Source organism: Manacus vitellinus, unplaced genomic scaffold (assembly GCF_001715985.3).
Source record: "Manacus vitellinus isolate BGI_N305 unplaced genomic scaffold, ASM171598v3 scaffold_36_pilon, whole genome shotgun sequence".
NCBI lineage: Eukaryota > Metazoa > Chordata > Aves > Passeriformes > Pipridae > Manacus > Manacus vitellinus.
In genome coordinates this window covers 922,929-1,204,035 of record NW_021940508.1, presented here as the reverse complement: position 1 = coordinate 1,204,035, position 281,107 = coordinate 922,929, and the positions used below count along the sequence as shown (strand labels likewise).

Below are 281,107 nucleotides of genomic sequence, written 5' to 3'. Positions count from 1 at the left end.
TGCATTGAGGTTTCCTGTTGCTTAACAGAAGATGTGGTGATAGCATCTCAGCCTGAACATCAAGTATATATTCTAAGCTCAGTTTGTCTTACATGACATTGAATTAATAATTTTTTAAAGTACAGCGTTACGTTTGGAATTCTTGGTTACGTATCTATGGCTGTTGCTCTATTCATTTAACAAATTACTGGTATTGACTCATGATCAGTGAAATATGTTACAAATTGGGGGAGGAAACATCTTTTTCCTGTGCAGCTGAGAGTTTTATCTCAACTGTCACCACAGATACAGTTGAGACAGGCCTTTCCACATAGGCCTATAAAACAGTGTGAGGGCTGTGCACTGAATTTTGACTAAAAGAAGGCATAAAATTATGTTGTGTTTCCCAGATTATATTATATTATATTATATATAACATCTATTCTTGTTTAATTTTTAACTAGCTACCTTATATGCTGGTTAACATTAGTTTAAACCATTGATTTTGACCCAGTTTCAGGGTAATCAACCAGTTGAATGAAGTCACTATTTTCCTATCACAAACAAGAACTGTAATTCCAATTCAGCTTCTATTGAATTTTGAATGTTGCATTGTGCAGTGGAGCCTGAAGTCCTCCAGGAATGCCCAAGTGCACCAAAATGGAATCTTAACAGGCCAGAATGTACTGCATCTTTATGTATTCCAGTTAAGCTTAATACACTGATCCTACTAAGGAGACACTAATAAGAAAAGCCATTCTTTTTTTTTCTTTTTTTTGTCTTCCATCTTTTCCAAGTAAAGAGCAGCAAGATCTTAATTTAATGGTCTTCAAACTTTATCATATTGTCAAAACGAGAAGTCCATAGACATCTAATGCAGCAGAGACACAGCTTGGTTTTTGAAATTATGAAGTCCAGGGAAATGAGTGATAAATGTTAGACACCTAACATTATCTTTGGACACCTAACACATGAAATTGCTTTCTAAGTAAGAAAGTTTTTATGTGGTTTTTTTTTTTTTAGATGTGTAAGTTCATTATGATTCTGTATTGTGCATGCCACTCTGAAGTCTTCAAGTTGTGTTTGAGCCCAGACCTTCTTTTCCTTTGATCATTTTCCTAGGACTTGAATTTTTTTGATCTTGTTGGATGTTTTCTTAAGGATGACCATGGTAACAGTGGAATAGAGTTGATTATTGTCACTACAAACTATTGTCTTCAAACCCTAGAAGTGATGCTGAGGGCAAGAGCTTGGAGAGGACCGGTGCCAGCAGGAATATATTTTAGAGATAAAAAAATCTAAAAACCTAAAGCCTTTCAGTAATTTACCAAATTATTAAAACTGTAGGCAGGGACTGAAATTTTACAAGATTATCTGACCGTCTTTAGTTAAGTACCTTCAGAAGTGAATGTTTTATAGGTGAACTCCACCTTCTGTGTACTCTGCAATGTGTTGTGACAGGTAAAATTGCTCCTGAATCTCGAATGTGTCAAAACAAAAGGCACAACAGGTAAACTACCATAATTGGTTGGTTGTGATGAGTGAGGTTAGAAATTCATCTTGGTAGTAGATGTAATTGTGTTGTTTTCAACTAATCCAGGCTTTTCACAGAAGTAATATTTGAAACCTGTACCAAAATCATTACTGGGTAAAGAAAAAGTGTAAAGCTCCCAAATAAACAGAATATATTCTTTACCCAGTGGGATTTGCTTGTACCTCAGGTGTCTTTCCACTTTACATGGCAATAACAATGCAAAGAGTATTAAATTTGCATGCCAACATTGCAGAATAATGTACCATAGATGTTAGATTTACATTCCTGCATTGAGTTGCGTAGAATTGAGATGTTTTCTTTACAATCTTGTAGTTTCCATTGCTGTGGAAAGCCCTGTGCAAAAATGGGCTGATGTGAAGTAGTTTATGCTTGAAATACTCTGTGAAGTACTGGAGGCAGAACTGCACTGCTGGACACAGACCCTTCCCAGTTCTAGCAAATTAGTCCACAGAATTACCAGTTTTTGGAGAAGGCTTGTTATCTGTCGTTGCTGTCTCAGCCAGCTACATGTCATAATGAGTTTTGAATTATTTCTGTCAAGGCTTTGTGCAAGTTCCTTCTTTTAAGAAAGAAGCAGCAGCATAATATTTTTCCTCCCATATATACTACTTTTACTGCCATTAACTTTACAAGGTATATGGCATATAGTTTTTTTTTCTTAAAATCTCTCTTGTCTACTTGAAAGTGTCATACATGAGTTTTGAAAGGTTGGCCACTCCCAGTATTATAATTTCTGTGTAAAACCAAGAACATTTTGGTGAAATTTTAACTTACTAATAAACTGCAGTTTCTTTATTTTACCCAACATTTGCATTTCCACCTTCTTGGCACTTTTTCTCCAAGTTCCTTGCAAAGAATTCTGTTCTGTTAAATATACACCTGTTTACATCAATTCAGTGATGAGCCACAACACAAAACCAAAACCAACCCTGTTTAGGTGTCTTCTGAATGCTCAGAATGGTCCTAAATCCTCTCTGTTCTATTGCTGACTACAGCTAACAATACTTACACTACAGTATAAGACTCCCTACAAAATATGGGTGCATAACTGCAAGTACTTTGATATATTTTACTTAGTTCTGCTGTAATAGAATGACGTTTGCAGGATGCCTAATTATTTTAAAGATTGGCAGCATTCATAATTCCAGTGAACTAACTATATTTTTATTATAACAAAGGCCCTACAATTCTTAAGTTCTTAAAATCATGATGTTGTAAGGGAACCTAAAGACTGTCAGGAATCTAAAAGCACGGTTTCAGATTTCTAGCAGACTATTCCTTAACTTTGCAGTTTGTTGCATAATATAAAACAAATTAGACTGTTAATGGATACTGTGAAGTGGCAAATTTAATCATCCATATCTGCAGAGTTTGCTATGTGGTAGGAAATGAGAAGCTAACTTGGACTGTTTTTAGCTTTTGCCTGTAATTTCACACCAGGAACTTGTGTAGTTTTGTTTTGCCAGATAGGGTTATCTGACTATGTTTGGTTACTGGGGATGCCAACATACCTTGTTATTCCAAAAAGAAAAAAAGGTGCAAATAAAGAAACCTGAAACAACCTAAGAACATAATTTTAAACAGCTAAGTTATTGTGTGTCTGGTAAGGCAACTTGCTTTGATAAGTCCTTTTTCTCATTCCTGCATTCTGAGAGGGATTTATATTTAATTGGTGCTTGATTAATGCTGGAGTATATCACCAACATCACAAGATTGTGAATACAGCAACTTAATATAAAAAAAAAGAGGCAAATAATTTTGAAATTATATCAAAATGTGGGTTTCAGTGGATGTAAAATACCGATTCTTCATATCCACGTTCATCATGAAGGAAGGTAGAAAGGCCCCTGTCATGAATGCTTCCTGCACAGAAAATGTGAATTAGCACCTTTTTGGACAAGTTGATTAGAATAAATGCAAAAGTCAGACAGTAGTCTTGTGAGAGTCCTGAAAGAATTAAAATTTGAAACTGTGTAACTATTATTTGTGGCATAACCATTTTGCTTAAAACCCTCTCATCTGAATATGAGGTGACAGGTTTTCATTTTTTGGTTTAGTGGGTTTTCTGTCATTTCTCCCCACACCTCCAAGATCTCACTAAATAGTGCTGTGAACAGGTAAGATATAAAAACGATGTATCAATTTGGCTATTTTAGATGGTACTTATTTTCACATTCTTCATAGGAGTTGGTGATTATGGGGACAGGGTGATTCAAGTAGCCCATTTGGATTTACAGAGGGTTTTCAAAAAGGTCTCTCATGAAGTTACATAGAAAGGCAACAGCACACCTAAAGACATAGGTAACTTTAGATTGAGGAGCAAATCTGTAGTGTGGAGGAGAGAGAATTGAGGATTAGTATGGGTGACCTCTGAAATTATAAGTAATCCAGAGAATAGTGTGTAATTGTTCAGTTTTTTAAATAAGCAGATTAACAAACTCATGAGAATGCAGTTTAAAAACAAATCAGTATATTTTCACACAACAGATTTTGAAATTCATTGGCAACATTTTGACTACCAAAATAACTTTGCACTAGCTCAAATTCAACACAAGAAATGCAGGCAATTAAAGTTTGCATTAAATATAAAATAGTATTGTGTTTAGAAAAATCCCTGAGCTAAAGGCTGCTGACAGCTGGGAAAGGGTATCCTTGGAGTATCCCTGATTTTATGTTCTTTCTTTGTCAGTCACTATCTGCCACTGCCAAAGCTGGGTTTGTTCAGGTGCATATCCTGATCTGCCACAGAATGGCTGCTCTTTGTACTGTATGCCAGTATGGCATTCCAACATTGCATGCTACTGTGTTTTGTCAGTGTTTTCTGATAATTAAATACATCGTTCATAGTGAAGAAATGACCACAAACAATTTCCACCTTGAAGCTGAAGGAGATTTACTGTTGACCATCATTATCTTCAGTGATCATCAGGTTTTTTAAAACAGGTTATCATACTCAGATTCCTACATGTGCGTAAATTCCACAGTTTCAAAATTATTATCAAAGACTTCAGAAATATTTTAATGGAGATATGTGTACAGTTTACCTTGTAAAACATCCTGGTAAAACAGTGGCTTGACTAGATAAATAACAATTTTTCTTAAAAAGAAATCACTAAGAAGAAATGAAGAAAACTGTTTATTCTGGTATTGTGCCTGTAAATACTGGAAGATATTTTAATTTCTCTGTTATTAGGTAGAGATTATGAGAAAATTCTTATCATGTCTATCAAGTAAAGCAGTTGTCTTTTGGCATGCCTTGGTTGTCTGTTACAGGAATATGTATGCAAAGTTGTAGTCAGCCTACTGAGATGATTTTTCTAATTGAATGCAAGCTTGTCATTGCTGCTTGTTTCTTAACCAGCTAAGGGAAGTAAAACATCAAACTGAGAAGTACTGTAAATTTAAAACCAGGACACACTGCTTATTGCAAACAGCCCCTAATAAATCCCCTGCTTATTACAGCACCTTTTTTGGTCAGTTCTTGGATTCTTCACTATTTTTGTTTACATGCAATCCACAGTTGTTGCCGGATAGATGTTTTGTCAAAATTACAAGCTGCTTATAAATGAAATTAATTTTTTGCTTTCTTACCCTTTCCCCCTCCTGACCACTCTTATTGCTTCACATGGAATGTCTGCACAATGCTTGAGAAAATATTTTTGACTAACACACAACTGGGAAAATGCTGCAGTTACAGTGTCCTTTACATTGCACACTATCTTATTCATTATTCTGTTGCATGGGTCATTCAGGTTTTAGCTTTCTGATGGTGCATTTTTTTCTCTCTTTCTGGCAAGACAGATTTCCAGTTTATTATTATGGTACTGATAACAAAGTTCCTTTACCAGTCAAGACCTTAATGTATAGCCTTCAGATATATAAAGTATCCAATTACTGGAACAGACATAAAATCTCATTTATAACAAACAAAGGAGCTTTACAGAGACATTGTGAAATAAACTACTAAATAAGTTATTTTTAATTTCCACTTTCATGATTCTTAGTTTGCAACTCCTCTTTGCAATTATGCATAAAACAGAATTTTGGAGCAAAAGGTACGTTTGCCTCAACAGTACAGAACCACAGCAGTGAGAATGCGCATTAAGTAGATTTCACAGGCTACACTTGTGAAGGCGTAATAACTATGTAAGTAAAATTATTTAAAATTACTTTAAATAACTAGGCTATAAAAAAGAAAAACCTGCCATTGTGAATATAATCGAAATTTTTAAAATAATGGTACATTTGAAACAACTGTGCTGCAGCCCATCACTGTAACTTGGAGTAAAACTACAAATGGCAGCATCTTACACTATCTGTTTTAAAATGAGGTGATGTGAAAATTACCCATCTGTCCACAGTAGGGTTCCTTTAGTAGCTGGTAGATTCTGATTTATTTAGCCAGTGTAGAAATCTGAAGAGGTGAGATGCACAGAACTTTAGGAATACCCTTTGGTCTATTGCCATGGATGTGATGTGAATGAATGCTAAAAGTGCGTATCTCAGAGCCTAAACAAGTTCTTGGAGGACAAAATATCTTGAGGGTTATTAAATACATAGCAGCCACCTTCAGCATAGAATTCCCTAAAGTGCAAATATCTGAAGGCTGTTGGAATAAGCAAAGGAACACCACTCAGCAGGCATCCCTACAAAGCTAGACAGCTGTCTGCATTTGCTCCCCTTCAGAAACAGGACCTGAGCTAGACAGAGCCACCATAACCACTTTATGTTCTTACAACCTGTTACATGCCTGTAAACAGAGACCAGTTAAACAACTGCCATCCTGTAAACACCTGAAGTTCAATCATCAATACCACTCTTCATTCTGAGAGGTAATTAATTTCTGATGAATTAAATATCATCTGAGTGATGATTAAACTGTTGGGTTTATATCTCTGTATCTGAAGCTCCTTGCTTTGCACAGCTTAAGATTGAATTACATACATATTTTTATTTTCTGTATTATCTTAAGTTCCTTCAGGTTTTTATCCTGCCTGCTTTAGAAATGATGGCCAAAGCACTCGGCTGTTACATCCACTGCTATTACAAAGAATGGCTAAGAAATGCTTTTTTTACCTTTTTGTTCCCCTCCAAACGAGTAGTTTGGTTCAGTGTCAAAGTCCTGCCTATGTCTCAAGACTCCATATGCATTCTGAAGGAGGCATAGGTGCTACCAGTGAGTGCAATAGAGGAGTGGAGAGAGTTAGGTATACTCAGTTCTCTTGATGTGACCTCAAAAATAGCATCCTCGCATCAGTGCCTATCTTTGGATTAAGAAGCACAGGAGAGAGAAATTGAAGACCCTATGTTTGAAATTAAACCTTTATTTTCCTGAAGAGATCTGGAAGACCATGGAAGATAATACAGGAATTTCATTTCAGGAAGGACAGATGACTTTATGACTTTACTACCTGATATATTTTGAAAGAAAGAGCTGAGATCATTTTTAGATTCCCCCCTGCCTGCTTTCTATACACAGGAAAGCAGGTTATGAGGGAAAGCGGGAAACAAATACAATTACCACTTCTTTTGCTGATTTTTACATGTTAGAACAGGGTAGAAAATAATCAGCACCTGGCTCCACCACCCACCAATCACAGAGTGCACCTTAGGAAATTGTCTCAATACCAGGTTTCACTTCTTGCCTCCTTTTCCCACACTACATGATGGCTTATCTTCAAAGCATTCCCAGTTCACTATCTTCAGACAATTCTGTTTTGCAGGTGGAAAGCAGCTTTTTGTTTTTCTTCAACTTTGATCATTACCATATGGTCTTTCATACGTGCACAGGGTCTCTTTCCAGGATCACGATTCATTTTTCTCTTGCTGGACAATTTTTCTGACCAGTTCTCTATACAAAAAAAGCAACTCAAACACAAAGTGATGTGGTTCTTGGAAGTATTTTGGATTCCAGTTAGAAACAGTTGTATGGTGCCAGGGACACAGATCCATGGCCTGGCCTGGGGATGAATGTTATCAAACAGGAGGTCTTATCTCAGAGGAATGTTAACCTAAGACGCAAATATCCATAACAGAAAACAAATGGTGTCACAGAAACAAAAATCCATTTCTTACTGGCGCCTGTTGGGCCTTTTATTCTTTTCCATAGACATTGCCTTAAAGATTCACAGTCAGTCTTTGAGTGATGTGGTTGTGTGCGCTCCATCCTGGTGCTACATTTTCTGGAGTTTGGAATTTCTTTTTTGGCCAGTAGGTTCAGCATTCCACATCTGTGCACTTAAATGACTTTCACCATCTCCTGAGGGCGTAAAATGGCAGAGTGTAGCCAACTGTCTCATTTGTGATTAGAATCGCTAGTCATGTCTAGGTGCTTAACTCTTTTTATCTATGGCATATCACTAATCTAGTAGCAGGCTAACTCAGAAAGGTTTTATTTTTAGGCTTTGGTTTTGATTTTTTTTTTTACCTATTATAGCCCTGCTGTTTGAGTTGTCAGCAACTTAGAAAGTTCTCTGAATCTTGGCAGCTTGGAAGTATTCAGAAAAAAAAATGAGTAATATTGGGAAATGTCGAGTTGTTGAAATCATTGTGATTTGTGGGAAAATTCTGGTTGAAGTAAACATTAGTTTTGAAATATTTTGCAGCCCGGGCATGATTTCAGGACAAAGCCATGGAACTTATATGAAAGTAACCAGTAGTAGGAAAAGTACAAGATCTGAGAAAGTGCAGTCAAGGGTGTGGCCTGTGCTGCTGCTACGTCCTAGGTGAATTCCCTAACTGTTGGGCTTTTTTTGCTGACCCAACTAATATCCAGTTATCTGCACAAAATAGGACTGCTCCAAAGAAGTGACTGAAGCAAGGACTCTGGATACAGATAGGATACTCATCTCATGTAGAAATGGCCCAGGCCCAAATATGTGATTTAGAGCCAGAACTTCAGTCTGAATCTTATGTCTCCTAGGTAGCTGCTGTGACTGTTACGTGCTCTAGTTTATTTCTCTTGCTCTTTTTCTGTTTTTCTTTGCAAGGAACTTCAAAAGCTCTAGGTTTTGTTTCCAGGCAAGGTCCTCAGGGATAATATTCCCCCACCCATTTCTAATTAATTTAGAGTATCTTCTTTGCCAGATCACAGACAGAATATGCTGCCTCACAGTTCTCTGCCAAATTTTGCTTAGAATGAAAAAGAAATCCAATTTCTAATACCGTCTTGCTGAACAGAATTTGAAAACTTTGGCTTTCAGAACGTCAACAGGAATCAGTAAAACTTGCTTCAATTTTAGAGAAATTCCTGAGCAATAATAACAGAGTCTGAGAATATCTAGTCATGTGACATTGGGTGCATCCATTTCTCTTGAAGCCAGATTTTACCTTTGTTATGTGCAAGAATTTCTGAACTGGCATCCTGGTTCAGAGACAAACATTCTAGCATATCTGGTGGAACAGTCCTGTGGCAGTATATGTAAGGCTGTTCTCACAACCTTCACATGCAGTGATGCTGATAAAAAAAAATTTTCCATCTCATGTTCATCCAAATAAGCTCTCCTGCTGCTTCCCTGAGACCTGGGGAGTCTGAGCAAGTATCAGGGTTTCCTGGTACTTAGCAGCAATTCATCCATGTTCTTACAGTCTCCAAAAAACTACTGTGTGTGTACTCTGCAGTTACTGAGGCCTTCGTTTCTAGCATCATAGGTATGATGAGCAAGGACTGGGTTTTGACTTCTTTTGTTTCTTAAACTATCTTTGTGTGAATATAGAATACTTTATGAGATTTTTAATTCTGCTTCTTGAAAACCACTAGAAGTCCACTTTATCTTAATCCCAGTTTGTCCAAGCTGAGACAGTTGGGACTGTTCAGTCTGGAGAAGAGAAGACTTTGGAGAGACCATAGAGCAGCCTTTCAGAATCTAAAGGAAGTCCACAAGAGAGCTGGTGAGGGACTTTCACAAGGGCATATAGTGATACCATGAGGAGGAATGGCTTCAATCCATTTAGATTGGATATTAGGAAGGAATTACTGTAAGGGCACTGGAACAGCTCGCCTAGAGAGGTTGTAGATGACCCATCCCTGGAGGTGTTCAAGACCAGACTGGATGGGGCTTTAAGCATCTTAGTCTAATGAAAGATGTACCAGCAGGGTTGAAACTAGGTGATCTTTAAGGTCCCTTCCAACCCAAACCATTCTGTGGTTACAACACTTTATAATGACTTGCATCTTCCTAAAACATTCCCAACCTGATTGAGGTGACTGGTTTTCTTGAAAGAGTGAAAGAAAAAACCATCTTGCAAGCAGTGCTGCAGATTTTCTCCCAAAATAAATCCATATGGATTGCTAACTCAAATACATTGACATCTACATCTACATTAACAGATAGCAAAATGAGAACCTTCTCCCCAGTCAGATAAAGATTTACTTCATAAAAGCTTCTGCAACTTCTTTTGGAAATATTCCCATCCTTGGAGTATGCACTATTCCACCTGTTTATGTATTTATGAAATGCTGCTCCCTGCGGGACAAGTCTGGGTTGAATGCTTATTTTGATAAAGTGGTACTTTAATCTTCAGACAGTAACTCCTGCCAATGAAGCTATGTCCAAAAGTAAAATACATTATACCTTTTCTCTCTTGTTTCAATTTCCACAAATTAACTGTTCACTGTATTGTATACTTGTATACAGTACTGTGCAATCACCAAGTTTTTTAACAAATTTATAAGTGAAGGAAATATCTAGGACTCCAATGAAGGCCACCTAATAGCTCAGGATTAAGTATTCTGACTCCGAATTTATGGCGTATGTGCAGCAGGTGAAGATTTACTGTACAAATAGGTGTTATAAAACAGCAGTAACAGGAGGAGCAACACTGCGGTCTCCTTTGAGTGAGTGTTTATGTATTTCACTGTTGGTACCTTGCAGATGCTAATCCTGTGATAGGAAGAGATGCTTACCATCTAGCTAAATAAAGATCGAAATGCTGCTTTAATCTAATAAGCTTATGTTCAAATGTTTCCCTGAGGGCATCCTGGTTTGATGTCTGCATACTGTTAACCAGCCCTGGGTATTCTCTCTACATCCCATCCCATTCTATCCACAGCTGAGCTGTAATTCCAAGTAGATGCTACTCAGTCAGTAACAAATAAGGATACATAGATTCCTCTTCTTTTAAGGGATCTCTGCTCAGTTCTGCTCAGTGAATGGGTATCATGGTAGCTACAGCTGGGTGGTTCATGGTGGTTTTCCAAGACAGATCCTTTCTTGAATAACAGATCTGTTCTGGTCAGTCAGTATCTTTAACAGAAAATCCATAATATATTGCAAAGTATTTTTAGCTCTGGAATTTCGTGTGTTCAAGGGAAGACAGAGTTTGCCATTGCTTTGTGCGTGGCAACATCATCAAGGTGCAGATGAACACACAGAATGAGCTGGGTTAGTAGAAGTTACTGTTCTTCCTCCAAAAAATGGCTCACTCATCATAAATCTAACGTAGAACTAGAGCTGGACTTCATACAACTGGAAGTAACAAAGTGGTCTATAGCCTCCAGGTGTCAAGACTAAGGATAGGAGGCGATGACTGACATCTTACAAAGCTGAGCAAGGTCCCACTGTAACTCTTACATTGCTTTCAGAATGGTGCCAAAAAAATAATGATAGATAAGTTGCTGAGATGGTTTTTATGACATCTGGCATAGAAGGCCATGACTCTAACATCACGTCTTCAGCATCATTCTCCAAAGAACAAATCCTGCTATGCTGCCAACATGCCTACATGATGGAGTTAGAATGGAAACCTAGATGAAGTGACTATTATATTCCTGCCTCCCCAGAAGCTTGAACTTATACCTCTAGCTGATGAACTGGTGAAGAAGAGTCTGCGAGATTTTAGTACAAGAGCATAGATTACCTACATTAAAAAAAAAAATCACATCTCCAAACCGCACATTCTCAGCATGTTCAGGTAAAGGATATATGGAGCAGTTCCCTATGTTTAATGTTCTTTTTCCAGTTAGTCACAGTCACAGAAGCTCAACAACTGGTGAACTTAAATACTAAGAAATATAGATCTTTGAGGGATCTGGAATAAATCACATCCAACCATGGATAGATATTCCACTGCTGTCTACAAAAATACCTGTTTTGACTGCAGATTCAATATAAAGACAAAAAGCACCAAAACCCAAACCCCATTATAATGGGGGATAGTTTGTGAGAATAAAATAGGAAAAATTAAAAATGTCATCACTGTCCCAACCATGGCCTTAGCAATAGGACATTTGTGAAAAGAAACAGCCTAGTGGATCCTAGAAACGCATGTTGAATCATGCCTAAACACATGTCAAAAGGCAGAAAACAGAAAAGACTGTTAACTCTATTATGAAGACACTGAATTGGGGACAAGAATCTCTGTGACTACAAATCTGACAATCAAGGTCTTCTTAAACAATTTAAGAGAAGCAGGTAAGGTTTTTTGCAGTATCATGAAAATACTAGTATTTTCTGTCTCAATATCCCATCACTTTCTGTGGCCATTTTCTGATGCTTCAAAGGAAAGTAACCCTGTCTACCTTCATTCCCCAAAAGCCAAATTATACACTGAGGGCAAATGTAAATCTGGCCCCTGCAGGTAAACAGCTGGCAGGATTAAAGTATTTAAACTATGGTGCAAAAAAGATATATGGAAATGCAGCCTCCTTTCAAGCCTCTGTTACAAATACAAGTTAACCACCCAAAGATAAAAATCACCAGTTTTAACTTTCAACAGCGGTATCACTTCTATCCTGTCATCAAATCCCACTTATACGCTTGTGAGTTGCTAACATGAAACATTTTATTCCTTGTGGTCCTTATTTCAAACACCACTGAGAACGGCTCATTTCTGAAATTTCATTCTTATTTCTAGACTGGTTTTATTTATAACCAATTCATATGCCTTTCCACTTATATGAATTAACCAATATTCCCTTTATGGTAAGGGCTTTCTGAATTCAAATGCCTAATCAGATTCCTTTTTAGCCTTTGATTAAAAAGTAAACACACAAACTCTTTCTTTAATCTCCTCTCAAGACAGTGGCTTGTCATTTGCCAAATCATTTTGATAGCCATTGCTTAAATTCCTTTCATCCATAAATCGTGCCAAATGCAAAGCCAAAATATTACTCAAAATGGGAATAGAAATCGGTTTGTTTTCATTAGAGCTGATGATGCCCTGGACATGGAAGAAATATGTTTGCCACAAAGTGCAGTTAACCCCAACCAGTGTTTGATAATGTAAGTACAAAAGCCTAAGAATTTTCCCAGACATAGAAAATGTTGTAAATTTGGCAGTGACTTGCAAGTCAGATTCTGAAGTAGGGAGTCCAGAATACCAGTCTGGTCAATCTATCAAATGAAGACACTTAAAATTTCAGGTAAACACTGGGAAAAATAAATTGCTGTTCTTATTTTTATTGCTGTTTTCGAGGAAATAATTTGTAACTCATTAACAAGTTGCAATCAAATATGGAATTGATTGAGTAGTTTTTAAATGCCTTCTGATGGCCCTGAAATATTAGCAGTTTTATTTCAATATGTTTGACATGTCCATGGACCTAGGCTATAATAAATACATACATACATAAATAGACCTTAAAACAGATGACCATTTAGAGCATTGAAAGTAAAGAGGGTAAATCTCCATTTTCACTTTCTGTGTTGATTTGGTATTTTTTTCAAAGAAAATTCTATCATCAGTTGGCCTAAAAATGTTGTCACCTCTCACTACAAACTTCTATAAACTTCCCTCTATATAAACTTCAAAACAGCAAGGAGAATGTCAACTGAATTTAGTCAATAAATAACAAATGGGAGTTGTTTTCTTACTAGAACAATGGTACCCATGGTGGTGACTGGCCTACTAGTATTTACCTTGCATTTGCAAGCTAGTTTGCCAATCTGATGATTATTTATGTGTAGTCGCAAATAAGATAGATGAAGGAGAAAAGGAAGTTATTCATCAAGACTGCAAACTGCAATGTGACAGTGACCAATGTGTATCAGGATTGCAACTGTTGAAACAAATGCTGATTTGCTAAGCCCAAATTGTTTAGGAAAGGTAATGTGTTAAAATATTCCTTTGGTAGATTTACTGTTCTGTTCCTTATTTAAAGATTGAAGAAAGATGTGTTAACTATAAAAAGTGTAAACTTTCTTTGAAAGCATATTTCCTTAACCATTCAGCTAAACAAACTACAACTTAACTTTTGAACTAAGAAGAACACCATAATTAAATTTGTAGGATTTGATGAAATTAATATTAACAGTTAAATCATCAAACTGCTGATTTCCAACAGATAAGGACTTTAGCTTCCTCCACAACAGGAGAAAACAACAGTTTCTTCTAAAAGAAGCCAAGTATGTAAGCAAAGCAAATTTTCATCAAATTTTTAATCCAAATTCAAAGTTCAATTTTTGTCAGACTGCCAAACAGAATGTGAGTTGTAGCTCGAAATTCCAAAGTTCTGTGACAAAATTTATTCTTTGAATTTGTTAGTTTTCAAAAACTGATAACAGTGATATACTGAATAGGTTACTATGTAGTACATAGCTATTTTAATTAGAGAGTTGCCTTATTTTACAGCTTCGAGGAACAAGTCCTTTAAATACATTGCTATGTAATGACTTGAAATAGCTTTTTACAAAGGGAGATGCCAGATGAGATATACGTAGGTATATATTCTGTCTTAGAGAAGGGGAGAGGGAAGTGTGTGAACATTTGGACTTGATAGTCTTAAAGGTCTTTCTCAACCTAAACTATTCTGTGAAGAACTGAGACTTGACTGTGGCCACAGAATGATCCATTCTGTTCTGGCATTTAAGTGATTTTGGAAACTATCTATCAATCCGGTGGTATTAGCAACACTTTTGTTGTGTACGTCCACATTTTCAAAACTGTGTCAAGAAATCAAGTGGTTGCTTATTGCAGATGTAAGGTAGTGAAGTCATGTTTCAAAGTTTCATGATACTGACACTGACCACTTTGAAAAACAATGAGAAATAAATGCATTATGAAGTAAGTATGCACAGAAATATGACGTGTTTTTTTTAAAATGGTGGCTATTTTTTGCCACAAAATGCTGTTTCTTAGGGTGTTCCAGTGAAGAGGAAATTACTGCTCTTGGCACAGGAAGAGCTGTTGGAGGGAGATTAATAATCTGAGTTGTCAGAAATAACAACCCTTGACTATCATATGAAATAGCAGCATACAAACAATGGAAATAACAAGAATAAAATATACCATGTTAGCTAACCAATCCTTAATGCACTGCCAAAGTCTTCATTGTCATTATGAGCAAACTGAAGGAATCCAGAAGTGAGACAAAGTTGTACAGATGAAATCACCAAAACAGGCCATGACTGGCAGTTCATTGTTGAATGATGAACTTGCTGCTGTGTTTTTGTACATATCTTGAAGAGCATTTAGAACTAGTACACTGGAAGGAGTGTGTTCATCACAGTGTATCCTGTTGCTCTTACATCATCTGCCCAGAAAGCATCTAGTCTAAGTCCTCAAGACAGCACTGCCTTTCAAGACAGTGCACCGGCTTTATGCATGTCATGTGTGATTAAAAAGTTAATTGTTGGTACTGTGAGCCATGATAAATTCTCAGGAAGGCCCAGACCAGAAAAAAAGAGAACAATACTGTAATAAGAAGCAGACCCTGTGAGTACCTTCTCCATGGCAGGGAGCAAGGCACATCTTTTCAATCCAGCGTGGTGAGCCACTAATAAAAAGAGTGATGTTAACTCAGCTGAGCACTTCCTGTTCCTTGTGTTCTTTTCCACTTGGTGTTTCTCGTTGTTGGGTGTATCTGATGCCTTTCTCATGAGGCATGGCAGAAGCTCGTGGCAAGGTGGATTGATCTTAAACTAACCAGGCAAGGATCAATCTGAATGTGTTTACTTCTTAATGTGAAAGAATCTACAATGCCATCAGCATTGTTGTAAGGTACGTGGCACAAGGTTACGAAAAGTTTTATGCCAAAGAGGATTCTCGCAAAGAGGATGAATTCATCAATGGCTATAGGCTGAGCAAAATTCCTGTAGCAACTCAGAACAAAGGGTGCCTCTTACCTGAGAGACTGTTCCCACCAGAGTCTTGTAAACCTTGCTTAGTCTTTGTTGTTGGAGGCTGTAACCTGATGGAGGGCTGCAAGAACTGAGACAAACATAACACATTTCCATAAATTTGGGTTTTTTAAAGCATAAATGTTCTAGCCAGTTGCTGTGGATTGGCTGTGCAATAGCCATCTCAGTGGTTGTCCCGGAGCATGCAGGGATGACCACTTCACCTAAGAGAGAGTTACAAGGTAAGACAAATTTTTCTACATTTCAATGTAAGAGCTTATTATTCTCACCCTGATAATATTATCTGTATAATGATTAATCTATACTATTCTTGTTTTGCACAATATGGTTTTTAAAAAAAAAACAACCCTGACATTCATACACACACGCAGACTTGCAAGTGTACTACAAAATTTTCTGTTGAATGCCCTGCCACTGTACAGCACCACTAGACCTTGTCACAGTTTCTGGTATTAAAATGCACTTTCTCAGAAATAAATCAAACTGCAGCTAAAAATTCTCAACAAATTATCTTAGTCTTTGGGCTGACGATATGTGAATAACAAAGCAGGCATGCTTACTCAGGAGAAAGAAGGACAATGCTCAGAAAACAAAAAACTTTTGGGCAGGGAAAGGCATATTTCTTTGACATACTCTGAAAAAAAATGTGATATATAATTCAGGTCTGTCATTTTAGCTACTCTACTACTGTATTGTACTGTAGATCTTATGATTTCTGAGCAAATCACTCACTGAAACTTTCACTGTGTGTGTAGAATAAGAATCCTGTATGGATTCTTAACACATCATATGTCTCCACTACAAAGTGACATAGAGAATTCCACTTTACCAAGAGAATAATGTCACTTTACTCTTCTATTAGAAAATACATCCAATGTGAAAATTGAAGTTTTGCAGTAGCTCCTGGCTCCTGTAATGCAATATATAGCAGTTGCTCTGAAACCCCGGTGGTTGTAGCTTTGAGTTGTCTTTCTTTTATTAGTTTGCACGAGCTCTCTTTTGGAACTGGGAGGAGAGGAGGGGTTAGAAATGTAAACATAAAATTAAGTGGTCAAGGATACCTGTTCAGAAACCTCCATTTTCAAGTCCAGACTTCACTTTTGACTCCCAGTGTTAGACAACTGCCAAACTCTGCTGCTCTTTGTCCATTCTGTGGTCCACAGCTCCTGCTTGCATCACTCTTACAGTGGAACAACAGAAAATGTAACCCTTTCTTTCTATATTGTCTAAGAAAGACTATTTTAAGACATGTAAAATATAATTGAAAAAAACAAAAGATAAACGAAAAAGTTGTTACCAGCCCATAGAGTAAAACAGTTTATTAAAAAAATCACAGTTTTTTTTAATCTAATAGTAAAAGAATGTTAAAGTCTAGCTGGAGAAATTTAGAAGTCTGTTAGACACTGTATTACATCTTCTAATGTCTTTTGGGTGCTTTTCTTTCTGGCTTTGAAACAAGAGTCTTATTTGAATTTATATGCATGTAACAAGGCCATAAGATTAATAAACTCCCTCACCCTATTCCCCACTACTCAAAAAGCTTCACTGTAGATCAAAATGGTCTAAAATTAACCTTCAAAATGCCAAACCTGTTTGGAAGTCGATCTAGATTTTTCCAGCAAAAATACAATCACTTTCCCAGAGTTCTTTTCTACCCAAGCAGAGGTAAGAGCTCCACTAGAGAGTTATTCATTGTGTAACTTCATGCCACATAGATGAAAGAATATCCTATTTTTTTTCAAACTTTAAGCATTACAGGCAAGCCTCTCAGAGAAACACACAGCACCTGTATAATTTTATTCCTTTCTTAGGCAGTCTCATGACTGTAATTTTTCTGTTTGAGTTTGTAGAGAAAATTCAGATCCACTTTCCTTATACTGTGTGCATATGAAAGTCAAGAATCAAACTTCCTTTGAGCTTTCAACAAGAAATTAAATGTTCTTGGAACATGTTGCCCTAAGAATCATTGCAAGAACATAATGATCCCCAATAGAAATAAATATTAATGGTCTTGGGTTATTTCTAAATATTTTCTTCTGCCAAAAGTTTACTTAAATTTTCCTGATAATTACAAGGAAAACATTGTTCAATTTAATAAATACCTAGATTAGATTTTAAACTTATCATCATTTTCACTGTTTTATCTAACAGTTGGTCTGGTCCAAGGACTGATTGCTGGCAGTTATTTAGTACATCAATTATTTTAGTCATACACATTAGATAATAACTTCACCTTATCAGGAAAACACATTTCTGAATCTGTTGATCCAGTGAAGGCTGATAATTGGAATTTCTTTTAGAAAAGAATAGAAGACAGAGAATAAAGTGGTAATTTAGCTCTTTCCAAGCTATTTTTGTGCTTCTGGAAAAATAGTGCAGGTTTCAACAGATCGTTTTGGTTAAACCAATATCTTCTTAGTCACGGATTGTAGCTTTAGACCGAGTAGGTTTTTTTTAAGATACATGTGTCTGAACTCTGCGTATATGGAAAGATTAAATAAGAAGGAGTTGAAACGGGGAATTGAAGAAAGTAAAACAGAGACAGTAATGTAATTAACTATTTTTCACTATCTTTGGAATTTTTCTGGTTGGTTTTCATTACACAACACTGAACTCTATCCAGGAAGATAAATTTCCTGGATAGAGGAACATAATGGAACATAATGGTCACAACGGCCCCAGGTAGTGCTACAGACTGTGAGAAGAGTGGCTGGAAAGCTGCCTGGCAGAAAAGGACCTGGGAGTGCTGGACAACAGAAGCTGAACATGAGCCAGCAGTGTGCCCAGGTGGCCAAGAAGGCCAATGGCATCCTGGCCTGTATTAGCAATAGTGTGACCGGCATGACCAGGGCAGTGACTGTCCCTCTGTATTGGGCACTGGGAAAGCCACACTTTGAACACTGTTTGGGGCTCTTCACTACAAGAAAGACATTGAAGTGCTGGAGCAAGTCCAGAGAAGGACAACTAAGCGGGTGAAGGGTCTGGAGCACAAGTCTTTTGAGGAGTGACTGAGGGAGCTGGTGTATTTTGCCTGGAGCAAAAGAGGCTCAGGGGAGACCTTATCGCTCCCTAAAACTACCTGAAAGGAGATTCTAGCCAGGTGGGGTTCAGTCTCCTCTCCCAGTTAATAGGTGATGGGTCAAGAGGAAATGGCTTCAAGCTGTGCGAGGGGAAGTTTAGACGGAAATTTAGTAAAAAATTCTTGTTGGAAAGGATTTTCAACCACTGGGCCACATTGCTCAGGGAAGTGGCAGAGCCACCATCCCTAGAGGTACTTAAAAGACGTGTAGATGTAGCACTTGAGGACATGTTTTAGTGGTGGACTTGGTAGTGCTGCGTTAACAGCTGGACTCACAACAGTTATGTGAAGATGATGTCAAAGGTGTGTGTGTATGTGTCCCTGCCTTTTTTTAAGGCAGGATTTTGCATGGAAATTTAGGAAGAATCTTGGTTCCAAAATTAGTTATATACTGCTATCCCGCTAGTCAGGAAGGTCTTGTAGCCTTAATTAGCATAGCCTAGCAAGCACAAACAAAATGTTCCAAACCTCGTGTTTAACTTATGCCTATAAAAAAGATAAGATGTGGAGAAATACAACCCAAGTGACTGAAAGGAAAAGCACTGAAACTTAAACCTCTTGGTATATGATGAAAGGGCTGAATGGAAATGTAAATGAGAGAAGACAGAGCTATTAGCAGTACAAAAGTAGTTACAGCTATAGAAAGGTGTGACCTAATGTGAGTATAGATGCCATAAGGGCTATAAACAGATCCGTTACCCTTAACTGGGAACACAGAAACAGACAGGAAAACAAAAAATAAATAGATACTGCAACAGGTGGGGGAAAAAAAAGTGAGAAAAGGACACAGGCGATGAAAGTAGAAAATGGAAAGAAAAAGAAAGGTAGGAGAACAATTTTGGTTTAGAGTGAGGAAACTGATACCAGTTTATTTTTCAGTCTGATGTGGGGAGGCAGTTTGAAAGGTGGGGAGTATAGCAGAGACTGTGGGAATAGAAACTGTAGAGAGATATTTAGGAAGACGTTTTAAGGTCATTCATTTATGTATATTGGCAGTAATCCACTGTGGAGAACAGACAGCTACTGTAGTTGTAGTTGTAAGTAAAGATAAATGTCATTGAATTATAGATGAACATAATGGAAAAACTTCATGTCTAGCTATTGTGTAAAATTAGGAGTGGGACATACTGGCTGTGTGGGCTTGGTGAATGCCAGGTGTGTGGGTGAGTCGTGAGCATTGAGAAATAGTATCTTATTCAAGTGGTCTATTCGGCTCTTTTTTTCCTGCTCTGTCTGCTGAGTACAAACCAAAGAATAGTAAACACTAAGTACATTAGTGACAATCTCAGCACCTCCATATGTTCTGTTGCATGTTCAACACAATGACAGAGGGGAAATGACTCACCTTTGATGTGATGATCGTTCATAAAGGCCTGGGTGATTACACCCACTAACAAAACCACACTGCAGTGGGTCTCAATGTACAACATGCTGTCCAGCCCCAACCAGTCATTCATAGATTAACGCTGGTTAGGTATTAAAGTCTTTATCTCTTCTGACATACAAAATTTTCATTACCTAAAATTCATTATTTTAACAGGCGAAATCTTACTTGCCAGATAATCACTCTGGAAGATTTCAGCCTTCTAGTAGAAAGTCTTCAGTCTTTAATCCTGTCAGAGCTCTTCATGTTTGCTTCTTTCACTACAATGACAGGTCTCACTTTTGCTGTCATACTGAACGGGGGCATTTGGCTCTTGCACCCAGCACAGAACTGTTTTATTGCTTTGCGAAGCATGTTTTTCCTTTATGCAGTGCCAGCTGAACAAAATCATAGTGATGGTGTTTCTCCCACTATGCCTGTGCTATTACAGCTATTACTTTCCAAGTACCATTTTTAGCCCGTTCTCATCTTTGGCTGTTTCCCCTCACACACTGTTCTTTATATCACACAATATTTGTCCTTCTGCATGCATATTTCATAATGACATAACCACTTTTCCAATAACCTGACTCTTTTGTCATAACCGCTAGATGTGTGAATAGCCTATTTTCTGCAGATTGCACTGTCTTAATACAAAATTGAGTTTACAAAGGCTAGCACACAGGCAGTGTTGCACTTTATGGGAAGAATGACCAATTGAATCAACTGGCCTACTCAGGCAGGAGACTGATTAAGAGCAGCAGCAGAATGAACTACACACAGCATTAAAGGCAGAATTCTGTAAAAATTATGAAGGCTTATTGTCTACAAACATAGCCTAAGAAACCACATGTATTGAAACAGATTCACTAGTGGCATTCTTAAATAGAAACTGAAGAATGTATTTTATAATGCAGCTTCTGCATGTTTAAATAAAATACGTCTGGTATAACAGTAGCAAGTAGGGAGAAATGAGTGACCTAGATTGCATTAGTAAAAAAATTTCTAAGATTACTTTAAAAGAAAAACTCTGTAAACTCTTATCACTTTTCTTTCCTTTTTGCTGGAGCAGCAGAGACAGAGATTTACAAAAGATGTTTGGGAGGTGGATATCTAACAGGTGAATTACTAAGAACTATGTCTCCCCTCAAACATTCAAAGTGAGATCTGGTAGACATTTTCAGGGCACATCTACCAGGTTAGGATGCAAGGAAACATTCTTTGGAGATTGACCATTGCTGCCACCTCCTCCTGGTGCTCTCTCATCCTGGGGGCAGAACACTCATATGCTGAAAACTTGAAATCATTTTACTTTGCAGCCCCTGACCATTTCTGCTTGGTTTTGATTCTGCCTGAAAATGAGAAAAGGAATACTGGTATGTGATTTGTGTCAGGGCACACTTCCTCTGTAATGCTCACTCTCTGATTTATGGTAGAAATAAATCCACTGTCCCTATGTCTGTGATTGTCAAATGTTCAAATATCACTTGTAGAAAGGAAATATAAGAGATCTCTTGAGTGAGAAGAATATAGAAAAGTGACCTCTACAACTGTATTATTATAGCAAAAAGGGGAAAGTGGAGGGAGAGAGATACCACTTCAATATAGGGAAATTCCTTATCTACAAGCTACTGCAAAGTAGAAGACTATCCAAGAAGCTATCATTCATTATATGATGCCTATGTGCTTCATATAACCTTCCCAAGATATTTGCTGTCAGATACAGTCTAGATGGATCATTGGCTTTACATGCTGCATCTATTATTTATACTCATAGATATAGTTTCTCAGATCTGTGTTTTGTCTCCACCATAATTACCTCCCTCTCAAAACCACACCCTCCCCAATATTATCCTCAGGATGCAATCCCTAGGAACTCAAGTAAAAAGGCCTTTTTCCTTCCAGTCAGATTCATCCCCTCATATCAGAGGAACACAGTCACTTGGCTCATGTTGCAACATATATTGTCACTTATCCCTGACATGAACATTTCACAATCTGTGCCACTTTCTTGCCACTCAGCCACCCTCTGCTTCTATGATTCAGCTTCTGAAGGTTGGCACCAGCCTGAATGCCTCCTCTGTGACAGCTACACAATGTGTCCAATACACTATAGGAACTACCCAGGCAAGAATAAGATATATATCTGTGCCACGGTCAAATCTTGGATCTTGCATAATGCAGCGAACTCAACTGAAATTGGCAAAAATTTACCTCTAAATGAAAGAAAGAGTAAATGCCTCCCTGTTCTAATCTACATTAGGGAAAATACAGCTCACCTCCAAACCAGACCAACCTGTGAGAGGGTACTTCATTATATGGTCTGGTTATAGAAGACAAGCAGACCTGCTATTTTCTACCTTCTTGAATAAGCATTCTGAATAATTCCAACACAGAAGAAACCCCTGCCATATTCTTCTCCAACCACCTAAATGTCAGCCTGTACCTAAAACAAGGTCCACACTGAGCTCCATTCAGCCCTGTGCACTGCCCCACTTATGGGGGTTAACATAAGAGCTGCTCCCAAACCAGAAGAACCTGGCATGGCAGGGGTTAATGGGGCGATGGGGAGGAGAGGGTAAGACGAAAGAAAATAGCCTGACACTCTTCCCAGCTTGTTTGATGGAGATTCGACCTGGCAGCATTGAAAAGCTTCAAGATTAATGGAGAAAAGGCAGAATCTGACAGCTTTTCCGCTGGTTTCACTCCTCCTGGGTGGGCCAATTGCTCTTGAATGTCACTTGCTACTTAATCTTGTGTATCTGAAACAGACTGATGTGTTTGGGGAGCCCTGCTTGCTCTGTATAGACATCAATTGGCAAGGCAGATAAAAGGAAACTGCATTGAATTACTCTCTTACGCCTTTTATAGAGAACTTTCTAACTACAAAATAATTAGTAGCCTCATCCAATGAAACCCAGCGTGGTCAGGGTGTTCGTTAAACACCAAAAGTGAGGAGAAGAAAGTATTCCTTACTCTCTTTCAGCTACAGCTACCATCAAACTAAGAATTGTTTATACTCAAATGAAAACATCTGTAGCTAATATTGTCATTTAATATCACCTCACTGTCTGTGGGATGCTTGCATTGATTTTTTTCTTCTGAGTGATTATTCCTGCTTGCAAGTTGAAGATTTGCTGCAGAGTTAACCATTTATATGTTATATACTTTCCCTGCTGAGCAGAAAAAAAACCCTTAAGTACTTTTAAAAAGTGTAATACATCTCCCACTCAGTGAACATTCTCTCTTGTAGTACATAAAGGAGGCCATTGGAGACTAAAACTCAAAGAAGTTTTTTTGCTCCATCTGCGGTGACATTAGATGGTGACTGTCTTGCAAAAGATATTTGATTCTTCTTCTAATTCCAGAATTGCAAGTCAAGTTCTTCCATGTCTTTCACCCATGTCATGTCATTTACAGCAACCTAGAAATAGTAGCAAATTAAAAAAGCAGCCTCCGATAGTTTGTAAAATTTCCTTCATGTCCCAAACTAATTCTTATGCTATAAATCTGAGTTTCTCCCTTTTTGTTAGTGAAACTTAGTTTGGAACTATATTAGTGGTACAGCACAAAGCTGACATAGCTGTTCAAGTCTACAGTCAGCAGCACAAGCAAAACTCTGACAGTGTGTGAAGCATCTGAAAATTTAGGTGTGCTTTGTTGCCACACAAACCAGCTTTTGCCTTGTAATAGGCAATTGTCTGAAACAGCTGCACTGAGCCAATTTAACAGTCTAAAATATTATAAAATTCTATTTTTTTTCTTTTCAAACAAAAAGAATAATCATGATTGAGTCTGAAAAGTTTGAACTCTGTCACACTGCATTCTAAATAAGGAATAGTATCCCAAATTAAACATCAGCATTATCATTGTATTTCAACTGGCACCTAAAATACAGGTAGTAGGAGATGACTATGTCTTCAACAATTATGTAGATCTGTTCAGTTGCAGGGGGGAACAGTTCTATGCAGTAGTTTTTATGACATATTTCCTCAGATCTAAGTCACCCTTTATAGTAAAAAAAAGTAATTTTACACAAATACTTATACCAAGCTTGGGGAATAGCAGCCACTTCACTGTTTTTTTTTTCATCCAACTAATTTCTATGCCCTTCATAGGAAGACAGAAGATATAAACTGACTGATAGTCACTAAGGTAAACTCATCAGTAAAATCTGCTATTATATTTATTTACCACCATTCTTTATTATTTAAAAACCTTACTGTTTTTAAATGAGCAGCTGTTATTTTCTGATTGCTTCTGTTTCACCTGCATGGGACTGCTAACATCTTAATCTCACTGTCAATGTATAGTTTTTGCCAATGTTTTACATAACAAGTTAAACAATTTTTTTAAATTTTAAATGTTGTTTGAAAAAAATTGAAGTAGTAAAAACTTCATAAAGTCCAAGTGTTAATTTTTTTTCTGTTGGGCTAATCACTATGTTTTCATAAATGAAGCATAATTACATGTTTAGATTTAAAAACATATCAATATGTGTTTCCTCATATTGATATTCTAAAGTTCAGATTATTTCTCCACTTTAAGTTTGTTCCATACATGTCTCAGCATTAAACTTCTAACAAACTTCATAGAAAGGTAAAAAGAGCAACCAAACATAATTATTATAATTTATAGAAAATGGATCCCTTATGAAAGTATATGTTCAGTTTATATGGATTCAAGAATGAACAAAGAAACGGTAATGAAAAAGAGGCTATTAGAACCTTTCAGCAATATTGTGAAAAACAAGCAGTGTGACATCCTAGAAACTAAAGAGTCTTCACATCATCTCCCTTCCCCCTCCCCGAGAAGAATGACATTTGCATTGTTAAAAAAATACACAGGACTTTGAAGACATTTGCTAAACTTTATTGAAGGCACCTAAACAAAATTCTTTCTGCTGATGTAGTCCAGCCAGATTTATATACTATTTGTCAGAATCAATCTTAATCTTACTATATGTGGCTTTGTTTGCTAAACTTGAGATTTTTAAGAGCATCAGTCAAATTCTATGCACACATTTAACTTCAACAATTAAATTCATGAGACATGACAGAAATGAAGGTGATCATGTGCAGAACTGCTTACAGAACACTTGTACATCTTACAAGTAAAACAACCCTAAACAGGAAAAAGTTTCTATTCTTTTTGAGGGTTAGGACTAGACAATCTTTGTTAATTATGTGCATATCCTCTCTCTGTAAAATTTTATCATTTGTTAACATCATACCAAGGTTTTATCAGAGTAACAGCAGCAGATGCAGCCACACCTTAGGCAATTTATGCAAAACAGCTCTACAGTTTGTTGTCACATTTGGCCACAAAATGGAATTTCTTATCTAGAGATTCTTAGTGCAACATATTGAAACTATGCTTTGATTTGCAGCCTAGTTCAAAGTATTTGAAATCATGGGTCACTAACACAATACACCACTGCATTCCCTGGGAGTCCTCTTTCCTGTTATTGAGGTGCAGTGTTTGAGCCTACTTCCTACCATGATCCAGGCACAGTGTCTTATGAGGAGGGTTGATATCCCGGGAATAGTCACTGATGTGTGCAAATAGACACAGAAACACGTGCAAAGCCAAAGAAAGTTTTATTTTCTTTCTGCTATTTCACATGACGATGCAATCACAAAGCAAGAATGCTTAGATGAACAACACTGGTGATAAGTTTTAAGGGCAGACAAAACATAGTCTAAACTACAGAAAATCAAGAGACTTCCAAGGCTGAGTTAGGCTTCACAGTGACACCACCAAGGGCAACAGAGTTGTCTGGAGTTGTATTGTCCGATGGAAGGGAGCCTCCGCATGCACCTCATGGCCCCTGTACAGCCTGAGTCCACTGCCCAGGAAGATGCATGATATGCTGACAGTAGATATTTACTTATTTACTGTAAAAAAACCTCCAAACTTAATCCCCTCCCCCCCCCAGTTCTATATTGAAATCCATCTGTTAAAAGCTGATTTCAAACTCCTGAAGCTTGATGAATCTAAAGGTAAAATTTGTACTGTTGTAAACACCTGCTATTATTCTGAGCTTGAAACTGCAGAACTGAGATGACCGGGATCCACTCCTGTCCCTTCAATTCCAATTTCATTATGTCATAGTAAGATGAGAAGGAGACAAAGTGATTGGAAGACAATTGGCCTGCTCATAGCATGGTACTTCATAAAGAGAAGGCAATGTTGTAGTCAATAAAAATTTTTCTCAAAATTGCTTCACTGCAAAAATTCCACAAGAAAAACCTTCCTTTTGCAAAATGGGACTAAATTCCATTTTACCGTTCTCTCAACATTTTTCATGACCCCAAAGTATTCTTTTTCCTTTTGCTCCATCCTCATAAAACTTACTAATATTTATTTCAACTAAATAGTTTAAAATGTGTTAGCTATTTTAAAGAGTTACAAAGCAAAGTGTTGTTCCCTAATATTAAAAAAAAAAAACAAACAAAAAAACCCCAAAAAAACCCCAAACCAACAAACAAAAAAAAAACCCACAAAGGTAGCATTATAAGTCTAGAAGGAATGATACAGTTATGGCTAAGGATGCACGTTGGAGCCAAGACATGGCATCACATAGACATATGTGAATAGCAGGGTCTCAGACAGGACCTGAAGCTGAATAAAGCCCAAGTGGTATCCTCTAAAGCTCATGTTTCCTGTGTGAGAGAAGACAAACACTGTAAGGGAACCAGGGGTGAAGGGAAAGTTTTTGGCACATTTGACCCTCATTCAGCAGGAGAGAAGGCGACACTAATGCGACATTGCATGTCTTCCCAGCAAGGGATTGACAGATCTTGCAGGAGATCCAGCAGCTTGCTGGAGTGGAGCAGTCCCACTGAAGGTTTGGGAGAAACCAGTTGCTGTGGTCCATTGGTGTAATTGCTAAGATGGAGGATGGGCAAGCCTGGGCCTGTCAGAGGAAAGAGTGAAAACTTGGGAGGAGTTGGAAGGGGGCTCAAGCAGAAAGGTTGAAAGGTCATCAAGCAGCCCTTAAGTTTTTGCAACACAACCCAAAATATCACTTATTTCCATACATGCAAGAGAGCTCTGAGACAATTAACAGGTTTCCACATGCAAGCATCTATGTAGATATTAAAAAAAAAAATAAAGAAACCAAATATAATTGTTCTAAGATATATTTTGTGTCAAGATTTGGGCAATGAGGTAAAATGACCAAGACTTGGCAACACTTGATTTTTTACAAAACCACTCTCCTGCCCGATAACTCCCAAGGGTGGGATTTTTTCTGTCATGCTTTCAAAGGGCCCCAGCCTATAGTCCAGGTCTCCCATTGTGTTGTCTTGGAAACCTAACTTAAACTTCCTTTCTCATGAGTGAAGCAGGGCTCTTGCAGCCAGTTTCAGGAGCCCTTGCCCAGGTCCCATAGCTTCTCTGCTCCTTTCGAGGCCCAGCATGTGATCCAATATGCTTGGATCTCTGCTCCCTGTCCTCAGGCTGCACTCAAATGGTTGCTTTCCAACCCCCTGCTGCCTGACTCCACAGAGGAGTAGAGGGAGCATGCCTTGTAATTCAATTACCTCCTCCCTGTGGGGAAAGGAGAGGAGGCAAGAAGAAAGTCAGTGGACAGAAAACAAAAGGTTGAGCAACTGCCTGCAGCAAAATAGGGAATTCCACGAGGGAATGCTGAATTTGGTGGCACCCTGATGAAATGCCAAATTATGTAGCCATTGCCTCACTGAGCACAGGGGCCCTGAGCCTGGGGAAACAGGATTAAGACAAATTGGATCAATTAACACAGTTCATTGATTGTGTTAGAGGCCACAGTTAGAGGCATTGTTTCAGATTCTTATTGGAGTCAAACACATGACAGTGCAATGGATTATACCATATGTTTTTAAGTTCTTCAAAACTAAAGGGGTTAGTTGTTTATTTGCCCTTCTGAACAAAATTGTAAATTCCATTACTATGAAATACATGAAGCTATTTTAACAAATCGTTGCTGCACATAAACTATTGCCAGTCAATGAATTATTGATGATACAGTGTAACACATTTAATTAGTCTGGCCATTTTACTGAAACCAACTGACAGTGAATCATATCTTGTTTAATTTTAAAATCCTTAGCTTATTAACCTCCTTCTCCTCCCCACTCTCATTCTGCATCTATATTTTATATATATAACATCTATATATTTACTAGACCTACGTATCTTTTTCACATTAGATTAATTTTACTGATGGATCAGTACATGGTCCAGCCAGAGCCAGCTGCAATGCTTCTCATTCTGGTTCAAAAATCCCACACACTGCAGAGCTGTGTCACAGTGAAAACTCACAGTGCTGGGTCCAGTTTTCTGGAGTGTTGCCATGTTAATGCTGTAACCACAGGCTTTGTGCTCCATGAGATATAGTCCCTTCTGCAGTGTGGAGCCAGCATGAATTTCAAATTTTGAGGTGTGACCAGTGTGACAGAAATGTCCTGATGCACATCAAATTATGCGAATGAGCTGGGAATGATCCTGTTCTTACTTCAGAGATTACTAAAATAAACTGCTGCAACCTCAGAGTACTAAGATGTTCTGTGAAAGTCTGTCTTATCCAGTAGGAAAAGAGCTTTCCACTGCTCAAGAGTACCTTTCCCAAAGTAGGAGTCAGTGTCATGTCAGAGGCTCAACTTCAACATAAGGTTTTATAATGAAGCTTTTTTCAGTACTGTGAAAACATGTGATTTGCAGCCCTACCTGAGGGGAGAAAAAGGGCAGCATAAAATGTATGAGTCTTGTGCTTAATATCTGATATTCAACACATCTGGAAGGATCGGTTCCCCGATTTCACTTATAAACCTTGGTCAAAAAATCCTTAATCTAAGGTGGGGAGAAGCCCATTGCTAAACACTTTTCTAGTAGTTCTGTAATGTAATAAAAGGTATTGATTATTTTTTTATCAATCCCTGAGTAATCCTGGATCTACCTACATGATGAAGTACCTCTTTTGCTTTATGTCACTGCACAGTTTTCACAATCAGCTTTATTCACTTTTCTTCATGGTTCATGCTGTTTTATCTTCCAGGAGTAGAAGTAAGGCAGTTCTGGGATCCCCACTGACAAGACTGTTTCTTGTGGTAATCTGCCTAAACCTGTGGATATCCACCTTCAGAAGACAGTGAAAATCATGGTTTTTTATATCAGCCTTTAATTAAATCTTGCAGTAACATCTAGAGTTTATTATTTTAAGGTAGTTGAGTCCTATGTTAGAGTCCTATGTTTATCTCTGTTCTCATTACTATTCAATATTCTAAAGGTGTTGTGAGAAGACACTATTCTTGCTCTCATACCTTTCCATCTTCCCCCTCTGATGCTCATGTTTTGTCCATCCCAGCCTCCACTGTTTCAGCAGCCCCACAATGACTTTTTGTTTCCTAACTAGAGAAAATTTGATACTCCCAGAACATATGATTACAGCCAAGTTCTAAGTGCCTGGAAAGGTGGTCTGTAATGGCTTTGCTGGCAAATGCATAACTTTAATTGGTGAGGGCAAGATATTAAAGCCCCATTACGTTTACCTATTTTCTGTCTCAAGTACTTGGAATTACGTCAAGTCTTGCAAAATAGAATTTCTTTTCTTTCCCCTTTTCCCAAGTTTCCAGCAGAGCCTGGAAGGGCAGCTGAACCTGCTTTGGTGTATTTCAAGCACAGTGCCTACTCAGCTGGCTATTAAGCAGAGTTTGCTGAGCAAAGGCACGCAGAAGAAGCAGCACAGCGCAGAAAGCATTGATGAGCACTGTGATAAAATAGAAACAGAGGCAGTCTGTCCACTTGTCTCCTGTTTTCTCACTGATATACTTATTTCCTCTACTCCTATCTTTCCTCTGCTGTCTTTTTCCCCCTCCTCCTCACCATTCTCATCCGCTCTTTTCCACACCCTCTACCCCCACCTGCATCCTCTAAGTCTTCTTCCCACATCTCCCAGAGTTACCATATGTGGGGAGCAGCAAATACATGGATTTCATGTGCAGTCCCTCATGCCAAGCATCTGGTGCCAAAGCAAATGTCTGGTTAAAATGCTGGGTTGGCTTTGGACTGGTGAGTGCTACATGATGGGTTAAGAACAGCCGGATGTTTGACTGGGGCTTGTCAGCAGCATCTGGCACACCTCTACCCTCTCCAGTTCACTATGCCTCCCCTCTTGATTACCTATGTCACACGGAGACGGCAGGTTCTTACATTCCAGTTTGGGGACAGAGAGAGCTGCCATCTTCTCCTCCCATGGTCTGCACTTTTAGAGGACACCTTATTGTTCAATAAAAAGCTGTTTTGTTCAGATGTTTTTGCCAGGGTTTTCCTGATTTTTTTTTCCTGCCTAGTAGAAAAAGTGATTAGAAGAGAAAATTAAATAATTTTACATACATTCTTCACTCCTTTTGTTAGGCATACTCAGTGTTTCAGACCACTTTTATTTCAAGATTATTACTGATAATAGATGAATTGTCTGATAATGACAGCAGGGTTTCTAGAATTTTTGATTCTACAAAACATGTCTCAATTTCCCACTACAGGACTACTTCACAGGCTGATCAGAAAGCAGTATCTGCTCTTCAGACTGTTTTTTCCTAATTTGCCTAGTATTCAGACAAATTAAATTAATGAATTTAAGTCTGACACACTGATTTATTTTCAGGATCAAGGTCTCACTTTGTAATATTGTTTGAGGAGACTGTGATTCCTCCTTAGTTTTGTTTGCTGAGTTCCAGACAAAGGTCATATAAAAATACTCACATATATAAAAAGATGTTTTTCTTCAACCCATTATTCTTAATTACGCACGTCCTTGAATCATCCCTTTTCTCCTCATTATTTACAACAGTCTGATGTTTGCGCATTGTTATCATCCCTCCTAACAGTCTCATAGCTGAGCTCCACATGACTAACTCCCCCAGTCTTTGCGGCAGGGAGGAGTAGTGGAGATTGCAATTGTTGTGTATCCACTGGCAACCTGACAGATGAAACAATCCCCACACAAGGCTCTGGTATCAGCCGGCTCCTTGCGCTACCTGGCAGCAAACCGTCCGTCTCTGAGAGGCTGCTCAGCGTATCAGAAACTTTGCCGTGGCAGCCCCAGATGGCCAAGGCCAGCTTCCTCTGCTCCTGACTCCCCTCCTGGTCTCAGCTCAGCAGTTTTACAGCTAACTAATTTTACGAGTATCTTGCACTGATTGCACACGTGCAGTTGCACACTGGGTTGGGTCAGGGAACTCATCTGGGTCAGGACACTGGTGCAAAGGTGGGGGAGAAAGGCAAAGTACTCAGCAGCGTAAACTGGGGAGGAATATGTGCTGGCCAGAGGGGCTCAGCCTTTGCTTAAAGCCACCTGGTGGCTGGCTGCCCTCCTCCTTCTGCAAGAAACCCAGCGCCAGCCCATGTGGATGGGGCAGAATTCCCCACCCATTTACTGGCATTTAAAGAGGAAGAAAAATGGCACCTCCACCACAGAGTATGTAATAAGTCTTTAATTTCACAATAGATGTAGTTCAGGTAAACGCTGACTGCTTACACTACAGGCACAGTTCTTTGAGAGGGACTCCCCACAGAGGCCACACAGCTTTTTTTCCCTGAAGTGACTGTTCAGTGTAGATCTTGGGCTATAGAAATGCCTATCTACTTATTTAGAGAAGGGATATTTAGGCATTTCCATTCACTTATATCAGGACAGCCCTAGCAATAGTGCTACTGACCTGGATGTTCCTACCAAGTTGGACAAAACACTGCTCTCCATGTCTCAATAGGAGATGGACTTTCTTCAAGCAGTGATTGAGATCTGTCTCAGTTTTGCCAGAATGGGTCTGTTGTGGCTAAGGAAAGAGGCCAGGTCCCCAAAAGTCCCCATTTGCCCAGTTTATATAACAACTACTAACACCTATTAGTTTAAATTCTAACAGTTCAAAGTGAGCATATATTGAGCCCATTAATAATACAAGGATTTCCAAGAAAAACAGGGAGAAAAGCATCAGGAAAAAAAAACAAACTAAAACCTCCTAAAGAATCTAATCATGATAGGGTGAGAAAACAGTGTGGCTGTGGATTGATGGATGATGTGCAGATATTTTTTTGCTAGAGACTTATGAAACAAGTAGAAAGTCCAGATGTTTCAGAGGCACTAAATAGTTCAATATTTCTGAAATGGGTGTTGTCACGGTAGAAAGTTAACACTGAGATGCCCAAATAGGTTTTATCTTTCACTTGGCTTTATTAGTTGGTCTAGCTGAGCTTTTCTTCTATAAAGAAAAGCATTTTGAGCTTCATCCAAGCAACTATTTTCAGTTTATTTCAACTTAACGCATCAGGCTGACACTTGTAAAAAAATTGAATCCTAGTGTTGGACCTAATTGCTGCTCCACATGACCAGGGGAGCAGTGCAAACAGCATGATTGTGGGCTGGTGTAATCTTCAGTCCAGTTTTATCTGTAATGCGGGAATCCAAAGACTGGACATTTCAATGAAAGGCATTGAAGTTGCTCTATACTCACACATTTTTAACTTAAAAGGTCATTTCCTGTCCTGCTTCCAGTTTTTATAGATTTGCACCTAGTCAATTCAGCTTGAAAATAGACAATATTCTGCACTTTTACAATACCCATCTTCTATTTTCCATTGTCAATAGCTCTGTTGCTCTTTCTGTTGTTACGTATCTTCAGCCTTAAGGAAACTCTAGGTCACTCAGCCAGTGCATATTAGTGACTTGCTTAAAAAACAAGCTTAACCCTTCCTGCCCCCAACTTTGATTTGTGATTTGCTCTGCTAATGCTTAAATCAAGTCATAGTTCTTCAATACTGTGACAACACCTAGGTCAGCCACAGCTTTGCAATAGATTTGCCTTGACATTTTATTTTGGTGGAATTTCAAACAGAGATCAAATCCTGCTTCAGGCTTTGGTCCAGTCAAGCCAGTGGCTTCCCTAGTAGCAGCACACCTGGCATAGTCTTCCGTAATCTGCAGAAGGTTTTCTTCATCACTGCTGGGGTTTGGCTGCTGGTTCACTGTTCCTCTCAGCAGGTTTTTACTCCTTGGTGCCAAGATTTTCATCTGCAGTCTCTGGGCTGTCCTTCCACCAACTCCACAGGGATGGAGGAACAACTCTGACTTCCAGAAAGTACTGTGTCCTTCACAGATGTTCATAGGGATCTTTTTTAAACTTCCCACCAATTAATCTTGGTTATCTTTTTTTATTCTTGACCTGATAGGTATTGGGTATTTTCACCTTTTGTCCTTTCTGGTAAGAAAGTTTTTCAGACCCAACAATCCTTACGAACTTTCATACATGCATTAGTGAACGCTCTTGCAATGGCTTGGAAGATATATACTCTTTCCCTCAAAAAAAAAAAAGGAGCTATTCTCATTTCTTCTTCCATCATTTTTCAGGCTTTGTGCTATTATGGCTCAGCACCCACCTCTAGAGGCTGTTCCCTTGGTCTACATATTCCCTACCCTCATTCACATCCCAAGGAATCACAATTCCTTAAGGTAAAGATATTGTATACTGCAAGTCTGACAGATTTTTCTTTAATAGCTGCCTTTCTCCAAAGAATTTTAAGTCATTTATGAACACAAAGCAACATATTTTCACACTGTCTGAGATAGACTGGTGTGTTTTTTTATTTCTTGTCCTCTGTACAAGGAAAATAAGCTCAGAAATAGAATTTAATTTAAATTTTAAGTTTTCTACCTATTTTACAAAATCTATGTATATTTCTTGATGACAATTCTGAAAAAAACTTGTATGATAAATAATATTTCCCTTGGACTGGAGGTGTGGCATATGCATATATATAGGTGTGTGTACATAAAGACACTCACGCCTCTTTCGTTGTGTACAAAAATTCCTCAGCACCTGAGAGCATCCAGAGCATTAGTAATACAGATAGCAGAACAAAGGACAATACGTAAGTTCTAAGTGTGACCAGCATACGCAAAATGTAATCATTATTGAGACCACTAAAAATTGCATGACCAGCAATGATTTATTAGTAGTGCAGGATCCAGGGAAATACTCCCATCTAAATTATTCTTTCTCTGGCTCTAAGCATTCAATACATTCCCATCTTGAGCCAGAGAATTTAGTTTCTCCTCTTCTCTTTATTTGTCTGTGGTTTACATTACCATTCACTAAATATACTTGGACATGACATTACTTTTCTTGAGCTGAAGATTTGAAAACTTCTGTGATTCCTCCTTTGACCCTCCTCCATTTCAGGAATTTCATAATTAAATCAGTAACTTGTACTTGCATAATGAATTAGGCCTTTTTTTTGGTGTTATGTAATAGCTATATACTTTCTAAATAAGAAGGGCAGAGTAACACAAATCATGTAAAACTCACTAGATTTAAAGCCTTGAAATGTAACATTTTCACATTTACACAAAACAATTTCAGCACAATTTCTCCCTTTCTTTTAGAAAATATGTGAAAATATAATGGATATTTTGCCACTCAGACAGCTTAACAGTAGATCTAAAAAAAAAAAAATCTTAAAAAATAATTTTCTTGATTTTGTATGAAAAACCACCTCATTCCTGCCTCCAACTGTTTCCCTGAACTACTTACATGCTTTATAGAAGTCTCTTTCTGCACTAATTACTGCAATTTTCAGGAAAACAGAGGAGGAAGTATTTGTCATCAAATGCCAAAAAGAAAAATAAAGTTACTTGAGTTTCAAAGGAGCCAGACCAAAAAGTATCTCATATTACCTAAGCTATAAATACATGCTCAATTTAATAAGCCATTGGTGTCAGATTTGGTAAAAATTAAGTTTGTCTTGGCTGTGAATTTGCTGAAGATGTTACCAAATACACTGGGAGTTGGGGAATCTGCTAATTGCAACTTTGAGAAGAAGAGGGGGCAGATTCATCTTTCAGAGAATCAATACACACAGGTAACTACTGGTGTTCCATGGTGGCCTCCATGGAGTTCCTGCTAACTGTGAGAAAGAGGTGTGCCCCTATTGCTCTAACACCAATTAAGGAAAAGAAACAGCACAGAAAGTGAAATTTCCAAAACTCAATAAATCTGTGTTTCACTGCTAAAGAAAAAAAAGAAACAGATTCCACTGTGTGCTGGATCTAGAGAAGGGCTTTTTGCTACTTCCTTTGCAAGGGGGGAGGAAGAAGCAGAAAATATCTGCCAGACAATGGATAAGATGGGCCACAATAGACAAAGATATATCAATTGAGCCAAAAAAGTCATTAATTGGGATGCTGGTCTTGGCTTTATAGCCATAAAACTGGTGCTTGACTCTTACTCTTTCTTTTGCTAAGATGCTAGACAAGTTCATCTTTTGAAATTTAGCACATGTGACTAAATACACAGTGATAAAAGCACTTATATTATTTCCATAAATTCCCCTGACAGCCATTTGAATGCAAATTGAGCAGAAAGAAACCCTGTTTAAATGAATTAACAAGGAAAGGCAGCACAGAGAGGTGGGGGAAGAAACAGGACTGAATACAGACATACGAGATACAACCTCTTAAAAATATAGTTGGTTCATATTCAATATTATTGAAGGAGGATTTCATACACCATTATTTTGGGTCAGAGGCCTCTTCAGTTCATTTATCCAGCTTGAGTGCACTGATACAGTCAAGATAGTGAAATGTGAAATGTGAAATCTATTCCAATACTGCAAACCAGGGACTGCCTATTATGCGTTTGCTCTCTTTCCTTTTGTCTCCATGAACAAAAGAAACAGCAATATCTTAATTGAAAAGATAATAGCAGAAAATCAAAATGATACAGCACAAAAATTGTACCATATTTAGAATTTGCAGCAAACATACCTAGTTTTGGTGAGGCTCTGTGATTGTGCTTAGCGCCCTGGTGTGTGCAAGCTGTAGAAGACAGATGACTGTTAGAAGATTTACAATCCAGCTGCAATTAAGCAGTCAAGCAGTTTATTTTAACTTGAAAACTGTGAAGTAAGGTGAAAGTTTAAAAACTTCAGAGTGTGGCAGTTTATGCAGATTGGGTTTCTCTGAGAAAGGGATGCACTGCTCTATGCAGACTGTGGTTCCCACTTCTGCTGCTCTACGTTGTCGTAGTGGAAACTGAGGCTGCAGCACTGGTGCTGACACCAGGGTCTGAAGATGAAGAGCAAGGGAGGAGGATAGGGCAGAAATAAACTTTTCCTCATAAACTCACTACCAAAGAAACTAGATGGAGTCTGTAGGTTCACCTGGGTATTAGTCATCCCAAAGCATTTTACTGGAAAGCATTAGGACAGCAAAAATAAGATGGATGGGAATTAATCTTGTATGAAGTAGTATTGAGAAAACAACTCCAGAAGGAAACAGAAAGAAAGGAGGCATATACTCTCACCACATCTACATAAAACAAGCATCTGCTGCAACACATCTGTATGCAGTCCTTTCAGATCATGAAGGTAGATACAGACCTATTGAAAAAACAAGTATGGGTTGCAAGAAGTGGCGCTAGTACCACTGTGTGGTATTAAGAGTGTTCAATTGCTATTTGGCTCTGGTGAGTCAGGGATAACTGTACAGATGGATATATCATGGTCAGAAGAGATGTAATATTATGGCACATCTAATTTACAAGTACATTTTCATTTGAAAATAAGTTACTTAATCTTAAACAACTTACTTTAAAGAAAAATTTAATTTATTTCCCTATTTTTTCACTAAAACTGTAAATGGATTTAACATAGTTCAAAATCTTTGAGGCTGAAATAGCCACATGAACCCATTCAGTTTAAACTGAATCAGTTTCAACTTTGCCTGAAAATTAGAAACTAATTGGTTTGAATTATAGTAAAGAAACAAATAAAACATTTAAATAACAACATGAACTATCCATAAATTCAATAGTGAGGGTTTGAAATATGTATTAGCACAGATTCTAAACTGTAAACAGATATCCTTTCTTCATGGCTGACTGGGTTTTACTTCATATTGTTTAGAAGATATATGTGAATGTCTAGCTACAGCTGAAAGAAATGAACTGCATTCAACAGATCCTTTCTTGTACAGAACACATCAAAAAGACAAAGTCAAAATCTATTAACTGTTTAGACAAAAGCCTCTTTAAAATTAGTCTTTCATGAAAATGAGCATTAAATCCTCTTCATAATACGACCCAAGATGTAAGTACACAATTCCTGTACCAGGTAAAATTACACTGTTGTACACATTGCCTACATTAAACTGTAGTACTGTGATGCAAAACATAGCTTTTACCCCAAAGGACTCTGACAAAACTAAAACCCAAGTCATGCTGGTACACAACCTTGTCGCCCCTGAAACAGCTGCAGAAGAGAGTCATAACTGTTTGCAAGGTACAACAGGACTGCGTGCTGGTTGTGTTTAATGAAATCAAGCCCCAGACGAATTTTGTTGGGTTACCAAAGTGAAAGTGCCTTGGGTAGCTTAACATGAAAGGATTGCAAACTTGCTTTGCTAGTCTAATCTGTGGGAGGCCTTAATTGCATAGGGAAAGCACTGCAGTGAGATCCCGTGTTCAAGCACCAGCATTGCTTCAGAGTCCAGATGATCTTCAGGTCAAAACCATTTTGCATTTGATCTCCCTTGTTGCAAAATGGAAGAAAAAAAGTCCTCGCTTTTGTAAAGAATGGAGTGAGGCTTAATGCTGTAGGCTTGTGAAGTTGTTTGAATAACAGAGACAGAGCCATAGGAGAATAATAATGCTAAATCAGGATGTTCCAACAACACAAAACTATGGCACTGAATAAATATTGATGTGAGAAGAATTGGTAGAAATAGATTGTTATATCAGACATTATTATAATTAAATCAAACAAAACATATTCCCTAGAGAGCTAACAGCTAGTACTGCCCAGACAGACTTTCAAAGGCACTCCATGAAACCTAGATAAAAATGGGGAAATACTGACACAAGTTCATCTATTTTAACTGTTGTTCTGTCTGGATTGCAAGATAGCTTACCTACAGACCATGCAGCAGTCACTGTCTGAAAATATGCATGCTTCAAACTGTTACATACACCTGTAAACAACTGTTCATGTGAGGATGGTCTGAATGTCAGCAGCACTGTGGGTCTCAGCTTTTATCCAACAGACAATGAAGACTGTAGAAGGCTGCAAACATAACTGGCATCCTTGAAAGACAACACTACATCCTTAATACTCTCAACACTAAGGTGTATGCCAGATTCTAAAAAGTGGCCTTTTTCTAAGCAAGATTTCATTTGCTTGAGAGGAGAGGGACTCTGAGATAAATAGTCAATTAGGAAAACATTTCCCAGAATGCTTTTGAGATGTTATCTGGCAATTGTCTGAGCAGAGCTACTAGCATTGTGCCATGTTTTTGAGGGAGCTAAGTTGTGACATTAGGCAGCCTTTGTGCTGAGCTGTGCCACAGACACCACCTTCCATGAAGAAGATGTCTGCAGCCAAGTCACTTCTCAAGGCATTCCCAGGGCTCATGGTTACTACAGCTTTATGAGAAGGAGCCCCAGCCCTTTGGATGCTGGAGCCTTTTCTAGGATCCTGAAGATCAAGAAATGAAGCAGAAAATGAGTGAAAGTTTAGTGGGTTTCTATCCTTCTAGCTGAATAGGTAAGATGAGAATCAATGTTCTGAACTAGTCAGTTTCTGGATAGGCACCAGACTTACCTATTCAGAGAACTGCAGGATGGCCTTCAGATGGAAAAAAAAAAAGGCAACCTGCCTGCCCTGGGAAAAGGAGAGCAGAATGACCAGGCCAGTCAGAGAAGTTCACTTCTTCTACCTGACCTCACGACCCACATCCAGGATACCATGACCATGGATTAGGGGGTTGTTTTGAAGGTGATGGATGAAGACACCAAGCCTATGTTTCTGAAATACATTTGCCCTAAGTGATGGAGGGTGATACCTATCATCCTCTCTAGTCAGTTTATATGGATTTGCCAAATTCACCCTGCACACATTGTGGAAAGGCTCTCTTGCTCCAAATACATTTGTTCTGTCTTTTCATTCATTGTCATTCATTACTGGACACTCACTCCATGCTGTGTAAATGCTGCAGGTATGAAGAGATTTCACAGATGAGGGAAAAATGTATAATCCCAAGATTTTGTGAGACCTTCAGAACCATAGGTCTGAAAAACAAGAGCTGTAACTCCCCATAAGAGGAGTCATGCTTTAGCATGAAGGTGGGCAAGTTATGCCCTGATTTTGACATTCCGGATAACTGCAGGAGGACAGGGAATTTTACAGAGAATGAAAACCAGACCATGTGCTGTTTGAAAAGATGTGTTACAAAGACAGATAGAGAAATGAGGATAGATGACAAAATTACAAAATAAAGTCAATTATAGGTAAGTATATATGACACTAAAGTAATTCTGGTAACAGAATATCACATTTAAAACCTCTGAAACATCAGTGTAATATTTTTTATTGTTTTTCAACACAACATTTTCTCTGAGTGCATTTTGAGAAAAGATATTGATCTTCCATACAGGGTTCTTTAATGAAGTTACTTTGGTAATATTTTTCTCTCTGAATTTCCTACACCTTTTAGTTTAAGAAGCTGAATCTGATATACTATGGCCTTAAAGCAATCACAGAACAGAGACATGCAGAACACTGAGACACTGCTCAGTAGAGGCAATTCATTTTGACAGGTGAAGAAAAACCTGAGCAATTCTGATGGAGAAATAAATACTGAAATATTTTATGTATTCCAGCTATAATGTCCCATAAATGATTACATGAGAGATATTTTATAAAATGCATATAGAAAAGATTTTTCCTTTGTTCTGTAACCACAGGTAGGGCTAAACTTTCCTCATAAGAAACTTTAAAATGGGGAAAAAATTGATGACATTTGCCTTCCATATGGAGGTCTGCATTTCTCAGTACAGTGGTGGTATCGAACATGCTTATCTGCACTTCCACTTGACTCTACATCTGTCTAGGTACCCAGGAGAGCAATGCATCTGGAAAGATTGAATAGGCCAAGGGAGTTTACATATATTTTGCAATGTCCTTCAGAAAAACTTACTGAGTGAGGTCAACATGTCTTTTTTTCTTGTGTCTCTTTGCATTAAATAAAAAACATATTGTATGTTTTGAACATCCTGACACCTAGGGTTTGGAGTTTTTTTTGGTTTGGGGTTTTTTCACTAAGAATGCAGAAATGTATTTGAAAGTGTTTGCATTTGAGAATCTTCTGTGTAAGGGGAATGCTTGAGAGGGTGTAAAATGAGAATTAGTACTGAGTAACAGATGCAGATAAAGAGAAGAAACAGGGTTCTGATGGGACAGATAACGGCAGAAAACACTTTCTGAAAAAGTTCATACAGTTGCAGTCCAAAAATTAGCATTTTTACTATTTATGGTAGTGATCCATGGTATCCTGTCACGGGATGCATGGAAATAGTTCAAAGCAACACAAGGGGAGATTTAGACTGGACATTAGGAAGTATTTCTTTAATGAGAGGGTGGTCAAACTCTGCAACAGGTTTCTTAGAGAGATGGTCAGGGACCCTAGCTGGTCAGTGGACAGGTTTGGACAATGGTCCAAATCCTCAAATAATGAGACAGACGGACTAGATAATTGTTGCAGGTCTTCATAATTGAACTATAATATTCTATTCTGTCTATGAAAAAATCCTCATCAGGGCTAAATTAGCTATGACCAAGCAAGTAATTTTTTTAAAATATTGATTTAAAAAAAAAAAAAAAGAAAAATGTTTCTTCATTCTTAAAAGATCACTTATTATAAGGGAAAATGTATTCACAAACTTTGCTGAATTTCAGAAGTCTAAGCTGTGTTATCATTAGATTGCAAAGCCATGGAGTGGTCAGAATATAGGTTTGATAATTTTTTTTTTTAAAAGTCATCAAAAAATATAAACTAGAGAAATTTGCTTACTTGCACTGTGACTAAGACCAGCTGGTGATGTCCTCCAAATCTTAATCCCTCTGGTTTAATAACTGTGAGAACGGGATAGATCTCTGTAAATCAATGAGTCCACCAGGATTTCTAAAGCAAGATGTTTCACCTACCATGTGGTTTCTCTTCATTGCCTGGAAAAGGAGAATTAGCTTTCCTGACTTATTATCCTTTCAGTTGCTTTCTCACAGAAGGAAAGTATTTCTTCTGTCGCTACAGAGGAAAATATCCAAGTAAAAAGCTGGTAATTCCACACTTGAATGCCTAGATAGTAACTTCTGTATCAGTGATTTAACTTTAACTATAGAAATAAATGAATATTTCTGGATCAATCTTGAACCATGACTGAAAAGCAGAACAGTCATCATGATTAAAGCAGCAGATCTGCAGTAACAGCCATGATTCTGGTAGCCCATGCTCTAACCAGTTACTCTTTTTCAGTGGAGAACATTGAAACACAGAGAAACTCTTCAAAATAGTTGAGATGATTAAACATCATCCTCATGTTCTGATTTAGGATATCTGCTACACTTGTTACTGCTATAGACTTTTAAAAATTAATATGAACCTTCACACAGACAGCCAATCACTGGTTTAATTTTACCTTCATTGGTCTTGATATCCATGCACATGTTAAGTCAGGAAAGCAACTTGGTTATTGCCCTATAATGTAGCCGACAATGCTGACCCATGAAGATACAACTTATAATCATTCTCCCACTTATAAAACAAATGTAAACACAATTTTTTTTCCTAAAAAAGAGAAAGAGGGCTGCTTTTTTTTCACATCTGTAGGAATTCAAAGAATCTTATTCAGTGTCAAAAGACATTACTAAAAATAAAGTACAACAGCATTCTTTCTTATTTTAACAGCATGTTCCAGGGCTGTTTCAATGAGGACAACCCATTATAACAAAGGTTCATTTGCTAGTAATGTATATTTCAGATACACTTTTCGTCTGCACTTTTCATCTACTAATAATATCATAAAATTAATTTGCACATCAATTACTCAGTACCAGGCTTGTTGGGCTGAAACTAGTCCAAACCTAACAAGGATAGAGCCAGGCATTTGTGTTTCCTCCACACCACTGATCCTTTGTTTAGCAGTGACTTGGGGTATAAAACTCAGTCTCAGGAAAAAAAATAGCTTTATTTCCTAATATTTTATAGCACTTTCATGAGTGAGAACCCCTACCCCTGTCATTAGACACACAAGGGGAACCCTGTGTAAAGAAACACAACCACAGTGGGAAACTGGAGCAATGGTTTTCCATGTCCAAAAGTCAAATATGCTGTCACTTTGGATGGGCTTGGATACCTGCTGCCCACCTTATCTTCCTCTTCTGAACTACAAACACCTGCATGGGCAACCTGATGCCCTTCCTAGGATGCAATGGGAGGTGCAGTCCCAGAGCACTACTCGGTATCCCAGCTGACTGAGGCCAGGGGAACCCACCACACTCAGAGGCAGGTGCCCCTGCAGCAAAGGCAGGCATCCTACCTGGCAGCACGGGGCAGGAGAGCTGCCTTACACAGGGGTATGTCTCCGAGAGAAGTGGTGGGGGGAGGCTGAGCAGTGCCAAGGAAAAGGCCTTGCCAGTGGGAGGGGAGGCCTTTCACATGCCTCCTCTGTCCATCCAGCCAGCCAACGCCTGGCCTTTGATCTGCCCAGGATAACAGTGTGCCAAACTGTCCTTCATTCAAATGAATCCACCAGACAGTCAGGAGACATTCCTCAAAGGGTCACCAGCAACGGGTTGTAGAGGAGGGCAGCTCTGGCCATGCTCCTGCATAATGTCTCCTCACAGCTTCACCACCTGCTCTGATTTTCCCCCACATCAGGCTCAATTTGTATGCAAATCCTCTCTCATTTATTCTTGCTCCCTTCAGAAAGGACAAATTTAGTATAATAACTGTAATTGCTTTAATAACATGAAGAAAACGACACCTTTATGGGACCAACAATCAAAGACTGAAACTGTAATACAGCATGACAGGTGTGGAGGCCTGCCACCAGCACTCATTTTCCCATTTCAGTGTTTCTTTCATCGCCTTGAAAAGTGCTTGTCTCAGTAAGCCAGACATGGCTGGCTTGTGGCTCTAAACTCCACACCATTCCTGACAAGTCAAGTGGGCCACTGGCAAGCAGCGGGCTCTGCTGGAACAGTGACTACTAGTCCCTTCTCTGGCAGAAGATGTGAGTTGGCATGACTTGGTCAGATAGAGCTGCTATCAAGGCCTCCTCAAACTGGCATCTCACCTCAGCTCTGTGGCAAACATATTAAGTATCTTATGGTCTACAGGTTATAGGTTCAGGCAGATGGCCACCTTTGCTTCCCATCAGAGAGATGGAAGGTCTCAGTGCCATTCAGAATGGTGGCTCATGACTCACTGGGCTAAGCTTCCTGCTGAATCAGACACCATGTATTTTTGGCAACTTTTTCTGCTTTAATTCTGACATTAGCAAATGAGAACCAATATTCAGCATCAGTCAGCTCGAATAGGATACACTTGATCTTGGCTTTTAGATATACTCAAACCACTGACTAACAATTACATTTTCTAGTTAGTATTTGCAACATAACCTGTAATTTTGATAATAAAAAAGAGTCTCAGAACTATTTCTCCTGCAATAGTCCCTGTTTTGCTAAAAGAAAATGCATCATCCAACATTAGTTATTGCATGAGCCAGAGTTCCCATCCAAAATAAGCAGATATTGAAACAAAAAAGATGGTGAGAAAATGGTCCTTGATGGAGAAAGAACACAATATTGTGTCTCATCTGGAGACAAATGAGAACAAACTGATCCTTGAGTGCCAGGAGAATTCCAGACTTGCCTCAACAACCACTCCTAGGGCACACTTGTCTGACACAAGATGTGCAAACAGGTGTGAACATCAAGGGTTTTTTTAAATGTTATATGCAGAAAGAAATTGAAAAGATCAAATCACTAACTGGAAACATTGACTAGTAGTGAACACCTCCTCAGGCCTTAATCAGGTTAGATGTGAAATGATTCTCACAGACAAAGTGCTTGAGAACATGCTAATTGGCAGTATCCAGGTAGTTTAAAATATCAAAATTGAAAGAAAGAGTTTCTATTTAATTTGTTTTGAACCAAACTTAAAAGCAAAACTGCCTCTCACAAGCAGACAGCACGAGACTCACCATCCCTCAGCAGTTTTATGAAAGATTTCTCCTCAGCACTGAGAATGTCAAAAACAAGATATTTCTTCTCTACGAACACTGTATGCATTTTCATTAATGTTTATGTCACTGAAGCATCTACATATGAAACCAACATGTAATATTTCACCTTGATATTAAAATTCTTCAGAGATTAAAAGTGAGCGTTAAAAATAGGCAAGATATCTATTTAGCCCACAATAGGAGAGTGCTGTATTACTGGCACCTCTCAGTGGAGGCAGGCCTGAACCAAAATCTCAGGTCTGCACATCATATCAAGAAAAGAAAACAAATAAACAAAAAGCTGAAGTTATATCTCAGAGTGTTACCAGGAATGCTCCTGGTTCTGTTAAACACTTTGATGCATGGGTGTTTGGTACTCTTCGTGCTACAGAAAAAAACAAACAAACAAAAAAAACCCCAAAAACCAAAACAAAATACAAAAAACCTCCCAAAAAACCCAAAGCAAAAAAACCCCTTCTTTAATCTGAGATTGAGCACCAAAGTCAGCAACATGAATGAAATGAGAGAACCCCAAAGAACAAAATCTCAGCAACATACTACTATCTCTGGGTAAACCTTTGTTTGCAATATCTTTTTAAAATAATACTGTCAACTTCAGTGATTGACGATTTCACCCCATTTATCAGTGACAACTAGAATTATTTTTTCAGCTGTGGATCATGTTAATTGTGGAAGCTAATAGGAAGGAATGTGAGGTAAATTGTCTTAATACCTTTAGTATATGTGATGACTTTACCAGACTTGCAGTACTGTATTTACTGTAACCAAAAGGTCATGCTCTATATCTTAAAGGCAAAAGTGAATTTTTCTGCAACAGTCACACTCCTGCAAATCATGTAAAAAATATTTTTAGACAAGGCAATTAGCATTTTTTTAAATCAACCTTAGTTTCAAATACTTGAAGGAAGTCTTTCAGTTTTAACTGACACACATGTGTAAACCAGAGTGGATTGGCAAACAAAGCAATTTAGTAAAAATGGACTAAGGCTATCATAACCCATATGAATTCTAATGAGTGCTAATTTTTTCTCTGCAGCAAGATAAATATTGGGGCAATTATGAGTTGCATTTTTCATTCCACTGTTAAATAAAAAAAACAATTTCCCAGATACTGCAGGTAATCAGTGCTAATTTTAAATGGTGCAATCCCATTCATATTTTGAATCTCTAGGTCTTACATACTTGGGAATGCTATAATAAAATAATTCTGACAGATTTGCAAATAGATATTTGTTTTCATAAGCATTAAAACAGACAATCTTGACATTGGCAGAAACAGGGTCTTTGAAAGATACAATAATATTGCAATTTCGGTGTTTATGCATCTCTGAGGAATTGCTAAGATACGTCCTTTCAAATAAATAAGGTGACACAGGACAAACAATGCTATTTGAGCATTTCTAACAGAACACAGAACAGATTCATTTCCATAGAAGAAATTTTTGGAGTGTTAACCTTAATGCATAGCAGGCATTATTGCTTTAATGGGACTGTGTCAAATTGACAGGCCCAAAATGTAACCTACTGTAAAATCAAACTTTTTACAAAATGTTCTTTTGATCCTGAAAAATCTATCAACCTTCCAAATTCAAGACTGCCACATTGTTAAAACACCAAATACTTTGCTGTGTTATTGGCCATTAAACTTGTTTTGGTTTTGCAACATTCATATGCAAGTCTTGATTTCCTCTCTCCTGCACACCATTTTTGGGACTATGCATTTAAAAAGTACCAGACTTTTTGTTTGGGATTTCCATTATTTAGCATTTCAGTTAGCAGTGATTTATAACAAAGTTACAGTATAAGGCTCCCGTACTCCAGTGCTCAATGTCTCCTTAGAAAGAGGGCAGCTCTTGATACATGGAAGTTGCCAAACCACAAATGGATTTTTATCTTCTTTTACTTATTACATGCAAATACTTTCCAGTGCACACTGAAATGCAATAAATTATAGTTACATGGCATCATAATAAAACAACAGCATTTTACTATTGTGAGGTGGCAGGTAAAAAAAAGACGCTGTGATGGTTGGTTTTATTTGTTGTCAGTTTTAGGTACAATTCATGCCTCTTCTTAGTATGTGGGCAGGTTCTCAAATACATGTATAGTTTTTTCATGTGTGAGAAATTTTTCTGTGCTTAGAAATTAACTATACAATAGTTTTTCATTACAAATATGGTCTTCACCAAAACCAGGCTGGAGAAGAGGAGACCGAGGGGAGACCTCATCACAGCTTCCTCAGGAGGGGAAGTGGAGGGATAGGGGCCAATCTCTTCTCTCTGGTGACCAGTGAGAGGACCTGTGGAAATGGCTTGAAACTGTGTCAGGGGAGGTTTAGAACCTAGTAAAACGTTCTCCACCCAGAGGGTGGTTGGGCACTGGAACAGGCTCCCCAGGGAAGTGGTCACAGCACCAAGCTTGGCAGAGTTCAAGAAGCGTTTGGACAATGCTCTCAGGCACATAGTGTGACTCTCGTGCTGTTCTGTACAGGGCCAGGACTTTAATTATTCTTGTGAGTCCCTCCCAGCTCAGGATATTCTGTGATTCTGTGATTCAGGTTATTTTCAGGCAATGAGTGCCTCTTCTCCCATAATCATCCCAAACCAGCACAGGACCTTTTGCTAAATACTTCAGTTGGATTTACTGTAAACCTGACAACCAGATGATTAGAATACTTTTGTTCTCTCCCAGTTTACTGTCACAGGTAACTGGAGCTACATAATCTACTGTTAGAACCAACACTGACATTTGAATGTCTGCCTTTCCTAGAGATATTCAGTGATTAAAAAACTGAGGCATATTTAAGACATAAAATAAGTGCTGAACATGCTTGATGCACAAACATACCCTCTATAAACAAGGTTGCCCTGAACATATCCCATCAAAACCCACCGGAATACCACATATTACATTTTCCTATGAAATCTGGTGAATGAACAATCAATATACACAGCATACTTTGGCTTCTCCAAATGTATCTGTGATGAAAGCTACAACACATTATAAGCAGGTAGCATTAAGTATGAATATCCCAGAACTATTTAAATTAGATCTGATCTTCAGTCCAACTCACACAATGAAATTAGTCAGTTCACTCATGAGGGCTGAGGACTGAGAAAGGTAATGATCTTTTTGTTTCTTCGCCTAACAGAATTCAGTAACAGCCCTACTTGATTTCAGGGGTCCTTTTCAACTGCAGATACTGAAAACAGTTTGGGTTTTCTTCATGGGATATGGGACTCTCTCTTATCCTTGTGTTAACCTGGGCTCTGGATGACTAACCCTATAGCTGACACAAACAGATGTTTTTATTTGTTTAAACTATTAGGTCAAAGGGCTAATGAGCTAATGAAAATTCTTTCAAGAGCTCTCAAATAAGGCATGATTAGCTGGTTTTCAATTCCGATTTCTATGAAACAAAAGAATTAAAAAACAATTATCAGTTTAAAAATCTTTCATTTCATTCCTAGTCTTGGTTAAAAGGCAGGATTAAAAATAGAAAAATGGAAAAAGCATACCTTAGTAGCTGAATCAGCAACTCCAGTCTGGCTCAGCAGTGCTATATTTCCATCAGCTGTTACAACTTGCATTGTAAGAGCATCTTCTATTCAAATAGTGTTCAATAGGATAACACTGAGCTGTTTCAACAATCTTTTATTTTCCCCAGAGTATATTCCTTTGCTCAACTTCTGTAGCTTTTGTTTTGTATATGTACTTTGCCATGTCATTTATTTAAAAATAATTTCTAATCATATAAACATGTCTTTCAATTTAATATTATGGAAGAATTGTATAAAGATTATTCCAATCACTGATCAGCAATAAATCTGCAAAACCATTTACATATATTTCCAGAGTAATGACAACTTGCTGTCAAAAAAATCAGTCAATTTTTGAAAGTTTCTATTTCGTATGTATGTGTGTGTAAATGTGTAACTACGTATGATGTAGCAATGATTTATACAGGAATATTTTTTTACACTTATGGGTAAATAATTAATCTTGAACATTCCAAATCAAGGTAATATGCCATACTCCCAAGTTGGCTACTTTCTCAAGAAATCAAAACTTATCAACTCAATTCTACACAGCATTTATTTTCTTTTTTTTTTCTTTCTTTCTTTTTTTTTTTTTTGATAGTGGAAATTATGTATAAATCATAAACAGTACAGGTTCCCCACGTCAGCAGTTGACCATTTAATTGGGTCAACTTCATGTATAGACACTGTATTTTTAGTATAAAGTTAAGATAATATGGCAGTTAACTCATATTTTTTGACTACAGAAAAGATACAAACTTTTGTAATATAAATTAATTGCCATTACAAAAAGGCAACTGTATTAAGTAATACGGTACAAAAATCTGCAACTTCTATAAATATAATGAAATGCAAGAAGTTAAATGAAATAATACATCACAGATTTTTGTATAGCGTATTTGAATAGGCAAGCTAAGATACACATGGAGCATTATACAGCAAGAAAGAATATCAAAACCCACTAAGATTTAACTTTTTATCCATACAAATGCTAGAAGTACAATTACAGGACACGACATGGAAGCAGTAAGATTACCAGCTCAGAGTGGGCAGACAAAGAAGTCTTACTGATGAGCTGTAAAGCATTAGGCAGCAGACAGAAGGTTGTCAAAACCAGCTGTTGTTGGATATTGATTGATAATGTTTTCACTCTGACGGCTGAGACACTGCAGACAGCCACAGGTCTGAGAAGCCCAGTGTGGGCACACACACATACACACACGAAGTAATTTAACAGATGGCTAAAGAACATTAAAGCACATCTTTTTAAAAAAGAAAATGTTCACTCCTTAATGAACTTGCAAGTAAAGTAGAGCCTAGTGCCCAAGTTTATTCCACCTAAATGATGAACACATTTGAAAAGATTAAAAAAAACCAAACCAAAACAAACCAACAAAAACTGAAGCAATTGAGATTGGTTAGCAGAATGCAAACTGCATAGTGCTTACATATTCTACCAAGCCAGAGCATTCAACAACACTATAGACAAGGAATTATGACATGAGCTGCTACTGAATGTTTTTATCCCCTCACAAAAAGGTGAAGTTGCTTATAGACATTAAAAAGGTACACATCCATTAAGTCTATCTACAACACAAAACCACAGAAGTACTACATTCAAAGTAAAGTTAAGTGTTGGTTTTAGCCTTCAGCAGTTATGAGGTATTGTTTCAATCTGTGGTGAGGAATGATCACTGTATTAATAAGAAAAAGCATACTCAAAATAATTCGGTAAATCAAAATCACTGCTTCTGTGCAGTTGACATTTGCCTTAAGGTCCTAGTCTGAGTGGCCACTGGCATATGCCAAAACCATATTCTCATCAATGTATTGGGCCTTTTTCATGTTAGTCATGTAGCACCTTCTAACAGTGCATATCTGGGAGATCATGACCAAAATGTAACTTGGAAACATTAAAGTTTTTGGACCAGACCGATGGTTTTTCTACTGATGGCAGAAATAAGTAAAATTTCAAGAATGCAATATGGTTGGGCTTATTTTCATTTCCTGTAACTTTTGGTCCATAACTAAGGGAAAGAAGGGGAAAAACAGTAAAAAAATGTTATTTCACATCTTCTAACTAATGGCCAATGAAAAAGCAGTAAAAGCTCTGAATCCCCCATTTTGCCTGCCTTCTCTGGCAAGTAATTTTCCCACCTCCTCCTTACCACTTACTTGTCGTTGTCTCTAAACAGGACAGAAATTTGGGGACCTTGTGGAAATCTGAGGACTCTGTAGCCTCTAATCTCACGTAAGCTAAGAGAGAGTCTGAAAGTGTAAATTAGATCCAATTCCTTCTTAAATCCAGAGAAAGGAACCTCCTTAACCCACACAAGAGAAACTGATGGGCAGATGGGTCCCGACTAATGTGCAGAGAGAACTGAACCAAAGCAGGGCTACTCTGTGCTTCAAAAGGAACAATTCCAGTTCTTGGTTATTTCCAAGAGTACTAGGAGTGAGACGATTGACCTGGTAGGAAAGAGAATAAAAAAACAAAGCAAGGAGATGCCCTTCAGGCTTTCTGCCTATTCTATCTCAAAATGAAACAAGGAGTTTACCAGTTTTCCCAGCTTCTTTCTGATAACAGGAACCAAGTTAAAACAGTGGGAGCAATGCAGGAAATCCAAGGAAATTGAAAAGTAAACAAAAATACCTATTAAAAACATTTGTTTAACAAAGAGTATAATTGCAAGTAATAGAGAAATGGCTTTTATCAGCCTTTAAAAGCTGATCTTTGCTATTTTCTTATCCCCAAATAAACTAATGAGAAACTACAATAAACATTAAACAAAATATAAATGCTCAGAGTGGAAAGATATGCTGCTTAAAGCCTTGAAAAATGGCATTATAAGTTTCAGAACACAAGCAGAATCAATGAGAAACTAATGACACATCACATCAGTTTGTATTTGCAGACACTCAAGGGTAGCTGAATGTGCAAGGCACAGCATTCAAGGTGTGCACCAGTCCAGCAACTGATCTGCACATCCCCTGTTGTCACTGACTCAGTGACAAGTGGCCCGGCACATTTCTTTAATGAACAAAATTGGGTTATAAAGTTTTAAAAAAATCAACAAAAGGCAGCCAAAATACTGCAAATCTGGGGAAAACATGGAAATAGAAAATGTGGACTGTGTTACTTGAATCAAAGGGGCTTTTTCTAAATGTATTACAAATGTTGTTTTCCAATGAATACTTTTTTGTCTTCTAAGTAACACTTAGCCCAGAGTAAGCTTGAAAGAACAAGACATAATCCCCTTGAAAAGAGAAGTACAAACACTGGAAGACCCTTAATTATGGTATAGATGCCTTGGCAATGTTACAGTAGTAGTCTACAAATGAGTGATAAAGGAAGCAGTCCTTATTTCAAATCACTCATACTTCTAACTAGTAATAAAGCCTCCACAGATGAACTAACAGACATTTACCTTGCTTTTTTTATGGAAAACTACTTTCAATTAGTTTATTCCTTTATCCAACCTTTGCATATTTCTAAGAAAATCATTTTACTTAGATCACCTGTTTAATGTCACCTACTTTCCCCAAATATTGTTATCTGTGCACATCTGTTTGTTAATTCACTTTTCATCAAACTTCCAGCAAAATAACTGTTCTGCCTTTGGCAAGGTCATGGAGTGATTTTAAAAGAGGACTCAACTAATTTGTCAACTGTGTTTTCACTTAGTAAAACCTCAGGAATAACCTTTGCATTAACATGAAACTGCTTGCCTTTTAGGTATCCTAGGTTCTCAGTGGCTGTGCTTTCCATACTGTGAGGTCAGTAAACAAGCTAATACAAATTAGACCCACAAATCATTTAGATATTAGTTTTTTTTTAAAATCCAAGGTAACACATAGAATTCCTCCTTTACAGACTACGTTATTTTTGTGCGCGCAAAATTCCCTATCAAGGATGATCGCAAAGCAAGAAAGCAACATGCAGTGTGCAGAAATAGTGGTAAACAAAGAGGAACTTCCTACTTCAGTAGCATAGACAACTCTACTAGAAATAGTTGTGTACCTGACTCACAGAACATTTATTTTAACAAAAGGACATTCTGCACTAACTCTGTATGAACAACATATCACAGATCAGTCTTGATACCACACCATAATTAAACTGTGTGCAGAATGAGCAAGTACAGTGATGTCTGGAGAACCACTCCTTTCTCTTGGATTTCACATTCTTGAAGGTTCGAAGTCTCTCTCTTCTAGCAAGTTTATTAGAAGGGAGAAGCTGTCTTTTACTGCCTCCATATCATCCAAGGAGCAGGGTTTAAGAATCCAACGCTTTCCACGTGCAAGCGGCTCAAGTTCAAAATATTTTTTTATCTATTGAGGAAAAAAAAGAGACCAGTGTATTAATATTATAATGAAAACTCTCTCAGATCTAAAAAAACAAACCGAAACATAAAAAAAAAAACAACCACAACATAAAAAGATGAGGATATTAATTTTTAGAATCTTACCCACATCTGCTCTTATAATACAGGTTATGTAACATGACCTGAAAGTGTTTTCTTTAGAGGTGAGTGAACTGCTTGGAAGCTACCATTCTACCCATGCATTTAACAGCATGGGAGGTCTGAGGAAGAATTGTAGTGATTTAAGGCAAAGAGCAAAGCACATGAAACATTTGCTCAAAACCATATCCAAACCAGCAAAAGTAACTAAGAAATTTTAGGTTATGTTTGTATTTTAATGTTAACTCTGAATGTTTCATTATACTCTTACTGGTAAACACTTAAGATGCAGAATTTGTCACAAGACTAACTTCACAAATCAGACTTCAAAAATGTACAAATTCTAAACATTCCAGCCAAATGTGAGCTATAGCACAGCATCTCTTAGTGACATAGAGAACCCTTCAAAAATAAAAATTCTTCCAAAATTGGTTAGTCTTTCTAAAATTAAACATAAAAGACTAGCACACTAATGTTAGTAGGATAGTAATAAATATATGTGAGACATGACGCAGTTTATTTGAAAGACCAATAACTAGTAACATTTGTTGCACCAATTGTCAAGGCAGAAACACAGACCCACAGGAAGACTGAGAAAGGAATGATTTTAGTTTAGTAATATATTCCAATCACTTTTCAAAATACCAAGTAAAATATCAAAACATATTTTTTAATTTTCTTAGGAGAAGACAGTAGTCTGCAGATTATACTAATCCACCATTTACTGTTTTCATCAAAATTTTAGTTTTTGAAAGTAAATAATCCAAAAGTACTCATGTTTGACTTGTCCACATAGACATTCAGTTTTTACATCGAAAACTATATCCATCAGAACTTACTACTGTCAATATATAAACAGAAGTATTTAGCTCTGACTTAGTCTGGACATTCTTGTTCATTGTAATTATTTGCCAAATACTCTTAATTTTCTTTTATCACAGACTGTGTCACAAATATGCAGCACAATAACAGGAGCAGTTACTCATAACATGGTAGGGAGTAGAGACCCTAGACAGGCAACTGGAGCCACACTGCGTAAGGCTGCATGTGCAGGAGGAATAAAAAAAAGAAAAGAAAGAAAGGCTTCCAAAGTCCATACAAGCTGCAACATCTCTATGTAGCTCTTACAGTGTCTACAGTTTTGTTTATTAATGTATTCTAATGGACAAAACCAACTGTAGTTGTATTAACTTACATAATTCAGAATTCAACCACAACCATGTGGCAGGAAGGCTTTCTTATTTTTTAGAAAGAAATTTTGACCATAGGGTTTAGTAACAAATGTCAGGAAAAAATGGGTTTTGAGATGGACCTTCTGCTTACCCAGCTGGATACAGGTGAAAAATTTTAGAATCTCTTTCCATCAAAGTACAATTATATCAATAACCTTTGAAAACGCAGTGTAGTAGTAGACATTCACTTCCCCTCAAATTTTAAGACATACATTTGAAAAGTTGAAAGAAACAGGACTTCAACAAACAGTATTTTAGTATCATCATACCTACTTTTTAGCATTGTCATTTCAGTGCCACATCAGTACCTGATATGTTGGCATGGTTATGCGCGATAAGAACCAAAATACTAATCTCTATAAGGGATGTATTGCTATGTTCCCTGCAGCTGAAGTGACACCAAATTGAATTTACTCAATGGCACTGATCACAGAACTTGAGAAGCAGGGTAAGAAAGCTCTCTAGCCTGTTTCAGCAATAGCCTCCTTGACTGTCACACAAGGGGAGGAAGTAAAAGCTGCACAGAAGGATAACAAAGCAAGGTATCAGTGCAGTTAGCGGGCAGAGCAGCCCACTGGTTTTAAACTGACAAATATGGCTGAGTAATTTGAGATGTTTCAGACCCACAGCCCAGAGGATGTCCACCACACCCCCTCTACTGGAAGACTATTGCCATCAGCCCCTTGAGTTCACTGAAGTCTGTCTGCAATCTTCTTTACACAGACTCTTGAATTAAGGCTACACCATATGAAGGATGATCATTACATTGTAAGGACAATACTTGGGTTTAAAATTAGAAACACATGCACACGGAATTGGTGGCCATAAGCAGACTAGCATTGAGTCTTGTGCCTTTGTGGGCAAACACAATACAGGTTACCAAGGTACCCTTTAGCCAAGAAAAATGACTACAGATGCCAACAGCAGCAATTTAGTGAAATAAATTTTGCAGATAAATTATTTATTTGGATGCCCAATGTTGATTAAAGTGTATTTTTTTCTATTACTAGCTGTGTAATTGAAATGTAACTAAATCAGTGATGTGCTGTCATCATTTTCCACATCTAAAGAACAGTTCAGAGTATCTGCATAATAGGTCCTAGATGAATGCCAAAATCAAAGTGTTTGTTAACCAGTGGTTTTTGAAATGGGACGTTTTGATACTGGCATAAAAACACAACTGCTTATATTCACATAAGTAACAGCTTCATACCTTCTACAGAGAAAAAAAGGATTTGCTAGATGACTCATGTCTAACACAAATCAAGAAAAATAACATTAATTGGCTTACAAATAATAAATAACTAAACCAGAAGTAGCACGGAAGTGATTTTCCACAACCCAAGGGACACTTTGTGGTATGTTGCCATATTTCCTCATTTAAACTTCACACCACAAGGGAGTTTGCTAAACCCTAGTGAGTTTTGCAAGTGAGCTCTATGAACTTTGAAACTTCCAGAAAGAAGTTTTCAGGAACAAATATTTTCCAATTTACTATAACTTCTCCCCCTCTCAACTCAGAAGAAGTGATTCACTTTTTAGAACAATTCTTTTTTTTAGACTTAACTAAAGAACCATTTTTTTACACGCAACAGATGAAACAACTACACGAAAACAGACTGGCACAGATGCCCAACACTTTTTATATAGCTGAGTTTTCCACTGGAATGCTCTCAGCTTTCCATCCATGTTTGTTTCTCTAGTTGCTTTCTGCCTTGATGACCATCATTCACACTCATTGCCTGCAGATTTCCTAAGAGGATGTACACTAATCACCAAAGTATCCAAAGGAAGCTGAAATTCTCTGAATACTCACTCATGTAGGTAGCTCTTGCATCATCAACAGTTACTATTTTACAGCTCCCTTCAGTCAAACTACTACAAAAGGGGTGAGTTCCTCAGAGAAGCTCTTCTGCCTTCCCCTCTGCATGAACAGTGAAAAGTTTTCTGCCTGTTCATGGATGCTGGAGCAAAGTACTTCAGAAGTCTGACACATTAGATGTGCATTTATATATTGGTTTTACATTTTCAAGAGTTTATTTTGAGAATGCTAAATTTTTAAGATATAATCTTGGAGGAAAACATAATCAATTAAATCTACATAATTTTAAGACTTCTTTACTACAATTTTACAGGATCTCACTGTATGTCTTGACTCCACATGGGGGCCTTGTTTTATAGAGAAGCTGACAATGTATTTACACCACATTCTGAAGTCAATAAAATCTAACAATACATGTTTGAAATTCCCAGTCTTCCAGTACTCCACCTTCTAAGTCCTATTCTTTTGGCATAATACATTAAACATATGGTTATCAAATGTTGCTTAACCTCCATGCTAGAAAAGTCAAGACACAATAAAAGGATTGGTGCCCAGAACCTCAGCTGGTGTAAATTATCATAGCAGCATGGAACTGATGTTACTAAACTGATGTACGTAAGCTGAGTAACCAGGCCCTGCTGAAACCTCTTCTATGTTCTATTACTGAAACTCATCATCTAGTCAGTTCATCACACATATGAACATAAGATCTATAGGAAAACTTAGATACTTTATTATATGAAAACCAAGTAATTTCTACAATTCAACATGAAAAAAAAAAGATGATTGAAAGTATTATTTTTCATTCAAATTCAAAATTTTACTACCAAATTTCATCAACACAAATCGGCTTCCAGCCCACTGGGACTAATCTGTTCCAAACAAATACAAAATTCAGATAGATACTTACATTACCAGGCTGGTAACTGGAGAACTTAATGGATAAAATATTTCTTCATTCATTGCTGTTTACTGAACAATTTAGTGGGGACAAAAAAGTGTAACAAAATGTATATCATATCCAGTCAAAGGCTTGGTCTCATCAGTGTCTCAACTACTCCGAATTTTTGAAAGACTTTTTCAGGACTAACCAAATATTACTGCAAGAGGGTGACTGGTGGGGAGTATGAATTCAACTAATATAATCTAACTTGCTGAATCCATGTATTAACTGCAAGAAGTGGTTCATTCATCTATCCCTAATCTGCATGGACAAGAAATGAAGTAATAATGGTAGATCAGGGTTCCCTATACCCACACTGGGGAAGTTTCATTGAGCTGTGATCCTGAGATTACCTTTTCAGACATCATAAAAATCTGCCTTTTGGAGCAACTGTTTAGAAGATGCAGGAAAGAGACCCAATTTTGATTGCCACTCCATGAACAACAGACAATTCATGTGTAAATTCAATGTCTTTGGAGAAGAGAAGCTGAAAGTCCGTCACATAGTTTTAAAAAGGGAAACTACATAAAATGAGGAACTTAAAGAAAATTAACTGGGCAGCTAAAAAGGTAAAATGTTTGCAGGTGGCATAGAAAAAAATACCATAATTAGAGACTCAGAGTATATTTATACTGTTACAGAAGACTTTAAAATAAACAGAAAAGCTTTGAACAGTTGCAGTAAGGAAAAGGATGGCATTAGAGATGTCTAAAAGAAGAAAACAGAAAAAAAAAAGGAAATTCTGGCAAATTAAATAGAAACCACAAATGTTGACCTAGTAACCACGGAGTAGAACTCATTGCTTAAATCACCACTGATGCTAAAAAGTAAACTGAAATCCACTCTAGTTTATGTTAGTGTGCTGGACTGCAAACTGCACAGCCTCTTGAGCTGCTACGTGTACTTTTCTGCTGGTCCTCTTCTGAGTATAGTGATTTATAAGATTGTGTGGAGTGGATTGATAGCCACTTAATCTTAAATCAACTAGCTCAATCCACTGTCACTCAGGAGTTAACACTTTCATGCTTTTCCCTAAAAATCTGCTAGAAAGTTCCTCATCTGACACCCCACTTGGTGGAAAAGGACCTCCTGTCTGACCAGAGCAGCTGCTGTAACGTGTACAATTGCTAGCCAAAGTCTCATAACATTTATTCCTCCTACAGAGACACTTCACATCATCCTGAAAAGATACTTCACGTGGGTCTGCTTGTATGCTGCTTCATAACAGTGATCTCATCCATATCTAGAGGGATCCTTGTAATGCACCTATGCATCATAAACACTCCCAAAGCACCTGTACCTCATAGTTATTGATTCCATACAGGATATCTGTTACACAACAGGGAGGGGAATGAAAGTGCCCAGATGATGGGATGGTGATATGCCCTGGTCTGGAGCAACCTAGCCACAGAGTTATTTCCAGGTGTGCTAGTTGAGGTCAAACACCACTATCAGCCATAGAAATGCCCTGACATTCTAGTTCTTTGAAGATCCATATTTCACTGCTCACTGAATTCCATGTGCCAAAGCCTGTATCTACAATGCTAAAAATTTGGGATGGATCCATTAAGTATATATTATGATAATGAGAATTATTTGAGCTGCCTTTTTTTTTTTAATTTTAAAATATGACCTGCAGAAGTAAAATCAAAAGAAAAATCAAGTCTGTGTTCTTCAGCATTTCTGAATGATGACAGCAATTTCTCTAGACAAGATTTCAAAGCCATCAGAAGCCATTTATTACAATGCCTCACAAGGAGTGGTGAACACTTTACAAATTAGTGTTCTCGTTTGTACAGCTTTCCAATATTTTTTTTAAATTTTTTTAGATTTTGAGTTTTATAAAAGACCACCTGAAGCACATCCAACTGAGCTTTGTACTTAGCTTTGTAAGAGACCTGGATGATATTTTTGGCTCCTAAGTCTTTACAAAGAGGAACACAGTCACTTATAATAATGTACACGGTACTTTGTGCACTTTTCCATCTTCAGAGGTCACAAGCCACAACACTTTTCACGTTGCAAGTGATTGCTGAAAGAAATGTATTTTAAAGAAGATAACTATCTATTCAGAATGAAGAAATAGGATGCCTGGCAAATCAGCATAGCCACACTACTCCAAACAGAGAGCACACAGTTCTGGCAAATACAAATGTGAGACAAGAAAAGAGGGAGTGAGCTAGAGAGTGGGAAGATTTTTAAAATCGATAAGTATTTTGTTTTTACAGATAGACAGAGTCATGCTATTATGGGTCTGGGACAAATAAGATGGATGAGAGTGAGTATAGGCACTTCCGAGGTTGCAGAAGTGCCACTGAGATGTGTATGTGGATGGAAGCAAAGATGGGCTTTGAGAAGCTACTAGAATCTATCAGTTCTTTGCACAAGTCTTTACCACAAAACAAGGTACTACAGTGCATTAGTTTTTTGGTTACATTCTGTTTGTTCAAAAGAAATAGTAAATCTCATGTAGCTGCCAAAAACATATAGCTATATACTCAGCCTTTCATGTCTTATTCACTGACGATATTCTGTTTATATAAGCATGTGTTTTTCCTACAATTGAAGACATAGAAATAACATGAGAACAGCAGCAGTATATCTACATAGAGAAAACCAGACTTTCAGATGAAGATTCATACAACCAGCGCTGCACTGGAAAAACAAGTCAAGGGCTCACAATTATCCGAGTGAAACAGCATCTCTTCTTGAGTGACAAGTGAAACAATGAGAACAGAGAAGTAGGTACTGTACAAAAATGCATCCAATGAAAGCACAGTAAAATATTTTTTGTTTATTATCTACAGCTCTAATTCTTTATCTTATTCCAAAGAATTAATCAGAAGTGAAAATCGGACATCATATTCTTTAAGTTACTGTTCCTATTGCTTCCTTTCTTACCCATTGTGTTTTATTAAGTACTTTGGGATGCCACAGATACTGTCTGACAGTTACAAATTTAAAGTGCTAGAATATAAAATCCTAAAGAGTAATGCTGAAAATTAGCCTTGGTTAAAGATAGCTATTTGGAGGACATCTAATATTCACATCTTTTTTTCTTCCACATACTGCAGAGACACAAAAATGCCAGTTTATTGCATATGAAGACAATTTGCTATGTAAGTGTATTCTTAGCACATCCAAATGTGTTCTTAATCTATATAAAAAGTGACTGAATATAAGATCCATTTAAACTTAGAATAACATGTTTAAATGACTATCATTGCCCTAATCTGTTAACAAAAAACATAGAATGGAACAGATCCAAAGATAATTTTACAAGAAACCTACTAAAAGCTTTTACTACATCACCAATCTCCTCTCTACTGTCTCACTCAGGTTTGTTTTTGTTACATCTTCAGGTAAATAGCTAGAGATGTAAGGAATAAAAGTAACTAGTAGAAACTCAACAGTCAAGAGCTTTAAAAAGAAATCTTTCAAGGCCTTCCAGAATTTTTGTAGTATCATTTTTTTTAATAGTCTGCAGATACTCATGGTTTACTTCAGAATATAACACTACTGACAGAGTATGTTGATTTCAGCAGCAAAATATGCTAGCTTTAACTACATATTATGGCTTTAACTAGCAACAAAACCTGAGACAAAAGTACACAAGTGCTGAGATTTTACCCTCCCCAACCCAAAAAAGTTTACCTGTGATGTAGAATGTCAAAATAACCTTTTCAATAATGAGAAGTCCAAAGATCAATCGTTATTATGACATCCTTTCTGCAAATAGCATGCTTTCTGTTCAGATAAACAGTATTTTCTAGAGAGGTGCATGTGTGATGATTCATTTGCATGTCTGAACATGTATATAAATCTAGCACTTGAATAAATAACATCTGTATACTGTGCCCACGTCTGCAAAGAAACAAAACACTGTACAGACATGTATTCTTGTATCAACAGCACAGAACAGGATTTCTAAGGGTTGTGGTTGGTTCCCCACATTCATGCTGCCGACACCGTTCCAATTTAAGAGCCAGTATGAACACAAAAGAAAAGCCATTCAGCAATAGCTGTGGTTCTACAAGATGTGTGCTCCCATGAACAGATCAGACGGCAGTCATGCCTATTTCTCTTGTTCCTTACCAGGTACAGAGCACAGTGTACAAATGTAGGATTGTTTGAACCTCCCTTTAGGTCTTTTGCCGAAGGGAGTATTATTCATTATGTAAAATCCACACAGCGGAAATGGAAGCTCAGAACTAACTGCAATTAACCATTTCCTGTTAAAAAGCAGAAACTGCAATAAATACATTTTTGAAAAAGTTAACATAAAATATTGGTAAAGCAAAAAGTGTTCCCAGAGACTAGAGAAGCTATTCACTTTAGGTGAATTTAGGTTTTCCTTTGTACACTACAACTATGGAGTACCTTTACAGTGTCATTGAAAAGCCAGATTATTTCTGAAGAAAAGGACCTGAAGGCAAGTGCTATGTCCTAGTAATGCCCCAATTATGACTGTATCAGTGAAAAACAAAAGCAGACATTTGGCAAGTGATTCCTGCAGAAAGGGAAACCCAGCTTCTGCAAGGTGCCAGGCAGCTCCTTCCCTCTATCTCTGCATCTGACTCGCAGTTCTACCAACACTATTACACCTAGAGTAAGCATCTCACTGAAAAGGAAATCATATAGAGAAAATATATAGCTGACATCAACTTTTTATGAGGACAAGAAGCTTAAAAGCAGTTGACTAAAATACCTTAATGCAACAGATTTTTCTAAGCACTCTCCACTCAAAGTATAACCTACCTATTCAAATTTGTTGTCTAATGAAGGTAAAATCACCTCTTTAGAATCTGGGGTTCTGGTGCTCAAGGTAAGTCATAATTCTGCACATTTGCAATTGCTAATTGAGTTTTCTTTACACTAGAAATCACCATATGCTAAGTTTGCTGACCACTAGTGACAAGTTGAAAGGTTATAATCACTAGCTTTTGCAGAACATACTCGAAATCTGCACCATTTTACCACTTCTTGATAATCAACTATTATACATGACTATAGCTAAAAAGACCTTAACTAAATACTCTTTACCAGGCTAGGAAAGGTTCTATATATGGAAGTTAATGAGTTTAAGTTTGAAACTCACATACAAGAAACAACCAATTACCTTGTCTGAAACACAGGCTTGTAAAACCCTCGGTTACTTGTAAAATGGTCTGCTACACATGAGTAAGATGATGTTTAAATTACTTATTTGATTAGATGCATTCACAGTGAAATTGATTCTTTTAAAACATTATTTTTAAACTTGATGCAAGTTAACTGTGCAGGATCTAGTTTTATATCATCACAGCCTGTGCAATCCAAAGTAGTACAAAGGCAATAAAACAACAAATAGAATATCTTTCAGCCATAAGCACCAAAAATAAATCTGAGTTGTGATTTTTCTACAGTCTGAAAGTAGCACTGTATCATGGCATTATACCCAACATTTCCAGTTATAATTTAGCACTATTATTCTGTTATGCCTATTATGCAACAGTTGGCATGAGAACTGGGCAATTATCAACAGGTTATTGAATATTCCTCAATTTCCAACTCAGGAGTGCAGTTTTCTTCTTTACAGTGGTCCAAATTTCAAAGAAAAAGAAACAATTGCAAGGAAGCCATGGATGTGAATATATATAAAAAAAGCCCAAAACTAAAAATAGGTTCTTCAATAACATTTTAGATTTGAATGTTTAGCATGGTCTTATAAATACAGACAGATAGATCATGCCAGAGTTACTGAACAGACCAGAATTTGCAAAGTAATGTTTTATGTCTGCTTCCATAACTGGAAAATGGTTCTATTGTTTTATAGTGAATCAGTGTACTAGCAGTATATTGCTAATAATTCACAGATGCTTTAGTGACTTATAACAGGAAAGGTTTACTTGGTAAGAACTAAAATTCAAAATCTTACTAATGTGACATTTCCAACTGTCTTTTCCAAAAAGAAGTCACGTTCTTACAAGATTTAGCACTAACAATAGTTTTTCAAAAAATTAATACTACAAAGTGTTTTATACATTGCTCCAAAAAAGCTGGAAAACATGCCCTGTTGCCTACTTTAAAACTGTTTTGGAGATGAATCAAATTCTCAGACTTTGAATAAATAAGTATTTGCACATTGTACAGCAGTTTACTGAAAATGCAGTGAAGAGTGCCACCAGCCACACTGTTTTATAGTCCAGTTGTAGACAGATTGATAGAAAGGACAGTATCATCATCATGTCAGTCAGACCACAGGCAGTGCAGCAGGAATTGGAGAGGGGAAGTATGTAGAGCTGAGAAGAGATCAGCCATACAAAATAGCTTTAGATTACTTACAAGCAATAAAACATTCTGCTTCTAAAGATGTCTAACTCATCACTGCAGAAATTACTTCATATAAAAAAATTCCAGTCCAGCTGGTAGTGTATCAGCTTGATGTTTGCCAACTGGAAAGCACAATTCTGCAAAAGGACTTTACAGAGTTTGAAGCAGAGTATATTGAAAAGTGGACAATGCTCAGAAAAATCAAGATGAAAAAGTAACATTTGTCACAGGAAACAAAAAAATGGTTCATTTGTTCCCTTGATAAGAGTTGAAATGTATTAACAGGATCTGTCAGTAAAAATAAAGTATAAATGCAATCAACTGGGTTTAGATTAAAGACAAATGCAGGACAAACAAGTACAACTGGATCCTATAAAAAAAATTCACTGGCTGGTGGTCTGATTAGACCTTCAGCTATTCTTGTAGGAGGGGAGAGAGCAGTTCTGCTCATTTTACAGAAAGCACATGCAAAGACCATAATGCCTCTAGTATGATTCGTATACTCCATCTTTAATTAAAGTTAACATATGTAAATTTTGTGAATTTTCTGAATTTTACCATAAATGCTAGATAAAACACTTAAGTTCTTTCCCTTTTCGCCTTGTTTGTATTCATGGATACAGTACACACAGAGAGAAAGCCAATGGAACTACATTTGAAGTTATATTGTTCTACTAATATAGCCTGGACACTCACAGTTCATATATAAACCGATCCTTACTTCTGTGACAGTCATTTACTTTGCACAGTGAATTTTCTGACCTAAAGGGTAAACATGAACTGTTCGATTATTTGTTTTTCATTATCCACAGTATATGATTGATCAGCTAAGTCATTTGGTTTGCCTTCTTCACTGGACGACATTTTAAAGTATGCCACTAACAGACAGATAACCCAATAAACAATACCACTTGTGTTTGTGCACAAATACCCTGGATAACATGCAGCTTCTCATTCTCTATCTTCCTTTCACCACAAACATTCAGAGATAGTAAGTTCACTTTGAGTTATGCAATCAATTCATGCTTGATACAACAATATAGGAAAGATACGGGATTGCAATTTAGCTATCAACTACACATTAGTCTACAAGCAAGAACATCTCAGCTTGTATCATACACAAAGGTACAGTGACATTATCATTAAAATGGCTGCACAAAAATGTACAGCTGAAGCAAAAGGAGAAATACAATGTCTTCTTAACATCCTACCCCATACTGTTATGCCTCATTAAGCACTTCCAACGTCTTGATGGGCTACAAAGAAGTAAAAACACTTGGTCAAGAATTTCCTTTTAAAGAACAGTCCATTTACCTACAACCAGTACCAATCTGCAAAGATACGTATACAACCAGCGCAACAGAAACCCATTTCACAGGAAAAAACACCCAAACATTTATGGTCTTACACTTTGATATTGGCACATATCTGCCACTTACACTTTGCAAGACATTGTGATACCACAGCAATACAGACCACGCTCCATCTGATACAGACAAATCCAGAACATTTTGAACCTAGCTTGTACTTAAAGTTGAGGATATTCAGAAGCAGGAAACTGCAAGGAGAAAAATTAGTAGAGAGACATCAAAAAGGACAAAAATAATCCCTTTGTCTACAATTGCTAGCATTAATATATTTTATGACCATGATCTAGGCCACCTTCCTGCAGAAGGAAGCTTGTGCAAAGAAGTGGAGGTCAAGCCTAGAGTGATGTGGTTCACTGAATGACCAAACAGAGGTTTACATATTTGGTTTATGGCTGCTGGCACTGGTTTTGGCCTAGAAGCCTCTAATGAACAAAGAGAGCTCTGATCCTTTCTGGAGCCATTCATACGTGATTAAGATCCAACAATACAGCACTTTGATCAACTGAGCTACAGAAAGATTGGATGTTTCCTGAAGGAGTCATTTCGGGTGAAAAGGGAGGAGAAGAAAAGAAGAAGAAAATTTTCCTGATCAGGTCAAACTTACTGAGACAGCGCTCTTCTCACATCTGACACGCATTGTACTCTCTTGAGAGTTTTGAAGCTTTGGAAAGATGACAGATGACTGAGGTATGGAAAAGAGGAATGAACTGTGGTATCACTGTATCAAACTCAAAGAATAAATTTAACTTTTTGAAGATGGAATAAGATTCATTTTCAAGAGAAGGCAATTGAGTTAGCTTATGCAAGGCATATTGCAACAAAGAAGGACATAAAAATGTACAACCATTACGGTAAATTGAATAGCATCTTTCATAGATATGCTTGAAAAGCTTGCAGCACTATAGTAAAAAATACATACTTCTTCATTCTGATGCAGCTGAAAACAGCAGGAGATACATGGGTAAGTCTATAAAAAAATCCCAGAGAATGAACACCTGGTTCCTTGAGAGTAATCTTTCTATCTTTACACCAATATACTTCACATAACCCAAGAGAATTAAAGGCCTGTTTGAAGTTAGAAGAGCATGTTCATGACACACCACTTGCAAGAGTATTTACTTTTTTTCAGCAGACATAAGTATTAAGCACAGGTGATGGATTCAGATCCACAGGAATGAACAGAGGTTGGAATGTCTAGACAACCAGGAAAGCATAACACAGGTGTGACAACTGCTTGACTATCACATTTCAACATTTTCAGTATAAACTAAGTAACTTTCATCATCTGTTGATATAAAAGCAGAAGAGGGGAAACATATTTGGCTTTGTCTACTACGAATATCTACTCCTAATAATTTATTTTGGAAGCTACTTCTCCTTTTCATATTTGAGTTGGATGCTTCCAAGTCCACCTGGGGATGGCTCAGCTCTCTGGCTATCCAATACAACAGTTCTCAGTTCGGAAAACAATTTAAATTATTTGTCACTGGTTTAGTGAGATTCTTCATACTTGAATGCTTATGTGCTGACCTACTGGAAAGCAGGTGATTTTTGGCTCAAAAGAAAATCTTCATATTTGAAATTTAAACTCTAACATTTTGAATTCTTTGGCAATGTATGTGTACCATAATTCCTTATGTACAAAACACGCAAAACACATTATCTTTCCTCGGATGATTTTTGAAAACCAACAATGTAGAGCTGTGCTGACAGCCAACTACCAAGAACAGGAAAGCTGAGGTGAAAGCAAAGGGAATCGACAAGAGGATAACCCCAAAAGTAAAATCTGTTGTCACTATTTGTCATTAAAGAAGGATTTCCCACCAGTCTTGTACCATAAAAGAGAATCCTTCCCTTTATAAACTACTCTGTATTATAGTGCTATAATGTCAAGTGCATATTAAAAAAATCTTGAACTACTGTGTGTCTGTACACAAGCAAGGCAACTAAAAAGTTATCTACTTCTTAAAGCAGTACCACCAAAAAAAATGTGGAAGAAGCATTTTGCATCTCCAAGAGATTTAGGAGTTAAGTTATAGAAAGGGAAGTTTCATTTTTCCCATCACACATCTGCAGTATAACAGCAGACAGTTTATCAGTATAATCTTCAATAATTAATGTTTGATTACTCTTGTCATAATTTCTTATGCTTCACAAAATATAATCTCTAATTAATAATTTAATTTTAATCAAATAATTAAAAATTTATTAGAACACATTTGCTATTACAAATCCATGAAATGGAGACAATTTAACAAATCCATTAGACAAGTACAAATACAATTTCTGGAACTATAGAACTGTAGACAAGAAATCAGTCCCTTTTCAAAAACCAACAGCAGGCCATTCCCCAGGACTGATCTGTGAATTAGCAGAGGAGCAGGAGTCTGAACAGCAGCACTCTCCCATGACATTTACAAAGCTGCAGTTCATTAATATTACTGCCAAGAGTAGAACCTGGTCTGACAGATCAAAACAACTTATTGGCCCTATTTAGAATTAACAACAAGGCATACATTTTAATGGCAACTAAGCAGTTAAGCCAGTTGCTAATCACCACCAACCTGCAACTGGGCACAGCAACACCCATGCTTTCAAAACTTCCTACAGGCATACACAACTGAGATGTTTGACAGCACTACTGTGACTGCTCTTCTTCACCTTTAGGAGTTTTCCACTTTTCAGAGTTGTCTGTACTGCAAAAGTATCCCATATGTAATTGTGTGACAATTTTTACTATTTTCATTATATTCTGTGTCTTGGACACTGTGTTTTGTTCTTTTCAAGTGACAGAGGAACTGTTTTTTTGGCACTAGCTTTCAAACAAAAAACATGCACTATCTTAAAGGTTATTATAACAGATTATGATAATTAAATTGCATACAGAGTACTGATGTACTGCAGCTGTATAGTTATGCCCAGCTTCTTGAACCGGCTTTCCCAGAAAGCTCTACAACTTCCTTCCTGATTTAACTTCAAAGCAAAAGACATAGCAAACTTTTGACTGAACTTGTCTAAACTACATGTGGAAGGTAGAGCTTTCACTTGGAGAGCTGCCAGCCCACCTTTGGCTCCCAGCAACAACCAAATATACAGCTGCACCTAGGTTCAAGGACGAGAATTTGGCATACTGGCAGCAGTCAAATAGAAAAAAGTTTATTCCCAGACTCCATGGGTAAAGGATCACCCTCTTTGCTTTGACTGGCCACCTGGAATAAGGGAGGCAAATTTTCCTTGCATTTACTAGCCATGAGCAAAGTCTGCTTCACTTGCTATTCAAACTTCACTGTAGCAACAGAATGGTCCATGTGATTCAGGGACAAAGGTGAATCCTGCAGGACTGATGCCCTCCACAAATGCTGGAGTCACAAATGGTGACTAGAGCTCCAAATGTGGGCTAACATTGAAATCAAGTTACGTTTGCTCAGCAGAAATGGAAGAGAGCTAAGGAGACTACACAGTTGTGAGTTTTTTGGTTTGGATTTTTTTTTAACATTTTCTTCTTCCATAATTCAGCTCAAAAGAGAACCCATGAAGGTAGGAATGGGTGAAGGATATGGTGAAGGATACAGGCAACAGATAGTAAAAGATAGACATGTTCCATTAGACAATGAGGGAAACATACAGAACTCAAAGCAGAAAGTTCAGATCATGATTAGTTTCACATTAATTTTATTTATTGGAAATTGCAAGAGGTCAATATGAGGCATTATTGTACAAGACCTCCATCTCCATTACAGCTAATCATATATTTCCAGTATTTCCTATTCATTTCAGAAGTCAGCTGAGATCTCTCAATCCATAAAACCCATATTTTAGGTCATAATTCAGGGTTTAATAAAATGTATTTTGCAAATAGTACTGAGATGTTAAAGGAATACCACACTACTCCCTGTCTTTCAGACTCAACCTGAAAAAGCTTCAACGTAAGCAGAATTTTATGATTCATACTCATTCATTAATGCAAGTACCAACTGCAAACCACTTTTTTATCCATGCTAGTTCAAGTATACCACTGCCAAATACAAGTCATCATCATGACATTCCCTGAAAGCATGGCTAATAAAACAATATGGTAACATTTACCCTCCTCATACCTAGTTACAGGATCTAATATTCAGTTAACAGAGTATCTACAATTCTATAGATAATCATATGTATATTATATAGAGAGAAGGTAAGGCGTTCAAACCGTGTTTTCAATAAAATTAAAATTCGAATCTTAGATTTTTTTTTTCTTTTTGTAAACACATAACCCTTGAGTATTTTGAGTTCAGCAAATTTTGTATGTTTACTGCTATATTGCTTTCTTTCATTCTAATGATGCATCTACTTTAGGCATCACTTAAGCAGGCATAAAGAAACTCTAGATTAACACAAAATATGATAGGGATACCAGTTCTCTTTCTCAAAAAGGACTGTTGGGTTCTCAAAGACTTTTGTGCAAGAATACCACATGATGTTGGAGATGCTAATGAAGGAAATGTCATCTATCCCTGTGAGCTAAGTAAGTATTATTTTCCCAGTTTTCCAGATTAAATGCAGAAAGGAAGGATTAAAATTCTCAGAAAAAAAATCAGGTAAGGTATTTCATCAAGTGTTTGATTACAAATTTTGAGCAGTCCCACTCAGGTGGGTAAATCCTTCACTTCTGACTTGCAAGCAACTTTTTCCAATTCTTCCCACCCACCTCCATCCCAAGTATGTTGGAATAAGCTCAGCCAGGTAGTGGTTAGCCAGAAGAAAAACAACACTTCTTTTTAGGAACTGACACCAGCTCAGACTTGTTCTTTTCTGAGTCTGCGCCTTGGAGAAGATCAAGAAACTTGTCATTTCTACACAGAAACTGTCTCCTAAAATAGATTCACTTACAAACAGGCTCTGGCAGCACCTGGATTTGGCACATCTTGTAACCCTGGAAAGGGAATCAGACTGGTGAGTTTGTAAGGAGCTGTGACACGTTTCTGGTTTTCCTTAGAACTCCTTCTCTTTTTGAAAAACATAGGGAATTATCAGGACTTATCGTCTAACTATTCAGCAAATTCCTTACAGAGGAGTGAATATATCCAAATTCTCAGTCAATTAGCTAGTCAAAAGTTAGACTGCCAAGCAGGTTAAAGCAGAAAAAGGTGTAGACGGTTGGTTTGCTCTGACAACAAAGGTAACCCATCTCTCTTTAGATCATAGAACCACAGACCCATAGAATGGCCTGGGCTGGAAAGGACCTTAAAGATCAGCTAATTCCAACTGCCCTGGCAAGGGCAGGGTTGCTACCCACTAGACCAGATTGTTCAGAGCCCCATTCAACCTGGCTTTGAACACCTGCGGGTCATCCACAACTTCTCTAATCAACCTGTTCCAGTGCCTCACAGTAAAGGATTTCTTCCTAATACCTAATATAAATCTACTCTCAGTTTAAAGTCATTCCCCCTTGTCTTGTCATTACATGACCTTTTAAATAGGCACCCTCCATCTTTCTTGTAGGCTCCATTCAGGTACTGGAAGATCACACTTTGTGACCCCAAAGACTTCTTTTCGAGGCTTAACAAACCCAGTTCTCTTAATCTTCCTCAGAGGAGAAGTGATCCATCTCTAATCATCTTGGTGGCCTCCTCTGGACCCTCTCCAACAGGTCAATGTCCTTCCTGTGCTGGGGACCCCAGAGCTGCAGCACTCCAGGTGGGTCTCATCAGAAAAGGGAAGGGCAGAATCACCTCCCTCAACCTTCTGGCCACGCTGCTTTTGATGTAGCCCCAGGGCAGGATCGGCTTTCTGGGCTGCAAGTGTACATTCCTGGGCTTCTTATCCAGCAGCACACCGGAAGTCTTTCTTGGCAGCGCTGCTCTTGATCTGTTCATTCTTCAATCTGTGTTGATACTAGGGTTGCTGCAATCCAGGTGCAGAACCTTGCACTTGGTCTTGTTAAACCTTGTGAGATTCCCATAGGTCCATTTCTCCAGCTTGTTCAGATCAAATGTTCAGAAGCAGTAAATTATAATGATTTAGATGTATGAAAAAAATAGGATTTTTTACTTACCTCTCTCCCAGTATCTACCAGTATAATGAATTATAAATCGTAAATACAGTAATCCTTTTTATCTATGTCTCTCAACTTTTTCGTGTAACTGTGATATGTCCATATAAAGTGTTTGGGTTTTTTTTCCTTCAGGTAAGTTTGAACATGAAATTCAGTGGGTTTAAAATTGAGTAAAACCCAGTTTATACAAACCATGTTTTGTTAGCAAATATATCTCTTATTTTTATGGGTAAATTTATGCATAAAGAATTGCAGTATGTTGCAAAAATTTTGCCATTTCCCCACGTTTATATCTATATTAGGAGTTCCAGTGTTATGTATATGTCATATCTATAGTTGTTCAATGTATCTATAGTTGAGACTTCTGCTTGGCATGAAGCCAAGGAGACAAGATTCTAAAGCCCATTAACAGTGTATCATGATTGTGAATTAAAGAATCCTGTGGAATCATAAACTGTCTAGAAAGAAAATTAGAAAAATAATAAAATTTGATCAAAGGGTTAATATATTTTTATTAGTGCCTGGCAGCAGACTAGTAATAGACCATTTAAATGTGTACAGCAATATAACAGTCTTATGTCAGATGCATACTGGTGAAAAAGTCTGCAGACAGTAGAGTACTTATACTCTAGACACTAGAGTAATAATAATAAAAAAAACCCAACCAACCAACCAACCAACCAAAAAAAAACAGACCAAAACTAAACAAAACAAAAAACCAACTAAACAAAAAAACCCACAAAATAAAAACCAAACAAAACCCCCCAAACAAACAAACAAAATAAACCCCACCCAAAAACCTGACTAGACTTCAATAGCTCTCATCTGTATTTATCAAGCTGATATTCTCTGGAATGTGGAGACTTTTCTAAAGGACTCAAAACATTACCAAATGTTTTCAGGCTATCAATGTCAATAATTACATAGCAAGCACTGCTGGGAAACTACATTCCCACATTAAAATCCCAGTCTAAAAAGCTCAAAACATAACTACCCCCACCAAACTGTGTCTAAACAAGGTAAAAATAGCTGTTCCATACACAGAAAATTTGCACAGGCTAGAAGATGAATGCTGCAAGGTAGAACTATGTCTCTGTCAGTGGCTGAAAAAGCAATATTTTGAAGTATGTCTGGCCGATTAGTCAAGAATGTCATAGCAAGTCTAAGCAATAACACTACTACTTTTTTCATAATAGAATATAAAATGAGTATAGAGTATTTTGTAAGTTAGATTTTATATTTCCTCAAACACTCGAGTCCTGAGAAGCCAGATTTCATGGTTTCAGAAAGTCTCGTGCTTATATATCAAAATGACTGTATTTAAAAAAACAAGGATGTTTAAGAAGTTCCAGGCTCTTTTTCTGGCTTTCCCATTTAAGTTCAGTGACATCACAAAGCTACTATTAATTCATTTTAGCTACTAACACATTTGAGAAGTTTGTGGATGTGGAGTTTATGAACACAACTGAAGATTCTCCAAGTAAATACAAACAGAAAGTCAGAATTTAGCTGGCTATGGAAGCATTAATGGTAAGCTTTTGTTGTCTTCCTCCCTCACCAATATGGTCTTACTGTTTACTTGTTATTTATATATATTTATACAAAATTTAAAGATAGAAAGGAAAAACTTCAAAGAAAAAGGATAAAATAAACATGGCCTGTTTATTCCTCTTCATTCCTTCCCTCTCCCCCTCAATCAAGTGCCTTTCCTGTGCTTACCTTGTTCTGATCTTTCAAATCCACCCAACTGGACAAGAACCATCTGCTGCAGCACCACAGCCCACAAGGCCAGGAATAGCATGGAGAACCATAGCATCACTTAGCCAACAGGCTGTTTTCTCACGACTACTGAAAATGTGTCCAAGAGCCAGGTCATACTGCCTTCCATCTCCCACAGAACAGATTGCAGTGACTCAGGATCCCTCTGGGTCAGAAGTCCTCTGGGCCAACTTGCTGCTGCTGTACACAGCACTAATTCACTCTCTTACAGCCACCTCACCAAGCCTGTTTTCAAATCATTTAAATGTGTTCTGGCAGACAGCTATGACAAATAAATGTCTTTTACCAGCATACTGAAGTGAACCTTTGGGACATTCAATGAGAACAGACATGCAATTCAGTCTAACACTGGACAACTTGTTTTTCTTAATATGCTTTTTTCTTAAATGATGCTTCTCCAAACTACATCAAATGTTATAGTGGTATCATGTTTTCTTTGCATTTCAGGAGGACCTCTTAGAATTATACCTGGAGTCCCAACACCTTACTGTGCAAAGCAATACTTATTTTAGTGATTTAATTAATCCATTCCAGGTCTGTAAAGCATGCACACATTTATGTGAGTCAACTTCACAGACTATAAAAAAGAAGCAAAGCAGGGGAGAAGTTACTGCCAGAGAGAGAATACATTTATATAATAAAAATTAATAAACTTCACAGCAGAAGAACTCAGATGAAATTATAGTGTATGCTTCCTTTTTGTTTCCTGCTTACCATGTAGTAGAACTTATTTTGGCAATTAAATCATAGTAAGAAAGATGTTTATATACCGAGTTTCCCTTATGTTCTGCTCATCCTCCCCCTAAACACACATACTAAGACACAGAAATTAATCAAACTGCAAAAAAGTCCAAACAACTCCTAAAATAGTCTCAAAACCATTTTCTTGAAAATGATTCAGGTACCACTTGAAGTCAATAGAGCAACTTTCCTGTTGGTACCTTATATGGAAGTAACTGAAATGTGAAATCTTCATACAGAAAGAGAGCTATACTAAGCAAGTTAAATAGCATTGTCTTGCCTTGGTGTTATTCTTTACCATTCACCACAGCCTTAGTCTGATAATACCCTACTGATAGCAGAATGAAAAATGTATTGAGAGCTTCTGGTACAAAGCAATACCGTGACTACCTAATTAGTATCATAAATATCACATCTTTTTCCAATTGAAAACATGACCAATAGTTCCATTAAAACTTTTGTATTATACTAAAACAAGTTTGAGATACATGAATTGAAGTACAGGAACAGTGAATTGCCTTGTTTACCTACTTAAAAAAAGTATTTTAAAAGCCAGTATAAAATTCTGGAACATCACAGCAAGAGTGACTTCAATACAATATCACTAGTAATGATAGCTTAAGAACCAGAAAAAGGAGGCAAGGGGGGGAAAAAAGGAAATTATTTCCTCAAGTAATTGTAATGTCTGCTAAAGGACAGAAGGAAGGTGACTGGTAGCATCAAGATAAGCAATAGATCTAAAGAATCTGGGAAGTCACTGTGCTCTGTACACCTCCATTGCAAATTGTAAATTACTTTCAGTGGTGTTTTTTACTACTGAAAGGTGTTCCAGAAGTTCCAAACACAGAAGTACTTAAAAAATCACTCACAACTTTGTTGGTTGCTCGTCAGAGCCTTTTGCTCTGACAGATGTTTCCTTAATAGCTACAGCAAAGTTGACTTGTAGACTATATAAGAAAAAAAAAAGATGAAGCCTTGAAGCCTTCCTTGCTGATCTGTATGCAAATTTCAGGAAAGGTGGGAAAAGCTCTTCACCTGGGACAAATGAGGAGAAAAGCACAGTGGAAGTTGTACCTTCAGACAATGACGTTCTTTTTACAACCCAGAGATCCATGGTTCTTTAACACTTAAAGTTACATGGCTCTTTACTGACAGCATCCTCCTCCTTTCAAATATAAAAACAACCTGGTGCTAATGAAAAAAGAAGTTTAATGTCTGTACTTAAAAACCAGCCAGACACCATGGGATCACAAAGCAAGAAACTCTTAGGCAACAGGCTGCAAGCCAGAAGGAAGTGCTATTAATCTGCTGCACCTGGTGGCTCTTCTGCAGCTCCTACTGGAGAACCAGGATGAGACTTTGTCCACCCCAGGACTGCTGAGGCATGCAGAAAGGTAGAGCACAACAGAGCCAGCAGACTGAAACCAGACAGCTACTGTGCTACCCAAGCAATTATTTCTGCATACTGGCTTTCTGTATCTCTAGGCAGGTATCTTAAGCTCAGAGGAGTTCATTTTCTGTTTTAAAGGCCCTGATGCTCAAAAGCAAATATTCTGAAAATGACTGCTGAGCGTCAGGAACTACCATAAATGCTGTGACAATGAAGACAGAACTGTTCATAAAGACTGTGTCCTCCCCTGCTCCCTGTGAGGGCAACTACAAGTTCAACTGCAACCATTCACTCTGCCAGGTTATGCTTACTTACAGACTGCTCATGTAACAGCAGTATTACTGAGTGCAAAAGTTCCCAACTGAGAATAAAGAGCTCCTCGGTAAAAAGAAAGAAATGTCAACCTGAAGAGATGGGGCTTTTTCTGATGGGAATATCTCCATTGAAATTCCTCCAAATCTAATATGTGAGACCATATCGTTTTAAATTAAGAGTTCAGGAGGCTAATTTAAATTATTTGCACACAAAAAAAGCCCAACAAGACCCAGATAAATGTACATAGAAAGTTTATTAAAGAATACCAGCTGTGAATGAGCAAATCAACTATCTCAAAAAACTGATCTACAGAAATAAAGACCAGCATTTTTTACTCATTCCACAATCTAGACATTCATTTTCTGATTTGTCAAAGTTCTTAGCATTTTACACAACTTTCCAGATTCAAAGTGCCTACTGAGTTTTTGATTGACAATATTTATCGTGGGAAAGTTCTGTCAAACTGGGTATCAAGAAAAAAGAACCAAGGGAACACACAGTAAGAAACCACTAAAAATCACTTAGGTTCCAGTCATCTATTTGTCATTAGACAAAACAATCTATGACAAAGGTAGGCAGATAGAATCATAGAATCATAGAATCAGCTGGGTTGGAAAGGACCTTCGAGATCATCAAGTCCAACCCTTGATCCACTACCGCTGCGGTTACTAGACCATGGCACTAAGTGCCACATCCAGTCTCATCTTAAAAACCTCCAGGGACAGAGAATCCACCACTTCCCTGGGCAGCCCATTCCAGTGTCTGATCACCCTCTCTGTAAAGAAATTCTTTCTAATATCTAGCCTAAACCTCCCCTGGCAAAACTTGAGACTATGCCCTCTTGTCTTGCTGATGGTTGCCTGGGAAAAGAGACCAACCCCCACCTGGCTGCCACCTCCTTTCAGGGAGTTGTAGAGAGTGATGAGGTCTCCCCTGAGCCTCCTCTTCTCCAGGCTGAACAGCCCCAGCTCCCTCAGCCTCTCCTCATAGGACTTGTGCTCCAGTCCCTTCACCAGCCTTGTTGCTCTTCTCTGGACCTGCTCCAGCACCTCAATGTCCTTCCTGAACTGAGGGGCCCAGAACTGGACACAGTACTCCAGGTGTGACCTCACCAGTGCTGAGTGCAGGGGAAGAATCACTTCCTTGGACCTGCTGGCCACACTGTTCCTGATCCAGGCCAGGATGCCATTGGCCTTCTTGGCCACCTGGGCACACTGCTGGCTCATGTTCAGCTTCCTGTCAATCCAAACTCCCAGCTCCTTCTCTGCCTGGCTGCTCTCCAGCCACTCTGTGCCCAGCCTGTAGCTCTGCATGGGGTTGTTGTGGCCAAAGTGCAGGACCCAGCACTCGGCCTTGTTGAACCTCATCCCATTGGAATCAGCCCAACTCTCCAACCTATCCAGGTCCCTCTGCAGAGCCCTCCTGCCTTCCAGCTGATTGACACTCCCCCCCAACTTAGTGTCATCTGCATATTTGCTGATGATGGACTCAATCCCCTCATCCAGATCATCAATAAAGATACTGAACAGAACTGGGCCCAACACTGATCCCTGGGGACACCACTAGTGACCAGCTGCCAACTGGATGCAGCACCGTTCACCACCACTCTCTGGGCCCGGCCCTCCAGCCAGTTCCTAACCCAGCACAGAGTGCCCCTGTCCAAGCCACAGGCTGACAGCTTTTTCAGAGAAGCATTCAATTACTTCAACCACATACTTCTTTGAGCATTGCCTTGCTCATCCTCCCAAACAGATCCCATTCCTTTCTTGAAGGATCACCAGCAGACACCATGACTAAATAGAACACTAAAGCACATGCTGAACTTCAAGTATTTAAAAAGTACTATTACTACATAAAAAGAACTGAAAAGCTTTAAGGACCAGAGATGGGACCCTCATCATCTCTAAAAATAAGTTCTTGTTTAAGAGCTTTGCTGAATCAAAGCTTAAATACTAGTAAGTATTACCAATGGTTGATCCCTAAAAGAACCCTTGCTGAATCTTACTCTTTTGCTTTACCACAGAAGTATCTTCAGTCTGCCTGATGGCCCATTTTTGGCTCTCCACACTTGGTACTAAGCTCTGTGAAGCACATCTTTCACAAAGACGCTGCAGAGGAATCTGTAGAAGGAAGGTTAGCAGCCAACAATGTCAGGAGCACAATATCACGATTGACATCAATATTTCACTAATATGGAATGCCAAAATTAATTGGGAATTAATTTAGGCTGGATTTGTCAAATGAGATGCCTACCGTTCCATTCATAACCTAGATTTGAATGCTGACTTGAGCACTGGCCAGTTTTCAGAGGTGTTGAGAACTTGCAAGGCTCAGGGTTTCAGAACTTAAACATCACACCATTTGTTGAAGTACTTGAATATAAATTATGTAACATAACTGGAGGTTAGGCTGACTTGCTTTAAGATGTTATTGATGAGAAAAATTAAAATCAGTCACTACTTTATTCCAAACACACAAAACCATGTGGTAACTTTGTGTTTCATAGCAGTATGGAACCCCACACTTTAGCTACATGAAACTAAATTTCAGTAGCTAGAAAGCTACTTTCAAAAGTATTCTCTACAGCTAGCTTTCAACATGGACACAGAAAAAAATAGTACTGACATTCTTTGTTGTACACAATTTTGAATCATTTTTTGGGAAGATGACTGTAAATCATTTGGGCAAAGAAAACATTTCCATAGATGGCCAAATCACCCCACAGCTGAAATGCATCCACACAACAACTAAAAATAAAACAGAATTATGCATCAAACTAACCTGTACTATCTATTACAAAGTGAAAAAAGAATACAGCTCACACTGAACACAAACCATAGCATGCTCCAAAGGAAGACCACGTTAGCCTACATCTACCAACCAATAATGTAAAATCAACAATTACAACCAAAAAAAACCTATTATACAAAAGCCACTTAGGCACAGGTCCACACAGAACTTCAGTATAACTGGTCACTGTCACTTGTTGATGTAGAAGATTAGCAGAGAAACAGAAACCTACAGAGAGAAATGTGCCTGAAGCATAAGCCCTCTCTCCCACATACCACCAAGATCCTATTTCATGTACTTACTGGAAGCCACACACACAGGGCAGAACCTCCGTATAGGTTCCAAAAAAGCAAATTAACTTTTCTCAAAATAATTTATTGAACAACCAGAAGAGAAAGAAGTAATTTCTATGAAAGAGATAAAATCTACTCAATGCAGCAATACTGACCATTAAAAATCACCCATCAACAGTCATCTATGCCTGACACAGTATCAGGGTGTTTCTGTAATAAGATGGAATTGTGGCAGGATGAAAGGGGGTATAGAGGCAAGAACACTTCCCCCTTAAAAACAATATTAATGCAGCTGCAGCATGCATGTTCTCATGTATTTTTCTTTACATTTATCTATACATTTAAAAACCAAAATTCTTTCATTTTACTTCAGGAAGGAGAGAATTTTTCTCCTTCATACACAAATGCACATCTATCTACATAAAAACAACTTCTCACAGAGCTAAGAGGGAAAATTGTCTCCCTCCTACAATTTCCTTTTTCACCCTCAAATGTCATATGATACATAACACCTAGTTACTAGTACGTATAGAGTAATAAATGACTTCATAGAGTGTTGTATCAGAAGACATATGGAATGTTTGTAGTATTCCTAAAAAAATGCCAATTTTAGGATAGCCCACATACTTGAGCATTTGTTTCACTTTCATCTGCCAAAAAATGTAATAGGATGAGTGTTTGGTGCCTAGCATTATTTTTTGATTCTTATTTGTAACTGGAAATACTAAACATTTTATTAGGAGAAAATTTACTTGAAAATGTAACTTACGGAGAGAAGCAACTTCAGTGTTTTCACCACATCTGTTTCCTCTTATACAAGCCATACACAATATGTAGCAAATGGACAAAGGGAAATTAGACATCTAAAATCAAATATAACCACACCAGAGTGATCTAGTTAAATGAGACTGCATGTTGTAAATGTTTTTCCTCAGCTAATATTCTCAGTGTCTAAATTTCCCTCAATGAAACTACCTACTCATGAACAGGGGTCCTTTAAAAGGATTTCCCATACACAAAATACAACCAAACTGTGAAACTCACTGCCACAGAATGCTATGGATGCCAGAAGTATAAATACGTTTACCAATTAATTTGAGAAATGCATGGAAGAAGCATCTTTTAAGTGGAAAGGTGTGAATGCAACACAACTAGGAAATCCCTAAAGACTACTGGAAGCTGGGAGAGGATAATGGCTGAGACATCACTGTGTGCCTACACTTGTACGATGGTACTGAGAGCTGACCATGGTCAGAAAGGGACACTTCGAAAAATGAGTCTTTGGTGTGACTCAGTGCAATTCATGTCTTGCAGATCCAAAGTAAAGCTTTTATCTGAAACACAATCTACTCTATTCCATTTCATGCTGTGTGTCATACATAGGTTTTTTATATATTAACTTAAACACAATGCTAATCAGAGCAATGAATTGTCTATTGAAGGCAATGTACAGACAACTACATGAACCTCGCTGTCACTCTGTATACTCGCATTTCACTAAGAGCAACTCTGTGTTGCTCACCTATGGACAACACTTTTATTAACAGGAATAAAACCAAATATATCGTATAGGAATACAAAGTGAGAGGAAAATGAAATGAGCATTAATGCAAATTAGTAAGAATGTTACAAAATTAAGAAAGTTGCTCTACATTTTCAACCATAAAATAGACTTCAAATATATTCCCCCATTTAAAGATAAACCACACTACATTGTCTTGCAAATCAAAAGATCTATACTGAACCTATATTCACATAATGTGTTAATAAGATTTCAAAACAAATAATTATTTAGAATTACTTTTTAAATCCTTTCAACAAACAGAAGTCATCATTGTTACAATTCAAGTCCATGATGAGATGTTTCTGTAAATAAAAAGAATGTCCCATACTTTCTGAGTACAGTAAGTGATGCTAAAGTATCTAAGAAAATCATAAGTCTTTGGATGTGGCAGCACATAAAAACACTCAGTCCAAGAGCAAAGCACCCTAGATTATGGGCAATTCCTCTTACTCAACGGTGTCATACATCAGTTCCCTAAATAAGAGAATACAACTAGAATTTTCTGTGCCATATTTGAATAGAAATTAAAAACAAGCTTTATAAAACGAGATTAAAAAATGCAATTATTTTTAAGCAAGAGGATTATGCTAGATGGTAGAAGGGGAGCACCATTTTGATTAACAATAAAATAGAATTCCTTTAAAAGAGCAAAAACTTAGCCAGAGCAATACCACACAGCAAATGTTCCTGTGGGGCTACACTCCTCTCATGATCTAATGTAAATAAGGAAAAATATCAGGATAATGAAACAGACCTGGAAATCAGAATTTGTGACTTTGGTTTTCCAAATTTGATAAGGAAAAATAAAGTAAAATCTGAAAGACTAGAATGGCATTTAAAAGTCTGTCTCTTTCTCTTTAAACAAGGGAACCAACCAATTATATGATGACATTAAACAAAAATTAAAAAGAGATAGAAAATCATTACGAAAATACTAACCCATGGACACCAATTGTAGATTTCTACTCATGCAAATTAACCACAAAAATTCCAAAAGGACCAGGAAGCTAAAACATCAAGAAGTACAAAAATCCCTGCACTTCAGTGGAGGATTGCAAGTTTAAGCCTATGGGGTACAGTGCATTTATGAGTGCTTTAGCAGAGAAGGAGGGAATGTTCCTCAGGTATAACGCACTAGTAATTAAGCTGCTACATGATGAGCATGGCAGCCTTTAGGTTTCTATAACATACCATTCTACCTTATATTATTAACATTACTTTGGTTAAAAACAATAGTAGTATGTGCTTTAACTTTGTACTCTGGATAGCTGCCTGTTGGACTTGACTTTCAGAGGCTTCCTGAGTGCAGGATATTCCACATCGTACAAAAGGCCATAAATAGCTTAAGCATCACTCAGAACTACCAAAAGATATCCAAAGCTGAGCTACAAACTGAAGTGGAGGAACTCATGCAGACAATACAACCTTGGCAGTCAGCAAGGTGTAGACCTCCCAAACTTCCTGGTTGTTTTTCCTCTCACTTTGGGTATATAAAAAGGGGGAAAACAAGGCCTTTTTAAATTTACAGACTGATATTGGGTTTCTTAGCAGTCAGCCCTGTTTCAGTTATGGGAAGATTATTTTCACATGATGGATAACAGAAGTAAGCTGAATTTATGTAAAGCATTATGTAAGAGTCCAGACTAAATTGCAGCTTGTTTTCACCAACAACATGCTTGGGAATCAAACAGATTATAAACATTAAGAATAAAAAAAAAGAAAAAAAAGCCATGTGATTTTACTTAGGATCTCAGTAAGGAGTCAATGTGGGCCAAGAGGCTCACTTTGCAGGAGGTATCACTGCAATGATACCAAGGCACAGGATTGCTCACCATGTTCCTTGACCATATGTCCTCCAGGTTCTAGTTTTTCTAGCTTTGTTTGGTACCTGGGCATAAAATCTTAAGCAGATGGAAAATCTGCAATTGATAGAGATATTCAGGGACAATGAGGGTGGCATAAGAGCAAGTATTGATGTATTAATGGATCTCTGATATTACTAAGTTTACTAATCTTATGCACCAACGCGGAAACAAAAAGTCCCATTAACATAAGCAGTTGAGCAAAACTCCTGTTCTTATCACACAGTCTTAAAATGTTGTTAAGAATCCATGTATTTTCCCTCAAATATCTCCATGTCTTCTAACCTGTTACCATAATTTCCATGTGGTTTTTTCAGCACAGTTTAAAATCACAAATTTTGTGAATTATAAGCATTTTTCTAAATCACACCATAAAGAGATACCTCCATAAAGTAAGACGCTATTGTATTATAAAATACACTTTTGAAATAAAAAGTTTAGTTAGGACTCATTAGAAATGACCACCTCAATTTTTCAGGAGCACCCTTCAGGGTATGGAATTAGTGAGTACTCCTGTGGTAGTTTAGTCTAGGCCTTCCTTGGTGACCAGTTTGTAACCAAGGAAGTGCCCAGATTACCTGGTATTCCCTACAATTTTTATGTAAGCCGGACTATAAGAAGAAAGGAGGAGAGGCCTTCGTCCCTTTTTCCTTCTGGTGGCTTTGGAGGTGCAGGTTCCCTGCTGTTGAGTCTGTCCTGCTGGGGAGCGAGGCCTGGTGAGGCCTTGCTGACCTCGGGAGACGGAGGTTGCTGGCGATCGTTCCAGCGCAATTTCTGTTGTCCCAAGGAGAGTAGTAAAACATTCTTTTGCTAATTCTTTTAGTTGCTAGATCTTGGGCTATTGATTGTGTATATTTTACTTTGGTTTTGTTCCTTTTTTTTCCTTTCCCCTTCCCTTTTCCTTTTAAAATTGTACATATATTTCAATTGTATATAAATGTAATATAAGTGTAAGTATATTTATATATATATATTGCTTTAGCTGCCTCTCTCTTGTGAGATTTGGAGACTTGGCAGGGAGCCAGCTTCAAACCACCTCAACTCCTTATTTTAAAAGACTTGTTATTAGTTCTGTAGATCTAACCCTTGCTGTACCACTGTCAAGTGTTTTGGATGAGTAACATTTTGTGTGCTAATCCTATTCCCAGCAAAGGCAACTAGAAACTGTATTTCCCTGTCTGTACCATTTAGGTAACACTTATTTTGACCAACCTTTGAGAAGGAGAAATAAGTTACATTCATCAAATTATTTGAAAACTCAGAGCATTATAGAGAAATTTGTTAACAGAACTTGTGAAGAACACACCTTTGGTGAAAAAGGTATGGTATAATAAAAATCTAAATACAGTCTTCAGCTAACCAGAATGACTTTTCCTGTACTAGAAGGAGAAGTTGCGTGTTTCAGCAATCTCCTTTCTAAAGCCTTTTTATAACCATGAAGCATGTGGCTAAGAATCAATGCAGTGAGATCAGACTGAAGTTTATTGAGTTACACAGAGATCTCATTTATCTTTGGTTTTGGAAGGCAGGGTTAGGTAAGCTATATTTTCACATTAACATCTGTAGAGCATTCCAAAATCCTGGCATGGCCGATGACATGGAAGTTCCAGGTCCTATGATTTATTGTCCTCCAGCAGACATAAATTAGTCTGTATAGATGGAATCCTTTCACTTCAACTACAGTAGATAATGCAAAATAATGTTAGCTGACAAGTTTTTTTCTTCACTTGTTTTTTTGAAATTAATTTACGAGTCATTACAATTTTGTTCAGCATTAAACCTCTGTATGTGTATCCACAGACATTCTCCACTCATCCATTTGGCTGAAATCAAGACAAGAAACAGCTGAAGAGGTCCTACAGTGCATTTGCATATTACACCCCTGCATTCAACAGGCAAACCTACATCTAATAATAAATACTGAAGAGAACAGAATGAGTCCATGGGTGTCGATGGTGAGTTTGATCACAAAGCTTTACTGAAGCTCACAGTTAAGTGCTTTCATTGTTCAGTTCCTTTTATATATGGGTAGGATCTGACCTTTCCTTCAGACTGCCCAGCAGTGTTAAGTTTGTCTGATCAAATAATTTCACTGAAGCCTTCATCTGAAACTACAGATGAAACTATTCATAAGTATACATAACTAGCAATGACTTCTGTTCAATTAGATTTTTTATGCAGTGAGTTTAAAATTCAAATGGGAAAGAAAAAAGTATGAAAGAACACATTTATCAAAACTGAACTTTAGCATGGTGTTCCATGCAATCCAGGGAAATAAGACACAGCATTTTACTAACCAATTTTCCCAGCTGAGTTAAACATCAAAATACCTTCCCTTGTAGTTTACACAAAGGCCAGACACAGAGACAAATGTACAAAGTATGACATTAAACATACTGGAGTTATTAATGGAATAAATGCAGCAGTCAAAGGCTCTCTGAAGATAAAAGCATCACTCTTTCCCGTCTCCGGAACTTTGCCCAAATCACAGTCATATTTTCATATTTGTCAGGTTTTTTTCCCCCCTGTAATGAAAGGGTTTCCTTCATAATAGTAAATAAAAATTAAGTGTTCCTTCTGTGCTTCAAAGTAAAATGGTTTCAGTAATGATGCAGACAGTACAGTGTGCATCTTTCTAAGGAAAGATTTACTGCTCAATTTCAATTTAAAATTTTGTACTGCTTCAGGGTTAAAAATACTGTGACGTAATCATGCAGAAATCAATTTCTTACAAGTGAATTTGTTGCTTTTTCTAGTATCTAGTTCTGTGTTTGCGAAGGGTCACATTTACTAATTAATGCTCAGAATAAGAGGTTTTATTATGTAAACATATGTGCTTAAACCCAAGTCTTGCATAGTCAACACTAAAATAACCTTAAAAGCTTCAATGTAGAATGCTAACTAGACTTGGCCTTAAAATCCTTTCTGCAGGAGAAGTAACTGAACTAGAAAGAACAGTTATGTCAATCGCTGATTTGACAGACTGACATTTACATCAGTTATGACAATTTCTGGTCTTACAGACAATCCACAGAGTTTCTGTACAAATTTCGGCTATTATTGCATTGAACTACAACCAAACTTTAAGCAAGATGTCTAGTCTAGCTTTAAAAATTGCAGAAGCTTCAACACAGGAGCAACTCACCGTGGAAAAAAGAGATACTCTATTTTTGAGCATCATGCTGACAATTTATCCCGGCCCATAACAAATTCAAGATGGTTTACATCCTCTGAGATCTAAACTCATTTAGATTACTTTGTGTTTGCTGAAGACTAAGTGGGCATGGACTATGATCATGAATGAGCTGACCTGTAGCAAGTTCATGTTCCATTGCAACTGTCCTTTTTTTTCCCCCCAAGCACTTATTGGAGCATGCAAAATTATTTCTGTATTTCACTCCCTCACATTCAAGATCCCCTTCTATTCAAAATATTTCACATGTTTACTTACAGGTGACAGTACAGTAATTTATGAATTGTTTATTTGAATTCACAAGGGATATAGCTTCTCATCTTAACTAATAGCAAGGGAAGGGATTTTGCTGTATCTCAAATCAGATATTCTCAACACTTGACTCTGAAAATCAGGTTCAAGATTGCTTAGAAATGCGGACAAAACCCATTAAAAAGTAATTGGACCAATGAAGACAATGCTTTCTTTAGCTGAATTAGGAACTGCAGTTACAGTGCTCAGTATTCAAAGCAAGCTTTGCTGCCACCACTGCCCAAGAAAGTCTGCTGTCTTAAGGCAAAGCTGAAGCATCAGGGAGAAGACAGAAACGCTAAAAACATCATATCGCTTCGTCTGTGCAATGTTTCATCTTACCACAATTGCTCATACAGTGAAATAATATGCTTAAGTGGTATACTTCATTTTCTAACTAGCCTCTCTGATAAAAGAAAAAGGAAAAAAACCCCTGTGGCTAGCATACAGTAGACCTTCAAATCTCTTTTGGATTCCTTTTCCGCACACTGAAACAGTGAGCTATTTTCTGTCCTCCCACTCTCACCCAGAAGCAATGTCTGCCTGTCACTTAGATGCTCACGAGAGATATAAGTAGTAACAAGTTGTTGATTCCAATATTTAATTTATTGCCAAGAGTAGAAGCAATAAGCAAAATTCTGTTTGACTATGAGCAGTCAGCAAGTTAAATACCACCACAAACAAGCCTGTACTCTTTAAGTGTAACTTAACCACACCTTACAGCTCTTCTCCTTTATGGCAGCAAGCCCTCACACAATGAATGTCTAATGAAGCTGCAGTGTCTCTACACTGTCTTGGATATCTAGATCTCTTGCCATAACACAATTGAACTGTTTCTTGTCTGCTACATCTGCAATTCTTTTTATTATTAGCAAATTTGCAGTATACTTGGTGACATACTGTGACTGAGGCTATGTAAGGCAGTACACATGCATGCTTTTCTCTAGCACAAAACTTTTTTGAGGCCTGCAGTCTGACTCTCAAGTACAAGTGTGAAAAGACTTTCCAAGTCTACAAAGACTTGGAGAACATTACCCAGATGTGTTGTTAGAAGACCTGAAGGACATGTATTATGGATTTTCAAGGGACTTATCCACTGTTATGCACCTCTTTGGAGGTGTGAGGGAAGTGAAATGTCAACTATGCTCATAAGCTGGGACAATTTTTACAGTTACAAGTAATTATTTCTTTATAATTTCTTTCAAAGTCTCAAACAAAAGCTTAATTTTTAAATTGTTATTTTTTTACGTTTTCTAAAAGCTGCATCAGGTAATACATGTTATTTTTGGTCTGAACTTGAGTGACATTTATTTTAATGTTCAAACACTTCCTGTTAGGTGTGTATTTCAATACTAAATGTACATTTTGGTAGTAAGCATAAAACGCCTGAGCTGAGGTTCCACAGAACCACAGTGCACTCTCTACAGTTCTCAATAACACGTTAAATAAAAGCTGGTTTTACAGCTCCCTGAACTAAAGCTAAGATTTTTAACTTTATTTGAAAAATAAATATATGAAAAACATGAATATGAGCAAATGTCTATCAAAAGTTTTCAATCTGTAGAAATTTCCTAGAGATTCAGAAGGAAGACAGATTCAGCATTGTAATGGCATACAACTGTCAGTATGGTTGTAGGAAAATGAATCCAAAGCCCATAAGATCTCTACAAGCACTTCTAATTCCTGCAATAAACTTAGTAAGATAAAAATAGGGCAATGAGAAAATTGAAGAACAATATTGATGGAGCATTGCCAGTCATTGCTTTCATTCAAATGGGGATGTTTTGTTTGAGCTCCCCCATTGCTCACTGCTAGAATAAACTGCCTAGACAAGTTCCAAGCCTGCAGGTGTTCCACAGGCCAAAGTCAATATTTTAAATACCACTCCAAGAATACCACCAGCATTATTAACTTACAATTTTATCATGTCTCAGGATATTTGCTGATTTATTTTTTTTTCACACCCCAGTTTCTGGAGTCATGCAATGACAAGAAAAACTCACCTGTTGTATTAAGTGAAAGCAGTTGTTGGAGATAAAGCCACTTAAATAAGGAGCCTACCATGTTCCTTACCAGCTCTGGGTTATGAAGGTGGGTTAAAACACAGTTCAATACAATGCATGTTGCAAACATCTAATCACAAGCAGACAAAAGAAGTCTGCACTAGACAGTGCTCCACTCTCAGTCTCCTATAAAAACACAGATGGTAAAATGTTTCTTTGGCCACTGATGCTACTTGATCATTGCCAACAGCTAGAAATCCAGTAGGCTTTGTAGCTCATGAATACTTCCACCAAATTTTCTGGTAGTTTCCCTTAAACTAGAACCAGTATTTTCTTTCTTTTCTTTTGACTGAGCTTCTGCCAACCAACTTACTTTTGTGCAGCAACCAGTTCTCCAAAATACAGTGACAGACTGCTCAGACCATCTTAAAAGAAAAAATCTTGTGTTGATAGGATTATGACAGCAACAAGCCTGTAGCTCTCTATTCCTGTTGGATTTTGATGCCAGGAGAGTTCCCCTAGGAGATAAGAACTTCTTTAAACTCCCTGGGGGAATGTTTTGCAGGAAAGGAACACTTCAAATCTGGTTTGTCCGCTGAACCAACAGTACTAAAAGTCTGTTTGAATGCTATAGCAAACACATGAAGTACAGCACAGGCAAGTAACTTTACCTTACAAATCATATCGTTTTCATTTCCTGAATTCATAACCACAGTGATGCAATAATGGAAACTTTTATATGTTTATAAGTTAGATGACCCACAATCATTCCCTACAGTAAGCACTAGTAATTTCTGACTATTAAAATAATTGTTATATTCTATTGCTACGGTTTGCTTAATGGGGGAGTTTTCTATTTCACATACCATATTACATAAGCAACAAGATTTCCTACCTTAGCCAACAGTACTGGATGTGACTAATTTCTAACATTCTTTTTGGAAGTCAAAATAAACATCCACTCAGTTTTCTTTGTTTGCCATCTCAACACTCTAAGCAGGCTGGCCTTCTCACCAATTCATGTTGGTTGTCCCTAATTAACTTTTTTTTCTTTTTAAAATGTTTGAATTACATCCAGTTAGATTATTTCCATTTAAACTCCCTTTCATCTAACATTAATCCCCAATTGTTGTATTTCATTTAAATGACAATCCCACGTTATAATTTAAATTAAACTTTCAATTAAAATAGACTGTTCAGATTTACAAAAAAAAGTCATTGATGTGGCGAATAATGATGGGAAAAATGGAGATACCCTCTTCAAAACTCTATATACAAAGTACTGTATTATAGGATCAGATCTTAAAACACTACCATGTCTGATCAAGAAAGTTAATATGTACAGCTATAGAATACTTAGAGGGATTGCTTTAGGATATTATTTTGTAATCCCTCACTTCTTCTTAAATTACCCTCCATCTCAGTATCTTGTGCTAGAGGTAGAAGTTAATTTGCTCTCTCAGCTTCTGCCATAGCTGCCTCACCTATGTAATTAGCAAAACTGCTGACAAGACACCTTGCAGATTTTCTCAAAGAGAGTTCCTCTGAAGGAAAACAAACCTGTCCTTCTGCAGAATAACACTCAAAGTAGCTGTGCAAGGTTGGTTTCTACTCTTCACACTGCTAACTAATACTTATGCATCTGCTTCACACCTTCAGTGCAGTAGCTGCTTTCCAGACACTTGAGAAGGGCAGCCTGTTATCTTTCAGACAGCAGATCAAACTAGATGTGCCATTTAAGCAAAATAACCACAGAATAGCTTGCTAAAAGTAACAACCGCACTGAGGCTCAACAGATGAGATGCAATGAAGAAATTCTGTCTATACAATCTGCTTCATCCATTTCTTTTCATAATTAATTTTAATCTTTGCATCCTATGTCTCATACTTAATTTGTTTAATTGGCTGAAGTCTAAAATGGCCTCCAGCTGTCTAGACCATTGAACTAGGAATGCAACCCTGCACTAGCTCAAAGTACACTGCCCCAATTTTTGCTCCTGGAGATTTATGTGAGCAGTTATTCACATTGCTTGTGAATAACTAGTTTGTCTAGTTTGTGTTTGCAAGGTACTTCCTGTTCTATTTGTTTTAATTGCCTACCTGTTATTCTACCAAAGCATTACCTGACTACCAGTGTATTTACCATAAATACACATCTGTTTTGCAAACAATTATGGGTTTTCTTGGTGTGGATCTTCTATCATTCTGTTCTTTCATTTGCTTACAAGGTATATTTTATGGTCTTCTATGACATTAATTATATTATTGTGTTTATTTGCTTCACTACAATGAAGTATTTATCTTTCCTCTCCCACATCATATTTTTTCTTTTTTACAGGTGCATGACCACATGGCATAAGAGCAGAAAGCTTCTGCATATTTGATCTTAACTTTCCCATACACAATCTCTGCTGGAAATTTTATGTGTTACATTTATTTTTCAGAGTCAGTTCTCTGTGGCACTTTAGTAAATAGTCATTTAACTTTTATGCCTAAGAACACTGTGATTTTAAAATACTCAGCATTACAGATTTTGATTTTCTTAATCAAAACACAATTTACCATAGCTCCTAAAGTTTCACTCATTGTTCTACTTTCTGACACAGGAGATACAATTGGGCTGTGTACTTGTGGTTTAGGGTGTATTAAGCCAACATTTTCATGGCTTCATTTCACAATGTACATTGTGAACCAATAGTTCCTTTGAAATGCCAGTCCCTGAACACTTAAAAAAGGTTTTGTGATAAGGATCTAAGTCAAATTAGTTGTCTCCTCTCTTTCCAGCAGAAAAGAGACTTGATGCGCTAAGAGACTTCATCTGTCTGACTCTATCTACCCAGTAATTTGGCAGAGGAGATGTGCTTTCAATATACTAAACTCTAAGTCTCATGAAAATCAACAAGTGTGCAGAGGACTGTAATCACATTAACTGACCCACTCTCTAAAAAAATGGAGCCCAGATCCAAACCTGAAATTGAAGAATCCACAGAGAGATGTAACAGTGTACACACTTTAACTACAGAAAAGTCCCAGATAATCCCTCAGAAGTCCATACCTTATGGAACATCTCCTTCCAGAGTTTTTCTCATCTTCTCACTTTAATGTAGCACTGCAGATTGTGCATCTCACTTCTAGTTTCCAACTTTTTTGTCTGCTTATATATATTGTTTAATAATTTGTAAGTTTATTTTCTTGCATTTCTACATCCATAGAGTCACCCTTTTGTATGACTCTCTTTCAGTTATTAAGCAGTAAAACCTCAATAAAGTTTTCAATAACTGTTCCTTCAGCTTGTTTTTATTCCTTTTGATGATATCTGCTAAATCTCTTTATATTCCCTTTCCCCACAACTCTCTACAGGTTAGGAGTTTTGTTTTATCTGCATTTTAATACTTCTCAATTATATTTACCAGATTTAAAACCTATCTTTACATGTCCCAGAAAGCCCATCAAATTTTCTTCCAGATTATTCTTTCTATTTGATCCTTCCCACTCTTCCATTATCTCCATATATTGTCAACATCTTTTGGACAGTCTGTAAAGGGATTACTCACTTTCATGACATTGTTATTTCTACTTACTTAAAAGTACAAGCTTACCATGTCAGTTGTGCAATCCTCCCTCCCTTCAGTTTTAGTCATCTCTTTTTTCTTTCTTGGGCCTCTGTACAGAGTAATTTCCTCTTTACTTTTTACATATTCTCCTAATTTTTTCAGCAACAAAATTCAGACATTACCGTAAATAAAACTAACAAGACATGTCTCAAGTCTGCTCAGGAAAAAAAAGTCAACCTTGATCCAATATTGTATCCCTGTATAAGTTACTCTAGTGAGGGGAACACTAGACTATTTTAAGAGAAACTATTTTAAAAAGAAAGGGACTGCAAACATCCTGGCCCAAACAATGAAGACAAAGGTAAAAATCTAGGCACAATTCTGAACAGAATCAACTAAAATGCATAAGAAAACCCACATAATTTATACTTGATCATTAGTAACATCCAAGTACCTGTAGGGAAATTTCCAGAAATTTACCAATTACTCTCAGCGTGTGAGTCTTTAGGTACAATCAAGTTAATAAATAAGTTGGGAAAAAAAATTAAAAACCCAAAATCCCTCCAATCAACACAAAGATGACAGAGGACAAAGTGGCATCCAAAAATCCAAGTCTTTACCTTTGTATAAAAACATCAGGTTTTAGAAAACAGAAAATGTTTTTCAACTGTACAGAATTCCATAAGAAAAAAAAAATGGCAAAAAATTTAAAGTCTGAACACGGCATGGCAAAGCAGTCAATAAAATACAGACTACAAAACTCCATGTAATTTGCTACTATGTTTTTGTGATAATTAGGAATAATGAAGAAGTGAAAGTGGCAGACAGCAAGTATTTATCTCAGACTATAACGAATAATCATTTAAATTAAAACATTGTCAGAAAGAAGATATACCACTGAATCATTTTTAAAAACCCCTATATTGATAGTGTTTCTATTCACAGTATTTGGTTTGCTCAATAATTATATGTGTAATGGCATAGTCCTTCTCATGTACTGTTTCTTTCAAAGGAAGAAACTGAAGTCTCAATTTGCAACTATAATAGTAGCCCTAATTCATGTCTAAACATTAAGTCATTTAATATATAACAGATAGAAAATTTCTTGCTTGATTATATGGAAATAAAAAAGTGGTGAAACAGATTTATCTGGAGATTACTTAAAAGGGCAAGAAGTACATAATGTAAGATCTGTAGTCTGCAGATCTACTGGGGCACTTAAGCAAGAATGGAGAAAGGAGACCAGCATTTTAATGACATAGCTGGCAATGAGATATGAACTTCACAAGGTTTCAAGGTAATCAACAGAGAACAGAGTGAAAGAAGCTGCAGAAACTAAAGCTAGCATCCACAACAGTGCTCACATACTGAAAGAGATTGCCCATAGTATCAAAGCAAAAGCAGTTTCAGGACACAAAACATTGCTGGCATAGAAGTCCTTATAAGTCTGAATATTACTACCACATTTTGAATTTCCTTCAAATTAGGGGCTGACTCTCAGTGGCTGTTTTATAAGACTCAAAGCATTATTTAGTTTTGATAATGTTAATACATATTTTTAAGGCATCCCCATTCCTGGGGAAAAATTGCCAAGTTTACTAGTAAGAACATCATCTGGGCTCTCTACCATATGGAAATACAGATCAAATCTAAATGGAGAGTCTGACTTTCTTCAGACATTTTCAGAGTCAGTCCTGAATGGTAACTAACCATTCCTGATTATGATGCTGAGTAGAACAGACAGAACTAAGAGCAAAAAATTTTATCAGCAAGCCTAGCACTAATAGAAATGTTCAGAATTGTGCATATTCTCAGGAGCTGAGAATTTTTTTTAGATTCAATGGGTATTTTCCAATTTAAATACCTGGCAATAACTTTAGACCTTTGTAGGCTTTACTTAAGCTACCACATACTTGGACCCAACACAGTACCCTTCTTTCTTTCCACCAATTTCTATTCAAAGCAAAAGTATAAACCAGTTTCCAAATACAAGATTAGAAGAAAACAATCTGCAGTAATTATCAGTAATTATTAGTAGAATTACTTTAGTGCAGCTCAAGATAATTTATTGCTATCAGTTTTGGTTGTTTTTTTCTGAAGAGATAAAAGTAGCCAGAAAATAAATATTATGCATTTGTCACTTAACAGAAGAACATAACCATCACTCCTCAGTCTTTACAGGGGACTGTTTTGCAAAAGCACTTTCTACAGCTGGACACAAAAAGGAGAGAATAACCCTTTATCTGCTAATACCATATCTTAGTTGAAAAATACACATCACAGTAACTCAAGGTGGTGGGTGTAGATTTTTTTCTACAGACAAATAATTCTTATCACCAACATGAGAAACTGAAATTTAGATCTAATTCCTAAATTCTATGACATATGTTTTTATTTTGAGTTTTCCCCCATCCCTGATTCAAAGCACTGGCAAGAGAAATTGCATCAACAGATTTTTGGCACAGCCATGACAGATCCCACATTAAAACGAAAAAAAAAAAAAACAACCCCCAAACCTGTGTGTGATATTTTCTCTTTGAGATCAATGAAAGTCCAGCTATCAAAACACGACCTGTCAGACTTTCGATATTACTGAACTGAATACATAAACCCCCTGAAATGTTGACGTGCAGACTAAGACTGCAGCCCATGGATTTGAGGTTCAGAGAGATCATCAGATCACTGAATTTTACAATCTGTGTAACACACACAAGTCATTCCAGGTGACATTTCATGTAATCACTACAACGACTGGTAACTCATGGACCCCATTCACTAAGGATTCAAGGAACTGGAGCTAAAGGAAATACACAGCACTCCAGTTTCTCAGAAGTACAATCAGATACTATGCAAAGTGTTAGGCATAGGAAGGCTGGAAGAGAAAATACAGAGAAGATGGTAGCAAAGTACTGTAGTTAACGTTAGCATCTCAAGTCAGCTTACAGTACAAACACACATAAAGCCATATTTCATGTTACCATGGGAACAACCACCAGATTAGAAAATTTTGACCAGATTTACTTTTTTGTTTGAAAGGAGGAAAAAAATCCAATGACTGTCATGAATCCCCTGGTGTATTCTTTATATAAGCAGCAAGTCATGTTAGAAAACACATTTAAAGTATGAGGTGTGCATATGAATAACTGTACCTTTATCCCAAAATAGTTAGCCTGACCCATAAGAGAGTGGTTTAGTTTCTCAAACAAACTGTTATTGTATCACAAGTGAAGAAAAGGGAGAAATGAGCACGTGGAGGCCTCTTTCAGCGCACACACACAAACTCGAAAACCTTTGAGCTACAAGGAAAGCAGACTAGGATAAAAGGCATATCTGAGAACAGTGTTCTGCATGTAGATGGCTTCTTACATTAGCTGAAATGATGTCTGGGATCACCAGCAAGCTGCTGACTAGCAAAGGAAAAAAAGAGAAGGTGCTCAATCTGATGTCCTCTTCTGAGCACACAGTTGCTTCACTGCAACATTTCTCAGGCTTGGTGGAAGCACATGGTTTTTAGCTCATCTGATTATACAATCACCCCAGGAGCCAAATACTAGGTATGCTTCCAGGGTCCAAACAATGAAAACCAGAAAGATGTGAAGAACTGTGTTTGTCACATCACCCCAACATACAGATTTACAACACCAAGAAAAAAACCCCAGTCATCCTGGTTAAGTTTTAGCTTTTTTAGAATATCACAAAATAAATTCTTAAGCCTTTCTAACACTCTCTAGGTAATTTTGAACACTTTTGTGATCCCATCAGGGCCTGTGACATCAGCTAAGTGTGCTTGCACTGTGCCAACCAATGTGCCAATGGTCACAGATTTGTAAACTGTTCAGAAATTTTCTTTGTGAAAAAAATACCCAAATCATTTTTATTCACATCAAGCAACTCAAAATTGTTGCAACATCCCATTTTCTGATGAGGATTGAAAATTACAATGTTGATACTCAGGCAGTATCTTAACCTCAAGTTTTAAGCTCTGAGTTTATCAAAGTGCTGTAAGAGCACTTCTGTCAGTTGTCCAGCTTGAAATTCTTCATGTCTCTCTCAGTTCTGGACATGTTTTTCTCTTCTTTCATAGGGTTTAAAAGAAGGGTAGATAAAAGAAATGGAAGTTGCAAAAGAAACACAGGTGGACTAGTGGACAGGTAATCATATTTACAAATAACACTGATAATTAGATTTTAAGTCCTGACTAACACATAGTTAGATATCTCTCATTTATTTGCATATTTCACAGCTACTTTACATTTAGTAAGGGCAAGAAATCTAAGCAAGCACATAGACAAGTAGATACATAAATGAATATCTGCACTATGTTCAGGGGTGTAAGATGTAGGTGATCAAGCATAATTATATTTTCAGCATGCCTAATGAAGTGTCTATCATGATAAAAGGAGAGAAAAAACCCTCTTGCCTTGACAAAATTAATCCTGCAAAATGATAATTAGCAATAAAAAACTCTTCTGAGCAAATTTACACTTAAGGCAAAGGGACAAGACTGAAAATTTATTTTCAATACTATGAAATTAGTCTTTTTTTTAAAAAAGGGCTATAATATGAGCAACACTTCTACCTGATAGTATGTAGAAAGTAATTCCAGAAATAGTTGAATGGCTCCTTCTTCCTGTACCATGATTCTTAAACCAGATTTACTCCACTTGCACTCGTGAGCTTAAATTCCAATAATTCATTTTCTATGTTCTGTCATGAAGTACTAGCCCACTGAAACAAAAACTTCAATATGAGCGTTACTATCAAAGAGACTGGGATAACTTATGTTCAAAAAGGTAAAACCGGAGACATAAAGATGAAGGTACCGCTAATTCAAACTCAGGTTGGAATTTGACAGCTTCAGTGTGATCTTTTATTGCTGTCCCTCCAACAGAGAACTTGCACTTTGCAAAGAGTCCTTTGGAAACTGTGTTAAGTGACCAACCTTTGGTAGCACAAATGTAAGGTAGGTTTGTATTGATACTATAGAGTTAACAGGAAAAGCAATAAAAATAAAAACATATCTTTTATTACAAGGCAAGCAGATGCAACACTGAGTATACACAAGGAATAGATCTGTTGAGTAAGGTGACATTTTACATAGTCACTTTTCAAAGAAGAACTACATTTTAAGGGCTTTTGCATATGTTTTACCTAGAGACCTCTGTGATGATGTGCCAATATCAACTTCCCTTTCTCTTTAGTTGCCAGTTTTATTTGACTTCTTTCTTCAGATATGTGCCAACCAGTTTCAACTTGTTTAACAACATTTTTTTAAAATCAGCTGCCTTGATGGAATGTTGAACTGATGCATGTGTGGGTGTGTTTATAATGCATGCAAAAATACATTAAAGTAATGAAAAGGGTCTTGCTTAATCCTACAAAAGTAAAAAAATTAAGCACAAAGACCAAATACTGAAGCAGACACCTCTTTACATATCGTAATACCTTACCAAAAAAACCTGCCTAACTTGCATACAAAGTGCTGTGGAGTGTTCTGTTCATTTAATACAGCTGTGGTTTATATGGCTGAACTGCAAAACTAATAGAATATCACAAGCCCTGTTATTCTTTAATGGAAGGACTTGGATTTGCAAAATATTTTACCCTCAAATATCATAATATGCAATAAAATTATGCAACGTAATATTTTTATTATTATATACATTTGATTCTGCATTAAAGAGAAATTCTTTGTAGTCAAATTATTTAATAAAATGCTGATGACATGAGCATAATAAGCAAAACAATAAGACTAGGATGTCAGATGTGGATATAGTATTTATGAAACCAAAGCTGCATCCTGATCTGGGGAAGAATTAAGGTTTCCTAATTAAGTCAGCTTCAGGCACAAAAGCTTTCCTGTTTCAGGCCCAAACCTCTAGGTTGTCATAAGTAGCAATCAGAAATCCTTCAGGAAATTTCAGTTGCGTTATTTGACCTTTATGTTACATTGTGGCTGAAAAGATCTATAGGATGAGAACTGACACATAAACCTAATGAAAGAGACAAGGTCCCAACAGTTCACATCGCCACCTTACACTGGTGATCACACTAACTAAATCCTCATACCTATGATATACACTGTTTTGTACTGCCTAGAGGCACTCCCAGGAGTTTGATAAATCATTAAAAAACAAATCATAGAATAATAGAAAGTTTTCAGTTGGAAGGGACCTTAAAGATTATCTCATTCCAATCCCTCTGCAACAGACCACAGACACCTTCCACTAGACTATGTTGCGCAAAGGTGTTGCTTCTGAAAGCCTCCATGCTTCATTGGATTTATTTTTGACTACTGATAAAATGCCAGATTCTTCTTGTTCATATCAAGAGAGAGAGCAAATAGAGTTAATGGGAAATTTTGCAGAAAACTTATGTTACAGTTCTAACAGTCACTTTAGGATACCTCGATGATCAGCATCACTTTCATAAAGAGCAGCTATTTGTGCAAGTTCTATCTTGTGTTTAGGTGTGACTTCTAGTCTGCTAGCACAGTAAAAAGTTGGTTTGCTAAAGGAAGTGGAAACACACGGAGGGCTTTTTTTCTTCCTCGTATAAAAAGAACTGTTCAGAAGAAACTTCTCTCTCTTCCAGGTCTCATTGTGCCATGTCTCTGTCATCTGAATATTTTCACTATCTCTAAAGCATGGTCAGATGCTTTTGATCATCTCTAATGTCTCTGATTTCTACACTTTCCTCCAAAACATCTTCTGCAGCAGGTCTCTCAAAGAAACAATACAAATTTATAATTTTGTTTAGTTTTGGATTGTTTGTTGCTTTAAGCATATTGCTCTCATTTTCTCAGGAACAGTGAACAAAAAAAGGCACTGACAGTATCTGCCTGGTCTTAATTTTTGGCCAATCACCACTGACTTCATCTGCCTGAACTGTTTAATGATTTTCTGAGGAGGGGAGAGCAGTAGAGTCCTGCTTTTTTTAATCAGTCCTTGATTTTTTTTCATTATGAGAGAGGAATTAATTTGCTTAAACTTTTTTGATAAGTTGAAAGTAGCTTGTATCAAAGACATTTTAAGAGTCCTCCAACTCAGTAATTCTGCTTGCCTCTGCCTGCCTCACTAAAACTGAGTTTGTGGGGAATTAATGATGTTTAAGCTTGTCTAAACCTGATGGAAGACATATGGGTAAAAGAAAATGGTAGTCTGTGGAAATTTTTTTTCATTTTTCTCTTGTTGGCACTGTTTGCCTTTTACTGTCATTCACTCAATGGTGGATCCAAAAAGCAGTAACTTGAGATTTTACTCGTGCGCTACTTCAGCAGAAGTTCTTGCCCATGGAGTTCATAGAAAGGTCTCAGGGGATATAAACCAACTAGCAGTTCATCCAGATTGGTCCTTTTTGTCTACATATGTTCCTTCTTGTCATGGGTCGAATCATGGGTCATCTACCACCACCACCTGCGTCTCCTAGAACGCTTCCATCAACGCTGCCTCCATACAATCCTAAACATCCACTGGTCAGATTATGTGACCAATACAATCTGTTCTAGAGCAAGTCACAAGTATTGAGGCCATGTTGCTGAGAACACAGCTGCGTTGGGCAGGGCACGTCTCCAGGGTGAAGGACCACCACCTCCTAAGATCCTGCTTTATGGTGAACTTGCCACCATAGAGGATCCGCAAGAAGAGAGGAGCCCCGAAGAAAAGATACAAGGACTCCCTGAAACAACATCTCAGCCTTGACCATATTGATGAACATAACTGGTCTACTCTGGCCTCCAATTGGGAGGTCTGGAGACACACCATCTATAACGCTGCTGCTTCCTTTGAGAACGCACGCAGGATCACTCTTGAGGAGAAAAGACAACGCAGAAAGAACCGTGTCTTGTGGAATATACCACCTAAGGAGTCCTTCTGCTGTGCCTTTTGCAATTGGACATGTCTATCTCGTATTGGCCTCTTTAGCCACCAGCGTGCCTGTAACAAACGTGGATAGAGCCTTCCTAAATCTTCGTTTGCGAAGCCTAGCCATGACATGACATGTTCCTTCTTGTAAAATATAGAAAGTTCCCTCCAACAATCTGTAGTAATTGCAGACACTGACCTAACAAGCTGAAAATATAATGCGCTAACAAATGAAGTGTTAGTCATAAAAAGTTGTCTATGTTCATCTGTTAGAGCAGTAAGGCTCCATGGACTGTTATTTTTAAACACCTGAATACTCAAAAAGTCATCCTATAGCTTAAAACCAAGAGGAATTCCTGCAATATTATACACCTATTCAGATTCCATGCATTCTTTGACATATTGTCTTTACCGATGCAGGATTGATCTTTTATGGGTCTGCTTATATGAAGTTTGGTAAACTTCAGCCATACTTGATGACTGTGGCTGCATAAGCCTCCCCTTTGGCATTGCAGATCTTGTACCCACCTGCAGGAACAACCAACCTATTAGGCACTGGCCCACCAGCATACTCCTCAAAAATGGAATTGTAGGTGCCCATTAACCATGAAACAAACACCAGATTTGTGATCTGAGGGGAGTTAACTCTTACCTGACTTTTGCCCAATATTCAAAATTTTCATGCCAATTTGACTACTTGAATCTCAGTATCTCGAGCAGAATATTTTCTGCATCCTTCCAGCATGCAAGGGGACATACCCATTTGATGTAAAAGCATTCAAACAAAGAACTTTGTCACCACAGTTATAATTTAATTTAAATCAATTGCAAAGCTTCACAGAGAAAACCACTCTCTTCTAATAAATACAGTAGACTAACACTAAAATGGTTTTTGTTGTGTAAGACGTAGTGCCACAGGTATTAGAGGATAGCACTGCCATCTCACAAAGCAATTCTCCTTTATGTTACTTCATTGTAACTTGATAAAAAAGTACTTCACCATCCCAGTTTAAAATGTATTCCTCTGATAATTATGTTTCTTTGTCAAGCAGTGTAACCACTCACCCATGCTAAGAGTAACTGAAGTTGTGATCAACCTCTGTGACAGTATCACGTGCAGCCTCTAAGGCATTTCACCCAATATCACTATCTAATCCTTACCCAAATCAATACTTAGTTATGACTATTTTACCAGCATTTCTGTAAAGGATACAGCTATAATGAAAAAAAAAGAGCCCATATGTAAAAATTAAAAACACATTTGATATAACAGGGTGGAAGGTTTAATATAGATTCCACTTCTGTTAATGCCAGAGTTAAATTTATATCAGAGCTATCAAAGCTATCAATATGTGAAGAAGTTAATGAAACCCATTTTTTTATTTGTTTAGCACAATGAATTGGAATGAATGAATTGACATTGAATTGGTCAGTTTCTTTTTTATAATCACGGATTTCGCATAATCACATTTTTTGTTTGCAAGAGTGTGAAATACTTATGTCAATGTATGCTTAACATTATGTTACATAAAAAGAAGACCCATGCAAAAAGGAGGGAAATAAAATTCTCAATTATTTCACACCATGCAATCCACTTTTTCTAATTTATATGCCTGCCTTCAAAATACTTAGCTTATGTTCTAAGTTAAATGAGCAAAGCCAGATGTATTAAGGTCTTACTTTACATTTAGTTCTGTGTAACTCAGAAATGAGGTCAGGCATCAGTAACTTGCTTTCTGTTAATGAACGTACAACTCTTCCCACTTTCTTCCATGGACATCTTATTTTCATTCTTGAAAATCAAAAAAACACTTTCAGTTCCAGGAGAATACACTAAGCACTTGGAGGGTATTGGTCAGGTGTCTAAAGCAATATAGTTATTTTTAAAAACTCTAGTCACTGTTATTCAAGGATTTTTTTATCAAAGTAGTAAATACGCTGAACAACAGAGTGAATACTTCAAGGTCACAGAAAAAAGAGCTGCATGATGTATTTGCTAAAAAAGGAAATATTTGAGAGAGTTAGGGGAGAAGAACCTCCAGAGAGAATAGGAGTCAACAACAGATGGTAGATAAAGGAGGAAATAATCCATAAAACCTATCTGCATAAGCAAAACAAGAAATACTTTTTCCTGCAGAAGCCCAAAGCATTCTTCCTACTAGACAAAACATTGGTCTTTTAGCTGTGGTGAAAAATTAACAAAACTAAACCAAACAAAACAAACCTGACACCAAGGCACTAAGTACAACCTGAATTCAGAGCCCATCCCGCAAGTAGCACATGTTTAAAAGAAAAAGCCTGCTTTGTGCTGAACAACAGTATCTTGGAAACATATCCTCAAAGTTAGAGTCAAACAATAAAATTTTATTAGAAAGCCTTTACCCATCTCTTTGCAAAAGTGACTGATAACTGGAAAAGTTGTGGAAAGTGTCAAGTGGCTAGCAGTGACGTGAGCAGAAACAAAAATGGTGACACCAGGACCTGATCAACCAACCCTTTGCTGTGCTGCAGATTTGAGTAATAAGAAAGAAATGTTCCCTAAACTTTCATCAAGATACTACTACTAACCAACCACTCTATGCCATTTCAATTAAGGAAATCAAAATAAATTATCAAATATCTACTATTTGATAATTTAGGAAATATAAGTTTCAGGACAATAGTAAGCGAAGTTTTAAAGTCCTACTCCTATTTTTCATTGACAGTTTAGCTAAGTATAAAGCAGTATATTTTTAATTAAAGAAATGTTCTTTGGTTTTCAAAGACAGACAATATAATTTCAGGAGGCTGAAAACCTAACTCAAAATGATCATTCCTTTATGTTTTAAGTAGCGGATTAAAAGAGCATCCACACAATGATAGGAGCACTTCCTTTTTAAGGAAAGTCCATGGCCTGAGGCAAAGAGGGGTGAGAAATTACAGGTCAGGAGGGGGAGCACAGGAGAGGGGGTGAATTGCAACTGCCTGGCTGCAACCACAGAGATACCCGGGGGGCTCTGCAGTTGCCCCTGGGGAAGGCAGTGGCACACAGCAAATATTATCCTCGTCAAGGTGGAAGACCAGGACATCTGGGGTAAAGTTGTCACAAAAATGAGATAAAGCTGGTAAGTAAAAATTACATAGGATAACCATGGAGTGGCAGAGCGTCCCTAGCTTTCCCAGGACCAATGCAGGGATACATTGAAGTGAAAGTGGATGATAAACATAGCTCAAAGGAGAAATGCATCTCTCCTCTGTTCAGCTTTCAGTTAAAGCTTGAAGGCAGGTATGGCCTGCTCTGCTCTGTGCTGTGATGGTCTAACCTTGAATATTGTATGCAGTTTTGGACACCACAATATAAAAAAGACGTTAAGCTATTAGAAAGCATCCAAAGGAGAGCTACAAAGATGGTAAAGGGTCTCCAGGGGAAGCCTTATGAGCAGTGGCTGAGGTCATTTGGTCTGTTTGGCCTGGAGGAGACTGAGGAGAGACCTAATTGCAGTCTACAAATTCCCTGTGAGGGGAAGAGGAGGGGCAAGCACTGATCTCTTCTCTGTGGTGACCAGTGACAGGTCTCAAGGGAACAGCCTGAAGCTGTGTCAGAGGAGGTTTAGGTTGGATATTAGGGAAAGGTTCTTCACCCATAGGGTGGTTGGGCACTGGAACAGGCTCCCCAGGGAAGTGGTCATGGCACCAACCCTGACAGAATTCAAGGAGCATTTGGATAACACTCTAAGGCACATGGTGTGATTCTTGGGATGTCCTGCATAGGCCCAGGAGTTGGACCTGATGATCCTTGTGGGTCCCTTCCAACTCAGGATATTCTATGATTCTATGGCTGGATAACTGGGCTGGCAAGGATGAAAAGGTCAGTGGCTTGCCAGTCATGTTGGACAACAGAAAGTCGCACTCACAATATCCTCTAACACATCCTGAAACACCTTTTTGAAATAAGAAGAACCAAAGAACAGGTGATATGGTCACTAACATCAAACAATTGTCCACCTTTTCAAGCCACATCATACAGGGAAATTGGTAAGAGCAAGTATACAGAGTCTATGTAAAACAGGGCCAGATCTCCTGTCTTGCACACCTGTATGAGAACTAAATCTGTTCTCTCACAGCTCCCCATCAAAACAATGCAACCTGGACCAAGACAAAGTCATGCAAGAATGAGCTGAAAAAGAACAACCTGGAAAAGAAACAAATTAAACCCATATGTTACATGTGAAACAAGTGGTTTCATAAGCAGCTAAAAGAGTACAACTTGGTTTTCTGTAAGACACAGATTTGCGTCCTGCACTGATTCCTTATTATCTAGTACGGGGTAAACTTGTTTTTCAGAACAATGCTCAGAGATGTTGACGTTGGACAAGAGTCAAAAGTTATTGCTAGTAGGGCACATGGGCAGGCATACACATGCAGAAAGCACCATCACACGAGCTTTGTTTTTTTCATAAAACACATTCAAAAACAATTCCTCATAGGACTTTTTTTTTTTAAAGTAAAACCTCACTTTTGGCATGACAATAATAAAGAAGGAAATATCACATATTTTAATGGGAGTTCACACCACATCCCTGGGACAAAAATCTAAAATCCTATTTCAGGGAGTAGGAAATTTGAAGGAAAAAAAAAACACCTTGCTTTGATTTTCAAAGGCATTAAGGCATTCTAAGGCTGAATTAATTTCTAATTCAGAATTAAATACTGGTAGTAGAGGGAGCACTGAAATTCATAACTGGTTTGGTACCCCAGAACCCAACTCTCTTAAATTAACTCATTTGAAATTCATACTATCCTTCCAGTACCATGTTAAAAAGGATTGTATAGAAAAAAAAAATGTTTAAGCAATACATGGTTCTTTTGTGACCTCAGCTGATCAACTGATAGCTATGAGCTCCTGCACAGAACCCGAGAGCTTGACTTTCATACCTCCTGTAATTAAATCTTTGGTCATATTTGGGTTCAGAAAAGAAAGCAAATTATATCTATTAATCAATATATTTTAGTCCATAAAAATCATGTCTTATTTAGTGTACAATGGCAGGAAAACCAAAAGTATGGTCAGAAGATAGAAATTCCTTATTTTTTTACTTGGTTACAATATTTAGAAATTTTATAGCAGTTACGTCAAAAATTGTGGGAGTCTTGGCTACAAAACTGTCTTTCCCAACTGATTGAAAAAAGTTGCTAGTTTGAGTTTCTAGGTTTCAAGGTGCAATATTTCGAGTGTTATTTGAATACTTTTACTTCATCTTTGGTATTACTTTACTGCACAGAACACTAAAACAATCTTTTCAATATAAAATAAAGCAAAATACTGGACTTTCCTGTAGTTGTACCATTAAAACCAACAGGTTCACACAACATATTTCAGTTGCAACAAGAGGTTTCTTTCCTTTTTCAAAGAACTGTTTTGACATAACAATTTCAGGAACTTTTTCAAGTTTATGCAAGACCAAAGCAATTCAAGTTTCTTGACTACTGTACCCAAATGTGGCAGTCAAGATGAAAGAAGAGCTAGTATACGGTAGGTGTAACAACCCAACCAAAAAGACATCTACCATTAACATGTTTACAGCTACTATAGCACAGAAGCTGCACACTTAGAGCACAGACTGACACAGTTAGGCAAGGTTCTGTAGTTGCCTAATTAATCTATTAAAAAGTCTCATTAACCAAATAGTTGACAGTCTTTTCTTATAATAGTTACAAGCATTATCTTAAGAGTGCTAAAACATAGATTTATCTTTATTTTAATAATTAATAATTCAAAACATATTTTATATTGTTTCATCTTTAATCCATTTCTTTGTAGGTCATAGGAACCAAAAGGAGTTTGTACTAGAAACATAGATTTATGTTTCATCTTTAAAATCAGTCAGATGCTATGGTCAAAGATAATAGCCATTGACCAAGAGAATGTGTGCCTATATAAACATAGGCAAGCTCAAGTCCCCACAATAGCAATAAGGAAACTCCAAAATACAGATACAAAGATAAGGAACTATCTAGTAGTTACAATCTCATGAAGTTGTGGGGGTTGAACCTTAGACAGCATCGCCATTCTCCTAACAGGAGAGGAGACAATTCCTCATTGACAAGAGTTAAGGGTAACAGCAACAATTTTGGTGGAAGTTTGACAATGTGTTCATAGCTTCATTTTTGCCTGCTCCTTGTGCCAAGTGCCATTATACCAACAATTTCTTTCAGAATGTGTCTCACACATAATGCTCCATAGCACTGAGGATGACATAGTGAAAATGCAAGAATTCAGGTTCCTTAAAAGATGACACAAGAAACATACCCACTCAAGCGTTTAGTATCTCGATCAGTGCTCACCTAGCATTATTGTTCTTCTGCACTGAAAACTAGATTCAATTATATGTTAAGAAAAGTTTATGGGCTGATTTTCTAAAGCAAGCAGCTTGCAACTTGAAACACAGTTCAGAAATGTATACTCAAGACAAAAAGGCTTAATAAAGGTCAAAGATTCAGATAAATTCTGCACTTTTGGCATAAGCATTAGCTGTATTAAAAAGTATTCAAATAGACTTCAGTCACTTTTATGCTCAAGTAAGATCAACTTATAGTATTAAACACATCTGTTCTAGTATCTTTAGTAACTATGTTTACATAACAAACATGCTCTGTCATAGAATATTATAAAACTAGTATTACTTATTCAAGGATCTGAATTCCCCAGGAAATTATGTGGGGCCAAACACTATTATACAGTTTTTCATAAGTGCTTATGGCAGAACTTCAACTACTTTCCTGTTAATGAAGTGTCCAGAGTGGTTTTTTTCCATGTTTATCTTAAAAACATTAATTTTCAGAAACTAGAAACATGTGACAATAATGACTTCTGCATACTGCCAGAAGCTAAATGCAGCCTTTATAATGAGAAATATTAATATTAACTTATGGCTTAGTAAATCAGTTAGATTCAAAAAACAGGAACATTTTCACAATCAGAGTTGTGAATGCTAAAGCTTCTATCAATAGCCTTTCACAGATCAAAGAGCCAGAGAACACCTATTCTATAAAACAGTTACCACAATATTTTTTTCCTAGTTCAAAGTCTTATCAAATAGCAAGCATTCACTTTCTTACAAACAGGCCAATACTGTGACTTCTTCACCTTAACCAAACAGTTTCCCCACTGCAGGATATTTGGTCCTAAGGATTTTCATACTTCTTTGAAACACCATCAAGGTAAGGCTATTTTTAAAGAATATCATAAATAATAATTAAGCCTTAATCCCCACGTGAATAGCACTAAATAAAATTTTATTAGACCTCCTAAATTCACAGAGTAGTCACTGGCCTAATTTGGGGAGCCTAGATTGACAAGGAGGTTCAAATTTTCACTGTATGCAAAACTCATTCTATACTTCATTTTAGAATCACAACACCCACTATATCAAATCCACACATAATTCTACATACATGCAAAGAGTATCATGAGGATACCTTCACATTACAGTTTTTAGCAGAAGGTAAGTATTAATGTTCACTCTGTTCAGGCCCGCTGACCATGTTCATCTCAGACTCCCTAACAATGCAAAAAGTTCTCCCCAAAACAGCTTTTCATTTGGAAAATTACGTTTGCTTTCACGTCTCCAACTCAAACTACACACACAGACACAGATTTCATAGCACATTTCAATTACGGGATATAGTGCATCTCAGAGAGCATGGGTACTACGGAGTGTCCCCTATGCAGTTCTCAAACTCACTCCCGAGTTTTGCTGAGTAACCAATAGATGATGCAAAAGCAAGTGTGTTATGTGTAGACAAGGAAGGCAAGGGAAAGGATTCATTACAGTTTGCCAGTCTTTTTTTCTGTAGAAGTTTCTGGGTTTGTTTTTTTTTCTTTTTAAGTTTATTTGAGCATAGGTGTCAACTCTTTAAACACCTGTGAAAGACAATGGACAAAAACTGAAAGCTGCTGAACTTCCTAGTATGGTGAACTGTGGTTGAATGCAGCACCTACAGAGAATCCTCCTCAGCTAGCGAGCACCCTGTCGTGCTGGGGGCTGCAGAAGGCAGCCCAGTGCCACGCATGGGGCAGTGACTGTGCCATATATAACCAACTCATTAACATGGCTGTCATTGTCACCTGTCAGCAACTTTCCCTGGCATGTCAGAGGTCTCCTCTCCCTACAATACACTAGCATAACTGCTTGAGTAATTATTTGCTTATTTGGTTCAGTTAGAATGGTCTGAGCTAGTGTCAATATCAGTAGTACACTTTTTAAATTATTTCTGCAAATTTTTTTAAACCTACGGAAGGAATGGGGGTAGTGAGCAACCACATGGGTTATGTGATGGGTGCTAACTTGCAGCAGGGACACTGTGAGGGAATTCTGGAGCAGGGAGGCAGGCAGAGTAAGAAGAGTGAGCTGTGGCAGTGGGACAAGCTCCCCCTGCTCAGCTGCAGAAAAAGGTCAGCAGTCAGAGACAGGGAAGAACCATGTACCAGCAGCAACCCAGCACTAACAGGACAGCTCAAGGTCTTCACAGTAGGGCCAGGCATAGGACTGGGATCCTCAGTCCTACAACTGCAAGACACCCCAGTTGTTAAAACGCCGGACCAGTTTGTGGCCGATAACATCAAAGAGCCACAATTGTGTTAGTCCCCATGTTCATAAGAAGCTAGCAGTTGACATCCATCACTGAGCGTAAAAACACACAATTAGTGCCTCCATTGAGAGACACCTGGGCAACAAAAGTGACAAACACTTTCCTGATCGCCAGCTATCATATTTAATTTAGCACTTTATAAGTATGATCTAATACATTGTGAGATTTGGGACATAGTGTTACTATGGTTATAACTTCCTTTGCTTTCTTCCCCTTGCAAGCAACACATTAAAAGTAGAGTAAGAGATATTACTGTTCACAGATACTAACTGGTCCAACTCCGGAGTCTCTTAACACAGTTCTCTTTTTCCATAGTCAATGAAGGTTTATTAAAGGTTAGAAGAAAACAAATGGTCACAGTTGCACAGGCTGGGGGTTAAACTTATTTCTGCTAATTGAGATGGAAAACTTCTGAGGCCCAATTCCCACCTTAGGCTGCTTACTAGGTAACTTGCCAATTTTTAACGCTATTACAATTAGATTTACACTACCCTGCCAGACAAAATACACAAGGAATTAACTGGAATGATTACAAATGGATAATTTTTTCCTCTTTTTTTTTTTCTTTTTACAAAAGCAAGTTACCCAGTTGCCAGAACCATATTTAAAATGGAACATTTACCAAGAGCTTTATGTGGTCCTCATAATTTCTGTGCATCTATCTGAAATCCACAAAAACAAGAAGAAGTCTATTTAGAAATATGGTTGAGGTATACTATAATCCATAAATAATATATGAAACTGCCTCGGGAGGATTTTAAAAGGGGTTTCATTGACACGGGTAAGAAATTTTGCGTTAGTGAACAGAAACAGTGGAAAACAATGCAACTTTCTTTGGATAACAGATCATTCTATTGTTCAGTATTGTAAAGAAAACCAAAGAGACTGAAATTATTGGCTAAGTTTAGAAATTATGACATTGAACAAATCAAAGTCAAAAAAATAAAAGCCCCCAAAACAATACTAGGAGATGAGAGGTCTGGTCAGGTTTTAGACAGACTATCCAAGCAGCTGGAAAAGATGTTGATTCTCTAAGGGAAATTTGTAATGTATTTGACTCATGTTTTTGTGGAGCTGCAGATTATCCTGAGGGGTTTGAAAGAAGTAACATATGCCAAAAAGTTACGAACATTATCTGGAAAATGATAGTATTTTAGTAGTTTTCCAATACAGCCAGCAATAGAATTTAAAGTTTAAAAAATAGCGAAAGAAAAAGTAAAACAGAATTGGTGGGGTGGTCAAAATAAGAGATGACCTAATGATGAAGGAGATTCTTCTATTTTGTTTTCACAAAATACAAATAGGTTCATGTTTTCAAAAACTACGCTTTCTTTAAAAATGTTTTCAGGATTAATTTTTTTAAAATATTATAAATTCCTTTCTAATTTTCACAGTTTTATGTCCACTGAAATGACAGAACAGAAATAAAACTCATCACTAATACAGCTCTTACTGGCTTGTTTTTTCAAGTCACATATGTACTACACACTGTAAGTGACAGACTACCCTTAACATGTCTAATACTGTCTTCTCAAGTAAATCTGTTTTATAATGATTATGACTTTACAAACTATTTATTTTTAGAGATTTGCAATATGCTCCCTCTCACCATTTTCAAGTACTTCATAAAACTGGTAATTATGGAGATATTTTGTGTCTTTGTACAATTACATCTTCTCATGTTAGAAGCCAGCTTCATGTAATTAAAAATGGAGCTGGAATGGCTTACAATATCACGGACAAAGGCTGCTGTCTTCCTGAAATTTGTGAGGTGTTGAAAACAGACAACTAGGATGTGTCATCTTATTTACTGATTAATAAATTAGCAATAAAAGTAAATATTCAGAAACTAGTCCAAGTAACTGCCTCTTGTATCAGTGATAAGGTTTGGGGGTTTTTACTTCTATTTCAGTGATCCAGCATTTAAAATTTGGGAGGGGGATACTAGGTACTTGTGGAAGGATCAATGCAGAATTTGCAAACCATGCAAAGAAGCTGATTGACTAGAGCCAGTGACAGACAAGCTTCTGTGGGAAAGGATGTGCATGGTGCACCTGACTGATGACAAGGTGGGAAGGAATGTGATGGGTGCTTGGGGGTTGGCATGGGAAACCATGTCCCAGCAGGGTGCCCACATACAGGGCCCTAGGGGTCACACACACCTCCTCCAGCTGCACAGGTATCACAGCCTCACACACTAATGCAGCTGACAAGGAAAAGAAACCACTTCCCAAAAGAAGGCATCCAGGCTGATGGGAGCTACAGAGAGCAAGTGAAACTGTAATGTGGAGAGGGCAAGCAGCACCAAGATCAAGTGCATTCGGAGTCATTAATATACAATTTCATGATTCTCAGAGCAAGAAACTTGACAAATCTCAGCCTGCCAGAGCAGGATGCTCATTCTTTCTGAGTCAGGGAAGTAATGAGTGTTCATCAAATTACTGATCAAGCTGAAGCCAGCTTTGAACACAAGAAATTTTGATCCTCTTCTGCTAAGGGAAGCCTTCAGCTACCCCTCCTCAGATGGGCTGCTGAGGGATGGTCTCTGTCACCGCACTGGGGGTTCCTGGCACAGCTGGGATCCTCACAGGTGGGTAGCTAAACCTGCTCTTTGTTGGTAGAGCCATACTAGTGGACTAACCAGCCATGTGGCCCAAAGACCAAAGCATCATTGCAAAAACATGACAATTTCAGAAAGCTGAGCACATGAAAGGAGGTTGTAAGAGTCCAATTCTGTTCCCAGAAAAATTCAAAAGCATCTTTGCCATTAATTTTGTTTGGAAGACACAGCTCTGCAGAAGAATAATCAAGTTCAAACTGTTTGCAAGCTTAACAGTTTTAAGGCTGAATGATGAACATATCCAAACCTTCGGGGAAAAATTCTGCTTGCTCTTTTAGTCCAAAAATGACAATTGGAGTTTAAGCGGTACAGTTGAGCATATCCAAACATCAGTTTAAAATTCAGTCCAGTTCCAGAAGACAGCAGCCAACTGAAAAGTATCTAGGGACATCCAGATCAGACCAAAGAATTTATAATACAAAACCAGTCTTTATTTAATAATCATAATAAATGTTAAAAAGCAAATTAATATAAAGGTCAAAAAAGTCATTGCATTTACAAAATTCTGACCAAATTCTGACCACAAACAAGTTAAATCTGAAAGTCTTAAACTGAGTTTTCATTTCATCTTGAAAAATTACTGGTTGAACAGCAGAACTTTAATTTTCAGTAGAAATTGCGTAACAAACATATAATAAGAAGAGTTCTGTTAGAGTGGAAGACCTGCATCTACTTGAAAGTCACAGTTTGGTGCTTTTTTTTCCAGCGCCAACATAAAGGAATGAAGATTCACAAACAAAATCTTTAAAACCAAATGTTTTTTCTATGTCTTTAATTTAAACTTTATCTCAATTTTGGGTCTGTTACAGAAGTGGAGGGAGTCTTTTTAAGATGAGCTTAAACCCTCACACACAAATATTTCAGTAATCAGATGGGTCTGTTTTAAGACAATAAGATGTGACAGGTAGCACATTTGAGGGAGATCAGTGATTCCCTTGGTTGCTCTGCACTATGCAGGTCTAAAGGCAGAGTGACATCAACCAGCCGATAAGTGCAGTAATCCCCTGGGAGTAGCTGTCATGTCTCATTGTCCTTATGAAAGAAAAATGGTAAACAAGGAAGCCAGTCTGCAATTATGAATTTATGGATGTTTGTTAATGAGTGTCTCAGACCTAGTCAGACAGCTCCTCTTGGAGTATTTTTCAAATTTCACAGGCTGTTTCAGAATGGTCCTTCAAAACTGATTAAAAATGCCACCATCATTAGATTATATGAGAAAAAACCCACATTAATACACTTCGAAAGCCTGGGGAACACACACCCCCTGTAAGATTCAGGCATCAGCTCTTTCCAGTGAACAAATAATCCAGGAATGAAAAAAAGAGGAGAGGGAGAAAGGGATTTAAATCATAATGGTACAAAAAAGAATGACCCAAGAGGACTTTAAGGACCAAATTTAATATATTTCTTGTTTAAGCCACATGGATAAAAATGAGGTATCAGAAATCATACACTCTGATTTATGCTAAAGGAATCCTTCAGAAAAATTGCCAGACAATTACACAAAAAGATAATGAGGATAAGATGACACAATTTAAATGCAGATCACCCAGACAGACACCCTCCTGGCCATTTATTAAGTCCAGACAGATGGTTCTTGCAGCAGTTCTCTTACCCTAACTATCCTCAAAATCAGGGTAAACACTCAGTAAAAAAAAAAAAAGGTCTCCTTAAAAAAATTTTTTTTATTATTAATTTAAGGATTAGAATAAAATAGAATGTAACTAGAGCAGGAAAAGATTAGGACAAAGAGAGAAACACTGACGATTTATAATGAGTACTAGTACCAGACAGTGGAGTAGGGCTGAGATGGCACTGGATAAGCAGTTCATAAAATTTTCTTGGGCTACAGGTCATATACAATACAACACAATATCTTTTTATGGGAGGGATTTACTTGCATGTCTGCTTAAACCTTCGCTACATGCCTTGGTATACAAAAGGTCCTTAAGAGAGGTACAGTGCTGTTTCATATATGGTGTTTAACAGTATCCAGGCACTAGTCCACAGTTGGGAGTTTTATAATTGATCAGAACATATTTCCCCCAAATAAAACTAATTTTTCGACAGTTTTTTGAACAAAAAAGGCAAACACCCACTGAGCTACCTGACAAAGCCTTCAGAGCAGTCTGTCCCTGAAAATGAGAAGCAGGTCACAGAGTGATGCTTACTCCCATTAGCTAAGATGAAGCTAAGATGAAACTAAGCTAACAAGTTTTGTCTGAAACCACATTTTGTTTTCCTGCATTGAGCAAACCCATTACTACTCATCCATTGGACATGTTCCCCTCATTGCAAATGCAGGTGCAGGTGCTGCACAATGCAAACCAATTTCTGAACAGTATGTCAGTGAGCTTGTAGACATGATGCCATTCTGGTCTAAGGACACAAGGTCCAGTTTACCCCTCTGTATTCACAATTTGACTTTAAAAAGTGGTAAGAGGGAGGGAGAGCATGGCCTTGCAGTTTCAATATATTTCTGGTCACTAGTGAACCCCTTCTCCCCAAGAGCATCTCTGCAGACCCTCCCTCTAGCAGACACCCTCACAGGCTGAGCACAGTTCAGCTGGAGGGCTGTTGTCCTCAATCAAGCACTTGAAGAGACTTTGACAGAGCCACATAAGAGTTGAGTGAATACGAGAGATTGAACTTCATGTAGCAGTCTTGCATTATTTTACATGTTCAGGTCACCAAAGTGATCACTGCTCCAGCGCAGCACGTGGCAAAACCTTGTCATCATCTGCTTAGGAAGCAATACTGACCATACAGTTAAAAGACACGGGACACAATGTTGTTCCACATCTACTCATATTTACACATTTTTATAGCATATAAAAATGATCTGATCCAAATATAAATATTTCTATGCAACTCTATTGTAAGAGAAGATGCATTAAGTTTCTAAAATGATCTTAGTTATATAATCCCAGCAAACTCTAGTGCACATCAAGAAGAAAATATGTATTTGAAGAATTTCATATGTAATTACATGACGTATGATTAAAACAGATGATGACATTAAAATACACTAAAAATGTTAATAATGTATATTTTAGAATTAAAAAAATAAATTATTATTAATGATCCAAAACAGGACCAGGGAACTTACACTTCTATAAATTATACTATTTTATGTAGATTCAAGATATCATAGGAAGAATAACAAAACATTTTAAGGATGTAAGGCTATAATGCTTGAGTATGGCCTCTCGAACTCCTTCACAGCACTTGACTTAGGTAAAAGTGCCTTCCTTTTTCAAACCTCAGATATAAATGGAACAAGAGAAATGAGATATCTCGCTTAGCAGTTGTAGCTGTATATAAGTTACTGTGTTGAAGATGTTTCTACTGTCATTATACATTCATTTGAGCAAGACAGAGTAGTCAATTACAACATCTCAGCCTTGGCCATATTGATGAACATAACTGGTCTACTCTGGCCTCAAATCGGGAGGCCTGGAGACACACCATCTATAACACTGCTGATGCCTTTGAGAACACACGCAGGATCACCCTCGAGCAGAAAAGGCAATGCAGAAAGATCCGTGTCTTGCAGAATACACCATCTAAGGAGTCTTTCTGCTGTGCCTTTTGCAATCGGATATGTCTGTCACGTATTGGCCTCATAAGCCACCAGTGTGCCTGTAACAAATGTGGATAGAGCCTTCCCAAAGCTTCGTTTGCGAAGCCCAGCCATGAAATGAAAATTTTTAAGTTGAAGACAGTAACATGGATGGCCCTTTCTTGCTACAACAAACTCACTATCTTCTCTTGGTACCAGGGAGCTATGAAGATCTGTCTGCTATTGTCAAAAATTTAATTTTAAAGCCAAATTAATAGTATCATTTATAAAGGAAGTTATAATAAGCATCCATATCTGGAGACCTCTGAGTCCAGGATTTTAGAAAAATGAAGTCAAGAGTCTGCAGTGGTTAAAGAACAACCTTTGTTTCACAAAGGACCAGTATTTCTCCATTTGCTCCTATCTCCAAGAGTTATAATTTCTTGAACTGCTGGTATTTACTTTATTGCCAGCTTCCAGAGATATCAGTCAAGAATCATTCAATATTGTGAGGGAGTTTTTAGAGGGGGGGGGTTGTTTTACTGTCAGCATTTCTGGTTTTTTTTTTTAATAGTTATCTTCAGCAAGGATCTACAGCAGTAAATGCACAGTGCACACACTCAAGTTGTACTGGCTTGAGAAATAATAGAGTTAAAGAGTTACCAAGCTCCCAGCACTGGCATTTTTTCTCCTCAGAACAGGCAAAATTATTACGAATATTAGGAGCTGTGCACTGTCTGATCTTCCTATTTAAATCAAAAGCTTTATTCCTCTAACTTCAAGGATTATGAACAACTTGATGAAGGCATATGATTACAGACTCGAGACAAACCTTATAGGGAAAACTTGCCTCTACAGTTTTTGATCACTTTGACTTAATCAAGCCACAGAGAATGTTCTTGTCAGAGATGAGCATGGTCTTTGCAGACACAGTGCATCATAAGAAACAAAAGCAGAGTTACCAAATGGAAACTGTCTAGACAGTCAGCAGAAACTTGAGCATTAGCAAGAGGCATCCGCATGCCTCTGAGCCACAGCAGGAGAGGGGTTTGCTCTTTCCCCAGAGACACTCTTCTCGTGAGCAGAGCTCCCACCTGTGAACAAAATGTATAATCATAGCTTTCTAAATGCTCTTGTCAGGTCTTATCTACTGCCTGAGCTCAGGCATCATGTGTGAGGGACTATATCCCCATTTTGAGGACACAGACACAGCATTTAACTACCCACACCACGCAGCTTAGCTGTTGCTTGTAGCAGTATGCACAGATTAAAAGTGAGGGAAGCAAAGGGCTCTCATTTCACATCCCGCTTTCACTCTTGTTTGGAATAAAGGGATGACAGCATAATGATTCCTGAATGTCTTAAAGAAGGAAATGTAACAGTGTCCTAAATTTCCTAATAACTCAAGCATCAGATTACTTCAATTCTAATCATGATTTTTGTTTTATAACCAAACCTGTAACTTAATAGCAGTGGAACCATATGGAAAATAAACTAAGAATGCTGATATTTAAAAACTATAAGCAAATAAATATAATTTGATTCTGGTTTTATTTTTGCTTCTCTTAGTATTTTTTAAAAAGGCCAGTTGGGTTTCCATAAGTATATTTCTTTAGCAAAAATTGATTCTACAGATGTTTACAGAGTTAGAAAAGCAAAGAAAGTGTTGCAAATCAGGCTTGGGAAAAATCATCACAGACTGCTTTCATCAACTGCATCACAGAAACACTTTAATATTGAGCCTTCACCAACTATAAACTATAGGAAGTATCTAGTGCATTAGCTGTTTCCTGCTGGTACCTGAAGTTTAAACATTTGTGCACAGAATGTGTAACTTAACAGTAGGCTGACTCTACAAAAATCAGTTTTGGACAGACTGCTTAGGTTACAGTAACGTTATTTGACCTATTAGTTTTTATGAACATTAGCATAATATTTAAATATATTCAAGCTGCTTTTTTTTTAATCTGAAAAAGTCAGCAGTTTACTACCACTGGCAGTTAAAATGATGCTAGTCTCAGTGGCAGCATGCCTAACCTCAAAATCATTGAGGTTCATTGCAGCAAGCAAGCCACTAAATCTCCTCAGTGTCCAGTGGGGACAATCAGAATTGTGCTGATTGAGAGGAAACTACAACAAGGATACAAAAGGGTCACCACACCTAAACAAACATTGTGGCTGAAGGCAGTTTCAAACTTTCTATGTTTCATAAACTAGGGAGACTTCTTTTTTCCAAGGAAAAGCAAAATGAGATTCAAGTCTTCCCATTTATTTTCTCTTAAATCATCTGGTTTTCTAGTGTTTTTTCTTTACACCCTGCCAAGCAACATTATAATTTACAGAAGTTTTTGCTGATAGAAAAAAACCTGGAAGCCCTCTCCAATGCCAAGTGACAGCAGTTTAGAGAGTTTAACTGATGAGTAATGCACTGATGAAATACTGCAACGCAAATTTGTTTTCAAAATATTTAGGACTTAGAGATTACTTGCGGAAATGGTAATGTTTCCTAACAAATCAAATGTTTCAAGAACAGACCACCCAAATGTATTATCATAAAAAGAAGTCAGTTACTTAATTACATAATAGAACAACCCATTTCCACATTTCTACTTTACTTCTCTATTTTACTTTTTTTTATTATTTTATTTTAACAAAATGTATCCTCTCTAGAGAGTAAAAGATTTACAACAGGAGGCTGGTTGAATTAATTTGCTAATAACTAACTTCCTCGAGTTCCAATTCTTTAGGAAATAGTTTAACTTGAACCATGGTACTCTACATACAGCACAAGGAAATGAAAACACTACCCCTTTCCCGCATCTGAAATGGCTTTACTGAGACCACCTACACTGACTTAAGCTGTGCACACACTCAACTAAATTTAAAAATTACAAAATGATTTAGGTTGGAAAAGACCTTTAGGAGCATTGAGTCCAACCACTAACCTGTCCAACCACTTGCTGTCAAGTCCACCACTCTGGACCACTTTTCTGGTGCTTGACAATTTCTTCACTTCAGTGAAGAAATTTTTCCTAGTATCCAATCCAAACCTCCCCCTGGCACAACTTGAGGGCATTTCCTGTCATCCTGTCACCAGTTGCCTGGGAGAATAGGTCAACTTCCACATTACACTTCATCCTTTCAAGAAGTTGTGGAGAGTGAGGTCACCCCTAAGCCTCATTTGCTCCACATTAAACCACCTTCCTCAGCCATTCCTTATCAGACTTGTGTTCCAGACTCTTCCCCAGCTCCATCGGCCTTCTCTGGACTTGCTCCAGCACCTCCATGTCTTTCTTGTCATGAGGGGCCCAGAAGCAGACACAGGATTCAAAGTGCAGCCTCAGCAATGCTCAGTACAGAGGGACAATCACTTCCATGGTTCTTCTGGCTACACCATGGCTGATCCAAGTCAGGATGCCATTGGCCTTCTTGGCCGCCTGGGCATACTGCAAGCTCATGTTCAGCAGCTGTCGACCACTATCTCCAGTGGTTTTCCAGACACTCTGTACCAAGCCTGTAGTGCTGCCTGAGGTTGTTGTGACTGAAGTGCAGGACCTGGCACTTGGCCCTATGAAACATCAGACCATTGCCCTCAGCCCTTGATTCAGATTGTCTACACCACTCCACAGAGCCTTCTAACTTTCCAGCAGATCAGCAGTCCCACCCAGCTTTGTGTCCTCTGCAAACTGACTTGCAAGTGCACTCAACTCCCTTGTCCAGACCATTGATAAAGAAGTTAAACAGGACTAGCCCCGATGCTGAGCCCTGGGGAACACCACTAGTAACTAACTGGATGTAACCAACTGGATATAACACAACTACTTTCTGGGCCCAGCCATCCAGATAGTTTTTTACCCAGCAGATAGTGCAACTATCCAAACCATGAACAGCCAGTTTCTCCAGAAGAATGTCATGGGAAACCATGTCAAAGGCTTTAATGAAGTGCAGGTAGACAGGATCCACAGGCTTTCCCTAATCCACTAGGCAGGTCACCTGATCATAAAAGGAGATCAGGTTGGTCAGGCAGGACCTGCCTTTCCTAAACCCTGCTGGCTGGGCCTGATCCCTGGTTGTCCTGTATGTGCCATGGGATGGCACTCAAAAGGATCTGCTCCATGATCTCCCCAGTACTGAGGTCAGGCTGACAGGCCTGTAGTCACCTCCATCCTCCTTCTGGTCCTTGTAGATCGGCACCACATTTACCAGCTTCTGGGGAGGTTGTCTCATTTAGCAGATTAACCAGAACTGCTGGTAAATGATGCAAAGTGGTTTGGTGAGCATTTCCACCAACTAACCCAGTTTTCTTGGGTGGATCCCATCTGGTCTCATAGTTTTGACTGAACAGCTGGTCTTCCTATTAAAGACTGAGGCAAAGAAGGCATTAAGTACCTCAGCCTTTTCCTCACCCTTTGTTACCATGTTTTCCCCTCTGCATACAGTAAAGGTTGGAGATTCTCCTTAGTCCTCTTTTTGTTGCTAATTTATTTATAGAAACATTTTAATTGCCTTTTATGTCAGTAGCCAGATTAAGTTCTGGTTGGGCTTTGGTCTTTTTAATTTTCTCCCTGCATAACCTTACAACATCCTTGTAGGATTCCTCACTTTTCTGCTCCATCTTCCAAAGGTCATAAACTCTTTTTCCCCAAGTTTCAGCCCAAGCTCTCTGTTCAGCCAGTCTGGTTTTCTTCCCTGCTGGCTCTTCTTTTGGCACATGGGGATGGCCTGTTCCTGTATCTTTAAGATTTCCCCCTTGAACAATGTCCAGTCTTCCTGGACTTCTTTGCCCTTCAGGATTGTTTCCCAAAGGACTCTGTCAACTAGGCCCCCAGACAGGCCAAAAACTGTCCTCTGGAAGCCCAGGGAGGCAGCTCTGCTAAACCCCCCCCCCCAAATGTCCAAGAACCAAAAACTCTTTAATTACATGATCACTGCACCCAAGATGGCCTGTGACCATGTCACCACCCATCAGTCCTTCTCTGTTCAAAAACAGCAGGTCCTGCGGGGCATCTTCCCTCAGGGGCTCATACACTAACTTGTGTGAAGTTCTCTTCCACACACTCCAGGAACCTCCTAGGCTGTTTCCTCTCCACTGTATTGAATATCCAGCAGATATGTGGTAAGTGGAAGTTCTCCACAATAATTTGGGCCAGATTCTGAGACTTCTCCCAGCTGCTTACAGAATATTTCATCTGCCTCTTCATCCTGGTTGGGCAGTCTATAACAGACTCCCACCATGGTGTCTGCTTTGTTAGCCTTCCCTTGATCCTTACCCATAAACACTCAACCCTATTGTCACTATCACTGAACTTTAGACATTTAAAATACTCCCTAACATAGAGGGCTACCCCACTGCCTCTCCTTCCTTGCCAATCCCTTCTGAAGGCTGTATAGCCCTCTACTACAGTATTCCAGTTGTGAGAGTCTTCCCACCCTGTTTCCATGATGGCAACTACGCCATGATTTCTGTGCTGTGCAAAGGCTTCCAGATTCTCCTGTTTGTTGCCCATGTTGTGTGCACTGGTGTAGATGCACTTCAGCTTGGCTATTGATCCCATCATATTTTGGGGAGGAAGAAGCCCTAATTCCTATGTGACCATTTCAAGGCACTTCTGTGGTTTCTAATATATCAATAACCATTGTGCCTTTGCTGTTGCACAGATCTCCATACCCTACCTCCACAGAGACAGCAGAACAAAGCATCTTGATAGTACACTTAATTAGTTCAAAGTATTTTCTATCAATTTCCTCACAAAGATTGGGCTACTACATTTCTGCACTCTGTGCAGAGAGACATTTCTTGAGCTACTTCGCAGATTTTTACAACAGGCCACCTAAATATCATATTTCTCAGACTCTCAACCAGTCTTCTTTGACAAAACATACAACTGAAGATTGCTTAACCAGTAAAATATGAACTAGAAATAATTTACATAAAAATTAATCTTCCTGATGATGGGCTATCCTTTATTTACGAGAGACTGAATAACTTCCAGCCATTGAGAGCAGGTCTCCTACCTTTAAACACAAATAAAAGTTCTTGTTAAGACATCACAAGGCCTTCACAATACTGCCTTAATGCACACATATATTACTAAACCTCTCCCCCATATCTTAACTATCGCTCAAAATGAGTAAAAATATTTTCCTAAAATGTATGCAGCAATACTATGTCTAAATGTTCAGAGAGCTATCTACCAGCAACATGCCTTAAACACTGGGATAGTCTTGTGAATATTAAGCAGACAAAACCTCTATTTTTCTATTTGAGAGCAAAGTGCTGAAACAACTACTTCGTACTCGACTACCTATAAGACATATTGTGTGTTCATCACCATTTTACAGAATATTAAAGTCTACTAAAGGGACTATCAGTATCTGATGAGAAAGCAATATGTATTGGCAATATATTAGAAAAGGGTAACAAAAGGACAAAGTATTTAAATAATTAAATTTCACTGCAGATAACTTTAGTGGGTGCCATAAAACGTGCTATATCTGTAAAAACATGAACATACTGAAGGGGAATACAGAATAAAACTGGATCAGAGGTGCTCTGGCAAAGAAAGTAAGGAAAGAATAGGGATTTTGTAAAAGAATTCAGCACTGGTCCTTCTCCTTTTCTGGGCAATTACCCTACATTTCCTTCTGGGACTGTGACAAGACATTTGTTTTTTCTTTCTTATTTTATTGCACTGCAGGCCTACCTTTAACACATTCAGTGGATGAATACGCACTTTTCTTGGGTGGCTGTCCAATTGGTGTACTTTTTACGTGAACCTGAATTTGAGGGGATTCTATACCTCATCTGAAACTAATCTACCGTGCGAAGAAACTTCTAGTTATCTCCTCACTGCACTAAAACTGTTTAAACCAGATGTGTCAAAGTTATTCTGCAAGAAGGGGCTGAATTCCATGTTTAATTATGCCCCATGGAGCAGGTCATAAACCTCATGCTATCACTGACAAACTGTTTTCTGATCCCTCTTAAAGAGAAGCTGCTTTGGCCCAATGGCTAAACAGAGAAAACAGACCTATAAAAAAACTGCTTTAGCCTTTCTTTGTAAACACAAGGAAAATAATTGGAGGAGAAAATGGTATTAGATGTTAATGTAGCATTGACTGGCAAACATTTGGGCTGTATAACAGGATAGAAAGTTAGCAGTGTGGAAGCAGTTTTCTCTTCTTGGGGAGTATCCCACTTGCCAGGCTCTGCAACAGAATGACTGGAAGAAGTTTCTACCCTTCCCATGTTACAGCACAGTGTGGCTGCATGGTAAAATGGACCACGGAGACACTCTAAAACAAACAACTCCGAAAAGACAGAAGGGTACATCAAAGGATGCAAAATTTCAGTGGTTCTGTTTACCGCAAAGACATCTCTACAGTCCAGGTCCAATAGCAGTGTTAGTACAACCATTGGGAATGAAATTTGCAGTTTGGAAATGAGGAAAAAGCAACCAAGGACAGGGCTAAGGGAAAAAAATGGGGAAAAAAAAAAGAAGATTTTTTTCAAATCCAGTATGTAATCTAAACTATCTCCATTGACCTTTTCAACATCACTGGAATTATTTGAGAATTTTTCATACCTCACTGCAGTACATAGCTCACAGTTGATCAGCACTGCTTCATACCTTATTTATTGTTGACAGACTCCCCCAAAATGTGCTTGTTCTTAAATTACTGGCGGGTTCAAGTAAAAGAAAGTCATAATTTTTGCTAATACTGGTGGTCTGTATGACCTTGGATCACTGCTTTTTGAACATTCTACAATAAATCATGTGACTTGGGCTGCTATAGTTTAAACCCTCCTATGTTTTGAAAACTTTCTATACATTTTTCAGAAGCAATACTAGCTCACTCCTTATTAGGCATGTAAATAAAAGACTTTTGCTTTTCATGGATGGGAATAGTCATGCCATCCCATTTTCTCCCTAGTTTCAGTGGTTTATCAACAAGCTATCACCTGAGACATTCTGCTAGGAGCAAAAAGCTCTATGTTACAAGAATGAGACAGAAAAGACTTTGTGAAAATGACCTTAGGAACAGAAGAAAGAACAGAGAAGCCCACCCAGGTTCTGCTCATGGGCATTAGGGAACCCCAGTAAAGGGAAACAGGATCTCTGTAGTTCACTCAGTGTGACTTCAGGCAAGAGCCTGGAATAACATCGTAGGCTGGCAGGTCAGCTGTGGCTTTATCCCCATGAGTCTTGAAAATTCTAAAGAGAGATTCCATAATTCCTCCGTCCAAGTGCAGCCATGCTCTCCCATGGAAGATTCCTTCCCAATGTTCAGACAGAGCCACCCAAGCCGCAACTTCTAGCTATTACTCCTTATGTCACCTGGCTCTACCAAGAAGAGTTTGATTTCACTGTCTTTCTAACTGCATCTCAAGTAAGCAACTATTCTGGTTGCGTTTTAGCATTCTCTTTGCCAAACTGGAGAAGCCCAGCTTCCTTGCAAGCCCCTCTTGCTAAGAAGGTGGGTCCTGGCTACCCTGTCAGCTTGCCACTGAACCCTCCTCACTTTCTCCACATCCCTACTGACCTGGGAACTCCCTGACCGAAACACAGTATTCAGAGAGGAAGACAAAGGGCACAGCAACTTGTATGCAGCTCTGCAGAGCTTCTGCTAACACCCAGAACAAAATTTGGACAACCCGCTCATGGTACTAATCACTCGTGCAATCTGTGCAATGAAAATGTAACCAGAAAGAGAGAGATCCAGATGGTAGTGGCTAGAACTGAAATGTAATTAGTTCAGTCAATACAGTAGTGTATTTTTAGATCTTCCACTAGTCAAAACAAGAGATGTTGCTCAAGTAAATTTAACATTGCTTAAAAAAAATTAAAAAAAAAAGATTGCAAAAACTGTATGCATGTCAATTCTATAGAGACCTTTTTTCTGACAACTTAGGCAAGAGCTGGAAAGCATATTTTAATTCATACGATGGTTAAAGGTAAGAGCACTGCCAGAAAATATGATTTGGAACAATTCTTGGAATACAGAGGTTCATCTGTTTTGCAAAAGAAAGAATCAGAAGCACATAAGTATAAGCAGTTATTTTAAACTTGCCTATTAAGCAAGGACACCAATAGCTAACAGATGCAGTTATTTGCAAATGGTTTCAGCAAAACATACATACTACATATGACAACACTTCCCCCACCCCCCACCCCTGATTGAAACCTCTGTCCTGGTAGAGACATGACAATAATACAAACCTGGCTATTAAACTCAGCATTGTCTGACAACTATTACACTAGATATTTAATCATGTTTCAGTAACAGTATCTTTCAGATGATTTCACAGCAAAGTTCAAATGTAGAAAAATTAATCTAGATTGTCATTTCCCAGAACTATTTAAACCACTCAACAGAAAACTTGCCTTCGTTGGAATTTTTCAGTGTGGACTAAGAAAAACTGTTTCTACTCTGCAAAAAACCAGACCTAATTGTTTCCAAACACACCTCAGAATACTGAAGAAACCCAAACTTTTGCAAAGCAGTTTACACACCCTGGCTTTGATTATCATTGACACATAACACCCATTACATTGTTTGGGTCTGTTTTGATAAGTGCTACACAAACATATTAAGGGTGAAAACACAAGAGGAAAACATCTCATCTGGGAGGAAAGAGAGGAAGGAGACACTAGCCAAGTAACAAATGGCTACTTCATGTCTCTAACTGTGTAACTAGCAAATTTCAAGAAGAGCAGCAGTCAGAGAGCAGGGTATGAACTTCCAGAAGAAGGGCAGCTAAGTGGAACATCCCTATGAGCAGGCCATCACAAGGAAAAGGCACTGTAAGTAGAGGCAGTGTCATACTGGAGAGCAAGCAATCTGGTGAAAAGCCAGATAAGTGCATTCTAATTATAAAACAATGTGGTTCTTAAATTTAAAATAATTCTTTTCTAATTAAAAAATATGGGTGCAGGGGTTTTTTATGTACGGGGGAGTTGTTTGCTTTGATTTTTACTTTGCTTTCTTAGTGTGCCATAGGGCCAACACCAAGGTGGGGGGGACCCAAACAAAAAAACCCAAAACTAACACAAACCCACCCCATGTCCCTAGAAAAATAAGGCAAGGCAGTGAGGAACTGGGTTATCCACTTCTAGAAGAGCACAGGACAAGCTACGGGTGTGTTATATTACATTTCAGTGGTTACAAAACTTCAGTGAAGTGGTGAAGAGTCACACTGGCTCAATGCAGAACAGTGGTGGTAGCCAAGATAACAGTGATAAACCACTTTAAAATGTCCAGTGCACCACAAGAGAGTTGTGTTTCAACGACATCAAAAATACACGGCAAACCAATCATTAAAATCACTCATTCAAATCACAGTTTGACAGTTTTCATGGGGCCAGTTTTAAGATTATGGATTTTTTTAAATTTATTTATTTAGGCATTTTTAAGAAGTGACAAGCCCTTTTATACGTAGGCTGAACTATAATTGCTTTCTAAGTTGCTGCAGACACAGTTCAACTTTTGTTGTTTTCATCTTTTGCTTTTACTTTTTGCCTAAACAATTTTATGAAACATTCTTAGTTTCTGCCACCTTCTACCCATATTAAGCAACCTAGGATTCTAAACCAGGGCAGAGTTTTCAGGCTGAATGCAGAGTATTCTCCACTCCCCTAATCCTGCAGAACCTCCTCCACCTCACATCTGCAGGGCTGGAGTATTGCCAGTGGCAGGTCTGTTCTTCACAGCACCATTCCTTCAATGTCTGTAGGGATTTTCTGCAGATTCTGACTATATCTTACTAAAACTTGATGCCCTTTGATGATAGTTTGATAGCCTGTGGAAATTTAATTGACTGTCTTGCATAATTTCTAGAATTGCTGGCATTCTCAGGAATAAAGAAACAAACCCCTTGATTCACACTACCATGATTACTTGCAATTTTGGCAGCTCTGCAGTTCAGACCCAAGGCTGAAGTGGCACAGGAGTAAAACCACTGTTTCCTGTTCCTGCAAACTGGCTTTTGAAGTTGTGGCTGTAACACACTGGGTAGACAGCTTCTGGCCATAAACACAGGACAGTTTTTAGGACTAACCACCATGCACTTTCCACAAAGTCTAAACCAAGATTAAAATAATATTTGCATCAAGAGAAACTATAGCTGTAAAGAGAGCTAATTTTATGCTGGTATGATTGGCATATTATACCTGAACTTGCTCAGAAAGTATGTACTTTGCTTTAATACAAAATTAGCTTTGGGTGTAACTATTATTTGTTTTTCAGCAGAACCTACAAACTATTTCTATTTGCTTGCATCTAAATGTAACAAAAAGATGTTCTCCACACCCATGAAGTTTAATTTTAGGAGCCAGAGGCTTCTGAAAAACCCAGGTGAGCCAAAAGCTGGCTCTCATCTTCCTCCAACCACAAATGGAAAGGTGGAAAGTCCTAAAGAAGTAACAGCCCTAATCCTATTACTCCTTCTCCACTTTCACTCCATGCCAACCAAGCTTCTCGAACTCAGTCACATTCACTGTCTCCCTCTTGCGGGATTAATGGCCCTTTCCTTGTTGCTGTCAGAAGGTAGTCTTCGCCATAAGGAAACTTCCTTTGCTGTAGCTAGTGTGTCAGATCTATTTGAGATTACTGATTTTTTGCTTCTTTGTTTTTGTTTTCTGGTAGAACTATAAAAGAAGAGTGGCTACATTTTAAAACTAAAAATTCACTTGCTAGATACTGTTGGTCATCACTCATTTATTCTCCAAGATTATCATATTCCAAGTACTGCTCCAGTTCTACCACATACTGCAAATCACTATGGAACATCTGAATTAATATTTTCCATCATGTGAACAATGGAAACAATCCATTTTAAAAAAAATTAATTCCTATACTTCATCTTTATTTTTCACTTTTTGGAAATTAAATTAGGAGTATTTTTATCAATTTTAACTTTTCCTCTATTTCAGATGAGGAATCAATGGTTTTGTAGGTATTAAAACAGAAATTTTGGCTGAACTGCAAATAACTGAATTGCTGAGTGTGCCTGTGTGTGCATATATATGTGTGTGTGTGTATATACATATATATATATATATAAATCCATGCACAAAAAGGCAACACCCTGAGGTTACATTATCTTTTCAAGAAGATCCTCCTTTATTATTTTTATCATGGTAGAATCTATAAACCCCACTGGAGATTGGGGCCCCACTACATGATATGCTGTGCAGACATCTATTACAACTCAGTTGCAGCCCAAGAGAGTTCACGAATGTGTATTTCTCCTACAATGCACATAAATACAGTGTGGCTGTTCAGTTCTTCAAACTTGGCTGAATAATACCCCCGAGAGCACAGACAATCAAGAAATTACTATGATTTGAGTTTGACTGTTTATATATTTTTTAAAAACACTAGTTAGTGCTTCAGCTTAAAAACATTTTGAAGAGCAACGTATTAAAAGACAAACATCAAATGGACTTGAACAATTTATAAAGGCAAGCCCAACTAAAAATCAGTCAAGTTTCTAACTGCTGAAGAAGTCAAAACGGAGTGCTTTTGCAATGGTAAACTCTTTTTCCATATGGGAAAAGGTGGGGCAAATGTTTCAGTTCAGCTTTAAAACAAAGAAATTAAATTGGCTTCTCACATTATCAAGGACAAAATATGACTTGGTGGGTCTTCTATCTTTCACTCATCTCACTCACAATGTTTCTTAGTGCTGCACATTCACAATGACAACAGCTCATCTGACACACACACACACACTCGTTAATTTTGTTTTATTGCATTATCTGATGCGCAGCTGTTGACTTGTACCCATTGCAATTGATATTGCACATATGAAACAGAGGTTCAGCCCCAGAACTTAGAATGCATGCATAACAGCACAAACAGTAGATGGATGCAGACAATTTCTAAAAAGGAGATAAAGCTGGTCAGAATATTCTCAGCATACTAGCAGATGCCTGGGTCTTATGTATCTAGACATATATTAAAAACATAATATATATATATATCAAGCTTCTTTTGAGCACAAAGGCATACACAGAGAATGAAGATGCTTGTTTAAGTATTAGGTGAGCAATGGAATTTATCATCATAAACAGAGTTAGAACAGTTCACACAGGCCTGTAAATGTTCCTATTTAAACATTTCTTTTCATGAGAACGGAAGTCATGAATAAAGAGTTCTTTCTCTCTCTCTTAATATGCAGTTGGATTCCACTAGGAATCCCCAAGCAATCACTTCCCTTTTTTCCAAATTCTAAAAAAATACCAAACAAAAAAACCCACCCCACAACCAAACCAACCAAACAAAAAGAACAGCAACAAATCACCAAAAGACCCAAGAACAAAACCAAAACCAAAAAAACCCCACCAAACAAGAAAACCCAATGCTTTGGCATCAACAGCATTTATCAGTCAAATGGGTCCTGTGTATTTCAAATTTTGCAGTGGCAGTGGCAAGAATATAAAACACAGAGCATGTGAATAAAAAGACGCACCAGAGACTTATCATGATGATTGTTTACTGTGAAGTTATTGGCAGATTTCCTCTGACCTGATTTCAGGATTGTATCAACAAGCTACTGAATAGGTAAACCTTTAAGTACAAATCCTTAAGGTAAACAGGGAGCAGTAGCTGATGTAAATGTAACACAAGTATTCTCAAATCTATCAATTGAAAATTGTTCACATTCTTGCTGTTACCTTACTAAAAGCAGTACTTCCTTTCAAGTTACTAAGTGCTATGGTCCAAAATTAAGTTCATGGCATCGAGGATATTAAAACATAAAACATTAACCATCAAACGATGTAAACATTAAAACGATTAAATAAATTAGAGGATCAAGGCCTCTAGGATTGGAGGAGAGGAAAGGTTTGTAACTTTGCTTTTCATCTCTATGGCTCTCCCTCCCTTCTCTTTTTCAGTTATCTTGCTTCTTTTCCACCATCTCCAACTCAACAGGAGATCAAAGGATGTTCCACCCATAGTAAATCAAGCCAGAGACTGCCAGTCTGGAGAACACAGCCAACGGACAACTGCAGGGAAAATTAACACAACTGCACTTTCATCAGCAACAGAGGTTAATAATGTTTTAAGAGTAGAAGTCACATTTTCACTGGGTTCACAATTACAAAAATGGAGTCTGTGGTTTAGACATCCAATAAAAACAAGGTAAAAACACATTAAATTATTCACTTCTTAAAAATAACTCAGAAGTCCATTTTCACTGTTCTAGGAAAATACTATTTTTCAAAACATGTTAGCTCTTTTTAAATGTTTAAGTTTATATTCAGCATGATTCAGTCTAATTTCTATTAACATGTCTGCAAGTGTAACAATATCCGTATCCTTTTCAAGCTGTTTGAATGTGGGATTTTTTCCAGTGTTTTTTTTTAAAAGTTTAGCTGGCTGTTTTATAATTTGTCACCTTTTGTCTTCTTTCAGCAGTATGTCATTAAGTCTTTAATTTGGCGTTTCCTGTTGTCTGCAGAGGGATATATGCTGTTTTAAATCCAAAGGACTGCAGACATAGATGGTGGGTAAAATCTGTGAACCATAAGTAAATTCTTATAAGGAACATACAAAAAAAGATTGTTCTTCAGTCAGACTTAAGCCATTACTTTCTTCAAAAGAAGAAAAGACACCAGTTAAGAAAAAGGCACCGCCAAAGACCTTCTGCCCAAATGTGCATCTCCATGAAGTTTCCTGCTGAGTGCATATGAATGCACAGCGATCTGGGAAAAGGATCCAAATAGGATTTCAAACATCCAAAAATTTTAACTCAAACATTTAGGTATTTCACCATGCTGCTATTCATTCATTCACTGATTTTTTTTGTCTTAGTTTAAAGAGATGCTAAACAAAAGGAGAACAGCTCTACATGTATTTACATTCCAAAACTAAGCTCCCCTTACCACCCCCCTAGTCTGTCATCCCTTCATAGCTAAACAAACCGTAAAGTCTAGCCCTATGTCCTTGAAGCAAAGTCACAAACACAGTAACAGAAAAGTTTGGTCTTTCAAGAAGAAAAAGACAAAAAGCGGTTTTAATCTATTATAATTGCCTATGTTGTTTTGACTATGAGCGTCAGCGTGTTCAGATAATATGTCCACACTGATCAATTTCTTTACTATTTTGCCTCTTACTGAGCTTTGTTCTTTGACAATTTCCTAGTCATTAATGGCTATTACTGTCCTACTGCTAACACCGGTTCTTAGATACAAGCAATACATTTCCCAAAACTATTTTGCAAACAAAACCAGAGGCTAAATATTTCTCCATGTAAAAGGCAGGCAAAAACAATGGTTGGCTCTCTGCAGCACAGGGGTTTCCATGTAGAGGAAGCCTGACAGACCCTGCTGCCTGTGCCACATACAGCTGCAGGGCCCCCTAGGGAGCTGCTGGGTGCTCCAGCCAGGGCAGGTCACACGCTGTAAACACCAAAACCTGCAGGTTTTCCCCATTTCTGACACAACAATGCTTTTCAGGTAGTACACACACACAGGCAAGGGTCTGTACCTTTCCCAAGGAGGTGAGAACCTAAACAACATTAGAAAGGCACATCATTCCATTGGGAAACTCTCCAATCTTCTGCTTGTGCTGAAAACTGATGGCTCATGAGTTCTCTGCTGTGGAAGAGGCAGAAATACCCCATTTGAAGAGGGCAAAGCATGAGAACAGTATATGAATGAATAAGTGGATTACAAAGAAAGTTCCTTCACACAGAGGAGAATACATTTAACCCACCTTCTTAAAAGGATTCACAATGAGTTATACCATTTTCTGTTTGTGAACCATATTTTAAACCTTAGTATAATATGTGCAGCTGAAAAATTTAAATATGGATATTTTACTATAAAGCAATTTATTCTTATTGTGAAAAAGCAAAATGATATATTGGAATATCATACCTACCTAACAAGGCCTCTTTGATGGAAGTGGTAGACATTATTTTTGAAGCACTTACAAAATTACGTATTTTAACATTAAAAGGACCCATTGAGATCATTGTGACAGGGACTGCATCCTGTTCAGTTTCAGTTCTGGAGAGACATTGCTGAACACCATGTTTCTGAGCATTAAACATGCAACAAAACTTCTTAGGCTGTTGCTAAAATATATTTGACTTTTTGACCACGTCCATGATAAGTGTTTTGCTTTGTTATTCCGATCCAGCCTTAAAAGCTGAAGAATTCCAGAGCCTGACTTTCCATCTGGCTTGTTTGGAAAAGTTCTGGCCTTTTCCGTGCCAAAAATACAGGAGTTTTATGATCTTGAAAGTTGCACAGGTTGAATTGATTTCTGCTCTCAAGTATGAGACAGAAATTTATAATCAATGTTTATATAGCATATTTAACTGCTCATGTCCAGCATTGTTACAGCCATTTTTAAAAAGCCTTTGTGTGTATGCTTATTACTTCATAAATACTGTTCAAAGGCTTTTTGAAGCTGTGTGCTGTTACAAACTCAAAAGGAAAATTCTCCTAGAAATGGTCAAAACTGTTGCAGAGGCAAATCTAAGTGTAGAGGGTATTGTGAAAAAAGGGAAGTACTACAGCTATTCCATTCAAACTGCCCCACAGACAGTTTTACTAAAAGTTTTCTGTGGTTTAGCTAAATCCACTTTCAAAGTGGACTAAAAAAAGCACTCTTAACATCCTCTCAGGGAGCTACTGTAGAAGAGCTATTCCTTGACAGATATTTTGGGCTAGTTCTTCATGTAGACAAGCCTTACATGATACCTTTCTTGGCATACTTCCTAATGTTACATCATCCACCACAATGCTTCAGTCTTTTGTAAACAATTTTGTGGGTAGACCCAGGTATTCTGCACTCCAAGTCTTCTAAACTCTTTTATATTTTCATCTATAGAAGGCTTGGTCTATATAAACAGCTTTTCATCAAGCATTTGTACAGAAAATATGAACTCTGGACATTCCTTTGTCACACTCTGACGGTTTCCACTAATATCTTCCTTTGTACAAGGAAATTTTCCATCCACACTAAAAACAAAATTTCTGAGCTGATTTCTTAAGAAACTTGCTGTTTCAATCTAGGAAATTATGTGTTCAGAACTCCAGAATCACTTATATAATCTTGAGGTCTCACCTTGAAATTATTCTTTTTCCTCACTTTTTTAATAAGAAATTACTGATTCTAAAAGAGAAGTTATATTGCTAAGCCAAAACTTAATATGGTGCATTAAATATGTTCTGTGATGATAGAAAACATATGCAACTGTGCAAATACATCCATCAAGAGAAAGGCATCCAATAAATTTAAGATAGAAAACAGCAAACTTCAGACTCACAGGAAAACAAAAGATAATAAAATGTAATTTCACACTAGGTCAAATGAGGAACTACAGAATAGGTAAGATATCTCTCCATTTCCAATAGAAGAAATTCTGCAAGCCAGTCAACTCCAGGCAAAGTAACAGAACATATCACTACGTAACCTTCATTTGTCATGTAATAACCCTGTCTTATCCTTATCTGCCAGCATTATCAGCATTACATAAAAAAATGAGTTTATTTCACTTAAAAGTTTGAAATCTTTAACATAAAATTGCAATGGTTACTTGTGTTTCACTAATATCATTGAATGCATTGCCACATATGCTAAAAAAATAATCAGTATTTTTCTATCTCCATAAACAAATTCAAGAGACTTAGGCACAACATTGTTATTTTGGTCCATGCTGAACTAAGTCTGAGTGCACAAAAAGCAGGTCTGCTGGAAATCAATTATTTAACCTCAGAGGATGGTACGGCCAAAAAATGCAAAACCATTTATTAAAAAAATGTTCTCAACATGACAACAAATGGGGCATTGTAGAAAACAAAACTGCTCTGGACATCACTTCCAAGGCTATGCATGACCCGGTTAGAGAAGATGCTCACAGGCATGATGTCGAGAGCCCTGAAAAAAGATACATGCAGTCATACACCATGACAAAGTGCTTTTTTGGACTGCTACAGTCTGCATGATTTCCATCTGCTGTTTATTCGTTCTCTTCACCTTCATCTACTCATTTACATTTTGTGAGAAATAGACATATTTTATGTCTAGCTGTTTTATAGTCCAGCTTTGCTCTCTTGTTTCCCTCATTCCCACCCAAGCTCTTAAAGGCTTCTAGATTTTTCTAATGGCTTTTTTTCTACACTGTCAGCATAGTTGATCAAGTGCAGAAGACTACCACAGTAATCCTAACTCTCAAACCTGATCATTGAAGCTTTCTTCTCTGAAGAAGCTTCATCATGCATCCAGCCTCCCAGACATACCCATTCCACTAAACCTTTTCATTGGGCCTACAGGATTTTGATAAATTTGTATGTGGAAGAAATAGACACAATGCAAGAATGCAAACCCAAACTAGCCAACTACCATGTCCTCTGTGAATGAACACATTCATATCAGTTAGCAGTGGCACTGCCTGGCTCACTTTTCTTTTAATCCAAAAAACCTTTCCAAGAGTCCATTGCTGCCTCCAGGTCCAGACTGGCTTAAACATTAGTCGTTTGCTGTCCATATCTATTGGTTGTGCATCAAATCAGCTGCCAGAATATTGTCTCTGTCTCACTATTTAAAACAAGTTTAAAGCTCTTTCTCTAAAAGAAAGTCATAGCAGTGATGTCCCTTCATATGTTAACCAGGCAAGTCCCACACCAATCACCATCCTCTGCTCCTGAAATTTCAATAAGGTCGTAAAAGCAAGCACTGAGAAGTGAGTAAAATGGGAGTAAATCTGCTTATGCAGACTGCATTTTGTCCTCTCGATTGTCATTAAAATACCAAAATAATTATTTACTTCAAATCCTGTTTTCTTAAAGATGCTTCCTTGAGTCCATGCAAGTTGACAGCCTCAGGAGAACAAGTTCTCCATCTGTATGTGCAGATTAGACCAAATGAAGAAAGCATAACCACGCAATTTGCCTGACATTCTGTGTCTAACCAGCAGAGATCTACTTTTCTGTCATCCAAGAAGAAAGACAGAAACTCTCAATTTTAGTTTAATTTCCTATACTGAAATTCACCATTCCTATAAGGCAGTTGATTACAGTGGGAACAATGCACGAGGCAAAACAGGCTGAGATCTCCCCATTTCAGAGTTTTATTCCTGGTTTAAGGGCCAGGGTGTTTAAGCACCTTCAGAAGAAGGATGCTGGCGAGGATTCACAACAAGTAACTTCAGGTAGGTCAGAATTCCTTCCTCAGTAAAGACAGATTAGGAAAACACAGATTATTAACATCAGTCAGCAGACATGACACCTGATCTCATGCTTTTCTGATTACCTGCCCCAGGACACCTTTGTCTGGGCCAAAGGGTATTTAGAGGGAGGAAAGCAGCTGCAGCCGTAGCCACCACTATTTTATCTGCGTCCTGTCTGGAGTTTAAATTTTGTGTGTCATACTGACGCAAGACACTAAGATGGTTCAAGTGTTGTGCTAATAACGCTTAGTGATTTTGGCAGGAATCCAGGAACACACTGTACAAAGGAAAAGCTAGACAGATTATGACAATTTTCAACGGCTGATAACTTGCTCAGCTCTCCAAAACCTTAAGGAGCTAGCAAAAGACTTCCCCCACTTTCTACCTTTCTTTTTCAGGAAAGAGAGTAAATGGAAGTAGCTGGAAGTTAAAAAAAAAAAAAAAAAAAAAAAAAAAAAAGAGCTTTTCAAACTGCAAAGCATTAATATTGAAAGAACTACCAAAAGTACAACAAATTTGCACTTCTCCTGAAAAATTCAAATACCGTCTGTATGATAAAACAGCAGCAAAACTCTCTTATAATAGTCAGTCATCAGCCTGCAAAATCCTTATAAGCCTTCATCTTGTAAAATCACAGTGCTACAGTTCTGATAAGACATTTGTAAAAACGCCAGAAGTTGTTTAAACGTGAAGACCTCCTAATGTGAACTTGTTCTGCTGGCAATAAATCTATCTATCAAGATTACAACTTAGAATAACTAATTGTATAGAGCTCCTCATAACTCTGAAACATCATGTACAATACTAGAAATAAACAGGGCTCACATGAATCTTCAGGAGAGCATCACTACCTCACTTTATACAACAGAACCCTTAATTAGAAACTTTCAGTACTTGTCATATATACTTTTGCAAGGTATTTTAATTCAGTGAGAGAAAAAAAATCCATTTAGTTGAAGAAGCAATCAGCTTAATGATAGAAAATTCATTACTGCACAATAGTCTATAACAGTTGGCCAAGCCAGGAGAAAGCTATGATCTTCAAAAAATGTTTTCTCCATATAAGACTTGAACTGACCTAGTTAGAACCTTAAACAGAGCTGGAATTCTTCTGTAAACTTTTAAAGGTCTTGCCTGTAGTAATACATTTACTCAACTATCATCCCAGAGTTGTGTCTAGTCCAAGCTTTCACAAATGGACAAACACCGGGAGTAAGTGTTCCCAGAAAAGAGACTTGTTTAGAAGTTTCAAATCCAGGTACTTTAATGCCTGGTAAGTGAGCTTGAGCAGTTTTGTTACTCAGTTTTCAAGAGGAAACTGACAAATACAGAAGTTCTACACAATGAAAAAACGGGTTGTGAGGAAGTAACCATTACGATAACTCAGGGTTTGGACTGACTTCCAGTATGGTTCAACAGACTGATCTATTGAACTTTCACAATTTCCTAAATTCAAAATGTAAAATGCCAGGACAGCAATTGCAAATGGCACAAAGCAAAGATGCAGCACTTAGAATTAATAACAAATATTTCAAAATCTGTGTCAAGCATTTAGTTTTCAGATAACACAAAAATTTCCTCTCATATTTCCAGTTTGGCAGGACACAACAGGTACTACTCTTATCACTTGTTGTACATGACTTAGTTCTTAAAGTGGGCTCTGTTTGCCCAGCAGCAGGTTTAGGAGAAAAAGGGAAAACTAGGATGACCATGACTCTTTCTCCCTAAATAAAAAAAAAGCAAAATAAAACATAGAAGCCTTAAGCATTTTAACATCTTTACCCTATTAATAAAAAAACAATCTATGTGGATTAACCTACAGTATCAAAATTCTTCTTCAGAAGATAAATGGACATAATATGATCACTAAATAAAGCCCTTGAATTTTCAGTCACCTAAGCAGACTAAGCTTTAACTGGTGTTCTTATAACTAATCAATTTCACAACATCCTGTATTGTACATCAACTCCCCGAATTCAGTTAAAGTCTGACAATTTTATTTTAAAAATCTTATGAAACATATCGTGCCTTGAAAATGCAACTCCAGCACAATAGATCTGTCTTCACTCTCTGAATTATTCACAGACAATATCCTGTTCATCTCAATACAATTTTATTCTTACAAAAAGCAAACAATACAACTGGTTTGGGGGCTGGGGGGAGAGCTGCATCCCATCTCGTCCTAACCAGTCCAGAGCAATTCTACATGGGGAGATTCCTCTGGATATTACTTAGACTTTCTTAATGAAATTCAGGTGTAATCCCTAAGGCTCTATAGCAAAGAGTATCTTTAGCTCAGCTACAGAATATGGTATTTGCCAAAAGGGGATTAATTATGTTTAGATGTGTCTACTATGAACACCAACAAGTTTAGTCTCTATTTAAAATACATTTCAAAATTCATCTAATTTAAAATTCAGTAGTGAACAAATAAGTAAATATAAGCAATTTATAAAATACACTAGGAAATACAGTTTAAATTTATAAAGACTTTGTTTTCATTAGTTTTAATTTTAATACAGTCAATTACAATATGAACTGCTCTTGCCCACAGAAAATACTTATGGGGTGTAAAATGTCCTAAATTGCCACAATGCCATCTGTGGTGTGATCCACAGGGGTTTCCCACCAGCACACAATGGGGCCCAACAAACATTTGTCTTTTAATTTGTTCCCTCTCTCATGCTTTTCCTGAAGAGAAAGCTTTATCCATTAATACTGTTTTGGTTAAGTTTTATGTTTCTTCAATAGTTTGCATGCAGTATAGATTAGGAGCAGAGTATCAGTCAAGCCCTACACCTCTTTGGAGTAAACACCTTTTCCAATAGCTTCAATCTTCATATTTTTTTTTAATTATTATTCTATTATTCAGCCCATCAATCCATCCTCTCTCAACCTGGGACCATAATGTACTCAGAGCATTCCAGTAGTCCATGGGGTCTAAGACTGCTATTTGTTGCAGTGAATAAGAAAAGTAAAAATATTGATTAAAGGAAAACAGATAAATACCTCTAAATGTAAAACTGTAAATAGACATCATCTTAAACAGCAGCCCTTCCCTTTTTTTGTATCAGGAAGATAAGGCAGATATTTTATCTGTGCTGCAAATTTCAGGCAGATATCCTCAAAACCAGCTAATAACTCACTTTCAGATATCCTGAAAGTAGGCAGATATATTGCACTTTGGAACTAAAACAGTCATTCTTCAGAAAGGAAGTTATCAATCCACTGACAAAAAGGGCAAAAAAGGCATCTATAGAATCAGGTAATACATGTGCTTTTGCATGGAAACCTACTGCCAAGAAAAAAAAAAGGTACATAATCTTGAAATACCAGAAATCTAGAACTTTTCTTAGATCACTAAATCAACTTTCTGTTTAGTTACACGGGCACTGTGTAAGATAATGCAAGTATTCAAATCCAATAACCAGTGATACACTGCCTGAGATCCTAACACTTACTGTAGTCCCACGTTGTATCCATATGTTGTATTCAGATTTTAAATGGTTTAAAGTCATAGAGGAAGAAAAAATACAGAAGAATCAATGCTGACAGTCCTTGATTATCTTAGCACAAACTATTTATTTTTAAACCCTTCATTTACTGACAAAATGAAATAGTATCTTCACTTCTTTCATCACCTTAGTGTATTTATTATTTTTCTGTAAACAGCTCAGATTTGATCCTCTTACCTGATTGAAGGATGCATGCTAGTGAATAGTGTGGTGGTGGGGAAGGCTCAAACCAGTAGAGCAGAAAAAGCATCAAAGGAATAGGCCAGAACAAATACTTGTCTAGACATAGGAAAGTTAATTTAACATTGAAATGTAATTTAAAGAAGCTTTGGACACCAATCCTTCAGAAAGCTAAGTTGCAAGTTTAATGTTGTGTCTACATTTATAACTCTATTACAAGCCCATATTTTGACTATTTTCTATTACACAGGCTACAAACATAGGAAAGTCTGACCGAAGTGGTAATTAATGTATTTTTTAATTTTCAGTACTGTTAACACAGAGAAAAGACTCTGTATTCCTGGCCCATCTAATTTTTCAGTTTTAACAACAACTGATCTCTCACCATAACTCCTTCCTTCTTATAAACCCTTTGTGAAGAAACACTGGGACCTGTGCTAATAATGGCTTTCATGTATAATGGAACAGCTGATCATTCAGAATTGAATTTGATTTTAAAAACAACAGTAATAATACAATTCAGGTTCTTTCATAGCAGGATAATGTATTCCTGAACTCTTCAATACAAACCCACAGAAAAGCAAATAGATAAGAAGTCAACAGGAAAACAAGAAAAATGCAGTAGTAGCCATTACCTGTGGAGTTCTCTTGCTGCTCACTCATCTATATAAATAAACTACATTCTGTTAACAGCAGTGTTTTTCCCAGTTCATGTGTTAATTTTATAGCCTGTCAAGTTCTAGGGGAAAAGGTTTAATACGGATCAAACAGCAAGACTCTACTCACTGGAAAAGGAACATTTCCAAACTGGGAAGGGAGTGGCAAGGGTCATCAGCAGGGCAAGACTGTTCTGCTTAAGCACCACAACTACAGACAGAGGCACCTACAATGACCAAAGAGGTGATCAAGTGAAATTATTCTAATTACCAAGCCCTTTTAGAACTTATAAATTGGTAATTAATCAAATTGTCAAAAGAACACTAGAATATACCACTTTTCATTTTTAACTACACACAGAGGAAGGTTCTGTCACCCTATTCTTTTATCAAATACTCTTTAATTTTGCCTTTATTCTCATTCTGACAGCAGTATGTTCCAGACTGCTGTAAAAAACCCAAATCTGTAACAAACATTGCAGCAAAAAGGGATAGGGGCAACAGAAACCACGTAACCAACCCAGTCCAAGCAGTACAGCCAGTAAAAGTAATTACACAATAATGTAATATGTTAAATTCAAAATCAACTAGTTTTCACTGGATGACCTTCAAACTTCTAAAAGTAACCTTCAAAGGAAGAAAATTGTACACAGAATCTTATACAAAGACTAACAGAGTAAACAACTTTACTCCCTTAATATTATTATCTCTTATTTATTTAAAGGAGTAATGTACTTTATTGCTCTTTATACTGCAAGACTATGAGGTTTTTATAGATTCTTCATCCAGTTAACTTTAATTAAAGTATGTCAGTTTTCCTTTTTTTTTTTTTTTTCTTTCTTTTTTTTTTTTTTTTTTTTTTTTTTTTTTTTGTTGTTGTTGTTGTTGGTTTTGGTTTTGTCTTTTGGGGTTTTTTTGGGTGAAGAAACCTACCCACACTTGCCAGGAGTAAGCTCATATTTTCATAAAGTCTTTGTGATGCATGCTTGTACAGCAATAAACAAGTATTTGGGATGAATTCCTGTAGCATACCACAGTTTATTAACACTGAAATGAACAGGTAGACTTTTTAAAAATGCAGACAAATCTGAAATGAGAGGTAGAGGTGACCTGCCCTCCCCTTTGCCCAGATGGGGCATCTAGGGAAATGTGGTACCCTCCTCCTGTCAGGGAGATTGTCATCTTTCTTCTTTCCTACCTCCCTGGGACCTTCCTCTTGGGTTGTGTCTGGAAACACATGCAGTGAGCAACAAAAGGGTAATGAAAAAACTCATCCTCCTACTAAATTTCAAAGCACCTTCTTTTTGCCAAGGTCCAAGCTTTAAAAGAGACTACTCCATTTTTTTACATTTTTAACCAAAAGCCCAGGACAAGTATGTTTGATGGGAGAATAAAGGCAGGAAAGCAAGCTGGAACAAGCTACATTTTAGGGTAAGACTAGGAGAAGAAAAAGAAAGTTTCAAAGCATCCTTAAACAAACATGTTAATAGGATATTTTGTGCAAGTTACTTAAGAAAAAAACCCTAGCCAACCAACCAACCAACCAAAAAAAAAAAAAAAAAGGAAAGAAAAAAACCCACACAAACAAACAATCCCAGCTGTTCTAGTTACATGTACAAGGTGAGTTTCCCACATACACAGATTGAGGCTTCCCATACAGCTCTGACCGCTGGCACCTCATGCTGCAGCCCTCCCACTGTCAAGGATACCTGTGGGGTTGACTCTTCTCCACCCAATTACCTATTCCAACATATGCAGGAGATTAATTTTCTCTGTCATACTGACATCAGGATCTTCAGCATAAACCAGCCAAATAATTTTACGAGTCCAGTTTCAAATAAAAGCTCAAAATAACCACAGGTAAGAGGGATACATATTGAAGTGACTGTGCCCCATGGCAACAGTAGTCTGTGCACAGACTGCACAAACCTCTTCTTGATTCATTTTCTCTTATCTGGATAACTACAGCATTGTACTGTCTTCATCTGCCCATCCTGATACACAATCTTCTCATGCAAACATCCTGCCGCCAAAATCCTACTCCCAGACGAAACAAAGGCATAAAATCTAAGATCTATTACCTCCAGTTTTCTACAATTTCGCCCCTTCTCCTCACTTTGCAGTTATCTTACAATAGAAATAACTCTTGGCTGTAAAGATTCTAGCTGTCATCTAGTGTACCTTTCAGAAAAAGAAGATGAAAAAAAAGGGGAGGCAGAAGGGCTGCATGTTCTTCCAGTAATTTTTCCTGTAAGAATAACCGAAAGCGATGGAGAAGAGTGGTAGTTCCCTCTGGAAACCACAGGCATGATGCCAGAATACAGCTGCTGGGTATTTCTGTGGAAGAACTAAAAACCTAGATGTCATCACAGTTATATTTCTTTAAAATGTACTGTTTGTCTGAATATTCAGAAAGGCCTTGTTCCCACTGTACCATGCGTGGGGCAGGACAGAGTTCTAATGTGTGGTGCTCCAGCCAGAATGTCACACATTTGGTTCTGCACACGTAAAAAACCCCAAACCACTCTAGGAAAACACAGCAGGAAAAACTTGAAATCCTCTAAACTAGGAAAGGAAAGTAGTGAAATAATCAGCTGTGGCAGATCCTTCAGTACTATTCAGGAACTTGTATTTTAACAGCATATAGAAGCAATATATACATGTTGTGAAGATGCATCTTCAGACACGCTTAAAATTCTCTTTCCAAGCAGTATGGGTCAGAAACACCGTTATTTGGTGTGTTTTGCAAACACTTTATAGAGTTTCTCAAGATACTGTGACTGTGTCATATCGTCAATTATTCTACTTAAGTGTGATCACTATAAATCACAGCTTATGGATTAAATACACCCCCCAGCTTAGGACCTTGAAATCTATAAACTCCAGCTTTTCATAAAGGAGCTCTTTGGGAGAATAACTGTATGGACTTTTACACTGAAATTCTCCATTCTTAGAAAGAGTGAGTCCTGAACTTGCATTATTCTAGTTCAATTTTTTCTGGAATTTATTTAAATCAACATGTTCTTATTCAAAGGATTTTTTGGGGGTATTTTTTCTCTTGACAATTTTTCTAAAGCATGCAGGACTTTTCATTTTACACTAAGCACTTTTTGAATGCACTTCACAGTTTTTATAATGTATACAAATACATATTAATAACTGAAATTGAGAATTGAGAACTGAGACCTCACCTCAATGCCACAAAAGAAATAATTCCAGTCATTATATAGGTTGTTCCGTTTCCGGATGCTGAAGACTGATCACTAAATTCCTAAAACAACAGCTGAATGCATTCATTATGATTTTAAAAGGACTCCACCCTCATAATTATACTAAGTGAAAAATACTTTCACATTGCCTCTAAAATGGGGAGAGGGGAAGGCTTGAGATTTTTGTAACAGGTTCTGTATAAGCTGAAGAATTTTGCAAATGTTACTTCATACTATTATATAGTATAAATTAAATTTTTAGCAACAACACTAGAACTGCTTTTCTTACTTAAATGGTAGCCTGAGACAGTAAATATGTTGGAAAAAAGATCAATAATTAAGATATTTTCTCAGCAACTCTCTTGATGCCCTGGTTTCTCAGCCTAAAAGAAGATAATTACTGGAACAGGCTTAGGTACATTTAAAAGAGGGTATCAACATTTGTGAGGAAACAGGGGTATCAAAACAAGTATCCATACAACTTGTAGATTTATTTTTCTTGTTTTGGAAAGATAGTGGACTATCCAACCTACTTCATAGACCCTGGCATAACCTAAATATATCATAACACTATGTGCTTATTTATTTAGCCATAACAAAACCTGTCTACCATCTTCTCTTTGCTTTTCTTTCTTACGCAGAACCGAATGCAGCTCAGTGACACTTTCATAATATTTAGTAAGAAACATATAATTTAATACAGAAGTATTTATTAATCTTTGGTTCAAGCTAAAGCTTGAAGTCTGGATTTTTCAGCACTTAGCTAAATATTAAATGCTGACTTCATTTAAATGACAGAATAATGATGAAAAATCACAAAAAAGAATTAGTCTAGATACATCACTAGCATCTCGAAAATTATAATGTGTTAAATGATTATGAAAGAGTGCTTGACAAAGTTAATAGTCAGACTGATGTAAGTTGTTCCATTGTAAGTTGATGCTGATGGCCTTACAACTATATTTTAAAGTATATAAATTATATACATATTAATGTACAGGGATTAACTTGTTAATTCAAATAAAAAACATATAGATATATATTCTATGTACTCAGCACATCCCTTGCCATAAAGTTTTTCTCCCTCTTGTAATTTTCAAAGATTTCAAAATGCACACCCTGTGATTTCCCTCATTATAAAAGATGTAGTTTTATATGATATTACAATTACAACTAAAAAGTATTTGGTAGAGTACAGAATGAATTTGGTCAGTTCAGTTCCCTGAACTGAACAAAACATTCTATGTTTGTTTTTTTAAAAAATCTATCAGCTTGAAGAATTCAAAGCCCAAAATCTGCTTTTTAAGAAAATATTATCATTGTTATGAGTCAGGTTTTCTGGTAAGATAAAAAGCAAGGAATAAACTATGGTAATCTATTCACTTCCCTTTATTGATCTTAATGAAAGCAGCAAAGGTGTTTCCAATGTGATTTTACAGCTACCTGGGAATGGGAAGCTTCAGCCAGCAGCTAACAAAGATCCTGAACAACTTTTCTTTGGAAAGTCCATAAGTTTATCATGACACCTCTTCTTCCCCTTACCCTACCTTGCTTCTTGGCTTTTCACCCCAATTTGGAGGGGAGAGTTTTCAGTTTCCTTGCAGAAATCTTGGGAGTAATTTTTAACTGTATTTGAGAAACACTGAAGAAAACACAATAAAAACATGTCAAAGTAGCTGGAGCAAAGTATCTTGAAGAACGTGCTATTCTGCTTAACCTTCCCAATACAACTTCTTACAATAAGATTCTAGAACTTGTCATGCTCTGAATTTAAAGGTTGCAATTCTTATGCTTCACACCATTTCTCCTCCAATGCCTTCAGTATCATTTGAGAAAAAAATCGCAAAAAATCAGTATATATTCCATACACAAGTTTCTTCCCATTTTTTATGTCATCAATACTATTTCAATTGCTACACAAATCGGAACAATCCCTTCCCTTCCTTCTTATTCTTCAATAACTAACAGATATGTGGAGTATTTTTTTTAGCTTATAAGTATCTCACCAGGCTACTCGTTCCGTTCCTCACAAATCAGTCCCAGCAGCCTCTCTAACATGGGGTCAATTTGTATGCAAGAATGCAGGCAGTTCTTGTCCCGGTACTGAGATGCTTTCATCTGGGAGAGATATGCAAGGTGATCTTGAATACTGTTGCATACTTCATTCTTGGGTAGGTCAGATATGTTTCACTTCCCAAGTGAGATTTATTGGCAGTTACTACCCGGATTTTTTAATACTTTCTGAAGGCTTCAGGCATTTGCTCATTCATTAGTAGTAGCAGCACTATATTTAAAAGGACCTGTTAATAAATTGCCTATCTCCAACTTATAAACTTGGGTCTAAAAAAACCTGACTCTTTCAAAGAAACACACAATGACATCAATAATGTCTGAGTATTTTCAGAAGCTGTTACAGACAAGCTCTTTTCCAACTTTCAATACTTCCAGAAATTTTCTTAAACTTGAGAAACCGCTACTGTGTATTAAAAGCCATATTTATTACTAAAATACATGTTTTTAACATGGTGAAGTGCACTTCCATCAGTGAGGTGATAACCAACTTCATAAATTGATTACTAAATCATTTTGTCAGCATTTAACTCTTTAAAGTCTTTGATACTTGTCAATTTTTGAAGCATTTTATCCTTGGGAACCACTGCTTTCTCTGACAATGAACAGATACATAAAAGCTGCAAGTAGTACAAATGACTCTTAAATATATATGCAATTCCTCACTCCTATATCCTCCATAAGCTGGTCATTTTCTTCGCTTGTCAGTTTACACTTCTTCCTCTCCTGGAGAGCTTTCAACTATGTGACAATGAAGAAATCAAACATCAAAATAGCAACCGCTAAATATCCTCTGCACGACAGTGTAATTTCTTCTGCCTTAAGGCAGTGTTCAGCTCTGAAATCAAAGCCTGTTTACTTCTTACTGGTGTATATTACACCAAAGACTTAACTCTTGCTTACATAAAACTTGCAGAAAAACCAGTTTACTCACAATGGTTCTATTTAGTGTTTAGAGCCCAAGCCAGCAGTATCTTTCACAGCCAAGGAGTACAGAACCCTAGTTCCCATGCAGAAGAACAGAAGAGCTCAAGCCCTACTGCTACTTGTATTCCTATAAATAAGAAACAAGTAAGCAAATGTCTATGCATATTCACTTTTTTTTTAGATTTAGAAGCTGTTTAGATTGATGACAAGTTTAATATTTTAAAATAAATTATCTTCAGGAGTTTTAAAAATAGTTTTTATACCTAAAGTCCAATATATTTGAAATAAATCTTTCACAGTTTAATTAAAAAGCTAATACTTGTATGAAGGGGTCTTGGAAATAGATATTCCTATGCTCATCTGACTTGGGATGACGATATGAATTCTGATAACCATATGAGAACCAAAGGGAGAAAACCTGAAATAAAGTGAGCAAATGAAAATGCAGCAAACAAACCCTGCGACTTCTAAAAGAGGAAAAAAAAGAAATTATGAGCTACATAGATTTTACATGCATCTGCAAGGTATTAGCAGACAGAATCAGAGAGCTGAGAGGACAACAGCATTAATGTAAAAGTCATGCAGGTTAGAAGCACAGCACTCTGTATGTACTCCTGTCTTTATAACTCCGCACACACGAGCAGTTCCAGCCGTGCCCATGGAGCTGTCTGTCGCATAACCAATAAAGTTGCTAGTGACTGTTCACTGTCACCAAGCATGGCAGGGTGTCACATAGTATTTCTTTAGCCCGTATGGTTCATTTACAACAAACCTCTCAGAAACATCTGTAACTGTAAATTAAACATTTCCATGAGTATCTTCCAGGGAACTGAGGCCAACTGGTACAAAATGACATATTTCTAGGGTGGTAAACTCCTCTAGTCTGTAAAACAGAGTGGCCTCACAGAAACTGTCTTTTGGGAATGATCCTTGGAACACTGACTACCAAACAGTGTCCAGGAATTAGGTCAGTGGTTTTGGCATCAAGTTAATCAGGATATTTTTCTGTAAAACTTACTTTGGACATAGCTAAGGAAATTCAAAATGTCCCCAGATTGAGTCTGCAGCTACAGAGAAGAACTGTAACCCATCAAATCATCTTCAGTTGGTAAAGGGGAAATAGTTCAACATCATGTTAAATAAAAACAGGCAAAACTGGACCCCAAAGCTGAGGAAACAAATACTACTTCGTTACTGCAGTGAGAAGGCAGATGTTTTTCTCTCAGAAGAGAGAGCCCGGCTAAAAACTTGCATACACACAACACACAGAGGCAAAGAAACAACCCTATCCCTGTGTTCATAACCTACATGGTTATCTTACTTAATGTGGTTACTTCACTCTCCCACATCAGATGACATGGACATACTACTTTGAGGGAATTGTCTTATCCTACCCTGTTTCCTCAGCCTGGCAAACTGGTTTCGGGAACGAGATGGGGACAAATGACGCTTTAATCACCATCCAGACACAATTAGGAAATAATCATGACTTTGACATGGCAAGCTCTCAGATCTGATGAAGCCGCAGCCTCAGCAAAGGATGCATCTCACATCCTGGGGCAGATTAAAACACTCAGAGCTGTGGCTGACTCACACAAAGAATGCATTTTACAAAACTGCGTTTTTGCTGGGCACATTTCTCTGGCCTTCTGTATACAGTTCAGGTACATAAATTGGGCCATATTATACGAAATGCTTTAAGGCTACAATATTTATATTTAAATACATTTTATGACACAGCAGATTAAAGTAGGAGTTTCCACATCTCTGCACTGTACAAGATTGTCCACTATATTAGGAAACTCTATCCCATATTTTGCAAGATCTCTGTTTTGTCATTGGTTATAATCTATTTTACATAAAGTAGCTTAATTAACTTATATAAACTCATTTTTCTTTAGAAAATTTTGTATGCTTTGCAGCCAAAAACCTCTAGCTTTTTCTAACAATTAAAAATCTACAGTGATGCCCTTTATTTGTAAGAATGGCTAGAAATTATACATACTGTACAAAAATCATTCTAACTACCAATACTACAATTATCCTGTGCAAGTGTTTTTCTATTGCTAGCCACCTTAATGAGCACTGCCTCCTAATATTAATCAAAATAAAAATATATTTTTCACATATTGCAAAAAAATTATTTTTTGTTGTTATTTTGCAAACACAACTCCTACCTTCTGTGTATGATGAATAAAGCAACTTCCATGTATTCAAGATTTCTTGAAGAAAGCACTGATATTATGGCATATTTCCAATGCCCAGACAAGCAAAATACGCAAACATTTTTTAGTAACATGAAAATTAGGACCATTTCCAGAGTTAGCAATTGGATCCTTTAACCCACTCTCTATTAATGTGTTGAGGACTTGGACTCAAACATAATTTTCACACAGCAAAGGAATTTCTTAAACTACATCATGACATTATCCTAAATAGTTTTAAAAATAAATGCTGTCCAAAATCAGAGTCCACTAAAATTGCTCTTAGTCTCTAACTTTTCTGGAACAACTTTCTCCTTTGACATCTGCAGTGAATATAAAATCCTGGGGGAAAAAAAAACCCTGAAACTACAAGAGTATCTCAAATGGTCATCTCTAATTTAACAAAGTCAGCCTATTTTAGTGAAAGAATGCAACAAGCCTGATCAGATAGACACTATCAAAACGTGATTAACCTCAGAGCTGTAGGCCTAATCTTTTGCTGTCTAGCATGCACCAGTTAAGCTTCTATAAAGAAGGCACAACTAGATTCATAACAAATTTCCATCTCAAATTACTAGGTCACAGAGAACAAACACTACATCAGGAGTTTCCACTAAAGATGACCCATAATCTTTTCTGTTCATATAACACTCAGTCTTTCTCATCCTTATCAGTTTGTACTTCTGGGAAATACATAAACCCTTTAAATTCATTAAAGCCTATAAATATCTTCCATTACAATGTCTATTTGGGATGGAGAGTGTTCCAGTTTTCACAGAATCAAAGAATGGGTCAGCTTGGAAGGAACCACGGTTCAACCTCCCTGCTCAAATGCCTAAAGCATGTGGTACAGGATTGTATCCAGACAGCTGTTGAATATTTCCAGTGAGGGAGACTCTACAACCTCTCTGAGCACCTGTTTCAATGTGTGGTCACCTGCACAGAAAAGAAGTTCTTCCTCATGTTCAGGTGGAACTTCCTATGTTTCAGTTTGTGCCCATTGCCTCTTGTCCTATTGCTTGGCACCACCAACAAAAGCCTGGCTCCATCTTCTTGGCACCCTCCCTTCAGATACTTACAGACTCTGATGAGGTCTCCTCTCAGTCGTCTCTTCTCAAGGCTGAGCAGGCCCAGCTCTCTCAGCCTTTCCTCATAAGAGAAATATTCCACCCTAATCATCTTTATAGCCCTCTGCTGGACTGACTCCAGGAGCTCCGTGTCTCTCTAGTACTGAGGAGTGCACAACTGGACACAGCACTCCAGGTATGGCCTCACTAGGAGTTGGTTTGTTTTCTTTTTTTTACATTTTAATCTTTCCGATCATTGCAATCTGACACTTGCACAGTTTCTAGTAATTTTTTAACATTATTTAACTCATTTATAAAATTCAGAACATGTATTATTATAGAATGATCAAATTATACAGCATAAAAAATAACTAGCTAAGACTTTATCTTACAAAGCTAACTTTGTACACCTAGGACATTAGGCTGATAAAGTGCAAATATGATAAGTCTACCATGTGACATATTTAGAGATTAATCTCAAATTTCAGATAGGGGAAAAAAAAGTCAAAGACTTATTCAATAACAGGATATTATTTTCTGTGTTCCAAAAGTGCTATTTTAATAGATACAGTATTCTAAGATTTTAATTTTTCTTTATATTAGAATAGCTAATTTCAGGATTTAAATTGTGTCTTAAGCATAAAACAGGGGTCCCTCAGGTTTCAGTCTAATTATTTTACATTATGTGTTGAAGTACAGCAATAGTGAAACAGAAGTGGTGATACAATCCACACAAATTTTAAAATACTACAACAACAGAAACTCCTATATTAAGACCACATTATCAGTGAGTCTTCCTTTTGCTGGGTCACAGGACTCAATAATTAACATCAAGGCTCTGACACTGAGTAAAGCCTCAGCTTTCATCTACTTCAGATGACCTCTTCAAAGCTTCATTATAAGATTTAATTGCACTAATTAACAGAGATCAAAGTCAATTAGCTACTTGTAGGCTGCACATCACATCACAAGGCACCTATGTTTGCAGTGATGCTGCATGACAACAAACTAGACCAATTAATGTAACACAATACTTGTTTTCTTCCCCAAACGTGCATCTCCAGATTTTGGATGTCTCTGTGCAAATGTTGTCAAGGCTACCTAGCCCAAGCTCAGTAGCAGTAAAAGTCTTTTATAAATAGGTATTACTGGTTTTTCTAACTGTAGCAAGAACTTCCAAAAAGCAACAAGAAAACACGCCCACCTTATCAGTGCTCTTTTAACATTCCAAAATCAAGGATCAATCTTCCTGCACAGCTATTTTTTTAACTTCAGAAGACATTTAGGAGAAGTAAATAATAAAATATTTAACTTTTTCACACCATAGACACCCTTCAATCTCTCTGTGAAATGCAGCTTTGCCCTGAATCTAGGCTGGACAGCCTAGCAAGCACAGCACCAGGCCCTCTGGAACTTTCCCCTCACAAGGGACTGCACAGTGAGTGCTGAGGCAGTATGGCCACTCATCTGTCAGTCCTGTACTTCGTTAACATTTGTGTCTTTGAATACAGTCTAACCTTCTGTTCTCTATTAATTACAGCTCTACTACTGGCTCAATGACCAGTGGTAGAAAAAGTATACATAATATGCATAAAGCTAATGACATCAATTAATACAGTGGCTCCAATTTTCAGTCAAGCCAAGACATGCCTAAATTTATGTGATCTTCATTTTTCTCCATTAGAACATGCATAGAAATACAGTCCTAAATTGTAATATGTATTTTGTGCTAGTACAGTACAATGACTATTATTTAGGTATCTCCAAAATCTATCACGAAGGCTGACATGTTCTTCCTTTGCCTGAGCTTTAACCACATATAGCTAAGGCATGACTTCAGACCAAGAGTGTCTGAAGTGGTGCACTGTGTGCCAGGGCATCCTGAGCTCAGTGCCACAATAACATGGCTGCATGACTCCTGGCCTGCTCATAGTCACAGTCTTCTGCAGCTGCCTGGAAAACACCGTGTAGACATGTTTTTCATCTTTGGATGATTTTACACATTATTTCTTATTTGATCTTATATCTCCCTTGGTAACTTTTTTTTGGTAGGATACTGAAAGCTGGTTGCAGTAGGAGACTTCAGAGTTTACAGCACTATTATGCAACACAACACGCATGTGCAAATCACTTGCCCATGTTTTTAATTAATAGATAATAATAAGCTAAAAAATATTTTTCTGCTGATGTACATGCATACCTAATAATAATGATAAACATTAATATTGCATTAATTTATGTATTCTTATATATAAAAATTGTAAATGAAGCAGTATTGATCATGATTCAGATTGAGTAAGGGATCAAAGACATCTAGGCAAAGCAAATGAAGGGCTACATGAGGTGAGATGTCTCCAGTCGAAATAATTGCACATGAATGGCTTCTGAAAGGAGTAAGATGAAATACACATGCATCTTACTGAGCTCTAAACTATCCACCAGCTTCACAACTACGGCAGGGCTGATGACTATGTGAAGCCTGCCAGGATGACCAAATGCATTCCTCCTCTCCTACAGGTAATCACAATCCCTGTTCCCAGTCGGACAACTGATGAAACTACATTTTTAAAAGTAGTTTGCTCTCTTGACCTGACTGTGATTGTAGGTTTATTACTCCAAGACATTTGGGAAACATTCATATGCAAACATTTCCATTTTTGCCTTACTAACCAAGTCTTGTCCCAAGTCTGGATCACACGTGTCTTCTTACTAACCCAGAACTGACAGTAATGCAGATCATGACTACACTCCGTCTCTCCTTTTCTTAGAATTAAACTCAAAACAAGTGGACAGCTCAATGAAGATTTCTGACACAAGATAAAAAATATCTTACTTGAGAGAAATTGACAAATTAGAGGTAAACATAGTTTTAAAGGAAAATTACTGAGGCTGAGAAAATCAAGAACACCTTTAAAAAAGGGGAGATAGTTTGTTTGCTGGGGTTTTTTTTTAATCTAAACACATGAAAATAAAGCTTTTTGATCCTGCAGCCTAAAAGGACTTAAAAAACTTAAATTATCAAAATATCATATTAATTGCCCATAAACCTGGTCAACTCCTTTTTTCAGAAAAATTAAATCTCAAAACCCTCCTTGCACAAAAGACTCTGGGCTAGGGGCTATTTCTTAAATATTTGTATTTGGATTACCTGTTTGGCTTGGTCATGAATGCACTTGTGCACCATCTCCTTTTCATGTCTACAGAAAAACCAAGAACCCAAGAAATCACATCCCAAACAAGACTAGGCTTTGTAAAGATGACCATGGTGTGGCAGAGAGACGGCCAAAATATTTCTCTTTCCAGGGCTTTGCAACTCTCCTGGGTAGCAAACAGCTACATTGCATTTTCATGCACTTCCTGTTTCAACAAACATCATCAGATTTAGCTTTAAATATATTTTACCCAATTTAATGGAAGTAACTGTGATGCCAGGTATTGGCTATAAAACCAGATTACTAAAACCTCTCAGTAAATCTAGTAACTTTCAGTACAGTTTTCTTCATAAACAACTTTTACATATTACTTTTCACACTGATACAACTGAATTAAGACAGTGTCAACTACAAACACTTGCTATTTTACAACACTGAAAATAAAGCATTAGGTTTGCAAAGTTCTACAGAAATTTGAAGAAATTGTAAAACATTCTCTACAAGTGTTTGTGTTTAGAGCCCAACAAGCCTGCTTTCTGTAGCTCAGAAACACCTGCCCACTCTCCACCTTGACATGCTGCATCTCCACAAAATTAGCCAAAGCAGCAGCACTGTAGCAGGTTCTCAAAGGAGACAGCCAGAAAAAAATCCAGCCAAGAAACTAAGTGGAACTTCTCCTTGAGAAAGCAAAACTACTTTAGTGTTGATATTGACCACAACTGAATACAAAATTCTCTTTCCGCAAATAAAGAAAATTTAGAGAAAAACTAGTGATAGTAGAGTATGATAAAAAGGCTTAGGGAGAAAAGAAGGTATATAGGAACCCAGGGAAAGAACAGCAGGGTCAAAAATACCACCACAAAAATCCTGGTTCCTGTCCATTTACCATCATACATATAAAACCAAATGAAAGTCTGAATCACAACATCAATTAAGTTGGAAAAGACCTCTGAGATCATTGAGTCCAACCTATGACCAAACACCACATCAGCTAGACAATGGCACTAAGTGACACATCCAGTCTTTCCTTAAACACCTCCAGGGAGGGTAACTCCACCACCTGCATAGGCAGCCCATTCCAATATCAAATCACCCTTTCTCTGAATTCTTCCTAGAACAGAGCCAAGAGACAAACTTCATGCTTTTAAAAGCACAAAGCCCTCCAGAGTCCAAGGAGTATCTGGACAACACTATCAGGCACATGGTGTGATTCCTGGGGCTGTCCTGTGCAGAGTCAGGAGTTGGGCTTCAATGACCACTGTGAGCCCCTTCCAACTCAGGATGTTCTATCATTCTATGATAAAAGTTGGGTCTTGATGATTACTGATTTTTTTCCCCCAGTTCAGCCGCTCTGTGAAAGAAATCAAAGATAACACAGTGATTAAGCAACAGTTTCTTAGAACACTTACTCTGGACTTTGATCACTGTCTCAGTCCAGTTCTGTATTCCATCCTTATCCTTGCTAGGGAACCCAAGCAGAGATGCTTTCTCAGACCCCATAGAATGCTGCTTCTCTTCTCCTGGTCTGAGTTGGGCAGAGATGAGAAGAGGAGCCAAGCAGCTGCACAACTACACCAAATGCAATTGACTGATCCCTTCAGAAAACCTTTTTCCACATTATTTTCTAAATTTCTTAAGAAATTTTGCTTCATTTTCAGAATCCTTAAAAATGTTCATAAGAACCTTTCTTAGAAGAGCAGATTTCCATTATACGTGATTTTAAGAGAAGTTAATACTATTAAAATTCAGGGGAAATTCATACTGAGAGATATATTTAATCTTACTTTAAAAACTTCTTGAATGAATCAAATTACATTCACAAGTCAAACTTGTAATTCAGTTTCTACCATTCATGTCTGTCATTGCTGCCTGAGTGAAAAATCTTGCTCAATTTGCCCAAACAAAGCCTGTAGTACTCTACGTTTTACTGAGAGAAGGAGGACTTTGGAGTTTTCTGGGGACAAGGAGATGGAAGAATAATGGCCTGTTAACTGGTCTTTCTTTTCCTGAGTATTTTGATATATTTGATATTCCTGAATATTTTGATAGTATTTCTTCTAGGCAATCAAAGGGAAAAGGATAGTGGAATTTTTTTTTTTTTCTGTAGTAAAAAGTAATAATTACTATAGATTGCCAAACCATTAGAAATCTCTGAAAGGAGACACATGAATAGTTTTTTTCCTTAATTCCAGTTGCTATAGATCAGTACTCCTGCTGGGAGTACTCCTGTTTTCCCTTTTATATTATCTGAGAGAAGCAGATTAGGTGATCAGTCCTCAAGCTTTCTCTTAATCCTCTCAAATCTCCTGTACTTCTCAAGTTCCTCTCTCCTTTCCTAGCTGTCTTGTTCCCCCTTAATATTACACTGGAAAGTAGCTTCCTTCAGGATGCTACAATGTTAAACAGTCATTACTGGCACAATGATGTGATTTTTTTCTATCATTAGATGAGTTTCCAGTGGCTTAAAAAAATTGAAAACAAACAATCTCCCCCTAGAATTAACCTCCCAACACCCAAATTCCCAAAAACAACTTAAACAAAACCAGCAACAACAAAAAAAACCCCAGCACAAAAATCTTTCTTGGTACCATTAAGGGGATACTGCTATGTTGAAAGGACTAGGATTTGAAAATACTGTATGCTATAAATAAATAAATTGCAAATATAAAAAAATAAAATACAATTAAAAAAAAAGACTGATTCTCAGAGATAAATAAGTTCTGGGATTTCCCTGATTACTGCTAAGCTATCCCTTCCTTAGTGACCTCTCTATCACACAGAGGAGAGAGAGGACTAAAAACAAGATGAATCACACAGCTAGACTGAAGTGACTCTACCCGAAAAGTTTTTGGCTCAACTATATATTTCTGCACTGCAACCGGTTAAATGCAAGAAAGAAGCATGAATGTAGGCTTTCTTTTCAGAGAACACTTGTGTCCAACCACTTAAAGCATCTGTGTGTGTCATTCACATCCTGCCACATCTTGAACAAGATGAAGATGCTCTTAGAAAAGCTTAACCTTTGCCGAATAGCAGTAAAGGATGTCAGTGTCAAAGGTGATTAAGGTCTCCATATACTAAATCACAGATTTTCTTCAGTAAAGTGCAGATTTGAAAGAGCAGCAAAAAGACCAGAAATGAAGACCAGCACAAACTTGTAGATCACAGTAAGACAACTCATTCTTTATAAAAGCACATATCTTTTCAGCATAGGAAAACTCATGCTGGACTTAAGAAGCTTAGGCCTCTGTTATAATCTCAATCTCCTATACTTTTAGGAGGTCAACATTTTTTAGGTGATGTTATATGTATATATTTCAATCCCCCTGCCACCTTCTTACTTCTTTAGAAGAATGTCATTATCCAAACATCTGGATCTGTTGTTTTCTCTGTAATATAATAAGCAATATTTTGTGGGCTGTATATTCGTGTAGAAATATTGCATATGTCTGTTACATACACTGCGTTGAAGGCAACAGAGAAAAGTATACTGCTTATGTTCTCTGCACTTGACTGTCTTATGTTTCTCATGATGAAGAACAGGACCAACAAAGTCCACACACATTGTAAAGGCCTGTTTAAAAACTACTTACCTCGTGATCTAAACTACTTGCAATAACAGATTATCTGATTAAAGCTCCTCTAACCTAAGTACATAAATTTATTTTGCCTACAGGCACAAATGAGAGTGCATCTGCAAACTTACAATAATGTTTATCTATTGGTCTCTTTCACAGCTCAATAACACACACTAAAGAAACATTTTAATAAATTCATCTGCCTTTTGTACTTCAGGGAGGGGGGGGAAGAAGGAGCAAATGCAGACAACGAATGTAAGCCAACAATTTTAAAAGGGTTTATTACAGTACACTTGGCTCCTGACAAACTACTCGAGAACCTGTCATATGGCATGCCAAGTTCTTTTAAATCTCTGAACAGGTTTATTATTACTCCTCTACAAAGTCTGCAACAAGTCTTGGCAGACCTACCATTCAACAAGAGGAACACTAGACCAGATGTATTTAGAATCCAAAAGCACAAAGTTGCCATTTTCCATTTACAAGTCATCCTTAATCTTTTCAACTAACCTTTCAAACTATAGTCTATCCAGGGTCTTGCCTACTTTAGCAAGACATATAGATGGAAATGCAACAAGAGAGTTCAGTTGTCAGCCTAGCTCTTCATGGGCCAAACTCACTTTTCCAGTATAATAATTAGTCTTTTTGTAAATATAACTGAAGACAAACTAAAATGACTAAATGCTGCTGGGCTGCAAAAATGCAGTGCATGGATACACAGTATGTCAGTCAATATTCACTGCAGCACTGTCTGGAGGATGGATGTAAACACACACGCAAGCACAAACACATCCAGGTTAATTTCGAATGATCTTTCCTCTCCTCTAGGCTCTCCCTTTTCACCCCCTGCCCCCAAAACATCAGGACTGACAGAACTATCATATTAGAGGTGGCCAGGATGTCACTGATACTGCCTAAATTATCAGTGATGAGAATTTCAAAATGCCACAATTATTAATTCTCAGATAGCCATGAAATATAATAATGTAGTAATATTTATTAAACTGTGCTTTTTTAAGAAGAGTCTGGCTCACAGAACTGAAACAGAGAGAGTTTAAGAAAGAAAATTAAAAATTAAGATTCTGAAGCATAGTTCTCTGGCAAACAATGACAACTCTAGCATATTCAGGACCTAACCAGAATAGAAAAGGTTTTTTCATAAAAAACATATGTCTGTGGCTTCTGGAGGCCAAAGGCTTCTCAGAGGTTTATAAAACTAGCTAAGATATGAACAATGGAAAGTATCACAGTATTTCATAAAGTGCAAGCATTCATATATATTTTAAGATTCATATTAGCATTTTCTGAAAAGAAAACACACACTTTCTCACCTGGAATTCTTTAAAAGATGTTGATCTCTTGAAACTGAAGCAATCAAATAACCAACAGTGTAATTTAGTAAATAATTATAAAACTGAGGTAAGGTACTACACTGGATGCAGATTAATAAAGGAGTGAATTAATCCCTGAATTATGCTGCCTGAAGGAATATAAAAAATTACAATGTTTTTTGGTGATGTGTGGGGTTTTGGTTGTTTGTTTTTTAAATGGGGGTGTGTGTGCATGTGTGAATTTCATATAATTTTGCTACAGATTATAACAAAGGACAAAACACTAAGAACACTTGAGAACTTCAGCTGCGTACATCTCAAAACACTGAATTAGTATGTCAATTTAGCCCATGCACATTGGTTAGAGAGGTAAAGTTTGCAAACAAGGAGCATGCTTCTACAAACTAGGGAGTGTCTTTTGACCGCTTGAGCAAAGATGTGTCTAGGATGGCAACCCAATTTCAGGTCATGATGTAGGTATTCTACTTCTTTCTTCATACAAACCAAGATGAGTTGCTCAAATGTGGACAACTTTACAGAAACAAGCATCACACAGATGGTGCTCTCAACAGGTCCTGTACACCTATTCTCATCTTAATGACAGAGATCAGCAGTTGGAAAGGTCATGACTGAGACCTCCCAGGATGATGAAGAAGAGCAGCTAATCATGCCACAAGTTATGCAACTGCTGGGGGGGAGTTCAAAAACCAAAGCAGATTGCTACAAAGACAGGCCTATGTACAACAGATAGATATCTATATAACTGTAGGGATAAATACTTACCTGTATGCACAGGAACAGCAGACAGCTCCAGACACCTTTCTTCTCAGGGTAAACTCAGAACCATGAGACACTGCAAGCATTTTGCTCTACATGACCACCACACACCTTCCTGTATACCTCCAAGGTGAACACTGGGATCTGACTCAGAGATTGATGAATGTGAGATTATCCATGTTAATATTCTGATAACATTATGTCAATGAGGTGAAAGGATAAGCTTATAGGAAACAAAGGGCATGTGGATCAGTGCTTCCTTTGTAAACAAAATTTTGGCTTAGGAAACTCATTGGGTAGAAACTCTTTTTACACAGGAATTTTTCCATTCAGGTCATGTAATACTACTATCAATAAATAACTTTCTGAGGGCAGTCAAAAAACAAACACACTTTGAAAAACCTGCCATAAAATGGGAGTTGTTTCTTTCGATGATATGATGAAATATTCCATGTGACACAAATGTCCTCCTAAAAATCTTTGTGAACTTAATGTCAGGACATGTTTGGTTACTGCTTGTTAGGTTAAGTTCATTTTCTCCTTTCAACAAGCACCTCATACAAAAAAAATCCTTATTAATTAATGTTATTATACCATAGCAACTTGCTTTACACAGTCACAACAAAGATCTGTCCCATCATAATGAGATTATGTAAAATCCACCTTAGTTGTATAACACCACCTAAAATGGTCTTTAAATACGATTCTTTTACCAACCATTATTTTCTGAAAATGCATGCTTTTTGGACAATTAAAAATCTGAAGTTGCCTTCTTCAGTTTAAGAAAGCTGGTTTTATGGTTTTGTTGCTTCTTAACTCCTCAAAGGAGTTATTAGCATTATTCAAAAAGATAGTTGATAAAGAACATTTAACTGTTTAACAATACTCAACAGATGATTATAGAAACACAAGTCAGTGCACATATGGCAGGCAGATAAATGATGCACATCTGGATTACTTTTGGCAAGAAACACAGCTAAGTGTCTAATGCCAAATTCAGCAATCTGTCACTATCAATACGTACATTTATTTAAAAGACTTCAAGGATTCAAAGTCATATTTTCTATTTCTTCAAAAAAGTTCCAGCTCTTCATGAGATGGCAAAACAGGTGACAAAACACATTGCTTAAATTGCCAAAGGCTGTATAAACAGGGAAAATTTTGAACTCGCCAGGCACACAGGAGTAGCAAAATTTTCAAGTCAACTTTATTCTTCATTAGTTTACACTAATATATAATCAAGTTCTGAATAACCAGCCTCAAAACTTAGCTGGAAAAGGCTAAAACAATTTGGTAAGTTTAAAGAAAATCAAACAATATGAAATTATCAGAAAAGTTGCTGTTACATTTTCATTTGTAACAGTAACTTATTATTTTTAGTGATAGTTTAATCAGAAAATACATCAACCCATATCTACCTTTATTGGCCAAAACTAAGTAACAGATTTAGTGGTAGAGAGAACTTACACCATCTTGAAAGGCAAGCATAAAACTGAAGGTTGAGAAGACCTGTTTGTTCTTAATTTAAATCTATTACAAGTAACCAAAACAGAAAAACTACAATAGCTACGGATTAATATTGCCATAGAAACCAACAGTTGTATATTATTTAAGAAAAAATTAAAAAAATATCAAGCAGCCAGAGTAATTTTTCTCAAAAGAAGAGAGGGAATGACCAACAAGGCCTTTACAAATCCAGAAATATTTTAAAAATATGAAAATTAAAATCAGATTTCGTGGCAAAAAGCCTACTTGTTTTATTATGCATTAAAATCATTCAGTTCATAGTAAACAAGGGGAGAAGGGAAAGAAGTATCACCATTGTATGTCATTTTTAATGTAGAAAAAAGCTATAAAAACATGTTTTAGGAGTTCCAAGATTGCCATTCCTTAAGAGAAGGTGAAAACCCCTCAGCCTGATGGTGCTGTTTCTTTACTTCAAGAAATTCCACTCATCTTTAGCTCAATGATCATATTAGACTAATTCACAGTCCTCCTATGATTTATATCTCTGAGAGAAATAAAACCTCATTCTGTCTCATTTAGACTGGATAGACGTATGGAGAGACAACATTACGCCTGCATAAGTAAATTTAACTTATAAATTCATATTAGTTTATGAATGTCTGAACTACAGAAAAGCTTTTATTTACATCTGTAATAGAACTTTAATTATATTCACAAGAAATTAAAATTACTTGAGATAATAAAATTTATTCAAAATACTTATTAAAATTTATCTTAATATTTGCCATACCAAAACATAACAATTTTAGAATATATTTCAGAACCTAAAACCTTGGCATGTATTCTATAAAAGTAGTAACCATTTACATTTTATTTCACACACACACATAGGTAAACAACATAGGTAAACACTAGGTAGCTTGAATTCACACAGGTCTTTGAGAGGTAAAAGATGGATTTTTGTTTGTCTGTTCATTTGTACTTTCCTGATGATTTACTTTTCAGTGGATCACAGTACCTGTTTCTCACCATAAATAATCTACTTCTCTTGGCTCCAGTACTTCTAAACTTTCACTCTTCTCCACGAGTATTCAAAGTAAATACGCAAAATTTGGCACAAGCACTTCCCACCACAGAAGAAGGAATTGAGAAATTCTCCTGACAAGCAGGAGATAGGGCAATGTTTTAAGAAGAAAACTAATTAAATTGAATTGAAAATCTTAAAAAGGGTAAGTGTAAAGGGTTGCTTACTAGGAAAAAAATCTTGAGCAGCACTGAAATGGGTAAAAACCAACCTGCACAAAGTGACAAGTTAGGTATAACACAAATTGACAACAGAGTTTAGACTCTCTATTGGGCACTTGACATGAATTACTTATGTGCCAGCTAAAATAAATGGACATGGAACTTGATAACTTCAATTGTACTCTATTTCACTTCAAAATGCTTTTAGCAGGTTGACAATAGCGTATACTCTGTAACAGTGGTTCTTTCATTGCATAAATATGTTCAAACTCAATCGAATTTACCTGTGTGTAGACACAGTGAAATATCTTGAATGTTGAACTCCCCACCAGTAGAGGGGGAACCTCTATCATGATTTCTTTCTTTCAACACACTCCAAAAGCAGATTTCTAGATCCATTATTTAACTTCTAACACATTCTTTTTAAAAACCTCATATATAGGACTAAATTAATATTCCTACTTCCCATGGGCATTCAAGACAGATGACTCAAATTGGTTGACTGCACTTGTTGCTTTGATCACACAATGAGACAGCATTTCTAAAGCTGCTTCTAAAATTTTAGCATATACCAGCATGACCGTATGTTAAGGTGTTAAGGGAACTGTATACACTCAGATTTTTCTTGATCCTTGTTTTAAATGACCTCTTATCAGTTTAAATAACTCATTTCACTACCAAAATCTTTTGGAGTTTTGTTCTTCTTTCACAGAAATTGTTTCTTCCACCTATACTTGAGTCTCTAAGTTATTCAAAACTACATACTGTCATTATCAACCCAGAGCATTTGTAAGACTTTTCTATACGGACACAAAGTCAACTGTAGTCTTGTGCTAAAAGTCAACAGCAAAGACAAGAAATGAACCTATATTTCATATATCTCAATAATTGTAATGACTTCTCCTACTATGGTTAATTCTCATCTTAATTTCTCTCCCTAAAAAGTCCCCCCCAGATTAGAGTAAATTGTATGTTTCATTTTATCCAATGAAAGAAGGGGTCATTACCTTGTATGCTTATAAAGAATTATATTATGGTATTCCATTTGTTAAAAATGTAAGTTCTTTCTGACAATAGCAACTGAAAAGGTGGACAGTGGGCATTTGCTAGAGTCATCAAGGAGGAAACTTTGTACATAGAAGCATCTTATAAACAAAAATTTAAATATACACAGGTTTTATTTCATTTATGTATTTTCATTTACAACATCCACAAAAGATGCTCTAGATTGGACTTTATCATGAAACAGTAGTAGCAGATATAAAACAAGAAACACAGATCTAACATAATTCAAGAAATATATTGTAAACGGATTTTTTTTTTTTTCAAGGTCTAAACATTTTACAGGCAAAACACTTTCCTCACTAGAAGATGAGTCCCAGAAAATAAAAGAAAGAAAAAAAATACCTGAATCCCTGTCTAACTTCACCAAAATCTAATCTGAGTGCTTAACTGTGCCATTACATTGTGCTCAAACAAAACTTTGATCATAAATTCCTTTTCAGAGACCAAAATGAATGACAATAAGAAAGCAGGTTTCTATGGCAGGGCAGCTCTTTCAATAACCATGTCGGCTCCCAGGGGCTTTAATTTGCTTCTGTGGTGGCCTTTGTTTTATCTTTAAAGAATTCAGTAACTACATGACATACACGTACTTAATTTTTTTTCAGTATTCTTTAGTAAAATTCTAATTGCTCTCAGACACACATTTCTGAGGGATGATGGTCATCAGAACAGATTTGCAGAGCACCACAGACAGGTGAAGCTCTCAGCCTCTGACAAGGAGTCCCAAATGCTGACAATTTCAATTCTTTTGGGGAGTCAAACAGGCAAGCACAGCTCTAATTTTCTGCTTTTTAATATTCTTCTTCCCACTCAATGCTTGATGACATTAGCTGGCACACCCTGTCTGTCAATTGTTTTTTTTTTCCTGCAAAAGTAGTTTCATGTGGGGAAAAGAGAAAGAAAATGAATTTTCTAGGACTCCAGTTTGTTTTTCTTCTCTTCATCTCTTCTCCTTTGTTATCTGCCTGTTAAACTTCAGATGAAATACTCAGGTCTACAAAGGCAAGCAGAAGCTTATTACTCCACGACAAACAACAAACCTTGTATTTTCTAACAATAGCCTGCTAGAGACAGACTACAAGAGACATGTAGTTTCGCCCTTCCAGAACAAAACTTGAGATTCTATGTGTAAATAATATTTTCCTACTGCTATGAAATACAAAAAATCTGATATGGCCTTAAAATATAGTGCCGCAGCACAGGAAAACCCTGCAGGATCCAGTGCCCAGCACACAATTCAAAGGAGAAGTAGAGTGGGGTTGTTAGAAGGGTTGGTATTGATCCATGCTTGGCATAGAAAATTATGATGATAAAGTTTTAGTTTGGAAATTTTCCTCAATTGCCTGAAAGCTCATGAACAGAGAGGTTATGACAGTGGTACACATAACTCTTCCTCCGTAGGAACAGCAAGTATACTACTAAAAGAGTAGATTAGGTCAGGTTGGAGGGGGCCCTGAGCAACCAGATTTAGTGGCTGGCACTCCTGCCCACAGCAGGAGGATTGGAACTAGATGATCTTGAAGATCCCTTCCCTATGATATCTAGAAATCCAATGTAAAATCAGAGAGGTTTTAAATTATAAGGTGACATAACCAAACTCTTTTTGAAAGACAACTACCTTCAATAGCCCATTCAACAAGAACAGACTTCAATTTCCCTCTTATGAGCAGAAATTTAGACTTTCAGAGTGCTTTCAAGTAAGATAAATATAAACATCATGGTGATGAGTAATCTCATCTGTCCCAGCAACAAAAGCTGCAGATAAGAAAACTATTCTCTATTTCCGTGCACTGCACAAAGAATCCATCTAATAGCATCTGAATATGCAAGAGAGAAAACTTTGACAGAGGTTGTGAGACCGATAGTCCTGACTAAATCTATCACTGTTGTAAAGGGAGGGCAGTTGTCCAGAGTGCAGTCAGATGAAAGATTTGTGGAATCCTGTGGTGTTTTGCAGGACTTCTGGTAGATTTTTCCCACATTTCTATAGAACTACATCAGTTTGTTGGTGAGTCTTTGGTGGATCTCAAATAGCAAATTCCTTTAATAGGTACAGGGTTGCCACACTTTTCAAGTAATAATACTTCATAGCAATCTGCACAAAACTCCCATTGCCTTCTGAAGAGAGTCATCAGTCTAAATTAAGAGCAAAGTAACTGATGAAGCCACATTTAAGTTCCAAAAAAGAGAAATGGAATTCAGATTCAAAGCTTTCTTCTCATCCCTAGGAATATTCAGAATTTTATTAAAGCTTGCAAATAACTCCACTGCACAAACCAGCTGAGGCTACTTTTTGCATATTACGAAAAATTTAAGAGTTATTATCTGTTAGCAATTACATTCTGCATATTAATGCTTATAGTCTGAAAAATAGCCCCTGGAGTCTGATTTAGTAATTCTGAAATACTTCCAAAGAGAAACAATTTCTTTTTGCATACAAGATGAATTAATACTCCATTAAGAACATAAAGTCAAGCAAAAGAAATGGAAACAACTGAAATAACCTAAACAGTAACACAGAATTTTAAATTTATAAGGGGTAAAGACACTTATGGCCTTCAAGGTATATACTAGCAAAATGACCAGTTCAGTACAGACTATTTTCTGCATTCTGTAACACCATAGCTGAATTAACAAGAAGAAAAGTGATCACACAGACAGTATTAAATCATCATAGATCTCAAAAAACATTACCCTCACAGAACAACAACTGTTTCTAGGACAGACATCTTTAATAGGAGGATAGTAAAACTGACTGGTACATACTGAAATGAATAAAGTATGCAGAGTAATTTTTTTATAACAGATAACTAATTAAGAGATGCTATATATATGCTTCAGGTAACTCAGGAATGCAACTTCAGAACTCACTATATTTATTTCCAATTATTACAATAAAAGAGAATTCAAACTGATATCAAAGAAATAAAAGTCTTTTTCAAATGGTCAAGAAAGGTTTTGAATGACACAATGTTCAAGTCTCAAAGCAATATCTCTTTGCAGCTATTGCTGAAAACAGGTTATAAACTGACATACAGCTATATAAATACACTAAAAATGTCCCCTTCTGGTTACTACAAAAATTAATTCTGTCCCGGTCAGAACCAGGAAAGTCAACTAACACAGTGAGTCACTGACTGATAATCCTGAGCGGGGCAGGTCAATTCTTCCCTCATTGCCTGATCACAATGCCCAGACAATACACACTGCATTCTCAAGCATTTCCAGTTACTCACTGCAGGTTCTCAGAATACTTAAAACTGTACTTTTCAGAATGCATAAGCTGAAATAATAGTAAAGCCTCCAGACCAGGAGCTCATCACACTACTTTATTGTTTATATGATTTGCATAACTTCCCAGTCAGAGAAGACAGTAATACTGTGACCATAACAGCAACACATGTATGGTGCAGGACTCTCTGTGACCACAGTTACAATGACTGATACCATGGTTCTTTTTGCATATCACGGTTTATGCATAAAAGCACTGTGTCATTGGCTGAATCATAACCACGTTGGAAATGAAGAAAAATAGAAATATTCAACCTATTAGAGCGATAGCACCAGCTGGGACACCATAGTCTCGTTATCTGTTCTGTTTGTCCAAAATTTTGCATTGAGCTCTAAATTCCTGCTCATCAGATCATCAGTAATTGAAAGGCCATTAGCTTTGTCGTTGTAGCTGATAGCCTACTAGTGCTTAAATTACTGCAAAATGATTAGCAGGCTGTTTTCTTACCTCAGAGATGACAAGCAAATACATTAAAAGACTGACATGCTCCAATACTACACTACTATTTCAGCTAAACATGTAAGTACAGGTAGCAAGATGCATGAAAAAGACCAGACAGCCTTCTGTCAAAAAACCCTGAAGGAAGGTGCAGTGTAGTCACAGATGTAACTTCAGTTCTCTCTGGTATGACAATTTATAACTGTGGTCCCTCTTTAATTCAGATTTTGTAAATCTGAGAAGAAAGTGGAGCAGAAAGAACAGAAACACAATTATGGACCTGAAACTTCTGAGAAGGTCAGTTTTGCAAAATAATTTGTATCCAAAAAGCTAGATTTCTAGTCTCCCCTCAGCCATCCAGACCTAACCTGGGACAACAGTCAAGTTTCTCATCTCATTATATCTGACTTCTCCCTTCAGCCTCTCTCTGCCTGAATTGCCTCTGCTTTAGGGCACAGATACATATGCTACTTGTTTTGTCTTCAAACACCTTAGGGAGATTCAGAGCTATGCACATGCTGATCGATAGTACACAGAAAAGGATTGAAACACCAGATCATGACTTAACCAAATTAACACAGAAACAACCCATATGCCCTACTGCTAGACAGAGTAGATTTTTAAATTATCTCTCAGTCAGGTTCTGCCAAAAATGGAGATGGTACTTTGCCATCTTTTGAATGCAGTTCACTTCTGAAGCATCCATCTCTCTGCACAGGGTCAAAGATTGACAGTCTGATGCCTTCTACATGCACAAAAAGTATCAGCCAAACCCTGGGCCTTATTTCCCATGAGAGCAGAGCCTTTAAGCTTTGACCCAGTTTGGTTAACTAACAGCCATATTCTTAACTAAACCCTGCTGTCAAGTAAATATCAACAAACCAACATGTAACAAAACAAAAAAATTAATTCAATGCTCCTGATCTCAAAACAGGCAGTTCTTCAGTCAATAAACATTCCTTCTAATGCTACAAGTAAGTGAAAGGTGACTAACAGGCAAAAGACTTTTTAAATGCCTGGCAAGTTTGGAGAGGATTTGGAAGGAATAAGCTTGCCAGAAACTGCTCACAAGCACACTCCCTACAACAGCTGGCAATGGGATATCCAAGCACGCATTTTTGCTTCCTTTCCCAGACATAGTATTACCACCCCCACCTTTTTATTTATGCAGGGAAAGGGTGGCATTATTGAATTCATTTTAAGCAAATGAATTTTCCTAAGCAAATTTTTTTCCTATTGCGCAGAAGGAATGACTTCCAAAAGGAGAGAAAGCCAAATACATCTGGGGAACATTTTAAGCCCATTTTACAGATACTAAAAACTGAATTGTCAGAGTCCATTGGCATAGTATAACACTCCATTTTTATGCAACATATTAGCTACTGCATTCCCAGTTTAGAACAGTTTGAGAGTTATACTGTCAAATATAGTGCAGAGATAAAACAATGACTTCAGAGAAATGTAAGAAGGCACATCCATTTTCTTTAGAAAAAGAGTACCTGCAAGTACTTCTATATTTTGCTTCTCCTGTTTTGCTAAACTTTACAGTTCATAACCCTGAAAGAAGGTTTTGTTGGAAGTCATATATCACGACATACAGATAAAAAGAAAAAACTTCCAATGCTGCACTTTACTACTTACATTAAAAGTTAACATCTCTGTCTTACAGGAAAGGTTTTCTTAAAATGCAGTTATGAACTGAAAGAAAACTTTTCCAAAAGGCTGCACTTGGCATATCCCCTCTTCTTCTATGAGCTGTATTTCTGAACCAAGTAACAATATTACCATCAAAAAAGAACATAATCTTTTCACATAATACCTGGCGAGTTTATGTGAGAACAACTTATGTGGCAGTAAACTTGTTGTGTTTTTTTAAAGTGTCTCCAGACACCAAGCTGCAAAAACTATTCACATCTTAAGGAAAGCTAACAAGAACATATAAAAATTTCCCTACTCTTCAGATGAGTAATATTTACTCTTCCAATGCCTGTGACTGGCAGTATCAGTAATCTACTCTTGGACTGACTTTTGTTTTAAGCCAGTTTTGAAACACTGTTCCAGTGTCTTTACTCCTAAACACACACGCTCAAAAATTAGACCAGCAAGATGACATTAGTCTCTTCTCACTGACCAAATGCTTTGTAATAAGCAGATTGGCGGAGATGACTTAATTCAGACACAGTGAGTAACTGAATAATTAAATCAAATAGAAGAGCTAATAAAGAGTGCATAGAGACTGAATAGACAATGTTATTTAGGGAATGGAGGAAGTCAATGGAAAGAGAATAGTAGCAAGGCTTAAATGTGCCTTGATTCAGTATTCTGATTTGTTAAACGTTTTCACATCATTTTATGCCCTAATAAATTTCCATTGACTAACATGACCTAAAGCTACAGAGAAAGCTAGCTGAATGCAGAGTTTCCTAGAATGTACCTCCACCAAGTTGCTGCAACTAAACGTCAGTTAAAATAATCGAAAAATGGAAGCATACACACAATAGCAAACTTTTTCGAGACTAGTCTTTGAGAATAGTAATAACTAAGCCACTTTGAGCACTACGCTGTTTCAAAATAAATTAGTTCTATATCAAAATTCTAATAATAAGTGAATTTTACAATGTGTTAAAAGCAGGGGTGACACACCGGGAAATTAATTGAGAAATGCAGCACTATGTATAAAAAATGTACTTTGTTTCCCACATTCAACTGATGCTTAAACTTCAGTTTATTAGGAGGTAAAACTACAACATATGTTCACTGCAAACAAAAGACAACAAAGATAAACAAAAAAAATAATCTGACACCACAACTTAATACATAATCCAATACAAGTTAAAACAAAAAGTTAATGTTCAATGCAAATATTGAAGCCTGACATCCTATTGTCTTTTCTTCCTTTCAATCAAGACACAATCCCTTAATGTCAATGAAATTATTTGAATGATCAGTGGGAGCACAGTTCCTGAAGTCAGGTAAGAAATATACTCTTAAATATGGTCAGCTATTCTCAGATGTTTAATTTTGCATAACACCACCAGAGGATCAAGACAACAACCTCTGTCCATGCAGTACAAGCTAAAAGTTAAGACAGTTCTATGACAATTGTGAAAAACTGATTTTTGACAGCCAGCTATTAGTGAAACTCCTGGTAGCAGATGGAAAAAAATACCCCTAAGAAGACCTATTTTTTTTATTACCTACTGCTACAATGCACAATGATAATACAGCTAAAAGGCTACACTTCGATTTTTACTACAGGCAGCCAGATCAGAAATAGCAATGACAAGAGTTTGCTATGAGTTAAAGGCTACCAGTGCTACAGCTTAAAATGATATTCTGCACGGTAGTTGTACTCTTCAAATCATGGAGATTCAGGCCACTATCAAGTAGGAGAATGAACATAAATTCAGAAGTAGAAAGCTTCAATTTTCTGTTTTTGCAATTGCAAAGCAGCAGGCTGTCTAGTCCAACTGAAGTGTTCATAAGAAAGCTTTAGTATTAGGAAAAATAACTCTTCAGGACTTTTTTTTTTTGGTGTCTGCATTTGTAAATGTAAATTTAAAATAAATCTATGCCTATTTCAAGAACAATGGCATGAAGATTAATGTTCACTCCAAGAGAAACAATAAAGGATATGAGAAAAAAAAATCATAACATGCTGTAGAAGATTCAATATCCACAGTCCTGGGCAACTGATGCTAAAATTTCATTTTTACACATATATGCATATGTGTATATACATATGTGTATTTAATAAATACAAATAAAAATTATATATTATACAAACATGCATACACATACACTCTACAGATCTCAAAATAAGCAGCACGGGTACATAATTAAGGGGTCCCCAGGGCTCATAAAGAAAGTGCAACGACCTTGTTAGTGTTTGGCCTTTCTTTCGCACCCAGTCTCATTGTAAAACAGTCAACCATGAAAGTACTTTAAAAAGCTGGTTTTCTTTTTATTTACAGCATGATTTTATAGTGTACCATTCATGTTTTAAAGAAGCTGGTACTTCTGTATATCTTTCTGGCAAATTCAACCACAAACTTCCTAATTTACAACTTTCAGAAATTTGAATGCTTTTGAATACCAGGATTTTCAACTTTGCAATTTAATGACAACCCTGCCTTTGGCCTTTCCCGACCTGTTGTGAAGTAAATCAGGCACACTAATGTGGGCTAACAAGTCTTTTTCACACTGTTCGATCACCCTGCATCTTTTTTCTCCACAGACACCGCCTCTCTCCCACTCTCTGTCTAGCCATCCTCCCTCAAAGCAAACAAAATGGTCACTGTAACCCTGCATTACTGCTCATTAGATCACAGGTTAGTCAAGTGGAACTGCCTGAGGTTCCCAAAGGAGAGCTATACTTCAAAAATCTGTCCATGTCAAATGAAGAAAAAACCCCTGAGCGTGGGGTCAACCAGATCAATGATCAAAAGAGACTGAGAATAGTGGAGGGAAAAAAAGAAAAAAAAAAGCCCTTTTTTGTAAAAAACAGCCTTCTGTATAATAAATCAGAATAGAAAGATACTAAGCTTTTTCTCCCCTTTAACAACACTCCATTTTGGCTTTAAAATGGTATAACTTGTTTTTCAGAAGATTTTATAGGAATAGTTTTCAAGTGCTAAGAGACAGGTTTCAGTAAAACTCAAACTTACTCTAAGAAAATTAGCAAGAGGAATAATAATGGAGAGTATTGGAGATTTTCTCTCCATCACATAAATATTTAACTATTCCAAAATTAGTCAAAATCAATTTTCATTCAGTTATTACTTTATTTAAACAAATTATGTACTCTGAACTTCACTAGAAATTATACAGGTAGCATGTCCACAAAAATGGTAGTCAATTAAAACTACATAGTTTGAACTTTTCTGGACAGATGTGCAGGCATGAGCAATACTTCAGGAACGTGCAGTACCATTTCTGTAGCCTTGCTCATCTTTTAAGAACATAGAGCAATTTATTAATAACAACTACAAAACCAGAAAAGTCCAAAACAAATAAAAATATTTTAAAATACAGTAATAACTTCATGTATAAGTAATAAATTTTGATACACGCAACAGACCAAATTACTCAGTGAAGAGTACTGACTGTTTAACAAGGTTCTGTGTACACACAGACTACAGATATCTCATCACATGCATGACTCTGCTTATTCAAAAAAGTTATGTATTTTTAAAACAACAAACATACATTGTGTCACTAATGAAGACGCTGTTGCAGCTAAAGGGACATGAATGTTTCCTCTAATAATGGTGACAAAGCATCTTTGTGTTTACATCTCTGAAAAGATTTATTTTTCTGCACTAGAGAGTAACTCAAATTTCACTCTCTTATTCCCTTTATTCCCAGACATGAGTAAAGGCATAATTCGGAATGAGGAACAAAGGTAATTAAATTGGAGCAGAATACTTAGTAGTAGATTTTTAGTTAATATATGGTTTGCTCTTAAAGCATTATTGCAACAGAACAAAGCTATAGGAAATCAAAGGCAAGAAATCCTTAAAAACCTCAAATGTTTCATGTAATTTCAGTAAACTTTTTTCTAGCATTTATTACCAGAGTAACATAAAAACCAAAATGAGACCGTAAATGCTGTGATAATACATTAAGAAAAAATATTGAAAAAAGTTTACAGAACAAGCTTGTATTGACAGAGAGACAGATGGGACAACTTAATTTTAAATAAACAAAGCAATTTTAACAAATATATGACAATATATGAGGTAATCCCAATTATCCCTATCTATGGTTACACGTGGATGAGCTAAACAGCCTTTTAATAAAAAGCTCATTCACTAATGCAGATTGGGCTTTTTGTTGTTTGTTTATTTAATCAGTTTGCTATATGCCCTGCACAGTGTACTAATACTTGAACATGGAACTTCAGTGTGCGTTAACTTTAAAGAGGTCTACATACAAATATTGAGACTTTACTTTTAAGAGAGCATTAAAACAGCAAAGGTTTTCTGACTCTTGCAACTCTGCATCTAAGCAGAATCTGAACAACTAAATATAACAGAGAAGGTCAGAAAAAGCAAAGATGTTGAGAAATTTTGTGCAAGCATAACCATGGATTATTCAGTTACACTGTTAATACTCTATTCTTGCAAACAGTAGGAAAAAATATAAGGATGACGTGTGTAAATCTGAGTAATGCAGGAACACATTTTCAGGCAAAAAAATTGCTCAAGTTTTGGCTTTTTTTAAAATACATTATCTAGCTTATTTGTATGATCCTTCACAAAATTCCTTTCTAGACTAACTTCCAGGCTGTTCAGATTTTAGCAGAACAAGTTACTGTTTCATGTCAGACTGTTGTAATAGATTTTCTAAACATTTAAACTATTTTGAGAAAACATTTATGGGTATAAAGATTCCAGCATGACTAATGATATGCTGCAGTATCAACAAATCATCATTAGAATAATGTCGTTATATTCAAAACCGTGCTTCCAGTCTTATGAAGACGATTGTTCCCAGATGCTAGAGTGGGTAATTCATGTTTCTTCAGGAGTATGTTTGCATCTGCTGCTGAATCACTGCAAGAAGTGGATGGGAGAATGGTTTCTTCTTTTTGAACCAAATGTCATTATACACTGAACAGAAGTGGTTTTTGAAGAAGTAATGTACACTGTTCTCAGCCTCCCTCCCTACAGAAGAAGGCCTCCAAGGGACTGCTTTAAGGAAGAATTCAGCAGTACTCCATCCTCATCCTCCCTGAATTGTGGGACCCTTCAACACTTTTGAATTTGAAAAACTCCATTCCATTCTTCGTTTGAACCCCAGGCTGCCTTCTACTCAACTCTTTAGCTTTACTGCCAGTAAAGTCTTGGGAAGTAACAGGAAAAGAGGTGCCTGAGGCTTGTCACCAGCCCCCTTCCATTCCCTCTGTTAGTCACCTCCAGTTCATCCCATTTTCAAAAATTACAATGTCCTGTCCAACAATCAAGCTCATAATAATCTGATTGTTGGCTTCCATCACACTCACAGAGCACTCGGGATTTTTCCAGAAGCATAATGGCTTGAAAGAATCTTGGGATAAAAAAAAACCAGACAAACACAAAAACCCAAATCACACCCACCCCCGCACAAAAAGACCCAAACCAAACAAAAAAAAAAAAGGTCAAAACTGAGAACAGATAGGAAGGAATTTAATCTCACCTTATAATAGTAGTATTTCCTTCTTGGTCTTTGACAATTGAAGCACTGTCCCAGTAACATGCATTTAGAACACTGATGCAAAGATGATCCTTTCCCTATCCTGTCACTTGGAAACATGTCATTGTTTCAAGAAATCTTACATATATGCCATGAGATGCATGGTTTGTTCATGCTCATAGGAATTTTATGCTCACATATCTAAAGCAGATTCAGCCTCTGATGGGCCAATGATGCACCAATTATCAGTTTTGCTTTCCCTTACGCTGCAGCTCATACCCAAGAGAAATTCTTGAGAGCATCTTCAGAAATGCTGTTTGAAGAGGAACAGAAAGCATTCCATACCCAAGCTGAACTCTGAGCACCTTCTGTTTGATGCAGGTTTTAAGAAACTCTGCATAGACATGTTCCCAGCAAGTTCTTCAGGATGCTGGTAATTGCAGACAATATTAATCTATGCTGCTTCAATTCCATGTAGTGCAGATGCAGTTGAAAATGTTCTACTTTTGTGGCACATAATTAAAATCCAATTTTAAATACCTACATGGATAAAAAATTGATAGATTTTCTCCTGTTGTGGTTTTTGTTGAACCTCACTGACATGACCAATAAAGATGCTCATTATGATTTCCCATGTGTGTGAGTATCTAATTCCTGCAGAATGGACTGTGGCCAGAAATTAATTTCATGCACCGCATACCTACTCTAATGTAATGAAGATTCCATGATCACAATCAACTTGAAAAACATTCTTTTAAATTTACTTCTGTTATACTGAGTATCAAATATAAATTATGTAGAAAATAGTTCAACTACACAAAATGAGCCTCTTCCAAAGTTCACAATATATTTAACTTCCATTTAATCAGCAAACTTATTTTAGCACTAAGGACAAAAATAAAAGAGAAGAATATGTCCTCATGTTTTAAAAAGCAGCAGCTTGTATTCTTGAACTCAAGTATTCGTTCTAAAATACATAAGAAGGATATCTGAGAAAAAAAACACATACTAAATCACTTTTACAATAGCAGAGTTTTCACAAACTTGATCCAATACATTACTAAATACTTTTCCATTCTTTTTCAGCAGAACCTGAGACCTTTTTTATAAAAATGGTAGAGTTATATTTAGAAAGCAGTTATATAGCCACTATTTTGTTCCATTTGAAATAGTTATTAATTCTGAAAGAAATACATCTTCTCTTGCTCATGCAAAATGTCACTAACAGTAATTAAATTTCTGAGCATTCAGGAATTCCTCTGAACAGCAGTATCATAGACATAGAGGCCCAAAAGGATCATAATGATTCTCTGGTCAGATTTGTCTCCAACAAAGGCCTGAGGATTTCATTTAATTCTCTACTAAAGCCCAGAATATTTTGACCAAGCAAAAAAGGTTTCAGAAAGAACTGTAAAAAGCTGTGCTCTTCTTAGCTCCAGCAGTCTTTACTGAATAACATAAAAGCATTTTTAAGTATACAAATATCTATGAAAAACATTTACTAAATAAGAATGCAGATTTTTGTTTCTGAAAGCATTTTGAAGTTTCTCTCATAAATTTGCTTTTTACTTATACAGACTATGCTCTACCTTTACAGACTATGCTTTACTATTGTCTTTAATTCTGCAAGTGAAGTCAACTCCTTCTGTTTGAATGACATTTTCTTTCTTCTTCCTTGGCTTGGAAGACAACAAAGACACTGAATTTTCAAAGCACACAGTGAAAATAAATGCTTCTTTCCTACCTCTCTCTGAAGTCCAGTAAACGTAACTGCACATCTACTCTAGAAAATTCACTGTTAAATAAGAGGGAAAAAAGTATTTCTCAGCATTTCCTTCCTCTACTGTGGTTTACTGCAGTGGGATAAGCAAAAAAACATGAGAAGTAAGGTGGTACGTAGAAAGGTCAACATCTCCCTGGGTTTTAGAGTTCCACACTTTCAACTTTCTGCACTGGTACCACTTTCTCACCTCTCTCCCACCTCTTGTTTGTGCCTATATAATAACTTATCCAATTATCTTGTCATCTGAGTCTGTTTAAAAATAAGACCATGAGGAAGGACAGTAGTTAAGTAATTTTCATGCCCAAACCAGCTCATCACATGGTCATACAAGCGGTTAGACTCCTGAAAGATGGGAGAGGCAAAGAGGTCAGCATATAAATCAAAACTGCTAATAAAAGAAACACTCTTAAGTACACACCATCTATATACATACAAAACAACCATTTCAAGACCCCAAAAGTTCTGTAACAAGTTACCGAAGCTTGAAACTATACACAACAACACTCTTCAAAATCTACCCCAAGACACACAGCTTTTTCTGCAGAACTGTACCAAGCACCATATGCTGCAAGGGCCATTCAGGAGATTTACTTCTCTAGGGACAGTTTTATGTTGTGAAATTGGTCTATGTGGACAGTACTTCCACTCCTGTGTCTTAGTTACTCTACTGGTATTCTTCAGCTTTTTGTACATTGTGTAATATATGCGCATTTGCAGGTGTGCTCAAGCATTTGTTTCTGTATCTTCAGGAAGGTCACTCCAAATCATCAATACAAATTCATCTTTTTATCTAATGCAAATATACTGAAGATTTTATCTGTTATGCCTTTGTTTATTGTAAAACATAACTGAAGCACAAACTCATGGAAAGAAAAACTCTGCTGTTTGGATTTAGTCTTGCAACTGTACAAAAATTGTTTTGCTGTTCACATCTAGCTATTTATTTAAATTGCTCATCTTTTTATATTGCATTTTATATACATTATTTTTATTTTCCGATCTTTTTATATAAAATCATCTTCCTAACAGGTCTGAAGAAATTCTTTAATCAGAATGGGAGTTCATATGACACATGCAAATAGGAGTTATTTCTGCATTGTTTTAAACATGGCAAAACTAATATTTTCTAAACACTAGGTTAATAATATTCCCTTCTTCTGCAAATGTGCTCATAACTGAAGTCTGACAAATAACTCCTCTGTTCCCTCAAAGGCCACAGTTGTGAAGGAAGCAGCCAATACTCAAAATAGCAGAGTCCAGCTCCAAAACAATCTTCAAATATCAGGGGATACACCTTGGATGAGAAGAAGTATTTGCAGTGAGGGGATTGCAAATATTAAGGTCATTAAGGTCACTATGATCTCAAAACAGGCTAGGAACCTATATTTTGGCTATTTACTGCAGTAATGTGAAGATAAATCATCTTAGAAACAGTTTCTCCAGGAACCAAAAATCTGCCCCTGATTTAACTTTGCTATGGATGTCCCTGCCATAAAGTACACAGATTTGCAACAGCTGGTCTTTGAGAATTCAGATAGGTGAATTAATTTGAGAGTCTTGACCGGCTTGAGGACGAGCACTTTTTCACTCTTGGGCGTGGGCTAAGTTTTTGTAGTACTTGTTGCCGGAGAAAATATCTGCTCAGAACTGTTAGCTGAGATACTGCATACTCTCTGAAGCTAAACCTCCTGAGGTGTCACTGCTCAGTGCAGTTTTTCAGACTGCTAGTAATGACATCTATAACTGGTACATCGAAAGGGTTTCCAAAAGGAAACCATTTCCCCCTAATTATCAGAAACTACAAAAGGCATGAACTATGGAAAAATAGTACGAAGACACTGAAATATAAAGAAGTGATTACGTCCTGAATCTGAGCTACCATATGCAGCCAACTTAAGACTATTGGCAGACCCTAGAAAGTCCAGTTTCTAAAGTACCCCAGATCCTCAGGACCAGGAAGAGCCTCTGCAGACGCTGGCAAACTTGAACATTCTCCTGCAATGGTTATTTAACTTTAAGATACTTAACACTTCAAGAAGACATTGTTTATCTACAAAATTATTTCTAGACATAAACAACAGAGAATAAACTGACAGAGTAATAGATAATAACCTCACATCCTTAAGATGGCTCTTTTCATAAGGAGAGTCACCCTCCACTATCCTCCTAGAAGAAAATCCAGTTAAACACTGTCCACAATTCAAAACCCATGTCTTGAAATATTCACAAATAGACAAACGCATCACAATCTATGTGAATATGCAATGAACCTCTTACAATTGCTTTTGAAAATACCATTTGTAATTCAAAGATATTTTTTAATCTTGCTCTATCAAACAGGAAAATGGGAATGATTCTCCAGTGGAGTTTCACACACCCATCAATTCAACTTTTAAGTAAGATCTCGTATGCAAGCAAAAAGACAGCATTCATGATCAGCATAAGGTTTCCAAATTATTTTTTCCTGACAACAATATTTAAAACAATATAACCTTAAAATAGACTGAGAAGACTTTTGATTCATTGTTCTTTAGTAAGTCTATACTAAAGAGTTCTAGCATTTTTTAATGAAAATTTAGAACATATCTTCAATGATTTCTCCTGCTACTAGTGGTCACCAATTTACATATATGAAAGAAATGTATTAACTGCCTGTATTTTTGGATGACTAAAGGAAAACCCACCAAAAGATTATACCCTGTGAACGTCTTCACATAGATGATCTTAGAAAAGTTCAATTGGAACAGACCTACAATGATCATCCAGTGCAACTGCAATTTTAAAAACAGCCTTAAAATACAAAAAAAGAAACTCTCCAAAAACATCATGCTGCTAAACATGTAGCTGCTTCACTACTGAACTGGAAAATCTAGTTCAATTTGATTTCTCCTTTGGCCAGTCCTATATGGCTTCCAGAAGTCCTCAACAGATTCAGACAAGTGCTCAGCACAGCCTACTCCTAAAACACAGTGGTTATGGAAAACTTTCAATGTATGATATCTGCAGCTCTTAAATATCACTCTGACCTGGGAGTAAAGTTTTCACACTGCTTCAAGTCGCAAGAATGCACTGCTATATCGAGTTTCTGACATCATTACACAAAGTAGCATACATTCCAAAATAAAAATCAACAAGCTGATAATCACAATAAGCAGTAATGCGGTTGTTCCCTTGCAAAGCAATTTAAAGTGCTTTTATCACCATCAATCTCCTGCAATATTTTAAGCCTGTAAAGAAATCTGACTAATCAAAACCAGTTTCTATAATCAAAAGAACTTTTGTGATGAAAAGGCAAAAGTACACTCCATCAGCAAGATACTTATTTAAAAGAATATACCATTTGGTACTGCTTCAGAACTGCACCCTGTATTTTGGAAACCAGGGCCAAACAGATATGCCACCATGTTCCCACATGTTGAGTAACTAAATTTTTTTTTCACTTGTAACTATTTTTATTTACTATTTCAAAAGGTTTCCAAAACTGCAGTCAGTACTGATTTACATATGATTAATTCTTCATTATTGTGATTTTAATGTAAACCAAGGTTATTTTATAGCAAACTTATTGAATCAAATATGACTGAATGAGCTTTATAGTCTGGTTAATATACAGTCTTTATTTCAGCATGGCTCAGTTGAAATCACTTAGGAGACATCTGAAAACATCTAAATATGTGCTACTGTCACAGGAAAAACAAAACAACTTACAAATATTTTTGACACAGGAAGATGGAATGAACACCATAGAAGTTACATAAGACAAATAAGAGAGACATTGTCATTTTTAGTTTCTACAATAAAATGTCAAATTTACTTTCTTGATTTCATTTTAAAACCAAAATAACTAGGAAACAGCCAACCCGCAATTGAACTCAGGAAAAAAGTATTACATTGTCTGATTAGTATTTTAACTTGGCTTCTCCTGTAATTTTCCCTGGTCACTTCAATAATATGGAGTATATTCTGCAAAATGAATTGGGTTAAATTACATTTCATAAATTAAATAAGTTATTTGGATATTTTTGCAAATAGATCTTATAGTTGTGAATTGAACTAGTCATGACATTGCTTATTATTTACAGCATGTTACTTCTACAATATCACTTTTACCTAAGCAATGCATGGAAAAAAACACATTAAATAAAATACAACATTTTGAAAAACTGAAGCAACTGCGCTTCCCAACAATAAATATAACTAACATCTGTTGCAGAAACTGCTTGGCCCTTTTACAGTTTTGTGAAGAATTTTTGTTGTACATAAATATTTTTCTACACTTCCTATTATGCACCACTTAACTCAGACATTTGCCTTAATTATACCCCAAGGAGTCCTTTCATATCCATTAAAGAAAGGCAATTTGTTGTTGAAAATAATGCATACATACTTTTAAACTTCAACTGTGATTCATCTGCCTTCTGACACATAAAAAAGCAAGGAAATATCTATAATTAATGGACTTAGTTAAGCAAAAATGTCTAATAATGCTCAACTCAATGCTCAGCATAGTACTTTTGTTAAATACTTATATATGCTGGTTTTGATTTAAGGAATCATCTTACGATTCAACATTTTACTTTCATTTCACATCTCAATAGTGAGGACAACAGTACAACAAAGCCTTTAGGAAAGCAAGAAATTTCCATTTTAATGTTGGCAAAAATGACCCAATAAGGCTTCCACTTTGTATATACAGCAAATACAGGACATCATTTTTTTCTGGGACAATAACAACCTTTTGACATTCTCCTTTTTTTTTTCTTTTAATTTTGTTTTCCACTATTCTTAACTAAAGAATTTCAAAGACAAACACTGATACAGGGTTGTTTGCTTGTTTTTCCTGAAAATACACATAAGCTGTGCACATTTAACAGAATTCTTGTGTGCAGCATTTCATACACACTCACAGTAGCAATGCTATAATAATACACTGTAAGATTTTTTTTTATTTTTTTTAAAGCATGCAGTAGAAACCTATTTAAATGCTATTATAAGCATATAGATATCTACTCCACTACTGAGGTATCAAGCAACTGGTAATGAAGAATGAGGTGAAAATCAGGATACTGCCGATAAAAGAAAAGAAATGCTAACTCTAAATAGGCAAACAATTCAGTTCAGGCCCAAAAGTCTCTCCATAGAGGCTCAGCTACAAATTGGGAGAGTAACTTGCATAATTTCCTGTAAAACAAACCAACTGGCATTGTATTCTCTATTCTTATAAAACTCGACAAAGAACATTTCGTAAATTATACTTATTATTAACATAGAACAAAATTTGGCCATTTTAAAAATGAAAAATATAGTAAAATAAGAAATACTTTATTCATGTGGAAAAACAGCATTTTTGTTGATGGAAATAATAATCTGTATTGCTCTATGTAAAAAAGTTAAAGCCAAAATGCATAGAGTGTATTTAGATGATAAAATGAAATCAGTTGTGTCTCAGGATATTATCATTTTTTAAGTGTAAGGTTTAGGAATGCACACTTTCCTTTTATGCTGTACAATAGATCAGGCCAAACTATTAAATTGATACATCAAAATCCATATTACATTTCCTTTAAATATTTATTACTTCTTCCTCAGTCTGCTTTTATATGAACAAGATGTACGACCTGTAGATTCTATCCCTGCCTCATTTTAGTTTACCTTTTTATGTAACTTTAGATATACTAAATTCATATTCCTTTTTTTTTATTTTTCCTAAGCATGGATTCTTGGAGGAAAGGACCAAAAAAATAATAAAATATTCTACAGTGTAGTTTATATAGCTTTCACTTAATCTCTTCTTTTCATATGAAAACCATCACTCCATTTACACCATTTTTTAACATATTATATGCTTAATTTCTTTTGGCTGAGAAAGGAGGCATAGGTAGCAATAAAGCAATAAAGACAGTATGTTCAACTGTACTGTAATAACAGCAGCTATTCTACAGATCAGTTTGTTCTGAGTTTAAAGTCTGAAACTTTGTATTTTAGACAAAGAAGTTCCTGTACGAAAGAATCAAATTTAGGTATAAAGCAACAATACTGTAAAGTGCTGAAATTGTTTTCACTCTGCTGCACTGACAGAACAAACAGATTTCACATACAGTCTTGAATAAGAGTCCTTTAAATGACATTTATGAACAGAATGACACAACCAAATTTTAACTTCTTCCTACAACTTCAGAAGAATAAGTAGAGCTTCTCATAGAGAATCAGTAACTTTCAGCATTTCTTCAATGTATGTGACATGATAGAGATGTAGACAAGATGAATTTTTCAGCGTATAAAGAGCAAAAAGTACACTGAATACAACAATTACATAATTTACTATGTGGTAGCTAGAAATTAGACAAAAACATTACTCCTTAGAAGAGGAAAATCAGAACTAGTTAAGGACTTCAGAACAGGAATTGCAACTCTGCTCTCACATCAGTACACAGCAATTCAGAAAAAGCTTTTACATAAAAAAGACAACCTATGGCTGCCATCTATTGCTTTAAGCAGTTGAAAAGAATGGAGTAATGGAATAGTGCAAAATTAAAACTAATAGCAAATGAAAACAGAAGCTAAAAAAAAAAAATCACTGTCCCAGCAGCTTTTCATAAGAGTAGTTTAGAAAACATCTTTTCACCCTTAAGCAAAATATGGTGAAAGAAGAAGATCTGTTTGTATCCAGGTATATTTTTTCCAGAAGAACTAAGCCTGTATAGAGTGCATTGTACTAAGTAATTAGGGATTGGGACTGCTCTTGGTCTGTGTACTTGCAATAAAGAGAAATTGAGGCCAGTCCTTAACTAGCATGTCATAAGTAGTAAGTAATAGCGTAATAATCGTAATAAGTAATAGTGGGTTAGTGGTGTGCAGATAGTAAATACAAACGGGCAAGATAATGCCACATTAACATACCTCTTGTACGGAGCGAGCTGCTGGCTTGTCTTGATGATTGGCCAGTATTAAAAATGGCAAAGTACATAACTGTGGGTGCTGGAGAGCAGAATGCAGTTCATTTCTAGCAGTTTCTAGATCATCTTCAGAGGAGGCACTGTCTAATACAAATATTACCCCCTGGGATCCTTGGTAATAACGACTCCAGTATTTCCTGATGTTGTCAGCTCCTTCCAAGACAATAATAAGAATTAATTAAAATAAGAATAATTTAACAAATTTAACACTTATAACTGAAAATAACCAATCTACTTGGAATGATCAAAACAGTTAACTAAATCTTTTCTCCTAATCATCATTAAAAGAATAAAAAAGAAAAAAAGGCAATCAGCAATCAAACACATACACACAAATGTCAAATCAATCTTGTTTGAGTAAGGAAGGAACTTGATTCAGTGCAGCTTTCTTCCCCTAAAGCTTCTGCTCCATTAATGAGTATTGGCAGAGGTATCATGCTTCTAGTACCACAAGGTCTAATCCTTCACCTTCTCACTGAAATATCTTGGCACTAATACCTAAACCTTTGCCCATTCTTTTTTACTTAGCCCTGCAGCTCCCTGCCATAACCTGAAGCCTCTGTCATGGCAGTTGTTCATTTGTGAGCATGATAAGGTCTTCCAGTTCATCTCCAAACCATCAGGCAACCACTTCATAATTGGGGAAAAAAGGTGTCAGGAAAGCCTATTAAAGTAATTAGATACTTAATGGGGAGAACGATGATACAATAGTGAGTTGAATAGTGAATGAGGAGCTATGATGACAACACGCAAAGGCATTCACTTCAACTACTTTTGCTCTGTCAACCACACTAAGGATTCTGAAGAGCCCAACAGCAGACACATGAGTGACTGTACAGGCTGATATGCCACAGTAATTTTTAGGACACAGTTCAGCAGCACTCAGCCATCTCAACAGAAGCCAAGCAATAAGGTTATCAACAGAAAGCTTTTGTCTCCCCTGGAGAGCAGCATATGTTGTAGCATTGAGGTAGGAAAAAAAAAATTGTATTTGACAGCTGTCAAACTATCTAAACTATGATTTGGATATGGGCTATTCTTTGTATGTCTGAATCTGGCACTACACTCATGGGGACAAATGCTAAACAGTGAACAGCAGCAGCAGCAACAGTCTAGTGGAAAACTTGACATGTCTGCCAGACAATGACTTGCAGAAATATAATGAAGGTATCTTTTACAGACACTTTTCTTGCTTTCAGACAGGGAAAAGTGAACTTTCATGTATACACAGATGAAAATAATAAAACTCTACCTTTCGGTGAAACAAAATGACACAAAATTTCTGAGAAACATGTAGATATATAATGAGTTTTTAATGCAACATAATGACCATAACATTGATTTGATACTTAAAATATTCACTTAATTTATACATTATAAACAAAGGTGAAATCATAAATGTCTAGAAAGGAATTTGCACCATATAATTTAGGTATCCAACTCAAGAGTATTCAAATCTCGCTCCATGAAGTTACTGTCGTCTTTGTACCAGCCACACTGAAACCTTAAGCACTTTGTTTCAGTACCTGCACCCAACCCAATTTAGGCAGCTAACAAACATTGTGAACACAGACACACACAGTTTTGTTTACAGAGAATATCAGTCACATCTAACCTGGTTTTTTTCTGCAAGAGGCCTACAGACTTGACTACTTAAAGGCAAATGGTCATGGGTTTTATAGTCAAGACTTTGCTTAATTCTCTTAATTTAACTAGACTCAAAGTAACAATGCACAAATAGAACAGATGTTTCATTTTTTTATGAATCTCTGAAGATTAATATTATACAAACAGAAGAGGGATTGCATTGAAAGCTAGGTCTATGTTTCTGTACCACACAAATATCTGCCAACTGTACTTCTAAAGAATTGTATTGCATCTGTTAGATGTCCCAGTCTTTCCCAACAGCTGTCTACATCAGAACCAAGTAAAGCAAGTTGCCAGAGGGACACTATTTACATAGCCACACACAGCAGTGTTGCAGGCATCTGAAGGATCACATTACTTTAAAAACTAGTAGAGAATCACTTTCAATGAACTTAAAGGCCAAGACCATGATCAGCTCTTTGAAGGTATTTTTTTTCCTAGCAACATAACATCTGTCTTATTTACTCTAAGCATCAGTCAGCTACTTTTCAATCACATCACTGCCAGAACCTGAGTCTTATCTTTGTAATCGTAGTCATTCTAAACAGAAAAACTGTGAGGTGAACTGCAGAGCATTTGACCTCTTGTATCCAAGCACATGGAAGAAAGCAGCTCATGGAACCCTACCTGGGACACTGAAGCCAGAAAAGGAGTATGGTGATTTGTTGACCTTACACTCCTGTCTCTTTGGTTCTGTTTCTTTAGCAGCTCAGCTTTGTTGCTCCACATCAACTGTCCCCAAACCAACACCACTGAAGTATAGTAGTCTTTTTCTCTCCGGCTCTGGCCAGTCACCATGGCATAGTTATAAGAACCAAGGTACAATGTACAACAAAATTTGGTATTTTCTTTAGGATCTTCCATTATTCTAATGACCTGCTCTGAAATTGCTTACACTTCAATTCTGAGGAAATCACAGCTTGAGTTTTAAGAATAAGAATTATTTGCACTAAGCAGACAAAAAAAAAAAAAAGGCAGCTAAAGCTTGTACCTCAGGGTGCCATTTTAAACCATTTTTCTGGCAAACACACTTGAAAAATAATTCTTGGCATCAATAAGCTATCAGCAGCTGGAAATCACAATCTCTACAAGACAAAAACCCTGATATTCTTTTGCCTTAACTCTTCATATCCAGAGAGCATAATCTGCTCTCAGCTTCTTTCCTCAGAGTATTAATTAGTATGTTGTGGAGTTATCCTGGGTGGGAAACACTGGACTATAAACAGTGATCCACACATTATGGCACGATAAATTCAGTCTTAAAAAGCAAGCAGTTGTTTTTCAAGGTGCAGTCTAGCACAGATTATCCCATGAATTAACTTTTTCATCTATTTCTAAGACACTAAGTTTCAAATTCTGAGCTCTCTGGTAATGCAGAATGCACCGTGCAGCCATTAAACATCCTCGGGTTCTCAGAAGACTGGTGAGACAAAACCAGGAACTTAACTGGTACTCAAAACATCCTGACAAACAATAGTAATAAATAAGCATTTAGGTTTGTAGATCTAATATCATGTGTTTCTCTAATAGCTTTGCACCATAGGGCTGTTTCTTCAACCACTTTATGCCTAAACAAAGATTAAAAAAAATAAAAATAAAATAATCTCAAAACCATCAGAAAAACATAACAATCCACATTAGACCTTAGGAACATGCTACATGAAATGTTTGCTAAAATACAGTTTTCAGTGTAGGAGCTTCCTCAGACACAGGCAAGAGCCTATGATTTGTTTTCCTCAGCAATGAACCTATGGGAGTAGGTTGAGTCCTGTGATGTGACTAAAGCATCCAGTTTACAAATAACCGATGGAAAAAAAACAAAACAAAACACACTACAATACAACCACGCCACCTGTTAGAGAAGATAATGTTCAATCACATGTAGGCTTGAATTGCTTTATAACAGGAAAAAAAACCCTCAAATTCTCCTTACAGAAAAATGACAAGACGTTGCAATTAAAAATCTCAATCATTCAGCATTACTACAGGGCAGGTTTATTCAATTATCTGTAATTTTAAAGAGCTTTCATTTTGATATTTTTTAAATATCATATAAATAAATTCCACAGAACAGTCCATGTCAACACCATTAAGGATTTGTAGTAGTGCCAACAGTACCCCTCAGAAGCTGAAGGGAAGATTTTGAGTTATGTGCAGTTTAATACACATCTAAAACAGGTTGCACAGGTACACGCTCCTGTAAATATCACACAAAATGCAGAGCTGCAAATCTTCCTTTCGCCTAAAAATACTTCTATTTACATCTCCATTCACAGCAGTTTGAGTCTACCTTCAATTCCCTCCTCCTCTTCAGTACTTTTGGGAGAACAGAACATAGCATTACAGAAAAAAAATCACTGAAACAAATTTACATGTGTCAAATTTGCTACTTGTCAGACTTGCAGCAAGTCTCCATTGAGAGCATGATGAATGTCACACAGCCCTTGCTTCACGATAGTCTAGCCTGCACATAAAAGCTCTTGTTCACCTCAAAATACATCATAGGTCTGGAGAAGTTATGGTCTCAAACAGAGGATCAAAACAAGCTAATGTGGGAACATGAAAGATTGCAGGCTGCAAATAACTCTTCTACCACTTCAAATATATCATCCACTCACCTAAAATAAAGACACCTACATATTTTGAAGGTTTTATAGTTGAATTAAATATATAGATCATTCCTCTACTGATATAAAATAGAACATTTATAGTAAGCATAAAGGTGAAAAGATGGCAAGGAATATGCCAACTATGCTACAAAATCTTCTTGCATGAAAGACCAGCTCATGGGTGGGGGAGCAAGCAGGAAAGGAAGGGGAAAAAGAAATCTCTTATCTGTTCTTGCAAAATCTTCGAATACACCCTACCCTCTCACTCCAAGAAACCTTATGAAGAAAAAAATAACTGTTTCTACATCTACACAGGGTTTATAACATCACTTCCCATCATATCCTCAGATGGAAAACTGACGTTTTCTTGAGTAATCAAGAAGACACCTGAAATCTTAGAAATCTTAACACATTCTCAAGAGATGTGGTTGTTCCTTATCTATCTCAGGCAGGTTTCCCAGTACTCCCCCTCTTGAATAAATACAGTATACAAATTTTGTTTTTTCAACACTAGGTGTTTTTCAACCCTCTAGTTCCTTTTTATTACAAATAAATTTATAAAACCTGTTTAAGACACCCGCCTTCTACTTACATTAATTTGTCCAATCTGACAGACACATCCACACATAGATACCAAAGTTTCCCACGGGTGTAATGTCAGTCACCATTCTATGGCTGTTTTGTATTGCTATCGCGACAATACAGATGTGAAACTTCTTCAAGTGCAAAAGTCCCAGGACTTGTATTTCCTAGGGTTTAAAACCAAGTGGTCAGTCTGCTTTCTCTAGCCTCTCAGGCAGTGCACTCCTGCAATCGTACACAAAGCATGGTAGTGGGAAATTAGCACTTTTTCCCTAGAAAATGGAACATTTTGAGACTGTCAAATTAGCTACATTCACTGCAGCAATTCAACTACAATCTGAACAAACAGCATAAAAAAAAAAAGTAGAGGAATAATTTTTCTGCCTTTACATTCAAAAGATACAAAATCATAAATGCACATAAGTGTATCGTGCTTATTTTTATTTTTCTTATCAAACTGAAGTTTATGGAAACCATCTCTGTCATCTCTTGTCTGCTTTCCAGGCTTCCCCAGTGAGAATAATCTGGAAGTCAAGCCTTCAGTATTTTCTTTATTAGCTAACTCAGATGCTGACTAAAACTTTGAATCTCTACCTACTCTGATATTTAAATCTGTTAGAACAGCATTCAGGTTTCATGCACTTGGAAGTTTTAAAAAGGTTGTACTTATACTTGCCTGCAGCAAGTCAGCTTGGTCTACTTATGTGTGTGTTATTATACTACCATATTAAAATAAAACATGCACTTTGAAACAAAAATCTGCTGTTCTAGTCAAGAACATAAAGTTCATTAAAAAAATTTACAGATAATTCATAAAGAAGATATGGATATATGTGCCCTGCAATATACTCTAACATTTATTTAAGTCTGATATCTGAAGATTTAATAATTTGCAGCAGCTAGCATAGACAGCCATTCTCACCTCCATTTCGTCTTTTCTATATGTTTGGGGATATTTGTTTTTTAAATTCACAAACACACAGTAAGTCCTCTAGGGCTAGCAAAGAATGTCTGGCAACAAGGAAATCATCTGCCACTTTCCTCTCTACCCATTAGCCCACCTCTGCCCTTCTTCCACCTCTCCTAGACAGAGGTGACAGCCACAATTTCAGAAGCATCAGCACAATTCCCCAGGGTTACAATTGCTGCCAGCACCCAGCAAGGCTCAGTACCCTCCTGAGCTGCAGTCACAGCTTTGGTAACAGCGCAGCTATCTCAAATAAAGCTAAGAAAACATCTTTCTTTATGGCACTTAAGACTAGTAAGCATACAAAGCAAGCAGCAAGTCTATACGGCTGTGTATTTCTGTCTGCTTAGCCCTTGTTCTGACTGGTCCACAAAAGTTTAAATCAGCTTTAGCTTTTGAAATGATCAAGGCCTTTCTGTCTAGGAGTGTTTCATAAAATACACATATAACTTCTGATGCTAAACTAGGTTGCTACACTCTATCCTTTGAGTCTGCTAAAGAAAATGGAGTTGCAAGCCCAAGAGGAGACAGAGGCTTTTAATTAAACCAAAGGTCCTACTTTTTCCTCCAGAAAATATCCTACAAACAAAACCAACAGCTCTCACCCCACAAAAAGCTAGAAATTTCGTGTTTTGGTTATCCTACTGTACATGGCTGTGATAGTCATTGCTTGCATGGTTCCTACTTGCTGTGAATGAGGTGGACTGCAGGTTGTCTTTTCAGTGTAAAAAGCCAGTTTAGAAGAAGAACAGTATTTCCAAAGAACAGTGGTAAGAACACTAGGCTGAATCCTTATCAAACCTTCCTTAGGACTCATGTTAACAAGATCCACAAACGAGTGTAAACGATCATCCTTATCTATGAAATGAGGAAACTATGTGACAGAGCCTGGGCTTAGGCACCATTTGAACAGCAGGCTGAGCATGACTGATAGCAAACAGATCTAACTCTAATGCTTTCGGAAGCTGAATGTCTCTGTGCGACTCACAGCTTAGACAGCTCAACAGGGTCAACTAAAAATTTCATCTGCTAAGACATTCTGTAAACTGTTTGATGAAGCTATGTCACAGATGGCATTGCATGTACTCTGCAACCAGATTTTGTAGAGGTGTGAACTGCCTTTTAGTCAAATACAGTATGGAGATGTTATTGCTTTGTGTTAGTTCATCCTTCTGAAGATGACTGAGGCTGGCATTGACTTGTGGGATCAGTTTTCCAATTACTAACTTGATGAAATTTTATCTGCTCTCACAGACTGTGTTGCTAGAAGGGTATTCAGTACTCCACTCTTCCTCCACAGAGCAAAAAAATATTTAAATTTTAAATTCCAATTAATAGATCAACATTATTTTCTCCTTCCTCCCTCATTTTTTTCACAAGGCAAATACTACCTGACAACTGTTGCTGTCTTCTCCAGAGGTTCATATTTTCCCTTCAATTTGGACTGCACAACAGTGTGACTTCTCCTCCTACTCTCTTTTCTTCTACTCTTTACTTCCAAATTAAGGCAAAATACGCATGCTTTGTTTAATCAATCCCATTTAAAGCTATTTGTTCTTAAGCTGTCACTTAGACAATTATTTAGCTGGCCTAAGAATGTGAATTTATGACTTTGGTCATGAAGCTTAAGAAGTAACAGCAGTGGGGAGGCAAGTTCTCATCTCTCTTTTCCTGGTCATGCTCAACCAACTGGAGACAAGAGCATTCCTGATATTAACCACTCTGGTTTTGGTAAGCACTTAACACATTTTTGTCTTAAATGAATTTTTAAATATGACTACACAACATTCAGTCTCTATGCTTATGAAAAAGGCCTTTGGGTGTATTACATAAACTAACAGAAACATATGAAAATATTTTAGTAAATAAAACAGAAAACATTAGTAAACCCTATAACATGCTGTTAGTATTTTTAAACTTCATAAGAAGGAAAAGGGGCTCTCACATCCAGAATCATTCTTTTAAATTTGATGTGGCTCAGTATTTGGCATCTCACCAGTGGTTTCTAAGCCTGCATTTACAAGATAGCAAACTAAATTATAAAATAACTTCTTCTAAAAAAAGAACTGGAAATTATTAGTTGACCTCCAGGATGGACATGAAATCTTCACATAGTCCTGAATAAATATCTCTGTCGCAACAGACACCACAACTTCATACTCTGTTTTGACAGCATTACAACAACATGTGACTGAAAAAAAACACAGAATAAATGGTGATTTCATCCACTGTGTCTCCAGGTTGGAATTTGCTAGAATCAAAGAAAAAGCTTTCTATTGCCATTATACCTTCCATTATCTATCTTGAGAAGAAACCTCAGTATTCAGCATCCCAAACTTTGTTTAGCGAAACACTGCTTGAATCTTCCGAACAAATGTTATCATCGGCCTTATTTTTACAGCCTTTTCACACTTTCCTGTTATGTTCATCACAGACAATTTCACTCTTAGCTCCCACCAGAGATTACTGGACCCTAACAGGAAATAATCAAAACTGTAGCTTCTTTCTATACCATTACTAAGCTGAGTTGCACAATATAGAGAGATATTTTCAATTGTCCTGGTAATAGAACATTCTGAAAGAATGTGGACTAGGGCATGGCACATCTTCACAGTAATCTAAGTTACATACATTATTTTATGGACTAGATTTTGGAGGGAAAAGCAGTAATTTTCTTAATTTTTCAGGAATCAGGAAGGGATTAGTGGTATACCAAAGCAGTAACTTAGAGAACAGGCAGTTCAACTTGGTCAGCAAATAAGGCAGGACTTCCTTTTCAAGTAATTCAAGCAGGCCTATGCTAGATTTGAAAGCGGTACATATTCCTACTTTTTCAGGATCAAATTCAAGGTTTTTAAACATAGCATTTAACATTTATGAAATCGAATAAAAACTTTATTTCTGGTAGGAAGGTAACCTGTCTTAAAAAACAAATACAATTTAAAAAATCTGAAATTGGATACGGTTTTCTACATTCTAGTATCATTCAAACAAAAACTTCTGCAAAGAGAGTACAACAAACTTTTTTACATGTTCCTAAATCTTAAAGGATGATGAAGAGTTAATCAGTCCAGGAAGAGGCAAAACAAGACTGTTTTCTATATATTTTGCCTGAAAATTTACAGCCCCTACAGAAATGAAGAAATAAAAGCTGGCTTCATTAGCAGCTCCAGAGGCACACAGCATAGTAAAAACTAGCACCATCTTCACCCTCAAGGAAGTATACTACTTCTGCCAAACAGAAAGGATACTACACAGTCAGCATCTGTTTCACATAACTGCTTGGCTGCTGAATGTAAGAACCATAAGCAGTATGACTTATGCTGTGTTTTAAATATTGGCTGTTAATATGTTACTGTATTATGACATATGAAGCTTTCTGTTACCTAAAAAGACAAAGTATGAAAAACTAGAACTATATAGAACTCCACTCTCTAAATAACATGTAACAGCAGACAGTGGTTGGTAAAAACACACGCCTTTCTACCTTCCTCCAAGTTTCCAAGATCAAATATCTGGACAAGACCTCCACACTACAGTAAAGAGAAATGATATAACAATACCATAACAAATGAAGACAAAAATCAAGAATAAGACAAAAACATAGACTTCTCTTCAACACCAGAACTAGAAATTTCAAAATAAAATTTAACAGCAATTAAACATGTAAAATGTTTTGCTTTATTTTCATAGAGCAGCAAGAGAGAAACCATGCATACTCCAGAAAGCTCAGGCTTTACAATCATCAAACAGGAACACATTTCTCAGCTAAAAGGTTGAATGCTGACCACAGAATAACAGAATGATTTAGGTTGGAAAAGACCTGTTAGATCATCAAATCCGATCTTTGACTGATCACCATCTTGTCAACTAGACCATGGCACTAAGTTTCACATCAAGTCATTTCTTGAACAATTCCTGGATGCTGACTCCACCACCTCCCCAGGCAGTCCATTCCAATGTTTAAGTAGCGTTTCCATGCAGAAATTCTTCCCAATGTCCAGATTGAGCTTCCCCTGGTGCAGCTTGAGCCTATGTCCTCTTGTCCTGTCACTAGTTGCCTGGGAGAAGAGACCAACCCCCACCTGGCTACAGCCTCCTTTCAGGGAGTTGTAGAGAGTGATGAGGTCTCCTCTGAGCCTCCTCTTCTCCAGGCTAAACAGCCGTAGCTTCCTCAGCCTCTCCTCATAGGACTTGTGCTCCAGATCCTTCACCAGTTCTGTTGTCCTTCTCTGAACTCACTCCAGCACCTTCTTGACATGAGGGACACTAAACTGAACACCCAACTCGAGGTGCATCCTCACCAGTACAGGGGGAGAGTCACTGCCCTGGTCCTGCTGGCCACACTATGGGTGATACAGGCCAGGATGTCATTGGCCTTCTTGGCCACCTGTGCATGCTGCTGGCTCATGTTCAGCCACTGCCAACCAGCACCTCCAGGTACTTTTCTGCTGGGCAGCTCTCCAGCCACTCTGCCCTCAGCCTGTAGCATTGTCTGAGGTTGTTGTGACCAAAGTGAAGGACCCAGCATTTGGCCTTGGTGAACTTCATACCACTGGCCTCAGCCCATCAATCCAGCCTGTCCTGATCCCTCTGGATCCTTTCTATGGTCCAGCAGAACAATGTTCCCACCCAACTTTGTGTCATCTGAGAACACAGAGGGTGCACTCAATCCCCTTGTCCGTATCACCAATAAAGATGTTAAACAGGACTGGGACCCATAATGAGCCCTAAGGAATGCCACTAATGACCGCCAACTTTTGGAAGAAAAACAAATTTTTGGAAGCTTGCCTTTGCTCCCTTGCACCTAGACAATGAAAATCTATTGGAATTAGCATTTTTCTGCAATATCTCATAGGTAAAACAGATTATATAATTTTTAAATATGGACATATAAACACTCATATTTAAAGGAAAAAGAAATAAATAGATGCAGTAAAAAATTCTAACAATCCTTGTTAAAAAAACCCAGATTAAATATTCTGGATTACTTCAGGACATCTTGCCATGAGTCAAAGCCCTCTACTAAGATTTCTCAAAACACACATACCTGCATAAAAGAAAAGGTTAAGAAAGAGCCTTTAATGAGAATCTGCTATAGGATACATAGATTCAATTCTTGATCAAAACCTGCATTTACCTATATGAATTACATATTTCATACAGTTTGGGCAGCAGAATGTATAAACTAGACTGCAAATGATTCACTATATTTTAAAAAAAAATCCAAAAAGTGACATTATGACTAAGTGACATCATGCAGATAACACACACAAGCAGAATCAACACTACTCCTGATAAGTGGTCCCTTTATTTACTGGGTTATTTTTTACAGGATACATGCTCAAACAGAAATAAATATGTTCCAATCCACGGACCAATGGTAGTAAAGAGGAACTGCTATCCTTTCCATATGTGCTTATCTTAAAGCCTTCTTGAAACAGTTTCAGATAAGACAACTGTCATGTAATTTGATCTCATGAAACTTCCTTCAAGAACCAAATTAATTTCTACTTAAGAGAGGTTCCAAGCTTGCTGAAAATCTAATAAACATCCTCAAGATTCATTCTACTCTATTTATATAAATAAAAAAGATACAAAAAAAGAAGAAATTCTAGAATATAAGTATCTAAGAGGTTTTTTTAATTAGAAGAACATTAGACTTCACAAGAACTCTCATTAAGAGAGTGTTTCTTCTTTTTAACAGTTACCTCTTGATCACTTGAGACTCAGAGTCAGAACTGGGCAGCTAAACAAGTTACATGTATACATAAAATTAAGAAACTTCACAACCATAAAACAACTATGGCTCCAAGATCCAACAAATCCAACAGAAGAACAGTTCCCAAAGAATATAACTCATTAGAAGTTGGTTACCTTTGCAACACATTCAGTGGTGCAGTAAATATATTGGTTTTGCCAAATCTTCATATAGTTACCAGGGCCCGTGCTCATAAGTAAAAGCTTATACATACAATAAACACAGGGAACACAGTTCCTTGAGCTGCTACTTCAGCCATACTACAGTTTCAGTCCAGTTTGTATTTCTGTATAACCTAACCATTGCAAACCAAGAGAATACAATTAGGAGATACACCACATTTGGCTGCCTTCTGCTCCTCCTGCTTTTTACCCTTTGTTCTTTGAGGTCAGGATTTGTACAACTTTTCTCAACTTTATCTTCTGTGATGAAACACAGATTTTTAATTCCAGCTGCACTGATTAATCATTTTAAAATTTAAAACAACTAACAATTTTAAACAACTTATCTGTTATTATGGGATCTAGACACTGAATGTTTTTATAACCAAATGAATAAGTGCCATACCTCCAAGTTCTTTTACGTTCAAGATGGCATTCTGGAATGGCACCGCTTTTATACTAAAACCTAAGAACAGAAATAAAGAGGAATAGTAAGTTATTTGTTAAAGAGGCCATTTGAAATCTATTGCATACATTCAGAAAAGAAGACTTTTCCCATCAAGAACCAGGATTTTGCTTGTGAAATTCTATTTCAATGTGTTATTAAAAAGTCAATTATAAGGCATGGTGGGAAGGGTGGGAGGAAGAGAATAGATCAGTATAAGCAATGAAATTTTCAATTTTACTATTAAGTAGCTGGCACACATAAAATTAAGCACAAAACTTACACGCAGGTCATCTATCATTTGGTAAGGAGTTACTGTTATAAAATCATGTCTGCTCTTTCAGCATAAAATATCCAGACATTTAATTTATTTCCATCTAGCACACACTGTTTCAACATGATTAGATACCTGTGAACTGAGTAAAGAATTTTTGAATCAATGTGTTACACTTCAAGTTTATTAGCTATCATTTAACAGAAACAAGATGTTTTTTCTCCCAGATCAGATCAATAAGGTATTCCAGTACTCCAGCTATGGTCAGTGCTAGATGCAGAAGAGGAAAGTACAAGAAAATCTGAAGGGAATAATTATGAAATATTTTTGGGTTTGTTGTCTTAAATCTTAAACTCTTCCTTGAAAGAAGGAAAAACTGGAATGGACCTGAGTGGCATTGATGAGAAAACCAAAAATACAGGTTATAGTTTGAAATATGAGTGGAGAAGCTGTCACACTGTATTCTTGTAATCTCCACAATATTCTCTGATGTAGCACAGATATGGTATACACGAGTAGATTTATTATAAGCTGAATATCCCATATGGCATCATTTTGCTTTAGATGCTGCTTAGTATTCCCCAGAGTAATTTTTCATTCCTCAAGTTGCCTGATTAAATAATAGTATTTTATTGCATCTATCTGGAAAAAAAATAATTTTTTAATTAATTGCATTTTCACTATTTCCTTCGATAACTCTATCCTTCTATTTAAATTGCTTTTACTATTTCTTTCTGAGTCTCAAGTTTTAAAGTACAATTTGCTCTAATTCCAGGCAAATTCTAAAGATAAAGTTCAGGAGATGGTGGCAGAGGTCAGGGGAGGGGGGGACAAGACTGAATTACTCTACAATTTCCCTCTAACTTTTTGAGTTAGTCATTGACACCTTCTCCACACAATGAAGTGTCAGATCTCTAACATTCCCAATAACACTACGTAGGCAACAGGTTAATTATTCATCAGAAGAGAAACCCAGTATTCTCTTGTATCTGTTTTACATTTTACTTACAGTTGTATTAAATAACCTTATGTTCTTGTAAATTTAACAAAACAGTTAGGGTTACTAAGGCATATTCATAAAATTCAAGCCCATGGACCACAGCTACAATACAAAGCCATGCAAGTGTAAACACAAGTTACTTGCACAACACTCAGTATCTGTTCCATCAGCAAATCAACCTTAATAATTGCTGCAGCCACTGAACCAGATTTCTTTGATCCCTATGACCTAATCTTTCCTCTTTCAGAACTTTGCAGCCAGGTATTCCTGTTTCTGATTCTTCTGGTGCTGTTTTGTTCTTGGATTGTTTTTCAATCAAAACACCCTTTTCAGTATTAGGCATTCAAGTTCACCTATATCAAGATGCCTATTAAAATTTTTTGGACTTAAGATACCTTTTATCTGTGGTTGTGCTGCCTGTTTTTCTGTACCTTCTCAATACAACTGAAACTTTCTGTAAACTGATTCTCTGATCTCAATCTGTCCTTACTACAAAACAAACCTGTTGCTGCTCTAAAAAGTAAGGATTATCACTAGAAACAAATTCTCTCTATCACATTTATTCTTTTGGTTGCTAGCATACACCATAAGGCAGTACAGACCAAGTATGTGCAGAAATAAATCCCAGTTTAAGTTTCAAAGCATCACTGTCCTATTCTATTTTACAGCACATTCTCCTCTTTTCTCTCCCTATAACAAGACTGCTTAAAAGCCTAAAGTAAAATGAGAAGAAAGAAATGCTGTAATGTGTCTACAGGACAGTGCTTCATTACACCACACTGTTTGGATCTTTAACACATTCCAAGTTGTGTGTTTTCATGGATATTCCCCAATGTATGAACAAACACTGAAAGAGTAAGTAGTGGTAGCTTCAAAGCAATCCATTAGGTACTTTCAACAGTAAAATAAGTAGGCTGAAGCTCTCTGCAACCTTTGCTATATGTTTCAAAAGTTACCTTTGGGAAATGTTACAGCACACCATGGAATAAAGACACCATCCTACCTGTGGTAGACACGATATTCTCCAGGCTCTCACTGCAAAGCTGAGACAGAAGACTTGTCTTGCCAGAACCAGAGAGGCCTATGCAAACTAAGTCATATTCAGGTCGTGGTGGTGGCGGTCCCTTGCAGCAAAGTGCTCTAAAACACTGCCAAGGTAGGGCAAAACAAACAAAACAAAAACAAAAGGATGAGGTTACCTTTTTAGGTTTTTTCAAATGCTTATTCAACAATGTTCTAAATTCAAGTTTATAAACATAAATGCATTGGAGAGAAGCAAACTATTATTCCAACTTGCTATTTTGACAAAGTCAACAATTAATAGACCCAAGACAACCTGAACTAAAATCTAGAATAACATAAATATATGTGTGAGATTTTCACCTAAACCTCAAAGAGCTGGTTTGAGGAATATTTCCCAAATAGCACAAAGTGTGCACATACAGCAAAATAGGCACATGCCCCAGTCAGCTCTGCAGTTGGTTATGCATTAGTTTGCTTCCTGTGTTAATTTCATGCAATATCTGGTGAGAATATCAGAGTCATTCTTCAGCAACTGCTGGTAAGGCTTTACCTGTTGTCATAGGAAAGAATCAGGAATCTTTGCTCCACTAATGTGCTTCCTGGGCTTGCTTTATCATGCATTTTAGCTTACAATATCAGCCATAAAGAAGTATGGCTTGTAAATACATAAAAAAACCTTGCTGGACATAGCTCTAGCAAAAAATACGCAGATTTGTCACTTTCCCTGGAAAAGTATAAATTAATCATGATATAAAGAAATAAAAATATCTTACACAGAGCCTACTTCAGGATTCTGCTCACTTCTCTTAAACAGTTTTACCATAGTTGGCCAAGCTCATCCAAAAGGTCCCTTAGGCACTCAGTAAGGTTCTTCAGACCTTTCCTTATTGCAATATAGAAGCTTTTTATGTAAAAATCTAAAAGCATACCAGCCTGGGAAAGCTAGGAAGTTCATATTTGATGTATAAAGCACAATTACCTGCTAATGTCTAAGACAGACCTCCACCAGCCCAATATATATAAATACCTTTTCCCCCAACATATGCCACCTTCATATCAGAGGAAGGCATCTGCTGTAGCAGAGAAGGGAAAACTCGTTTATGTAATCACTCCTTTCTCACAAATTCCGTCTTTACATAGCCCCATTTCCATCTTAACCACAAACTAATCACTGCACTGGGAAAAGAGATCTGGTCTTTACAACCTTAACCTAGTTTGTCTTCGTAACTATCCAGTTTCTCCCACTGAGGACTACTGTAGGAGCAGAGAAACTGAACTGATGTCAGTAAGGCACTGATGTAAATAGTGGGGTCTGACCCTGTGAGCAAATCATCCAGTGAGAATGTGATTATAAAAAGACAGCTCACAGAACACAGAAATTTAATTGGATTTTTTCCATATAGATGGTAAGCTATTATACATGCTGCTGAAACAGTTTTCATTGCTTTAAAGAAGGAAAAGATATGTTTGGTGAAAGTTACAAAACTCCTTTAACACCTTTTAAAAAAGTGAAAGAAAATTCTTTAGAAGAATTAAAATTTTTATAGTAGTAGTTAAGCTGAACAAGGGCAAGAGGTTTTAAAACATAATAGCTTTGTGTCTATTAAAATTTGATACAAGAATTATTTTTTCAAGAAGATTTGCCCTTACGTGTCCACAGCTTAAAGGAGTAAACATGCCTTATAGCTTTATTGGTGTTCTATTTATTTACTGGTTTATATTTATCTCTCAGATTCTACAAAGCTACAGCAAATATTCCACTCCAGCACTTATGTGAGAAAGGCCAACTGAGTTCACTGCACAACATAAACTCCTTTAAATAGAGTTTTCACTTAATGGATATCAGGCTGAAGGCCACATAAAATTCTTCGAAGCTTGCCAGAGCTCCCGAGGCTGTGTGTCAGACCCTCTGCAGCCAGTCTTTAAAAAGCATTCAATTTGTCCCTGTCAGTATGGCATCTTTGCAACAATCTCTTGATGTCATATTGAAAATCATAAAGGAATAGATGAGCTGACGGAATTCTGTGCTTCTCTCTGTCCAGACACTGTGACAGTTCTTATGCAACCAGACATGTCTCTTGCAGCCCTGACAACATCTAATAACATCTAATTCTGTGAAAGGTAATTTATGCTATTTGTAGAATACATATGGAGGCTCTGTGGGTGACAGAAGGGCTCCACAGGCAGGTTTTGTAAACTTCAGTATCTCTTTAGTGCAGATTCCTCAAGTCTAACTTAGTCTGGAGAATCTTTATGTGCTGTGGATTAAGCATATGATCAAAAATCCAAGTCAAATTGCACATCCAAACCAGCACATGTAGACCCACCACTCACACATCCTTCACCAGTAAGCACAGTTAGGTATGAAAATTTCTGAGATTTCCAGAAGCCAGGTAAATGGCTCCCTCCGGACAATTCTCATATTTTATTTTATATGATTCCCCTATCTTTGTTATATTTGTGACTTTGTCCTTGTGCTAGGCTAAGTTCCTTCAGTAGATTGGTTTAGCTGTAATGAAAACAAACTTTTAATATTCTAGCTCCAAAAAGCTGCTGAAACTTAAGCTACTGTGTATAGCACTTAGAAGTGGCTGACATGAGAAATTCTACAGCACATTGTAGGGGATACTTGTAATAATATATTTGAACTTTATAAACTTGTTCTGCAATCTTCCTTACTCGAGCTCAATGAACATCCCTCCTATTGGAAATACCACTATACAAACAGCCTGATCACCCTCTTCCTGTTCTCTCAGCAGCTTAAAGTTACCTGGCCCCTAACAAAGTCAGAACTCCATTACAGAACAGTAAACCTCTATTGTCACAACTTTGGCAGTTGCATCTAGTAGCTGTACAATATCTGTGGAGAGTAGAAAATTCAGAGGTCATTGAATATGCAAATAAAATTACACCTTATATTCTGCATTTTATTACGGACAGGAAATGCATCCTGAAATATTTTATAATCATGGACTAAGAGCTACACATTATTTAAGATGCATTACAGGGCACTCTGAAATCCACAGAACTGCAATAAATGTGTAGTAGTAACTAAAGAAGCCATCCCAGAATTCCAAAACACAAATATATCAAAACCACTAAGAGACTTGCTCAATCCACTGCTAGTGCTCAGTTCTTTCCCAAACGAGTATACTTTCTACTCCATTTGGACAACCTAAAGGGCATAAGAGAAGCTTGAACTAACAGTCTGACTGCTCTCAAAACACTTGTCAGATATGGACTTGGAAGTTTCTTCCACTGATTCCCAAACCCTATTTTCTCAATGGGCAATAAAAGCCTGCCTTCTAGGTATTATAAAGCAAACTGAACCCAAACAGTGCCTCTTGGAGGAAGTGTTGGAGGAGACAGAAAGAAAACACTGGACTACTGCAAACATATGGTCAAGCAGAACTGGCTGGTACAGTCACTAAAAGGTTGTTTGGGATATGGCCATGTATTCCAGTCCCACTGTTAGCAACAAAAAATAAACAACTTTTTTTTGAGCCTTTTCATTTTATCAGGGTAAGACCTTACTTACTATAAGGGGAGTAACATATCAAAATGTAAGCTTTCACAATTTTAATATTAATTTTGTATTTTAATGAACAAATGTATTTTTAAGTACTGAAAATAAAACAATAACGTATCTTTATAATAAGTATGCATTTAGCCAGTTTCTGAAAAGAGGATGTACTTATCCAAGAAATTGGGGGCAATACGTGCTGCAGTGTGCAGAAATTTGTGCAATATTCAGAACCACTGTGACTTTCACTTCTAAGTGTGTGCACACACTGCATGTGCATGTATAATTATTTGCAAGAGTTAAGGAAGAAGTTAGTCAGTTCTACTCTACCTTATGGATTTCTAACCCAAAGAGACAACTCTCGTTTTAGGTTGATCAGTATTTATGCTGACAATCCTAGACAGTGTTCCTTTAAAGCTCTATGGAGAGTTCTTCTGGGGAAAAGCATATTGTGTTTACAGCAGGGATGGTCAAACACTTCTGATGTCTGTGCCGCTCGCTCGGAGATCACAGATTGAAGCTCTGGGCAGCAAATGTCCCTGAATTACTACTCTCTACAACACATTAAACTGCCTCCAGCTGTTGAGTCTGTCTTTGCCTACTCATTGTACTTCTCGTTTCACTCTCCTTTTTGGAGTGAAATACTCCATTATTTCTGCTTTGTTCTGGACCCATCTCCTGTCTGTTTCTTTTGTTGCCACTATTTAATAGGGACAAACAGTAGCAAGGGATTTCATGCTTAGTTGGTTAAACACACACACTCTCATGGAAAAATACCCTAAGTTAGTGCAGCACTAATGCTAACAAACCAAGCATTCAGAACTCTTGAAATACAGAATTAAGGCTGAAAGCTCAACCATAACTCCGCTCCCTTCCCCCTCTGGCTTATACTTATGGATATGGTCTTCCTTTACATTTTATTTTTCAGTTAAGGTATCTTTGAACAAACAGAGTTCTAGTACCCAGTGCACACTTATATCCAGAGGACTCGGTTAATCATCATCTGAAGCTGTTAATAAAACTCACGAAGTTTATTAAAAGAAGTAAAATTTACACACAGAAGACTCCATAGCTCTGATGTTGTTTGAGATACAGAAGCAAAATGAAATCTCAAACCTTGAAAAGCTGATATGAAGAGGGTAGGGGGTTGGGGGGGAGGGACACAGTGGCACAAGGTAGACAGTTACAATGTTAAAAATAGGAAACAACTGGGAACAGCAGTGGAATAACTGAATGCAAATAATAAAATACACATGATATTAGAATGAAATTATACACCGTGAACAGAGAGGGGGGAAAAAGGATATATAAATAAACTAAACTTTAACTGTATTAATACCTTAACTTTAAATTAGTACAACAGAATCTATGCATTTGACTGTGTGAGCTAAAGCTGCAGACTCTTCAGTTTCCATATAGCTGTAGAGGTGGTTTTACCACAACAGAAAAAAAAAAAAAAAGGAGGAAGAGGAAAACCTACTTAATTTAAGACACACCATAAGTGACACTGCTTTCAGGTTTTCAAAACATCAGACTGATAGGGTTTATCTTTGTCTACGTAATTTCAGTAATGAGAACAAAACCTAACAGATTGCTGTTCATTTTGTGGCTACCAAGAGAGATGAATGAATGCACACATAGCCACTGCCATCCTGAAGTGAAGTTCAGCTTGGATAAAACCTCTAAAATCATGACTAGTTTCCTTCTATGACAGACTACAAACAATCTCCTAGTTTAACCCCGCTAATGAGTGAGTGGTCACCCCACTGACTGCACCAAAATCACTCTTTCTACACATGCACCTACGCCTCTTCAACTTTGTATCAGCCTGTGCTGCAGGAAGACAGACAAGCATATGGCATTAGAGACAGCACAATATAAAAAAGGATAGAAGAAAACAAATTCTCAGTGAAGCAAGGCACTTTGCTCTGTAGAGCAAAAGGAGTCCTGGTGATATCCTACCTTACGGAAATCATAGAATCATAGAATGGTTTGGGTCAGAAGGGACCACAAAGATTCACTCCCCCTGCCATGAGCCAAGACACCTTCTATTAGAAGGTTGCTCAAAGACACATCCAACACTTTCAACACCCACAGCTTCTCTGGACAACCTGCTTCAGGTTCTCACCACCCTCACAGTATGTAATTTCTTCCTAATACGTAATCTAAATCTACCCTCTGCTTGTTTCAAATCATTCCCTCTATGACTACCTGCCCTTGTCACCAGTCCCTCACTAGCTGCCTCGTAGGCTCCCTTCAGATACCAGAAGGCTGCTCTAAGGTCTCCCGAAGCCATCTATTCTCCAGGCTGAACAAGTCCAGTGCTCTCAGCCTGTCTTCACCGGAGAGACCTTCTCCTCTGGACCTGGTCTAACAGGTCAATGTCCTTCCTGCGCCGAGGACCCCAGAGCTGGATGGAGCACTCCAGGTGGGGTCTCCAAAGAGCAGAGTAGAGGGGCAGAATCACCTCCCTCGACCTGCTGGCCACACTACCCTTGATGCAGCCCAGGACACAACTGGCTTTCTGGGCTGCAAGTGCACATTGCTGGGTCATGTCCAGCCTCTCATCCACAAGTCCTTCTTGGCAGGGCTGCTCTCAATCTGTTCTCTGCCCAGCCAGCAGATGTGCTTGGGGTTTCCCCGACTCAGGTGCAGGACCTTGCACTTGATCTTTTTGAACTTCATGAGGTTTGCATAGGACCGTCTCTGTCACACAGCAATATACAGTTTGGAGCAGGAATCTCAAATTCTCCCTTCTGACTACTAAGAAATACATTTAGATTCATTGGTTGAAACTATTTACCTTCCTCTATCAAAAACTTCCTGGTGTTTTAGAGAAGCCAGATTCTGGAGTCCCAAAAGGAGCAATCACACCTCCAAAAACTTCCAACATCCCTATATAGTCACCAGATGAACAAGACATAAGACACAGGCTCAAGTACCAAAATCAGACAAATGTCACAGCCCTATTCGTTCTTCGACATATTTGACAATTCTGCTACCAACAGAGAAGGTTTAGAGGAAACACAGTCAAGAAGAAAGAACTGGATGACTTCTGATGAGCCAGATAGAACACTGCTGTTCAGAGCATATAGTTTCAAAAGACTTCATGGTTGTGATAATACAATCACAGTGGGTCAAATTGCAGGAGATAATTCGTTTCATGTGATATCAGTCAAACTGCTCTTGAGTGAAGGCTTGACCCAGAAGTTCAGGAATCACAAAAATTCACTAAATGCAGTCAAAGACAACTTCCCTGGAAGAAGCTGTAAGGCAAGAGGAGTCCTTCCCCTACCATCAGCCAAAACAAATCACAAACTTCACACCCAAAAGGGAAAATGAGACTCTCTGACCTTAATCTCTTGCACATTCCTTATAAAATCAAAACCAAATTATGATTCTCTCCTCCATTCACAACATGTTAGAAAACAGCATGAAGTAAAATAATATCAAGTTCTAGATGTATGCAGATGCTCAATGCAGTAGTATGATTTAAAAGCCTACATAAAATAAAATGGTACATTGCTATAATAAACCAAAGCTGAGTCAGCAAAACAGTTATAAACGTGCACAGGTGGTTCTCTGAACAGAAGATAATCACTTGCTTCACTGCAGCATCAAACAAATCAAGCTCCAAGGGGCTTTTGGACACTTCTAAGTTCCATCAAGTGTAGAATTATTGCTCAAGTTGTTTCCTCTCCCAACAGTTTGTTTTTCACTTGCTTTATTGCACAAGAGTAACTCATCTCATTCAGTCCATCAGTCCATTCACATTTAACAGCAAGAAACAAAGACAACAAAAAAGATGAACGAAAGCCTTTGCAAACAATTTGTTTCACAACTTAAGGAAACACAACCACACTAAAAAAGCCTGAAGAATCATCAAAAATACCAGCAAAAAAGGCAGTAGCAGCACTGCCCAAATGTGCAAAAGTGAAGGATGTGACACTTCTTGTCACGTCTAATTTCCAGTAAGGATGAAAGATGAATATAGGGTTTATTTTTTCTTAATATGTCCCCCCAAAAAAGCTACAAACAACAATAACAACTAAACAAAAACACATCTTAGGGCCTTCAGGCTTGCTGAAAGTCATCCCTGTACAGTTCCTGAGCGAGCTGTTTACTATTTTTTTTTTCCAATGTCAGAAAAGTTTTAGAATTAATTTGCAAGATACCATACAGTAAAATTAAACACAATCATGATAGTGTGACAGTACATTAAAAAAATGAAAGTACAGTTTCAACTGTCACTTTTAAACCTGTTCAGGAGTTCCTGCTGCTAACTTTGCTCATACAGTACACAGAGCACAACACAGCAAATTTAGGCATTGCTCAACCAAGAAGTGAGTAAACCAACAAATGTTTAGTTGCTCTAAAATTATCAGGAGGTTAGGGAAAGAAGATATCAGTAGACACCGATGCAAAAAAAAAAAAAGCTACTAAACTAGAAACAGTCTATCCTTTTAACATCTAAATGTAAGGATGAATAGCATTGCTAGTGCACACAGTCTAACAAGAAGTAATGGAAGTATTTAGATAACAGAAGGAGGTGGACAGAACAAGGATAGATTGATTTTGGAGACAGTAAAAATCTTATGGCCAAAGTCATAAGTCACAAATCTTTAGTGTTTAAAGATAAGACTGCCTTTCAACACTAGAAAATGGAGTAAGAACCACACCAGTATTGGTGGACACACAAAAGGAAGATCCAACAGATGTGGTCTATTACTAGTTCATGGCATTATCAATCTCTACTGTTGCATTTGAAGCACTGGATAGTTGCAGGCTATGGGCATCTCTTATTCACTGGACTCACTATGAAGGAATTTGATCTTATGTGGCCTTTTCATTTTACCTTCCCAGTGCATTATATTTACAAAAAATAGAACTTTAGGAGAATATCTATTTTGACCAAAAGACCTAGGGAATATGAAATATGTAGTAACATATACAGGAACCTCTCTTCTTCCCCCCATCCCCCTTAAAGAGCATAACAGTTGTACTTTGCTAGCACAGCACATTACTACCATGAGAGGAAAGAGACCAACCCACACAAAACCATTAATCCAAAATATACAATAAGAGGAAGGCATATGAATCTCGAGTACCATTAAAAATTCTTCAAGTGTTAATCAATGAGAGCCTCCTGGAATGCTGAACAGCTTTTGCCTCAATCAAACTCTTCATGAGTTAGGTTTGAGAAACTTCAGTCACTGAAAACATCTCACACTCCAACACAGGCATTTCACATTTCTCCTCTCTCCAGATGTAGGTTTGGATATTTTTTTCTGGCTGTATATCTACATCTACTATGGAGTTTCTCAGCTGTCACCCATCTGTTTGCTGATGAAGATTCCACTGGCTATTTTGTTCATCTAGCACTGCAAAATCAGAACAGTCAAATTTGTTACTCCTGAGCATGCATGGATCAAGGACTACACAGCCTTTAAACTGCCTTGAAGAGGAACCCAACAGGTGCCCTTCTTCTAGTGCCCAAATGTTTGGGGAACACAACTCAATCTGAGATGGGGACTGTCAGCTGACAGGGAAGGAAACAGATCATACAGAGCAATGGTCGACTACAGATAGAAGATGTTTTCATGTGCTTGCACTGTTAAAAAAACCAAACGAAACCAATGAAACAAACAAAAAAAAAACCAAAAAAAATCCACACAATCACCCCACAAACAGGATTTTTTTCATAAGTATTGACCAATGCCCACTCATTTTCTTGAGTTAGGTGGGTAAAAAAACCCCAAATAAATGGTAAATTTTTTTACATGAAAATGGGAGCTAGCAAGAACCAGTTTTATTTTTTGTGAAAACAGAGATTATTGTGGCCTTGCTGACAAAACAGCCTGCCATACAGACTCATAAGTATGCCAGTGTCCAGCTCTGCAGTGCTGATAACCCAAACTAAGAAGTTTCTCCTGGTGAAACAACCACCACTTTTTATCAATTAAGGATGAAACACTTCCATCCACAAGAGTATATCATTATGCCAGATTATTTTCTTTTGTGGGAAAGATCTGCTTGTAATCTCAGAACTGCTGAAAACCTTTTAAGGGGATTCACCTTTCTCTCCTTTGAGTAGATGCATCATCCAGTCAGCTCTAGGAAATGAACACTTTTAAAAGAAGTAAAAGCCCTCAGCCTGAAACTTTCCTGTGCAATCCATTTCCCAGTGATATTCCCTTTCATCAACAGTGTGATGACTGTTTCTTTCAGATAATTATTACACAACAGTTCTGTAAAAATTCTCATAATTTAAAAATGCAATGTTACTTAAGAATATATTTGATGATGATGAAATACAATCACAAATCCAAGCAGAAATCAATTTAACATGCTGTTCAGATAACTAAGCACAGCTCTGGAGATACCTTAATAAGAACTGACTCACTGCTTCTTACAGGAAGAAAAAGTTTACCATTTATTCTAGATCAGCATAAATCTTGCCAAGCTGGGAAAGTCCTTTTTGCTGGCTTGAGAAAAAAATTCACTGAGGACCAGAGAGAATTGCCATAATGATAAGAGTCTATCAGAGAAACATAAGCAATTTGTAGCTGGTAGCATAATTCAGAGTGAGACAATGAAGAAAAACAGGCTTAGGAAATGGAAGAGAGTTGTCTTTTAGAAAGTGAGACATATGATTAGTTGTAAAAGCAGAACACTGGCTTTAAGTATTTTTAATTTTTTACATTCCTAAGAACTGACAGATTACTAAAGAACTGTAATAAAGAACTGGAAGCTAGGATTTTGTAATATAAAGGTATGACAAGGAATAAACTTTCACAGTGAAACTTCAGCAACTGCCAATTAGATCAGTATTTTTGAAACACAAGGAACATATAGACTGTGAGAAGAAATGCACATAGTTCTGTTCATGCCACAGAGACTTTTCACTGAAAAGGAAACTTTCACATCTTGCAAGTAATTCTTCAAAGCAATTTATAACAATGAAAAGATACAAGACATAGAATATATAATATAATTTTATGCAAGGATTAAGGAGTGCATCACACTTTGATTATGTTATTGGGGAATAAAATTACAAAGTATAGGATTTCAGAAGAAACCAACTGCTCCAAAACATGTCAAAAATCACAATAACTGAAAAAGCCCTGGAAGGATTTTACTTTTTAAAGTATATAATAATATAGGCCTCTTCATTTGAAGAAATGTGTAAATGATCACATTTCCTCATCCTTGCAAGAAATTCTTAATATCACATTATTGAGATTATTGCTATAAAAGCATACAATCACAAATTATGGCTTAAAGAGAAAAAAACATTTCAGAACAAATGTCTTATCATAAACATTCATGTAACTAAGAGACATTAAACCTTGGTGCACTGCACACCATCCTTATCTTATACCTAAGGGAACCATCATGCACACAGATGAACCACTACTTGAGAGATTTGCAGAGCAGAGACAAGAACACGGTGCTGGTGTACTACTGTATATGAAACACTATCTCTGGAGGCCAGTAGGAAGTAAAAGCTCTGCCCCCAACCCCACAACCAAACAGAATAAGAGCCTGTCGTGGAGCATCAGCTCTACATATAACCTTAGACAACCTTGCTCAGACATGTACAGATGAGCAGGAAGTACCCGAGACTTCCTGAATAGATACTAAACCAAAGGAATTAAAAGAGGAGATCCTCCAAGACTCCAGTCATTTCCAGCTCTGCAGGTCAAGAGTAGAAAGATCAGAATTTGAAGCAGTTACTGTAAAAGAATATTTTTTTACTCATTTTTATACAAGCAGTTTATAAAGCCCATGTAAATGAGAAAAACATGCTGTTTACACTTCTCTGGCAAAAGGCAAAATTTCTGGTGCCCAAAGAACAGTATGAGCCCCCATGTCTCCTATAACAGAGAAACTGAAGCACCTGCAAATTGTGTCAGGCCACTATCCTCAACTGATTTATGGCAAGGAAATTAAACTAAAAAATATGGAGTAACATATTAAAAAAAGCATAAGCCTAACCATTCCTCAAAACTCACCAGCTGGGTAGGATGATGAAACAAATTCTCCTGCCACTATTAACTACCCTAATCCAATCTGAAAATTTGTTAACAGCCACTGTTTTCCTATTGAATTTTCCAAGTTCCTTACCACTGGAAACTAAAAAAATCTCAGATCTTTCAAACAACATATTTCTTTAAACTCAGAAATATTTTGATGGAAAAGAACAGAATAACCAGGTCTACATTTCAAAATGAAGGAAAACAAAAAAAAGAAGTGCACATGTGCTGTCTCCAGTAATTTTTCTAAAGAACTCTAAAAGATCTTTGATTATTATGGGGTAAACTGTGATTTCCAAAACTATTGTACCCCTCCCTAAATTTTTACACTGACAAACTAGCAGTGAGTTGGGTTATTTTTTAACTTCTTTCTTAGAAATAAAATTTTATTAAACCTATTTTTAAATGTACCTAACCTAACAAAGTTGAGGATAATGTCAGCCCGAACAATAAAATTCAGCCAAAGAGCAGAAAAAAAGCCCCCTATGAACACAAGCAGGAAGGGAAAAAAACATGTTGCTATTAATGTATTCCTTCTAGTGAAATACCACTGAAGTTCAGCGTGATCCAAGCCACAGTGCAATGTGTGTAAAGCAGCAAAGAGTGTAAGTTCCATACACTAAAGAGAAGTAATAATTATATGGGGTTTTTTTATTATTATTTAGTACAGAATTGGAATTAATTTTGGGACTAATTCAACATATATGTACTTCAAAGAAAAGAGTCCTTCAGCATGGAAACATGATCTAAAGCAATGACTAAATGCAAATTTCACTGCTAACGTTCCTTCTTAAAGGCAACGAAAAATATGAGAATATGATTGTGATGTTCATCAAGCACAAGGGAATTAGAGTAATTTAAAGTAGTTTATTGTAAGAGGACACAACTGAGCTGAGAAGTCTCATATTTAAGTCATGTCCAGAAACAGGAATCAAAATGAACTATTAAGCTGTAGCCTAAATGTTTGAAGATTTTTCAGCTGGGGACATTATACAGCCTTAAATGCTAAAAACATTTATGTCCCATACCAATAAAAATCCTTGGAAAATAATCTTCCACAAATAAGATGAAGATTAAAGTTCCAACAGACCGTAAATTGATTTAGAAATGTTCACATTAGAAAAATTGCATTCATAGCAACAAGAACCCTGTTCGATAGTATGAAACCAGGTAAATATTTTTGCACTAAGCATACATATGAAGTCCATTGTAAAAACATTAAAACCTACTTGGACTTCCAGGCACACTGAAGTATTTTAATGAGAAATGTATCATGATTCTTCTTCCTGCTGTCTACTGCTTTTCTGTTCTACTAAGCCATACATTCCAGCCTAATAGCAATATATTTTCTACTCCAATCAACCATACTATTCAGTGGTATTTCCTAGAAAAATTTTTCTTGTGTGTCAGATAAACACAGAAGAAAATCCTTCAGGGACAGCTTGATATACCACAGATGCCAGTTGAAATAATACTGAACCAAGAAATTAAGATTTTCCTTAGTGAACCTATCGGTACAGAAAATGTGGTAAAAGCAAACATACTTTAGCAAAATTTAACTGTATCAAGCATGTGACTTGGACTTCGCTCCATCATTTTAAAGCTATGTAGATTCAGAAGGATCAGAAAAGTCATACTCTGTCAAAGATCGACCGAAAAAAATAAACTGAAAAAGTCTACACAAGCAGTGTGATGGTACTGCACTATTACATGATCAGAAGTGTTTCATTTGAAAAAGAAAAGAAAGTTATATGTGGAATTTTAGGATAGAGAAATCCTTTTTATAAATTTGTGGTTAAAAATAATTTGGTGGTATGTGATTAGACAAACAGAGTGACAAAAAAAAGTTACCTTGCAGGTGCCACACAGGATCTCATTAAGAGTAAAGAAAAACATACTATTTCCTTAAGAAATTACTGAACTTCTATCAACAATTAAACACTCCATTAAATCAAACTGCACATAACAAAGAACTGTGTGAATTTGCAGTGCAACTCAATCATCAGTGTTCTCACACAACTTTGTGCTTCCCACATTTTCAGGAATTAGACCTGCAAGTTTCCCCATTTTTATACGCGTTCAAAGAATTTAACATTATTAGACTGTCATAAATTACCTAAGATTTTTGGCAGGCCATCTGTTGTAATAGCTTTGAATTTCCCTTAAGTGCATACTGTGGATTACTTATTTTAACAAGAATTAACACTACCTTGTGGCTCAGACAAAATTTAAACTCTTAACTCCTTTGCATCACTAACATGCGAAGTGCAGGTCAGTGTTATATATGTGTTATTTTCTTAGGGTAGATTACATATATTACATATATGTAAGGATGTTATATATATTGAATATTCTTTTGATCTTAACTTGAAATTATTAATCCTACTAAAGCAGAGTAGGACCATCTCCATATACCTGGACTTTGTATCTCTGGGCAGCAGTCAGAACTCTAGAAAATTTTCTAAGAAATACTTTTCCAGTCCCATTAGAGTTAAAAATTAGGCAAGATTTCTCATGCTTACCATTCCACAGATTCCAAATACATTTGAAAAGTCATACTAGCCCTATTCTGCATTCCAACTTCCTGCAATATTAATTAGTTTCCGTGTAAGAACCACCATGAGTGGAAGACCAATTGGCTCACAATGTTTCCTGTGTTGGTTGCACTCTAGATCTACTTTGTTACTGTACTGTTAGGAGAATTTAATCAATCTTCCCAGAAATAATCTCACCAACATGAGCTATTTCAGTGGCTTATTAGCTAGTTATTAAAAACAGACTTGATCACTGATATATTAGGACAATGAAAACAAAAACCAGATTGCAAAGATTTGTTTTTAAAGAATTTGATGTCGTCATTTTTGCCGTTATGAATTGATACTGAAAACAAATATTGGCAAAGAAAGCAAACATCCTATACTTTCTAGATTTCCCCATTGACCACACCCAGGGAAAAATATCGCTCCAACACTACAAACCCCTTCCCTTCCAATACATACATGAGATGAGATGATTTAAAAAATGAATAAACAGAACTTTTGATTTTCTGTTCTGTCAAAGGGAAAAATCTCAGTTTACACTTTTACAACCATGTTCTCCCCTCAGGAAAGTACTGACATAATGATCCCAGAGTTTTCAACAAGTTTACACATTAAATCATGTGGCAGAAATGTCAGCCATACCCTTCAGCATTTCATACTAATTAGCATAGGTATTCTCCATGTTGTGGTGAATGAGCACGTGGCTTTGTTCATTCTCAACACATGGAATTTGCAGCAGGCTGGAAAGTTTCACTCAGAAAACTGAGCATCTGAAAGTTCTAGAGATATTCAATACCATGATGGTGAAGAGTCCAGTATTCGATAGGATTTTCACACATCATCTAGCAATTATACTTTTCTCTTTACCAGCTGAGCCAATATTCAAATAATATCTTATTATAGATTTTTTTTAATTCAAGGGTCTGTAGGAAGAGTACACTTCAGTCAATGTTTCCATCCAAATACCCAAAAGAAAAGTGTTTCAATACTGAAGAGTCACTCTTCGCCAGTTGTCCTTATCCTACAGTCACCTTATACCAGGTTAAGCTGTACTGCATGGTAAAGGTCAAGTTTCCATTTTCAGAATCAACATGCAGTACACATATGTGTGGCCCATAAAAACCAACCTATGAAGAAGGAGAGAACCTTTCCTACAGCATAGTCTCATTCCTTCAGGGGTATATGCTTGCCAATTTTAGACCCTGGTAGGCTACAGCTTCCAAATCAGACTACTGAAAGAATTGACACATCCCAAAAAGTGGAGAAGTGATTTGGTTTGTTTTTTTTTTAATTGGGAACTACTTGTAGTACTCCTGGATGCTTACATAGTAACAGTAGCTAAAAACTCTTGCCATCTTTGGCTGTCCAGGAGACTGCACTCCTTCTCCAGGAATGCGGATTCAAGCATAGTTATCCATGTATTCATCACCCGTAGGCTACACCCCAGGGATGAGGCGTTCCAAGGGAATTAACAGGCAACCTGCCCTGTGCACATGGGGATTGCTCACCCACACCAGGCGGCCTCCTGGTCTGTGAGCAGATTCTTTCCAAGATCTGGTGCTTGATTTAATGCTAACACGTGGGAGTGGATCTGTTCCTCCATGAATTTCTGTGATGATGGCAGTTGAGAGATCACCGGTATGGGCCAAATCAGGGGAGGGAGGCTCATTTCCACTGCAGCTAACTTCAGCAGCAAAATACTTGTGGTGGTGTCTCAAACGCAAAGCAATTATTAGTTCAGCAAAATTTCCTTTGCGATAGCACTGTGATTATAGGAATGGTTTCAATGCCCACAAAGAGAAAAAGTAAAGCACCATCTCAGAGTACCATATTAAGTTTCACTAGGTTGTCATATCACTTTACTATGCATTTTGAGCATGTATGCCTGCAACATTTTTGTCTTAACAAAAAATGGTATTTAAGAAGTTGCACAGATAGCATATGAAACATGCAACAAAAGCTGCTTTACACAGAAGTAAGAGCAGGGCGGAGTCAAAAAAATTGCAACAGACTCCTTCTGTCCAATTCTGTTGTTCATCAGTTGGAAGGTAATTAATATAACAGTGGTAAAATAAATAAGTAGATAAATCAAGGCAGAGACCATTCTACAGTTTAGATTTCCCATGCCTTCTCTGCTCCAGCAACTCCTAGTTTTCTGCTCTAATAAAGAAGTTACTTATTTCAGTAAACAATACTTTTTGTTAATCAAGCCTTGTATTAAAAAATAGTTTCTGGCCTTGATGCTAAATTTTTAGTACTGGCTATTCATATGCAGCTCTGCACATCATGAATGCTCTTGTACTGCTGCAGATAATTAACTACCTAAGGCACAGGCTTTAGAAAGCAATCATTGTAGATACTGTGCAATACAGTGCATCCAGACCAGGGAGAGGAAAAGAACATGACATAGTCCCTTTTCAAAAGTGGGGTTTCACTGCTTTAAAAACAAAACAAGTTATGTGCCTTACACAGTCATAGTAGGCCCTCGACAGCTCAAGCGACAATGTGGAGCTACACACAAACAAGTGATATTTAAGCTCTTTCAAGTAATGGACAAAAAGCAAGCAAACATGAATTAAGAAGTGAATTCTTACAACTTCTATGCGCTATATTGTAGGTATTCCACATATAAGTGATGCAAGTCAGTCTAACTTAAGTAAGTGAACCTTCACACACAGTTTAGTACTTACATACCTAAACTGTTTTTAAATTAATTTTAATTACACTGTAAATTGTGCATAGACTAGACTGCAGCTCAGTAAGTGTTCATGTAGTGTGTAGCTCCATTCATATTTCCTTATGATTATCACAAGTCATAAGGAAACAAAAGAGTAATCTATGAACCACAGACCTACTTGATAGCCATTAAAGAAAAATCTATCTGTAAGAGCAGAGAGAATTAAGACATCTTTTTTCATAGAGTTGAATATTTTAACATGAATTTCAGGCTGCCCTGTTATGTAAAAATAGTGGCATATTAACATTTTGATGTCTTTTGGTCTGCTGACTTTTCAGTACCTTTGAGGATGCCCTAAGTTTCCTATGTGAAATTAAAATCAGTCTCTCAACTCTGAACCTTAAATGTAGCAGCATGTTAAAAAAAAAAAATTTCCCTTTGTTCCTTGCAAAGCCACTCACTTCCCGCTTTCAGAACAGGCATTTGTTAATGCAAATGCATCAGGCATCACATTTTTCCTTATGTTTCAGACGACAATATTGCCAAAAGTACAAATTTCTATTTGTTCAAATTTATTTTGTACTTATAGTACATGTGGCACACCGAATGTGCCAACTCTTAAAAATCACAGCACAGTCTTGAGTTGCACCCTCTGCTAAAAGAAATCTCACTTATAAAATCTAACAAAGCCACAGCAGCACAAACACAGAATAATCTTTGAGACAATCTAAAACAATTAAGATATCCACAGAAAAATGTCCTGGGAACCTTCTGAAGGGATGCTGGCAGCTGCAAATGGAGTGAGGACAAAAAACAATGGACAAATTGAAGCCCAAGAGGTTCAGACAGGATAGAAGAAAACACTTTTTCCCCATGGGAACAGTCCAGCAGTGTCCAGACAGGCTCTGCAGTCCTATCTTTGATGGTTTCTTCCACTTGGTTTTCAAGGTCAGAACTAAGCTGAACAAAGCCTTGAGCAACGTAGTCAGATCTTAAGCTGACCCTTCTTTTACTACAAGGTTGGACTACAGACCTTTCAAGATCCCTTCCAACCTTAGTTTTCCTGTGAAAGCAACAAAAATTCTACAGAGCTCTTCTTAGATATTTCATTTATCCAAGTTATAGGCGACAACATTTTCCAACAAATACAAATTGTAAGCTGGCAGTGCTCTTAAAAAGCTACCATTACTAGGGAGGGCCCTCAAAAAAAGCCTGAACAGCTAATTAATTTGAAGAGACTTCCACAAACTGCTTGGTCCAATGTAGTCATGTTGATTCACCGCCACTTTTGCCCAGGTGCTCAAACCCAAGCACCCACATCTGCTTAGTCACAGTAACTGCCAAGTTACTGTTTCTTTACAAATGAAAACATCTCTAGAGTGTATCACAGTGACCAGGGTGTTTTTGCTTTGTTTCTATAGTAAGGGGGAAAGAGAACCTTCTCCCATATTAACAGAAAGAAAACATCAAGCATCTGCCTGTGCTTCTGGAAGAGCTGTGGGACAGCTCTGAAGGACTGCCAGATCTGTTGAGTATCCTCATTTGCATGATGGGCAGGTTGCCAGACTGAGTTAATACTTGAGGTCTAGTTTATACTCCCAGCTAAGCCAGATAGCTGAGATTTAAAACACTCATAAATTTGAGTGTGAGGGCAGTGCGCATTGATAAGGGAATTAGGCCATGGCTCTACAGGACTTCTGACACAAGGTTAGCTCAAGCAGCTCCACCCTCCCCATCACCCTATTTTCCTTGATATCTGAACAGAGGAGGCAGTGAGGGGCAGGAACTGGAGCCTGCACTGTAGCAAGGGTGCAGGCAATGGACCCAGGACCCCAGAAGGGTGGCCAGCCAGAGTCCAGCAGCAGAGTGACCCAGCTCTGCTGTTCAGGCAGGCAAGCTGCAGGTACTGCTTATGCCTTTGGGCTGGTAGGAACAGGCTGGTCGCAATTTATTCTTAAAAATCAGGCCCCTTTCTCAGCTGCTCACTTACTTTTCATCACTTACCCCACTCCTCTGCCCATGTATCTTGCACACCAGGTGCCATAGTTTGTTTCCTCCCTGCTCCCACTTCTCTCTCCATGCTGTCAGCAAAAAGGGGAGATAGAAGGACCTTTTTTCCCAGTTCATCACCTCTCAAAAAAAACCCAAAAAAACTCTTCCAAAGAAAAAAAAAATAAAAAGACAGTGAGTACCCGAAGCATAAAGCCAACAAAAATCCTAAGTTTCACTGCCTACACATTTCCTGAGCTGGGTAACACAGGTGGCCCCACCTCTTTCTACAAGGACATACTAGGAGGGAGGTCTCTGGCCATTATGATGGCAGTACCTGGCACCGCCAACCAGCAGCTGCTAAGATTTCCTTCTCCACTCCAGTCACATGCTCACAGAGCAGACTGTCCCTTGCAGTGGCATCAGGGGTCTTTTCCTCTCAGAACTAACAACAGTTTTTAAGGCACCAACCTCAGACAGCACAACACACCATCCTGATAGGAACTGTCCAGGCCAAATATTTTATTATCAGGCCCTCTGTTACTTTTTGTAAGTTTAGATTGCCCAAAAGTGAGATTTGGTGTGGTGGGTGAAACCAAACCCACACACATATGAAAAAAAAACTGTGAACCTTTTAGCCCATCTGATAAATTCACTTCCAATGAGCAATAAAGTTGCTAAACCATAACCATTAAAGTGATGCTTATACAAATACTCTTATTAGCTTGCTGTAGAACTCATATTATTGAAAATTTATCTGTCCATGTAAAATTTCTAAGCTGATTGATAGAAGTTAAGACAGCATGAAGAAACATTTCATCCAAAGTTTTCAACATATCAAAACAAAAACGAGAAGTCTGCTGAAAGAAAAATCTCAATTCTTAAACTTCAAAGAAAAATATTGCATCTAAAGTCTCCCAGGCTGGGTAAAGTTTTCTAATGCACCATGAGCAAGAAGTAGAAAGTAACCAAGCATAACATAATGGTCTTGAAAATAAAAATAAATAAACCTATATTTAATGTATGTAGACATGTAGACATGTTTCACAACATCCAGTTAAAACCAGAATAAAACTATAGCGAAGTTAAAATGCTTACTCAGTTGTTTAAATGCTGCATTAATGTTAGTTAAAATTAAGTTTATATGGAAAATTAACAGATTAATTAAAATATCTCAATGCAATATATTCTTATTTTGATAAAAGATGAGCACAGGAAAGAAAATGAAAACCAAGAATGTTTCTCGTATTCTACTTAAAACACAAAGTAAAAAATATGTTGCCTCTGAGACAGGAAAAGGCACAAAGTTGGACAAACTATTAGACCAAGCAGCCATAGATAATATTCCTAAGTAAGAAGAAAGAAAAAAAAAGGAATAAAAAAAAGGAGCAGCCCTATGTCTTGTCTGCATAAAAAGAATTCTTATTCTGCTGTTAGATTTGTTTCTTAGATGTCTTATATTCCTTTCACTAAAGAACTTAGAGAGGAAAGCTGTGCAACAATCAAACATGCCTAGAACACATAACCCACAGAAATCTACCAAAAAACATAAAGATTAACCATCAAAATCTCTGATCATAGATTTGCAAAGAATAAACTAGCTGCTTTTTCCAAGATTCAGTGTTACACTGCTGCCATGCAGAGAGGTTGTGAGTCCCCAAAGAAATGCACAGGGAGCATACACATATTCTGCAGCAATAGTAAACTGCATACTGGAGGACCAGCTCTGATTTCCTGGAGCTGATTCTTGTCAATTGGTATTTACATATTTAATTTTTATTTGCATATTTACTAGATATATTTACTTTCTTCCAATGTCATAAAGCACCTTCAAGCAAAAATAGAAGCAACAGCAGAGGATAAAACTGCCTACAAAATAGCTTTATATTTAATCCAATTCTTGGTCTGATTCATGATCAGTAATAATTATTCCTAGCAAACAGGGGAGAGACTTTCCAAAGCACATACCACAGACAGATCTGCAAATTAATTCAAGCATTTTGTAAAACTGTTTCTTCATTAAGTGGTAGTACTCCCCAAATATACAGTTTACTATAACATCTGGATCCTTTCATCATCCCATTACTCCCTCTGCTATTCTTGAAATATCCAGGAAAACATTTTCAAAACATGCTCTGACATGTTCAAGCCCAGAGCTTGCCACTGCAATTCAGCTATTTTAAATTAACACCACCTCTTGTTTCCATCATCAAATGCACCAGCATGTCCAGCTTAATTTAAAATTTCCCCAACCACCCTGCTTAGCATTCCCACTGCAACACAAACTACTAATGCCCTAAAAAAATAGAAAGAAAAAGATATCTCAAAACATTTGGCTTATTTTAAAAACGCTCTCCTCAAAATCATCTTTCCCCTGGTCAACCATCAGTGGTTCTTACATTGCATAGTAGCTATGACCCCTACATTTGAGGTGGCATGATCAAAGGAGCCCTGGCCAGACTTGGAAAAACATTTCCACTGAGAATGGACATACTGCCTGTCAAAAGGTTATTCCCACTGCGTACAGGGAGCAGCTCATATTACTCCAGTGTAACATGAAAGTGCAAAATCTAGCCATAGTAATCCACATACATGTTTTTCTTTCTAAAAAGGGCATATGGGAGACACTGGCTGGAACAGAACATCCATATTATCATTTGAAGGGAGGGGATGGACTGGTGAGGGAAAGCTTCCCTAATCAATTCAGCTGTAGGAATCAGACTCTTAAAAAAATACTTTAAAAATTCTGCCTCTTACCGTAGCAATTACATCTCTTCAGTTGCTTTCCTTCCCTTTAGTTAAAAATTTATATATGCAAATATACATCTACATATAGATAATCACACACATACCCATGATCAGACTTTACATGCTGCAGAAGACAAAATAACTTTGGAGGCGTAAATCTTAATGTCAATGACAGGAAGGCTTTGGTGAACCATTACCATAAATCTGACAAACGCTAATTTGATGGGTGGCTGTATCTGTCTGCTGCAAGACCAGTCTAGACAGTCTATTGAGAAATCCTAAAACACAACTGTTTGTTCCCTGTAACACCATCTGGATATGGCAATAAGAGCCGACCCAGTGCCATTCACACATGGATCAAAGCACATGCTAATGCCATCATGAAGTCATACACATAAAAAATTCAATCTGAGAACTCTATGCAATTTTCCTAAGTCCTCAGTGAAGAAACCTCAGACTTAGCACAACTCAAGCTAAGTGCATGAAGAGGGGGAGAGAGTGGAAAAAAAGAAGAGAATATTTAATGAGCTTGGCCTTCCCGAGGAATGTTAGGCCACCCATTGTATTGGAAAAGGCTCATGTCACACTTCAGTCATGGCACCCATCAGGGTGCCCCTTTACAAAAATTGATCCGGAGGTTTTTGTAATTACCTGTTTCAAACAGAAAGAGTGCCCAGAAAAAGGAGAAGGTTTCTGAGGTGTAAATCTTGTATTTTCGTATTTAAGACAGAGCTGGTAGAATTTGCAATATTGCAGACAATATTGAAAACCCCTCTCTCATTAAACTGCACCATGGCACTAGATCAAAGCACCATGGGCCCCCTATTGAACTTCTCTAAATATTACAAACCTACAAGTAAGTCTGACTACGTAGAAACTAAAACTAAAGCCAATTTTTTCCTGCTTCCAAATAACAAAACATGGATTTCCATGACACAACTTTAAAAGGTGCAAAACATACTATATAGCATATTGCAAACTTTAAATTGTCAAAGCTTCATCCACTCAAAAAAAAAAAAAAATCAAAGATTACTATGGGCTTTTTTTCCTGCAAAGCTCACTTCTGACAGTTTCTGGGGTCCTTTTTTAACTACTGCCCTTCAAAAGGTCTCATAATTTTTACTGTTATGTATTATGCAACCAATTCAACAATCTGCACAAAACATTTAGCTTTGTCATCAAATCCACTATATTTTTTTTCTGTGAAGTATCTACTAATATTAGGCTTCCAACAGTTATATTGTTCCCAGCTTTTTCACCTTTGAAACGACTTCCTATTTAAATCTGTTTTCTTTTTATAATGTTAATGTTTACAACAAACAGTCTCTAGCATCTCTGGAAAAACTACAGTATGAAGCAGGTTTGCTGATACTGAAGACATATCAAGACAGAAACCAAAGGCAGGTTTTAACACTTTGATACAAGCCCCTACAATCTTTAAAAACTGACATTCTACCATTTAAGTCTTTTTCTCTAATCTTTTGAAAGCAATCTAAACACTGTTGGACTTCCAATGATCCCTGTGGGTCCCTTCCAACTCAGGATATTCTATGATTCTATACTGTTATGGTGGTATTTCATGTAGGAAACATTTGGGCAAGTTCACAATCCTAGCTCCTTAAATACTTTTCTTTTTAAATTAAAAAAATGACAAGTGGTAAAGTTTATTTCTGTCACCATGAGCAGCTCAATGGAAATAAAACAACTATTAAAACTACATTTTAAACTTCCATAGCCTGATGTTAGTAATTTCTTTATTCTCAAGAAACAGAACAAAAAACATGAATGACCTGTCATAAAATAGTGCACCTCTAATATAAAGTTTCATAAAATTACTGTAGTAAAATAAACTCATTAGTTACCTTAAAGGACATGCAAAAATTCTGTAAATCTGCACAAAAACACAGAAAAATCACTCAAGTTAAACTTCCAAACACAATTAATTTAACCGTCAGTCTAACTTGAAGAAATATATACTTGTAAGAGTACAGTTATGAAGTTACAACAGCTATATTGTGCTGCATCACTGAAATAAAACTGTAAAGAAAAAGTACACTACAGTCTTCACGATCTTCTAATTCAGTACTTCCACAGAAATTTACAATTCTCTTAAAATTTAAATATCTGAGTTCTTTATATATAGTTTTTAGTAACAACTTCAGAAGAGATACAAGTTCAGACTGTTACAAAGATTAAACAGTCTGAGAAACTTTACCCTACCATGCCATCAGAGGGCCAATTATAATAACCTATTTTTAGTGACATAGATTAAATACAATTACGTCTTTCCTCCCTAAAATATTAACATTCCAACAAAACAAAAACAACAAAAAAGGTGGGGGACAGAAAAAACTTATTTTTGCAATCAGATTACTTGTTAGAACAACAACAACAAAAAAAAGTGATCAAGTCGTCTTTCCGTTCAAAGTGTACTCATGGATAAGCAGTAAAAAAATCTTCACAAAGATTTCCGGTACTAGAAAAGCCAAGAGATTTTGGCCCTGGTTTATGACTCAAAAGACTGATACACTGTGAGTCATCAAGTTTTCAGACTGTAGAGATATTTCAATATGGGGAAGTGGGAGATTTGCAGGAATGAACTGTGTATCACAAACCAACAGTTGTTTCTGCAGAAAGCAAGTATTTCCCGTTGAGGAAAGAAGTTGGAAAAGTGTACATATCGCAGTAACTTCTCATTTTATTTCCAGTGGGATTAAATGGCATCATATTAGCATTAAGCTCTTTTATGTCTGAATCATGTACAAAACAGATTACTGAAGAATACACATGCACTTAGGATCTGTTTCTAAGTATGCAGAACCTCCTGTCTCCTCCAAATTGCTACATGGAGAATTGTCTTAAGAGAACAAACCTAATTTTAGGTAGAATAGTATATATATCCTAACTATTCCAGCAGCAGACATGTAGTGAAGTGCATGTTTCACAGGATTTAAAATTTCAGATGACTCCCCTTCAAGCACTGCAACAGGACAGCACTGCCATCTACTGCTCACTGCCGCAGCAGAACCCTTTCACACACCTCCAAAAATCTCCTTTAGCTCAAAAACACCACCTCTCCCCAGCAGAATCAAAGACAGAACCTTGAAAAGCCAGTCCCAGGGAAGACACCTGCACTAATAAACTCCTCTAGTAATTCTATAATTCTACATAATATAAAACCAAAGGCTGTGTTTCTCTAATCAGGTGTCTCACGGAGCACAGAACTGGAACACACAGGGGAAAGAGCTGCAGCTGCTCCCCAGAGGGGCACCAGCACTCAGTCATCAGGTAGCTGTGCAGTGCCCTCTTCTGCTTTCCCACCAGTGCATCTTTACCTGCCCTGAACACAGAGTCCCTCTTCCATTTTTCAGTCCTTTTCAGAATATAGAGATTAATAAATCTGCTTGTATCCTGAGAAGCTGTGCATTTTCACACACACAAAAACATTACAAGGCTACGGAAATTACATATCCCATGTTGTAAGCAAAACAATAATTAATTTTCCAATTTTAGCACTACAAATTTATTTCTACCAAGTGCTATAAATTCAAGTCATACCTCCATTTAAAATAGAGCTTGCAGATAAAACCATGGACTAGACAATAAAAAGGTATTTCATTCAACTGCTTTAAAGATTCGTTAGGAAGTTACTGACATGCTCAAACCATTTCAATCACAATCCTGATACAACGAAGAATTTAGCAGAACATAAGCAAAAGGACATATTTGTGCCAATGACTTTCTAACTGAAAGAAAATGAGATTAACTGGGAAGGGTTTTGAAGAATTTTTCTTAAAAAGTGCTCTTCCCATTAACAACAAACTTGGAACCCTAGGAACTGATGCACATAATTTAAAGAAAAGAGATTATTGATTTTGTTAATGGAGCACATCATTCGCTATAATACTAATGATGATGAAACTACTAAAACTTCATCTGTAAATACACTGAAGACAAATTGAACCACTCTATTATGAAAACCAAAAAAGCTATCACTGTTTTTCAGGATACAAATAGCCACATAATCACTTCAATCACAAGGCCAGTGTCATATAATTACAGTACATAGGTATTCAAGTCTCCCAGATCATATGGTAATAAAAGGTTACTGGTTAACATGTGTAGTAATTTGGATTTGATGGTGGCAGTTAGCAGATGTGGAAAACAACTGAGGTGAGAATAAAAAGGTGAGAATAATTGTGAAATCTGTAATTACAATATTGTGAAGTAACACAGACAGTTCTCACTTGCTGTTGTTTTGTGGTGGTTTGGGTTTTTGTTTTTGTATGACAGATTCTATCAAAATGCAAGTGACCTTTCAGAAACTTTAGGAATCTTTAAGATCTAAAAAACTCTCCCAAAAGATCGCTGCATGCTCCACCTCTCTTTCTTCTTAAAACAGTTCTTCAGAGAATGTGCAAATATACTTGCTCTGTAGAACCCACCAAAGCAAGTTGCAGCCTTCTGTTTATTTTCTACACCTGCTCGAAAAAAGTAATACAGATTAATTTCTTCACAGGTGACCTTATAGTGGGGGGTCTGCTACAGGTCACCTGATCAGGAAGACAAGTGGATGAGGTCCTCCACAGACAGATAAGAGGAGCATGATGTTCACATGTCCTGGTCTTCATGGGGAACTTCAACCTCCACTTCATCTGTAGGATGGGACAACACTTGCCTGGAAGTGCTCAAAGCCAGGCTGGATAGAACTTTGAGTAACCTGGTCTAGCGGAAGGTGTACCAGCCCATGCCAGGGGGGCTGGAATTATATAATCTTTAGGGTCCCTTCCAACTCAAACCATTCTACGGTTATATGAACTGGAAAGCTAGAGACTAAATTTTCATACAGTTCCCATCAGGAAGTGCTGACCACATTAATCATTCTTGCTCTCCAACAGATCTGCAAACAGGTTTTAAGATGCAAGCTGCTATCAAATTCAACCTGCAGAATTCATTTGGAAGACATAGAAATCAACTTTCATATGTGAGATACAAGAATCATTAACTTTTTCTCACAAGCTACATCTCTTTTTTACTTGAAGTCACTGGTAAAAACAGGTGTACTGGTTTTTGTTGGGCTAGCATTAATTTTCTTCACAGTGGCTAGTATGAGGTTCTGTTTTGGATTTGTGTTGAACACAGGGTTGATAATATACAAATGATTTTGTTATTGCTAAGCAGGGCCTACATAGAGCCAAGGCCTCTTCTGCTTCTCGTACTGCCATGCTGGTGAGGAAGTTGAGGGTGCATGGGAGGCTGGGAGGAGACATAGCCGGGACAGGTGACCCAAACTGAGCAAAGGGATATTCCAGACCATATGACACCATGCTCAGTATATAAAGCTGGGGGGGAAGGAGGAAGAAAGGAGAAGGAAGGGGGGAACATTTAGAGTGAAGGCATTTGTCTTCTCAAGTAATTGTTACACTTGGTGGAGCCCTGCTCTCCTGGAGATGGCTGAACACCTGGGGCCTGTCCATGGGACGCAGTGAATAAATTTCTTGCTTTGCTGGTGTGCATGGCTTTTGGTTCCCCAGTTAAACTGTCTTTATCTCAACCCATGAGTTTTGTAGCTTCTACCCTTCCAATTCTCTCCCTGGTCACAATGGTGGGGGATCGAGCGAGAGGCTGCGTGGAGCTTTGCTGCTGGCTGGGGTTAAAACACAACACAGGGATAAAGGAAAACACTACATGTAAAGAGACATTTTTAAAGTCTTGATTTTAGAAAAGCCAAATTTTGAAACTGAAATCAGATGATGCTTCTTTTGGTAGTTCCCCCTTTTTATATCTGAAAAAAGATGATCAGCTTTGCACCTACCCCAAGACACTTATGAATCACAAACCTAATAATGACTTACTTCTTTACAGTTTTTTACATCAAGTAAAAGGAAACAGGCTCCTTCATAAGCAAAGCTCTCCTCAGTCCAAAATGAACATCTAAGATCACAAGTCTATTTCTATGTTTCGATTGAGAAGTAAAACCTGCCTGTATTAAAGAATTAGTTATCAACAATCAAAGCTCACACTGAAAGTTACCTAGGCTGTTCTATTTTTCTTACACAAAAGATATTAATTCATGTTTGGCAGCCTGACTAAAATCATCTCACTTCATCAACAGGATATCAGTTGTTCCCTCAACTCATGATGATTTCTGGGAATTACTATTGAAAGAAAATTATATAAGTTGCAAAAGAACAGAATGAGAAGAGGGTAACTAGAATTGTTAAGGAAACAGTCTTTAAGGTGTTCTCTTCTGCTGGAAAAAGAAATAAATCCATTATTAGATAGAAATTGTAGCACTCCTGACAATAACAAAGAAAAGTGGGAGAAGTTTAATACACACATTTGTCTGAGAAAAAGCAAACAACATTCTTATGATGATGATGATGAAAGTTTCCATTCCAACAGTAACTCAAGATGATGCTAAACAGTAGCTATTAATTGGACACTTTTACATCAGCAAAGCTGGATAACTTTTATACAAGCATGCTGAAAGAGATGGCATAGGTACCACCTAGACTGGTAATGTTTACTGTCATTAGGGTTTGAAAAACTGGAACTGGAAGAGTTCATAGAACAGCAAGAACAGAACTGCTATGTCAATATTTACAAAAGACAAATTGGACTCACTAAATAATCATAGGCCTGTCAGACTGAAGTAGATTTTGTGAAGAAAAATAATTTTTATGCACTGACATAGCTGATGATAGATTTGGTTATGAACAATTAAATCATGCAATGAATGTCAATCAACAGGTCTGTAGACAATAGATTTACTGTTCTTAAACTGGGTGTAGAAAAAGTATGTCTTTATGTAATATTCTTAATCTTCTGCAATACACTCAGTTTGGCACTGTAGGATATTTTGCTTAATCAGTTAGAACAATCCAATATCGACAAACCACTTTTAAAATTGTATATGTTTATTTGTTTTATAGGCTCCTGGCTACACCTGTAAACAAGGCACTTTCATGGAGTGATGCATTTCTAGGGTGATCCTATGGGACATAGCTATACTGTCTAATATTTAAGAGCACCCATCCCAAAGAAGCCCAAGATCATCAGAAATAGTAAAAGAACACTGATAAAAAATTAAAAACACAGCCTGTTAATACATTGCTAGGTGTCCAGTAACACAGCAATATAACATGGAATAGACACTACTTGAACAAATCTATGGAAGATAATCCTGTTTCAAGTGACTGGATGTGCACTGGGTTTCTGGGAGAGAAGACTGCAGGAAAGCAAACGCAGGCCATGTTGACTACTCTGAGCACAGGTACTGAATGGCAGGGCTAACAGGAAACACAAAGGTGTGCATATTTGCATCTAGAAACTAAAAATATTACAGTATTTTCTGCCCTGGAAAGACTGCCTTTGAAAATGCTTTTGGGCATGGTAACTAAATTTGCAAGAGGCATCTATAATGATCAGTCATAGCCTGAAAGGACTAATGTTTGCTTTGGAGATTAAGGAATTGCCAATTTGGAAAAGAAAGAAATTATGACGCTACAGTTGACACAAGAGTAATTCCATTGCGCTGCTGTTGTTTGTTCTGATGTCCCCAAAGAGTGTCCAATCTGCAGAAAAATAGAATCAAATAGGTAAGGGAAGAGTCATTAGAATGACTGAAAGAGCAGAAAAAACCCCCCACAACTATGATAATTCAGGGCTTGAGGGATTCATAAATTTGCCTTACAAGATCAAGAGTAAGGGCAATTTTCCTCAAAACATACAGAAGAGGATCAAAAATGCAATAGGCACTCATTAAAGGAGAGGCTGCTGAACATTAGAACTTCTTGCCCAGACTATAGTGGATTTTTCACTACTGAAAATACTTCAAATGCAACTTAAATTCTTTGACCCTCACCCCAAAACAGTGGTGTAATTTAAAGGATATCAGTAAATTTATTATGAATAAATGTAATCAGAACAAAACCTTTTGGATTTACTTTATTAATTTGGATATCCACCATATATTGTCTGGATAGCCAGCAACCATGGCTTCACTAAAACAGAGAGATGGCAGCAGACATCCTTGAGATGAGTAGTTCAAGTGCCATCATGTGCTGTTCAACATTTCACAGAGCTGACAGAAGCCTATAATATGCTGAAGCATCCCAGACATGGAGATAACTCACATTCAGAGAAATAATTCTGACAGTGATAATACAGAGTTCACTGAGTTACAACTGATATAGGCTGATTTTGGGTTATTGACCTTAAGGAGTTCAGAAAGAACAAACAGCACAAAGTAAGGAAAACTAAAAAAATTACATAATTCCCCATTTAAAAGACAACAGTCCAATCTTTTCAATGCTGAAACAGAAATACCTTTTTCCATGACCCTGGTGCATGGCAAGCCCAAGAAGAAAAGTGAACCTTTCCTTAGGATCTCCTCAGGGACAGAGAAGCAGAAAAAGCTTCCTGCTTACCTAGCCAGTCACAGGGACTACAAAATATGCAGAAACAGAAATCAACTCCGCAAGAGGAAGAAGAAAGGAGGCAGAGGAAGAACAGGAATACCATTTTGTAATTCTCCCTTTTCCTCCCTGCTCCAGACATGAAGCCAGCCACAGGAAGGAGGCCTGCAGGTGTTAAAAGTGATATGATTGCTACTCCTGCTACCACTGAGAGGTCATAGCATGTTCCTTTGTCCCTGCAGCTGAACAGAAGTGAGGAATTATTTTATTCATCCACTCCCATGTACCAAATAGAATAAGTCTGGGGGACAGAAGCAAAAGATGGAACATATTGGCTTCAGTGTACTTAATCTGGCTGTCAACTTCAGAAAGCTTTTTATAAACATTAGATTCTTGTTCCAGGTTCGATGCATCTCACCAAATTCCATAGAGAACGCATCCAGATTTCCATGGAAGAAATTCAGTTTTGATTGCAGGCATCACTCCAGAGAACTTCAGATCCAAGAGTTAAGATGTACTGTTTGCCTCTCAAACAAATAGTAAAGGGTTCTCTAGACTATCTTACGCTGCTGGTCACATGTATGCAGCCCCTATGATTTTAATAGATGTGCCCAACTCTGACTAGAGTTCAGTGAACTGTTTTGGGAGTGTCCAGAAAGGCACAAAACACCAATAGGAATTTAGTCAGTGAAGCAAACAAAACCAGGTCCTAATACAGAGTGAGCAGTTTGATTTTAACAGCTTTTATTTACTCCATTTTAAGAAGTAATAAACAATATTTTCTTTTCTGTGGATCCAAAAATAGTCTATGTGTCCATGCAAACAGGTCTGTAAAGTCTGCATGAACTCAAGAATTGAAATGGTGTGTCTGTAGATGACCATTATTGGGTTGCAGTTTAGACAGCTTTTATTCAAACCAATGCAGCAGAGGAAATTCATCCTAAGTGCGGTGAGCTTGAAAGAAAGGACAGGCACCAAATTGTCATTCAGAAAAAGATCAGTTTCTGCTGAAACCACACTTCCTTTTCCCATCTGGGAACTTAGTATAGGGAACGTCACGATTGAGAAAACATTTCAGAGAAGAGTATGCATACACACCCACACTGGAACAGATTACCAATTGTTAGGCTAGTGAAGGCAAGTGTATTTCTCTGAAGCAATCCCTTCTCCTCTCAGGAGATAAATCTTAAACAAACAATACTTGCTAGAAACGAAAACATAAGATGTCAACAGCTTTCTAGTTTGTTATGTTATTTAATATCAAGCTTGTACCAAGCATAGTGTGGGAATCTAGAAAAAAAACCTGAAAAAGTGCACTAAGTAATTTCTAATGTTATTCAGGTCAAATTCAGAACAGATTAGTTAAAAAAGCCTGGAATGATTCTGAATTACATGACGCCTGTAAGAGTCTTGGAGATGTTCTCATGTGCCAAACAGACATCTTAAGAGTCTTAGAGATGTTCTCATGTGGCAGAAGACAGTCTTAAATATGAGAGAACTCTGAGTTTAAAGTTGAGCCAATGTGGACAAAAAGAAAACAAAACAAATGAATTTTACCTGACCTGAAGTCCTCAGTAAGCCACAACACAAATGTCAGCCCTCTCCATGTAGCAAAATGAAACAGTTGTGGTTAAATGGACAATACAGTCTTCTAAGAAAACTCCCCCTGAAAATTCAGTTTACATTTAATAACTTGCATATAAAAATCGTATAAAGCACACTTTTCCCATGATTTTTCCAAACCTTAAATATGATAAATTGCTTCCAGTAGCAATTTAGCATCTCAAATAGCAGTTTGCAGATAGAAGACATATGCTCCTAACTTGCACAGTCTTATTTCACTCTTTAGGGATTATTTAGTACACATTAATGACACAATATCCTTCAGTTCCCACATGTACCAAACAATTCCCATCTAGAGTAAGACATTTGTCACTTACTAATATGAAAAGGATCGAGACTAATTCATGATCTGGAAAAACAGCCCAGTTCAGGTCAATATGCCTTCTCTGAGGTGGAAGACAAACTGAAAGAAAAGCTTATGAGAATTTCTCAGCAACTTACATTGAACCAGGTGATGCAAAGTTGGCACTGGAATGCTGCCTTGGTAGACATCCTGATTTGGACCAGAGGCTTCTAGGTCTAATATTAACAGGGCCTCAGCTTCACGTGGACAAGAAAAAGTCTTTAACATTTGGAAAATACCAGAAGTGCAAGAGTATTCATGGAAGCCTCATGATCCACTTTCATTCTGAATATTTAATATAATCTTATGAGGAAAGGCTGTTGTTTTAGGAATTACAGCAGGTTATCAAAAAGACAGGGCCAAGATGGATACAGAAGAGATTACTGAATCAGGTAACAAGGTATGAAAGAAAAGCAAGACCTGAAAATCACAAACCTGTAAGAGAAGCAAACCCAAAACTTCCCTTTTGCTATTAATACAGCTTACATAAGCAATACAGGAATTGTATGAGCAGAAAAAAATAACTCCATTTTAAAAAGTGATCAGTTTTCTGGGCTTAAATCTTTAGACCAGTTTAACTGTAGCATCAAAATTTCTCTGAGTTACAGTATTCCTCCTTCAACATTATGCTTTTCCTCTGTTTCTGAGACAATCAGCAATTAAAAAGAGCTAGAAGAAACAGATGATAAAGCAACAGGTGGGGACAGCCCAGAAGATCTAGAAAATACAAAGGAATAAGGCTTGTGGAAGTTTGATGTTGGGAAATAAAGTCTTCACTCAGTAGCTGAACAAATTCTCTAAGGCCTTCACAGTAGATAACTTCATAATCTTTCAAAATGAGTCTCAAGACTTCACAACTCTCTTTCAGAGAAACTAAAAGATTCGTATTAAGAAGCATCTTTTTTCAGTGTATTGTTCATTAGCAACAGGACAATATGAACAGAACCCCCTTGATCACTTTCCTTTGTATTAGCTGTCCTATTTTCTACAAAAACTTCAGAACTAGCCTTATCATGCACTACTTTCCTCAAATCTTGACAACACCAATACAAACTTCATTACCATGATGCAAATAAGGACTTACAGTGCTGCTACAAACAAGTACTCTGTGTTGGCTCATGAAATGATCTAATAGGCATTGTAATGGAACACTTCCAGTGAAAGTAAAGCTTGATGACCTTTTCCTTCACAATACTAAACAAGAGAGCATGGAATGAGTATTTTTCAGTCTATACTAAGCCCTAAGGGATGCAGCAAACGGTGGGTTTCATGAGACAACTAACACTCACTGAGGTCACAAGGCTCACCCTTTTTTGTGTCCCTTCCCTGCTGCATATTCCTGCCCATTGCATGCCATCAGCCCTTGGTGCTAATTTGATTCCTTGTATGAGACCATTCAAGTACACTGAAGAGTCAGGAACTCCTCATAAGGGCGAAAAAAAAAAATAAACCAGCTTGTTAAACTGCCAGAAAAGTAAACGGGTGCTGGACAGTACAACCACCACACACACATGCTTTATCCCCATGTCAAAGCAAGGAGAAAGCTGGGGATCATAAGCCTCAGAGCAAGACTCCTCTTTCAGCAGCCAACTGGTCCTGATAGCTCAGCTGTCCCATGAAGCCTTATTGTAACATTCCCTCATTTTACAGGTTTGAACATTTACCTAGAAAAGAATCTGAAAAATATCACGTGACAGCTATCCATAATATCATTAACTAGACAGATGTTTCAATGAAACAACAAGATCTGCAGGCTCTAGCTCTGAACTACCCAGATATTTCTGCTAATTCTCATTCCCTTGAGTCTGAAAACTGATTCACTGTTGAACAATGAAATCTTAAATAAAGAATCAAGAACTCTTGGTTTTTATTTTTTTCTCTCCAGATAAACATCAGTTTCTTTCTCATTTGCAGTCACTGCTGGATTTCAGTGCTGGCCTAATGTTTTCGTTTGCATCCTGAAACTTCCTCTAGGCTCTGTTTGTTCTCAAATATATTCAGAATCAGTGTTTTCTGTAGTTCTTGGCATTTGTCAGCTTTCTTCATGAGTTCTGCAATACAAGACCTAAGGTGAGACAATTCAGAATCTGCCCCCACCAAGGACACAGTTGTCTAACAGGAAGGTATTTACATTGGTTTGCTTTTCAAACCAGACAAATACATCTTCCTGGCATGTCTTTTTCAAAAGAGCCTAACAGCTTAGTCAAGATAACAGAAATGCCAGAACAGCAACCAGAGGAGTAAAGATGCCACAAGCAACTTCTCCTTGCCTCAAAAAAATCTTTCACCTATTTCAGTGAATCAGCTATATGAAAACAATCCTGCCTTCAAAAGTCAGTGACAACTTTGCTCTCTCTCTTCTGCAAATACTCCATAATCAGAAACAGAGGATTGATAAGGTTCCTTCTCCAAGGAAAATTGTACAATGATCTGGAGATAAAGCACTTGTGAAAACAGTAAGTATGCTAAAACAATGGTTACCTCAAAAGAAACAAACAAAAAAAAAATAAAGATTCCCCTCCAAATGCAACTATACAACAAAATCCCACTGTTACAAGATACTACAGAATCCAGTAACTGACAAGAACCATTTATACAGCAGCAAGAACGCTCCGATAGGGAAAAAATGGATTGTAAGGAAAACGTTTTAAACCTGCATTTAACCATTAGGGCCTGTGAAAAATCCTCATAAACATGCCAATTATTCCACAAGTTCACTAGGTAAGTTTACATTTTTACTGAATGCTGGAGACCCCAACTGAATCACAGGCACAAAGTATAACAGTTTTTATGTGCTTATCTTCCACAGAAATGCTACAGAGAGTAACAGCTCTATCATGCATTATCCCAATGCACACAGTTTGCTTCTACAAAAATCAAATTTAAAAAACCCTAACACAAAAAAACTTAAGCAAACCATACAGAGCCTAACAGCTGTACAGATTTGCAAGACAACTGCAAACAAAATAGATCACTGTGGACCCTCCCTAGGATCCTCCTTCCCCCCTCTTCTCTCCAGTTTAGCCAAGTGTGAAGTTTGCTGTGGATTGTCACCCTCCCTGCAGAGCAGCAGCACTGCAGAAGGTGGTTCTCTCTCGGCTTCCCGTAGCACAAAACCCTAAAAACGTGGGCTGCAGGCAGAAATGTTGCCTTTCTATTCCTACATTCTACATCCCTCTGCACTGTGATACAAACATTAATTTCTTGCTACTACCACGTCACCCAGGCTGAGGCACCCACACGCCCAAAACTTCCACTGTGCAGAAAGTGCCTGAACTATTTCACACACCCAAAGAGAACTACACCGAAACAGCTCTCACTTTCTGCAGTGCTGACTGCCACTGCCAGCCGTGCAGCCCCTCCGCACTCCTCTGCTCAAACAGTCTGGCCGTCCCCGCTCTCCTTAACCTACAGCTGCACTTGCTTACAAGTTTTATTCATCATTCCGTCCAGCATCCTGTACTTCAGACCGCACAGTCTCTCAGTAATTGCTCGGGATGTTCACAAATCACTTGCTATCAGATTGCCCTGTATTGTACTGAGGCATGACAACAGTAGGGAAATCAGTGTGGGGGAAAATCCCAAACAAAAACAGCTTTCTCCTCCTCGTCCCCCCGACTTCAGAATTTCTACACTTGTCCCAGTCACTTCTCAGCCTTCCCAATAGAATCCCTTCATCACACCCTCTCTTTCGGCAGGGATCTAAAACCTGTCCATTCCCAGTAGGAATGAGGGCTCCGTATCTTAAACTACGGCTTAAAACTACGACTGCAAGCAGTGTTTCCCCAACAACGCGGCACTCCAGCTCTCCGCCGAGACACGAATCCTCCTCCGACTACAACTTCGAATGTCTTCCAGCGGCAGTACTGCTGCACCTGGGCTGCAGCCACACAACCCCATGTTTTCCCGGTATAAAAAGCGAAGCGAGGCACAGCGGGACTCCGCGGGGAGGGCCGAGCACCGCGGGGCGCTGACGGACCGAGCACCGCTCCTCCAGGCCGCCCTCAGCGCCGCCGCCAGGGGCGCTGCCCGCGCTCGCTGCCGCCGCGGCGCCCCCCGGTGGGGAACGGGCGGAACAGCGCCCCGGCACGCCGAGCCCGCCCGCCGGCCTTCGCCGTGAGGGGACGGGCCGGGGCGGCAACCCCCGCACGGACACCCCGGGCTCGGCAGGGACCGCTGTCCTACTGCTCCGGCTTCCAGAGTGAGCGCTGCTTCGCCAGCGCAGGCTGGCAGAGCCGGGTCGAGCTGCCGAGAGAACACACCAGACTGGCTATACATAAGATGCAGCGAGGGGACGGATTTTGTAGAGATCGGAGGGAACCGGGGGGCAACACCCACCACAGGAATTTAGGTTCAAAAGAAAAATACTTTGGTTTTGGTTTGGTGGGGTTTCTTTCTTCTGTTATTTTTTTGGTTGGTTGGTCGTTTTTTGGAGGGAGGGAGGTATGGTGGCGTATAACAGATTTTAAACAAATCCCCGTGAAAACACATTTCACTGACAAGACTTGTGAACTGCAATCTCAGTGGTCTTGCGACAAAACTGCAACTGACTTTCTGGAAGAAAAGAAAGTACTGAGAGCTGGTATGAGACAAAGGCTGCTTAAGAGACTCACCTGCTGAATTCGCTCTATGCCCTTGCTGGGGTGCTGAAGTGCTTTTTTTAGGGTGCAGCTTTTTAATCTGCAAAATAACTGTTTGCTAAGTAAATTCTTGAGTAATTTTCTGATGCCATTGTCTCCTAGCTCTTCTAACAGTAGCTCGAAATCCACATGTGTAACACAGGGAATTCTAAAGTCAATTACAGAAATTCAGTGTAATGCAGTTTGATGTTCAGGAAATTCGAGACAGTCATACAAACCTATATATTGCATACACCAGAGGAAGCACTTTGCACTCAATTAACAGAGAAGCAAAGTGGGCGAGTTTTACTAACATCTTCTCAAAATTCTTATCCAGTCTTACCTGTCAGTATAAGAAAACCACAGAAGCAAAGATATAAATTAAAAGATTTCTTCCCACAAAGTAAAGTAAGTCTGAACATTCCAGTAACTGCCTTGACTTTTTCACTTACTTAAACCAAGTAATAAGTTATTGAGTGTATCTGAATCAGCTACACACCTTAGTCATGTTCAAGTATGTTCTTTCAAAGAGTAAACAATGCTGTCGGAATATAAGTAGTCAGAAAATAGACCAAAACCAATGTTTTAGAAGACCTTACTTGGAAACTTGCTTCTTTGCTGTGCTTTAGCTTCTTCTGCCAATCTACATGTTTAAGACACTTAATCCCTTTCCCATTCAGAAAAACTGCTGTCCTCACTACTGTGCCAAAAAGATCACCCATAGACAGTTCATGAGGAGAATTCCAGTGTGTGAGAACAGCAAGGGGTTATGTGAGAGATTGTAACCCACAGAAGGGCTGCACCCAAAGATGGTGCTGGTTGATCTCAATGGTGACTGACATGGGGGAGGTTCTAAGCAAGGGCAAAAATGCCAATGTCATGCCATGTTCAAAAAAAAACAGAAAAAACTGTACAGGAAGCTACAGGCTCATCAGTCCAAATTTGGTCCCTAGAAAAGTCACAGAGCAAGACTTTCACAAGAGAAAAAACAGACAACTTAGGATGGATAAAAACTGATTGGATGACTGACTTAGAGGCAGCAGTTAACATCTTATACTCTACCTGGACTGTAGTAACAAAGTGGAGAACTACAGAAGCCAAATCAGTGACCTGATCTTCATCAGTGACATGGGAGAAGAGGTATGCTTGTCAAGTTTGCAGATGACATCAAAGAGGGGGGGAAAAGCCTGGAGAGCAGGGCTGCCATCCAGAGGGACCTGGGTAGGGTAGAAGAAGCTGGGGGGGAAGGAGGAGGACGACAGGGCAGGGAGGGAGGGGGCCTTGTGCATTTCAGCATGGAGAAATGCCAAGCCTTGCACCTGGGAAATCACAGCCCCAGGTAGCTGTGCAAGCTTGACATGGCCTGCCTGTGCAAGAGCTCTGCAGAAAAGGCCCCGGGACCAACAGCAACAAAGGGCAGCAGCACCCATCACTATAGTAGCACAGGCACAACCAGGAGATGGAGGAAACTGGTGATTCCCCCTTGATTCAGGACATTTTAGAAAACATTAAAATGAGATACCGAGTCCTCTGGTTTGGACTGCCCACCCCCGGACATTGCCATACTGGTGTGAGCCCAGCAGAGGCCCACTAGGGATGCCCAGTGGTTGGAGAACCTGCACAGTCAGGTGACTCCGTGGGACAGAGCTGCTTCAGCCTGGAGAAGGAAAGGCTTGGAGGGCACCTGAGAGCAGCTCTCTCCTGCCTACAGACAGGTCACTGACAAGGCAGAGTCAAGCTCTGTCACGGTGGCTGAATGCAAAAAGCACTCAGCCATACAGTCTGACCTCCTTGCTGACTCTGCTTTGAAGTCAGACTAGAGATCCACAAAACTTTTCCATCCTTAACTGTGCTGTGACATTGTCTACAGTGCTGTCAAACTTCAACACAAAACTCAAAGTCTACTAAGCTCTTTTTCATTTACACTAATCTTACTTGTTAATGTAATGGTGTGGGAAATAAAGAATTGGTTTTATTACAAGCAAATGAGTTAAACAAATCACTGACGTAGGAGTTTTTCTTTACTAACCTATCAGGCATATCGCAGAGTTGTAAGACACCGGATTCAGCCTGGAACCGGTGTCAGGGAAACATGCGGACGGGAATAGGGAACTGTAAAATGAATATTGGTAAGGAAACCCCTTATACCACATGGCTGGTCCTGGGAGCCGCCATGCTGCTGGACACTCCGCCTCCCAGCACGACACAGCCAGTCAGGGAGAGGGGAACACCTCTTCTATGACGTAAACAGGGCTGAACCTTAAGAGTGTTTAAGAATGTTTGAATTGGAAGGCGTGTTCCTGGGAATCCTGCATGCCTAGGACACCCAACACGCTGTAATTAATTTTTCCTTTTCGTTTTATTCCTTTTGTTTTGCAAACTTTTGCCATTTTTCTAAATTTAATAAATGAGAGTTTTCTCACAATGGCTAATCAGATTCCTACAAAAATCTATTCTATAAGCTGACATCTTATAGAATATAATATGGATTTGACATTTTCAAATCTACTGTGATAGAAGTAGAACAGTGAAAAATCTACTAATTTGCATGGTTATCACCCTCCACTTCCACACTTCTGGAGATTGGGTAGGATGGGCCTTTGTAACTACCATTACACATGTGATTATCAGAAGTATGAAGAGAACTGCATGGCTCTTCAAGCAGGTAATACAACAAAACAAAGTCACGTGTGCCAAAGCTCAGTGCTGCTCCACGTGAAGTTGGTGTAAAACACAAATTCAAGAAAATCAGTACTGATCACAAGATATACAGATTTTTTGGATCTAAACCTAAATTCACTCTTCTAAATGGTGGTGAAAAAAACCAGTTCCAGAACTTATCACAAGCAGAGTATAAACAAGAAGACCTGCTGTTATAGGTTATAAATCCAAGAGTGGAATTTTCTTCCCCCTGCCCCCACTGTAGGAAAGACAGAGTTTGAATGGAAGGGGGAAGTCAATTAGCCTTACAAAAGAACCTAGCTGGCCGAATTCCTAGCTAATGGCCCATCGAAGGCTGGAGGGGGGGTAGTTTTTGAGATGTTTTTGAGATTTCGGTAGCTGGCCCAGGCCCATGGAGGGGGGGGAGGGAGAGTTGCTGGCCACCCTCACACAGGACAGGTCAGTTTTGCTGGGTGCGCTCTCTCTGGAACGGAGACAGGGTCTGTGTGCAGGCATTTTTGGAGAAAAAGCCTGGAAGCCGGTCTTTCTGGCTTCTCTTCCTGGTGAAGCCGGATCACTGGTCTCGGCTGGCTTCGCACACTGCCTCGTGACTCCAGCCGGAGCCGACTGTGTTTTCATCGGAGAGCTCTGTGCTCTGTGCCCACTGAGAGAGAGAGAAGAGGAGCTTTGAGACACCGTCATCTGGGAACAACAGTGAGTTCTGTTGGGGGTGGACTGCCTTCCCTTCCCCCTTTCTTCCACTGGGGGAAGGGCCCCTCATTTTCTGTTTCAGTTTCTCCCACGATCCGAGACCACTCCCCAGACCCTCTTCCCGCTGGTGACCGTCAGAGAACTGCAGGCTCTGCACCTCCAGAGATCCAACAGCGCCCCTGCCAACCGTGATTAGAACTGCGCTAAAAGAGAAGTATTCAGACCTTTTTCGTTTGTTTGAAGGGGACTTTTGGGTACGGGACTATTGTCTAGGGTTTTTTTGTGTTCTGTTATTGTTCTTGCCAACATACATATATCTTTTAATAAAGGGTTGTTATTTCTTCTGTTTTTTCCACACTTCCTCGATTAAAGCCCCTTAATTTTGAATTTACAATTGCTGAGAGAGAGAAGTTTGGTCTATCTCATAACTCATCCTCTTTAGCAAACATTCCAGTCTCTTCAAACTGAGACACCTGCATTCACCTGTATCAGAGAAAACAGGAAGCAGATGTACTGCTGTCATGCAAAGTAATAACAGAGGCCCTCTGTTAGCAAGCAAAATTCCCAATGCAGCAGCAAGGAGTTCATCACAACTCTTAAAAACACGACACAGGACATATAGTTTCCTCAAACCCATGAACTCATTAGCAAAACCCTGATGTTTGCTTTTAAAAAGGTCTGCCGTTTGTAGTCCTCATGGCAGGAATTACTGAACTTCAGTAACTGAGGACTTGGTTCTTGTATAAGTAAACTGATTAAAACTTGGTAGCATGTACACAGTTCTTCAAATTAGAGGTGGCACATGAAAGAGGTGTTAATCATCCAGTCTCCATAGGACGGAGGGAAGGCTTTCAAAAAGTGCACTCACTTAGCAAGCACGCTCTACAGCAGTCAGATAAGAAGTTGTGAAAAACAGTCTATAATTTCCCAAGATAGCTATAAATTAGAGAAATCTTGTATTTTGAAGAACAAGTGGAAGGAATTGCATAAATACCAACCACTAAGGATAACTTTGAAAATCCCAATCTGGCATTTCCATAAAAGACAAATCCTCAACAAGTATTTGAGGAAGTCTCACAAAAAGGAATGGCTCCCACACAACCAGTTTAGTTTCTGACAACTCGGTTTACTTGTTATTGGGTGTTATATTACCAACCCACACTAGATACTCTTATGCAGATTGCCAGTACTTGGAACAATCACCATCTCGTCTGGTTATTCACCTCAAGACTCTGCAGTGTCCAACACTCAGAAGCAGAGCTACAGCAACCAATCAGCCCCACTTGTGAGTCGCTATCTTGAGCCCCATCCACACTACACTACATAACAAACATCACACCCTTGGCAGAAAAGATGTTACTGGCAAATGAGAATGACTAGGGAAGGCAATGAGAAATAAAATTTAGCATTTGACCTTCCTGTTCTTCATTTAGACTCTATCTACACATGAGTTTATGATTCTGCTCAACTGAATTAGTAACTACATACAAAAGACACTCCAAGAAGTCATCATGTTAAGACCCAGCAGAAAGGCTGTCTTCTTCCATAGTTGCACAAAGTCTACTAATTCCCAGTTTTTCGTGTTGTACTATTGGCTATGTGGCCCATATAATAAAAGATCCTAAAAGCCACCTCCTGTAGAATGTTCTTTTTTGCCATTGGAAAAATTGTCCCAGATATGCAAGCAAGTGGGGGGCAAGGAAAGATGTGTACAAATTCATATATGATAATTCCTCCAAATCAGTCTACTATTGATACTCTCTAGGTCTATGGATCTATTTTTCCCTTTTTTTACTCTGTTTTTCTTCACTAGTCTCAATAAGTATTTCAGGTACTCTAAATACACCAAGGAAGACCTACATCTGTGTACGTGGTAAAACAGCTTCACATATGGCAATACTGGAACAGTACAAGCCTTAACATGCTCTACAATGTTAATAAAAATCCTAAAAATATTTTTAGATTCCACATGGAGAAATGCCAAGATGAACAGAAGCATGAGAGGATGGCTACTGGTTGAAGGAAATTTCCATTTTCCTTCCTTTTCTCCTACCCATTCCCTTTCCCTTAGTCTCTCTGCCTCCCACCTCCTGCATCACAGCAGCAGTAGATCAGACAACTATCTATTGTATTTTATTATCTACTGACAATTATATACTCTTACATTCAGTTAATTTACCATTGTCCTACAGCCACAAGATTGCAGAAAGCAGAAATCTCTTGACTGGCTGGGATAACACGACCTTTAGGGCACACCCCAGCATGTGTTGACTACCAACAGGTGCTGAGGAATGCAAGACTTCCTTTCACAATGCCAGGACATGGTGATCAAATCCAATTCTGTGCCGGATATGAATAAAAATCCATGAGCATAACCCACCTCTTTCCAAGCCCAGCTTTTCCTCTGCAGTAAAACAGTGGAACAATGGAAATTTCCATGCTCTTTCCTGTTATACATTCTGTTTTATTTTCTGTTGTCCAAAAATTTCAATATGACTTTTTTTTTTTAGTTGTCTCAGAAGATAGAGATGTGTAGTTCAAAATAAAAAACCAGAAATCATTTACACAGCATTTGCACACAAATTCTGGGAAAAGTAAATTAGTACAGTGAATAAAATTGAAAAATCATTTTCTATCCCATTGCTGCAGTTTGGCACTATGTCATTATTTGGATCGATATATGAGCATTTATGGCCTTTGCTGTACTCTCTGCACACCCTACTGTGCTTGATGGTGCCACAGGACCAGTAACGTCAGATTTGAGGTGACAAAGAAACATCTCTGGCAATTATGTTGATTTGTCCTTTTTAAGTCTTTGGACAGTGAATACAAAGACAGTGCAACAATTCTTAACTCACACAGGACTAATTACAGTAAATTTAGTCAGGCATACAAATCTATAGATTCTGCAACATCATTTGATGAAGAAATTTAAATAGGGCAAGAGATTTTTCTCATTACAAGCAGAAGACTGCCAGCTTGGTAAATGTAATTCTATCACTGCTTCTGCCACGGCGTGGCTCTGTTAGAACACACACATCAAAGGTAGACGCTATTTCAGATACCCAAAAGGAGATGTCGGAGTGTGATTTAGAGAACTAGTCACTGCTATGCTCCACATTATGGATACATACAAGAAAAGGATGGCATGTACTATGAGGACGAGAATTTCAGAAAAAAATTAATTCCGGGAGAAAAAAAATGAGTGTAAGTCTGAAACTGGACAGTAAGTTATTACACAGCTTAGATTTGGGCTGCTTTATGCTTTGTTCCATAATTAAAGAAATTTTACAACTTCATAGACATATGAATAAATAAAATTCAGCATTTGTGAATTTTACAGACACAGTAGCCATGAATCCCCCAGAAAGACCCATAAACAGATAGTCAAGGTGTATTTCCATTAGGCTTTCTATAAAATTCTTCAAAAAATTAAGAAACCCAAGTCATCATAATAGAAAAAGCCTTGTATGGTCAAATAATTTGTCAACAGAGGGTCAATTCTGCAATGCAGGGAGGCCACTTACAAAGTTTCACAAGGAACTGTGATGCATCTGCTGTGGCAAAGATGAGCCAGCAAAAAAAACCCAATTACTCAAAACAGTACAGGGTAAAGATTCGTGAAGGGACACTGTGAGACTGAATGGACATCAGAAGGGAAGGTGACATTCAACAAATGAAGTGATCTACATGTAAGGAAAAAACCACAGTCCTAATAAGTTGATGGGGTCTGTTGCTCAGAAATGTGATTTTGGATTATGACAATCCCTTTAAAACAGGAGTTTGGTTCTTGATAAATCTCAACAGAAAAAGTGAGTGTTAGGAGTAAGGGCAGCAACATCATCAAGCCATTGTATAAATCTGCTTCAATCTAACCTTGTTTACACCTAAGACTGTATTTTTTATTCCCCTTATATAAAAACTGGTAACAGAAGTGGGAAAAGTTCTTAAAAGGACAAAAAGGATGACCAAAATGTGGAATAGCTTTTCCTTTGAGTAATCTTCAATCTAAGCAATCTTAGGTTTCTTTATTCTGGAAAAAAGAGTTTTGGAGAGGTCTGACAAATTTATGAAAGTTCAGGTAGGTCCTAGAGGGTGGTGGTACAAAGTAACTGCATCCTAGTATAAGGATTAAGAGCCTGTTGAATCAAGTTTGTCAGAGATAGCTTCAAAAGTAACTGATAGTTCATGTAACTGGTAGTTCACCTGAGGAACCACCAGCTCATTGGCAAAAGGGGCTGTGGATTCCTTCCTGACTTTATGAAAAAACTGGACATTCAGAGATGAAAATCTACTGACATTAAAAGAACATAAGCCACAATTAACTCCAAAATCTCCTGTGTTTATAAGAGTTGGAAACCTGTAAGGTATCAGGTAACAGTGGCACATACACTCTTCCTATTCTTATTCCTCCCTAGGCATTTGTTTATGGCTATTGTAAAGCACATTGCTGGTCAAGCAATGTACTTGGACTTACCCAATATGGCCATTTTTCTGTTTGTTCTAATTCTACCTTCAGAACAAACAGCAGAAAAGAATCTGAGGCAACACCACCTAATTCTGTTTTTTCTCCCAATTGTTAGCAACAGCTAATCAAATTACCACCACCCATCCTGTGCAATGAATGACTCATGGGTCCTATGGGGAAAGGAATAGGGAAAACAAAGCAATGTTAAGTAATTAAAGACTATACCAAAACACACATGGAACACAGAAAGCAAAGTAGGCAGGATTATCTTGCTTCTAAGTTTCCCAACGTGTGATAGCGTGGCTTTGTGACCAGGCAGTTCTAAATCTCCTGTTTCTAAAAAGGCATAGTTAAGTTTTGAATGGTCTGGAAGAGTTTGATGTGTGGGTCTTCTGAGAGAGAATATCAGTCATATGATATGTCCAATTTAATGGCATATGTGAATAATCTCCACTTGCTTCCCTGGAAAGAGACAATGCACAAACTACCAAAGACAGTGTTTTGAGCTAAATTGGGTGACCTTTTGCTCAGGCAGATATGGGAGCACTCAAACTATCTTCTAGCCACACAGACTCCATCCATTCCAGGCAGATCAAAGGTGCATATGACCATAGCTTTAGATGTTAATGAAGATGTCCCAGCACACTGACAGGGAAGTGTTTTGTCATCAGTACCAGATCATTGCACAAATCTGCCAGTTACAGAGATACTGCTGTAAAAATCATTTACATATCTTCAGTATTGGATCATCACCAGAAGGTGATGGCTGATTACATATTAAAATTAGGCTGAGTTTACTAATAGATACATCTGTCAAAAGGGACGTGAGATTGCTTTTTTTTTTAATCCTGGATTCTTCCTAGGACAGAACCTTCAGAAGAATGTAGAAAATGCTAAACAGGGCTAAGTAAGTATAAATAGACTGCAACTTCACAAAAGCTGATTGGTTTTAGCAACAGACATTTACAGATTGTGTTTCAGTAAGAAGAGTGAAATACAAATTTCCATATAAGCTTCCAGGACAAGAGGACAGTCTCAAGCTGTGGTAGGGAAGACTGAGGTCGAACAGTAGGAGAAATGTCTTCACAGAAAGGGTTGAAGTATTGAAATGGGCTGCCCATGGAGGTGTGGAGTCACCATCTCTGGAGGTGTTTACGCCTGCACATGTCAGTGCCATGATGTATCTGACATGGTGGTATTCAGTCACAGGTTGGACTCAGTGATCTCAGAGATTTCTAAACTAACTGATTCTGTGATTGTATGTCTGCCAGTAGCTGCTGAGAGTTGAAGAGTTGAAGTATACATGTATAGGACTCTGAAATACTGTTTGTAGATTACCTTGTGAAAACCTGAAACGCAATGGCTTCTCTAAAAAGGTTTGCTGTTCAGGGCAAATACAATTCGATATCCACAGAAACATTTAACCCTTCAAATGCTATTTAACTCCAGCACTATCTTAACGGCATAATGCTCCACTACATGCTACAAAGAATGTGCAATTCTCTACAAAAACTAGTTTTCCTCTTTAATATCATTATTCTAAGAAAAGAGGTCAAAATTCTGCAGTGGTCTCTGAAATCAGATATTCAGAGAGATGTAAAAATTGAAAGTTTTATTTGTTTTTAAACAGAGCTGGAGGTGTTTTATTTCCACAGTATGTTTAGAGGAGAGGTGGAAGAACACCTCTGTCATGCTTTAGGTAAGAGGAACAACAGTTATTTATCTAATTGCATCACTATTCCATTTTTGGCATCTATGTTTGATTTTTTCTGAAAAAAAAAAAGGGATAGTAAGCTTTAGCCAGTCATATCAGTTCACTAATTGTCATAGCTTTGTCACTTCTTAGTTTGCGCATCAAGCTAACAGCCATTAAATATTTTGCAGAGTTACACACACAGTCACACACACAAAACCCCTCGGTTCTGGTATTCACACGTAGCTATTTCATTCAACATGCGTTCATGCTGCACTGGTTCATTTATTTCAAATTCACTAAAACATGAAGCACTTCATTGCTGACTGAGTAGCTTTGAAACCTAGCTAATCTGTTCTCTTTTTAATTGCAACATACCCTATTTCTGGGTTTCATTAACATCCTCCTTTGAACTGGTATCTAGGAAATCTCTTCATGTACAGTTTAGACAAGTACATTGATTTACAATTAAACTGGTTTACATACCAAGACTGTCAGGCTATGTTTCTATAACACTCAATTCAATGTCATTTACAAGACTCCACTTTCTGTACTGAATTACTGCTTTCAAACAGTATATTAATATCATAAACTTATGACACAGTCTGTTCAATTTCTATGTACCTCCTCATTTAGCATCTTACTAAACACAAAATACCATTTTGATATTAATTTTTATGCCCAGAATCTGCCAGTCAACAGATTTGAAAGTATCAAGCAAGATTTGAACCATACATAATTTACAGCAGCTACTGAAGCACTTACATTATCCAGGGAACAATCATCTACCTTTTACTGGCAACAGGTCAGCCTCTTCAGGACAAAGGAATGAACTTTCACATCTACATCCAGGAACTGCAGCTGTTTCTCACTCTCCTGACCTGGAAGAAAGAAGCTACTACTAGCAGCTAAAGTTAAGATAAATAACCATTGGTAATGTGAACTCTTGCTAGACAGTGCTGAGGAATGGAGAAGACTATTTTGCAAGTTTTTTTAGAAAGACCAGTAGAAGTATAAGGTGAACAGGTAATCTTTGCTTCTTTTAAGTTCTCCGTGAATTTCTGGAACAGGCTTGGAAACATTAGGAAAAATAAACTAACTTCATGTTTAATAGCTCAATGTCCCCTTGAAAACTAAGGACAGAGAAGGATCCCATAGTCTCCCAGTATCCAAACCCACACTTCTGGAAGGGAGAGGGCAATCACAAGTATATCTCACATAGGAACTGAGTGGTTTATAATCACTCTCTCAAACTGACCAAGATTTTTCTCAATAATTCTACATGAAATTACACTGAGTGGCAATCTCTTGTGAATTTTAATAAGCAACCATAGTACATCAAGCCCTCAGTCTAACCACGTGGTATGAGAGCATGCAATCTTTATGGAATAGCTCTGTAGGACGTGTTTCTTGTGACCAGTCATGCAGTACATAACAGTAAGCAGCAACACAACTGAAGCAGACAGCAGTTTTACAGAATGTGGTACGAAACAGTCAAATTAGCAACGCATAAGCATTAGTCAAAATAATGACTGAGACTCAGGCAGAAAAATGGATCACATACAGGTAAGTAATTTGCTTACAACAAGTATCAGCACTGCTTCTAGTACTAATTTTCAAAAATAACATGCAATTTTGCAGAAGAATGGAAATTATCACCAGAGTATTCAAATTATTAATGTATGCCATTAATTTTATTTAATATTACTATACAGCAGACCCTGAAACATCAATTACATTAAATTACTTTATTGACTAAATTGACTTTATTACTAAATTGACTTGATCAAATGCCACAAACTAAGAATTGACAGTATGACGCTATTATCAATGTTGGAGCTCCACATTTAGTGTGCAGAGCAAGTAAAATTAGCTGCACATAGGCAAACCACCTCGCAGCCTGACCTCAGAAAAAACATCTCAGTCTCAGATCTACCAGTCAAGTTGAATCCAGCCATATGAACCAGAGAACAGGCAAGCAACTAAAACATTGAGACCGCTGTCCACCATTCCCCCCATATTCCTTCCAATGCTTCAGAAAAGGCTATCATAAAACTAACAAATTGCTTAGCACAAGAATATGCATGTTCCCCAAATCCCAGAGATTACCAGATAAACTGTTGAAATACAAATTTTTTCCCTGTCCACTGCCAGTGTCTCCCTCCTTTTTTTTTCTTTGTTTTGTTTTGGGATTTTTTAGGTGTTTTTTAGTTTGGGGTTTTGTTTGTTTGTTTGTTTAAAAACAAAGCTACAATCATTATCAGATTTCATGGAAAATTTCTCTGAGGATATATGTTATCAGCTTCTGAGAACCACAACCTCTAATTTAGGGGAGATTTTATCATAGATTGAAGGAAACTGATCAGCAGTGCTTATTTGAAAAGCTGTGAATAAGTACAGAATCTTCAGAGAGGCATGAGATGTATTCAGTACAAATTACATAAAAGGTAAAAAGTAATGTTGGAAAAGTCAGTATTGTGCTGACTCTTCCTACTTTCAAGGGGAATAGGACTAGATAGGATGACTTGAGTCACTTATTTCCATCTTCCACAAGAGCAGGTATCCATATAAAGATCTATCCATAAAAAGATTTATGCATACAAAGAGATGGACTACCTCAAACAATCCTGAAGATTGACTTTGTTCTGTTCTCCTATCCCCTGCACATGTTGTGAGCTGCAAGCCATCTCTCAGCTCCCCACAGCAGAGTAAAGATTGCCAGAATAAGAATTCCAAAGCAAAAAACCCCAACATATCTCCAGAAAATAAAAAGGATAAATTGCCAATGTTTTGAGCTTGCCAACACTGAAACAAGTCTTTGAGGAATAATTTCCTTCTCAGCCAGAAAATATATTAAAAAAAAAAAAAAACCAACCGCAACAGATAATAACTAGTCACAGAGAACTTTTAGCAGTCAGTAGCTTATGGAACATACACCTTCACTATTCAAGGCTTAGACAAGCAATTGGCTTAAAAGGAGGACCATTAAAAAAAAATCAAGACAAATTTATAAAAAAAAAGTGGGGGAGGGAAGAACAGAAGGAAACTTCATAGAATCCTCTCCAAAAATCTCCTGTAGATACACAATAGAGGGGTAGTACTGCAGAATGATTTTGATTCACAGACAAAACAGCTTAGCTTGATTGTCACAAGAGACCTTCCATTTAAATACAGTTCAAGAAGCAGAAGGCTAAAATATTATGTCATTAAAGCAAGTGACTGAGTGAACCAGAAGCTGAGCCATGGAAATGCAAAAGTAAATACATAAAACCCTAGCACCAAGTGAAACAAATGTAGAAGGCAAAGCACAAAGCCCTTACCAGCACTGACAGAAAGGTGATCCTGGCTCCCATCAACAATTCAGATACTCTTATGAAAGAGGTAGGCGTTATAAACTAGTCCTGACTAGAGGGAGAAACCACTTCTGCTGAGATAAGATGGTCCATGGAAGAAAGAATTATATAGGAAATTAGCAAACCTGTACGGTTAGCCAAGAGTAGTATTGATGTAAGAATTATCTCAAATATAACTAGGAAAGGCAAATGGGAGGAAAAATAAACATTTCAGATAAGAGCTAGTTAACCTTACAGAATAAGATAATATAAAGCTTATAAGAGAATACAAATATATTCAAATATACAAAGTCTGTTGTGTGGCAACACCATTCAAAGTAAGAAACAACTTAATATAAACTATGCTGCCAGAAAACTCAACCAATCAAAAAAACCCAACCAAGTCTAAATTCATTCCCACTATGTTTTATATCCGAAGACATCCCAGTGATTCAAAATCAGCCTGTCTAAACGAGGTGTAATAAAATGTCAACAAGACTGACAAGCATTTCTTTCCTGCCTTCATACAGCGGTATTTCCCAACTCCCCTATCATAGCCAAACTCAGGTTTTACTATTTTCTTCAGGTTACATCAACCATGATTTGCCCTCAAGGTAGGACAGTATCTCCAAGATGAAGATTAAACAGTCAAACATACTGCCAGAATTAGAAGTGGTTTCACATTCTGCTACTGCCTGTCTGTTAAATCTCTGTCTATGGTAGGTTCACAAAAAATTTCCCTGTTGCTATGTAGAACGTGCATGTCAGCAGAGTGATTTGACTATATGGAACAAACCACAGACAAGCTACTGAGCAGGCACATTTAAACAAAACAAAAATAAGAGGGTTTAAAGTGATAAAGTGGTATTTGTTACAATAGATGGGTAGGCACTTTTTGAAGACAATGTTCATTAAACTTGTATTCACCTGCAGAACAGGAATGCTCTAAAAAGACAGAATCTACACATTTGTTTTATTAACATGGTATGTATCAGAAGTCTCTATTCCAGTACCTGATCATCATCTTGCTTAACCATGGATATTTTGCAACAAGAGTTAAGAAAAATCTTAACAATTTTTGATAAAGAAAAAAAAGAAATTAATTATTGTTAACATTAAGAAATTACAACAACTTGGAACAGGAGTTTTCAAAAATCTTTTTTAATGGTATGAATTCTTCTTAAGCATTGTTCGGAAACTAATAAAAGAACTATTTCTAAAAGGAAACTACATTTCTCAACATACAAGAAGTTGTGTGTGAGAAAGCTCCACCAAAATAAGTTTGTATTGAATTATTATTTATAACTACATCCTGTTTAACCATTTAGGAAAAAAAGTTTATTTCATGTTTTGTAGACCCCTTTGTGTGAAGCTTTAAAAAGGCTTCTGCTAAAAGAGGGAGCGACCCTGTACTTATATCCTCCAATTCACACTGTGTGGCAACTCAAAACTTTCAACCTTTCCCCAGCAAAAATAAAGTCATCCTTACCATTTCCTCATGAAGCAGTTGGCTTTAAGTTTTTAAAAAAAATAAATGTAAGGGGGATATTGACTATAGAAATAAAAAAAGGTCATGTTATTGTTTATAGGTCTGTGTAACTTGATCAAAATATTTGACTGAGCCAAAACCAAGTTTTGCCAGAGAAGGCTGTTTATCAAGCAATAGCTCTGTTTTTCTACACCCTTCTGTGTGTTCCGAAGACTCAAACTTTAAAGGAGATAGAACTGAGATAGAACCAGAGATGGCCTAAGGACCCTTTCCTAGATTAATTATAGCAGCATCACACACTGAAATGTATGAAGCTGCTATAATTAATTGACATGTTTTATGTAATATATGAAATTGATGCTTGCTTGCACTTTGGACATTTGCCTACTCAAGGAGTTACAGCTTACATTCAGGTGCTCCTCATCGTCAGTTTTTTTACAGCACAAAAGGTACAGAGATTCATCAGATAAAAACTAGCATAGGACATCTCTGAACCCATATATAACCGCTTTTTTTCTTTTATTACTTATTCTTTATTACTATTGTTGGCTGATCAAGTAAAATGTCATACACTAGAATAATCCTGTTTCTCACCACAAGAAATACAATTTGAAATGCAACTCATATTACACTTCTGTAAAAGAAGACCAAAACAAGCCTTAGCTGTCAGGGCAGAGGGGAGGGAAAAAACGTACCAGTTCCAAAAAAACCATACCAAGCCAAATCAACCTTGAAAAATATTGAATCACAACATACATTTCTTTAAATTATCTCAATGTCATAATCACTATAAAATGTATTTCATATTAATAAATCACTATTCTGAAAGCATTCTGCTTTCAGGTTTTTTGAAAAAAAGCTATGTATGATGCTGAGTTCTACAAATATAATATTTTCTTTAATAATTACAGAGGTACTTCTAAGAGAGAAATTGTATATAGCCAACTGCTCAAATTAAATTGTCTGTATGACTCCATAGAAAACCAGCTGACTTGTATACTTGGGCTTTATTTTAAATAAATATGCCATCCAAAATTAAATATTATAATAACAGGTAACAATACAATCTATTTCTGTTTTAATTTTACAGAATAGGAACTAGCCCAAAACCAAATTATTTGCAAATGTTGCTCAAAAATATGCCAATAGAAATGTATTGTTTGGAAATTAGTTTTCATTCCTGTGGTTTTCATTTTTCTGGTTTGTTTTTTTTCTATTCGAGCATTCATTCCACACTTCCACCATGTAATTAAAAAAGAAAAGTATTTTTTACTTCTCCTCAAACAACTTGCTGCTTCTTCTCCTAGCTCTTCGACTTCACTCCAATTCTGCTTTTTTTCTGAGATCTGTTTTAAACAAGGAAATTAATTTTGCTGCAAAATGGAGAAGTCAAACATTAATTGCAACACATAAGATAGTTAGGACCTGCTGGTCAGACTGCATACAGGTATTTCAAAGTCAGCTTAAAACCAACTGCAGTCTCTTGTCTCTTAAGCATACTGAACTAGCCTGATTTGTCATAGCTCAGCTTTGCCATTTTGACAGTGACAGCAGTGAAAATCACATTATTTGGTGAGTACTGCTATTTGTCCCTTTGGCTCACAATCCAGAATTGCTGGTGTAAATCAAGAAACTCTCCTCCATAAAAACTGCTACAATTCTAAGAGATTTTTAAACTTTTAATTCAAATGCAGGTGATAGATACGACCATATCATTAAACTACAGATTAAAAGAAAATCTAGAAAACTGATAATTTTGTAATCTAATGTTGTGCTAACATAACATTAAGTTATAAAAGATAGCAAGAACTGTCTAAAGATCAAGTAGCATCTGGAGCATGATCTCTAAAATCAGTGCTATATTTTTCATTCAAAAACTACTTATATGTGCATATACTCATAATGTGCAGCTGAACATCTTCCTATCCCAGTCAGAACCTGCACATGACATCAACTTTACAGCTTCCAACGAGATCAACAAAAAGATGCTTAATTTATAAGTATCCCAGAGCTATCTGTTTCAGGATACTCAATTTAATTACTCATTTATCTAACTCGATGGTTTATCAAACAACTTCATCACTGCCACCCCTAATTTTGCTAGAGAAGAACAGTGTTACTGAAAGCTGAAGCCAAGCATACTTTGGAATTTTGAGGGTGATTTAACTCAACTTATGCTCCAAAATATGCAGCTACTTGTTCTTCAGGAAAAATCTGTCTCTTGGATATATTCATGTTTTCACAACATTGTTTTGCATTCTGATGGTGATATGTTTCTTGGGGCACAGTCCACAGGTATTGAAGGCATTTGAAAATTTAAGACAGACATACTTCATTTATTACACAAAAATAAAACAGGTGAACAAGATAGAGAACTTATTACAAATTATGTATATAAACACATTACTTTCTGGGTTTTTTTCAGCTGGAAGGTGGATTTCAAAAAGCTATGAGAAACTACTTAAACAAGTGTGTTTTAGATAAACTTCAAAGCAAATGTGTGACAGAAGAGAAACTTTCTAGAACACAGATTAGTTTAAACAGAAACTTGCAAATAATAAGGAGAAAAGTAGACACCTTATTTAATTTGAAATCTGTACTTTGCTTACTCCTTTAAAGGCCACAAGGTGACAAACCAATCAATTCGATTTATATGAAGCAAGAAACATGAGAACAAACACTAATCACTTAGATCTAGTTTACTCACCATAATTATGCATTAATGCTTATGCATAACAAGTGAACTAATGTGACCCCTTCTAATTGAAGCAACTAAACATACTCTCACCAAAAGCTTCTTCCCCAGAGCTTAACCAAACAGGAAATAGTTCTATTAGACAATAAATCCAACCAGATGGATAGTTCTGAATGACTTGACAAGAGCCCTGGTACCAACAGTCAGTCTGCAATCAGAATGTGAAGCAAACTTACAATTTGTTCAAATTTTAGCTGTAAAAAAGAAAGAAATTACATTTCATAAAAATCACATATATTGACTCAACCCTATAAACACATTTCCAGGTGTAGCAACTTCTTGAGTATTAAATCAGAAACAGAAAGAGTTCTCTCTGTAAAAGATCATAGTTAACAGCTTCACTGAAGTTATTTGGTCTATAATAATTTAAAAAAAATAAAACCTGATAATAAACAAAATAAAAATAAACAAAATAAAAATAAACAAAATAAAAATAAACAAAATAAAAATAAACAAAATAAAAATAAACAAAATAAAAATAAACAAAATAAAAATAAACAAAATAAAAATAAACAAAATAAAAATAAACAAAATAAAAATAAACAAAATAAAAATAAACAAAATAAAAATAAACAAAATAAAAAAAATAAAAATAAAATAAAAAAATAAATAAAAATAAAAATAAATTTTAACAAGGGGCAATGGCTTTAAACTAAAAGAGCAGAGATTTAGGTTCAATGTTAGGAAGAAATTCTTTACTGTGAGAGTGGTGAGAATTTGAACAGGTTGCCCAGAGAAGCTGTGGATACCCACCTCTGGAAGCAGAAGTGTTCAAGTCTTTGAGCAACATGGTCTAGTGAAAGGTGACGCTCTCCATGGCAAGGGGGCTGGAACTAGATGATCTTTAACATTCCTCCCAACCCAAGCCTTTCTTTGATCCTATGGAATACAACTAGTTAAGGTCTGAAGTCTAATTTCATAGCAATTCATATTCCCTGTAAGCCAACTACTATCCCATGATGGAAGCATTTGCAATGCTTTTCTTTTGTTCAAAGTTTACTACTCTTCAGAGGAAAAAACCTCAGAATCATTAAATCATTTAGGTTGGAAAAGATCATTAAGTCCAAGCATTAACCCAGCAGTGCCAAGTCTTTTAAATACCCCCAGGAATGGTGAATCAACCCCTTCCCTGGGCAACCTGTTCCAAAGCTTGACCACCCCTTCCATGAACAAATTTTCTTAATATCCTATCTAAACCTCCCCAGCACAGCCTTGAAGCCATTTCTTCTTATCACACAGCCTGTCACAGGAGAAGAGACCAACCCCCACCTGACTACAACCTCCTTTCAGGAAGTTGTGAAGAGCAATAAGGTCACCCCTGAGCCTCCTTTTCTCCAGGCTAAATAACCCCAGCTTCCTCAGCCACTCCTCATAGGACCTGTGCTCCAGAATCTTTCCAAGGTCTGCTGCCCTTCTCTGGACACATTCCAGCACCTCAACGTCTTTCTTGTAGTGAGGGGCTCAGAATAAGACACAATCAAGTAGCATCTGGAGCATGCCAGAAAAGTTTATGGAATCTGATGGGTTTTTTTAGAGAAGCAGTCTAGTCAGAACTGGTTTGGTCATAGTTCATCCTACTTCTGAGTCAGGAACTAATTAGATGACTCTCACTTTTTCAGCTCTATTTGTTATGATTTTATCATGTGACCATGAAAAGCAAAGACATTTGTGCATCAAGGGAGGCTTCCTGTTTCTGAGGCTTCCTATACTTCACGAATCTGTGCCATGAAGCCTTGCATCAGCAACACAAATCCATTAATTCACCTGTCTATAAAACACTTTTCTCAATTATGCCCTTCTTTTAAAAGGAAGTATTTCAACCTTGAAAAACCCAGAACAGCTATTGAAAAAGACCTTTACATGAAGACCTTCTTCGATATCCCAAGTGACTCTTGCAAAGCTCCACTAAGACTCAAAGCCTACTCTTCAAGTAAGCAGTCTGTTTTCAGTACAAAACACAGACAAAGCCACCAGAAATCTACTTAAGTCAGTTTAAGAGCTCAGGAATACAGCTATGTCTAGTGCCTAAACAGCAACACAAAGATCTGCAATAGTTCAACCTACTAAGCATATAATAGTAAACATTTATAACTTCTACAAATAAATAAAAGTTTTGGCACCACATTTGCTACACGCTCTCTTTTCAGTCCTCCGCTGAATACCTTTTCTTTCTTAAGAAGACTTTCCTTGCAACAGTTTTTACAGTACACAGGCAATACACATGCTGAAATATAACACAAGTGGCTTTTTTAACAAAAATATTCTAGCAATGAGAGAACAGGGAATCAAAAATAGAAAATTCTGAACCCTGGTCACACACAATATCACAGCATGGGAAAAAAAGGTTACTTCATTAGAACCAGATGCTAAGAGAAAAAAAGATGGCAGCCTACCTGGCTCATCTGCATCATCTAAAGAAGCCTTGTAAAGGCCAGAAAGAGGCCAGAAAGAAGACAGAGTAGTAGACAACATGAAATCAGTGGCATTCCTTGCAATAATATTCAAGAATTTGAGCAAATTAACATCTTCCTTCCTCAAGAAAGAACTTACACGACAGGATTTTAAAAGGGAAAATCCCTAACTCCTACAAAAGAAGCCACAAAACAAGCTTCTCTTTTCTGAATCCCATGTTAGAATTCACAAACAAATTTGCAATCACAATAGATTTTTTTCTACTTGTGTTCTAATTTCAACAGTAAAAAGAGCAGAAGGTTAATGCGAGTATTCAAATGCCTAGATGCCAATTGCTTGAGGCACTGTGATTCGGAACCACAAGATCTTGTCTAGAACTTACTGTGGAATATCAGTAAATTGTTTGCATTTTACATGTCAGTTTACTCTGCTGAAAAACAAAGTAGCTCGTGTCTCACCAGGAAGTTTTAAAGTTGAGCCACTATTGTGAGATTTGGGAATACAAGCAGACAGAATAATAAAAACCATCACGAGGAAGAGTTCCAGTGGCATTTCCAAATACATTCATATTTCATACTTACTAAGAGCTTTATTCATATTCTCCATCTGAATCTGATTTACCATCGACTAAATTCTTATTGAAGGGTGATAGCTTATAAAAGATGAATTAATATTACATTACAGGCTCAGCACAACACACACCTAATACCTCAGTTTCTTTTATTGTGGTTTTCTTGCTCATTATTCAGTAGTTCTAGAGCCTCATATTTTCATCAGCTCAGCACAGCTCATTCCCCAGCCGTTGTTTTTCAGAGGTTTTTTTTAGTTGTGTTTCCTTTTTTTTTTTAACATACATTTTGACCTTTTTATTCATGGGTTGTTTGGATTTAGAATTTCCTTTTATGACCCCTATATTATTCTTTCCTGCAAGGCTGAGGTCCAGTATTTGGGTCTCTCACGCTGCTGTAGCCATTGCTTTTTAATCTGGTATGTCAAGGTGTCTATTTCTACATTTGATCCTTTTTGGAGTCATCTTCTTGTTCAAAGTGAAATGAGATGTCACAATGAAAAGCATTTTAGAACCATTGAAACCAAGAGTTACTTTCCTGTAACATCCCACAATATGATCCAAGCTGCTCTTGTGATCCTCTCTCTTAGTAGATTCATTCATTAATTCAAGCAGAGAAAAAACCAACACACAACTCTTATAAAGAGCAAGGCAAAAGCATCTGAAACACAAATCTTGATGTCAGTAACCAGAAGTCTTGAAGAGGACGTCAGAAGGGTTGAGCAAAATAAGGTAAGTCCAGCACTTTAACTGGTAATATTAAATAAAGCTAAGAAATTGAAGTTGCAACTTTGGGAAGCCTTATAACAAACATTGCTGCAAGCAGAGGTACCAGAGGTTTGCCTACACTCACAGAGGCAATTGTGACAACACCAGAAACAGAATTTTAAAGTCTTCATTACAACACCATGTGACAGCTGCACATAGCCTCTGCTTTCCAGGACAAAAGACATGCTTGACATCACCTCTCTCATCTTGACCAATTCCTAAAAGTCTATTGCCTAGAACAGCATACTAACAACACCTAGTTACTTCAAAGCTACCTTTTGAAATTTACATATGTATATTCATACACATTCAGACCAGTGGAACCACAGTACAAAATTATGACATCTATTAAACATTGTTGTTTTCTACTCTTAAACAACATAATACCCAGCAATATAAACCCAATAAAAATTCAATACAGTTTTGTACTATATAAATCCTTGCCAACAAAAATGAAGTGGCACTCAAAGGTGATGGAATATAAGTAGTTTTATGATTTGTGTGCAATATAATCAAACTGATCAAAATATAAGCATTGTAGTAGAAAGCTGATCTAAAAGCACTATTTACTTTAACAGTATCTAAAGGATGCTGTAGGACAGCCTTTCCAAAAGCATTTATGGTTTTAATTACACAGGAACACAATCTCAAACTATTTTGAAGACAGCAGACTATAAAGAAGCTGTAGCAGCAAGGTATTTAGCAAACTAACTTCAACAACTGAGAAAACATTTTCAACTTTATGGTGAGAAGAAAAATTAAAAACACCAAGGTCAGACACATAGTAATAGAGAGAATTAGAAGTGTCTTTTTCCAAAAAAAAAAAAAAAAAAGCTAATTCATAACAGATGAAATTTTGGGGCATTTGGTGCACTTCCTTTATTTATTTATTTTTCATCTATTATCCACTTGTATGATTTCTTCCCTTAAAAGATACCTACTCTTGAAATGCAGGATGTCTTCAGAAAACAAAGTTGAACTATTTACAGTAGCAATCATAATGGAAACATATCACCAATGTCCTCAGGACACAGTGCAAGCATGTTCACAGGAAAAAACAATCTTCTATCAGTCTAAGGAAAACAGACAATTTTTGAGCTCACAGTAGCAAAAGAAGTTTAAGATCTGCAGAATAAATTTTTCCCACTTCTGCTGTAATATGACATCTTGTAAAAAACATAATTATTCTGTAAGAAATATAAGTTCTAATGCTCTCTGGTTTTCCAGCTGCTGTTCAAGGCAAATACAGACCAACAAGAAACACTTAACAATTCATACTCAAAAGCAACACCACTTTTGGGAAGAGTGTGACAAATACCAGAACAATAAAAAAACTGCATGCAAAATACTACGAGTGGTATATATTACTGTTGCTTGCTATTTCCATTTGGAAATCAACTGTTATATTCTTATTTGTACAATGGTACAAGATAGAGGATGTGATTGCATTCCTGCAGACAGCAGCATATGCAGCTCTTAGCATAATCACAGGGTACAATCTTTCATCATAACTTAGACTTGACCAGTCAGAGTCCAGAGATCCTTGCAAATTAACTTGCTTTTTTGCAAGCCTCATTGCTATACACAGTCTCTGGATTACACAGTGTGAAAGAAAAAATTTACTTTCACAAGAGAGTCATTTCTAGTCTTTTCACCCTCTCTGTAATTAATATTATACAGCTAACTACTAGATTTGTACACTTGCTACTAATTCAACATGCCCCCCTGCTATCTTTTCAAGTCCACAGTCTCAGGGCAGCTGAGATTTCAAACAGATCATATTTTTCATAGGAGATTGTCAGATTTTTGAATGTCTTTTCTTTGCAATGTATTTACAATTTACATTTTAAACCTATTATTCATTTTAAATTATTTATTTTTTTAATAGCTAAAGAAGCTACTTTGCAAGCTGCACAAAAAAAGAGGATGCTCAGTAGAGACCACCAGAAAAATTCCATGCTCATGATGCCATCACCCCCTGCATCACTTGAGCCTAAGAAGAGCAGCTAATCTTTCATGTGAAACACCCACTGAAGGTAAAACATGACATTTTGTCATGACATTACACAACAGTTTTCTGGAAAGACAGCAGGATTAAGGATTAGGAATCCTGTTCCAAAGGAAAGAAGCAAAACAGCACTTATGTGCAGTACAACTGACAACACAGCTTTGATAAATGCAAATTGAACAACAACTGGTCTGAACAGAAAAGACTGGAGACTCTTTGTAATGAGGATCTGGGCTTTTCCTCTTACCCTCCCTAAAGCTAATGGTCTGTGGGACAACACTGCTGCTTTCTAGAGCAGGAAGGAGCCATTGACAGCAGAGATAAATCAGAAGGAACACAACCCCTATTCATCAACTCCCTAGTCCAGGACGAAGCTCTATTCCAACCTGCAAGTTTGTCAAACAGACATTATGCAAAAATTAACTGGTTGATTTGGCAAACCATAACCTTGCAGTTAAATCAATTACTAGTTGTCAGAGGTTCTCAAAGAGCTGTAAATACAGCGTGCATCGAGTTAGTAGCTCAGAGAAGCAATGCTGTCGCAGCAGCATTGGTTCGACCAAGCTGCTGAGCTCTTTTCACAGATCAAATGAGCTCTGGCCACAAGGAGAAGCTGCTCGGCAATGTGAATACAGTACATTATATCTAACATTCACATGCACAGAGCAGTACATGCATCAGAACAGTCTCCCTTTCTCATGTTTTGGTTGGTAGCACTGCAACTCCCAACTAGCACGGTTCAAGCAGCTTGACTACAGATTTGCAACAAAAAATGGGCACAGTCTCACCCCCTGCAAGTCACTGCCAAGACTCTGGTGACAGCAAGCACCTTTTATTTTAGGGTGGAAATTAAAAGCATTTACATCTTTCCAACAGTCTACCCCCAGAACATCAGCAGTGGCTGTGAATGGGATTATACACATTTCCCAGAGGGTAGCACATAAAAGGATTTTTTCCGGCTGCACTTTTGTGCCTTTGTTTTGCTGCTCAGGTCAAGAACATGACATGGGAAAGGGAGGAGTAGACAGGATATGCTATATGAGTTTTGTTATTACTTTAACTTAGCATTTTCCAATGGGAAACCATGTCAGGGAGGGGAAGCAGGAACAATCTCACAGGAAGCTTTCCATACTGTAAGTCACAGGCTGGCTCCACAGCCTTCCAAACATACTCCCATGATTACTTCCTATTCAATGGCTGCCTTTAGTTACTGCCTTGGTTTCTCTTCTCTTAAAAGCTTCCCCTCCACGACTTCATCAGTAAATGTTATTTCTGTTTTGTTCTAATGTCAGACAAATTCCTCAGCACAACAGCTGTTTCCAGTCAAACCATTTCAACATCAATTTATTATTATAAACAAAGGCAAATGTAAGTAAGTTCAATGTAAACCAGAAAACTAAAAGCACGTTTGCATCATTTACTATACTTAACATATATAAACTATAGAAAGTACAGCTGTAAAAATGCATCATTTATTTCCACATCTCACTATGCAAATTCAAGGCAAGGGGTTACCAACACCAAAATATGGATTACTCATCATTTTCAGAAAGAAAATGCCAACATTGATGCAATGCTGCTACGGTGTGTCATTTTTGCCACACCCAGCATCTGAAAGAAGAAAGCTCTACAGAGGGCTTTTTGTTAAACAAAATTGTTTTTAAACAAAATTATTTATCAAATGATGCTCCATTTTGAAACCAAGGAAAACTATTACTTTATAATTTCCTGAGACAGGAAAATGCTATTTTCCAGTATTTTTCCTTCTAATGTATAGCAGCAGAAGACCATGTTTCCACTAAGTCTCCTTAGGTATTTTTGCATGGTTCTCATCCCTGCAGAGGCTTCTGTCCTTGCTTTGCTATCCAAAACAACAAGTAATGTGAAAATTATTTTTCATGTGTTCCTCAAGTCATATTTAAGGGCCAGATGCAGACACCCCTGTTCAAGCTTAAAATTATATGCAAACAGCTGAAAAGAAAGAAGTTTCAAAGCCTAATACAGAATATCAGAGAACCTTCCAGATAACATGTGTAGGCATACAATCATGCACACTGTTTCTGAGATGGATTCCTAAGTATCTATAAAGGTGGCAAATGTTCCATCATAAAAATTGTTTTTCAAGACAAAAAAATTCAGATCATTTTTCCTCTGAAGTTCATGTAGGTTGAATTTGCCATCATTATTTTATTGGGATTTTTACCTGGTCAAGAAAACTAAATCAGAAACAAAAAGGAAATAAACTATAACATAATGATAAGCTTAGTTACAATCTGCCATATGCTTACAATCTCCACAGCCAAGCAGATTCAAGAAGTAATTGATCTGCCTGTTCCCACACATCCAATTGACACATCTGATGCAGACACTAGTATAGTGGAAGAAGCAGAAACAGACACCTGAAAAACTGGTACTCCTGCCAGAAGCTACTAGCTGTGTGAAACATGCGGGAAATAGAGTTTATTTTCATTGGTTGAGTGATTTCTTAATCCTAAAAGTTTTCATTTGAGTTTGTGATAATGTTTTTCTTTAGGATACACATCTATGAGTTTCATATCCTCACAAATATCTATACAGTTTTTATATTAACCACTTTTGCTTTTCTTCTATCGCCCTTCAAGGGTATACACTTCAAAGTAACCTGCTTGGTTCATTCCCCCAAAATAGGCATTATATCTCCTTCTGTACTCTTGCAAAGATCTATGTTTTTCCTAGCTCAAGACAACAAAGTTTTGTCTTCTTAGTTATGGTAGTTGAAGGCATCACGGGCTCTTTTGCCATGGATCACTATATAAACCCTTCCATCTCATAATCATATATGCCATAAAAACAGGAAGCCTAATCAATGGTATAGTGCAGTTAAAGTAATGGGTGCTTGAGAGTGTTACTGATAAGTAGATTGATAACAGACTGACAGTTGAGATGTCTGTAGTCCAAAGGACTGAGAGCCTTTGTAAGATACTTGCAGTACTGTAAAATGAGGACAGTAAGTGTCCAAGTAATACAGTAAAAACTGAAAACATGGTGCTGCTAAGGACTGGAGTTCCAGAGACTCCTTAGATTTTGCACAGAAATCAATCAACTAGCAAAAAGAAAATCTATTAAATCTGCAAAACAGCATGCAGAAAGAACACAACACAAGGAACTAATTAAAAGGGAAATATGAATTGGAGTTTTGTGTTTTGTTTCTTGACATCAGTATGGACCACAATACTTGCTAGCTGCCAGATGCTCACACACCTGAGCAACAAATTTAGCAGTTACAAGCACAAGCAGGGCATAGAACACAGGGAGGAACTATCATGCTGCATTTCTGCATAGCTCACTTCAGCAGGCCTCTCTGTCTACTCTGATATCAAAGCTGTCCAAGCCCACTTCCCAGTTAGATCATCTGAAACTCACCTTTCCAATGATAGGCATTCTCATATAAGCAACTATACTCTGCATCTAACACTTTCCTAAAGGAACTATTTTAGCCTTCAGATGCAGTTTTCATGGGACCCATGTGCTGCCTCTACAACTGTGGCCACAACAGTGCGTCTCTGGATACTCTGGAAGCCTACTCATCATCCTCCTTTCTGCCCTTTGTTAAGAACCAGCAATGAAATCAGTTTCTCTCAGCATTTTCATATGTGAAGGTAGTCCTTTTTATTTTTCAGTTTAAAACATTTGACAAAATTAAGTATTCTGCTGGCCAAAAGTTCACAGTGAGATACCAGCTACACAACTATCACTATAACCGCAGCTACTAACTACCACTTAGCTGTGCACTGTGGTTTACAGACAGCTTAATCTATTTTAAACTAACACTGAACCAATTATTGTCAGAGTATGTATTTTGCTGTACACTGTACCTTTGTACACCTAGATCTGCAATACACACACATTTATACTTGGACATTCCCTCAAATTATTTGAGCAGCTTACTATAGCCTTCTAAAGAGCTGGCAGACAGTTTGTGTACCTTACAACCATGAAAACTTCATACTGTTTCCCTCTCTGATCCTTCATTTAAATTTCTCTTATCGCACAGGATTTTTAGAAAGGAAGTCTTCCTAAGAAATTTAAATACCACAGGAAAATATACCTTTGATTTTGCAAGCAGTGCTTTCCTCCATGAGTATTTTGTCCATATTGCCCCAACCTGTTATTTTCTACCATTTAGAAACTAGACTTTCAAATGTTGAAAACACAACACAGGTAAATGTCATGGGGAAAAAACCTCAAGCAGATATTAAGGCAACCAAATTCTGTGAACAAAAGCAAATGTTAAGCTTTGTGATTCTGTCCTCTAGTAAGACTTACTGATGGCATATAGTGCTCATCACTTTTGTTCAAAACTCACCTACACTTCTGACTGCACATTCTAATCAAACATGAAGTGGCATGTGCCAGCCTGCATCCTGAAAAGCGTTAACAGAAGGAGTAGCACTCATGCTCCAAAACCTCCAGGATATGAAGCATGATCTGAGCAACACACTCTTCTATGTTTCTATGAAACACCCCACTCATCTAATTGTTCTCATCATTAATTGGAACAACTGGGAACAGAAAAAAAAATAAGCATATTTGGGACGTATGCTTGAAGTAAACCTCATTTCTTAATATAATGTTTGGGAAGTTTAACTTCGCATTTGGAATATATTAAGGCTCTTCAGACAAAGCTTGCAATATGTGCATTTAGCTAACAAGTTTTAATATATGACATTATTCAAACATTTTAGATATTTAACAGCAAATGTACACAAACCCTTCAGCAATTACATTAGGCAAGAATTCTCAGCAACTGATGCACATGAATTCTAGATTTTCTTATACCTTAAGATGTTGGTTGAATTTTTCTTTACCTTTTTAAGTGAAGTGGAGAATACTTTTTTTATTCTGGTATTAGTAAATCTTTGACAGGACAAAAACACACTGTAGTCTCTTTCTGTAAATTAGTATGACAAATACCTTTTGCTATCTGCATTACTCAATTCCAATCCTAAAACACTTAAGCAAATTCTTTTCACTCAATGGCATTAACACTAACAACAAAATAGTTAGTTAAAACGTTGCCTTACCGTGTAAATGCCAATTCTACAAACAGCAAATGAGAGCTGGATACATTCAGACATAGTCTAAAGGAATTAAAATAAAGACATTACCAAGAATGCTATTTATTAAGAATTACTTTTCTTCCCATCTCTCCCCTCTCCCCTGAAGGAAACACCTTATCGTTCTTCTGCAGGGCTGTATTAAACAACCCGAGAAAAATGCTATATAAATTCAGATTATGCAGATACTTACTACCTTTCATACAGAAGCAGCTGCCAACAGCATTAGAACTCACTAATTCAGTATTTCATTATAGGTCACAAACTACCTAATGATTCCCAAAAGGCCTGAACACATTAACAATTTGCATGTAAGCTTTCAGTCTCATTTATTTTTATCTACTCTGGTTTAAAAACCACCTACAAGAGACATTTTAATGGAATGCTTTTTGGCTTCCTAGTAGACTATAAAGAGCATCTGTGTTTAAGTGTTACAGTTCTTCTCTCTCTGTACCATCACTGAAACTTTCTTCCTCTATATACCAAAATAATGCATATAATTTAATGTTCCCACATTTCTGAAGTCTTACTCTTAATTTTCTGATATTGTCATGTTCAAAATAGAACTCTTAAATATTTTATTTCATCTGTTCTTACAGCTGTGAATAACCATATTAAAAGTTTTTACCCTCAACTCGCTCATCTGTTGTGATGACACAATTCTATGTCTTCTGCAGTCACCCAGAGAGGCTGAGGACGGACTATGAATTTCTGACGAAACAGATAAAAAACGCCTTCTTTAATTAGCATAAAGAAGCGACTCTCCAACACCAAAATAAAAACTACTATACGTTGCCATTTTTGCAATATGATCACGTATAATAAACCAGGTTTACAATGATTTATTCAGAAGAGTAATTGAGGAATTACTTTAAATCAGCTATTTGAGAAGTCACTGTAGGGAAAACTTAAAGCAATCAACTGGAACATTTTTACTACTTAACAAGTTCACACATCATCTGCAGGTATTTTAAGATAAAGTGCTGGATGCTACAGACTTCAAACAGTATCAGTCAAAACATTTATTTTCAGTCTCTGCTTTCTAACTTCTCCCCCTCCAAAAAACAAAACACAAAAAACCCCCTGCAATTGAAATACCCATTTAATTAGAAGTGTGATATAAAAGAAAAGAGATCTTATTAGATATAATAGAAAATAGAAAATATGTAATTATAATAGAAAAATGTGTAGCAACATTTTTCTTTTGCTGTAACCGTTTAATCTAAATTTTGAACACACACTATTTTACTGAACTGTCTAAAAGCTTCTGACTTTCACTGAAAGCCAAAAAGCACAGCACAAAAGACCTGAACTTCAACAGCATGGTTGATTTTTTTTTTTCTTACTGGAAGCAATCTAGCATATTATTACTGAAAAGGAAATGCTGATTCAAAGCACCATTTCAATTGCAAGGAATTTTTTTTTCAGTTTTAAGAACAAACAGCCAAGTCTATGTGCCCCAAGTTTCTCCTAGAAAAAAAATAAAATCCCAAGAAATAGGCACTGACTGAGAAATCCTATGTTACACAAAGTGGTGGGGTGGGATTATAAACCATACCATTACCTCTTCTGACAGTATTTGCAGACCCTGTTCCAAAGGTTCCAGGCATGGATGACTTCCCCAAGCAATTTAGTCCAGTGCTTCATTATCCTCTCTGCTAGAAAGTTTCCTAATGTTTAACCTGAGCCTGCTGCAATTGAAGCCCATACTGAAACATAGGGTGATACATAGAGTGATTTATATTTTCAGTATCGTGACATATTTTATGCTGATGGCAGACACAACTTTAAGTAAATGATTATTTCTGCTTGCAAGAAAAGTAAACATGCAGCAGCAAACCATTACAATTTCTCAATGTATACAGTTTGCTTTTATTCTAGATTAGCACAGCATTACAAATTGTTTTCCTTCTTTTATTTTTGTTCAGTACTTTCAGGCTATACGTTAGCGGGAGAACTAAGCTGCAGTTCAAATTCCCCATCGGGTGCCTGTAGATCCTTTCTTCAGTAGAATAAAGCAAAATACACCTGTGTTACCTTACTCATCTGTCATTGGGTTTGCTACTGACAACATTCTGAAACCACAAGACTTTAATAAGGCATGAATTCTAAAATTATCTCCCCATCCTACTGTCACATAAAGTACCAATGGATGTTTCCCCTATGCATTTCCCGAAGAAAAAAATCAAAGTAATCCCTTCTTCAAGCCTCCAAGATAATACTTATAAACTACAGTCTATCATGTTAAAAAGGGTCATTAATCCCAGCGCTTAATTTCTCTTATATTCACCTATCCTTACCTCCAAAAATTTACATCCCCTCCCCAATACTATTTCAGTTTAATCTCTGAAAAAGTGACAGTGATTTGACATAATTAGAAGTTTAGTGATACTATCCTACAGACTATCATCTGACCACTGAATTACAATATATGTGATAATCTGTTGCTACAATGAGGAGTTAATTCTTGATACTTGTAATCTTTCACTACTTTGGTTTTACAACTCATTTGGGACCATACAACTGGGTAACAAAACAGGTGTTGGAGAATTTGCATTTAATTTACTTACAGTTTACTGCTGCTTTCGGAAAGGATTTTACATGGTAAGCATGAAAATAAAAGAAAAAAAAAAGTAAAAATATACCTACAAATACTACAAAAGAAAGAAAGATATCTTATTTGATACAATTCTACAAAAACTAATTCTTCATAGATGTGAATTCATATGTCCAAAGTGAAAAACGGAGTCATCAGGTCAAATATGTAAAACATGCCAATACCCACCCTTCTCCTTAGGCAAAGAGTCATCTTACAAACATTAAGTAAATTTCTCCCACCGGAAACTAAACTCATGGCTAACTTTCATATTCACCCAAGACTGTTATTTTAATCATACCTTTTAAAAACGTGGCTGGACATAATGACTTAGAAAGATGTCCTGCCTGCAGCTGTGCAACCTTTCATTCACAACAAGCATTTGTTCTGTCCATTTTTTCAAGCATTCAGCTATCAGTCCAAATATCAGTCAAATATTTTCAGTATTCAATGTTTAAAACAAGAAAAAAAATCTCATACAGCTCTACCACAGGCACATGTTATTAGTCTGCAATTGCACAAAGCCATTGTTTTAATTAATATTTATTCCCTCAGTAAACACAAAATTAAATCCCTAGTCATAATATTTACAAAAGACCACATTTTTTAAAAGATTAATTCGAGCATATTCTGCAACTGATGACTTCAAAGCTGCAAGCACCGAGTTGAAAGCACTAGCCCCAAGAACCTTGTTGGGCAAAAGGGGGAGGGGATCCCAATCAGCTCCTCAGAAAAGATACAAAAGGCTCAACACTTGGGAGAACCGCAGGAGGTGGTAGCTTCAATTCTGCCAACCAACAGAAATACTCACCTCGACCTCAACTTGCTGTGCCATAATCCTAAATAAATCACAGCACTTAGTATAGCTCCAAAACCACAAAACCAGAAAGCAACATGAGAAAAGCAAAATGTTAGGAGGTTTTTTTCAGGCAATATGTTTCTTTAGTAAAGCAAAGATCAAGAAGCCCTTCTGCTCATTTATAAAGAAGTGATACAATCCAGTAATCGCTTGGAATTACTGGATCTTCCAGGCAAAAGCTTTTCCACCTCCGTTCTTACCTGCATCTTTTCAGTGCATAAAATTGCAAAAATTAGTAACACAAGTGTATAAAATATGCAGGTTTTAAGACACCTATATGTATGGAGCCTGAAACAAATTCTCAGTGTTTATGTGCTTTAAAGAACAAAGGGGGTACCCAAAAGCACACACAACTACGCTACAGTAAAGGTAGAAGGAACTTTGACCAGAACTGCTTTTTGCTAAGCTTGTGTACTGAACTCCAACTAGTAACTCCAAGGCTTCTCTTTCTGCACAAGACGTCACAGCCCTCTAGCACATTCCATTAATAACGTTTCTAACTTAAACCCCCCAAATAGCTTTTTATACAGTTCTCAAGGATAAAAGACACACAAAATAATTTCATATTCTATTATTCTCTCTTAATGCTTGTCTTAGTTCAGCAAGAGACCAATGTTTGCTAAGGAGGGCGTGTTAGGGAAAAAAAAAAAGGGGGAACCAAATTCCTCCCTCTATGTTATTAGAACTTCGAAATTAAGCAGCTTCAGGTGAGAGGTGTGGAAAAAGAAAATAACAGCTCTTTATTAACATATATATATATATATATATATATAATATAACAAACCCAAATGAGCAACAGCGGCTCCCCCGCCACAGTCGGGGCCGAACGCGGCTGCTCCCGCCAGTTCTCACAAGTGCCCACAGCCACGTGAGCCATGGCGCTCCCACGCCGCAGCCGGGAAGGGGGTTTTCCCGCCGGTCCCAGGGCGATGGGCACGGTCCTCGGTAACACCTCGGGGCTCCACAGCTCAGGAAATAACTGCCCGCGGTGGTGGGCGGTGGAAGGGTCAGGCAGCTGCCGCAGGAAGATTCTCTGACCCGCAGAACCGGCACAGGGCGTAGCCTGAGGCAGACACCTCGCTCTGAGAGGTCGGCAGGTGCTGTGAGGGCCGGCAGAGACTGCGGCCGCTCCCTGTCAGCTGTGCGAGGCAGGAGAAGGTTTCTCGTCGGGGGAAGGGGGGGGGGGGCGGAAATCAAAAGGAGAACAAGAAGGTGGCTGCCGGTTCTGTCGGCAGCAGGCAGGAAAACCCACAGACAAAAGGCGGTGTGCTGCCGGCCGGTTTTAAAAGGAACTCTCCCCTCCGCTGCCCACCCCCCTGCCTTCCCCCGCCTCGGAAAAGAGAGCAGGGGGACATCGTAGGTGCACACTATCCAGTAATTGATACTGGGGGGGGGGAATTCCAATATCTCTTTTCAAACCTATAACAATGCTGAATAATTAGATTTCTAAAATACCAGCCTCCCTGTACATAATCATTAGAAAAATAAATCTTAGTTGAGAGTCTAGGAAGAAACCTGATGCTGATGTTAAAGCAATGATATGTGAACAGGAAATAGGACAGGATCCAAGAAATCTCTTGTCATCATAAAAAGTAATGAGGTGGATGCACCAGAGAACAATGCGCTCCCCTCTTCTAGGCAATATTCTCAGTACGACAGTTTTCCATGACTGTTTCCAGGACTGCAATGGCTCAGACAGTGAAAGATGCAGATTAGCCAGGACAAAATTAATAGCTGCAAGAACAGCATAGATATTTCTCAAGAATGCTGGACCTTTTCTCCAGTCTTGCTGAAACACAAAATTATACAAGTTTCTAGGCAAGAATAAAGCACTGAGAAGAGATCACTCACTGCAGAGTGCATCATCACTCTACAAAGATGTCAATTCAGTTTCAGGTTCACTCAGTGTGGTGGGCCTTACATATGAAGTAATAAATTCATTAAGACACAAATGTTGGAAGGCTGATAACCTCTGCTCATATGTCAAGGCAGCACCTCCAAGAAGAAGGAAATCCATTAGCTACATGCCCCTGGAGCAGATTAAGTACCTTCATAAATCCCTCTAAACTACAAAGTCTCACCTCCTGTGCAGTCAATGCAATTCTGCTTACACTGGGGAGAGCTCCTGGACACCATCCAGAATATCTCAATTTTTAACTGCAATTTCCTGTTCTAGAACTAGTTCTAGCTGTCCCCTCAGTGAGGAGGGATGGAAGTATTTAGCTCACATCAAAGCATTCTGGACATACAGGAAATCATATCTTATGGACCTACCATCAGGTTCCAGCAATCACAACTTCAGGATCTCCACTAGCCTACAATCACATTTAATACCTACCCACAATTGATCTGTCTTTGAAGACACTGTACAAATTCCTGATCAACTCATCTTGACCACTCTAACATTACTGAGATGTAATGTGAGACACAGAATTCAACCAAACTCATATGAAAATGCAGTTCCTGGATTATAACTGTCAGTGAGTTCTTTTATTGGTAAAAAATTACTTATTGCCTAGTTACCCTCTCTCTATGATTTCAAAGACTTCTATAATACAGCCTCCTCACACCAGCCAGCTGTCTCTTCTTCAGACCGAAGGGCTGTAACTATATAAACCTTGCTTGTCTGGAAGCAATTGCTTTCTTTTAATTACTGTGTCATCCTTCTTCGTATCTTCTTTAGTTTTTCGGTTCTTTTCTTGAGATGATGCAACCAGAAATGTAGCATTTAAGCCAAGAGCAAACCTTACATTTGAAGCATTGTAAAAATGAGATGTTTCCCTCTTTTTCTTAATACTCTAAGCTTGTTGACAGATGTCTGGGTTGAAGAGACATTTTAAAGAAGAATCCTCATTCCATTTCCTGAGCGCTGATGGTATTTTAGGGCCTATCCATGCACCCATACTGCCACGTGACTTGTACTATAAAGATATGCAACTTTGCATTTATCAACACTCAATTTAATCTGCCATTTTACTACAAATACTACCAAAAAGAGGTACTATGATTTTTTTCCTGGGTTCAATATGCACTATTAATATTTGTGCCTGCATCAGCCCACCCAAAGGATATGAAATGTATACTACTAAACACAAACATTAAATTCCCTCATAATCTCTGCATTCTCTTTCTCCTCTTATTCATTGCCAGAGCTGTGCTATCAATGCTCATTTATGAAACTTATATTGGCAGATTAAAAAGTTACTACTTCATTTTTAATTGCTTCAAAGTTTTTCATCTCTAATAGAGGCAAAAATCATATAAAGGAAAACTAGGCAGTAGTTGCTGTAAAAGCTAATAAAATGTAGAAAACAGATGTTTCTTCCATACAAAAGCTCCAAATCACAATAACAACAAAGAAAAAAATCTGCAAACTTACTTCCCCCGTATCAACAGTTCCTACTGGCTCTTGGATGCCATCTTGTTTCCTCAGACTCTGCAATGTCAGAAGCTAATGTGGGTCCTGCAAAAAATTTTTCTTCTATTGCTCCACCAAAACATACACCAAAGCATTGTACAAAGATTCATGTTCTTCCAACTGTTTGTCCTTATTGGTGACAAGGCCCTAGGGCAGGACTGCATCTAACATAGGAGAATTTGTCATCTACATTTCCTGCTTTATGTCTCTTCCTCAGACAGAAGGAAGTTACTTACACATTTGTTGGCAATTAGTATAGTCACCTCACCAGGTTGCCAGTGAGACAAAAGGTAAGTTCTGTACTCTGAAGGGCTCCAGCATGTGACCTAGACATCTCTTATTCAATTGAAAATACCCTATTTATGTCCAGAGAGACTTTTATACAGTTGGACAGCTTGCACTTCAGAAGGTTTTGCTGCACACACAGTGAAAAACAGCAAAACAACATACTTCAGAGCATTATGAGCCAGAACACAAACAAACAAGATTTAAATACAAAAAACATTTAGAACAAAAAAAACTTTTTTGTTTTCCTTCTTATGGCTTTACAGCTGTATGGGCCCACAGTTGTGTTTTTAAATTAAACTAAAAATGCTTCTTTTATTAATGGAAAGCTAATAGCCTCACATAATCACAAACTTCAGAACTCAGTTTAAGAAAATAAACACCACAAGCTGGCAGTATTAAAAAACATGAGCTGATGATACTGACGACAAGCCAAAAATGGTAATCAGCATGTGATATTAGGAGGAATATTCTGTCCTTACTAAATGCAGATTTTTGTACTTATTAAAAGCTTGCATTTCTAACCTTTTGTGAAATTCATCACCACATTGCCTCAAGCTTGGAGGTCTTGGAGGTCTGACTGAAGTATTCAGGAGCAGCACTCTGCAGAGCAACACAGTGTGGTGGTGCATAGCAAGAGCCAGTGTTGAAGACTAAGTATTCATACTTCAGACACTTGTTCTGACCCAGCCCTGTGGACTGAAAATTCATTAGTGAAGTACATTTTCCAGTCTAGTTGTTTGAAAAAATATCAAGTTCATGTCATCTGTGCTCACTCTGCAATGCAAACCTATGACAATAAGTAGAGATGACTACAATTCACAAACACCAATACAGTTGCATGCACCCTGTACACTAGTTGATCTTACAGCTGTTACTTTCTTTCCTGCATTCAGCTATATTTTTTATTTTAAAAAGAACTGTCAGACCCCTTATCATCTTCCCAAACTGAAAGATAATAAGATGAAAGCCCTTGTGTTCTACAGAGGGTGTAAATTTTCAAGGATGTTACAGCTGATAGATGAGTCAGACAGCCCAAGTAATACTTATGTGACAAAAGAAAAAATTCATATGAGAGGGGTGTTTAGCATAAACAGTAAGGGCAAGGCTACATGGACCTTTGCTGCTCATGTTGTAGGAGATGTATAAAAAACATACACGTGTCTCAGAGGAAAAATACAGAGTTGCTAGTATGGACCTTTCCCCATCTTTCCTTATTCAAAGGGCAACACCTACTGGTTTAAAGTTACAGTGAAGCAAAACTCTAATGTTCAAACATATTCCTCCCTAATGGCATTTGTAGTACAAGAGAAAAGGTTTTTTATGGCCTGCAGATTCCAAACAATGGAACTGGCAACAGCAATGAAAGACAAGTATGAAGTAGACCAGAGCCACTAAGTGATCATGATCCATCCTGTAGTACCACTTTCTAAATCAAGCTTGTCCAATTAAATTAAAGGGTCTAACTATTTCAAAGGGAAGGTCTTAAAAGTAAGCTGTCCAAGAAAGCAAAGCTGTTCAGAAACATTTTCTTTTTTTTTTTTTCCTTTTAATATCACCTAATGTATTAAGAACACCAGAGTTTGGCATATGCAGCTTTTCCCAGTCAAGAAAGACTTAGTGTGAACACTAACAATACAGAATGTAAGGTCAAGACCACTCAGAAACCAAGAAAAAACTCTAAAGTCACTTCAAGGCCTATTAATCTAAAATTTGAAAATTTAATTACTATTACTCAAAAACTTCCCAAATTTTAGCTTTTTTTGGGCACGCATACAGGAGTAAAATAGTTTGTATCAGCTAACAAATGTACAAAGAACAAAAAGAGAATCCAAAAACCTGTTATACTAAAAAAACCACACACAAAAAAACCAAAAACAAACCCCAACAAATTGAAGTTGAAGTGGTTGTTCATGCAAGAAGTGTCATCTTCCATTTCCGGTTGAAATTTACTCGTCAATACCTGCCCAAGAAATATTCTTATATACAACTAAGATACTACATAGTATCTTGGGATACAGTCTAGGGAGATAAGCTATCATAATAAAATTGCTAATATACAAAACTAAACAGGTTATCAATTTTATCTTGTAAACCTCTTAGGCAAATAAAAGACTTTTTTTTTTTGTTAAGACACACATTCAAATTTCTACATCACCCTCTCAAGTAGCTTATAAAAGTTCTACACAGATCAGGCTGATACATGCATCCATTCAATGTAAGAACCTTATCTAGTACAGAGATGCCTCTAAAGAAGTGTATTGTGAAATTCTACTTGCTTAAAATTTGCATCGTAAGTAGCACGTATGAAAACCTGAAGCATTTCTATTGTTTCCCACAAGTTCTCCAAAGCAAAAACTGTAAGACTGGTCACATGCCATGCTTTTCACAAGATGCGTCATGCCATAATTTCTTAAATTAAGCATAGTCTACTGAACATAGGCCAACCAACACAAGTCTCTGTATACACTATAATCCTTTCAGACACAATGTAGCAAGAATGAAGCGGAAGAAGGTTGCAGATAGAGCACCAGATTACATAGTCACAAAAACGTACAAAACTGCATTTATGCAGCTGTGTTTGCACAGTATGTTTTAAAAGAAAGAATAACACAAGTAAAAGATGCCTCTAAATAAGTGAAGATGGATTCTTTTCTGGAGATGGAACCTGGTTTAGCTACGTTGATCAAAAACAAAACAACAAACCACACCACTCCTAACATTGTAATTATATCACTACAAAAATAAAAAAAGACATCAAGCTCAAGAGCCTCCTCTAGCTAGTAAAGACACAGAGGCCGGTGATACTTTTTGGTTACAATGCATAACTAAAAACAGACCAGAGCATTACAGTAGTACCAGCTCATTATCAAATTGCATTAGCCATAAACCAAGGATCGCATTCTAAGCAGGGGAGGCCCTAGTCAGGTTCTGGGTATCTCCCTCTAATAGCTTCAGGGCCATAGTCCAACCAGGCTCCAAGTGACTTGGCTTTGAGCAGGATTTGAATGCTTTCAATAACTGCTAATATTAGAAGGTGCCACAGATGTTCAGTATTTCTTGCGATCTGCTCCTCAATGGAGAAAAGAAGTCTACACCAATGTAGGTCCGACTCAGATAAAATGAGAAAAACAACCTTCCTATGCAAGTCTGGGAAGAGCTGGCTGAGGGTAGACTCCTTGTGGAGATGGAACAACTCCTGAGTCTGTGCTGCAGTGAACCCGACCTCAGCTATCCTCACCTCCCTCTCCACTAAATTCACTCATTCAGCCCCACTGCTAACCAAAACAGTGTCTAATACTCTGTCACAGGACTACTGCAACCAGCAACAACTGCATACTTTGCTCTGCTCTCTGCTTCACACTGCAAGCATAGGTGAAAGTCTCACTGCCCAACATGAGGAACCAGCAAAAGTACCTTCTGCTTATGTTTTGATGGCAATGTAGGTGAAAGATCCCAACATAAATGCAAAACCCACAAAATTCCTTAACGTGTAGAGCTTTTTGTTACTGTTGTTATGGAAATAATGAGGCAGTTGTTCTACATACATAGCTTAATGTCCACATTATAACTTCAAATCTTGCATGGATAAAGAGTAGGCCCATCTTTACACTGGAACAGAGTGTGACAACAGTTTAGTCCTCCAAGCTGAAAGTGGGTCCACACAACTAGTTGCCTAACTCACCACCACAATTTATTTTTTTTTTTTTTGTTAGAGCAGTCTTTCTGAGGTGCCTGAAGCAGTTGATCAATGTTTTTTTTAGAGCTGACACCAAAAAAGGCCACACAAAGTAAAGAGGAAAAGGAACAAATGGAGAAAAATAGTCAGGAAAAAAAAAAAGTAGAGCTATTTAATCCCCTCCCCCCTCTGGTTAATACAAAAACATACTCTCAGTTTCCAAGGCTTATTAAATTTATTGTTCTCCGAGTGGTTGGCCTTCCACAAAACAGCCTGTAGCAGTCACAGAGGTTAATGCAAGCACTTCAAAAAGTAGAGAATAGCCAGTTTTGTCTGGATATAAGTTTACAAAGGAAAAAAAAAATCTAAGAAACAGCTCCAGGCTTTCAAGGAGCTACAAGGCTGCACTTGACACACATCAAGTTTATTATCAGTGTTTCATTAACTAGGTTCTTAAAGAGAAGTCTGCCTACTATTTCTTCTACATAGGGACTCATTTTCTACTCACTCTCTGTTATTTGAATTCAGGAAGGTAGGCGTAAAACATTTTTGGGGGTATAAAGCTGAATAAACCAAAATAAATTTAAGCTACATGGACACAAGAATATGAAAGTATAAATTCAAGGTATTTCTGGTTCAGTTAATTTCATTGTCATAAAAGGAAAAGTCAGCCACTGCATGCAGCTCTCACCTCAACATGGCAAATCTTTAAATCAGTTCACTAAAAGGAGCATCGTCAGAGATTCTGTTGTGTTTGATGAACTTCTCTTGAAAGCCTACATCCGTGAGCACCTCATGTGAAGACATTAGAGTCAAGATTCTGACTCCAAATACTTCCTGATCGCACCTGATATCAGTAACCAACAGGGACAGCCAGAAGATGCGTACCCATTACTGCCCGATCTGCAGCTTTGCAGCACTCCACGGCGAAGGAAGGGGAACCAATTCACAGCAGAGCGCTCAAAGCAGCAAGACTAGAACAGTGGGATGTCAACAAGACTGGAGCCATGGGATGTGCTCGTTACGCTCTCACACTGTTAGGCTGAAAAGACCAGGTAAGCAGGTACCACACTAAAACAAAGCCGTCTGCTCGTTACCCGGCCGTGCCACAGGGTTCGACTGCAGGGGAGTTCAAACACCGGCCACGACCCCATCCTGAGGTGCGCGCCTGCGATACAAGCTCTCGCAGACGAATGCAGCCAATATTCATTAAAGAGCCATAAACGCTACACCCGAATACCAGCTGCCCGGGCGCCCGGCTGAACCCGCCCGCGGTAGCAATTTAGTTCATTCAAGCGTGCCCTAAGCTCCAGCATTTAGGAAAAAAACAGCGACCCGGGTCACAGCTTTAGAAACCTAATAGCAGCCAAATGAGCGGGGCCCGGCCGCTTTATCGCCCTTTAACAGCCCGGCGGGCCGGGCCGGGCAGCGCGGCCGGACCCTCCTGCCCCCCGCCCTGGGCTGCCCCGCCCGTGCTCACCGACCCCCGCACACCGCCCCCGCCGCTCGGGACGTGCCCGCCGGTGCGGGTCGGGAACCTACCAGGTAAATCCATGTACCGGGGAGGCGCCGGCGCCGCGCTGCCGAGTTCTCCGGAGGGGCCGCGGTTGCCCGCCCGGCTGACAGCGGCGCTGGGCCGGCCGGAGCTCCTCCGCCGCGGGAGGCGCGCAGAGCGGAGGCGCGGGGGCTCGGCGGAGCGGCCCGGGAGAGCGCGGGCGCTGCCCCGGCGACGCTGTCAGGGCGCGCTGCCGCCCGCACGCGCGCGCGGAGGGAGGGAGGGGAGGGAGGAAGGGAGAGAGAGAAGAGAGAGGAGAGGAGGGACGGCGGGGCCGGGCGGGCGGCGAGGGAGGGACGCGCCGTCAGCTGATCGCACACGTGGGGCCGCGGGGAGCGCGCCCTTAAAGGGGTAGGCGCGCCCGGGAGGCGGGACCGCAGTGGGAGGGGGTCTGGGATTCCTTGTAGAGAGTCCAGAGTAGGGCAGCGGAGCTGGTGAAGAGGCTGGAGCACAGGTCTCATAAGGAGCGGCTGAGGGAGCTCGGAGTGTTTAGCGTGGAGAAAACGAGGCTCAGGGGAGACCTTATCGCTCTCTATAACTCCCTGAAAGGAAGATGTAGAGAGGGGCCTGGGCAACCAGCGTTCTCCCAGGCAACCAGTGAGAGGAGGAGTGGAAATAGCCTTATGCTGCGCCACGGGAGGTTTAGCTTGGACATTAGGAAGAATTTCTTCGCAGAATTCCTTCTTAGACATTGCAATGGGCTGCCCAGGGAGGTGGTGGAGTCACTGTCTCTGGAGGTGTTTAAGAATAAAGACTGGACGTGGTCTTTAAGAAAAGACAGTGCTATGGTCTAGTTGACACGGTGGTGGTTCGGTCAAAGGTTGGACTTGATGATCTCAGAGGTCTTTGCCAACCTAACTGGTTCTGTGATAATTCCCCCAAGCACCTGTGAAAGCAGCGCTCATGTACTGCAGGCTGACATGTGGACATGGAGGCTTTCCCACAAATGTACAGTGTTAGCAGGAATGCCTGACTTCCTGGAAAAATGGAAGGAAACTTCTAAACAGGTATGATGGTGGTACAGGAAATCTAGAAACAAGGCATCAACTGACAGATGAGGAAGAAAAAAAAAACTGTAATAAAAAGAATGGTGAAAGCAGGTAAGGAGCTAGGAGAAAAGAGGCATAAATGAGGAGCCAAGAGCAAATGGGAGTAAGTATTTGTAAGGGTGTTGGTAAGCAGTTGGCCTAGACCTAATAAATGGGGGTGGGGAAAGGAAAATTAAAATTGCTGCTCTGATTTTTGTAATTACTAAAGTCTGTTGTCAGCAGTTTCAGTTAAAACATCCAGACAGTTTTGGTAAGGTGTTCCCCTTGTCTGCCCAAAAAAGCATCTTGTTCTTGTCAATGGATAATTAATTTTCCTCATGCATCTAGTCTAGAAAAAACTTCTTTCCTTTGACAGTCCTGACGTTACTTTGGGAGTCAGTATCAAATACAGCTAGATAGCAAACTGAATTTAATTTAGATGACCGCAAATGATTTTATTTTTTTTTAACTTTCGATCATTAAGAAATTTGCTAACTTTAGTATTTTAATAGCTAACAAATGGAAAGAGGCCCTTCCTGCTATTCAGTATTTTGACTGTTTTCCATGTAGCCATAGCCATTGCTGGCAACTGTCTGCTGATCACGGGATGTCATTTTGACAGTGGGAACTACAGAGTAAAGACTACTTTAGCCCTTGCAGAGGTGGCTAAGTAGGCCTCTCAATAATGTAACAAGGGAGATGCAAGAAACTGATTTCATTGTCCTTCTGCCATCACACATGATCTTTAACATTTTGCATTGCTTTCCTCTTAACCTTTGGAACTCTTTATTTCTTCTTTTTAGCAGCAATAATACATCACTCTGGAGACTTGCTGCCTTAGGTGCTTCTCTAAATGAAGGGTGACTGGAAGGGAATCTATAGGAGAACATCAAGAACAAGCGGATATTTCTCAAGTAATTCCTATGAGAGTAATAGGAAAGAACTGAGATAATTGAGCAGAAAATAGAATCCATGTGCAGAGAGTTGCTGCAGAGAGGATGTTGTAATGGGAAATGAACTGACTTTCATTGAAACAAAGGAGATTTAGGCCAGATACTGGAAAACACTTTATTGGGAAGGATATTTGAGCATGGACAGACACCATGACTAAAAGTAGTAGAATTTCTGAAAGTAGCCTTGGGTTATATCAACCTTTCTCAAATGTAGTTTAGTTAGCACTGATTTACAACTGGAGAAAATTATTTAGAAGACCCTCCTGTTTTATATGAATCTGATAGTTGTGATTATGAAGATGCAGTGTGTTGATATATCCAAAGAAAAATGTTTATTTCCAAATGATTATTTTATACATGCAATTTTCTTTCTAGCTTATAAGTAAGACCTTGTGAGCTGAACAGAACATCAGTTAACAAAACCAAAAAATTTCTCATATATACACTGAAAATCCCACAAACCTGATCAAGAGAGAAGCCAAGCCAGGCCTAAACTTATGTATTAGTCATTCTGTTTATTGTAAACACTTGAGTCTTTTGGCCATTGTGTAGCTTTATGGCACATTCATTTTATTACATAAAGTGAAGATTAACATGGAACAATAGCAGAATGTAAGCAGAATACAAGTCCTGTAACACATGCCTTCTAGCCTACATAGCAGTCATGTAGGATTTCTTTCATCTGAAAACAAGTTCAATTTAATATTGGAATATGTACCTAATGCAGTGTTAGTTATCTTCATAAAAAAACTTGTCAGCAGGAACTTGCATGTCAAGATAGAAGGGACAAGATCAAAGTGTTTTAATGGAACAAAATTTCATGTGTTGACTATGAGGTAGTAAGTCTGGTTCCAAAAATGGAAGCGAGCTTATTCACAGAAGCACAGGTGTATATTCAGTCAAATCCTGTTGCAAAAATAATTTTCTGTAAACTTGTGTGAAAAGTAATCAATCTACGACTCAGACTTTGACCCTGAGAAGGGCTGAGCACAATATTTTATCATCTATTGCTCATGTCAGTGCAATTTAACGAGTTTGAACATTTTAACACAAGATTACCACCTGACAAATTGAAGGTTTTATAGCACTAGCAGTTAGCAAACTCTGAAAGTGGAGTTGACATAAAAATGTATTGGTTACTTAGTAGATATTAGTAAAATGGGAATTTAAAATGAATATGCCTATTTCCAAACATACTTTGGTGGAAAATTGTATTGCCAGCTGTTTCCCAAATCTTTGTTCGCGAAGCCTAGCCATGATTGCCAGCTGTATAGATACAAGTTGTCCAAGTAAGCATTATCTTGGAAAACAACTTGAGGGACAGGCATACTGTAGAACACCTTTTAGTCATATTAATTTCTAGTCTCATCAGTTAAATAGATTCTGTCAAGATAATACTTATGTAGAAGTCCTGATGAAAGCAGTGCTTTTCATTCAGTAGCAGTACATAGGAACAGTATGACCAGTGTTTGCACATCATGGTTTGAGTGACCTGAACACTGGATGTTTTATAAAAGGTGCCCTAAAGCAAAAAGACCTAACAGTGTATCAGGGACTGAGACATTCTAAACCACTTTACCACATCAGAATAATTTAATTCTTTAAGAGAACAAAGTGCATGGTATGTTTGCTCTCCACATCCCACCCAATTTTAATAAATTAGGGGAAAGGCAACTGACTTTTTTTATTATTAGCAAGAAGGTGGTTGTACTAATCATCAGGTTTTACTGATATAAGGAGCCCTGATAGCTCTGGTAAGGAAAATTAATTAACGGAGGGAGGAGGATGATATATTACCCTTCTAATTAAAGTTGAGAAACAAACAATTATCTTTGAAAGTACTGAAATAAGCTACCTCTGCTCTTCTTACAACACTAGTTTTCCATGGTACAAGGTTGTTACAGCAGGCATACACAAACTCTCAGCTTGGCAAGACATAGGATAGTTAACAGCAGAAAAGCAAAACATAATTTGTAGTTTCATGCTAATACCATATACTTACTCTGGAAAAATAAAATCTGTAGAGGAAAACCTCATGTAAAAATGTGGTTCTCTTGACTCAGGATATTCATATAGTAATCTAAATGCTCCCAAATCCTACCAAATCCCTTTACTGGGTATGGCTAGAAATTTAGAATTGGATGCCTTAAAAAGTACAAATTGTGGGTAGTTCAAAAATACAAATTATGTGATAAAATGGTCTCTAACTTCACTGGCAGAGCAGACAAGAAGCTGGACCAGATAGGAACTTAAGACTAGGTAGAAAAGTTCTGAGTTAAACAGCTGGAAAACTGATAGGAAAAATTATTTGAATGGTCTAATGGCAATAGCTTTTTAAGCATACATTGTAATGATAAATGTGTGTGGCCAATTGTGACCAAAATTATTTCCTAGAAAGATCCAGAAAGGCATAAAAATGGAAAAAAAAAACTGGACAGAGAAATGAAAGAATGGGTGTTTTACAAGGAGAGTTTGAGCATTAAATAGAGGCCAAGAGCAGTCAGCAGTTATATTTGCAGCTCAAATGTCGGCAAGTGACTTGGAGCCTGCTGTTAATCAAACTCATGTGACTTACAGGGAAAGGGAGAAGGTGCTCTGAGTAAATAATGCTTGAAGCAATTTGCAGCTCTTTATCTGATATATTGACAAATGTCAGCATGCAGAGATACTGTAGCCAAAGGTGAAGGAACGCTATGAGAGAAGCAAAACCTCTCCATCAAAAATCTTTTCCTCTTTCTCTTTCTTTTGATGCTTTGCTGCCTTCTGGCATTTTGGTCACCATGTGTGCTATGGTTAGATATTTTTTTTCTATAAAAGAACACATGGGTATGAAAGCAAGCAAACAGATTTTGAAAAGGCTTTTTCACCTGTTCTCCCTTTTCTTGTTTCCAGAAATATTTGGCTGACCTTTAGGTAACCTTACTGGCAAAATAACAACAGGCAGTCTAAGAGCAAATATTAATGATAGAACAAGGTCAAAAGTAAAAACCAGTTTCAGACTGTAGTTATGCTGATATAAATTTAGTATAATTTTAACAAATTTAATTAATTTGAACCTATAGGATATGAATAAATATTACAGTTGATTTTATACAGGGTATTTACTCCTCCCTGTGTGCCCAAAATGTTACTGTTGGAAAAGTAATGCAAGAAGATTTGCATGAGGAAATTTGAATATATTATATTGCCAAGCAGGCTGGAATTTACATATGATATTTTTTCATTTCTGTATCACCCCTCTAAAGTTGGTAGTGATGTAGACTCATTTTTCATTTCATGAGTCTTCTACGTAAGGTCTTTAAACAGTGCTATAGCAAAACAATAGCAATCAAAAAATAATTAAGAGTCCTAGTTCTATACTGGTAACCTTGTTTGAGCTATTAGCTGAATTTGAAGACTAAGTGATCATAGATATTGGCCTTGGTAGCAGGGGTTCTGTGTTTAAGAAACTGAGAAATTTGGAAGCCCTAGATTTAGGATCTTAGGGTTTCTTCTCATATATACATAAGAAAACATTTGCATTCTTAGTTTGGTTTCTTTTTTGTGAAATGGAAAAAATAATGGGTTTCTAGAGCAAGATGTGGAGATTAAAAAAAAAAAAAAACAGTCCACAGTTGTGATCTGGTTAACTCTCTACTTGTGGCACTGTAGAAACTTCAAGAGATTGATTAGAAGTTGTACTTTCATGTTCCTGCTGAGAATCAACAAGGAGACAAACCCTAAAAAAATATAATCCCATTTCACATAATATCTGGTTTTCTGGGATGAACTGAACCTTTGGATTTTTTTAACTTTGGTGTGGTACATTTTATGAGGACTACAGTTTTGCTTTTTGTTCATAAAAAGCATTTGTTTCTAATATTGTTTACAGAGTATTCAAATATTTATCTCTCATGTTCAGATTGTTTTTTCTTTTTACTGAATGAATATACAAATAAAAGCAATACAGTTAGACTCTGTGGTCTTTGCTCTGGTGTTAACATGTTTCCATCTGTAGCTTTTTCCTTTGTTTCCATTATGAGAGCTTTGTTAGCCTAGAATTACACTTGTGTTCCAAATTTACCCCTAAAAAACTTTAAAGACACAATATTCTGTCTCTTTCCAACTATAAAATGGGCTGGGTTTGGATCTAGTTCTTAAAGCCTTCCACCTTCCTATTTGGGCTTAGAAAATTCTTCTTATTTTCAGAAGTTTTCAATTCATAGTCTTGTTAGGGTGTGAAAAAAATGCCATTTCATTAGTAAAAGAAAATATAACTTATGACCTACATAATGCCTCTGTTGTGTTTGGAGATTAACAGTGGCCATCCCACAGGTCTGCCTGGCCAACAGAGAGGGAGGTGGTGCCTCAAGTAAAGCTGTACAGGAAGCTGGAACCTCGGTCTGACTGCTGCCAGCATTAGTCCTCTTCATTCTAAAGGAGCACATATGAATTGGTGAGAAGAAATATGAGGTCTCCAAGCACATCAAAGAACAGATAATTCTGAAACAAAAGAAATTGCAATTTGCATATGACCTTACATAATATCTAAAGTATTTCATATTTATATTAAATGTGTTATCCCATCTTATATACTTTAGTTGTGTCCTTCATTAACAGTCATGTCTTCCCAAGAAGTCATACAAACCCATACAACTAAACTTTGCCTGAAGTCTAAATATAGCATATATTAAGCATATGGTCAGCAAAGCCTTGCAGCTATATGTGGAGATGACCATTTCATCTCTTGCTGGAAATAATGAACACCAGATACAAGGTCTTAGTGGTTCAAGTTTTTCTATGGTTTAGCATACGTTGTTTCTGAGTCTTGAATGAAAAGCAAAATGCCTTTTAGCAGAAAGAATAAAACAAATGCTCAAGATGAGGAAGAAATAACTTGTTGGTATTGAAAAACCTTTGTGTCAGGTTTTAGCCTCATCTAGGCAGTACAGTAAGAAGAGGAAGGACAAAGTAGCAACACATGCTTTACACTTTGAACTTCAGTTACCAGTTCACACAAAAGTAATTCTTTTATTCATGTTAGCCAATTTAAGCTATGCAGGCATGTGAACACAAGTTATAATAAAACCTGCATTTTGCTATCCAGCATATCCTTAGGAGTTCTTATTTTCTTCTCTTTCTCTTATCTTAAAGTTCTACTGACTAAAGTGGGCTTATATACCTTGCTGCATATTCCTGATAAAGTATGTAACTAATGATAAGGCACACATACCAACATAGAGCTGAAACAGGACTAAAAAGCAATATCAGAGCATAAGACTATAAGCAAAATCTGAGGTATAGCTATCAGTGCCTCAAGAAATTATAACAAGCCTTGAACAATACCTATGAAGAATCTTATGTCAATCAGACATGTTTACCGAAAGAATTGTAGTTCAGCCACTTTTTAAAGATAAGGAATAGGGAAATGTGGTATCAACTGCAGATGATTTTAAGGAATTCCCATTTAATTGAAAAGCAAGAAAACAGGGCCAAGGTACTAATTCTTGAGGGGAGAAAATAGATGTAGTAAGTAAGGAGATAGTGTGAATTGAAAACAGCAAGTTAATTAGGGAGTCTTAGAAACAAATTGTATCTCTCTGAAGAGTTTCTTTCAATTGTAGCTGTTCCCGAGGCTTTTTGTGATGTTTTGGTAGGTACAGTTCTACCTATCTGAGGTAATAAAAGTTTGAAACAATGATACACTGAAAGAATCCTAGTAAACCAACTTCATGTTCCCCCACTAAGACAGCAGATATTTTTTACCTGGATACTTCAGAAAATAATGCTACACTAGAAGATATATCTGGAAGAAGGAAAGCAAATATGTATAACAAAGTGTTGTTTCTTTTTCAGTTTCACTAACTTCTCTGTACTGAAACTATTGAATAAATAACTTGTGTTTTTAAATCACTCAACTCTCTCCTTGGTTTCCAAAAACAGCTCACATACACAAATCTGAATGGGATCTGCACTGTAGGAATAACAAGAACTGAAAGTAATCCAAATGTTTTTGAAGCAGCATTCCTTCTAGGTTTGGGAGCTTCCACTTAAATACCTGTATAACCACCTCCACCTTCACATGAACTGCTCTTGGAAGGTTAACATGTGGAATATAATTGCAGAGGTATTCAGGATCGGTTATATTACTTTCTCTATCAAGTGGTTTGGTTGACTGCTGGCTAGTGTATAAATGCTGTAATTCAAACAGTGATTTCAGTTCTGGGCCCATTTACATGGTTATGTCAAAACATGTTTCTAAAGTTGTGATGAGTAATTAAGGTTGAACAGAACAGGCTGCTAAGCTTACCACCTTATAAGAGCTTATTCAAAAGATGCTTAAGCACATTCTTCAATTACCAGTAAGTTCAAAAGACCTTAGTCCAAATTTTTATAGAAGCAAGTATGAAAAACATTCTTCTTAATTTTTTTTCTTAATTCAACTTTACCTTGGAAATCCACAGGTCGATTTTTCACTATTTGTTTTATATCACAGATTATTAAGAAACTGTTCTGATAGTGTGAGTGAAAATGAGAAAGGAACCCTATGCAAAATGAATGATCTTCATAATGAGAATGGTTGCCTATTCTGAAATCACAGGCAGAAATATATTTAAAAACATGAACAGTATTTGCATCCAGTATTTGCATCTTCAGCATAATTTTCATCATTATAACAATAGCAAGAACATCATCTCTTTGAAAGACTGCACCTTCTGTCTCAGGAAAAGCAGAAAAGCCTTTAACCCAGTACTTGATTTGAAGAGCTAATTCATGTTCCTAATAAAATCACTTCTTTCAATAGGAGCAAAACAGTGGCTACCTGACTATCATATAAACAGTTTCAGAGGTTTTCTTTGTAACTGAATGGGATTTTCATAGGCCTTATGCATTGATTTGTACAGCTATGCAGACTTGAAAGAAAAATACAGCTCTTGAATTCTGGCTACCCAGAGAAGTGCATACACCATCTGTGGCTGAGAGGGAAATGTAAAGCAAACAACTGAAGTAGCTTAGATGTGTTTATCCAATCAAAACTAAACTCTAAAGGCAAATGTGGTGATATAATTACTTGTCACATAGCTAGCACATCCGTCAAAATATGTTTTGCACTTTGAAGCTGACCATGTAGCCTGTGTGTTTTAGGAATACATATTTTATCTTCAAACTTGGGCTAAATTAGCATGATGGATCTGCCACCGTTACTCTCCGCATGGAAGATTTTTTAATGAGAGAAAACAAGACATCATCTGTTGGGAGATAGGCAGCTGACCCTGAAATGCCATTGCTCTGACAGCTCTCTCTACTGTATCTTGTTCCTGGTCCAGAAGATACTTCCAGTAATACTGTTCAGAATGACTGTAAACCACAATTCAAGAGTGAGAACAGATTATAACAGCACATAGTGAGGCTTCTGAATCCTTTAAACATAGGCAAATGGCAACAAGTATTGGGATAAACTGAGATATAACAGTGGAATTCTGCCTGTTTAAGTCCTTTGTCTCAGAGAATTCCAGAGGAGGAAAAAAAATTAAAATTTTGCGTCTCAAACCAGAATGGACACCTGAAAGGGGTCAGAGGCAGAATTTTATTAAGTCTCAGAAGGTCAAGATTAATCTGGAATACTTGGGGGGAAAAAAATCAGTATTCAGTTCAGCTGTGGTGGAGAAGTGGCAATGCTCAACAAGTGTATTTGAGGGGTTTGTTACTTAGAACTGATTGAAAGCAGGGAGAGAAGAACTGGGAGTGGGTTTAGGGAGTTCCAGTGGGAAGGGTGACTGGAGAAAGTCAGATCTGTGGAAAGGAGTGAGATTATAGAAAAATGAAGGAGAAGGATGAGGGAAATTCTGGAGCTTTGGAGAGTCTCTCCACACACTCACTAGCCCTCATGTCTTCAGATGACAGGACACTGCCTCCTCCACTTCCCAGTAGCCTTTCCTCCCACAACAGTCCACTCCCACCTTAAAACCTAGAGGTCTTTTCTTCCCTACTCTTGCTCCCGTTGAGTGGCTTTCAGGTCCCACTATCGCTGGAGGATGCAGTCACTTGACTCTGTGTGGATGGAGCAGGGGAGGGACAGCCAAAAGTGAGCAGGCAGGTTGTTGCCAGCTCGCACACTGACAGCCCACACTTCATACACACCAGCTTAACCCCCAGCCAGATCTTGCAAAACAAGTATCAAAGTCACATACTGTTGTTTACTTTGGCTGTGCCTGGAAGTTAAACTTGCCTATTGCCACTTGTATTGGTGAGATTTCACAGATTTCAGCTGATTTCTATGAGTAAAAATTGAATGGCTTGTTACCAAGCCCCAGTTTTCCTTGGGTGCCTGGAGGAAGGTCAAGGAAGTCTCTAATGCCCACTGCTGCCTTTCACAGAGCTTTCTGGATGCTGGTGGTACTTGTGCAGCAGTTTTAAGATGCCTCCATCAGTTGCTAAAATATATAATAATATATAAATTGTTTATGTTCTTCTTTATTTCTCCCTGTAGAATAAAACTTTTGAGAAATGTTTCTTCCCATCCTAAGCAAGGAAAAATAATAGAGTAAAATGACAGAACCCTTTGGGAAAAACTGTTTGGCAACAGTTAAGGACTGAACCTGCCATTTAAACAATTTAATTCTGCTTATGTGGGCTATAGGTGTAGAAAACGACTACAGGCAAAGCCTATTATATTAATTATTAATATATTAATATTTATATATTATTAATATATTACCCTAATATATTAACTAAGAAACTGAGTTTTTTTAAGAGTGTGAAACATATCTAATGATTTGTTTATAAAAAGCATGGACTAAGGGTTATTGCAGTTCAACAAATTAACTGCTGCTTCTTTGCCCTGGGGAACAGCAGATGGTCACTGACAGGGAAGGATTCAGTCCAGAAAGAGCAGAGTGTGCTGTCAGTGGCTTGCTTTTTTTTCCTGGGAAGAGGTACCAAATTAATAGAGACGTTAACTGACAATTATATTAAATGTGAACTTGCTCTCACTATGGCCAAGGGCAGGTCTGCATTAACTGCTTTTGTCTGAGATAATCACATTTAGTCACTGTATTTAAAAACACAGTGAATTACCGCATTAAAAAGTTCATTTAGTATTTTTTAACTAGAGGAATTCAAAGGGACAATGGAGGTGGCAAACATCTGATTTTAAATATCAGCAAGGAACCCTAAAACAGCTGTTCTGTTCACAGGCACAAGAAGTTGTTGTGAATCCAGGTATTTCTCAGCATTCCTTATCACTGCCACTCATTTTCCAGGGTCTATTAACCTGCTTTGTGACTCAGGATGGGGAAACATGATTTCTGTCAGGATAAGGCTCCCTCCTGACAGACTTTGTACAAAGGTCTGTATCAGTAAATATGCATTAAGTTTTGGAGAGACTCGGGAATGAGACAAATTCCATTTACTTTATAGTAAAATGTAATTTCAAAATAAGAATAGACAGAATGCTATGTTTATTTTATAGTCTCCTTATTTTATACAAACTGTAAAAGACTAGTTACTATTCCCCATTATTATTTACAAGAAACTGCAAGTATATAGTTAAGACAGAAAATCATGGGGTTGTAGCAACTATGCTAGAGATAATCCTGGATAACACACAATTTTTTTTTGTATGTTTTTCACATACGTAGTTTAACACATTAGCACATACAGTCACCTATCTCACCTATTATCACTGCAACATTTTTACATATTAATGTCCAACTACTCTCTGAGGCTTATTTTTTTACTCTGTCTACAGCACAGGTACTATAAAAATAAACATTTAATCCTTTTGTCCCTTTACTCCTTTTTAATCTATATGCATGGAAAATTCAATTTCAACATGAACTTTGCCCAAGAGTAGTTTGAAAGGTAAGCCTACGGTTGTTAATTTTAAATTGAACTCAAGTAATTTCATCCTGTAAAAGCTCTTTGTAGACAAAATCCATTAATGCTACTATAGCGTGATAAGCCTAGAATAGGCTTTTGTGTCTTCTTTGCAATCTAGCATTCTACTGGTGAATAAAACAAAAGCAATAGCCATGCAAACAGGACAGCAATACAGTAACATTTCCTTTACTAACAGCAACAAAAGGTAAATCTTCTGAAAACTTCTATATTTCTATTCAACATGCATCCCTTTGAAAAATTTTCTTATCTTCTGTATACTCACCCTCCACTTGTTGTATCCTTGTATTTT

General features: G+C 37.4%; 1 protein-coding gene across 1 annotated transcript; it reads right to left on the bottom strand.

The window, feature by feature from the left end:
* Positions 1–47,808: 47,808 nt before the first annotated feature.
* On the bottom strand, positions 47,809–258,181 carry ARL15 (ADP ribosylation factor like GTPase 15). Its single transcript, XM_008932080.2, has 7 exons — positions 258,128–258,181; positions 257,192–257,274; positions 256,531–256,587; positions 192,065–192,209; positions 189,749–189,808; positions 177,560–177,768; positions 47,809–52,041 (listed from the first exon to the last, which is right to left on the bottom strand). The coding sequence occupies exons 1-7, from the start codon at positions 258,171–258,173 to the stop codon at positions 51,889–51,891; spliced, it is 753 nt and encodes a 250-aa protein (XP_008930328.2). The 5' UTR covers positions 258,174–258,181; the 3' UTR covers positions 47,809–51,888.
* Positions 258,182–281,107: the final 22,926 nt, after the last annotated feature.

What these genes read in the sequence shown, in the direction of transcription:
- ARL15 (XM_008932080.2), bottom strand. Translation starts at nt 258,173, where the DNA reads ATGCCTGGAACCTTTGGAACAGGGTCTGCAAATACTGTCAGAAGAG. An exon ending in AACAGATGAGCGAGTTGAGG is followed by an intron (nt 256,588 to 257,191) that starts GTAAAAACTTTT and finishes TAATTCCTTTAG; the next exon opens with ACTATGTCTGAATGTATCCA. An exon ending in CAGCTCGCTCCGTACAAGAG is followed by an intron (nt 52,042 to 177,559) that starts GTATGTTAATGT and finishes TTTCCTCAATAG; the next exon opens with ATAAAAAAATATTTTGAACT.